General features: G+C 53.5%; 9 protein-coding genes and 1 long non-coding RNA gene across 17 annotated transcripts in view; 2 read left to right on the top strand and 8 right to left on the bottom strand.

Annotated features, from left to right (window-relative positions):
- LOC120323752 overlaps window positions 1-3,781 on the bottom strand; it is a 9,876-nt gene extending 6,095 nt beyond the window's left edge. The window contains exon 1 of the long non-coding RNA XR_005564566.1: window positions 3,005-3,781. This is a non-coding gene — a long non-coding RNA (uncharacterized LOC120323752). The remainder of the gene's footprint in view (window positions 1-3,004) is intronic.
- FMNL1 (formin like 1) overlaps window positions 1-10,744 on the top strand; it is an 18,925-nt gene extending 8,181 nt beyond the window's left edge. The window contains exons 7-28 of one of the 3 annotated variants that reach the window (XM_039384024.1): window positions 694-819; window positions 1,068-1,176; window positions 1,398-1,474; window positions 1,558-1,651; window positions 1,943-2,017; window positions 2,764-2,874; window positions 2,954-3,103; window positions 3,198-3,299; window positions 3,401-3,644; window positions 3,852-4,163; window positions 4,280-4,401; window positions 4,888-5,090; window positions 5,427-5,661; window positions 5,752-5,820; window positions 5,939-6,019; window positions 6,840-6,969; window positions 7,054-7,217; window positions 7,457-7,558; window positions 7,818-7,904; window positions 8,086-8,209; window positions 8,502-8,593; window positions 9,194-10,744. In XM_039384024.1, the coding sequence (XP_039239958.1) occupies window positions 694-819; window positions 1,068-1,176; window positions 1,398-1,474; window positions 1,558-1,651; window positions 1,943-2,017; window positions 2,764-2,874; window positions 2,954-3,103; window positions 3,198-3,299; window positions 3,401-3,644; window positions 3,852-4,163; window positions 4,280-4,401; window positions 4,888-5,090; window positions 5,427-5,661; window positions 5,752-5,820; window positions 5,939-6,019; window positions 6,840-6,969; window positions 7,054-7,217; window positions 7,457-7,558; window positions 7,818-7,904; window positions 8,086-8,209; window positions 8,502-8,593 (2,809 nt within the window). In that variant the 3' untranslated portion in view covers window positions 9,194-10,744. The remainder of the gene's footprint in view (window positions 1-693; window positions 820-1,067; window positions 1,177-1,397; window positions 1,475-1,557; window positions 1,652-1,942; window positions 2,018-2,763; window positions 2,875-2,953; window positions 3,104-3,197; window positions 3,300-3,400; window positions 3,645-3,851; window positions 4,164-4,279; window positions 4,402-4,887; window positions 5,091-5,426; window positions 5,662-5,751; window positions 5,821-5,938; window positions 6,020-6,839; window positions 6,970-7,053; window positions 7,218-7,456; window positions 7,559-7,817; window positions 7,905-8,085; window positions 8,210-8,501; window positions 8,594-9,193) is intronic. The other 2 variants (XM_027711949.2, XM_027711948.2) reach the window with 2 other exon arrangements.
- Window positions 10,745-11,748: 1,004 nt separating this feature from the next.
- On the bottom strand, window positions 11,749-37,511 carry MAP3K14 (mitogen-activated protein kinase kinase kinase 14). Of its 3 annotated transcripts, none has more exons than XM_027711935.2 (16): window positions 37,435-37,511; window positions 29,854-30,126; window positions 29,284-29,353; window positions 27,304-27,517; window positions 26,596-27,189; window positions 25,273-25,410; window positions 23,086-23,215; window positions 22,292-22,423; window positions 21,779-21,883; window positions 20,501-20,664; window positions 20,012-20,162; window positions 19,094-19,444; window positions 17,871-17,977; window positions 16,406-16,550; window positions 15,767-15,867; window positions 11,749-14,682 (listed from the first exon to the last, which is right to left on the bottom strand). In XM_027711935.2, exons 2-16 carry the CDS (start codon window positions 30,104-30,106, stop codon window positions 14,518-14,520), a joined length of 2,820 nt encoding a protein of 939 aa, XP_027567736.1. In that variant the 5' UTR covers window positions 30,107-30,126; window positions 37,435-37,511; the 3' UTR covers window positions 11,749-14,517. The 3 variants fall into 3 exon arrangements, with proteins under 3 accessions (XP_027567736.1, XP_027567738.1, XP_027567737.1); XM_027711937.2 differs by having other exon boundaries at window positions 27,304-27,514; XM_027711936.2 differs by having other exon boundaries at window positions 37,431-37,478.
- A 20,142-nt stretch (window positions 37,512-57,653) lies between these two features.
- LOC113983089 lies at window positions 57,654-60,332 on the bottom strand. Its single transcript, XM_027711869.2, has 3 exons — window positions 58,748-60,332; window positions 58,301-58,502; window positions 57,654-57,935 (listed from the first exon to the last, which is right to left on the bottom strand). Exons 1-3 carry the CDS (start codon window positions 58,954-58,956, stop codon window positions 57,735-57,737), a joined length of 612 nt encoding a protein of 203 aa, XP_027567670.1. The 5' UTR covers window positions 58,957-60,332; the 3' UTR covers window positions 57,654-57,734.
- A 286-nt stretch (window positions 60,333-60,618) lies between these two features.
- MYO1D (myosin ID) lies at window positions 60,619-208,482 on the top strand. 2 transcript variants are annotated; one of them, XM_027711871.2, is made up of 22 exons: window positions 60,619-61,000; window positions 91,318-91,526; window positions 92,196-92,289; window positions 93,039-93,204; window positions 95,824-95,877; window positions 96,753-96,848; window positions 98,437-98,553; window positions 99,711-99,914; window positions 101,345-101,490; window positions 101,577-101,691; window positions 102,336-102,506; window positions 106,628-106,698; window positions 108,202-108,276; window positions 109,680-109,812; window positions 119,544-119,710; window positions 124,837-125,044; window positions 140,712-140,935; window positions 142,460-142,604; window positions 143,088-143,192; window positions 150,517-150,630; window positions 155,880-156,034; window positions 208,093-208,482. In XM_027711871.2, exons 1-22 carry the CDS (start codon window positions 60,906-60,908, stop codon window positions 208,247-208,249), a joined length of 3,021 nt encoding a protein of 1,006 aa, XP_027567672.1. In that variant the 5' UTR covers window positions 60,619-60,905; the 3' UTR covers window positions 208,250-208,482. The 2 variants fall into 2 exon arrangements, with proteins under 2 accessions (XP_027567672.1, XP_039239952.1); XM_039384018.1 differs by lacking the exons at window positions 140,712-140,935; window positions 142,460-142,604; window positions 143,088-143,192; ... (1 more) ...; window positions 155,880-156,034; window positions 208,093-208,482 and adding an exon at window positions 128,265-128,507.
- A 2,323-nt stretch (window positions 208,483-210,805) lies between these two features.
- CDK5R1 (cyclin dependent kinase 5 regulatory subunit 1) lies at window positions 210,806-213,330 on the bottom strand. Its single transcript, XM_027711877.2, has one exon. The coding sequence runs from the start codon at window positions 213,172-213,174 to the stop codon at window positions 212,281-212,283; it is 894 nt and encodes a 297-aa protein (XP_027567678.1). The 5' UTR covers window positions 213,175-213,330; the 3' UTR covers window positions 210,806-212,280.
- A 3,040-nt stretch (window positions 213,331-216,370) lies between these two features.
- Window positions 216,371-234,723, bottom strand: PSMD11 (proteasome 26S subunit, non-ATPase 11). Its single transcript, XM_027711919.2, has 14 exons — window positions 234,392-234,723; window positions 232,781-232,882; window positions 227,738-227,862; window positions 225,832-225,903; window positions 225,469-225,526; window positions 223,741-223,935; window positions 223,143-223,287; window positions 222,834-222,894; window positions 221,307-221,369; window positions 220,651-220,776; window positions 220,074-220,109; window positions 218,726-218,777; window positions 217,727-217,869; window positions 216,371-217,613 (listed from the first exon to the last, which is right to left on the bottom strand). The coding sequence occupies exons 1-13, from the start codon at window positions 234,480-234,482 to the stop codon at window positions 217,727-217,729; spliced, it is 1,269 nt and encodes a 422-aa protein (XP_027567720.1). The 5' UTR covers window positions 234,483-234,723; the 3' UTR covers window positions 216,371-217,613.
- An 8,589-nt stretch (window positions 234,724-243,312) lies between these two features.
- FZD2 (frizzled class receptor 2) lies at window positions 243,313-245,675 on the bottom strand. Its single transcript, XM_027711960.2, has one exon. The coding sequence runs from the start codon at window positions 245,031-245,033 to the stop codon at window positions 243,360-243,362; it is 1,674 nt and encodes a 557-aa protein (XP_027567761.1). The 5' UTR covers window positions 245,034-245,675; the 3' UTR covers window positions 243,313-243,359.
- Window positions 245,676-260,864: 15,189 nt separating this feature from the next.
- Window positions 260,865-268,888, bottom strand: LOC113983088 (1-acyl-sn-glycerol-3-phosphate acyltransferase alpha-like). Its single transcript, XM_027711868.2, has 6 exons — window positions 266,729-268,888; window positions 263,762-263,895; window positions 262,332-262,507; window positions 262,113-262,208; window positions 261,754-261,826; window positions 260,865-261,585 (listed from the first exon to the last, which is right to left on the bottom strand). Exons 1-6 carry the CDS (start codon window positions 266,911-266,913, stop codon window positions 261,389-261,391), a joined length of 861 nt encoding a protein of 286 aa, XP_027567669.1. The 5' UTR covers window positions 266,914-268,888; the 3' UTR covers window positions 260,865-261,388.
- A 182-nt stretch (window positions 268,889-269,070) lies between these two features.
- On the bottom strand, window positions 269,071-273,626 carry PRR29 (proline rich 29). Of its 3 annotated transcripts, none has more exons than XM_027711915.2 (6): window positions 273,526-273,626; window positions 272,914-273,040; window positions 270,827-270,936; window positions 269,864-270,039; window positions 269,674-269,744; window positions 269,071-269,509 (listed from the first exon to the last, which is right to left on the bottom strand). In XM_027711915.2, exons 1-6 carry the CDS (start codon window positions 273,601-273,603, stop codon window positions 269,478-269,480), a joined length of 594 nt encoding a protein of 197 aa, XP_027567716.1. In that variant the 5' UTR covers window positions 273,604-273,626; the 3' UTR covers window positions 269,071-269,477. The 3 variants fall into 3 exon arrangements, with proteins under 3 accessions (XP_027567716.1, XP_027567717.1, XP_027567719.1); XM_027711916.2 differs by having other exon boundaries at window positions 269,674-269,741; XM_027711918.2 differs by having other exon boundaries at window positions 272,914-273,016.
- Between the last annotated feature and the right edge of the window lie 3,234 nt (window positions 273,627-276,860).

Here is a 276,860-nt window from a genome sequence, read left to right as displayed (position 1 = left end):
GGGTCCCCAGTGCTGGTTTGGGGGGACAAAGCTCTCAAGGGCTGAGCCCTGCCTGGAGCTGGGCTGGATCTGTGCCCCCCACTGCGACCCTCATGGGATGCTCTGGGTAAAACCCAGGAATAAGCAAAAATTGGAGGTACTGGAGGTTTTGAGGGGAGCAAATCGTACCCCGCTGGTTTAAAGCCGGGTCGGAGGAACGGGCCTGTGTCCCCCCAAGCCGGTGCCAGTGGTTGGTGGCTCTCGCTTGGCGCCGCTCGCCCGCAGCCCCGTCTAACCCCGCTCTTCTCTTGCACGCTGCCGGGGACGCGCTGACGGTAGGTGACGGTGACGGGGCACCGGAGGGACGGGTCACCCCACGGGACCCCGCTGCTGGTCACCGGTATCGGGGACAGGGCCTACGGGGCATCCCCGGTGGGCGGGGGGGGGGGGTCCCGGGGACACCCCACCGCGGTCACCCCAGGAGCTGTAACGCGGCACCCCGGGGAGCGCGGGGGTCCCTCGCAGTCTGGAGCAGCTCCGGAGGAGGCGGGGTGTCCCTGCCAGCCCCAGGGACAGGTCAGGAGGGGACGTGGCACCCGCAGGGGGGTCCCGTCCTTTGTCCCCTACCCCCGTGTCCCCGAGCGCGGGTGCCCCCGGGGCGGCGCGGGAGCCCCGTTTCTCCCTCCTGTCCTGCAGGCTCTAACGCGCCTCCAGCTGCTGCCTCTCGAACCAGCACATCCACACCCTCCTCCGCCACGTCCGCCCCAGCGCCCCCTGCGGTGCCCCGGGCAGCGATGGGGACAGTGCCCCCAGGTCACCCGGCAGCTCCTGCCCGCCCCGGTGAGCCTCCGAGACCACCCGTGCGCACGAGGGGGCCCCAAAACCCACCCCACGGCCATCGCCCCGTCACCCCACCGCCCCGAGGGCTTCTAGACGGGCACGGGACACGGGGCTTTCTCCCGCGGGTGTTTCTCTCCCTGGTGTCCCCCCGCCCCCCCGCTGCCACCCCCCGAGCGCTGCCCCCTCCCCGCTTTGCGCTGCGCCCCCGGCCCCCCCGGCCCGCGCTCAGCCGCGCTCTCCCCGCCCAGGCTGAACCCCTCGCACAGCAGGAAGACGCTGCGCAACTCCCGCCTCGTCAGCCAGAAGGACGATGTCCACGTCTGCATCATGTGCCTCCGCGCCATCATGAACTACCAGGTGGGAGTGGGCGGGATCCGCGGGCATCCCGAAAAATCCCCAGCCCCCGCGGTGCCGGCGTCGGGGTGGGACCGGTTCTCCATCCCCCTGCTCCGAGATGTCCTCACTCAGCCTCCTTTCTGGTGGGCACCTGGCATGGGGGTGGCCCAAGGTCTCAGAGTGTCCTCGGGGTGGGGGCAGGAGGACACCGACCCCATTAATGCTCCTTTTTGCCCCCCAAGTCTGGCTTCAGCCTGGTGATGAACCACCCAGCCTGTGTCAACGAGATCACCCTGAGCCTCAACAACAAGAGCGCCAGGTAGGACCTGCCCCCTGTCCCTGTCCCCCTGTCCCCTCGCCCGCCCCACGGCCCTGACCCCCTCACACTCCATGTCTCCACAGGACCAAGGCCCTGGTGCTGGAGCTCCTGGCCGCTGTTTGCCTCGTCCGAGGTGGCCACGACATCATCCTGGCTGCCTTCGACAACTTCAAGGAGGTGAGTCCCCAGCAGGGACACCGGTCCCCACAGGGACAGCCCTGCTCTGGCTGGGTTCCTGCCTCAGTGTCCCCGTGTGTGGCAGAGCCCTGCCCCATCCTGACCACACCCATCCATGACTCACCTGGGGATGCTCCAGCTGTTGGGCTTAATGTCCCCACGCCAGCGTGTCCCAGGGCCAGGTCCCATCAGGGTTGGGATGGTGCCACTGGTGGGTGCCTGGTGCTCTGCCACCCCTCTGGGCACCCCCAGCCGTGTCCCCCTGGCCCTCAGCCCCCTGCTCCCCCCCAGGTGTGCGGGGAGAAGAACCGCTTTGAGAAGCTGATGGAGTATTTCCGAAACGAGGACACCAACATCGACTTCATGGTGAGCGGCTCATGGGGCCGGTGCTCTGCTGTCCCCAGGCCATCATGTCCCCAAGGGCTGCTGAGCCACCACAGTGTCCTGGGGGTGCCCTCTCCCAAGGGCTGCCAGGCTGTCGTGCTGTCCCCAAGCCACCGTGTCCCCAAGAGCTGCTGAGCCTCTGTGCTGTCCCCAGGCCTTCAGGTCCCAAAAAGCTTCTAAGGTGCCACACTGGCCCCAGAGCATCGTGTCCCCAAGGGCTGCTGAGCCACCCAACTGTCCCCAGGCCATCATATCCCAAGGGCTGCTGAGCCCCAGGTCATCATGTCCCCAAGGCCACTGCACTGTCCCCAGGCCATTAGGTCCACAAGGGCTTCTAAACCACCACACTGTCCCCAGGCCATCGTATCCCAAGGGCTGCTGAGCCACCGTGCTATCCCCAGGCCTTCATGTCCCCAAGGGTTCTAAACCACCAGACTGTCCTGGACCTTTATGTTCCTGAGGACACCACGCTGTACCCATGCCATAATAGCCCCAAGGCCACCATGCTGTCCCCAGGCCCTCATGTCCCCAAGGCCACCGTGCTGTCCCTAAGCCATCGTGCCCCCAAGGGCTGCTGAGCCACTGGTCCTTCCCCACATCCCTGGGGATGTGAAGCCACCATGCCCTCCCCAGGGTCACCTTGTCCCCGAGGGCCACCCCCCCATGTGCTGCCTGGGGCACTGTGTCCCCAGGGGCTGCGGTGCCACCCCCGTGCCGTGTCCCCGCAGGTGGCCTGCATGCAGTTCATCAACATCGTGGTGCACTCGGTGGAGAACATGAACTTCCGCGTGTTCCTGCAGTACGAGTTCACCCACCTGGGGCTGGACCAGTACCTGGAGGTGGGTGATCCCGAGGGCTGGGGGTGCTGGGGGGGGACACACCACCGTCCCTGACCGTGCCCCGGCTGTCCCGCGGCAGAGCCTGCGCCTCACCGAGAGCGACAAGCTGCAGGTACAGATCCAAGCCTACCTGGACAACGTCTTCGACGTGGGGGCCATGCTGGAGGACTCGGAGACCAAGACGGCGGTGCTGGAGCACATGGAGGAGCTGCAGGAGCTCGTCAGCCAGGTGGGCCGCGGGCGCGTGGGCAGGAGCCGCTGACGCAGAGCCCCGAGGGAGGGACGGGGACGGGGCTGAGCCGGCGGCGCCTCGTCCCCCACAGCTGACGGAGAAGCTGCAGGATGCAGAGAACGACTCCATGGCCAAGATAGCGGAGCTGGAGAAGCAGCTGAGCCAGGCACGGCGGGAGCTGGAGGTGCTGCGGGTGAGCACCCACGGGCGCCGCGGCGCCGGAGGGAGGGCTGTGGGTTTGAGGTTTGAGTGGGACACTGGTGACACTGGTCCTGGGGGTTGTCACCTCTCCAGGAGCAGCTGAGCCCCCCGCGGCCGCCCAGCCCGCCGTCCCCGCGGCCACAGGAGTGCTACCGACTGGCGCTGGAGCGGCGGCTGGCGGAGCTGGAGGAGAAGGGGCTGGTGCAGATCCTGCGTGGGCCCGACGGGGACGTCGCCATCGAGATCGTCCCCGTTGTCATAGAAACGCCGGCAGCCCCCGTGGTTGCTGGAGAGGCCACCGCCACTGTCACCACCGTCACCACCGCCACCTGCACAGGTACCACGGGTGCGAGGGGGTGAACCCTTCCGGGCGGGGACAGCAGGCACAGAGGAGGGGTGGCAGCGTGTCTCTGGGCAGAGGAGCTGGGGCAGGGGCGTGGGGACGTGCCCAGGGAGGCAGAGTCCATCGGTGGCAGAGGGGACGTGGCGGTGGCACCGTGCCCTGCCGTGTCACCGTCTCACCCACCTCTTCTTTCCCTTGCAGATGCTCCGGCTCTGGCTCCAGCCCCACCTCCACCACCAGCCCCTGCTGCCCCTCCGCCCCCACCCCCACCCCCTCCACCCCCCCCACCATTGCCGGGGGCTGAGCACGTCCCCCCCCCACCCCCCGCCCCCCCTCTGCCCACAGCCACCATCCCCCCCCCAGCCCCTCCACTCCCGGGTGCCCAAGTGCCACCACCCCCCCCACCGCTCCCAGGGGGGCTGGAGGGCCCTGTCCCCCCCCCTCCACCACCCCCACCCCTCGGGGGGGAGCTCCCAGCTGGGCCTGGTGCCCCCCAAACTGCCAACGGTTCAGGTGAGTGTGGCCCAGGGATACTGGGGACGCCCCCCAGGCGAGGTCTGGGGGCACCCAGGGGTGGTTTTTTGACTCCCCCACCCTGTGACGTGTCCCCCTTGCCCGTGACCCCGCAGTGAAGGTGAAGAAGCCCATCCAGACCAAGTTCCGCATGCCCGTCTTCAACTGGGTGGCCCTGAAGCCGAGCCAGATCGACGGCACCGTGTTCACCGAGCTCAACGACGAGAAGGTGCTGCAGGTGAGGACAGGAGGGGGCTGGGGGGCCAGAGGGACTGGGGGGGCCGGGCACAGGGGGTCTGGGTGGGTCAGAGCTGCAGTCCATGCTGAGGTTGCCCCTGCACCCACCCTGCACCCACCCGCAGTGTCACAGGGCTGCTGGAGGAGCTGGAGGTTGGAGGAGCTCCTTGGCACCACGGAGAGGGACAACACAGGGGCTGGCATCCTTCTCCTGTCACCCCATCCTTGTCTCTTTGCTCCATCCTCATCCTCACACCCTGTCCTTTTCTTCTTCCTCATCTCCATCCTCTGGTCCCCCGTGCCCTCCTTACCCCCTCCCTGTCCCCTTGCCTGTTCCCTCTGCTTGTTCCCTTGTCCCATCCTCATCCCCTTGTTTCATCTTCATCCTCTCACTCCTCTTTCCCTTATCATGGTTCTCTGACCCCGTCCCCATCCCAGATGCCCCGTGCCACCTCCCTGCCGTGCCCTCAGCCCTGTGTCCCCGCAGGAGCTGGACATGAGTGACTTCGAGGAGCAGTTCAAGACCAAGGCGCAGGGCCCTGCCTTGGACATCAGTGCCCTCAAGGCCAAGGCCACCCAGAAGGCCCCCAGCAAGGTGACCCTCATGGAGTCCAACCGGGCCAAGAACTTGGCCATCACCCTGCGCAAGGGCGGCCGCAGCGTCCAGGACATCTGCACTGCCATCGAGACGTGAGTGTCCCCTGAGAGGGGGGACAAGGGCGGGCACAGCCTGGCTGGAATGAGCGGTTGGGATGGTGTGGGGTGTGCTGGGATGCAGGGACCAGATACGGAGGGATGGAGGGATGCAGGGACCAGACATGGGGACAGAGGGATGCAGAAACAAGAGATGAAAGGATGTAGGGACAAGACACGGAGGGATTCAGGGATGTAGAAACCAGATACGAGAGGGAGGGACACAGGGACAGAGATGAAGGGATGTGGGGACCAGCTGTGGGGGCAGAGGGAAGATGGGACCAGCTGTGGGTGGCAGGGGGGTTGAGGTCCGAGGTGTCCCACCCCTCACAGGTACGACCAGCAAGCCCTGAGCCTCGACTTCCTGGAGCTGCTGCTGCGCTTCCTGCCCACCGAGTACGAGCGGACGCTGATCGGGAAGTTCGAGCGGGAGCAGCAGCCGCCGGAGGAGCTGTCGGACGAGGACCAGTTCATGATCCGCTTCAGCAAGATCCCGCGCCTGGCCGAGCGCATGAACGTCATGATCTTCCTGGGCAACTTCAGCGACACGGCCCAGCTGCTCATGCCCGTGGGTGCTGGGCACGGGCGGGCTGGGGGCTGGGAAGGGCTGGGGGCCTCCTGCAGCCACCTCATGTGCTCCCCTCCCTCCCTCCCACAGCAACTCAACGCCATCATCGCCGCCTCCATGTCCCTCAAGTCCTCCAGCAAACTGCGCCACATCCTCGAGGTGAGAGCTTTGGGGTGCATGTAGGGTGCTGGCACGGTCCCTGTTGGCTCTGTGCCCCCCTCCCCCAGGGTGCCCTGTCCACCCCAGGCTGTGTCCCTGAGCCGTTGTGTCCCTGCAGATCGTCCTGGCCTTCGGGAATTACATGAACAGCAGCAAGCGGGGAGCAGCCTACGGCTTCCGCCTGCAGAGCCTCGACGCGGTAGGGCCGGCGTGGGGCTGCTCGGGGGCACCGGCACTGCCAGGGACCAGCCCCGGGCACAGGGGGACACAGGGACCAGCTGGAGGGATGAAGGGACGTGGGATTCAGTTGTGGGGATGGAGGGATGGAAGGGTCACCTATAGGGTTTGGAGAGGCATGGGGAGCAGCTATAGGGATGCAGGGAACAGCTGTGGGAATGGAGGGATGAAGAGACCATCTAAAGGGTTGGAGAGGCAAGAGGGGGGCAGTTAAAGGGATGAAGATACTCGGGAACTGGCTGTGGGGTTGGAAGGATGGAGAACAGATCTGGAGAGGTGAAGGGATTCAAGGACCATCTGTGGGGATGAAGGAAGATGGGAAGCAGCCATGGGGATGGAGAGAGGAAGGCCACATGTGAACATAGAGGGGATGTAGGGATGAAGACTCAGTCATGGGGATAGAGGGGTGCAGAATGAGCTGTGGGGTTGGAGGGATGCAGACCCAGCCATGGGGATGGAGGAAGATGGGAATCAGCCACGGGGATGGAGGGACGCAGACCTGGTGGTGGGGATGGAGGGGTGCAGACTCAGCCATGAGGATGGAGGGATGGAGGGATGGAGGGATGGAGGGATGCAGATCCAGCCATAGGGATGGAGGGATGAAGATCCAGCCATAGGGATGGAGGGATGAAGAATGAGCATGGGCGTGGTGGGATACAGACCTGGCCGTGGGGATGGAGGGATGCAGACCCAGCCACAGTAATGAAGGGCCAGCAGAGCCTGCCCTGGGCAGGGTGAAGGGCTGGTTGAGGAGGGTCGGGGCTGACCCAGCTCTCCCCCAGCTCCTGGAGATGAAGTCCACGGACCGCAAGCAGACGCTGCTGCACTACCTGGTGCGGGTGATCACGGAGAAGTACCCGGAGCTCACGGGCTTCCACACCGAGCTGCACTTCCTCGACAAGGCGGGCACAGGTAGTGCCCACGGGCTCTGGGCTGGGGGTTGTGGCAGCCCCTGGTGCTCCCAGCCTGCCCTGACCCCGCGCTCTCCCCCCTCAGTGTCCCTGGACGGGGTCCTGCAGGACGTGCGGAGCCTCCAGCAGGGCATGGAGCTGACCCGCAGGGAGTTCCTGCGCCAGGACGACAGCCCCGTGCTCAAGGACTTCCTCAAGGTCAACTCAGAGGTGATGGAGAAGCTGCAGGCTGACAGCAAAACTGCCAAGGTGGGTGCTGGGGTGCTGGGAGGGGGGCAGAGGATAGGATTGTGTCCCCCATTCCTACATGGGAACATCCCGGGGTGCTCCCACCTCTGGCCCACGGGAGAGGCTCCTGGTTGGGATGTGGCTCCAGCAGGACAGCTGGGAGGGATATGGAGTGGGATGGTGAGGTGGGAGAGGCTGGAAGGAGGAGGTGGGTGTTGGGTGCTGCTGCCCGGCCCCTCAAGGGGTGTCTGTGCCCACAGGAGGCCTATGAGTCGGCTGTGGAGTATTTTGGGGAGAACCCCAAGACCAGTCCCCCCACCACCTTCTTCCCCATGTTCATGCGCTTCATCAGAGCCTACAAGGTAGGAGAGGGCAGGGGGTGTCCTGTTTCTGAGGGTTGGGAGCAAATTTGGGGGGTCTGACCTCACTTGGGACAACCAGCAGAAGCCACAGGCGAGACTGGGGCTCATGGGGCTGGGAGACCCTGGGGCTTGGGAACAGCCTTTGGGATGGTCAGAGATGCTGGAGCTGGATTGGGGTGAGCTGGGAGCTTTGTGGGGGGCTGCAGTCCTGCAGCAGGACCCCCCTGGCTCAGCACACCCTTCCTACCCCTCTCCCAAGAAAGCAGAGCAGGACATTGAGCTGTGGAAGAAACAAGAGGCCGCGGCCAAGGAGGCAGAAAACAGCCCCACCGAGCAGCAGCCGGAGGTGAAGGAGCTCCCGTGTCCTGGGGGGGTCCCAGCTCCAGCCCCGAGTGGGCTGCCTGGTGGGGAGGGACTAAACCGGCCCTGGGGAGGGAGAGTTGGGCGGGAGGTGAAGGTGAGGGCACCCCAGGTCTGTTGGGGGGTGGGGGGTGGCCATGCCTCTCACCCACACTGTCCCTCCCCAGCTGCCCATCCAGAAGGCCAAGCGGCAGCAGATGGACATGATCGCTGAGCTCAAGAAGAAGCAGATGGTGAAGGAGCCTCTCATCTACGAAGGCAAAGATGGGGCCATCGAGGACATAATTTCAGGTGAGAGATGATTTCACTTGAGGGGCCGAGTGTCCCTCCCACCTCAGACCCAGCACTCGGTGCCAGCAGAAGCCCCTCGGTCTGGGGGCTGCAGGGGCTCTCACAGGGGCTGGAGGGTCACCAAGCCCCACTGCAGGGATCAAACCCATCTGCAGCACCTTCCCATGCCACGCGGCCAAGCTCTCCCTGCCCTGTCTCATAGATCTTCCTTCTATTCTGCTTCTTCCTCTTCTCTCCTCTCTCCTGCTCCTCCTCCTCCTCCTCCTCGCTGTCTCTGGATCGCTCTGCTCAGCTCTGAAAACTGTCCCTTTCACGGCCCGGACGGGCAAACGCTCGTCCCGGCTCTTCTGCGACGTGAGTTACAACGAGGAGAGCCCTCTGTAGGTAACGTGGGGCAGGGGCTCGGCGCGGGGGGCCGGGGGCTGCCGGGCTGTCCCACCCACCGGGGCTTCTCCCCACTCTGCACTCAATCCCGGGGGCACCCCGGCATCAGCCCCCCCGATACGGGCACTGACAGCCGAGGGTTGGGGTCCCACGGGCTGGTTGGTTGTAGCTGCTGCTCCTCCTGTCACTGGATGTGGCTCTTGGCTCCTTCTGAGCGTTCTTGTACCCAGACGGGCAAATCCCGGGCAGAGAGACGCGACAAGGGGGAAGGAGAGGTTTAGGCTGAATGTTGGGAAGGAATTCTCCCCTGGGAGGGTGGGGAGGCCCTGGCACAGGTTGCCCAGAGAAGCTGTGGCTGCCCCAGCCCTGGAAGTGTCCAAGGCCAGGTTGGACGGGGCTTGGAGCAACCTGGGCTGGTGGAAGGTGTCCCTGCCCATGGCAGGAGGTGGGACTGGATGAGTTTTAATGTCCCTTCCAACCCAAACCACTCCGTGATTCCGTGATTCCGTGATTCCGTGATTCCGTGATGGGTGGTGGGTTCCCACCCCCGCCGGGGGTGCAGCGAAGCTGAGCCGGTCCCTGCCCTTCCCCACGGTGCAGATCTGCGGAACAACCCGTACCGGCGGGGGGACAAGGGCCGCGGCAGCGCCAAGAAGCGGCCGGCGGGGCAGGGCCTGCAGGCCACGCCGGACATCGCGCTGTGACCGGCGCCGGCCCTGCAGCTCCAGGACCGGGGCAGGACCATCCTCCCGACGCAGAGGGGACCGCAGGATGCCACCCCACTGTCCCGGGGCTCCGCGGGGCGGGGGGACAGTGCCCGCTCCGAGCTGCTCCACCCGCTTCCTGTGCCAGCTCCCCCTGCCCGCCCCGGGCTCTGGCGCAGGGACCCCCCCGTGCTTGCTTGGCGATGCCCCTGAGCTCCTCTCCCCCAGGCTGGCAGGGCTGGGGGACCCTCCTGGGTACGGGCAGGGAGGGGGGAGCACAGAAAGGGCTCCAGCTTGTCCTGGAAGGCAAAGAGGGGCTGCCCCGTCCCTGCCCCGTCCCTGCTCCATCGCCCGCCCGCCGCGGGACCGGCCCCGCACTGGTGTGTCCCACTCCTCAGCTTGCTGGTGCCTTGGATTCCCGCTGCGGGAGGGGAGTGGGTGTCACCCGGGACCCGGCGGTCCCCGCACATCTCCCGCACCTCCCCCGGCCCCGCAGAGCCCCCTGAGAGCCGCGTCCTCCTCCTCTGCTGCAGAGCTCCCACCCCGGGCCCCTCCCGTCCCCCGGGGCCCGGCAGCGGTGCTATTTTAACAGGGATTTTCTAAGTCTTCCTTCAAATTCCTCTGCGCTGCGGGAGCAGGGAATGCAACACCCACATGCGGGGTGTCCCCAGGATCCCGAGGCTGTGCCGAGCAGCAGTTCCCAGGATCCCGAGGCCGGGCTGTTCCTCGCCGCAGGGGAGGCTCCGGGGCTGCGACAATCAGCAGCGGGGACAATCTCTGCGAGGTGCTGATACCTCCGCCCGCCTGCACGCCCCCAAATCCGCCTCCGCTGTTGGGGCTGGAGCCTCTGGGATCCCCCGTGACCGTCAGCCCGGGGGGCAGGAGCCGCTCCCTGTGCCGGGCAGCCTCCAGCAAACGCGATCCCAAAGGCTGCGGGGTCGCTGCCGCCGCCAGAGAGGCCCGAGAGCTGCACGAGCCTCCCGGTACCGCGCCGGACCCGACCCCTCGACCCCTCGATCCCTCCTCCCCCGCCCCGCTGCCGCCGAGTGACCCCCAGCCCCGCACTGTGGCAATTAAACCCCTCAGTGCGTTCACTTCGTTACACGGCCGCCGCAGCCGGGATGCGGCTGCACCTCCCTCCTCCTGCCCCTGCTCCTGCCCCTGCTCCTGCCCCTGCTCCTGCCCCTGCTCCTGCCCCTCCTCGCCAGTCCCGGCTTTAGCCCAGCTCAGCCCAGAGCAGCCGCTGCTCCCCGCTGTATTTAAGCTGCTTCAGCGCCGGCTCCGCGTCACCCGGGGAGGGGTGGGGAATGAATGTGTAACTTATAAATGCCTTTAAGCCAGAAATGTAAACCATTAACTGCTCATTTGTATACATTATTTTTATATACTGAAGGCCTGTTTAATTCTAAAGCAGAACTGGTAATAAAACGTCTCAGAGGATAATAAAGGACTTTGTCGGGGAGAAGGTTGGTTTGCAGGGAGGGGGGGATGCTGTGAAGGAGGGAGGGAGGGAGGAGAGGATGGAGAGAAGGAGGGAAGGAAGGACCAAGGTCCAGAACAAAGCCCAACACGGGCTGTTCTACCCTGGGCTGGGCTGTCCTTGGAGCCGAGAGGGGGATGGATGGTGCTTCCCTAAGCTGAGCTGTACCTTTCCAGAGAAGTCTAAGCCCTCCCCTCCACTCTGCCCTCATGGGATCCCACTTGGACCACTGTGTCCAACTCTGGGGTCCTCAGGAAACAAAGGACCTGTTGGATCAAGTCCAGAGAAAGTCATGGAGATGCTCCAAGGGCTGCAGCCCCTCTGCTCTGGAGCCAGGCTGGGAGAGCTGCGGGGGTTCACCTGGAGAAGAGAAGGGAGAAGGCTCTGGGGAGACCTGAGAGCCCCTTCCAGGGCCTAAAGAGGGTTTATAAAAACAGCCTGGACCTGCTGCACCTCCCAGGAGACCGAGCAGCTCCTGGTGCAGCAAATCCCCTGGAACAGGACAGAGGGAGGGAAAGGGACTGTCTTTTTGGAAGGAGATATGTCAGGATATGCAGCGAAGCCTGTGCTTAGATCCACCAGAGTTACTGCTGCCTCTTCATCCCCAGAAATCACAGAATATCCTGAGCTGGAAGGGACCCACAAGGATCATGGATTCCAACTCCTGGCTCTGCCCAGGACACCCCAACAATCCCACCCTGTCCCTCAGTGTTGTCCAAACCCTCCTGGAGCTCTGGCAGCCTTGGGGCCGTGCCCACTGCCCTGGGGAGCCTGGTCAGTGCCAACCACCCTCCCTGACCTCTCCCTGCATCCCCCAAACCCAAGGCATTAGCAGAATTTCATCAGCAGAATTTCATCAGACCAGGCTCCTCTTCCTGAAAAAGATCCTATTCAGCACCACCCTCTTGTTCCTTGGAAAATGTATCAAACCACCAGCAATGAGAATAAAAAGAATTTTTTTTTGTTTTTTTTTTAGCTTTATTTTTTTTCCCTGTGAAAATGCAGGTCAAGAAATCACAGTTTTATAAAGTGTCATTCATTCCACACAAGCTCCTCATTCTGGCACCTTCCCCCACACCAGCACTGCCCATCCCAAACTGCTCCTCAGCTCCATCTTCCCTCACCAACAGCGATTTTTTCCAGACTTTCGGAAGGAGCTGCACGACAGGAGCCATCTGTGTTTATCACTCCCACTGCTGCTCGTCCTCCCCGCCCCGAGCTGGGGTTCTGTCCTAAACACCCGTTATGAAACCTCACCAAGTTCCAGCCAAATTTTGAGGAAAAGCTTCCCCTGACTCTCTCCTGTCAGTATTGCACAGAACTGGAACACGGATTGGCTCTGCCCGGCACGGGAAGCCAAGGGGACAGAGCTGAGGGATCTCAGGCTGGTTGGGACCAGAACCTGGAGACCCTCCCTGGGGGAGAAGCCCAGCTCGGGGCAGTGGGATGGCACCAGTGTCCCCCAGGGGGGTGACAGCTGACCCTGGGCAGGGACAGGGACTGGGGACCTGCAGCCTCACTCCCTGCTGGTGGTGGCAGCAGAACAGGACTGAGGGCTCTGCACAGGACAGAGGCTGGAGATCCTGGGTAATGCTGGGTGAGGGTGCAGAACACACATCCCCACGGACCTGGGGAACAGGGACATCTCCACGGACCCACAGGGACACCGGGGGGGTTTCCTGCCCTCCCACCCCTCGTGCAGGCGGCCTGAGTTCAGGTTAATGCTGAGGGTGAAGGGCAGAGTCCTGCAGCCAGTCCTGCTGCTCCCACACCCCTGGGCATGGGGGCACCTCCCAGGCACCAGGAGCACGAGGTGCAGCCTTTGGGACGGAACCCACCCTGCTTTTGGAGTGACACATCACCACAGACTTCTCAGAAACAACCAAGAGGTTTTCCCTCTCAGAGGAAGCCAGGTACATGCTTGGGAGCTCCTGGGAACCCTGGAAGAGGCACTTTGCTCCCTCCTGCTCCAGAGCTTAAATTCTGAGTAGTTTATGGCATCTCAAAAGGAATTGAGCCAACCTACCCCTTCCCCCACTCCCTCCTGGAAGACATGTGTGTAATGTGTTAATTACTTACTAAAAAGCCTCTGAACGCGGCATTGCAGATATAATTAGGTGCCTATTTTGGACAACATATTAAGTGCTTTAGAACAAAAAGTGCTATAAAAATATACCCAGAGTGGTGACAGGTTTCAATTTTCTCCAAGAGCTCCACTTTTTTATTACATCAACAACTGGAGTTTTCTGATTAAGGATGTCACTGCCTGGTGTGGCAAAACCAGCCCATGTTCTGGGAGATCAAAGGGAAGAGCATCCCTTGTTTAATGAGTGCTGGTCCTCAAAAAGGAGGCCCAGAGTTTAACTTTCCCCAGCCACTTTCCAAGTGAACTTCAGCTTGGGAAAACTGCCAGCATTCCTGCCCCACTGTGTCCCCCTGACCTCCATGGATCCAGCAGGGCCCACCTCGTTTTTCAGGAGCCGTTTCTCTGCTCAGCTTGGATGCAGAGCCCCTGCTTGGAGGCCACTGCAGTTCCAGAGCTCTGGAAGAGCCACAGCCACCACGAGGGGCTGTGATTTCCAGGTGTGCCAGGCCCTGGAGCAGTCCTGAACAAGCACACTCAGGGCTCACACCTCCCTCTGGCTTTGTTCTGGGCTGGGGAAGGGTGAACAACACCCACCCACCTGAATTTCACCTGTGAGGTTTCAGGATGTTTGAAACATTCACAAATCAGTAAAAAAAAACAGTTCAAAGCTTAAGGTATTGCAGGCCCAGTTACCCATCCCACTCCATGAACCAGCTGGAAGGGAGGGGAGGATGGGAAGCCTCGTGAGGCCAGGCTGGGCCAACAGAACTGGGGCACTGGGCTCAGCCCTGGCAGCTGGGAGGGAGATTTATATAAACTCTGCAGCAAAATTCAGCCCTGTCAGAGCTGACAGAGCCACCATCCCCTCCCCTTCGCGGGGAGCTGCCTGGATGGGACAGGTCACCTGAAGTCAGGATGGAGGAACAGCCCCTCCACCTTCCCAGCAAGGAATTCCATACCCTCCTCCTGCCCTGTCTGCCAGAGACACCAGAGAGAGCACCAGCTCCTCCAAGACCTGCAAGTGGGAGCTGCAAGCAAAGCTCTTTCTGGGAACAAAGTTCTTTTCTGATTCAAGAAGGAAATGATCTGCGGGGAAGGGTGGGAGGTGAGACCAAGAACCAGCCAGTTCCTGCTGTCGATTCTCCCCGTGCAATAGGCTGGAGGTGGAGATGATGCTCCCCAAAGCCCTACAGAAGTGTTTTTTCCTCCATCTGGAAGGAAGTCAGGCAGCTCCTCTCAGCACAACCAACCCCCAGCTGCACTGAGGGCACCCAAACTCCTCCCCTGGGCGAGCCCAGCAGCTCCGGCCTCACCCCTGAGGCTGAGCCACAGTTCTCACCCAACCCCCCTGCTCTCCTGGAAAGCACAACCACATTCCTCCAAAAAGCAGGAATTTCCACCCACCATCCTCCAGCTCTATCACTCACACCCAAAACAAGTAATTCCCACCGTCCTGGGGAACATCTGAGCTCAGGACATGCCTTGGGACCGGGGCAGAAGGACACGAGCGAGGCCCGAGCGCAGTGGAGCCGCCGTCCCGCCGCAGCACGAACGCCAGCCACTGCACTTGGAGCTCCACCACGGCAGGGCAGGTTGGAAGCTTCTGTAATCCCTTCTTTCCGCGAGGTAAAAACCTCCAAAGGCAGGCAGGGCCTCAGGGCCTGTTCTCCAGCTGGCCGTGCTTGACGCGCCAGGTCCAGCCGACGCTGCAGTCGGGGGCCAGGGTGCACTGCAGGTCGATGCCAGAGTCGGGCACCTCCATGTCATAGTGCACCGGGTGCCCCTCCTTGGTGACCAGGCTGAAGGCAGGGACCGGGATCTGGGGAGCAGAACACACAGAGCGGCACTTGAAGCCTCCTTCAGAACATCCCATCCCTTTATCCCCCCGGCAAACAGCTTCCCAAGGCAGGGAAGGAGCCTGGAGAGAGGCTTGTGCTTGGCAGGAACATCCCGAGCTTCTCCTGGGAGGAAGGGTCTCAGAACCGGACAGGGCAGTGCCCACCCTGCTGCCAAACTGCCCCCACGAGCTCTGGGCCGTGCCTGGGGGTGCCTGAGGCTGTGAACTCCTCTGCAGGTCGGTGGTACTCGGCTCTGTAAGTCCACCAAAGAGAACCAGCACCACTGGAACATTTTCTGGACTGGTGCAACCCCTTTTACAGCACATTTTACACTCAGATGAGTCACAGTCCCACGGACACTCTGGGAGGTTCTTTCAGGGACTGCCAAGGATGCCCACAGAGAGGTTCACTGGAGTGTGCCAACATCTCCTCCAAACCAACAAGTTGGAAGCACCACAGCCAAACACAGCCTGTTTCCCTGAGCTGATGCTACTGCTCAGGATGAAAAAGGCACATAGTGATTTAGGGAGAGGGGAAAGAATTTATCTTTTTAGTTGAGAAAAAGGATTTTTTAAGCTGCAGCACAGGCACTTCCTAAGATGCAGATTCCTGTTGTCCCTATGACAATTAACAATGGCTTATCATTCAGGTTCTACATTAGGAAAATTTCTTCACTGAAAGAGTGACCAGGCATTGGAACAGGCTGCCCAGGGCAGTGGTGGAGTCACCATCCCTGGAAGTGTTCAAACAATGAGGAAAGGTGGCACTTCCAAGATATGGTTTAGTGGGCATGGTGGGATTGGGTCAAAGGTTGAACTGGATGATCCTGGATCATCCTTAATGATCACTGAATCATTAAGGTCTTTTTTGACCTTAATGATTCAGTGATTCAAAAAACATCCTCTGGTACCACACTCACAACAGCAGCACTGAAGTTCTAGTACTAAAGGTGTCATTGGGACCCTTGACCAGTTCCTGGTCCCTGGATTTTAGGTGCTATGAACCTGTGTTAGGGAAGAAATTGCTCCTCAGACAAAAGGAATCAACTCCCAGTTTGTGTCTCACCTGGCTGCTTATCCCCGTGGCAATGTCTCCCACCTTTTTCCTGTGGAAATCCCTGATGTGTAAATTTTCTCCACTGAGCAACTGGATCTGGATTTTCACTCCTGGAATGCACAAGAGGAGTCGTTACGACCTCACAGTCCACAGGAAAACTGACTGACAAGGCACACACAGGGGAAAAACTCCTTTTTGTCACTAAGCATTTCATTTATGTAGGTCTTCTGCTGAGCATGGAGCTTCCTGAAGACAACAATGACTCAGAGCAGAGCTGGATTTAGCAGGAAAGCAGCTGAAGGGATGTATTGATTTGCACAACATGCCCTCAAAATTACTTTGTGGACGTTTCTGGGTTATAAAACACAAATCCTTGCGCATGGCAGTTGCACAAGGCAGGGCACACACAGCTCAACAGGCTCTGTGTGTTCAGGAACTTCCCTGGATTTCACTGCACAGACCCCAGTGCCTTCCACCCACCCGTGACCGGGGCGGACCGGGCCTCCTCACAACCCACCTTTGGGAGGGTCTGTGCTGACACAGCAACTGAAGGATAAAAAGAGCTCAAAGAAGCCATTTCCCAGTCCCTCTGGCTACTGAGGAAACGATTCCTGACCGTTTATCCCACCTGCAGCCATCCAGACCCACCGTTGAAGTAGCTGGGGGTGTCCGTGTGCCGGCTGCGGCTCAGCAGGTTGTTCCAGCTGAAGCTCTGCCCGTCTGCCTGGCTGTTCCAGGAATGAATCCCAGAGCTCATAGTGTCCCTCAAGCTCTGAGAAGCCTTCATGGAGTTCTGCAGAAATAACCACAAGTTTGTCAAAAGGCTCCTAAAGAAAATGAGCTTGCAGGAGGTAAACATTAAAGAGAAAGGTGGAAATCCACGGGGATCTAAGGCTGGGCTTTGAGTTCAGGCAACATTCATGTGTCACCTGGAAAAGGGAATGAACAGCAATGCAAGAGTTCACAGACATTATGAGATATTCTCAATAGTCAAATCAATGATCAGCTGAAAAGCTGGATGAGAAAAGAGGGGTTTGTGGCACTGAGTGACGGGAGAATGAAGCATCACACAAAATACCTGTCACTTACTGACACTAGAAACACACAGGAAAAACAACCAACTGCATAAACAACTACAGACCCTGCACTGCTGTGCTGCTGGGAAGGGTCTGTGTTATCCTTGAGCCATGGAAGGACAACATCAGCACAGTGGTCAGCACCAGTCCAAAGTCAAATTAAATGTATGGGGCAGGAATTAGGGGGGGAAACCAAGCAGAGTCAGACCCCACACTGCACATTGTGTGTGTCAACAGCTGAGCTGCTGCACAGAACTCTCCCAGTCCTCCACAAAAAGCCCTGGAAGGCTGAGAAGAGGGACAGAAACAGGACACAAAGCTGCTCCCAGCCAGGGCTGACTCCTGCAGATGCCAGGCTGCACAGTTTGGGACTCAATGTCTTTGAAAACTATGATTGAAGGGCTTTTGTCCTCCCCTGGTCCAACAAGGCTTGTGCAGTGTTTCTCACTGGCATTCCCTGCCTTAGGAACACCAGAGATAGAGCAAACAAAAATGACTAAAATTAGTATTTCAGTAGCTTGGACTATGCATTCATTAGCATCAATGGGTTAAAGTAAGATCATGGAGAACAGATCCAGAGGCTGGGAATGAATAGCCAAGATTTGCTCTCTGTTTTCCTGCCCTGTTCTTCTGGTCTTGCCCTAAACTTCCCACTGGTGGCCAGAAGAAGACCTTGCACAGCTGCTCGGTCCAGCTTGGAGCAGCTCCTGCACCCACCACTGCTCCCCTACCTCCCTTCCCCTGCACAGAGTGGGGCAGAGCTGCTGAGATTGTCCACATCCACACACTTGGAGCTTCCTGAGTCAGCAGACAGCACAGGAGAGCCTCTGGAGGGAAGGATCCAGGCTGGACACTGAACTAAAGCACAGCCACAATCCTCAACACCCCTCTGTGCCAGGACAAAGCTTTCCTCCCAAGGTTCCTTCCAGCAAACTGGGTGTCAAAAAGCAACAACAGTGAGAAACTCCAGATCTCTGCTGGTCACAGCTCCCAGTTTTCCAGAGAAAACCCCCATCCCTGCCTCCATTCCCACTCACCCTCTCGCTGGCGTCCGACACAAAGGGGCTGTCGATGCTCAGACAGGAGAGCATTTGCTCCTGCTCTTCCAGGGAGTAAGGCTGGGAAAGGCTGTTCAGAAACAGTTCTGCAGCAAAAAGAAGAGAAGGGAAGACATTTCCAGTGTTTCCTTCCGTGCCCCTCTGCTCTTATCACAGTTCTGCAATTAATTCCCAAAGCTTCTTCAGCTTTAGCTGATGAACTGGTGTCAGTGAAACACATGACACACAGCTCTGAGCAGAGGGGACAGCCAGCACTGACAGCAGGGAAACTGAGCCAGAAAGGACAAAAAGGGATTGTGCAATGACATGCAGCACCCAAAACTTCCCAGTTCTTGCCCATCCTGACACCTCTGAGATGTCACTGTAGATCCATGTGCATTATCGTGCCCAGGGAAAGGTCCAAGAGATGCCCTCAGCTCCTGCAGAGAGTTGCACTGACAATACCCAGCCCTCAAAAGGCTGCTGAGAGAGACCCAAAGCCATTTGAGAAGAAAGCCCTCAGCAACCCCTAAAATGTCACTCCGCAGTTCCCTGACACAGTTACATTTTAAGCCACCTTTTGGAGTTTTAAATTCACTTACAAATAGAAAATATGAGAAAAAAAAACCCTGAAATGTTGTATTATACTGGGGCAATGGAACTGGACTACGTGATTTCCACACTAATTTACTCCTGGTCTTCCAGTTCTGGATTGCTGCTGGTAACCAAACTCTTTGGCTGGTGGCTGCAGGTTTTCCAATGCCCAGAACAAAACAGTTGCAGACTGATTTTAACTGTACTGCTTTGCTTCACATCTGCCATCCCTTTGTTATTACCCTGGCTTACCCTTTTATTAAAAGAATGATGTTTGAAACTTAAAATTCCAGGTGAAATTGGAATTCTGGCACTGTTTACACTTAAGCAGAAGTCTGAAACGGGCTGTTTTCTAAGAGGCTCCTGCAGCTCTCAGAAGGTCCCTCCCCTGCTCAGTGGAAGGAAATCCTGTTCATTACCTTTGTGGGGTATTTAATTGGTTAAGAACTACTAGTTTTGGTAATTTAGAGGAAGGTTGAGCAATTTGTGTAACGAGAAAGGAACTGTGAACAAAACGACATCGAAGCTGAAAACCCAAAAATAACTGTCAGGAGGCCAAGAGAAAGCAGCTGCATTTTTATCCTGCTCTCAAGCAAAAAGCTGAATTCCTTCCCCAGCCCAGTGCTCACCAATCTCCAGCTGCTGAAGCTCCTGTTCTGAAATGGTTGTGGCTCTCTCCACGTGGCTGCAGCTCCTCTGGGGCACAGGAGTTGAGCAGAGAGGGGGGGGATCCCAGGTCTCGGGTGGTTCCTTGTCCTCATTCCAACGGGTTCCCTCGACCTCCTCTGCTTGCTCCAGGGGTGGTGGTGGCAGGACTGGGCTGGCACAGGAAACTTTGACTGACAATTTTGGGTCAGAGCCAGTCTCAGAAACTGGGCTCACCGTGGGGGACAGGGACGTCTGGGGGTTGTTTTCTTTGTTCAGAGACAAATGTCTGGGCTCTCTGTATTCGCCTTTCCAGGGGCTTCTCACACCTCCCACTGCAAAACCAAAAAACAGCAAACATTATCAAATAAAGAAAAAAAAAAGATGTAAAAGCTTTCCTTCACTGGAAGAGTTTGCTGTAAAATGCCCAGCTTCTCCAAAAGATACAACCAGACACCTCCACCAATTCTTGCTGTATTACAGAACCACTCAGCAGGATTAAGTTGAAATAAATTATGATAGTCTTAGAGGCAAGACTGGACCACAAGTATGAGCTACAGCTGAGGAAGCAACAAAACTCTGCTTGCAGTTTTGCTGCATATCAGGCTCTCCAGCTGCAGCTGATGCTTCAGCCCAGCACACACCTGAAGAAACCCACAGAGAGCACAACATCTCCTCCAGCAGAGAAGGAAGAGCCTGTGACAGCACACAGGAAATTGTTATTTATTTGGGTGAGAAACACTCAGCTGTGGGCAAAAGCCATCAACCCAAAATACACATCAATGCTGAAACCTGTGGAAATGATACACTGGGCACGAGTGCTTCCCAGGGGATCACCCTGACACATCCAGCAACTCTCCCAGTGGGGGTGTGAAGGCTGAGCTGCATTAGGACATTTCTACCTTCCTCAAGTGCCATGCTGGTCTTAGTTTTGAGCTCTGCTGCAGATGCCCTCTGGAGAGGCTCCTTCTCCAGCCCCAGCTTAATAATCTCAGCAGTGAGAGGGTTGCAGGAAGGTGGAATTTCCCTCAGAGGAGGTGGCTCTTTAGCGATCTGTGTGACAAACAGGAAGCGAGAGAGGTTACACCAGAGAGGCTTCATTTGATTTCAGGAAGGTTCTTCCCACCCCCCGAGCGTTTCCAGCTGAAATGAAAGCACTAAATGAGACCTGGGCAGTAATTTTATTACAAGCTGAATGGTTAAAAAGTCACACCCAAGCCATGAGCGGGGTAAGGAAGGAGCAGCCCCAGCAGAGCAGTCGGAGGCACAGGGAATGCTGAGCTCCCAAAGCAGGGCTGGCATCGTGTCAGACACCCAGCTGGATCCCTGGCTGGGAATAAGAAGCTTTGGCAGCTCATCTGCTGGCTCTGGAGAGGGGCTGGGTCGCTCACCTTCAGGCACAGGGGGTGGTTGTAGTACTGGGTCCAGGGGTGGCAGCCGTTGAGCATGTGCAGCATCATACAGCAGCTGCTCCACACGTCCACCTTGGAGCCACAGCGCTTGCCCATCACCACCTCGGGGGCCATGTGGGTCTCTGTGCCCGGCACGTAGTTCCCTAAAACCAGGCAGAGGAAAACTCACTGCTGGAAAACTCACTGCTGGAAAACTCACTGCTGGAAAACTCACTGCTGGAAAACTCACTGCGAGCCAGAGAACAGTTCCAGTTCAAGGTGGAAGCCTAAGGCAGAGTCCTTGTCTTTTCAGAAGTCACCTCCAGAGAATCATGGAATGGTTTGGGTGGGAAGGGACCCTAAAGCTCATCCAGTGCCACCCCCTGCCATGGGCAGGGACACCTTCCACTAGCCCAGGTTGCTCCAAGCCCCGTCCAACCTGCCCTTGGACACTTCCAGGGATGGGGCAGCCACAGCTTCTCTGGGCAACCTGTGCCAGGGCCTCCCCACCCTCCCAGGGAAGGGTTTCTCCCAATATTCAATCTAAATCTTTTAGTTTAAAATAGTTCCCCCTTGTCCTGTCAATCCAGGCCCTTGTCCCCAGTCCCTCTCCAGCTCTCCTGGAGCCCCTTTAGGCCCTGCAAGGGGCTCTCAGGTCTCCCCAGAGCCTTCTCTTCTCCAGGTGAACACTCCCAGCTCTCCCAGCCTGGCTCCAGAGCAGAGAGGCTCCACTTCAACCCAAAAGGCAGCACTGAGTTCTCTTATAAACTGTTCAAAGCCTACAGCTCCTTATCACACAGAGAATAGGGATTAAACCCCCCTTCCAAGTAAATTTGACATTAGAAAACATATCCTTCCCTTTTAACAGCTGCATTAAGAAGCACTGTAAAATCTAGTTGACCCAAAAAAAAGGCATTTTGCTTTAGTGGGTGTTGGGATTCTTCCCCAGCCCTTTGGTGAGGACACATGACAAGCCAGAGAAGGATTTTAAAGTCTCAGTGTGGTTTCTTGCAGGGACAAGACACTGAATGCTGACATAATCTTGCAAAAAACAGAGCAGCCCTCTAAGGTGGGAGATGAGGACCATCCCCTCCCAAACCTGAGGCCACCCTGGCTGTCAGTGGGATGCACCACAGTAATACCAACAGACGAGACACTTGTGAGCAACGTTCAGGCTGGAAAATACAGTTGCTTGCAAATGAGCCAGTATGTAAATGTTCAGCAGAAGGAATGAGTCAGGAGGGCAGTTCTGCAGAAAAGGCAGCAGTGAAGCCTCACCTGTGACCAGGCACTTCCCCAGCCCGTCAGGGTGAAGGTGAGCAGAGTGTCCAAAGTCACACAGGAGGGCTCTGCTCCCATCATCAGACAGCAGCACATTCTCAGCTGCAAAGAGAAGAGTTTCATCAGTCTCCTCTGTGTTACGGTCACTAAGATGGAAAAAAAAGTGTCAAAAGCCCATAGAACTGCAGGTTTTTTGAGCCCAGAGGGTTTTTTGCTCCTGTGGAGTGTCACTGGCTTAAGTACAGAGCTGTAATTTATCTCTGCTTATAAACTACCAATTACCTGCCCTGGAGATTCTTGTTCCCAGTGGTGGGGCAGCCTGGGCAAACAGCCTGTCAGACCCACTGCATGACAGACAGAGGTGACAAACATGATATTCCCAGCAGTTCAGAACCAAGGGAAACTCTAATTTCAAACACAGATCTCAAAATCTGGTAAGTAATCCCAGAACTTAATCTCCAAGCCTCTTCTAAGGAAGGGAAGAACGAGGTACCTCAAGCACCACCCTACCTTTGACATCTCCGTGGAGAATGTTTTGAGCATGAAGATACTCCAGGCCCTCTAACACCTGGCCCAGGTAGCTGAGGGCTCTGTCCTCTGGCAGGCAGCCACTCTGCTTAATGAGCTGCCCTAAGGAGCCACCTAGAAAGGAATCCAGAGAGTCCATGTTAGCTTATCTTTCAAGTCTTCCCAGCACCATCAGCATTCCTGGTTGTTTCCAATGAAAAAGTGAGGATTTCCACGTCTGACAGCCCCTATCTTGCACACATGGGTCTGTTCCTTCTGTTTATTCCCAGTTTATTCTGCCCACAGAAACTGGCCTCGTTCATGAAGCTTTTTGCTTAGTGTCAGTTTAACAGTGTTGTTTTGGAGCAAAAGCAACTGCTCTGTGATCAGATCAGACATTTCTGGGTGCTACTGATCACCAGTTGATTCTTCCCAGCCCATTTTCCATGGTCCTGGCTGGAAAAAGAGCATCAGGCAATGGAAGTATCTTGGTTTGCTTGGACAGTATCCCCTTTTCAGTGCCATGTGCCAAATCAACATGAAGCAAAAACCAGCACCAGCTGCATGTTTTAGTGAGAACTGGCAGCTGCTGATCCAGACAGAGCCATTTTGAACTGGAGTGAGGCGGGACTGGGAATTGTTCCCCCCCAGCAAGCTGGTCCAGCAGGGATCACACACACCTATCCCAACCCACTCAGGAATGAGCACTCTGGATACATCAAAGAACTAACAGATTAAAAGTGGGGCAGGAGGAAGAGGAGATCAATGTCCACTGCACTGTGCTGTTCCTTCCTCACCCTCCATCAGCTTCATGAAGATGGTCACCCAGGGCCCTTCCTTCACGGCCCCGTACAGGGGGACGACGCTGGGGCTCGTCACCGCCGCGCACGTCGTCAGCTCCTCCGCCCGGAAATGTTCCACCTGGACCTGGAAAAACAAGGCAGCACTGAGCAAATCCTGGGAGCAACCCTGGCAGGACTGACCCTCCCTGATGGCTGGGTCTGGGTAACACCAGGATGATCTAATGGGACTCCACGATCTAGAGGTGGGACTTGATCGTGGAGGTCTTTTCCAACGTCACGATTCTCTGACCTTCCTTAGCAGTGGGTACAGCAATAAGTGGGAACACTCAGGATGATCTGAACTAGTCCCTAAATCCTCAGTGCCTGAGAAAAGTGAGGGTTTATAAAAAAAAAAAGCCAGGTTGCAATGCCTCCAGCTTCCAGCTGAGGACTGGGAACCTTCAGGAGGAGGGTAACTTCTGTTTCAGTAAGAGGATAATTCTGACAGCTGAACATCCTGCTTTCATGAAAGAGGGGGGAAAATTAAGGATGGTGCAATACTTGGCAACAATTCAACTCTCCCCAAGCAGGAGGGAATATGAAATACAGCCACAAGTGTGCACAATCACTGTTTTAGGTGGTATTCATCCTGAAAATGGTTAAAGAAAAACCCTGAATTCAGCCAAGTAAAATAAAGCAAGAATTTGCTAAAGACCAGAAGGAAAACATGAGTCATTAAGATTCTGGTGGGAAAGGATGCATCATGTTTCTTCACTGTCAGCAATCCAGCTATAGTTAGTTTTCTTTCACCTCAAGAATTCGGAGAGCAGGTGCTTCCAACACCAAGTCTGGTGAAAGAAGGTCAGGTAGTCCCCCCCAACACAGGCAGGCAGCAGGAACTGGAGACAGTTATTCATGGAAAAGGAAAAAGATCATAGGGAAGTGTCCCATCTGCACGTTAGAACTCTCTGCATTCACAGTTTGGTCTTAAAAGATGCATTTCTGATATGAAGAAGCATAATTTGAAACCCTCCCATATTTAGGGAAAAAGCTGACACTTTTAAAGCCTTCAGCCTCTCCTACTCTCATGTTTCCCTTTTCAGCACAACCATCCTCCTTCCTGAAAATGCAGCCCTCTAGGAACAGCTATTTCTCCCCAGTCTGTGTATTTGCAAAAGGGATAATACATTGAAACAGTTCCACACTGACAGAAAAGAAGCTGGCCGAGTCCCCACAGAACCCCACACGCCAACCGTGAGGATGCAGGACAGCAATTAGTTTCCTACATGCTTTAAAGACCTTTGTTTCTATCCCTGACACCTGAAATGGGTAAAGAACTGGTCATTTTGCCACTTACATCTTTCCACAGGCAACACATCAAACCCAGTGTAAACGGGGAAAAGTGAACATTTTAAACTGAAAAATGCAAGCTGCAGTTCTTTTTTGCATCTAATATTTTTGTACTCAAGACAAACACTTCCCACACGCTTGGTGAAGTTTTCTAGTGGAGGAATGTGAGAAACATCAGTTTGAAGAGGGGATGAAACCATTCAAGTTTAAATAAAATAGTTTATATTCTCCTCACCTTGCACTAGCACTCTGCCTGCAGCCCTGGGGCCCCCGTGGCAAATCAACACCCTGATCCAAGTTATAGTCCACATGCTTTCTGTATCATATGGCAGTGGCATATCCTGGTGCAAAATGGATTCTTGTGCCAGCTGCTGGAAACACACATCCTTTGCTGCATCTGTGACAGCAGCACCTCATTAGGATGTGCCAGCACTGGGAGCAGATCAAAGCTCTCTCTGCCTTCAGTGCCTTGGGTTTTTCCTACTTTATTCCCTTCTCACCACGGCATCAGCTGCCATGAAACCACTGACACCAGCCTCGGTTTAGGGTGAGAATAATCAGATCAGCAGACAACTCCCACGGCTCTTTCTCCTCTGCAGTCACTCAAGTCTCTCAGAAAGCCCTACTCTTGGCCTGGCTCAGCACCTAAGATCACTTTAAGGCCAAAGGAACTTAATTTTGGCTGCTAAGCTTGGCCCCTGTGCACACACAGGTTCTCCCTGTGCTTCTCTCCCTGCCATCACCTGGAAGTTCTTCCTTGGACACAACCACAGCAGCACTTCACTCTGGGAGGAGATTTATCTCCCTGTGCCTTCTTGTGCCAGGAAACCCTCCTCTCTCACACATCATTACCTTTTTGGCAGCACACTGGAATCCTGTCTGTTTGTCCTCTATCTTGTACACTTCTCCAAAGGAGCCAATGCCCAAGGAACCGTGGCATTTGGTCCAATGAACCTCTTCTCTGTACTCATAATCCACTGGCTTCAGTTTCTGCAAGTTCAAATCAGAAAACAAGATGAAGCAAATAAAAAAAAACCCACTTAAATGTTGAGCTGCACAGACAGAGGTCAACATTTTCAGAAGCAGCACAATGATAGCACAGCACCTCTCCAAAAATCTCTGTGCACAATTACTTCCATCACAGGCTCGAGATTAAATGATACAGGATCAATCTACTTGATTTCTGTGGGCTCTGTTTGATTTAAATCCACTGCTGTAAAGAAAAGCCACCAGTATTTGGATGGTTTTGGAGCTCTAAAGTCTTCCCTTCTCATGCAGGACATAACCACAAAGCTGAATCCTACAACAAACCAAGATTCATGTGACTAAATGCAGGCACTGCGTGTGAGCTCAAGCTGGTTATGCAGTCAGTAGATGGAGACTGTGCCTCAGGTGACACTGTAAATATATTCAGGCAGGTAAGTGACACCCTGAACTCCACAGACAACGCTGACAGGGTCACTCTGATTCCAGAGAAGTCCTCTAAGAGGAGCTGAAGGTGGCAAGAGAGAACTGAGTTCAGAAGTGAATCACGCCTTAGGATTCACATGGATTTGCTGTGCCCGAGCCCTGTGTTTGGCAAGGGAGGATGGATGAGCTCCTGGCTCCCAGCAGAGGCACAGACATCCCTCCTGCACCTCCACATCCACACCCAGGCCTGGTTTCTGTCTGTGCCAGGGCCCAGGCCATCCAGAGGCAATAAATATTGCAGCCTGTTCTCCTGCATGGCCTGGGCTCCTCCACAGCCAGCAGAGAGCACGTGGCTGAACTAAGCCCAGAAGCCCTGCTCAGAGACAGGTCTGTGTGTCTGGGGAGTGGGCACAGAGAGGAGCCAAAACCTGAGACAGACAGGGCTTTACACATCCTGCAGAAATAACCCTGAGCTGAGCTCAGCTGGTAAAACTCGGTGCCAACAACACCAAGGTCAGGGGTTCAATGCCCTGGACGGGCCCTTCACTGCAGGAGTTGGACTTGATGATCCTTATGGGTGCCTTCCAACTCAGAGTGTTTTGTGATTCTGTGATAAGAAAAAAACACTGCATCTTTATTTGGCAGCTTCAGCCAGATCAAGAACCCTTCAGAAAGGCCAGTCTGGCTGCAGAAGTGAGCCCCTGGATGCAGATCACCCCTGCTCTGAGGCCCAGGAGAAGCTCTGCCTCCCCCCCTGCAGATCACCTCGTTCAGCAGCACGCCTTCACTGGCACTTTCTTCGTGGAACTGCTCCTCGGGGTCCAGCCCACCTCCTCTCCAGGTCTTGGCCAGGCTGGCTAAATTCTGGGGTTCACCAAAACTCACACTGCCCTTCAAGGCATCTACCAAATACTCCTCCACAGAAAGTTTGTCTGAGCTGGTTTTCACGGACTGGTTGATGCATTTGGGGAAAGTGTATTCTAAGTTCAGGCCAGAGAGGCGACTGTCCTGGTAGCTGAGGTCCCCATGGAAGTAGGACTCCAGAGCATTCCGCTTCATGGCAGGGACAGGACTGGCCAGGTGGGGGAAATGGGGAGGTAGGATGTTGTAGGGAAACGGGTGGAGAGTTTCAGGCTGGGGGACAGTGTCCCTCTGTTTCCAAACATGATTCAGGCACTGAATGGGGCTGATGAGCTTGTGCAGTTCAGTTTTGTAGTGGCTCCTTGGGGAATGGGGTTTGCCCGTGGACAGAACTCTGTCAGGTTTCTCAAAAGGCAGCGGATCATAAACCGAGTCCTTGTTAAATTCTGAAGCCCAAAAACTGTTTCTGTAAAGAGCACTTTGGTGTGATTCATCCTCCTAGAAAACAAAACAAAACAGCTGAGGAGGAATCTCAGCATAACCAACAAAAATTCACCTGTTAGCAGTTCACAGGGATCCCCCCAGCACAAGGGGAAGGTCAAGGATTCTCACCTGGACAGGAATGGGGGTGCAGCTCTCCTGTTCTGGAGTTCTGGGACTTCTCCTGCCAGCAGTGGCAGGTTGCCCTTTCAGCTTGGATCTCTTCTTGTGCCTTTTCTTCCTGGCCCTGCCCCTGTGCCTCCCCCTCCAGCAGGTGGGGGCCATGTGCCCCTCGGTGGCGTGGGCCACATTGTTGGGGATCTGGTCGAGACTGTCCGAGCGGCTGCTGGAAACCAAAACACAGCCCTGAGACGTGGGGGCACAGCTCAGGCAACACCTCTGACCCCCAGAACCAGCACTCTGCCTCCTGGGACTCACACAACAGAGAACTAGAACAGAACTTCGTGCTTGCTGTGTTTAAGTTCAAGATCCAGGCTGGCACGGTGGGAAAGGAATGTGGGCAGGGGAAGCAAAGCAACAATTCTCCCAGGGTTCAGAAATTCTGCAAGGAACAACAAGACTGGATCACACAACCACGGGATGGTTTGGGCTGGAAGGGATCTTAAAGACCTGCCATGGGCAGGGACACCTTCCACCAGCCCAGGTTGCTCCAAGCCCCGTCCAACCTGGCCTTGGACACTTCCAGGGACCCAGGGGCAGCCACAGCTTCTCTGGGAAATCCATTGCAGCCCTTCCCCACCCTCACAGGGATAATTCCTTCCCAATATCCCATCTAACCCTGCCCTCTGGCAGTGGGAAACCATTCCCCCTTGTCCTGTCACGTCATCCCTTGTGCAAAGTCCCCCTCCAGCTCTCCTGAAACCTCCTTCTTGTACATGACAAAGTAAAGGGAAAAGCACTGAATGTCTCCAGGCTGCTCTGAGACAGTCTGGGGTTGATTTCTAGTGAACACAGAAATGATGTATAAATGCAGTCTATTTAAAAAAAATTATTTAAATTCATGAAAGTGTTCATAACATCAACGCCTGCTCTGTTGGAAAGGAAAACAGACTTTGCACAAAGAAAAGGGATGACTAAGTGAACTCGAATAAAATAGCTTTAAAAAGCCAAAATGTGCTGGTATGTGAAGCTTAATATTACAATATGATTTCTAGGAACACATGGATATACAAAGAGCCCTGGCAGCACTCCAGCTGGGGGCTGCAGGAGGAGATGGAACTCAAGAGGAACATTTCTGTGCAGTCAGGGGCAGAACTGGATGGTCTTCAAGGTCCCTTCCAACCCAAACCATTCTGTGATTCCACACCAATCCTCAGATTTGTATGGAACTAACTAACCCTAGTTAGATTTTTTAGAATCAAGCCATAAGAGAAAACAGGATATTTGACCTTCAAATGAAGAAACCATCCCACTGACTCAGAGCAGTTATGAAACATTCGTGTGTCTTTACTGCTCAGTGATGCAGCTCACAGCCAGCATTGCTCCCTCCATCTCTTCCTGCTGGTTTAGTGCTAAAGGATCCCATGAGCAGAGTTCTGGGAGATAAAGCCCCTCAGAAAGGGGTCACTTTGCATTTCTGCTGTTGGTCCATGGGACACAAAGCCAGTGGGCACTGTCAAACCATGCACCTCACACCTTCAGTGTCTGAAAGCCCCAGGAAACAGCAGCACCTAATAAAAAAAAAAAAGACTGAAAATCTACCCTTGGATCCTTCTACTTTGAGCCCATGAACCTCAAAAAAAAAAAAAATCACTCAGCCATTCCCAAACAAATTTGCCAATCCAGAAATGGAGGCAGAAGGCTACCAGGGCAGTAAATCTGCAGGCATTGACAATAAGACAATGCAGGTGTTTCAAGTGGTTTGTGCTTAAACTCATTTTTTTTCCTAACACAACAAAAAAAGGTTTTGAGGAAGGTGTTTGGGGAAAGACACATTCTTACCAGGCCTCAGACTGAAAAACTAATTCAAGCAGGAGTGTTTTTGGAAAAAAATGCTGTAAGCACACAGAGCCAGGGTGATTTGGAACAGGTCCAAGCCAGCAGACACAGCAGTGAAGCCACTTCATGTGCTCATGTTGAGAAGCCTCTCACCTGTAACGTTTGCTGTGGGCAATAAAGGATCTCTCTGATAAAGTGGGGCTGAACTCCTGACTGTTTTCACCTGTGGGAAAGAAAACAGGGTCATCACTTGTCTTAAACAACTTGACTAAAACAACTCTGCCAACGTGCTAAATCAGTGACCCAGACAAAGCACTGCCCAGCCATGTCACACCACCCACGCCACATTCCTGCTCCCCCAGCACCAGGAAGCTTCCCAGTATCTCCTGATCCCCCAGCTCTTTCCCAGCTGACAGCTTTATGTTGTTTTCCTCCTCTTTTAAACACCTTTCAGAAGCCAGGCAAGACCAGATGACCCCCAGGACACAGATTTAGCTGCGGTGCACTGGTCTGTTATTTATGTTTTACCCAGTGGATGCTGCCACATTATTAGGAGATTTCATGAGCTTCCTAAATAGAGTCTGGGCTGTGTCACCAACTCCACCCCACTTGGGATTACAAATAGATGTGGTCTCAGCTCTCCAGGAGCGCCCAGGGAGTGAAATCTCATCCCTCAGTGCACATTCCTGTTCCTCAATGAAGCCCAGCCAGGCCTGTACTCACATTCTGCCTGGGCAATGATAGAAATGGATGCACAGCCTCCTTCTCTTTCTTCTTTTGCTGTTCCTTTGGTGATTACATCACTCAGGATTTTCCACTGGCTGTCAAAGATGGCCTTCTCTGAATCCTCTACTTTGCAAACACTGCTCTGCTTTTCACTCACTGTCTCCTTCAGCCCCTCGGTCGCCGTGAGCTCCTTCTTGTGCTTGACAGCTGCCTCAGGAGCTCCTTGGCATGTAATTCCCATCACTGCCATTGCCCAGGCTCAGAGAGACACTGAGTGAGAAGAGAAAAACACAGCACTTGTCAAACTGCTTCACAGACATGAGAAACTGGAGGCTGTGAAGGTATCAGATTATTGAATAATTTAAACCAAATCAAGGTCCTGCCCAAGCTCTGAGCTGGAGAAGAACCCCCAGAGTGCCACCCCTCCATCCCTGACTTGGACCACTGAAGATCTGAATATTCAATGTTATATTTTCAGTACTGAGAATATGAGATCACACAGGTTTCAAAGGGAAATTTAGTTCTTGGTATATTCCCTCAGCTGAAATACAAACAGTGAAACCCTAGAGAAGAGAAAACTCCTGTGTCACTAAACAGGGAGAATATTCAACCCAAAACAAAGGAAAAAAGGGAAGACATGAAAGTTCTTCCCCTTGAGTGCACCTGGGAGGAATTACACTGTGCTCCCACAGCACATAAATGGCCAAAACTCAGGTAATTCCTTTCTTCCCTGAGCTCAGTTCACCCCCAAATCCATTTCTCATTCTCCCTTCCAGGCTCGACATCCATCCTGTCTGTCCAGAGACCCTTCCTTCCTTCCTCTTCATCACCAACCACTTCTGCAGTCCTTGGTCAAGCCCAGGAGAAGTGGAGTTCCTGCAGAGTGCAGGATGAATGGAATGTGGTGGTGGAGAGAGGACAGTGATGGTGCTGGAACAGACTCTGCCCTCCCCTGGGGAGCTGACCAGGGGCACAAAGGGAGCTCCAAACAAGCCCCAGCACATGGCAAACCTTGGCCAGCACTGGGGAGGGTGGGAGGGAGCCAGGAGTGGAAAGGGAGAAGCATAAGGAAGCATGGAAGCAAGGTAATGAGGGACAGGATAGGTAGGACAGGGGTATCCTGTGGGGTGAAAATCAGCAACACAGAGAGAGAGGATTTCCCTACAATATGAACCCACAGGAAATACAGCCTTGGCTCAGCCCCTGAGCCCCTCACCTGGGATTCTGGAGAAGTTAAACCAGCTGTTTTCTTTTAAACAAGCATTTGCTCTGTTGCCCCATAACTGCAGAGATCCCTTCCTGGGGCTGGTCCTCTCACAGATCAAGTGTAAAACCTTCAAATGGACATTTCCACCATCAAACAACCCACAGACACTCACAGCCAGCACATACAGGTGTTAAGTACCACAAGCCCAGTACAGGAGAAGGAGGGACATTTGAACAGAGGCCAGGAAAACCAGGATCTCAGGACCATTTTTGGTCCACCTTTGAGGCTCAGCAGCTTCAATCTGCACCAGATCTTTTTTTTCTTTTTTTAATTTCCTTTTTTCTTTCCTTTTTTTCCCCACCTTGAGCAGCTGCCTGGGCCGACAGGACATTTACTCCAAGAGGCTCCTGGCAACAGGGATGACTCAGGAAAATGCCAAAAGGAGTGGGTGCTCTGAAGGACCACCAAGGAAAGGGGAATGGAGGCCTCTGGGAGCCAAGTGCATGAACCTCGGTGTGATGAGTCACTTAACAACCTGGCAGGTGTACAAGGAAAGTCAACAATGACCACATTCAGAGGCTAAACAGAGAACAGCTGCTGTGCAAAAGAAGTGCTGATGACAGTATCCCACTCATTACACCCGGCCCGCTCCCTCTCCTCTACAGAAATTATGTCAGTTCTCAGTGCTGTAAAATAATCCCTTGGAGCAGCAGCAGCAGCAGAGCCTGCCAGATGACTAACCCAGCCACCAGTGACCAAACTGACAAGTTCACAGCTATTTTTATACTCACTCTCTCCTGACTTGCATTAACTCTGTCTCTCCTTGCCCTCCCCTCACCTTCAAGGTCCTCCAGCACTGGCCAATTCCCATGGCCAAAAAATACCTAATTCTACAAGTCAGAGGACAATAGAGGGAGGGGAGAAGCAAAACTGCAAGTCCTTGTCACTCTCTGAGATGGAAAAGAATAACAAGGAAACATTACTGAGATTAAAGTCAACAGAGCACATACCTCACTCAAAGAGACCGAGGAGCAACTGTGAGCAACGGCCTCCAAGAGAGCAAACTCAGACAGTCTGATGTGTGACTCAGGTCTAGGAGCTGTGCAGGACCAGGACCTGCAAGCCCAGCCTGGTTTAACTGTTGCTGCTCAGTTCTCAGGGCCCTGGAAGGGTCAAGCCCCGGATATTTTTATGGTACGTGCAGCAAAGCAGGGTGGGCAGAAGTTGTGATTGAAAAATAAGGAATCAGGGCTTCCAAATAATTTTTGAGGTGTAACTTCTGCCTGGAGAAAAGGAGGCTCAGGGGGAATCTTATTGCTCTCTCCAACTCCCTGGCAGGAGGGTGGAGCCAGGTGAGGGTCGGGCTCTGCTCCCAGGGAACAAGTGATAGGACAGGGGGAAACAGCCTTAAGTTGCTCCAGGGGAGGTTCAAGCTGGATATTTTGGGAAATTTCTACACTGAAAGGGTGACCAGGCATTGGAATGGGCTGTCCAGGGCAGAGGTGGGGCCACCATCCCTGGAAACATTCAAAGAACAAGACTTGGCACTTCCTGGCATGGCAGGATTCGGCTGAAGGTTGGACTGGATGCTCCTGGAGGGTCATCCCAACCTCAGTGATTGTGTGATTCAGAACTGAACGGGCCTGACTCATCTCTGAGTGCTTGGAGGGGGCAAAGAGAGGTGCAAAGGGCTCCTAAACCCCCTTAAGTTGGATGTGGGCCCTTGGTCTCTACCCAGACACCCCCCCCAGCCTTTCTCAGGGAGCTCTGGATAAAAGGGAGCCTTGGGAGCAGTGAATGGGCTTTTGATGCCAGGTTGGAGCCTGTTTGCTCCTTATCTTCACCAAGGGTTTACTCAGCCCTGGTTGATAATGTCGGTTCCCACTGGTGTAAAACAGAAAGTGTGTTTTTACCCAGTGAAAGCCAAACAGTCTCAGTTGAGCTGTGGAGGCACCGCTCCGGTGGCAGCTCCTCCCCCAGACAATCTCTGGGAGAAACTGCAACACTGGATAAGGTCATCTGAGACCTGGAGGGAGGCAGAATTAAGGAGACACTCCAGCACTGCTAATATAAGAGATAACCACGGGCTTTCTGCTCCTTTAAAACCCTTCTCTAAACAAGTCCTTCTCCAGCTCTCCCATCTCAACTGGAAGCTGGTTGTAGCAGGGACCTCAAAAGAGCATTTCTGTGTTTCATGAAGTTACTGTGTGTGGACAGGGAGAGTCAGAGCTGGACAAAAGTCATGCAAACACCTCTCCAGCATTGACTCCTTCCACAGCAAACCAAAATATGGGATCCTGCTTGGTCTGCCTGGCTCCAGTTTCCCTGGACAGTGGCTTTGGGGAGAATTTCAGTGAAGTTTGTGTGGAGTAGCCCATAGATTTGGTTAAAAAAGACCTGGGAAAGAGCTTTAAAATATACACCAGGCTCCCTAAGCCAGCTTCACAGAATGCAGATTTCTTCTCATCTGAGTGCAACTGTTCAGAGACAGTTTCAAACTGACATTTAGTTTGAAGGGGGGGAAAAAAAAAAAAGAGAAAAAAAAAGTCATGTTATCTCAGTGAGGTTTCCCACTTCCTTATTGAGAGGAGTTTTAAGCACAGAGCACTAACTCAGGTTGCCTTTGCAGCTGCTGCTGGTTTGCTCAAACACAAGGAGCATTTTTAGCCATGTTGCTTTGCTGACCACCACAACAAAGCAACAGCTGGGGAGAGCCAGGAATTTCTGCATCACCAGAGCAGGGAATGCCAGCTGAGAAGAACACACACCTTCTGGGGACCTTCCAGTGCTAACAGCTGTCAGGGAACACTGGAGAAAGTGCCAAATCTGCAGCCAGAAACTCACCCAGAGAATTGAGTGCAAAATCATCATATAATCAAAACTGTCAGATAATCAAACCTTGTCAAGGAACGTGTTTTCCCAAAGGAAAAAACAAATAAGATGGCACCTGTTAAATGGATGGATTGCATTAAAAATCTGGTTTGGGGCCCCAAAGAATGTGTGAATATAGATATATGGAAGTGCTCAAGGCAGGTTGGATGGAGCTTGGAGCAACCTGGGCTAGTGGAAGGTGTCCCTGCCCATGGCAGGGGGTGGAACTGGATGAGTTTAAGGTCCCTTCCAACCCAAACCATCCCATGGTTCTGTGCACAACCCCTTCAAACTCCAGGCACTGCTTCCCTTCATCCCTCCCCACCCTTCTCTCCCTGCCTGGATGTTATCCAGGAGCTCCCTTCCCTGCCCATGTTTCAGATGGAACTGAAATTCAGACAGTTCCTTTTTCAGCAGAGGCAGTTTAAGGCTGTTCCTGTGCCCAGGCCTGGGCTGGTGATTTAAACTGCTCAGTGCTGTCAGCAGGAGAAGTTTCACTTTGTGTCAGAAGGGACTTAATAAAAAAAGTTGTAGCACTCACCACCACCCCCCGACCTCAAAACACACTTAATGCTGCTTGAAGAGGGAAAAGAAAAGAGACTTCCCTTGTGTATCTAAGAGCTCCAAACTGAAAATAAATAGAATGCCTGACTGATTAAAATCCTGGTGAGTCAGAGCAGCAGTTGCTATTCCAGGGTGCTCTGAGCCCTCACCTCTGCTTGGATAACCACTGACCCACCGGGGTCCTGTTCCACCCCTCGGGTCCCTCCCGTGTGTATCCAAGCCCTCCTGCACTCGTATTTTCCAGGGAAAGCTAAACCTTCTGCCCAAACCCCCCAGAACCACCTGCCTGAAGCATTTCACTATCGGCCTCAAGCGTGAGTAAGTCACTACAGACGATAGGAAGTATGTAAACATGTTCTTTAAAGTGGTTTGATAGTAAATATTTCCAAATCCCACTTCAGCCACTGGTGTTGCTTACTGTAAACATCAGGATAATGAGCCTCGACTGTCTTTTTACTTGCCAGACATTAAGATATTGCAATGGTTTGGTTACAAAATCTGCGGGGAAATATTGGGCTGGGTTCAACCATGGGCAGAATTTCTCAGAGCACCCAAACCCACCTCTGCTCATTTCCTCGGCTACAGCTCAGCCCTGAACAATTCTTTTCATGTTGCTGAACAAAGATATGAATAACACCATTTGTCCAGGGTTTACAAACACCACCACAACCCCATTCATTCAAAGAAGTGGCTAATTTTTCCCCAACTGCTCTGTAAAGGAGGAGAACAGAAGGAATCAGAACAAACTTCAGCCTGGCAAGGATTTGCTTCCCAGCTGCTCTCAGGCCACTGCTTAGTGACATCCTGGCCTTGACAACCCACTTGTGAAGTTATTTCCTAAACTATAACCAAATGACACAATAAAGCACCTAAAGGGACAACTTCCCCCAACCACCACAAACACACATGATAATCAATTCTGCCCAAGCAGGCAGGGCTGAACTCTCATCAGTTGTTGCTTTACATCGCTCTGCGACTTTACATTTCATTTATAAAATGTAGATTTATAAAATTCACATCCCATTTATAAAATTCAGGGGGTCAGTAAATCTCCAGGGAAGCAGTAAGGCTGGAATGCCAGGCAAACCCAAAAGTTTAGATACATTTAGTATAGCTGGAAGCAGTTCTATGTGATCTTAATTTATGACTGGTCCTGCAAATTGAGTTATGATGATTTTACACTGTGAAGCAGAACTGTGAGCTGATTGGAATGGTTTCTAACTGTCCAGCCTGAGCAGAATCCCATGGGACAAAGTGGGACAAATCCATATGGATTGTGGAACAGAACTGTCTTTAGGCAAGACAAGGTCCATGCTCTGCAGGCCCTGCAGGGCCCTGATGTCACTAACCTGGGACCAGCAAAGCCCAGTGCCCTACAGACTCAATTCCCACAAGTCTGGCCCTCCTGGGCCTCCCCCTGGTCCCTCCACACATCCTCCCCATCTCCCTTTCCCAGCATCTCCAGACCCTTTCCTAACTCAGGTCTCATTTCCTCCCAGCCAGCTGCTCCTCTTGGAACATGGGAATCTTTCTGCCTTCCAGCCCTGGATCCCTCTGTCTCCACCAACACATCTGACACTTGCCAGCAAACTTGAAAAGTCCCAGAAGGAAAGCAAAGGGGTTCTGGTGCCTTTGCCTCCATCCTCTTGGCAGCCACAGTAACAATTCAGCACCACATCACTGTTACAGCAGCTCAGCTCTGCCCTCCCACATTCAACACGGGAAGAAGGCTCAGGACAGATCTTCATTAACTCCAAGTTCATTAATTCCAGTGATGTTGGATCAGGTCCCACAAATTCTTTCGGATTTCGGTTGTTATATGTTTATTTGTTATGCTCCTTCTTCACGGCTTCAAGATTCAGCCTCTTAATACAGTTAAAATTTAATAGTTAATAGCAAGTGACTCATTCCCAAGGAATCCAGTGGCCGTGCCAATAACAGATTTCAACTGAGGTAAAATGCAATAAAGCAGCTCACTACAGACACGACTATTCTTATCACTAATGTCACAGCACACAAGTGCGAGTTATTACTCATGAAAGGGTTCAGAAAGGCAGTCGAAAAAGAAATTCAGACTTTGTTTATGGGTGCTGGTTTCACAGTGCTCTGCCCCACATGTGCACAGCACCCAACACGTTTCCAATGCAACCCGTTAAAGCGGACAGGAAGCATCTGAGATCAACCACAGCAGCGACTTATTAATCAGCAAAGAAACATTTTAACCTTTAGCCAGACAAAAACTAAAAAAAAAAAAAAATAATAAAAATTAAAAAATGAGTTGTGTCACAGAGAGGGGTGAGGCTCAGAGAGAGCGGAGCGGGGGATTCGGTTGTGTTGGGATGAGTTGAGCTTGGCTCTGCCTCGTCCTACCTTCTCCGGAGCCAAGGATCAGCGAAGCCTCTGCAGCGGGAGAGCAGGGAATCGGGAATCCAGGGAATCGGGAATCCAGGGAATCGGGAATCCAGGGAATCGGGAATCCAGGGAATCGGGGAGCTCGGGGCACCGGGAGCTCAGGGATCCGGGAACTGCCGGGCACCGGGAGATCAGAGAATCGGGGGGCCCGGGACACAGGGAGATGAGAGCACCAGGAATCGGGGAATCAGGAGCTCAGGGCAACGGGAGCTCAGGGAATGGGGGAGCCCGTGGCACTGGGAGCCCAGGGAATCGGGAGCTCGGGGCAGGGGGAGCCCGGGGCCGAGGACGTGCCGGGCAGGGCAGTGACATCCAGGCTCCGAACACACACACACACACACAGAGCGCTGCGGCGGGTCCCGGAGAGCCCCTCAGCCGCTCGGACCCGCCCGGGACCGCCCGGCCGGGGCTCGCTCCCCTCACATGCTGCTCCCGCCGGCGGCCGCGGAAGCTCCGCACGGCCCTCCCGCCGCGGCTCTCGCACCGAACACCGCCCCCCGGACCCGCGCCGGGCCCGCACCTACCGCTCCGGCACGGCTGGGTTCGGCACAGCCCAGCCCGGTGCCCGGCTCAGCTCAGCCCGGTCCCGCGGCCCCTCAGGCCTCTTCGGCGGCTCCCGCTCACTGACAGGCGGTGCCCGGCGCCGGCCACGCCCCCTCCGCCGCGCAGCCAATCATCGCCCGGCCTCCCCGCCAGACCCCGCCCCGGCGCCGGCCGCGCCCAATCACCGCGTGTCCCCCGCCCTCCGGCCACGCCCATGGCCGCCCGGGTTTCCCAGAAGTGGGCGGGGCTTCCTGCCAAGCAGGGCCCGCCCCCCCGCGGTCCCTCCGGGAGCCGCCGCGCTGCGCATGCGTGTTCGGCCGCGGGGGCGGGCCCCCCTCACGATCGTCCGCCATGTTGGCGGCGGCTCCGCCAGTCGCGGGTGTCGCCGCGTCCCTCGAGTCTCTCTGACGGGGGTGGGAGGCGCCTGAGGCCACGTCGGTACCACCTCGAGCCGCCTTGGTGGTACCTCGGTACCGCAGTAGCGCGTTCTGCCTGTCAGCAGCCGTCTGAGCCTCACCCCTTACACCGCGTTTGCCTCCAGAAGCTGAGACTTCCCATTCATTTTATTATTTTTCCCTGTTCTAAGACTGCGTGGCCGTTTCCCGGTGAAAGGGCTGCAGGGAGCGTGTCCCTCGGTGCCGGCGCTGCCCCCGCCGTGGCTCTGGGGGGTAGGAGGTGTCAGTCCCGCTATTTTCACTTGTGTAAATTTGTGATAACTTTGATGGATTCCCTCCTCCCCCTCCCGTAGCCTGTAATGCTCCCCAGTAAGTGACAGCTGGTTATTCCCATTCTGGTTTGCCCAGGTACCGCTATTCTTTGCTCTGACACCGAAGGAAGGGGTGGGCGTGGGTGACTCGGTCCGTGCCCCGGGGAGGTGGGAGCCACGGGAAATAAATCATTTCAGAGGTCATTTCAGAGCTTTCATGAAAGGACTCCGATGTACTTACAGAATCGTGGAATGGTTTGGGTTGGAAGGGACCTCACAGCCCATCCAGTCCCACCCCCTGCCGTGGGCAGGGACACCTTCACTAAACCGGGTCGCTCCGAGCCCCGTTCGAGAATTTCTTCCATTGCTTATTCCCTCTGGACTTGGACTCCTTCACCTTCAGCGTACACTGGCTCCGTGCAGGGGCATCCTGCTCAGCCTCTTCACACAGTTCAGAAATAAATTTTCAGTCCTAACAACTCTTTGCTAAGGGAATAGAGCTGTGTGGGTTGCACTCAGTGAGCTCAGAGGTCTGTTCCACCCTGAACCATTGTATGGTTCTATACTGTGTTGCAGAATAATCCCCCGCTGCCCTTTTAACTCTGGGTACAAACCCTGAGTTAAGTGACCCTGTCACAGTGGGTCACTGTGGGATGGTGTAGCCAACGGGCTTTCCTGCAGGTTGCTCCAGTACTTGTGGAATTGATTAAAGTGTAAATGGGATGTTTGCTGGACAAGATAAAGAACAACTGGAATCATCTTCACACTCAGTGCTTCTCAGAAGTTTAGATAATTTGACAACATTTGACATAATTTGCCTTTAAAAGTCTGAGGTTATTTTCACCAGATTAGTTGAGGTGATTGTGATGTTGCATTTAGAGGTATTTATGACCTTGATCTTTTTATCACAATAAAGGAAGTGGAAGGAAGAGCAAACAAAGCTTTTGACAAAATATAAAGGACCTTAATACTCATGTTGTGGGTTTTGAACAAGCCACACTTTCCACTGGAGTTGGTGAAGAGGGAGGACAGGAGGAGAGAAGCACACGTGGAGCTTGTTCCAAGCCCGGGTTCAACCCTTAAATCCAGAACACTCTGTGTTTCCTTTGTGGGGGAGTTGTGTGCAATGAATCCCCGGTCTCAGTCTCGCTGGCAGAGCAGTTTGTCACTCTTGGAGCTGTAAAGGACGTCCCGAAAGCAGGAACAGAGTGTGAACAGTGTAACAATGGCACTGCAGTCAGCCAGCCGCGTTCCTGGTGTGCAGCTCGGAGATGGGAAGAGCCCTTTAGCTGGGAGCAGCAGGAGCACGCAGGGATCTGTCCGAGCTCCAGGTACCTCTGCAGCCCGGGCAGAGCGTTCGGAGGAGGGCGGGAGCACGGCGTGTCCATCGCCCCGGCCGGGCCGGGCTCTGCTCTGTCCCCAGCGTGGTCCCCGCGTACGGCCGGCTCCGGTTTCTATTGCAGCAATCAAAGCCACAAGTCGCTCTCAAGACAAGCTCTCATGGAGCAAATGCAAATACAGCTGCGCTGCTGTTTGTGTAAATCACCCAGGGCGTGCCCGGCACTCGGGCTGGAGGGTTAACACACCAATAGCTGCATTAATGAGTGCTGCAAAATATGCAGAGTCCTTCCTCAGGCTGACCCAGTAATGTCAAGACCTGCTTGTGTGATTGCAGTCACAGCTCAGAGAGCACACACAGCCTCACAGAGGCCTTTTGTTCCTGCCTGGCTGGAGCACGGGGATCCACTCTGGGACACTGGGCAGACACAGCTTGGAGCTTGGAGCTTTCAATGTGCTCCTCCACGTTTGGTGCTCGAGGTGTGAGCCAAGAGCTGCCTGTGACAACACAAGGACTGGGACCAGGCGGGCCCTGGACAGCTTCAGCCTGGATCTAGGGATGGAACAGCTGATCTGCATCATCCCACCAGCCCCGCTGGCATGGCACCAATTTAAAGGCAGAATTCTGACCACCCCTGCCACCCCAGACTTTCTGCAGCCACAGTCCATGCTCTCTTGTCCTAATCCCTCTCCTAGAAGCCGAAGTCCAGCCCTCCTGAGCCCAGGAGATGTGGGGGCCACCGTGTGCTGGCATTCGCAGAGTCACTGTTCTTGGGTGAAGGTCTCCCCTCCTTCAGGCTGTGTTGGAGTTTGGTGTCTGGCCACGGGCAGCTACCCTGGAGAACCTGTGTGGAGTGACTTGGGGGTCTGGGGAGATGGCAGCCTACAGAAGACAGGCCTGTCTCGTGGGGACTTTGTCCATGGGAAGAGCTCCTCCCCCAGGAACTGTGGTAACAACGCTCTGTCCTCTGGTGGGGACACAGGACTGACATGCCAGCTGCAGAGACACTCCTCCAAGTGGATCCTGGAGCCCCCAGAGCCGAGGTGGCCTCACTCCGGCCCCGCTGCTTTGGCTGTGACACTCAAGCCACCTGGAGCCGCAGTGTCCAACAGGCCCGGGGCTGTTTCCTTCCTCAGAACTTCACCCCGAAGCAACAGCTCGAACAGTTCACTGTCGAAAAGTTTCACTTCCCAAACAGTGCCGTGCTATAAATACCCTGTGCAGTGGATATGACATTTACTCCCACACACGAGGCAGGCGTGCTTTGTGCCTTGCGTACTCCAGGCCTTAACCCTCGAGTAAACACGAGGTAAGGAGCTGTGGGGCAGACTCAGCTTGCAGGCTGGGAGTGGGCTGCTGAAGAGTAAATGGGAGGAGAATTGCACCAGGATTACTGCAGGTAGAGTGGAAAAACTCCCCTCTTCCAGCTCTTTGGACCTCATGGAGCTGAACATGTTGCCTTAGGAATATCAGTGCTTTGTTCCACTCTTATCAACAGATCTCAGAGCACTTTCCTGCCCAGACCAAAGAAGTACTAAAGGGAGTTTGCTTTAATTTTCAATTCTGTAACTGATTTATGATCCTTGACTAATTTCTTAGTTCCTTGTTTCAGTTCCATGTAAAACAGATGGTAACTGCTTTTCTCTCATTCTTTATATGTTGTGTGTAGATATCATAGAATCATGGAATGGTTTGGGTTGGAAGGGACCTTGGAGCTCATCCAGTCCCACCCCCTGCCATGGGCAGGGACACCTTCCACTGTCCCAGGTTGCTCCAAGCCCTGTCCAACCTGGCCTTGGACACTTCCAGGGATCCAGGGGCAGCCACAGCTTCTCTGGGCAACCTGTGCCAGGGCCTCCTCACCCTCACAGGGAGGAATTTCTTCCTAATCATAGAATCAGAGAATGGTTTGGGTTGGCAGGGACCTTAAAGATCATATATATATATATATATGAGATATATAGAGTATACATGTCATACAGATACACATATATACTAGAAATTCCACCAGTAGGCTCTCTCTCTGTAGAGTGCACTGACGGAAGTGCTCGGGTGCTGATGTTTAAAAAACATCACATATAAATATATAAACATTATACATTATATGTATAATCTCAGTAAGACAGGTTTGTAATATCCCTTTCTTATTGAGAAAGAGCTGAAGACACCTAGATGGGTACATTTAAAACTGAATGGATCATCTTATCTCATCCTCTTGCATAACATCACCTCAAGCAAGGTCTGTATCAGGCAAGTCTTGGTCTAGAGCACAGTCAGCAGAGCAACCCAGCACTGAGGCCACTCCTCTGCTGGAAAGGGAGCCCAAGGTTTTCCAAGCCCTTATCTGAGTGATCGGCACAGGAGTGTTTGTCTGGGCCTTTGCAGAAGAGGTCAGCATGAAGCTGTGCCAGGGCAGGCTCAGGTTGGATCTCAGGGAAAGGTCCTTCCCCCAGAGGGTGGTTGGCACTGCCCAGGCTCCCCAGGGCAGTGGGCATGGCCCCAAGGCTGCCAGAGCTCCAGGAGGGTTTGGACACCGCTCTGAGGGACAGGGTGGGATTGTTGGGGTGTCTGTGCAAGGCCAGGGGTTGGACTGGATGGTCCTTGGGGGCTCCTTCCAGCTCAGAATATTCTGTGATTCTGTGACAGAAGTGACTCCTGGCTTTGGAAATGGGCTGAATTCACCTCCCCGGTGGGGGATGTGAGAATAAACAAACAAATTCAGGCCTCTGTAGAATGGGTTTGATTCTGTTGTAATCTTGGTCACACTACAATTCCTCCCAGCTTCATGGCACATTCCAGGCTTGCCCCTGTGAAAATAAGAAACAACCTCAGTGGCTTCCCAAAGTTTTTCATCGGCTCTTTTGAGTGCCAGGCAGTTCCAATTACTGGAGTTTGGCCCTGCAGGGAACACGCTGCTGTGCAGCTTCCTCTCCTCTCTGCCAAAATATGATCCAACCACTGGTGTCTCGGAGCGAGTTCTGCTCTGGGTCTGTTCTATCACCAGGAAACACATGGCCCTGCTCTCCAGCCCTGTGTCCTGCCGGGAGGAGCCGGAGCAGAGCGAGGGGAGCTGGGCCAGGGCTCAACTCCCTGTGCTCATCTGTGGGCAGAGCATCGAGTAAACATTGATTTTCCCTCCCTGCTGCGGGGTCAGTTGGGGATTTCAGGGCTTCACCAACCTGGGTGGAGCTGAGCCTTCATCAGATTGTCCCGCAGAGGCACCAGATCAAAGAGGAAATGAGCACTGGGAAGATAAAGCCAAGATTATTAAAAGCAGCCCCTGATTTTTGGGTCCTGGCTGCTCAGTTTGAGGAAATTTGAGCGTTCTTGTTCTTGGAGATTACAGAATTTCTCTTGTGATGATTCCTCAAAGGGTTAAAGGCTTTCCAAACTCAGCTCCCTAAAAATCACTTTTCTGGGAGTCATCAGAAACAGATGTCACTCACCACAGCCTTACAACACCTCAGATGTTTAAGGATATATCAGAAAATAAGCCCCAGATCTTTGTCAGAACATTGCAATATCCATATGCTATTTTTAAGCCCCAGCTCTGAGAATTAAGCAGTAAATGAAAAATTGAAGTGTCACTTTTTAAAAAGAACTTCTTTATATGTAGTTTGGAGAGATCAAGCTCGTGAATTGTAAGAAGTTAAGGGGCTGACAGTTCTGTTTGATGAAATACTCTTTGCTTTAACTGGTGACTCCTTAACCCAAAATGAGCAACACCTCCCTGCCAAGGAGCTGGTTGTAACTCAGCTCTTTGTAGCCATTTGTCAAAAATACATCCCAGCCACAACTTTCACTCATTAGCACTTGGATCTACATATCAGTCCTTTTGGGAGGGAAAATGGTGCTGGATTTTCAGACCAGCATCTCCAGGAGCTTTGTCTTCGCTGCTGTGTAGAGATCAAGGACTGAGAACTCAACCTGCCACTATCCCAGGTTGCTCCAAGCCCCATCCAGCCTGGCCTTGGACACTCCCAGGGAACCAGAATATATGAATAGAGGACCGTTTATATGAATAATATGACCAAATATGACCATTTATATTAACATTATATCTATTATATAAATATATATTATCAGTGGTCATGAGCAATAAGGACCCAATACATGAATAAATGACCATTTTCATGCCCATTTCTCCTTCCTCAGTTCAGAGGGAGGCAGGAAGATGCACGGCATCCCATCTGTGATCCTGCATCTCGGGCAAGGCTTTGTCATCCCTGCTGGGCAGTGAAGCCAAGGGCTGGAGCACCTCTCCTGAGAGAGCTGGGGTTCAGCCTGGAGAGGAGAAGGCTCCAGGGAGACCTTAGAGCCCCTTGCAGTGCCTAAAGGGGCTCCCGGAGAGCTGGAGAGGGCCCTGGGACAGCAGTTCCTTTCCAGAGTCAGCTCGTGCTGCGTGGAGCAGAGGGGCTGGGGAGCCCTGTGCCCCCAGCACGGCGCTGTGGGCTTGGAACACAAACTCGGAGGGGCTGAGCCCACCCTGCTCCAGGCACTGCAGCTCTGCGGGGCTGCTGAGAGCCGGAACGTGGGGTCTGGTTACCAAACAGCCGTGCGAGAGGCGCTCGGGCTGCCCTGCCCTCAGGAAAACCTCCTCCAGCTTCCTGGAGGTGCTGCTCACCTTCCTGCGAGGCCGAGCCGCCCGGAGCCCTGCCAGCCGCCCGGGTGGGCAGCAGGACTCAGGGAGCGGCCCGAGAGCAGAGGAAATCCTGGGAGGGCCGGCACAGGGAGCCCTGCGGAGGCTCAGCTGTTGTGCGGCCTCCCCTCTGCAATGTCCCCTCTCATCCCAGCCCCGACCTCCACTTGACCCTTCCGCGATCCCAGCGGCTCTCTCTGCTCTCGCAGCCCTTCCGAGGCTCTCAGTCAAAGCCCAGCAGCTGCTCCCTGCCGGGAGACGCTTCCACTGCGGTCCTGCCCGGCTGTTCCACGTCCCCGCCTCCTTCCAGCTTCCCCGGGAGCTGCAGAAGGCACGGGGAGCTGCCACACCGCCCGGTTTATCCCGGTCACCCCGCCAGGTTCCTGCCTCACTCGAGGCTCTCCCCCTGCCCAAACACCTCTGCCGCACCCGGGACCTCCCCAGCACAGATTAACAGAACAACTGGTTTGTTTTGTTTGCAGTTCTAATGCCAATTACTAATTTTATCAGATTGGAAATGGGAGAAAATGTTGGAAATAGTCTTGCATTTTCTCCTGCTTCTCATCAGTGCTGGGAAGGGCTAACAAGAAACAGAAAAACAGAAAAGCAAAGGCTTTTCCTTTTCTTCCCCCCACAGTCCAGCTCCAGAGCTTTGTTCAGTGTTCACTTTGGGTACTCCCTCCCTCTCCTGATGTCCCCAGTCTCCCACACAGCTCCTCAGTCCAGTGACACCTCCCTGGGCATCCATACTCTCCCCCACAACTCTGCTGATCTCCTACTATCAAAGTCTTACTTCCATCCATCCCTCCATCTATCCCTCCATCCACCCATCCATCCATCCATCTACCCACCCATCCATCCACCCACCCATCCATCCACCCACCCATCCATCCATCCATCCATCCATCCATCCATCCATCCATCCATCCACCCACCCATCCATCCATCCACCCATCCATCCATCCATCCATCCACCCATCCATCCACCCATCCATCCACCCATCCATCCATCCATCCCTCCCTCCATCCATCCCTCCCTCCATCCATCCATCCCTCCCTCCATCCCTCCCTCCATCCCTCCATCCCTCCATCCATCCCTCCACTTGTCCTTCCCTCTCTCCCTTTATTTCCCAGTGCCCCTCTGCCCATGGACAGAAACCCCTCACCAACCTCAGAGCTCAAACTCCTCTTTGTGATTCGTTTTTAACTTCCCAGGAGCAGGATGATCCCGGTGGAGGGAGCCCAGCTTGGCCTGATCCTCATTCCTGCTGTCGTGTGAAGAGAGATGGAGGGAGATACATCCAGGGTGCAGAGCTGGGCATGCACCAAGGGCAGCATGTCCAAAGTCTTCCCCCCTACAGGAGCCTGCAAGAAACTATTCCTCTTCCTGGACCCTAAAAAGGAGAATTATTTCCTTCCCCAGGTTTGACAGAGAGATGGGGGGTGACTGGGGAAATATCCACAGGCAGATCCATCGGGGGCTGTTGGAGGCAGGAGAACTGCAGCTAAAATTAGGATCTGGCAAAACCCAACACCCAGAATATTTTTGTTTTCCTAATGCCAAAAATGTCCTTAACAAAACAACCTGAGAGCTCAGGGGCAGCATTATCTGGGCTGAGAATCCCAGGGTTTGTAGGGTCCTTCAGCTGCTCTGCCAGTAAATCCTGATGGCAACAATTCCACAGAATCCTGGTTATCCAGAGCCCAGGATGGAGCAGAGACACGGCACAAAGTCAGTTGTACACAGACCCCTGAAGCAGCAGTGCTCCAGCAATAGCAGCTGGCTCAGCCCTGGCATAGAAAGTTTATTAAGATAAATCAAAAGTGTCCAAAACCAGACTGTAAAAAATGTGTAAAAATGGAAATGGGCTAAAAATTCCATCAGACGTTTGGTATTAATCCCACAGAGAGAAAAAATGCATGGGATGCTTTAAAGGGAATTATGTCTTAATCTGCTCAAAACAACAAAGCCCTTAAAGCAGCCTGTGGGCCATGGGGGTCTGTCTGCAGGTGGGATCCCATCCCTGGAATGTCCAAGGCCAGGCTGGACAGGGCCTGGAGCAACCTGGGCTGGTGGAAGGTGTCCCTGCCCATGGCAGGGGTGGGACTGGGTGAGCTTTAAGGTCCCTTCCAACCCCAACCATTCCATGATTCCATACTGGGTTTAGCTAAGAAAAGGTAAAGGAGTGACTGTCACAGACTCCAATGAAGATTCTGATGTTGGAGGATATTTATTTTAGCAAATAACAGAAAAACAAGAGCCAACAGCCAGGAGGAGGAAAGAGGCAAATCCAGGCTGGCACAAAGAGCAGGAAAGGCTCATTGAATCCACACTGACTCCATCAGTGAAGTCCTGACACGAAATCAAATGTCTGTCTCAGCTTGACCCTCTCCCACAGCAATTCCTGCATTAAAACAAACAGCTCCTGCCACAACACGGAATTGCAGCCCAAGATAAACTGATGGTTCTGTCCCAGCCCTGCCTCGTGTCGTGTTACACTGTCAGGGCTTTGACTCAGACACAAACTCTCCTTTTTGGCTCATGTAACACCAGCTGCAAAAAGAGCCCATTCATTGAGAGGATCCCGAGATGCTCTTGCAACACACATCACGGGGAAAAGCTGTTCCTTTGCCAAGTTTGGATGGGAGCCTGATTCTCTTCTCTGGATACCAGGCTCAGACATGTCTGAACAGATCAAAGAATTATTACAGATAAGAGCAGCAACTCTTGCATTAGATAGAAGCAGCTCCTACCCTGTGAGGATAAGGAAGAGGTTCTTTATTAAATTAGTTCTTCGTTAAAAAAACGGGAATGCAGAACTTTAAAAAGTCACTTCTGAAAATAAAAGAAACTGGTGTCTTTCTTAAGAGAAAGAGGTCTGAGGAGAATACAAAGCATCTTGCACCCCTCTTGCTCACAGGACATTCATTGTCCCCCACTGCCAGAGGCATTCCCAGACTGCTGCAGAGAGGAGCCCAGGCAGAGCCACACGTGCTGTCCCCTGGCCCTTGGGCAGGGAGCAGCTTTCCTGGCTCACCAAAGGGCTGCACAGGCTGTTTTCAAAAATCCAAAGTTCACTTTCCCCAGTGATGCCATGTTTTAGGACTGGTGCCTCTGCTCCTGGGCATTGGGAACAGCATCTCCCAGTTTTGGGATGTTCTGTATTTGCCTGGTTAAGGGTGAAGAGTCCACCATGTACATGCAAACAAGGCACAGCCAGCGGGGTGGATCCTGTTCCCACCCCACCCACAGCATCACTCACCTGATGTGTCCAATTCAAGGAACCCAACCCTGAACTCTCCTGCTCTGTGTCTGCCCCAGCCTGCTCATGGCACAGGGACTTGTTCCAGGGATGCCTCGAGCTTTCCTCAGAGAACTGCACAGGATTCACCTTCCAGGGAAAGCATTCCAGGGAAGGGCAATGGAGCTGGGCGAGGGGCTGGAGCACAAGTCTGATGTGGCACTTGGGGACACGGGTCAGTGGTGGCCTTGGCAGAGCTGGGGGAACAGTTGGACTCGATCTTAGAGGGCTTTTCCAACCTAAATGTTTCCATGATTTCGGGATCCTTGGGAAGCTTTGGGCAGGATGATGCTGGCAGGTCAGCTGAGCTCCTGAGCTGTGCTCACTCCAGCTCTCAACTGCTGGTCAGCTGGAGGAGATGAGGTTAATTCAACTCTTTCAGGTTCATTTTGTGGCTGGATATTGAGGCTCTGGACTCTGGCTGGGCCACAGAGGGGTGGAGGATGGCAGGTGGCTGCCTAGGACATCCTTCCATGTGCCACTTCGTGTCTCAAGCAGGGAGGACAAACCATCCAATCCCCTGGGGAGCTGCAGGCAGACACGGATGGGGGATTGTGCCCCAGGTCACATTCTTTGAGATTAAAGTGCTCCAAAAATGAGGCAGATCAAATCAGGTGTGTTAATGAGGCAGATCATCTGGCAAAGCACCTTGTCACCAACTGGCATCAGAGAAGGACTCCCCAGCAGAAGCTGCTCTCTGTGCACCCCCTGGTCCTTCTGTGCTGGGGGAAACCCCAAACAGCCAACAGGGTACAGGGAACGAGCCCAAGGACAGCCCCTTCCCAGGAAACCCTCCTGGTGTCCAGCAATCTGCAGCTTGGGGACTTCCTGAGCTGGATGTTGTCTCTGGGCTGGTGACCCCGTGGTCACTCCTGGATTTGGGGACAAGTGCACGGGGAGGACTCAAAAGTGTCTGTGACCCCCCCAGGGCATCCTTCAGTGTCCCTGCACACACCAGCCCCTCTCAACCGTTTCTGCAGGAATTTCTAATGCTGGAAGTGAGCACCTGGATATTTGCACCAGGAGGAGGCCCTTGCCCTGTGCCCGTGTGTGCCTGACAAACCAGCAAACCCAGCCCCAGCAAACCCAGGTCTCTTCCAAAAACAATGACATCATGTTGAAGCCATCAAGCATGTGATTTCCCAGCCCGGGGAGGCACTGAGAGCCTCCCTCCAGGAGAGGGAGAGGAGCTGTGCAGGAGCCAGCCGGGATTCAGCAGGAAAGGCTTTATATGCTCTCCAAAGGAGGTGGTGCTCGAGCAGGACCCGACCCAGGAGCTGGGACTGCCAAGGCACCACACAGGAAGCAGCTGCAGCCTTGGGAGAAGGAAAACTCTTAAAACTTCAGATCTGTCTGGGTTTTGAGCACGTTTCCTGGGAAATTGGCTTGTTTCTCTCAGAGCCATAAAAGTATGGATGGATGTTTCCAAAGAGGGAATTTGAATCCTGGCAGAGGGGCTGCACCTGCCTGGGTTTGTGTGTTGAGAGGGTGTGAGGACATCCCACCTCAGTGAGCCCCACACTCCACACAGCACCTGGCTCCAATGGGGACAAACAGTGCTGCTGTATGGCACCAGGATCAGGCTTTCTTCTGCTGCCAGCACCTCGTTCCTTGTCCCATTTCCCTGCAGCCTCGTGATCCCGGAGAGGGAAGGGCAGGGCTGAGGGAGCAGCTCTGCTCAGGCGTTGAGTGCCTGGCTCAGCTCAGGTCCCACGTGGACTCTCCACAAGGATCCCCTTTGATCCTGGCACAGCAAGGAGGCTGCAGGAATGAGGACAGAGGCCACGAGAGCTGCAGAATAACTAATCCAAGAGAGGGAACCTGCTGGGAGCTGCTGCCTGAGACAAATCCCAGTCTCGGGGGGCTCAGCTGTGCTGCCCCACCGGGACGGGCGGGTTTGCCCCTCGCAGAGCCCGGCTGGGAGCTGAGCTTCCCTGAAACCCTCGAGCTTCTCTTTCCTGAAAGCTCATTTCTGAGGATTAGCAGATGTCTTTGTTGCAGCCCTGGGTCCCTGCCAAGGGTTACTGTAAACACTTGGCAAGGTGCAGCCTCCTGGCACCGCGCTGGGCGCAGGAGGGGGAGCACAGGTCACCTCCACGAGTGGCAGTTGGATGTTCACACTCCCAAAGAGGCTGTTAACTGCAAACACCCGGGCAGGGCCACCTCAGCATCCCTGAAATACCAGCCATATTTTGGTTTTCCCACCTTTCCTACCAAAGAGGGGTAAAGGGGTTAATTGCCCATCTGCTGGGAGCAGAGGTGCTGTTCCCAGACCTGGAAAATCCCACACACTGGTTGGTGTAAGGACAACATCTGCTGGTGCCAGGTGTCAGAAACAAGAAACGGCCACGATGGAAACTGGTGTCTGATCAAGGGTCTAATCCGGGCCTGAGCAGCCAAGAGTTACTGCTGTGGCACTGGGAACTGCTCACACTCCATGGCAGCGGGAGAGTGATGGGAGAGAAGACCTGGTGGCTGCCTCTGCTGTCATGGAATCTCAGAACAGCCTGGATCTTAGAGCCCATCCAGTCCCACCCCCTGCCACAGGCAGGGACACCTTCCACTAGCCCAGGTTGCTCCAAGCTCCATCCAACCTGGCCTTGGACACTTCCAGGGCTGGGGCAGCCACAGCTCCTCTGGGCAATTCCCACTATCCCATCTATCCCTGCCCTCTGGCAGTGGAAGCCATTCCCCCTTGTCCTGTCCCTCCATCCCTTGTCCCCAGTCCCTCTCCAGCTCTCCTGGAGCCCCTTTAGGCCCTGGAAGGGGCTCTCAGGTCTCCCTGGAGCCTTCTCTGCTCCAGGTGAACCCCCCCAGCTCTCCCAGCCTGTTACTTGATCAGGATTTGGTTGCAGCCACACAGGGATTGAGCGAGAGCTCCAGAGGATTCCCTCACTTAGGGATGGACTAAAGACCTGTTTGCCCACAGCCTGCAGGGCCAGCAGGGTCAGCTCCTGCTCCCCAGCTCCAAAGGCCACACTGTGACCCCCCGTTCCAACTCAGGGCTGCCTCTGGAGAAAACGTGTGGGTGATGCAGGACAGTCTCAAATTAACTCGTTTGATGCAAAACATCTTCTAGCAAAAGTCTGCTGTCAGTTCCTCCTGTCAGTGCTGAGCCTGCCAACACCTTAACGAGCTGCTCCAACAATTAATTCCCTCCCCTGGTAGGAATGAGCCGTGTTTCCCGGCTCCACACGGCTCTGTTGGCCACCAGTCCTGGCGTGCCTTCTCCTTTTCCCTGCCAGGCAGGAGAACCCTCCAGTGTCAAAGTTCTGCTCCCCACAGGAACTGCCTTTCCTGAGCCATCGGTGGCACCAGGGCTGTGGGATCCCAATCCCACTCCAGATTTTCCAGGCTGCTGATGTAAGCTCCCAGCCTGCCTGTGGTCCCTCATCCCACCTTCTAGAGCCCAATTTCCCCGTCCTAAATCCCAGTAACCTAGATCCTAAACACAGGAACTGTGAGCAGTTCTGGCCCCACCATTTGAGCAGGATGTGAAGGTCCTGGAATGTTTGCAGAGAGGAGAACCCAGCCGGGGACAGGCTGGAAGAGCAGAGCAGGAGAACCAAGCTGGGGAGCAGTGGGAGAGGCTGAGCCTTTGTGGTGGTACCAGGAGAGAGGGGACAGGAGGAGGAAAGAAGCTGGGGAGAGATTTCCTGTGTCTTTGTATCGGTGGCCGATGAGTCCCTGAGCACTCTGGGTGGCCTTGCTGTGGTCAGAGCACGCCCGTGGGACAGGGATGGGGGCACCGGCAGGCAGACCCTGGCGGCAGGACGAGGGCAGTGCAGGGTCAGCTGCAGCCCTGGAACCCCGAACAGACGTGGGAGCTGTAGGGAGGCTGCAGGAGCCGCTGGCCGAGCCATGGCAGGGCTCGCCCACCCAACATTGGGATGGTCCTGGCTTTGTTTGGAGCACAACGACCCTGTCCCTGCTACTTTGACTCCTTCAACCTTAAACATTTTCCTCCTGCTCTTCCCCAGAGCTTCCTGCTGGGAATGCATCTCCATTACGGACCTGGATGCCGGGACACACCGTTCGCCACCGACACGGCCACAGCGAGCAGAGGGTTGTGCTGCCATCCAGAGGGGCCCGGGGGAACGAGCGGGCTGCAGCTTCGTGCGCTTCCACGTCTCTTTTCACTTATTTCCCTCCGGCCCTTGGCTTCTTCTGGGTCAAACTCCCCCTCCTTGTGCCTTCCTGTACCACACTCTGTGTCCTCATTTCCCTGGGTGAACAACGTGCCCTCCGTCGCTTCACTTTAAATCCACAGGACTCTCCTCTGCTGAGTTCTGCTGGTCACGAATTCTGGCAGCCAGAGAAGTCAGAGAAGTCCTGGGCTCCAGGGTCCAGGGAAAGCTTTTTCATGCCCAGCTGGTTGGAAACCACTGAGGTGGACATCCAGGACCTCTCCTTGGCTGTTGTATTTCTTTTGAAAGCTAAGCTACACCCACAGAGTCATGGAATGGTTGGGCTTGGAAGGCACCTTACAGATATTTCGTTCTAGTAGGAGAGGAGGGACACCTTCCACCAGCCCAGGTTGCTCCAAGCCCTGTCCAGCCTGGCCTTGGACACTTCCAGGGATCCAGGGGCAGCCACAGCTTCTCTGGGCACCCTGTGCCAGGGCCTCCCCACCCTTGATTTTGGGGGGTTATTTTGGCTCTTCCACAGAGCCATTCCCAGCTTCCCCAGGGAGTGGAGCACAGAGGAACTGAAGGTCATGGCTCGCAGCTCTGCTGTCCTTGGCCATTCTGACTCCCCCTGGGACTGCTCTCCCAGGGCCAGGAGAGCCCCAGGCCCGGCTGGAACGCTTGGGAAGAAGCCTCTTCCCAGTTGCAACACACCTTTCAATGAGTGATTGGGGAAGTTCATGCCCTCAGGAGCTCCTTCTGCTGGGATGGCAGATGTGGGATGATGAATGGATGGATGGTTGTCTGCTGAGCTGTGCTGATATCACAGAGCTGAGCTCAGGTGCCAACCTGTGTGAGATCCAGGGATTTGAAAGATTTTGAGATAAAGGAAATACCTGTGACATTCTTTTGGCATTGGGAGCCCAGGTGTCTGTGAGGGATCTTCCCAGGCATTTCACTGCACCTTTGACAGCCAGAAACCTGCCCCTTAGATCAGAATTCCCACTTGGAATGGTGGGACTAAAAATGGAATGGAATGGAATGGAATAGAATAGAATAGAATAGAATAGAATAGAATAGAATAGAATAGAATAGAATAGAATAGAATAGAATAGAATAGAATTCCAAGGGGAAGAAACCATTTAAGGAGACTGTAATTATCCTTCAAAGTATTTTTTTTCCTTTTGATAGGTAAATAGGAGCTGTTTCTGTTCTGGTCAGGATAAGCAGCATCATGCCCTCTCCCTTTGGCCCAGGGCAGGGAAGGTGGGTGCTGCTGTGGGTGAGGGTGCTCTGTGTTATTGCTTGAGGCACCTAAAGAAAGTGAAAGAGCTGATGGATAAAGAAAACCCAATAAATCCCCTATTTTCATGAAAACCATAAGGTTGAGGATCCTTTAGGTCACATCAGTAGGATGAGGAATTCTGATGGAGCTGGATATTTATTTGGTACGATCCTTTTGGTTTCTGGAGCCTGGACAAAAGAGGTTGGTCCTTTCAGAAGTGCTTTGCTGCCTTGGCTTCCCGTCCCGTGCTCCTGCAATGCCCACAGGATGAGAGGAGAGCTTGGAACCCCTCAGCAGATCCCACCTCCAAGGACACTTGGCACTTGCTCCTTCCTTACTACAGCAGTTCCTGAAAAATGGTCCTTTTTTCTTTCTAATCTAGGTCAGAGGAAATCTAGAAAATATGATCTCTGAGGGAGGAGTGAAAGAATTGTTTGGTCCAGAGGAGCTGAGCCTGGGACAGCTGGAGATGAACTGACCTCCAGCCTCCCCTCCACAGCTGCACTTCCTGCCCTGCTGGGATAACCCTCCTCAACAAATAAAAGGCTGCCACGGAAAAGAAGGGAATAAACTGCCCAGGGCCTGCCTGGAGAGGGTGAGGAATCACGGGGTGAGCTGTGGTAAGAGCTTTAACCAGGCACTGGGGCCTGGCTGGGTGTGAACACAGCCCAGGACAGGTTCTCTGGTGCTGAGGCTCCCCTGGGGGAGGTTTCAAGGGGAAAAAGCACAGGTTAAACAAACATCCCACGGGAGGGGTTTGGGCTGCATGGGATGACACCACAGAGCTGAGCTCAGGTGCCAACCTGTGTGAGATCCAGGGATCTCAGAGATTTTCAGAGACAGGAAATACCTGTGACATTCTTTTGGCATTGGGAGCCTGGGTGTCTGAGATCTTCCCAGGAATTGGGAACACCGTGGAACAAACACCCGTGGTGAGGGGTTTGAGTTGTGTGGGGTGTGTTGGAATCACCCCTCCAGCTCTGCTCCTCCACTGCTGTTTCCAGCAGCCCCTCACTGCCCTCAGCCCTGACCCCGACCCGACCCTCCCAGAGGGGACTTTTGGATGGTTTCACTCCCCTCACTGACTCTCCAGCTGCCTCGGGCCATGGCATGTAGGGGAAGGATGGAGAACCACCATGGGGACATCATGGAGTGACCCTGGAGCTGGGTGAGTGTTGTCAAAGGCCTTGAGACTGTAAAAACTTCCTTTTTGCGTTTTTAAGAGTTTTAATGAGAACCATTTGGATGTCACTGTGGGGTAACAGGCTAACAACCCCCCCATTGCTGTGCACTCAGAGTGCAGGAGCCTGGGATTACATGGTCATCCTGGTCATAAAATCCCAGAATGGTTTGGGTTGGAAGGGAAATTAAAGCCCATCCAGTTCCACCCCCTGCCATGGGCAGGGACACCTTCCACCAGCCCAGGTTGCTCCAAGCCCCGTCCAACCTGGCCTTGGACACTTCCAGGGATCCAGGGGCAGCCACAGCTTCTCTGGGCAACCTGTGCCAGGGCCTCCCCACCCTCACAGGGAAGGAATTCCTCCCCAATATCCCATCTAACCCTGCCCTCTGGCAGTGGGAAGCCATTCCCTGTGTCCTGTCCCTCCATCCCTTATCCCCAGTCCCTCTCCAGCTCTCCTGGAGCTCCTTTAGGCCCTGCAAGGGGCTCTCAGCTCTCCCTGGAGCCTTCTCTTCTCCAGAAGAGCCCTCTCTGTGCTGTCAGGGCTGGCTGGGGCTCAGCCCCCTGTCTCCAGGCCACAGGGGTGGCATTTTTATCCAGGCTGCCACAGTCAGACCTGGGGAACATCTCAAGATGTTTCCCTTCTGTTTGGATGAGTCTGGTGGGTTTGGCTGCATTCCCAGCTCTGCTCAGCCTGGGGAATCACAAGCCTTGTATGTAAATACAGAGTGGCTCACAGTGAAGCTTTGCCACGGGCAATTCCTTCCTGGAGAGGAAATGAAGCTGTTGGAGGGACGAGGCATTCCCGTAACCCTCCTCCACCCCCTCGTCCCAGGGAGACAAACATCCTCCAGAGGATTCTCAGGAACACATTTGGGAAAGATTTCCCCTTATGAGAAGCAAAGGCCTTGAGGACTCTGCTTCCTCTGGGTTCTTTTACGGGGTGCCTGGCTCTGCACACACTGACCTGAGAGGGGATGTTGATCTTCTCCCAGTGTAAATGGGCACATATTTGTGCAACAGTCACATGGCAGACTTGGGAAGTCTCATTTCTGTCTTCAGAAAGTTTCCTGGAAAACTCCATAGAAGAAGACACAGTATCCACTTTCAATCCCCAAATCCTGGGAGCTCAATATTTAGTTTGTTTAGAGTTTAACATCCTCCTCCCTGGTTCCAGACTGTAACATCATCCTGTGTGTGTTGGGCTGGAAAATTTGATGTGTTGTGTAATTTTCTTTATTACTTCCCCTTTTTGAAAAAGCAGAGAAGAGGAAAGGGCACAGTTACCCCCTCCCAGATGGTTAATGCTGGGGAGCCATGGAGCCATTTACCAGCAGGGGAACTGTGGAAAGGAGGAAGGTGCCCTGACTAATGAAACAGAAGAAATATCAGAGGAAGCTCAGGAAAAAAAAAAAGAAGGATAAATATAATTTACCAAAAACTCATGTTTTTAAAGGGAAAACAGACAGATGATTAGTTAAGAGATCAGAGAACATCCTTATGGAACCATGGGATGGATTAGCTTAGAAGAGGCCTTAAAGCCCATCCAGTGCCACCCCCTGCCATGGGCAGGGACACCTTCCACCAGCCCAGGCTGCTCCAACCTGGCCTGGGACACTTCCAGGGATCCAGGGGCAGCCACAGCTCCTCTGGGCAACCTGTGCCAGCCAACATTTTGTCTGTCTAGAGCCCAGGTGAGCTAAAGGTTTTCAGGTGATAACACCTCCTCTCCTGCCCAGGAACCTCCCCTGCTGATCTCTCCCAGCAGCTCCTCTGCTCCAGCTGCTTCCCCTCAGAGCTGGGGGTTGCTCCAGGCTCAGTCTCAGTTCCAGGCAGGAGGGATCCTCTGCACAGTTCCTGGAGAGGTTCAAGAGTCCCATGGCCTCCCTGCAGAAGAGCTGCTCACATGTCACCCTCCCAGCAGCAGCTGGGGCTCCAAAGACATAAATAAAGCAGGAGAGAAAAAGAGAGGGCAAGTGGTCTGGACCATCTGCAGGGACAAGAAATAGTGAGAGAATGTTCTTCTCAGCTTTTCTGTGCTGTAACACAAGAGAAACACCCTGACAGGGTGATGAAGCTCCAAACCAGATGGTATCACAGGGTATGGAATGCTCCCCTTCCTCCTCCTCTGCTGAGCTTTTGGGGCAGGTTGAACAGAATTCCACCCAGGAATGCTGTGGGTAAAGTCAGCCTTGCCAGGGGCTGTGGGTGCCTGGGTGTCAAGGTCAGCTGCTCCCCTTCCTTCTGCAAAGTCTAGGACTTTCCTATAGGACTTGACCCTAAATCCATGGATTTTAGCCAAACCCTAATCAACCCAAAGAGTCAGGGCTGCTGGAATGGGGGTTGGGGATGAGCTGAAGCCCCTCAGCACAGGGGTGACAATGTGCCAGGACAGCAGCTGAGGCATCAAGACCCAGCCTTCCCCTGGGCCCAGCCCCTGAACCCTCAGTCCTTGGGCAGCACTTGCTCCTCGAGGGCACCAGTTATCCCGATATTTACTGTGGAAGCAGGCAAAGGACGCTGGTAGGTGACAGCCCGCGGCACTGCACAGGTCTGGGTACACCCGGGGGAGCACAGAGAGCAAACAGGAGCAGGCTGGGGACAGAGCCAGAGCCACCTCAGTCACACCGTGAGCTGCTGCACACCAGTGACACCCCCTGTCCCTGTGTGACACTGCCACCGTGCCACCACAGCCCAGCGAGTGTCCCCAAAGGCCAGCAGCGTCCACCGGGTGAGGCAGCTGCAGGGGTGGCTCTGGGGACATTTCACAGCCTTCAGCTCACACCAGCACGAGGTGACAAGGGACATCCCCTTTTCCAGCCTCCTGCCCGTGTTTCTGGGAGAAGAGCTCAGCGGCTGGGAAAGCTGCTGCAGGGAGGGTGTCCCAGCACTGCCAGGAGCTGGTGGCACTTCCCTGGGACCAGGAACTCCTCCCAGGGAAGGGGGGAGCTCAGGCACTGCCACCCACCCCGACCACCCCCACGGTGGGATTGGAAGCTGCAAGGCAGGAGAACCCGGAGACATCCCTGGGATGAGAGCCCAGGAACGAGTCCCCAGCGCCGCCACCGACCCAGCACGGCCAGGGAATGCTGCTGCCTCTGAGCCTGGCATTGCCCACCCACCTTTCCTCCTCCCCCTTCCTTGGCCAAACCCAGCACAGAGAGGCTTCCAGCTGCCCCCCAGCCCCGAGCAGCCTGGGCTGCCAGAGCAGAGAGGCCCTTTGGACCCCCGGGGACCACTGACCTGCCCGCAGGGCTGCTCTGCAAGTGCTCCCCGAGTCAGGTGTGTGAGCACCCTCCTCCTGCCCCCCTGCCCGGGGCACCCACATACCCAGCCCTCACCCCCTCCTCCTGCCCCCCTGCCCGGGGCACACACGTACCCATCCCTCACACCCTCCTCCTGCCCGGGGCACCCACGTACCCATCCCTCACACCCTCCTCCTGCCCGGGGCACCCACGTACCCAGCCCTCACCCCCTCCTCCTGCCCCCTGCCCGGGGCACACACGTACCCAGCCCTCACCCCCTCCTCCTGCCCCCCTGCCCGGGGCACACACGTACCCAGCCCTCCGACAGCCTGAGCCCACCCTGCTCTCGGTCCCGGCCCAGGCAGGAGACTCTGTTAAACGATGCCAATAAATCCTTTATTTACCAAATCCACGTTAAAATACTCTAAAGACTGTCCCGTCCTGCCTCAGCTCCCGGCTCAGGGTCCCGGAGGAGGCTTGTAGAGCTCCTGCAGCAGCACCAGTTTCATGGCCAGCAGGACCTCCCGGCGGCCGGGGCGGCTCCTGCGGCTGCCGCGGGACAGCCTGGCAGCCTCCAGCGCCACATCCCCGAGGAGCCGCAGGCCGCCCAGCCCAGCCAGGGCAGAAACCACCCAGCAGGAATCTCCGGAGGACCACGTCTGTGGGGAGAGCAACCAACAGCATCAGCACAGCTCCAGGAGCCGCCGGCACTGCCCGGCCCCAGCCCCCACAGCTTCGTGCTGGAATCACGGAATAATTCAGGTTGGAAAAGCCCTCCAAGATTAGCAAATCCAGCTGTTCCTCCAGCACTGCCAAGGCCACCACTAAGCCACGTCCCCAGGTGCCACATCCACATGTCTTTAAACACCTCCAGGGATGGGGACTCCACCACTGCCCTGGGCAGCCAGAGAAGAGTCAAAGGCTTCCCAGCCCAGCCAAACACGCAGCATCCAGGCTTGGATACATGGATGACCAAGCTGAGCTTGGGAAGCAGGAGACTGCACCCCAGCCCAGTCAAGACTACCTGGTTTAGAAGCTTGTGCATGTAGGCAGAATAAGCCACCTTCCTCTTCGGCCTGGGGGGCCGGAGGCAGAGGAGGCTCTGCCAGGCACATCCATCTGCTGCCTTCACCCTCGGGGGGCCAGGGGGGCCTGGGGGTCCTGGTTCCATCCCTGCTGCCCACACGGTGCTGGGATGACACTCAGCTGCTGTGGATCCAACACCTCTGCCAAGGGAGAACAGGGCAGGGGCTGAACACACTGCTGCCCTCACACCCCCACACACCCTGCTCTTCCCAGGGCACTAATTAGCATCGTGCAAATTAGACACTTGCACTAATACCAGAAGCATTCAGCATATTGCAGAAACAAAACCAAAAGACACCCTCCACAGAACCAAATGCACTAGAAAGTAAAGCACAAATAGAGTATTTTAGGGAATTGGGGAGGATTTTTCTCCTTCCCAGCTCACCTCTGAGAGCTCCTCCAGCCTTGTCCTCCCCCAGGAGCACACAGGGAAGGGGGAATCTGCTGCCTATAAATAGGGAGGGAGCTCATTGCTTTCAGCTGGGGCTGCAGCCACCAGGGCCCACCCAGGGCCCACCCAGAGCCCGAGATGAGCTCAGCTGGTTGGAGCTGGTGCTGATAAAGCCGAGGTTTGGGTTCCATCCCTCTGGGCATTGTTCACTTGGGGGCTGGACTCACTGATCCTTGTGGGTCCCTTCCCACTCAACAGTCTGGGAGCTGCAGGGGTGGGGATGAGGACAAGCACAGGGATGGCCACACCACCTCACACCTGCACACCCATCTCCTGCACCCAAACCAGCCATTCTTGCCCAAAATGTTCTCTGGGGTGAATCTGGCCCTGCTCCCAGGTCCCCCCTGCCCCAGTGCACTAATTAGTATCGTTAATGTAATTAGCCCAAGGTGGCTGGTTCTGGATGGTACTGGGGTGTTCCTGTGAGACTTTTTATGTGGTTTATTCTGCATTAATTTGGGGGGTTTCTGGGGGTTCAGTAAGTGCCACAGTGAGCAGGGCCTGGGGCGGCACCCAGGGGTGCTTGGGCAGGGCCTGACCCTGCCTGGGGGATCCTGGGGTGGGGGATCCCCTGGGTGCAGGATCTGCTCTCTCCCCTCTTGGTGCAGGACCACGTTCTGTGGTGTTCTTCCTGGTGCTGAGGGGCAGCAAAAGGGGTCAAAGTGTCCAGGATGTGTTTTTTTGAGGGGGAGGATTCCTGGGGTGCAGCCCCTGACCCTGCAGGGTCTTTGTGGGGGTTTCCCTGCAGGATATGGGATGGGGTGGGTGTCCCTGCAGGACACTGTGAAGAGGGGGGGGGATTCTGGGGTACAGGATTTGTCTCTGCTGAGGGAAAGGTGTCCCCCAGGTGCAGGATCCAGCCCTGCCCTGGGATGGAGATTCCACAGGGTGCAGGATGTGGCCCTGTAGCACATTCCAATGCAGGATCCACTCCTGAGGCACCCTGGGCTGGGGAGAGGGGGGGTCTCTCGAGCTGCAGAATATAACCCCTTAGCACCCTGTTCTGTGGGGTGGGGGGTCCCCAGGTAGGGGATGTGACAACTTAACACCTTGTTTTGGGGGGAGGGTCTCCCCACGTGCAGAATGTGACACTTTAGCACCCTGTGCTTAGGGCAGGGGCTCCTCTGGGTGCAGGATACACCCCAAGAGGGAAGAGTCCTCCAGCTGAAGGACAGCCCCCTGCAGCCCCCATCCGGGGGTCTCCACGTGTGCAGGGTGTGACCCCTCAGCACCCTGGGCTGGGGGTGAGGGTCTCACACATAGAAGACGTGACCCTTTAGCACCCTGGGCGATGGGGAGGCACTCCTCGGGTCCAGGATACACCCCGGGAAGGAATTCCCCCGATCTGACCCCCCTCCCGGAGCGCCCTGCACTCCTCATCCCGGGGGTCTAATGGTGCAGAATGCGACCCCTCAGCACCTTGTGCTTGGGGCAGGGGACTCCCCCGGGTCCAGAATACACCCCGGGAAGGAATCCTCTCCCTCCGAACCATCCCAGCCCCCACTTTTCCCTGGATCCCGGCCCCGATCCCGGCCCCCATCCCGGCCCTGTCCCGCCGCCAGGGGGCGCTCCAGCCCCGCTCCGGCCGGGGGGGGCAGTGCCGCGTGCGGCCGCCAGGGGGCGCTGAGTGAGGGCCCGGCCCCGCCCCCCCGCAGGTGACACCCCCCCACCCCCCCCCCGGCCGGGGAGCGGCGCCTGGGGCGGGTCCTGAGGCGGGTCCTGGGGCCGGTCCTGAGGTGGGTCCTGGGGGCGGTCCTGATGGTCCTGAGGGTCCTGGAGGTCCTGAAGGCGGTCCTGAGGTCCTGAGGCGGGTCCTGAGGAGGGTCCTGGGGCCGGTCCTGAGGCGGGTCCTGAGGAGGGTCCTGAGGAGGGTCCTGGGGCCGGTCCTGAGGCGGGTCCTGAGGCGGGTCCTGAGGCCGGTCCTGAGGCGGGTCCTGAGGCGGGTCCTGGGGCCGGTCCTGAGGCGGGTCCTGAGGCGGGTCCTGGGGCCGGTCCGAGAGCCGGGACCAAAGTCAGGACCAAAGTCGGGACTGTCCCGCCGCCGTCCCCGTCCCGCTCTCGTCCCGGCCCCCGGACGCGCCCCGCGGCCGCCATGGCGGAGCAGGAGAGCCTGGAGTTCGGCAAAGCCGACTTCGTGCTGATGGACGCCGTGACCATGCCCGAGTTCATGGCGAACCTGCGGCTGCGGTGAGTGAGGGGCGGGCGGGGACCCCCGGCCGGGCTGCCCCGGGGGTTATCCCCTCACACCCCCCGGCTTGGGCGAGGGGGGTCAGGGATTGGGGATTTTTCCATGGAATGGGAAAGCCGGGTGGGTGCGAGAGTGCTCTGTCATCCCTCTGGGAAGCTGCCCCCGTATCCCCCTGTCCAGACCCGCCTGCCTCGTGGGACCGGGGGATGCTTTAGGAGCGGAGGGACCTTGAGGACTTTACTTTTAAACAGCGTGTTGTCGATCTTAGCCTATATCCCAGAGTCATGGAATGGTTTGGGTGGGAAGGAACCGTAAAATCATCCCATTCCACCCTCCACCGTGGGCAGGGATACCTTCCAGTATCCCAGCGTGGCCTTGGGCACTTCCAGGGATGGGCCAGGCACAGCTTCCCTGGACAGCCTGCCCCCTCCCCTCTCCTCGCCTGTGCTGACCCCCTGCAAAGTCGCTTTGGAGGAAAAAAAAACCACAACAAAATAACAAAAAAAAAAAAAAAGAGCAATAAAAGTCTCCAAGTCCAAGGTTGCTCCAGCCTGGACTCGTGCATTAACATTTCCTCGTCTTTACGGTTTTATTTCCCCTGTGGATGCGATGGGTGCCGGGAAGATCCACGTTTTCCTGCCTGTTCCCTCTGGGAAGTCCAGCTCAATCCTGGGCAGCGCTGGCAGAGCCGGGGGACTCCCAGGCTGCCTTTCCCTTTCCGCTATAAAACATTCATGGGAGCTCTTCCCGATAAACTCCCGTGCCCCTGCTCGTGCAAGGATTTGAGAATTGCCGGGGGGAGATCTGGGGGTAAAAGTGTGATTTACTGGCTGTGTTCCCCCAGGCTTCACCGCCTGTTCCTCTCCTGCCGCTCAGAATCTGGGGATGGTTGGAATCAATGACTCGGAATCTGGGGATGGTTGGAATCAATGACCCGTCAGGTCCGTGTGGGTGTTGGACACACCTGGGAGTGACTCTGGCGGTACCCGAGGGAAGAGAGGGGGGCTGAGCTCCCTCAGCAGGCTTAAAACTACTGAGGAAGGAGAAAATCAAGCTTTTTCGGACGGCTGTGATGCCTCCTCTGGGTGAAATCTGTAGGTTTCGTGGTCTGGCTGCATCAGCCGCTGAGTGCTCGGGAACCTTTGTGCCACACGGCTGTGCCCGTGTCCTGCAGGGCTCGCATCCTGCGAGGTGGAATAACAACCAGAACACTTCGTGTTATTTTTCTTTTCCATTTTGTGTTTCTGTTTGGGCGGAGAGGGCATTTGTGCTCTAAATACCAAGAAAAATGCAATGAGAATGGTTGAGCTTTGAACATGAGGCGGTGTCAGATTTAAATGCGTTTTGCAGTGCCTCTGACAGTTTAAATTTGTTGTTCATTTGGGCACTCCGTGGCATTCTAATCATATTAGAAAGGGCTCCTGCTAATTTCCTGTAATTAGCAGGAAACTTGTGTGTCACGGTTTGTTCTTGGGGTTTTATTCTTTGGTTAATGTGTAATTCTCAGATGTACCTTGTCATTTCCAGTACAATGAAGGATTGGAAAAGGATTGCTAGATAGCTGAAAAATCAACATAGGATGTTGGCTGCCTTAAGGAATCAAATTAATTAGTTGAGAGGCGCCTTGCAGGGGCAGACTTGGCTAATTTTGTGTGAAAGGATGAGCAGAAAAGAGAACGAGCCGGTGGTTCTGGATCCTGGTGTGTAACTCGATTTATTTTTTCCTCTGCGCTGCTGCTGATTGTGCCTGAGGGTGTTGTCAGGACAGCCTCCTGGTGTCCTACAATGCTCGGGCTGCTCTCTTGTTTTACTGCTCTGGAGAGGGCAATCAGCTCTTGCTGCTGCCACGTGTGGAGTTGTGTCAGACCCAGCTGCCAGCCCGGATCCTGCCCTGCCCAGGGCTTGGGGTCCCGTTGTGCAGATGGCACGAGTCACCTTTGTGCTGCTCGTGTGCTGAGGGATTGCTGCTGCTCCATCCTTCAGTGCCAGTGGTGGGTTTGTTCACTTTACACTGGGATGGGCTCCACCCTTTTCCTTAAATCCAACTTTCTGCCAGAGCTATTTTTGTCTGGGGTCACTGCCTGACCCAAGACGGGCTGTGCTGGATTCAGTTCCCAAGAGAGCCCCGATGTGGGTGGAACTGAAATCATACCAGTCTGGGTGCACACGAGGATATTTCCCCAGGGATGTCTCTAGTGGGAAAAAGAGAAAGGGTGAAGTTGCACTTTTCATTGCTGTAATATCTGAACTTGGTGGTGCTGACGTGGGCTGGGTGAAGCGTGTCTGGGTAGGGGGGTGGATGCAGGGGGACTTTACTGCCTCCTTTCCCAGCCCTGCACTCGTGCCCAGTCATTTGTAGGTTTGGGTGGTGATTCAGCAGGAATATCACAGTGTCAGGACTTTTTCATGGCCATGTCTTACAGCTCCTTAATGAACTGGCTGTTTCACTGGACACTCAGCAGTCACTGAATGTTACAATTTATTGTAAATAAAAGTCATCCTGTCCTTGAATGCCTCAGTTCTCAGTCCCAGCCTCTGGATTTGATTCTTAGTCATCAGAACAATTAAAAAAAATGATGAAAGCAGGACTATGGGAACAGTTAGTGTGGACTCAGTAGCTTTGTTTCTTTAGAGAAACCTCCAAAGCTTTACCAGACAATTGTTCCTTGAGGGGCTTGTAAATCAGAATTGTTCCAAACAGCCGAATTTGAGCAGTTTGTGCATCAGCAGCTGACTTCAGACAGTCCCTGCTCCCCTCTGGGGGCAGGTGCTCTGCTGCAGGAGGGGTTGGCATCCCAATTCCTGTCAGAGGATGTCACAGTAATTAAAGGACTCCTTAAAACAGGGAACCTTTTTCACCTCCAGCAGCTCTCGGGTCTCTCAGTGGCAGCCAAGTATTTATTTGTACTCGAGTAAGGGAAGGGAGAACATCCTGCTTTGGATTGATAGAACTCCTTATTTCAGTGGGGTTGACTCAACGTGGCTGTGACTGTTCCACAGCAGGTGGAGCAAGGTGGGGCTTGTGGAGAGGGGTTGTTGGAGGGGCCAGAGCTGCTCAGCCTTTGCAGACACTGTGGTGTGAATGAAATTCGGTGGGAACTGTTGGGTAAGAGAGACAGGAAACTCTGCAGCACCTTGTTTTTGTCTGCACCACAGAGAACACTTCAAGTGGTGAAAGTGATCATTTTTAATTTACTTCTGGGTAAGGAAGAGGGCAAGGAGGTTATTTTTCACAAATACGAAATATCCTGGTTTATAGATTGTTTCTTGTCTTACCCTGCAAAGAGTGTTCTGCATGGTCTTGATAAAGAAATCAGACTTCAGGGCTCTAAAATGCAAAGAGGGAGAGCTGGAGTTCCCAAACCCTCTGTTCTGCAGGCTCAGGGATGGCTGCAGGAGTCAGCTCAGAGCAGCTGCAGGAGAGTAAAACCTGATCCATCCCAACCATGGGTAACCCCAGCACCTCTGAATCCCAGCTGAGGGCTCTGGAAGGCAGGGGAAAAGCAGACAATTATTATTGCAGCATCAGGGAGTGTTTTGGGCAGTCTCACGTGAGCTGGGTCTTTGTGTTCCCACATCTGCCTCGGGAGCAGGTGCCACCTGACTCATCTTCTCCTGCTTTCCAGCGAGTTGCTCGTTTTTCATCAGCACTGACTGTGCAAATCCCCTCCTGGGAACACACCAGAGCTGTGTCACTGTTATTAAAGAACTCAAGGATGCATGAAAGGAAGGCAGGGAGAGCACCTGGTGATATGTAATGATCATAAAATGAATCTGGAGTTGTTTTCCTCCTTTTTTTCCAACTAGTTCCAGCATGAAACCCGCTGGGGAAGCCTGTAGTTGCTGCTCAGGTGGTTCCTGGTCATCTCAGCCCACCTGAGCCCGAGGATGTGGTGCAGAGAGCTGGGGTTTCATAGTCCTTGCAGTTGTCTCCCTGCACATGTGGTGATTTCTGGCCTCTTCCAGCAGCACTTCATAAAAACATGGTTAAAAAAAAAAGTGTTAAAAGGTAATTTTTTTACTTTCTCAAGTATTTTATAGCAAAAATCCCAACATTTTCAAATTAATCATAGAGACATAGAATATGTTGAGCTGGAAGGGACCCATCAGCATCACTGAGTTCAACTGCACAGGACACCCCAACAGTTCTAAATTCCTATTTATTGCAGACACTTTTGAAAGACTGATCATATTTTTTATGATTATTAATATTTTTGGCGTCAGGAATCTGTACTGAGAAATGTGGAACTCCTCTGAGAACGTTCTGTGAGTGTTTGCTGCTGAGGGAAGTGTTTGCTGTGCTGGGGCGTGGGCTGGAGCCCTAGAAAAACCTTGTAGCAAACTGAAACAGGGAGTTGTGCTTTAAAATCATGAAAAATTGGGCTTCAGAATCATAAAATCACAGAGTGGTTTGGGTTGGAAGCTCATCCAGTGCCACCCCCTGCCACGGGCAGGGACACCTTCCACCAGCCCAGGCTGCTCCAAGCCCCGTCCAACCTGGCCTTGGACATTCCAGGGATGAACTTGAAGTTCTGAGAGGCCAAAATCCCAGCAGGGATGTGGATCCCATTGGATTCTTGCTTTGTTTCCCACCCCTTCTGCTCTTCCCTTGTTTAACCTCATTTCCAGGTTTGGAGTGAAGGGTGGTGTCTGTATTGCATTGATGTTTTTACACCACATTCCTTGTCTTTCCAGCACCACCTTAAACGTTCATATTTTGGGTTGAAGTTGTGGTGGCAGAGGTTTGGCTTCACATGAGGTAGTAAACTGTATTTAATCCCAGCAGAGGAAATATTATGTGAAAGCCTGGTTTCATTTGTGCTTTTGCTAATGAAATATTCATGCTTCATAAACAAGCTTTTCATGCCTTTAAGTCATTTTAATTTCCTCGTTTTAAATAGTTATGAATATTTTAATTGTTCATGTAGTGTGGAATTAAAGAGCCGCTGGGAAGGGTCTGTTTTCCCCCTGGAGAGGGGACCTGCCTCTGTGGGGGCTGCAGGACACTCCTTGGGCCAGTTGAGTCTCATCAGCTCTTCTTGGCTGCTCCTGAGTTGCTCAGCCTGCAGAGAGCTGTCTCGTGTCAGGATTTGGAATGAATGGAATGAAAATTCCCCTTGGTCCGTCAAAATTTGACTTACGAGCTTGGACAGGGTCCAGCTCGGTCTTCAGGGATGGAAAAGGCCATTGATCTCACTTAGAAAGCAAATCCCAACTGGACAAGTAGCACAGGGAGGCTCCAGGCCAGCTTCCCACCTCCACAGGGACTGTTCCACAGGGAACAGGGTGATTCCTGACAGCACTCCCGTGATCCAAGCTTTGGATGAGGTGATGTCCAGCCTGGAGGTGGTTTTGCCTCCATTTGTGCTGAGTTCCTGTGGTTTCAGTGAATCCTCTGCCCTCCCTGCCTGGTAGAACCCTCTCAGGTGGGAGTTTGACAGGAGTCTGTTTATAGCAGGTGGGAGGGGTGGTGGTGAACAATTTTAGCACCTGGGTGTTGAATAATAGATGAGGTTGGATTTATGAATGGGATCAGTCTTTCAGAGGGCCTCACACTTCCAAACTCTTCCCCTGCTGGTCCTGCCTCCCAGCTGAGCCTGAGCTGTGTTTCTGGTCCTTGTCAGAGCACAGATAACATTTCATTGTGGCTGGGGAGGGACATCCGTGTTCCAAGGCATCAGGTGTGAAGGAAAGGCCCGACAGAATCAGTTCTGGAACCAGGACTGCTGTGAATTAGCTCAAAAAGAGACACTCCTTATTGCATCTTTTTAAAATAAGCTGGTGTTTTCTGCTATTTGCACAAAGCATATCTGCAAACAGTCAGCTGGTGTTTTAGGAATTCCTCAGCAGCCTTTTCCACAGAATCAGTTATGCTGGAAAAAACCTCTGAGCTGATTGAGTCCCCCCTGTGCCCAATGCCCACCTTGGCACTGAGTGCCACGGCCAGGCCTTCCTTGGACACCTCCAGGGATGGGCACTCCAAACCTCCCTGGGCAGCCCCTGCCAAGGCCTGACCACCCTTTCCAGGAAGAAATTCCTCCTGATGTCCAACCTGACTCTCCCCTGGCACAGCTGGAGGCCGTTCCCTCTCCTCCTGTCCCTTGTTCCCTGGGAGCAGAGCCTGACCCCCCCTCGGCTCCCCCCTCCTGTCAGGGGGTTGCAGAGCCAGAAGGTCCCCCCTGAGCCTCCTTTTCTCCAGGCTGAGCCCCCCCAGCTCCCTCAGCTGCTCCTGCTGCTCCAGCCCCTTCCCCAACTCTGTTCCCTTCCCTGCACCTGCTCCAGCCCCTCCATGTCCTCCTTGCTGTGAGGGGCCCAGAACTGGACACGCTCAAGGTGTGACCTCAGCAGTGCCAGCCCAGGGGGACAATCCCTGCCCCAGTCCTTGCTCTCATCTTTTCTCTTCTCTGTAATTATTCTGTCCATCCTGTGAAGTGCTGGGGGTCCTGAAGCTCCTCAGAGCAGGCACTGCGTCTCTCTGGGATGCTGGGGAGTAGAATCCTGTTCTGATTTTTGACTGCCACCACCCCTGTGACGTGGCTTGTGTAACCTGCATTGTCTTAACTGCAGTAGTTTATCATCTCCTCCAGCTGAAGGTTGACTTTAAGATCTGCCAAACTCTTACAGTCAACATTAGCTAATGTTTCCAATGGGTCTCGTGGTCTCCTTTAGTCAAGAGTCCTTTATATTGACTTCTGTTCCAAAATCTGCCTCTTCAGTGGCTTTGCTGACCTACCACTCACCAACCTCTTGCATTTCTTTGACTCTTTGCATTTCTTCTGGGCTGATCAAGCTTTTAGTCTCCCTGAAGGTTTCCCCTTTAGTCATATTTACTGGAATTCCTTTAAAGATTCAGATCTACCTCAGTATTTGGCTGTTACATCATCTCTCTCCTTTCTGCATCCCTGGGTCACGATGACATCTTTTTATGGAATGAAGACATTCTGAGGGGTGGGAGAAGGACACAGATGTCTGCACACAGGTTTGCCTGGAAGTGTGAAACCAGGGGGCTGTGGTGGCAAATGCTCATTTCCAGCTCTCTGAAACAGAAATATAACTTGTGAAGAAGATTTTGGTTCCTTTCAGGGCTTTTTCGGTCGGATCTGATGAGGTGTCAGCTCCCACTGCTGCTGTCATGTGTTGATGTTTGTGTCTGTTAGACCAGGAGGAGGAGTAGGTGTTCCTTGTGGTGTGTTCATATGCCAGAAGGTTTGGCTGTGAGACTCTTCTGTCTTTGGGGGTGAAAAAGGGGCATTAGATAGACTTAACTTGTTTGAAAATACTTTTTTTTTTTTTTAAATTCACATTAAACTGTTCCTGAGATAAGCTGTGTCTTTTGGCAGGAATGAGGTTTTTCTGGTGCCTGGGGTTGCTGCAGAGTTCTCCTCACCCTGCCTGTGTGGGAGCAGTGCCCAGAGCGGTTCCTTTGGGTGCTGATGGACAACAGACACTGTCCTGCACAGATACAGGCCAGCTGAGGTGGGAGAAGAGGGATGTCCTGTAGAGACCTTGTCAATAAAACAGTTGTTGATGATAAGCCAGAGGACCCAACCCTGTCAGCACTGATGGTCCCGCAGTGCTCAACTTCTCAGGCTCACCAGTGGAACTGTGACTGATGCTGGGGTGTCACCAGCCTGTCCTTGCTCTGCCTCCTGCCTGTCGTGGTCCTTTCCATTCTGCCCCCTGGAATTTCAGAGCATTTCTCTGTATGGAATTTAGATCTTCTCCTTGAACAGTGTTGCAATATTGGTGCCCCAGCGCAGCTGCCACTTGCCTGGCGTGAGCTGCCTTGAGATGTGTGACACTTCAGAGGACAGTCTGTGTGTGACTCTTGGGCTGGTTTGATCCAGAGCCTTCTTCCCAGAAAAATGCACTGTTGGGTGAAAACACAGCATTAAACCAGTTCTGTGTCCCTTGGCAGCCACTGACCTGCCCCGATGTCGTTTCTCATCCCTGGGGGTGTCTTGCTGTTCTCTGGATGTCAGCTGTTGACTCCTGTCCTTCCAAGAAGTGTTGTTCCACCCGACCTTCCTTTCTCTCTTGCTGGCTGCCTGTATTTCTGTAACTGCAGTATCCTCCTGGCCATCCTTGGTGGCTCTCCTTGCCTTCAGTGCCCTCTCTGTGCACGTGGACTGTCTGACTTGGTCCTCTCTGGGCCTTTGCACTCCCAGTCAGGTGTTGTTGTTTGCCCTGTGGTGTGTCAGGCCCAACCTGAGCCATACACAGAGCCCAGTCTTGCACTGATTTTTGTGCTCATTCCTCGTCCTGTGCCTTGACAAACTCCCTTTCCCACGGAGCTCATTCAGAATTATCTGCAGGGATTGGTTTTGCTCTCAGTTTTATCTCCTACACCCATCTCCCTGCCTCCCTCCTGTTCCACCTCAGGGACACAGCTTATCTCCCTCCAGTGCTTATCAGTTCCTCCCTCAGCACTGATCTGTACCATGTCTGTCCCAGAGCCTCCTGACCAGCATTCCTGTGCTTTTCCCTCAGTTGCTCCTTTTGGCATGGAAGGAACACCCCAGAAATGTCAGCACAGCCACTGCCCCCTCCTCCCATGCCTGGTTTATGGAGCCCCCCAAGCTGTGCCCCGGGAGCAGGGTGGGTGCTGTGACCCTGCTTATCCTGCTCAGCTGCTCAGGTGGGTTCCTGGCTCCTCTCTGGCTCTGTGCCCCTTGGAGTTGGTGCTCTTGGGTCTGGACAGAGCCTGGCCCCGTGTTATCCCGGCTGAGGTGGGACAGGTAGAAAGTAATCTGATCATATGATCTTCACCTGCTCCTGTTTGAGGCTGATGTAAGTTAATTTGGGAAGCCTGAAGGCTCATTCCCTCTTCCTGGGAAACACCAGCTGGAGATGTGTGGCAGGACTGTGCAGTGTGTGGGGTGGGAGGTGCTGCAAGGGCTGCACGTGCAGTTTGGGGTGGTGGGTCCGGGTCCATCTCCAAACACTGTTCAGGGCTGTATTTCTGCCCTTGTCCCTGTACCTGCACCTTTATTCACATCACACCAACTTGAGCTTTGTTTCAAGGAACCTCTGGGAAAAGTCCCTTTGTTCTGGGGCTCAAAGAGCTGTGAATACAATTTAGGCCCCCAGACAAATCCCAGGACATTCCTGAGCTCCGGAGTCTCCCAAGTGAACTTGCCCCTGCTCACTGCAGAGAAGATCCTCTCGTTTGCTCCTCATACCATTGGAAAGACACTTTGCTGCTTTTCCTTGTGCTTGCAGGGACAGAAGGACCCCAGTGTTCCCCTAAAGCTGGATGTAAACACCTCCCTGGAACAGTAGCTGTTAAACTTTGTTGAAAAGTGCTTAGCAATGACAAAAAAATGTTATTTCCGAAAGGATCTCTGGAGCACTGAGGGGTTTTTTTTTTTGCAAATGAAAGTCCAAATTTACCACAAAAATGTCCCTGTAACCTCCTATAATTCAAAACATATTCCTTGTTTTCCAAAGCACAGGCAAATTACCAGGGAGCAGTTCTAAAATAAGACTGAGGTTGGATGTATGACTTTGTGGACAGTGCTGCCTGATAATAAATGTTTCCTTTTTTGAGTTTTGCCTGTGTTGCAGTAAGAAAACTTTGCTTTATATGGTTTGTGTGCTGACCTGTTTCAGGTGAGGAGAACACGAAGCACCAGCACAGAAAAAGGAGTGTATTCCTCTCCCTTCTCCCCCTGATAAATGTAACATTTATGTCTTCAGCAAAACAAACAATGGGAATCTTGTCTTTGTTTGCTCTTAACTTGTTTTTTGGGCCGTGCTGCACATCCTGGCTTTCAAGGATGCAGACATTCCTGAGCTAGACATCTCCAGCCTCTGGCAGCTGCTGCTCTGACTCTGTCTTAGTTACAGGCAACTTAAACCCCTCCGAGGAGATGCCAAGGGAAAGTCGATCCCTGTAAAGCTTTTTAAACCTGGGAGCTGGACTGGAGAGGAGACACAAGGGAAGGCTGAACAATTTTGAAATTATTGGGAATATTTGGCTTAATTTTTCCGATCAGTTGATAGAAAAACATGTTTTCCATTAAGGACTTAAGAGTTTTGGAGACTTAAAGGGGGGCTGCGTATTGTCAGGATGAGTCTTGTTTTTAAGCAGCACATCTTGGCCTCCTGGTTCCATTCTGGGAGCTCTGAGGGGATGATGTGGTTTGGGGGCTCTGCTCTCCCACCAGAGGCTGGGAGGAACTTCAGGGGCCAACTCAGATGTGTCACGACTGGATTTAGGGAGAAAACTCTCGTCAGTCTTCTCCCAGGAATTCTTCTCCATAGGATTGTTCAGCTGCTCTGCTGAGGGGCTGTTTGCTAAATTTAGTGAGCAGACCCTGTGCAAATAAACAGATCAGGGTGATTTCACTTATTTCAGTGTTTTCTTGTTTAGCTTGGGAGCAGCCAACTTCTTGTGTTGCAAACTTTGCAGCTGAATCATGAAAACTGTAGAATGGGGTCATTATATTTTAGAATGTTAAACTCCCTCTGATACATTTTAACCTTCTGCCTTTCCTGTGTTGTCCTTTTATCTAGGAAAATTAACATAAGTTAAATACAGTAAACTTAGTGACTTTTGAAGACATTCTGTAGCACCTTGACCAAATGAAAGCAGCAATTTGCTAGGGTTGCTTTTACTGTTATACATTTAAACCACAATAAATCACAGGATGGACCAATGAACAGGTTCTTACAGAAACACTGGCTTGCTCAGTGACAGGGTGATGTGGTACCAGGGATATGGGAAGCTCAAACATTTCACCAGTAGGGTCAGTATTGGGGTTTGTTTGTTTTTATCAAGATGCTTTTGCTGCCTTTTGGAGGGCTCCTCCATCCCTGTACGTGGTTATGTGGCAGAAATCTCGTGCCAGCAGGACATTTTCCCATCATTTGTGCAGTGCCAAAGGGTTTTTCACCTCAAGTGCCAAACTCTCCCAGGTCTTGATGAGCAGGGTAAGCCCCAGAACCAAACTGGGAATGTTTTCAGGGGAAAGCCCCCAATCCCCACCCTTTCATGTGGAGGTGTATTGGCTTGTCTTGTTTAGGACAAATGAGCAGCCTGGGTTTGTCCTGAGGGGGGTTTGCTGTGGAAGCTCAGATCCCAGATAATTCCCTGGGTAGGAACATGGCCCAGTTGTGCCCTCCCATCTGGGCATCCCCGGGTGGCACAGGGAGAGTGGGAGCCTTTGGTTCCTTCCCTGGGGAATGCAGTGCAATGGATATTTTGCAAACTAAAAGTTTCCGTCTCCAAAGACAGGGATTCCTTTGTGTTTTGACCTGGGGTTTGATACTCTGTGTACACTCCAGTGCTGTGAGTGCCAAATACTCCTTTTTTTTTTATCATGGGGAGGAAATAATGTGAAAAAACCTCCTATCCCATATCAGGTACAAACCATCCCTGTGTCCATGAGGACACTCAGTGTGTGAGGGAGCAGCACTGGCAAGATCAACCATTCCCTGCTTTTGTGTTCTGCTTTCTGGCGTTTTAAGCCTTTGGGATATTCTGTGGCTGTTTCAAACTTCACAGGGATGAAAAGCTAAAAACCTCTTAATAAGGGTGAAGATGGTTCTATTCTTTTTTACTCGAGGGGGGGATGTATTTTAATAAAACAACAGCAGTTATCATGATACCCGTGGAATCAATCACAAGTGCCAGGGGTGACATTTATTTCTCAGACTTGTGTTTCCCTCCCTGCTCAGTGCTCCATCCCCTTGGGTTGTCTGGGATTAGCTTGTCCTGCCATGGGAGTTTTCACACCAAGGATTTTGCCTTTGAACTTGCATTTTTCACTCAGAGTGCAAGAGTTGGAGTAGTTTTCAGTGTCACAGAAATTCTGAGTGAACACGCTAAGGGTACAGACAACAAAAGGATTTTATGGTAATGCGGGAATTCCCTTTTGCAGCAACTGTATTGTGACACAAGAACTGAGGGGTACTGGGAGGGGTGTTCTTGCCCTTTGGGGCTTTCAGGGTCCCTCTCTGGCCTCTCTGTAGCTCCTTCAGATCCTGGAAGGTGCTGTGAGGTCTCCACACAACCTTACCTTGTCCAGGTTGAACAGCCTGTGCCTTGGATTTCCCTTGCTTCATTTGCCTTGAACTGCCTCACAGAGGAGTTGAAAGAGCAAGAATTTATTTTATTTATTCAGTGGGTACCATCTCCTAGTCTTGGTGTGACTTGCTTTCTTACCAAGTGGAATTTGGGGCCTCGTGAAAACTTACTCGTTAGATCATACTTGTGAAGATACAATAGGAGATTATTCCTCTAATTCCAAAAACAACCATCCTGTGATCTTAACACTTGCTTTAAAATTGCCCAGGTGCTGATTAACTCCCTGACAAATTTGGCCAACACGGGTGGCAACGTGTGGAGGAGGCTTTTTTTTGGTTCTGGCCTTAGTTCCCTCTTTTCTATGGACAGGTATGGCTGTGCTGGGGAGCAGGTTGGGATTTCCTCCAGAGATGACTCACGTTTGCCAGATCCACGTGTACCAAAACCAGGCCAGGCCACTACAGTGTGTATTATTTAGGCTACTTAATATTTTATCCAGTAGTCACCGAGCTTGCCCTGGTAGCCTGGATTGGTGAACTTGCCTTTCCCCCCCATTTATCCACCCGAAGACAACCAAAACCCCCAGGTGAGGGTGGAGTGTGTCTCAGTCTGGTTTTGCTGCTCCCCTGCCCTCCCATCCAGCTGGGAAGGGAACTTGCCCAAGGTCATCCTTGAGGAAGCAATCCCGAGTTATTCCTTGCTGGCCCTGAACCTTGGCTGGTTTCTGCAGCCCCGGCACTGCTGCTTGCACGGCCCGTGGGAGTGCTGGGCTTAATTAGCACTAATTTCCCAGATAGCCCCGCTAATCTCCAGTAGGGTGGTGGTTTCACTGTTGCAAAAGCCCAGCAGCAGCCAGGGGCTGGTGGTGGTTGTGGTTCTCAGGGGCTGTGGAGCTGCTGGGATGGGCAGGAGGGACCCGAGGGAAAACACTCAGTGTGGAGCCTGTGCTGGGCAGTCCCGTCTGATCCGGGGCAGGAAGCAGGACTCGTCTGAGAGCATCATCCTGGGGCGTCCAGAGGGTGGGAAAGGTTCCTGATGCTTTATCCAGAACAAGACCATCCTGCCAGCAGGTTCCTCACCCGTCTGGAGTGGCAGCTCTTGAACACAGCTGTGAGGGACCCCAACACACAACTGGAATACAAGCTGAAAAGATTTGTAGTTGCCGGTTTTTGTCTCTGCTCAGGACCCTCTTTCCCGTTCTTCTCCATTCCCCAGCATTTTGTTGCCGAGATCTTTGTCCTCTGGCACCTTATAAACAGTTTGTCTGGGGCCAGCAGCAGTGGCTTTGCTGTGGGTGTGTCACAGGTGTTTGAAGAACTGCCTCTGAAATGAATGACAAGGTTAAATGGGAGGCACTTGTCTACACTTATGGATTCCAGGAGCGAAGTTAAACACTGGGATCTAAACAAAACCTGAGCTATATCTTTCCAGGATGAAATTATCCTTGTTACGAGGCTTCTGTTACAGAGTTACTTCCTAATATTTACAGATACTGCTTCCTGAAAGGAGATTGTTATCAATGCTTTAGTGCTCCCTCAGGGTCCAGCGTCGGGGGTGACCTGCAGGAAACCTAAACGGGTTCATTGCTAATTTAAATTCCTTCTGTCGGAACAGGAATAACTCTTTGGAGCTGGGGACGTTTGGGGCAGGATCCCGTGTGCTCGGGGGTGGTCCAGCTCCCCTGGATGCAGGCTGGGGGTGTCACGGGGATGGTGCTCGGCAGCGCTGGGATGAGAGATCCCAGATCCCACTCCACCCTTGGAAGCTCCCACTCCTTGTGCTGCCCTTCCCTTCCCTTCCCTGGCACTTGGCACAGCCCTTGTGTAACGTCCTGCAGCGGCAGAACCGGCTCCAGCAAAGCCCGGCTCTTGGACACGCCGGTGATTAATCAGGGAAACATTTGAACAGCCTTAAATGGCAGGGATTTGTTTTGGCAGGTGGAGAGCGAGGGAGCCACCGCTGCCCTCCAGTGCTGGGGAGTTCAAATCCCATTTTATCTGCCACAATGACTTCTCCTGTCTCAGGCTTTTACCTCAGCAAGAACTTCGGCACCGAAATCCCCTTTTTACACGTCTTTAGGTCAGAACTGAGGTGTTGTTTCTTCAGGCCCTCACTAAACGTTGCTTCTTGCCTCAGAAAATGCGGAGCACGTACCTACGGATGAGTCATGGAGCGTCCCTCAGGACTGACATGGTGGCAGCTCCAGCTCTGTCCTGGACTTTGCCTTCCCAAACCACAGGAGCTGGCACTGGAGATGGCCCCGGATATCCTCCAGGAGCCCGGGCAGGGTGAAGTCATGTACCAGCCTGCCAGGCTGAATTCTTCAAATATTCTTCTAATAACCTTTCTGGAGGTGATTAGAGCAACTGAGCTCATCTGAGAGATTCCTTTGATAGTGTCCCTGGACTAAGATTGGGGGTTTTTAGGTTTAGTGAGACAATAACTTGCCTTTAGAAGATCCTTGAGAAGTGAATGCTAAGGGAGAATTGATTACTCTGGTAATTTTAGTAACATTCAGTCTGTGAGTTATTTTGGATTCAGAAGCTCCAGATTATCAGCACCTCTACTGCTGTGTTGTATTTTGAACAGGAATTTAGTTTTGACTCTAGGAGTAGGTTCCTGGCCTTCCTCCTTTTTAATCTCCTTGTTGGCCAACACAAGTTTCGTTGGTGCATCCATGAATTTCATGGCAGTTTGTTTGTTTTACTGAGGCAGAAAGCACTTACCTGAACCTAAATTTTTTATGCTCTAGAAAACTTCCAGCCTCTCTCTCAGGCTGTAATGGTTAGGTAGGGCTAAAAATGACTGTTCATATCATGTTATTGCCCGAGATAGGAGATGTCTGTGGGCTGCAGGCCTGGGGCCAGCACTGGCTGTGGTTATGGTGGTGTTCTTAATTCTGTCTTTCCAGCAGAAATGGTAATAAGGTGTGTTATTTGTCTGTGCTGGAGTAAAGGCAGTCAGCAGGCAGGGAACTGCACAGGCACTGCAGGCTGGGAGTCGGTGTTTGCCTTTAAAAAACCTCCCAGCCCAGATTTGAGACAGTCAATCAGGCGGGCTGCGAGTCTGGCAGGATGTAATTCCATTTTCCTGAGTAGTTTGATTTCCTTTTGGCCTGTCTGTGCCTCAGCTCCTCACTGGGCCTGGGCTGAATTGATGTTGACTCCAAGGTGCTTTTCTCAGTAATTCAAGCGAAGGATATTTGTGAAAAGATTATGATTTGCTTTTATCTGTAGTAAATGCAGCCTGTCAAGAAAACTTGTAAATGCTAAACCTGTAAGGGCCCATCTGCACATAATTTTCCAAGTCCCATTTTATGGCTGCACGTGCCGGTTGCAGTTCCTGGTGCAGAGAACCAGCTGGCAGACGCTGCTCCTTGTTTTTTCATAAGGTCTGAAGGCACAACACACGTCTGACACAGCCCAGAGAGTGCTGTGGCTGAAGAGTTTATTGAGTTGACTTGAAATCTTAAAGGGCCTCTAATTTAAGGCATGTTGATTTTCTCAGAAAGCCTTTGTTAGTTTGGCCACAGGCCATATTACGTAAGATATAATTATTTGGCCTCAAAGTAGTGATTTGAGCAAGGAAACAGTTTAAAGCTTGGTGTGGGACACAGGTGGGGTGTGTCCAGAAAGCCACAGGTTCCCTTGGTGCCTGTGTCACAACCAGAGCTCAGTCTCGTCCCCCTGAGTGCCAAGAGGCGGGAAAATAGAAAACAACCAGGAAAACCTCCTGGTGTCACGTTTCCCAAAGGGTTTGGTGGCTGCAGTTTGCAGCTCCAGGGTGGTGTTGCCTCCTTGACAAACTCCAGGAGCCGGTGTGGGCTCGGCTGAGCAGCAGCAGGGTTTGGGTGGCTTTGCCCAGGGTGGGATGGGGTCCTGCCACCAGAGCCATCAACAGGTCTAGTTGTGCTGGCTCAGGAGCCACAGCTGAGGTGTTTTTAAATCCTTTTTCCTGGTATTGAACAGAACTGTTGGGAACCTCCTTAAATTCCCTTAACCAGCTACTTCATTTTCCCTGTGGTTTTTTTTTGTCTTTGCCCTAGATGGACTCAAGGCAGTCTGGATAACGTGTGTGCAATCACCAGGCCATGTTCTGCTGCACACAGTTTTCCTCTGAGATGACCTTTAAGCCTTGTGTTGGTTGCATTTCCATTTAGGGAATCCTTGAGCTATTTGATATTATTGGGGGGGGAGGCTTAGATAGAATCAGAATTTTCAGTGTTTGTTTTTTGATAGTAAATTGCCTTCTGGGGTGTCCTCCAGGAGTTCACGCTGCAAATCCTACGACCAGGGCTGCTCTCAGAGGTGGCAGCAGCAGCTCTTGGGGTGAGGAGCAATGTGGGGCAGAGAGGGGACACCCCAAGCACAGGGACAGGTGACCCTAAGGGTGTCCTGCTCACGCCCTGCTCAGCTGCACCAGGGGAGAAGAGGAAAGGTCTGGCACTGAAAGTGTTCCCTGTTCCCTGAATTATGCTGGAGACCCAGGATTTCTCAAGATCCTGGACACAGTTGTAGTTCTGCAGAAACTGTGCCTTAGTGCAGCACCAGGGAAGGCTCTGGGGTCATTCTGTGCCTCTTCCTCACACACCCAGTGCTGGGACAGCAAGAGCTTGGTTGTACCAGGAGCTTTTTAATACCTGTGAATGTCTGGAGCTTCTCAGCCCTAAGACAAAGCAGGGAATGTTGCCAGCAGGGCAGGAATTAACTTGCTGAAAGTGCTTTTCCTGTCTTAAGCTTTTATGACTCTTCAAGGTGGCATCAACTGTCGTCTTGGGAAAGGTCAGATTAGTGTTAGATGGTCAAAATACCTGTCATATATTTCCTACTGAGCTACCAGGGGATGAACCAAGTCAATGAGTGCTGACAGACCACCCTGGACAAACTGGCTGAGGGGTTGATTTTCAAAGCTCTGTGCTTTTTACCTGCCTTTTGGGTGGACTTCTCTCTTCACTGCCACCACCTGTGCTGTGAAGACAGTTGTGTCCAACCATTTTCCCTCCTTTTTTTTTTCTCTTTTAATTAAGCTGGGGTACAATGTGAGGGAGGGAGAGGAGCATGGGGGGGCCTTGGCCAATTCCAGGGTTCAAGAAGCAGCAGTAAAGGTGCCATTATAAATGAGCAGTGGCCTGTAAGGGGCTGCAATCTGCTCATGTAGGTTACTGGGTTGATCCCACAGCTTTGCTAATGGTTCTTTAGTCTGTTTAGATATTTTGACAGTCCTTTCAGTCTGACCATGAGGAATTGGTCCCTTGTGACTTCTGGATCATTTCCCCAGGTCACTTTAGCAGTTGCAGAACCCGTCTGTAATAACACTGAGCTGCTGTTTCTGATCAGACTGTGACAAACAGCCTCAGTAATTGCAGCGGTGTTGATGTAATTGTCAGCCAACAAGCTGTAATTTGCAGTTGGGCCCCACTGCTGGGCCAGTGTGGGGCTGGAGTTTATAAGCTTTTAAAATACTGCTCCCTTTGTTTTGTTAACACACTGCTCGGATCTGATCGGCCTGTGATGAAAACCTCCCACGTGCCCGGCTCAGCCTTTGCCTCGTAATTACACATTTACAAATAATTACACATTTGCAAACAATCGATGCTGTGGGGAAAGTGCGGCAGGAGGAGGCTGTGATTAAACAACCGTTTTTTCACGTGCCATGTGGTGTGTGAGCCGGGGTGGGCTGTGTGGGAGCAGCTGGACAGTGTAGTTTGGGGCCCTTTTGTCCCAGGGTGGGGTTGGTTTGCCCTGCAGGGGCTGCTGGAAGCAGAAGGAAGGGACTGTCTGTCACAGAGCTTTGGAGGCCAGTGTCACACAGCCAGTGCAGCCTCAACCAGTGGAGCTTAAATTATGTGTTCTCTGAGATCTCTTTGGAGACAGAGCTCGAGCAGGTGGGCAGGGAGGACCTCAGGAGCAAAACAATCTGAACCCACCCGGTTAAACCAGGACCATGAGCACTGCCCTGCTGGGGAAGGGTGGTCACTGTGAGCAGGCCAGCAAGGACTGATCAGAAAGGACCCCAAATTCCTGAGAGTCTCCCTGGTTTATCAGTTTTATGTTGTGTTATAGGTACAGGGTTTGAAACTGAGATGGTGCTTGACGTTTTTTGGGTGTTTGTTCCCTCCTCTCTCCCTGCTCACTGAGGAAGATGAAGGGGCTTCAAAGCCAGGCAGCCAAGCAGCAGCGAGTTAATGTTTAATTATGGTGATGTCTGGTTTATTCCTTGCCCATTTGATCCTCAGCTGCCCTGAGTGGATGGTGTGGTTGCAGATTAACCACCCCATTGCAGAGGTGCATGGGAGCCCCGTTCAGGGGCAGCAGGTCCTGGCAGAGCAGCCCTGCTGTGCTCTGGGAGAACCTGTCCCTGCGGCTTCCAGGACCTGGATCCCTGTCTCCTCAGCCTGTGGAGCTCCAGGCAGTGAAGCTGCAGAGCTGAGGTGGCTCCACACAGAGGGGCTTTGGCCTTTTTTTAACACACAAAGCTTTGGCCTTTTGCACCATATTCCCCGAGCAGGGACCCCGGGGAAGAAGCTGCAGAGATGCAGCAGGAGGTGATTCCCACTTCTACAACGTGGGCACCACACAGCACCCCCACAGCTGCTGGGGTTAAGGGTTATTTGTGCAGTCAGGGGAAACCTGGCCAGTGCAGTCAATGATGAATCAACCCCAAAATTTCACCTGCCCACGTGTAGGTATCCAGGGGAAGGTTTGTGGCTGGTGAGTCCAGTGGCAGGGCTGGAGCTGGGAATGCAGTGACTTGGCAGAAGTTTGGCCTGCAGGGCTACTCAAATGGAGAAGATGTAACCTGGCCTACACTCAGGTGCCCTGTGGGAGCAGAGGGTGGGCTGTGGAGAGCTCTGGGAGTGTGCACAGCCCTGTTGAGGAAGATCCCTGGCTAGTGAAACCTCTGCTTGGCCTCTGTTTGTGCCTCTGTATTGAAAACAGGATAAATTAGAAGAAGTGGAGGTGACTGTTGTGGTGAAGAGTTATGAGTGGTTTGGGGAGGACAGTAAATCAAGTTTGACTTGATAAACTGAAAGTGGAAATAAATCCCCAAACTCGAGCTGATGGCATTAGACTGGGTCTGTCACCTCCTCTCCCCCAGCCTTCCTTCTTTCTCTCACTCCCCATATCCCCACCAAAAAAGGGAGGGAAGAGAAGGAATTTCAGGAATAACTCTGGTGAAGCAGTGCTGGGGGTAGAGGGGAGGGATGTTTGTCTGAACACACTGATCCCGTGTTTCAGGCTTTGCACCCCGTGTTTGCAGAGGCCATGCAGGAATCCTCCATCCTTGGCTGCTGGGGCTCTATTGTTCCCTTCTCCAGAGCTGGATGAGCCACAGCCCAGAGGAGATATTTTCAGGGTCCTCTTCAAGTGGTGTTAAACTGTTTTGGATCCCTGCTCTGTCTTGCCTGAGGTTACATCAACAGAGGGGGGCTGAGGGAAGGGTTTTTCTTGTCTCAGGTTACTGGACAGTTGAGGAGGGTTTTTGGCATGGCCCATTTCCTAGAACCTTTGGCATTTCCAGTGCTGAGCTGTGATTCTTTCAGGGCTGAGACACAACTCTCACCCCACAAGCAAACAGCTTCCAGCGCTGGAGCCTGAGAGAGGAGCAGGAGGGATAATTAGCTGAGTTTTATCTCCTCTGCCCTGGGACTTTGAGAGAAGTACAGATAGGTGATAAAACCCCCCATATCAGCATAATTACCTGTGCAGCTTATCAAAGCTGCTGATTTTCTATGTGTAGGAGCATTTCCTTAACTGCTGGTGTGACTCTGTACCCCAGTTAAAGGCCAAAGAAGGGTGCTTAAGATGAGTGTAGATGTGAAGTGTCAAATTCCTTTGTTCTCCTCCTCAAAGGACAGAGATGTGAGCAGGAAATAACTAAGCTTCATTTCTTTTCCTGTAAGTCTCCTTTGAATATATTTAGGAGGTAAAGAGTCGTTTCATAAATACATTCCGCTCTCCTTTTGACAAAAGCAGGATTTGTAGTAATTTTGTTGGCACTGCATGAAAGGGCTGTGGCTGAAACTCTTGAACCCTTGTCCTTATCTGCAAGTCCATCAGACCATGTCATTGTAGCCAGAGCTGGAGATGAATTTTCTGACTGGATTGTGGAAGTGACCGTTTTATTCCTGGGGTTCAGTGAGAAGAGCAGGTCAGAAGAGTGTGGGCAATATTCTCTGGGAGCAGCCTCGTGTAAATATAAAAGTTAATTTTACATATAGGTATTAAAAATATGGAATCGTGGAATCCCAGACTGGTCTGGGTTGGAAGGGACATTAAAGCCCATCCAGTGCCACCCCCTGCCATGGGCAGGGACACCTTCCACCAGCCCAGGTTGCTCCAAGCCCCGTCCAACCTGGCCTGGGACACTTCCAGGGATCCAGGGGCAGCCACAGCTTCTCTGGGCAACCTGTGCCAGGGCCTCCCCACCCTCCCAGGGAAGAAAGAATTCCTTCCCAATATCCCATCTAAACCTTCAGCTTCAGGCCATGACTGTATTAAATAAAAAGAACATGAATATGCTCCTTGAGGACTTGGATGAGTGCAGAGAGCTGTGTAGTAGAGACTTGCACTACAATATATTAAATATCTAAAATGCAAATAATAAGGGTTGTGTGTGTTGTTTGAGTTCTTTCATTGATACCTGTGAACAGAATTCCTTTAGTTACCCAGAGGCTGCTCCAGGGGGAGGGTTTGCAGCTTTGCTGCTCGTGGATAAACAGGGATGAAGTGATGGCATGATGTGTGTGCTGGGCCAGGAGGGTTGGCAGTTGGGTCCCACTGTGCATTCCCAGCAGGAGTGAAAGGTGTGCATTGCCAGTGCTTGCCCACGGACAGAGGAAAGTGCTTGGATGAGCCTGAAGCATTCCTTGTTTGCAGAAGTCCCTGGAAAACTGGCAGTTGACCCGTTCCCCTCATCTGCTGTTTCCTGATGGAGAGTGATCAGGGAGCTGACAGGGAACATCACTAAGTCTATCACTAATTATTATTACTAATTCAGCAGTTTATAATAATTAGTAATTAGATTATTCCAACTGCATGAGTATGGATGAGATATCCACTCATCCCTTCTGCAGCAGGGAAGGGTAACACAAACCACTTAACTTTAAAAAAGCATGGAGAAGTAGCGTGTTTTCCATCTAATAGGTGATTTTATGTGTAATTTTAAAAGGTGTGAAGAGATTGACAGTTTGTGACTGCCAGACCTGTTGGTTCCAAGTGTTTCTTTGTGTCTCCTGGCAGCAGGTTCAGTGAGGGTTTATCAGCCCATTGCTGGGGGAGAGAGGGAGACTCACATAGCTGTGTTTGGAGGAGGATGTGTCAGCTCTGAGCTGTTAATTAACCTGATTTCTAAAAAAAAATTCATCAAAATAAAGGTGATAGCAGAATTAACTGGAAATTAATTGGGGAACTGGGGAGGTCCCAGCACTGCCCTGCCTCAGGCTGGGGCAGCTGCTCTGCTGCTGGTGTCCAAAATCAGTGTGATCATCCTGGAAAGGAGCAGCACTTCTGCTCTGTGCTGCTGCTTTTCAGTGTCTGCCAAAGCTGAGAGTATTCACTTAACACCACTCCAGACTAAATCAGTGCTTTCTGTAAATAATTAGTGGCTGAAAACTTCATTATTAAACCTTTTTTATAAACACTGTTTGCTCTGACCGTGAGACTGTCACTAACTAAGGCTCATTCCCTGACAAATGATACTTTGCAGAAGTAACAGCCTGCCTGCATCCTTGGGCTGATGTGTCATTTAAAAGATCCTGTTTTAAATAATTTCACAGGGCTCTGAATTCCACTGGCCCAGAATTAAAAATTCAGTGGTGTGGTCAAAGTCAGCTCAGCTTGTGGCAGATAAATTGTAGATATTTTTCAGCTTAGTTGCATGTTAGTTCTGCTTTGAGTGGTGTTTGTGCTCTCACATTAGTATTATTTGAATAGTCCTTCAGTGCTGAGTGGGAGCTGTCTGACAGAATAAACAATGTGTTAAATGTGAAGGAATTAAACGAACACAATCTCTCCGGTGGTAATTTGGAAGGATGAAGCCAGCAGCACGTAAATCAAGTAATCTGTTTTACTAATCACACCTCTGAAGTGCTTTTCCATATTCTAATGTTCCCCTGTTATCACTGTGCACACTTGGCCTTTGGGCACTGCTCCTGCAGTGGTGATGGGTGCAGCAGGGGCAGCTCTGCTGCTGCTCAGCTGCTTCTCCTCTCAACCCGTGTGCAGGGAGGTGCTTCAGGCCCCGGGGCAAATTCCTTTGCTTATCTTGCCAGTCCTTCCCTACCCACAAAGGTGTTGGAATCATTCCCTGTGTTGTTCCTTCTCTTTTTCCCTTTTGGAAATTGGCCTTTCAGGGAGAGGGAGTGAGATGCTGATGCTGACTCTGCCGGGTGGGTCACACTTGTGGCTTTAACTGAAAGCTCTGCACTTGGGGTGGTGAAAAACCCCTTTATTTTGCACCCAAACCTTCTGTAAAATATTAGTTGCTCTTTCATTGGGAAGAACAAACCAGTAAGGCCTTTCCAGCACTGATGTGCAGACATAACCTCATTCCTTCAGAGCCTGAGGGTTGGTCTTCCAGGGCACCTGCTGCTCCATTCCTGGTGGTGGGAGAGACTGGGAGATGGGGAGGAGGGGTTTCAGTTTCAGATTGTCACTGGGGACATGAAGCTTTTCTAGGACAAAACAAGGGAAAAAAAAGTCCCACAACAAACCTGAGCCAAATCTACATCCAAAATGGGAACTTTTCCTGGCTGGATGTGCTTCCAAGGAAGCCCAAGGAACCGTTAATGGACACGTTGTGTTGAAAGGGATTTGCTTTGTGATCTGCAGACTCAATTTTTCCCTCTCCAGTGCTTGTGGCTCTTTGTCCTCGTGCCCTGGCTGAAGGCCTTGGTGTCTGTGCCCTGGAGAATGGTGCCAATGGCCATGTGGGGATCCAGCTGGCCCTCCTTGGCCCTGCAGCAGCCGTGGCAGGAGGGGATCTCTGGCCCAGGGGCTGGGTGGGCAGCTGGAGCAGGAACATCTTCAGCTGCTGCTTGGACACTGGGCATTTGTCCACCAAAGCCTTTGGCTGGGACCCTGAGGTGCTGCTGGAGCAGCTCTGGGCTAGACCACGGGAGCTGAGGGATCACAGTGGGCTGGGAATGCCTGGAGAAGCCTGTTGTCACAGCCCAATGTCCCACCCTGGTGTCACAGCCCAGTGTCACAGCCAGACAACACAGCCCCAGCTGTGGCCTGTGAGGATCTGTGTGGAGGTGATGGTGCAAATCACTGCAGCAACTCTGGGAGAAACCCCAGTGCTGCACAAACTGAGTCACTGTTTGCATGCTTTGCCTTATTATTGTTATTTTTGCACGGCTTGCATGGCCTGGCTTAGTATAAATCAGGAATCCAGTTTTATTTTAGCTGTAACATTCCCAGAGACTTTTGGAGTGCTGGCAGATGGGGTTCTGCATCTTGGTGCTGCAAGATGATCCCTGGGTGTTCCGAGCCCTGTGTCAGACAATGCTGCATTCAGGGGCTCCAGCACATCCACAGCACTGGCCACGAGCTCAACAAATCAGAGTATTCCTTTCCAGCACAACAATGAGGCAGCTGAACATCAGCAGCTCCAGCCAGCTGACTGCTAGAGGAGTCTCCAGGCATCTCCAGAGGAAACCTGTGGGATACTGGGACTGTATCTTGGCACCTGGGCTTGTGGAGAGAATAGAAGTGTAATTAGACAGCACCATGAGTTCTGTTAATTGTGCAGCGTGGGCAGAGAGTTGGGAAGGTGGTGCAGGATATCACACCACGTGTGTGGAAGAATATGGCTTAGAAAATAGGGTTTCAAGTCATGAACACAGTTGCTGCTGTGGCTGCAGGTTGGTATTTGTAGGAGGCTGCTGCTCTGTCAGCAGCCAGTGGTTGTTGTTTCCTGGGCTTTGTTTTTCTCCATGTTTCTGGATCTTTCTGTTGGGTTGCAGGATTTTACAGTCCCTTCAGCGTCCCTTGCAAGAAGGTTGTTATTCAGAAGTCTTGCCTGGACACTCCTGGGACAGAGCCAGCACTGCAGAATTCCCACCCCACTGACCCAGGGACCTTCCTCGTGGTGCAGATCTGTCCAACCTCCAGTCATTGCTCTGGGTTTCGCCTTTTGTGCAGCTTTTTGTGCAGTTTTGTCCCCTGAAATGCCTGAAGGTGGCAAACCCTTTAACCCAGCAGTGTGTGACCCGATGGACAAAGCTGAATTCCCCAAACTGGGGGCTGAGCTAATCCTGGTGTGACAGGTTACAGACGTGGGGATGGAAGGAGGAGGTGGTGAATGAGGGTAAAATGTCTCTTTTTAAGTACCCAACTGCAGTAACATCAGAGTGGGAGGAACATAATGGACCATGAGGTCAAATGTTGGTCACTGCAGGAAGCCACATGTTCCAAAGACATCCTCAGCCATCCCCAGCAGTGCTCAGTGGTCCCTGCAGCTTTCCCGGGATGCTGCCGTGGCACCCGCTCTCAGTCAGCCTGTGTTGGCCAGGGTGCTCCATTCCTGTTCCCCTCTTACACGGGCCTAGACAGTTTTTTTGTTTAATGAATTATTCTGGCAGGGGAATACTCACCTCACCCATTTATAGGTGATTACTTCCACCTTGTCCTCCTCCTCAGTCATTTTATGAGCCTTATGCATTTAAATGAGTTCTTTTGCATGACAAGCTCTGCACTCCCCTCGCCTGCTGACTTGGTGTGTGATGGGGGCAGAGAGAACCTACCTGACTTCTGAGATTTTTTTGGTTTTTACTGCCCTTTTGTAGATTTTGTGCCCTTATTTGGCAGATGAAAAAGAGATGTGCGGGTTGGGGATAAACCCACAAAGCATTTGTTGTCCTGGAGGCTTTTCAGAGACCTTCCTTTTGTCTCATTATCTGTTTCAAGTCTGCCTGTGCCTCCTGCTCTGCTCCCAAACGAGCCTGCAGAGCTTCCCTCTGCAGCAGAGCCCGGGCCCTCTGACGCAAACAGAAATGAAAGTTCAGTGACTCCCGTGTTTAGTGGTTTGGCATTTTTTCAGTGCAAGGTTAATACTTTATATTTAAGGAGAGGGGTTTTAATATTACCCCTGTTTCTATATCTCACAGTTTTAGCCTTTATCCATCTCCCCTTTTCCTTCCCCCAGCCTCACCTAGTGGTTTGAGGGGCTGACTCAAGGCTGGCTTGGAGCTGAACCAGCCTGGTCAAAATTACAGTTTGCTGAACCCTCGGTTTGCTGAGGAAGATGTGGCAGTGGTCACTCAGAGTTTGCTGATTTTCTTTAGAAAAAAAATGACATCATTACAAAGAACTCCTTTAACCTCCTTCCCCAGGCTGGCTGAGGGCTGTGGGTGACTGGAGGATTCCTCCCCCTGCCCCGTCTGCTCCCACAGCACAGGAAAGGAGTGGTGCTCCCAATGGCATTTCCTATTTTGTTAAACTGGCAGCCGAGAGAGCCGAGCCCCTGCAGGCCAACCGCGAGCAAAACCCTCACCTGCACATTCAATGAGCTGCATTTCAGCTCTTCTGGCCCTCGGGGTGGGTCAGAACCCGTAGACACACATATTGTGATGCTGCAGACATGCATATTCACCATCGGGACGGCTTGGATCGTTTCCCTGAGCAGGGGGGTTGTACTGACTGGACAGTTTTTTGGGCTGTTTTTCCAAGAGCAGCAAGAGTGTTTTAGCAATAGTTCTGCCAACGCAAATCCTGTTTATCTGAGTGCTCTTGTGAGGGGCTGGTTTGCTGTGAGACACTTTGGGAGCCATTTACTGAAAGCCTTGAAGTCCTGCTTGGCAGCTGAGTTTATTTTGAGATTTACCTAAAATAAGGTCTTTAAGTAGCACTGGACTCGCAGCAGAGAGACCCAGTATCACCTAGAAAAGGCACAAGTGCCTGAGGCACACAGGGGAAGTGGCTTTTAGCAGTCACTTGCTTCCCAAAGCACGAGGGGAATGGTTGTTGCCTTGTGTGAGTGCAGGGTACACATTCTCGACTTTAAAACCAGGTAAATATGGTTTCACTGCCAGAAGTTCTGCTTGAATTCCCTTCTGGGTGAGCACATCCTAAAGGCCCATCCTTGGCCGTTCATGAACACGGGGCTTAGTTAAATATCTTCGGGTGTGTTTGCAAAGAGAATGGACTCAAAACCTGCAGGACTGGAGTTTAATGTGTACATTTGGTGGTAAAAAGTAACTGAGACTTGTTGCCCCCTTTGGGAGAGTAACCCAAATCACATGGGGTGTTTCCAACAGGGAAAGGAATTGTCCCTCCTCTGCGTGCCAGGGGTGTGGAGCTGCTGGATTATTCTTCTTGCCATGCACAGGGAGGAAGGAGGAAAAATCTGTGCTCATACTCAATAGTTCATATTCAGTATTTCAGTTTGTGCCTTGGGGTTCACAGATAAGGCTGGAAATACAGAATATTTGAAACCATAGTTTTATTCTCTTCACCTTCAGTGGGACCAGGTTAGTTGTGGACCAGTGCCTCTGCAGCACTCCTGATTTGTCCTGAGTTATTTGCTTTTCCCTTTCTTTTTTTGTTAACATTTCCTTTACTTCAAGCTGCTGCTGCTCAAGGATCAGCTGGAAGTGTGTGCTCAGGGGATGGCTGTGGTCCCTGTCCTGCAGGGTCCCTGTCCTGCAGATGTTGTTTGGGAGTGTGGGTTCCAAGCCCTGCCAGCTAACTCTTTTCTTTATTTGTACTGAGTGCATTTGAAGTTGCATCATTTCCTCGGTGAGAACGGTTTTATTTTTGACTGGAGTGTTTGTCAGGTGGAGGAAATCCTAAATGTTGAGTGCTCTCTGCTGGTGAGGATTTCTGCTCCAGTGCTCCCATTCCTGCAGTGGATTTTCCAGGGGGAACTGGATGTGAACAGAGGGTGTCTGGACTTAACTCCCTTCCTTAAACATAAAGACTACAAAACAAAGTAAGAGCCTTTTTCTTGCCTTAGTGGTCTTCTTTCCTCGAGAATAATTTCTCTCCCTTTCAGTGATTTATAGTCTGTGACTCACTGCTTTTTATTTTCTCATTATCAATTGATGTTTTAATGAGGTAATAAAAACTAGTATAAAAACTTCTCATGGAAGAGCTGATGTTCCTCAGAATAACTCACAGGGATTAAATACTCTGAATTTCTTTTTGGCTGCTGAGCTAATGGAGAGAGGAGACTGAGGGGACACTTATTGGGGTCTGCAGCTTCCTCCCGAGGGGCAGCTCCATTTCTGCTCTGGGTGAGCAGGGACAGGACCAGGGAAGGGCTGGAGCTGTGCCAGGGCAGGGTCAGGTTGGATCTCAGGGAAAGGTCCTTCCCCCAGAGGGTGGTTGGCACTGCCCAGGCTCCCCAGGGCAGTGGGCACGGCCCCAAGGCTGCCAGAGCTCCAGGAGGGTTTGGACAACGCTCTGAGGGACAGGGGGGGATTGTTGGGTGTCTGTGCAGGGCCAGGGGTTGGATTTGGTGATCCTTGGAGGTCCCTTCCCTCTGGGGATATTCTGTGATTCCATGACGTTGATACAGGAATGGTTCCAATGGAATTCTTACAGGGAAATGTTTTGTTGTAGCTCAAGCTGACGTGATTTCCATGAGAGACACAAACCAAGGTTTGACTGTGGGGGTGTTGCCCCAGGAGTGGACACTGGGGTTCCCTTTAGCAGACTTGCTGCTGTTCCTTTTCATAAAAACCAGTCCAGTTCTGCCTCTAAAGCTCAGCTGGAATGGCTGCACTGGCCGTGGTGTGGATGAGGTTCCCCAGATGGGGGATGAGCCTTTCCAAAAAGCACCAAAGAGCTTTGTTGTCCTGTTTTGTGCCCTTGCCCTGGAGAGCAGAGGCTGTAACACAGCTCCTGCTCCCCGTTTCCTCTGCCCTGGTGGGTTGTTTCCTTAAGTTTCCACGAGTTCTCCCTGGGCCAGGCTCTCCCAGCAGGAAAACAGTTCCTGCTGTTCTTGGCCTGGGCTGCTCTGAGGGATGAAAAGGGGCTTTATCAGCCAGGAGGGGCGAGGAGCCGCAGCTCCCGTTGGGAACATCGGAGCCCAGCTCTGGAATTTGAACTCCAGTGCTAAGAAGTGTAAAGAAAAATGAAGCAAGAAGTAAAAATGGGGGTGTCAGTTGTTCATAAAGTCTGGGTCCTTAGAGCCAAGCTGGAGACAGGTCTGCTTGTCAGGCCTGGAGGTGGATCCTTCTCCTCCCTCGCCTCCATCTGCCTTTTGCCACAGAGGTGAAGACACAACTTGTCAGAGCCCAGTAAAACCTTTTAGAGCTTGACTTTGTGATGATCCTTGTGGGTCCCTTCAGCTCAGGATGTTCCATGGTTCTGGGATTCAGGCAAGGACACCGAACTGCCACAAGAGGAAACTTAAACTGGGCTCTGCCAGTGCAAGTTTACATAATTCATTACTTAAGGAAGAGGTCAGAGTATTAGGTGCTGTGATGGTGACTTGGCACAATGGGCCTTTATTCCTTTATTTCTTCTCAGCAGCTGGAACAACCCTCCCTTTACCCTCTCTGGGGCCATGAACTCTCCCCCGTGTCTGTGGCAGTGCCGTGGGGCTTAAAAACTCACCCACAAACTGCTGTACCTTTATTTTTATCATCAACAGTGCCTTGAGCAGCAGGTATGTGCTGCTGGGCTGGGCCTTCTGGAGAGCACTCTGTGTGTTCTCCAGTGAATAACTCACCTTTGGATGTCCAACTCCAAAAGATGGGACTGTGGTGTCCCTGTAGTGGTTTCCATTATATATTTATGTGTGACTCGATCTCCTTAATAGCAACAGTATTGTGTGGGTTTGGTTTTTCAAGCTCTCCTATGTATATGCAGAGTCCCTCAAGGGCTCCTGAGAGGGCAGGAGCCTGGTATCTGATCCTTTTGCACCTTCTGCCTCTTTGGGATCTTCCAAATACCACAATTCCCACCTGCTTTGTGCTTCTCAGAGTTAAAACCAGGTGTACTGATACTGGTAATTATTTTAAGATTATCTTTTCTAAAACATTTGTGGTAGCTTTCAAACAGCGTATATCTCAAAAATATCTTTGCATTTTAAGTTTTGGGAAATGTATACCGAGACATTTTCAGTTAAAACTGATTGCAGGAAGAAGACATTTTGCAGTTCTTGGGTCTTTTTAGTGCAGTATTTCGGGAGGAAGCTGGAATTGGAGGCACAAGCACTCCCAGAAAGTGGAATGCTGGTTGCTGGATGATATTTCTTGAGTTTTATTACACCTGCTAAAAACTGAGACTGCCAAGATGCTGCAGAAAATTCTCAAATGAACAATAGAAAATGTCAGGGCTGTCACCACGTGGGGGTGGTAATAAATTCAGTAAAGTAATGCTGGAATTTGTGCCGGAGTCCAGGAGGGATTGGAGGCCCCTGGGCTCTGTTGGAGGGGTTCTGGTGCCATCTAACGTTGTGCGGTTTAAGTGCAGCTGCAGACAGGTAGTTGTGGTGCAAATGCCGTGGTTTGGGTGTTGATCCCGAAATCTCCTGCCGTCCTTTCTCCTCCTGAGAAGCAAAAGCTGTATAAATTTCTTCTGCTGTTGACCTGGAATTCCTGTGAGCTCTCCTGACAGGAAATTTCCAATAAAATGTGGATTTCCTTGGAAACAGCTTTTAACTTAAAACACTTTTTATAAACAAGCTTCCAGTTATTTTCTGTCTTGTTTGCAGAAAGAATCCAAGGGCCAGGTAGGGTTTAGGAAAGGTGCAGTTTAGGGTTGTTTTTACACATTCTTAGGAATCTTTGCCCTCTGGTTTAGCAGCAGTGGTGATACCAAGGTGCCTTCCAGTAAAAAGGATGGATGGGGTGGAAGCTCATTGCTGGAGCTGAAAGGCTGCAGTTCCCTCCTGGGCTTCTGCCTTTGTTTATTTTCTTCCAAGTGTGATTAGACCTCTCAGTGAGGGGCTTCTCTGGCCTTTAGCTGGGTCATGGACAACTGCAGAACGTGAAAAAGAGAATTTGCCTTTAAATCCCCTTTATGGAGCAGATTTTATTTGCTCCTCACACTTGTGTTGACTTATTGTCAGTTGTGGAGACCGTAAATTGTATCTTGTGCACCTGTCAGTGAAGCAGCAGTGGAAATGTCCTCTGTAGGTGCTAAACTAAAAGCTGATAGTTGTTGCACCCTCAGGTCTCTCTGTCCCTGCTGTGCCATCCAGGGAATGTCCAGAGCCCAGGTTTTGTTGTGGTGTTCCCGTGGCTCAGAGTTCACTGCTGGGCTCTGGGCAGGTGTGTTCCAAACCTCTCCATTTGACTCATTTCCCCCCTTTCTGTCTCCCCCCGGGCAGGTTTGAGAAGGGCAGGATCTACACCTTCATTGGGGAGGTGGTGGTTTCCATGAACCCCTACAAGAACCTGAACATCTACGGCCGGGACACCATCGAGCAGTACAAGGGCAGGGAGCTCTACGAGAGGCCCCCCCACCTCTTCGCCATCGCCGACGCCGCCTACAAGGCCATGAAGAGACGCTCCAAGGACACCTGCATCGTCATCTCAGGTGAGCTGGGCCGGCCCGGGGACACCCTGGGGACATCCCAGCCAGGAGGAGGACGGGGGTTGGCTATAAAGGAAAAAACTTCAGTAGTCTTAAGGCTCGTTTGCGTTCGAGTCCGTGTGTGAGACGTCGCAATTATTTCTTCTCTCCTTCAGTCCTTCAGCCTTCTCCCAGCCAGGCAGGAGCTGGGGCAGTGCCTGCAGAGGGATAACGGGAGCAGGAGCCTTATCCCACTGCAGGGATCCACAGAGCAGAGCCTGTCTCTGCTCAGGAGCTGCTGGTCGTGCCCCTGAGCTGGTTTGGGCTCATTCCCTGCCTGGATCCTGGCACTTCCTTCCCTTGATGTCCCCGAGCTCTGAAAGGCGAGAGCCCCGAGCTGGGGGGCTGAACAGTGGCCCCTTGTCCTGCCCAGCCAGGCTTTCTCCTCTAACAATATTCCTTTGATCCTCTGGGTGCCAGGCCCGTTCCCGACCTGGGAAGTCTCACATCACAATTGCTCCGAGCCAGCGCAGCCACAGGGTCTAGAAAATGCCCCAAGTGCACACAAAGATGGTTTTAAAATAACAAATCAGCCCCCCCCAGACGTTGTTGGAGTACAATTGAGATGTTCTGTGCAGTGATTTGCTTTGCTTTTTTTCATCTCTTGGGTCACCCTGGTGTTTCTGCCCCCAGGTGAAAGTGGAGCTGGGAAAACCGAGGCCAGTAAATACATCATGCAGTACATTGCAGCCATCACCAACCCTGGGCAGAGGGCTGAGGTGGAGAGGTAAGGCCTTGCCTGGCAAACAAGGGAAATTTGGGGATCTCTTTCAGTGGGCTCTGTGGCTGAGGGTGTCTTGTGTATGCTGATTTTTACAACAGTTCCCTAACTTCTTCAGATACTGCTTTTACTCTGGCAATTTTGCAATATTAATTGCTAAAATCATGCAGAAAAATTAAAAAACCCCAGTATCTAGAGGTACCTTCCAAGCAATACCAACCATCTGATGATCTTAGAGGTCTTTTCCAGCGATTGTAAATCACTTTTCCTGGGGCAAATTGCCCGAAGTCTGGGTACATTAAGACAGCATGTTGAGTGCAAGGAGTGTATTCCATGAGCTTCCAGGCTCACATGCTCCTGATTTGCAAAATGTGCCTGTTAGTGCTGGAGTAAAAGCATTAGAACAAAGAATGTGCCTTTCTGCTGAAACAGATTTAACACCAACCTCCAATAAACTTTGCAAAAGAGCTCAATAAATTGGTTTCAAAACTGAAATGTGGAAAGGAGCTGAGTTTTTGATGCTGTTTTGAGTCAGGATTTGGTCTTTGAACCAAAGAGCCCTTGCTTGCTCTAAGGAGCACTGCTGGCAGCTCCCAGCTGCTTTCCCATGGATTGCTGATGTCATCCACATCTGCCCAGCTGTGTCAGCAAAGAGCTGAATTCTTCCCCAGAAATGCCCGTGGAACAGATTCCATGGTTTTGAGGGCTCAGGTCTGGACTTAGCCCGTTCCCTCTTCCATCCCTCCATCCTGCAGAGTGAAGAACATCCTGCTGAAATCCAACTGTGTGTTGGAGGCCTTTGGCAACGCCAAGACAAACCGGAACGACAATTCCAGCCGGTTTGGGAAGTACATGGACATCAACTTTGATTTTAAAGGAGACCCAATAGGTGGGCACATCAATAATTACCTGCTAGAAAAGGTAAGGCCCCCTCACTGCCAGGTGAGAGCCCTGGCTGGAGTTACTCTTGCAATATGGGCTTTGCCAGCAGAAGGTTTTCTGTTCAGACAGGTGAGGTGTGAGGGCAGGGAAGATAAATCCAGGGCTCAATTTTCCCTCAGGAGTCAGTAAAGTCCCTGCAGTGCCCTGTCCTGGGACACCATGGCTTCCAAAGCTCACCAGGAAAGAGACTTCATTACTCAGGCACTTCTGTGCATGTGGGTGTGTGAACTTTAATCTCAGCTTTAATTCTGGATACAATTTGCCATCTGCACAACTCCTCCTTTGTGAGTCCCCGCTCTGAGATCTCCCTGCTGGATCAGCAGGAGATCCCCAGGGCTGTCAGTAGCAACAGTCTGCTTGAGAAGTGTTATTTTGGAACGAAGCCACAGCCTTGTGTGGTGTTTTAGTAGCATTGTTTTTATGTCTTCCAAGTGATCCTGAGCATAATTATTTTTTTCGTGTCATTAAGTGGTGTCTGAAAACACTGGGATATGTAAAAGTGTAGAGAAAAGGGGTGTGAGCCATTAACAGTTCTTGTTGTGTGAGACATGTCTGGCTTTAATTATGTGTTTGACCACATCTGCCAACAGCTTTTTGTTTGTGTGTTTTTTTTGCTCTTCCCTTTATTTCCCCGAAGTCTATTTTCAGAATAAACACTTTATTTAAAAAATAAAACAAAACAACAAACCCAAACATTTAACTTGGGATACTTTGATGCAGAAAAAGGGCTGGGACTGCAGCTGCAGCAACTTAAATCCTGATGATTTATTCCTCCTGATTGTTTATTTCGTATTCTCTACTTCTCCCAAGTTAAATTTGTTTCCATTTGAAAGCGTTGAGGCTCTGGCCTGAACACAAACATTAACAGACAGTGGCTTTGCACTGCAGCAGGAACACAGAGAATCGTGGAATTACAGAATATCTTGAGCTGGAAGGAGCCCCCAAGGACCATCCAGTCCAACCCCTGGCCCTGCACAGACACCCCAACTCCCCCCCTGTGCCCAGAGGATCATCCAAACCCTCCTGGAGCTCTGGCAGCCTTGGGGCTGTGCCCACTGCCCTGGGGAGCCTGGGCAGTGCCAACCACCCTCTGAGGGAAGAACCTTTCCCTGAGATCCAACCTGAGCCTGCCCTGGCACAGCTTTGTGCCTCGTCACTCTCATGTGTCCAAACCTGTAACATGAAACAAGGATCTGTTGCTCCTTGACTGACTGTCTGGTGCATTGAACTGTCTTTGTGCTGTGTTACCCTGGTGTGCAGTGAGAGCTCTGGGGTGGAACTGGGGCTCCCTAAACAAGGCCCTTGTGGCAGAGCAGAGCATTCCCTGGGTGCTGTGACCAGCCTGTCCCAGGAGGGTGGAATTGGTGACCACCAGGCCCCTGAGCATTTGTCTGTAGTCACTGGGCCTGCTTTTCATTTCCAGTGACTTGCAGATGACACCAAGCTGGGGGGGAGTGTTGATCTGCTGGAAGGCAGGAGGGCTCTGCAGAGGGACCTGGACAGGCTGGATCCATGGGCTGATTCCAAGGGGATGAGGTTCAACCAGGCCAAGGGCCGGGTCCTGCCCTTTGGCCACAACAACCCCCGGCAGCGCTACAGGCTGGGACAGAGGGGCTGGAGAGCAGCCAGGCAGGAAGGGAGCTGGGAGTGGGGATGGACAGGAAGCTGAACATGAACCAGAGTGTGCTCAGGTGGCCAAGAAGGCCAATGGATCCTGGCCTGGCTCAGGAACAGGGTGGCCAACAGGGCCAGGGAAGTGATTCTGCCCCTGGACTCAGCGCTGGTGAGGCCACCCCTGGAGTGCTGTGTCCAGCTCTGGGCCCTCAGCTCAGGAAGGACATGGAGGGGCTGGAGCAGGTCCAGAGGAGAGCAACAAGGCTGGGGAAGGGACTGGAGCACAAGTGCTGTGAGGAGAGGCTGAGGGAGCTGGGGGGGCTCAGCCTGGAGAAGAGGAGGCTCAGGGGAGACCTCCTCACTCTCTGCAACTCCCTGACAGGATGGGGGAGCCAGGGGGGGGTTGGTCTCTTTTCCCAGGCAACTCTCAGCAAGACAAGAGGGCTGGGTCTTCAGCTGTGCCAGGGGAAGTTTAGGTTGGATATTAGAAAGAATTTCTTTGCAGAGAGGGTGCTCAGCCATTGGAATGGGCTGCCCAGGGAAGGGGGGGATTCTCCGTCCCTGGAGGTGTTTAAGGTTAGACTGGTTGTGGCATCAGTGCCATGGGCTGGGAACCACAGTGGTAGTGGATCAAGGGTTGGACTTGATGATCTGGGAGGTCCCTTCCAACCCAGCTGATTCTATAATTCTGTGATTCTATGATTCTAAATCATCCTAAAACTGAAATGACGTTTATTTGACTCTTCCACGCGAGGAGTCCTGCGGTTGCCCCTCGGGATTCCTGGGTGGAAGTAGGACATTGCAGCTGTTACACAAGCTGGTCTTTCTGATTATAGACTTCAGACTCCACATTCCCTGCTGTGCAGTGGTGTTCCCAGCTCGGAGCTGGGTTGGGGCTGCCCTGGCCCTGGGGAGCTCCCTGTCTGAGGGAGGTGCTGGGGAAGTACAGCCACAACACCCACGTTTGTGTTTTGTCTCCTCCAGTCCCGTGTGATTGTGCAGCAGCCTGGAGAAAGGAGCTTCCATTCCTTCTACCAGGTTCGTATCCCCTTTGCTGGACCAAATCACTTGTGTCCAGTTTCCAGAGTGCCCAGAGCTCTCACCCTCTCCTGTGTTTTCTGGAGGGTTCTCTTGTTGCAGCATCTTGGGTGATCTTGGGTCCTTCAGCTCTTTGTGCTGGGAAGGAGCATGAGAAGACTGATTGTTTTCCATCCTCCAGTCCCTTATTAACACATTTATAAACTCCAGAGGAGGCTGACTAAACAAATATGGTAGGACATTGGACTTTGACTCACTGTTTTATTTGTAGCAAGTCTAATCCCTCTGTTTTCTCTTAAGGCCTTGAGTGCATATGGAAGTAATTTTATGACACCAAGTTGACTTCCTTGGTTTTTTTGGAGGTCTTTTTTAATGTCTTCCACATTGTACAGTGGTTCCCTGGGTGTCCTGTGGGGGATATGGTTGGCCTGTTAGTATAACCTTGATTCTCAGCCTAGCAGGGAGGGAAACACAGGTTTGCTTATTTTTTCCCCACTTACTCGGTGCTCCGTGATGGCATGTTAGCACTTTCCTCATGGACAGGTCATTTCCATATGGAAAAGTCTCTGTGCAGAGCAGCAAAGGGAAATGTGGTTGCCAAGACACAGCTGTGGCATGTCACAGATGTAAACAGGGCTGGTCTGTGAGGAGGCTCAGGCTGGTTTTTTAAAAACAGTTGTGACTCAAAAGGCAGTGATTTGGGCAGCCACCACCCCACACCGTGCATCCCACACGTGTTATGCTCCTGACTGCAGATACTGGAGCAGGAATTAATGTTTTTGTGACTTTGCTTGTCAAGCAGATGAATAAGAAACAGAAAAAGGAAGGATTTGGTGTTTTTTCATTCACCATTTCTTAAACCCCTCTTTGTGCAGCTCCTGCAGGGAGGTTCTGACCAGCTCTTACGTTCCCTGCACCTTCAGAAGGACCCCTCAGCCTACAGCTACGTCTGTCCTGGGGCACAGATCAAGGTGAGCCTGGCTGGGAGGCAGCTTGGCTTGAAACTGTGAGTGCTGCTCGAAATGCTCAAAGCACTGCTGAGCCAGCAAAGCTGAGACCAATATTTATGGGATGAATATGGAAAGGTGACACTGGTGTTTTATTTTTAATGGAGTTTCTGGCCCTTGGAGACAAAGCACGTTGTGTGCTTAGAATCACAGAAAAAATAGACTTGTGTATATGCAAGTACAGTTGTGCATCCTACATTTAAACATTAAAATAATCATTACATTATAAAAAGCAGTAAAATTATGTGTTAATTAAGGCAGGTGTAGATATTTGACCTGTTACCAGTGACAGACATTCCATTATGGAGAACTTAAACTGTTTTCTGGACCAAAAAGCCATAAGGACTCATTTCTTTACAGTAGGACATTTCAGTTACTGAACCATTCAGTCTTCATGGCCTCAAGGAAAGAAGGGAACAAACCCATGAAGTTTTTAGGACAACAAGATCAGGTGCCCTTGACTTCAACTTGTTAGGTGGGACTGTCACACAGTAGACATTAAGAGGCTCAGAAAATTGCTGAAACAAGTTGAAGATAATTTCTTGATACAGGTAAAAAAAAATAAGCCAACTAGGAAAGGCACCTCCTGGGTAAATAGAATGGAGGTAATGTGATGATTGGTGCCTGTCTTGGCCACAGTGATCATGAAAAGATTGCATTTTAAATCTTTGGTGATATGAAAAAGCTGTCAGCAGAGGTACTGCCCTGGATTTTGGGAGAGCAGGCCCCAAGATGCACAAGGAACTATTTATTAAAGTTCCCTGGGAATCTGTTTTCAGGAGTATTGAGGTCCATAAATACCAGACACTTTTTGAGAGGTGTCTTTCCAGAGCAGAGGAGGAGACAATTCCAGTGTGTCAGAAGTCAAACAATCAGATGGTTGATTGAACTTGACTGAACAGGGATCTCCTCCTGGAAATTAGGAAGGAAAAGAGAGCAAGGTCAGGCTCCATAGCAGGACTGCAGAGATGCTGTTCCCCACATGGTCAGATGCAGCTGGAGTTGTCCCCAGTGCTGTCCCTCGGAAGCAGAGTCCAAACAAAAGGCTCTCTGATGTCCCCGTGGCTTTTGTGAGATTCTCCTTGGCACAGGAACCCACAGCCCAAGAGGTGCCTGATCAGCTCCTCTGGAAATCTGCATGGAAAGCAAACCCAGGCACTGGGAAGGAGGGAGACAGAGGCTCATCTAGAGGAGGGTGGAGAGCAGAGGTTTCCTGCTGGTGCTCTGCAGCTCCTGCTTGGAGGGTCTGTGAGGGCACAGCTTGTCCCTGCTGCTCTGGGTGTTCTTATGAACCACTTCTGCTCTTTCTCACTGAATTCCACTGGGAAATCTGTTGTGCTGGGGTGGATTTCTGTACCTGCCAGAACACGTGTGTGCAGTGCAGGGTTCAGTGTCCAAGCATGTGAGATGGCATTGGAACAAACTGGGAAACCTCATGGCAGTGTCTTGCATCTGAAAAATATCAAAGTACAAATCTGTTACCCATGGGCTTGGGAAATCTTTGCTGAATCCCATTAAACCCATGCTGTCCCAAACTCCTCTTTGCCCTCAGTGTTCCATCAATGATGGTGCCGAGTTCAAAGCAGTGGCTGATGCCATGAAAGTGATTGGCTTCAAGCAAGAGGAGATCCAGACTGTCTACAAAATCGTGGCAGCCATTCTCCACCTGGTAAGGTCCCTGCTCCTGGGTATCCCTGGGCTGTTCCTGGACTACCAGCAGCTCCAATTTTCCTGCTGCAGAAGCAGTTGGAAGGTCTGTTGGCTGGGAAAGTGTGCACAGCTCACAACTCCCAGTGGTGAGGGAAACTCCTGGTTGGAACAGGACACGGGGAGGATGGAAGATCACATGTATTCCTGCACATTCCAGATCCCAAACCAGACACACCACTAAGTACTGGGAGCTGTTAAATGTTCTGAAAAAGGAACTGTTGGGGTTTGGCAGTGAGGGGGTGGGGAGCTTCTGTCCCCTTTTGCCCTCACACACCATCCCCACGGTAGTTCTGCTGCAGGGACAGTGCTTCACTGCATGGTGAGGCTTGAGCACAGGGCACACAGGAGACCTCTTAGTTTTCCATGTTCCGAGGCTCAGGAAACCCTGGAATGCCCTGGGTTCTCCTGGGACCCCCAGAGCCTCCTCCCCTGGCAGTGTCCCTGCAGCTCAGCTCTTGTGTTTCCCTGAGGAGAGAGGAGGGTGGCAAGGAACACTGCAGCTCTGCTCCAGCTCCTTCTCCTCCCTGGGATAGCTGTGCCCCAGTGCTGGGGGGAACAGAGGCAGAGCAGAGTGGGGAACAGGCAGGGTGGGAGAGCACCCAGTCCTGGGGATCACACAGTGCTCAGCCCTGGCAGGACAGGTGCCCGGGAGCAGAGCTGTGGAGGTGCAGTGCTACCAGTCCAGTCCCCGTGGCACTGACCTGCCAGCTTCCCACAGCATTCCCATTCCCTCTGTGGGCAGGAGAACTGCAGCCAGTGGTTCTGTGGTGGGCTGCAGTGAAGAGGCATCCAGTGTTTATATCCCATCCCTGGACTCTCAGCCTTGAGATGGTGTTTGATTAAATCTCAGGAGGTGTTTGATGTGATTTTTCCCAAGAGCTGGACTGAACACTGAGCAGGGATGCTTTGCTCTGAGTCAGGCTTTGCTGCTTCCACTGATGGTGGAGCTTTGTGAGCACGTGGATGTGCAAGGCCCACCCTTCCAGTGTGGCAGGAGAGTGACTGCCTGGAACAGCAGGTGGAACACGGGTGGAAATGGGGGCGGACAAAGGAAATCGGGCAATTCCTGGACACAAAAGGCCATGGAGGAACCCACCTTCTCCCTGCTTGTTGCAGGGGAACCTGAAGTTCTCCGTGGATGGAGACACTCCCGCGATCGAGAACGGGCAGGTGGTGTCCACCATCGCAGAGCTGCTCTCCACCAGGGCCGACATGGTGGAGAAGGCCCTGCTGTTCCGCACCGTGGCCACGGGCAGGGACGTCATCGACAAGCAGCACACGGAGCAGGAGGCCACCTATGGCAGGGATGCCTTTGCCAAGGTGAGTCCCAGCTCCCTGTCCCTGGGGGTGACAGTGGCTCACACACCTTCCCCCCACCTGTGCCCCCGGTTGAGCTTCTGGCCCTGGAGACAAAGTGCTTATGTGCTTGGAATCACAGGAAAAAATGTGCTTGTGCACTGCTTAAGATATACATAGTTAAATATACAGTGTTCATCCCACATTGAAACATTATAGTGTTCGTTACCTTATAAAAAGCAGTGAAATGATTCATTGATAAATGCAGGTGTGGATATTTGATCTGTTAGCAGTGACAGGCATCCTGTGCTTCCCGATGGAGAAGCTGAACTGCTTTCTGGGCCAAAAAGCCATAAGGACTCATATTTTACAGTGCTGGTCGAGCTGCACTCGGTACAGCAAGGAACAGGGATGCCCCAGGAAAGGATTCAGTGTGGAATTGCTGTCAGAACTGCACAGCTTTCAGTGCTCAGGAGCATTCCTGGGTGGATCAGTGAGCACAGTGCTTGCTGTGCATCGTGTGGGTTTTGTTTCTGGGTGTACACACACTCCTGTATTCTGGGGGGGATTGTGGCACAGCCCCATCCCTGCCCTTCCCAGCAGGGGTCCAGCACCCACAGCCAGCAGGAGGGCAGGGGCTGCAGGCCAGGCAAAGGCCTGCATCCTGTCATCCAGGCTGGGATGTTTTGTGAAATAAAATTAATTTAGCAGTTAAACACAAAGAGCAGAGTGTGGAACTGCAATATCTAGAACACAGGTTGGAAACCCAAAGTGTTATCTTTTTTTTTTTTTTTAATAACCCCAGAATGGTTTGGGTTGAAAGGGACCTTAAAGACCATGTAGTTCCAACTACATGGCAGGGACACCTTCCACCACAGAGGTGGGTACTGATGGCAGGAGTGACAGTTGTCCCTCCTTTGTTAAGAAATCAAATAATAGGGGAAGAAAAGATGAAGTTATGAAGATCCTTGATTACTAACTTGACTCCTTTTCCTGATATGTGTTTGCCCAGCTCCACAGCACATTTTGGACATGTAGACTTTGAAGACTGTGCCTACAGAACATTTTCTGTTTGAAAGGGGAACTGGAATATCTTCCTGCCGTTGTGTTCAGTCGTTGGGTTTCTATAACTGACCTTTCACTTGGCTCTTCTTCACTATTGTTAAATAATTCTCAGGAATGGAAGTTATTAGGCAGCTGAAAAGCCAACTGGGACCAAATTGGGGAGCTGCTGTACCCAGTGACCTCGCTGGGATTTCGACTCTGTATGAATGAGTTTAGGAAGAAAGACAAGAACTATTTTCCTGGAATATTTTCCTCAGTGAGTGGCTGCTCACTGTTAGCAGGTTGTTACCCATAGCTTTGGTGGAGGCAGGGCAGGGATGAGCTGTGAGGCCCCACGAGTTGAATTGCTGGGCAGGAGCAGCAGAGCCCTCAGGGTGTGTGTCCTGCAGGCCATCTACGAGCGCCTCTTCTGCTGGATGGTGACACACATCAACGATGTGATCGAGGTGAAGGGCTACGACACCACCGTGCACGGGAAGAACACCGTCATCGGAGTCCTGGACATCTATGGCTTCGAGATATTCGACAACAACAGGTGAGCCCCGTGGCAGAGCCCAGTGCTGAGCCCTCTCCCTCCCCAGGACACTCAGCACCTTTTCTTTCTTTGTTCTGTTTTGGCAGCTTCGAGCAGTTTTGCATCAATTACTGCAATGAAAAGCTGCAGCAGCTCTTCATTCAGCTGGTCCTGAAGCAGGAGCAGGAGGAATACCAGCGAGAGGGAATTCCCTGGAAGCATGTGAGTGCCCTGGCAGGGCAGGGAGGGGTCGGGCTGAGGTCAGTGGACCAGCACAAGTCCCAGCTCTGAGGCTGCTCCACGTGCACGTCCCTGCTGCAGTCGATGGGACATCTGTGCCCCTGCCAGCTGTCCTGGCAGACGTGCTGTCACACCAGGCTGGGGCAGGAGCCAACCAGTCACCTCAGATATGGGAGAATAAGGCACTCCAGGTCTGAGAGAAAACCTGCTGTGGCATCTCTGTGATGCCACACACATCACTGTGTGTTTCTGTTCTGAGTGCTTCTGTATTTGGTCTAGTTGTTGATATTAACATGTAAAAATCTTGGCTTTTCCTGTTTAAATTCCCTTCAGGATGCCAAGGACAGGATGTGCAGTGTCACTGTGGTGACTGCACACAGCTGAATTCTAAAAAGCATTTTAAAGTGCATTCTGTAGCAGAGGTTTGTATCTGAGGGGTTTGAAAAATGATTTTCTCTGCTGTGAAGTGGTAAAGAGTAGCCTGTTTGATTTGGAATTAGAGATCTGCAGACTCAGAGCTGATTGCTTCTCCTGTGCACACTGGGCCTCATCCTCACTGTCAGCTCCGGGACCCTCCCTTTTCTCCAGCCAAAGTCCCAAACCCCCCTGTTCTTTGTTTCCTCCAGATTGATTACTTCAACAACCAGGTCATCGTGGACCTGGTGGAGCAGCAGCACAAAGGGATCATTGCCATCCTGGACGACGCCTGCATGAACGTGGGGAGGGTCACGGACGAGATGTTCCTGGAGGCTCTCAACAACAAGCTGGGGAAGCACGCCCACTTCTCCAGCAGGAAGGTACCCTCTCCTGCACCCTCAGACCTTCCTTTCACCTTCCCCAGGCTTTGCTGGAATAAGGAGGGAGGGTTCTGAGGGGTGGCTGGGCTGGAATCATCCCGGCTGAGTGTGAGATGAGGTGCCCGGAGCAGCCGCAGTGCCCAGCCCCGGCTCGGCAGAGGGAGCTCCAGCACGTCCGATGGCACATCCCTTTTATTCCGGGATAAAAGGAGCCTGAGCTCGTGCCTTGACACATCATGATGTCATCTGTAACCAATCGATGCTCCGCTCCAGCCCACGTGCTGCTCTGCCCAGGCTGCTCTAACGCACAGTGACAGTGAAATTATCCACACTCCTGCTCTGGCACAGGAGTGCTGGGGGTCCTTCCCCTCTTCATTGGCTGCACACCGTGCTCATCTCCCCCTGTACCTCGCAGCACCCAGGCCCCCCTTGCCTGGCTTTGTCTGGCCTACAATGGGCGAATTAAAAGGCTTCATTTATTCCTCACTTGGCAGCAGATTGCAAAAATGGTCACCAGCCTGATTAATTTGAGAATCTTTCACACTGAGTAATCAAATAAGGGCCTTTAATTTATTGATGTCTCCCCGCTCAGAGCGCTGTCTGAAATGCTTTGGGAGTGCTGGTTCCCCCTCTCCCCTCCCACCCCGGCACAACATTTATGTAGGTCAGAAATAGCAAATTAGCCTGGTTGTGTAAGATATGTGCTAAAGGCTGCCTCGGGGGAGCCAGGGTAAACAATGCATCTGGCTGGGAATGAAAACAAACCAAAGCCACTCTTTCCTCCCAGATGTGGCTCTCCTGAAGTGCCCTGTGGCACTTGAGGACACCTCACCTGCCACGTGCACCCGAGCTGAGGGGGGGATCAGGGATCCTGATTCCAGTGTTGACCCAGATCCAGCAGTGACACGGCACGTTCTGGGAAAACTCACCTGGAAGACAAGTGAAGCCCAGTCTGGGTTCCTGTTTGAGTGCAAACTGCTTCCTTTAATGCTTGGGAATAGTGAGACCCATCCAGGGGGGATGGAGTCTGGGATCTTCTGCAGGGGGTTGGGGTGGGAGTGTTCCAGTTTCTGGAGCCTCTGGTCAGTGGATGTGGAGAAAGGAGCTGGAACTGGGTTCCTGTCCTGTGCTTGGTCTCAGGGGAAGGGGTTCCACCATGGAGGGAGCAGATGGTCCTTCAGGGGCTGGAATTTCATAAAGTGTCTGGGAGGCTGTAAAACAAAACATTAAAAATCAACTCTTAGCTCGAGTCCTTCCCTTCAGGAGTCCCTTCCCAGCAAGGAGACATTAAAGGACGAGGCTGCAGCTGCAGCGTTGCTCAGCAGGAGGTGGCGTTGTCAGGAACTGTCTGCACAGACTGAGGGGGAAACAAGGAATCCTGCTATAAATAATGCTTATGGAGGGGATGATGGATCTGCCTGGCTTGCTAATTTCTGGCTAAATCGATAGAACCTTGAAAACATTGACCCACAAACCTCTCAGTATAATTATTACTCTTCCTCCCCCTCACGTTTCTGCAGTCGTCCTTTAGCAGCACCTCAGATCTCTTCCCACCCAGAACTGCTGGAGGAAGCCTGAGCTTTCCAAACCTGCCTCTTCCAGCGTGGATTACAACAAAGGGCTGGATTTCGTGTCGGGATTTGCCTTGGCAGGGGCAGTGGGTCCATCCAGACACCGGGAAGTTCCCTGTGGGTGGAGGCTGTTCCTAAACACATCCTGTGCTGATGTGTTGGGAGCAGCTCCCACCCTCAGCCCCAGTTCATGCCCCACTGCCCCCCTGGCTCCCTGTGGATGAGCTCTGGGGGGCTGCTGTGCCCTAAATAGTCCCTGTCCTAGTTTGAGCCCCACCTGGCTGATCCCAGCTGCCTCCTTGGTTGTCCTGGTGAAGGCCAAACAAACCCAGGGGAACACTTCCACTCTGGGCATTTGGGGCAAAATGTTGTGTTCCTGGAGCAGGGGTTGTCCTTCTCAGAACTGTCTGACTCTGGATGTGCAGCCTGCTCTGATGGCACTTCCCAACATCACTGTTTGCTTTCTCAGCCTCTTCCAGTTCTGACTCTTTTCTGTTGGTGTTTACTTTGGAAGGATCAGGTGCAGTGAGTGTCCATGAATGCCCAAATCTTCAAAGTGTGGAGAACATCAATCTCAACCAGCTGGTTGTGAAGGGAAGAGTCCCAGTCAGAGTGTGTCAGTCCATGCTGGTCCAGCTGATGTTGTGTCTTCCAAGTCAGTGGGCAGGAGGGTCTTGGAAGTAGGAGAGAGATCGACATGGGACAGATGTGTAATGATAACATGATAGACACACTCCCACTCCCCAGTGATCTGCAGCCCAGGAAGCTCCTGAATCACTGCTGGTATCCTTAATAGATCAGGTTTTTTGGTTTTCTTTAATTGTCAAAGAATTCCACAGCTTAGATACACATGTGGAGTGTTCTTTCCTTCCTGTTTTCCTCTCTCCTCCCTTTTCCCTTTCAGGTTCCATCTCTCACCTCCTAGTTTTTAAATGGCAAACCATGGTTCACATCATCTCCATGTGATTTGCCATTGTCTCTGGGCATTCCTTTCTTAACAGTTATGTGTGGGGACCCTTTTTCTTTTCTTTCAGAGCCCTTAAATTCCGTGAGCTGTCAGAGAGGAGCCTCCTGGAAAGGCTCTCAGAAAGCCAAGCAGAGGATCCCCGGTGTTCAGAGACTTGCTGCTCTTCGTTTTTTATGCTAATTTCAGCAGATTTGCTCAGTAGACACAAAGTTTGGACAGAATCACTTTTTAGAAAAACGAAAACCAGAACAACAAACAACAAAATCACTGATCCATGTTATGGCACCTCCCAGTCTCTCCAGAGCTGGATGAGTTTTAGGAGGAGCTCGTGCTGCCACCGTGTCCTGTCTGGTAGCACAGGCACGTTTCCTTTGGCATTGGCTTTATACCTCTTTTATTGACTTGTTGCTTTGAACTGTGTGTTTGGGTGGCAGAAAAAGGCTTTCCACCCCCCCAGCCCCGTGCTGGGAATGCAGCTGCAGACAGAAAAATGACTTTGTTTTCCTGGTATTGCCTCGTTTCTTCATTTTCTCTCTGTTCTGCTGCACCTTGGTCATCCGTCAGCCCTGCAGCTCCTGCTGCTCTCCCTGCTCCTGCTGGGCTGGCCTTCCCACACCTCTGCAGCCTCCTGGGCACCTTGGAGCCCACACTGCTTGGGTTCCTCCTTGGGGTTGATTTTGTGTAAAATATATTCTGTGTTGTTTTTTCATCCATTCTGTCAGTTTGAGCCAATCTGTTTTCTCCTCTTGGACACGGGTGAATTTTTGGAGGGTATCATCCTGCTCCCAGTCACCTCTCCTGCCCTGCTCTTCAACCATGCTGAATTCCTCCTTTATTTCCCCAAGACTTTGGGGGCATTGCAGATATTGCTCCCAGCCCTCAGTGTTGTTAAATGGTGCCTGTGCTGCCTGCAAAGACTGCAGTCATCTCCTGCCCCTTTTGCCTGTAACACAAATGCTCATTTTTTATCTCATTTTCCTTTTTTAATTAAGCTGAACCTGATGGATTTTTTTGGCTTCTGCTATTCCTGAAGGGATGAGTTTATTACAGCCACTGCTGCTGAGCAGCTGCCACTGGACATCCCTTCCAGAAGGGATGGGATGGGAATTTGAGCTGGAGTGGTGGATCTGCAGGGGGGTCCCTGTTTGAGGGGTGTCAGATGACCAGGAGTGCTCTGGGACAGAACAAGCCCTGCTGTTGTAGCTGTCACATTTTAATTGGCTCATTTCTTTGCTGAGCAGTGACACAGCAATGGGAGAAATATAAAGGAAGACTTTAAAAAGAGTCACAAATGAACTCGTGGGTGCAATGTTTCTCTACAGGCTCAAGTGTTCTTTCTGCATAATGGTGTTTCTGAGAAAATATCAATTTCTTTAATAAAACCACAGGCTCTTGCAGCTTGGTTTTGTACAAATTTATGTTCTTGTGGTATGAAAAAACACATCAATATTTAACTGGATTTCACATCTGCACATACATATATGAAGTGGAATAATTAGAGTTCCATGAGGGCTGTAAATCCAGGGCTGATGCTTTCCTGTCAGTCCAGGGGTGATATTTCAATGTCTGTGGATTTATTTCAGCTTTGTGCCACGGACAAAACGCTGGAGTTCGACAGAGACTTCCGGATCAAACACTACGCTGGGGATGTGATGTGAGTCCCTGTCACAAATGAAAAGTGGCACCTTCTATTTTTGTCCTTCCCCCAGCTCTGGAGTGGTACAATATTCTGATTTACTGCTGCTGCTGGTGCGAGCCAGAACTCTGTCACCCACAATTACAGTGTGCAGCACTTGCTTATCAATTAAATCTCCTGCTCTCCAGAGGGGGGGTTTGTGCTTGGAACGAGACAAAAGGAGGGTGAGGGGAGGGGGTGAGGGGAGAGCTGTGCTCCAGGGAAAAAAGGAGGGAAAAAAAGGCAGCAGTGTTTATGCAAGGAAGCTACACTGAGCTAATAAAATCTGGTTTAGACATCTGCTTAGAGCGATTATGTAACTCTGGCTTTACATTCTCAATCAGTTTGAGCTCCGAGCACGGGAGGGTTTAACCTGCAGGAGTTAGGGATGTGTGCAGGAGGTGGGAGCAGTGGGAAGGAGGAGTAAGTGCAAGTGAAAGGTGCACATGTTCCCTGGGAAAGCTGTTGTCTGGAATATCACTGGAGCTGTTTAATGCTGTGGGATTTGTGTAATTTCCTGTGACAGCAGAATCTAAAGGGAGTCACTGAGGAAATAACTCAGGATTTCTTTTACCTTGGGATTAAATTTACCTTCAATTTAGAAGGGTAACCAGTGTGTTCATATTGGAGATTTGAGGGTGGGGAGGCCCTGGCCCAGGTTGCCCAGAGAAGCTGTGGCTGCCCCTGGATCCCTGGAAGTGTCCAAGGCCAGGTTGGATGGGGCTTGGAGCAACCTGGGCTGGTGGGAGGTGTCCCTGCCCATGGCAGGGGTGGGATGAGATGGGCTTTAAGATCCCTTCCAACCCAAACCATTCCATGATTTTATGGTTTGAGGGTGACTCCATGCAGGGCTTTGCATGCTGTGGGGCTCTGGATGCCAGAGCTGCAGTTTGGGTGCAGATTCCCAGGTGGGATCTGGAGTTTGGGAAGGAACTGAGTGGGACTCACTGAGTGGGGAGACTTTGGACCTCTTCCCTGAGCACAGAGCACTTGAATCTTGGAGAAGAGATAAAACCCTGAAGCAGTGATGTTCCAGAAACATCCAGTGATGTTTCTGTGGGAATAAAAGTAGGAAGGAGTCCAAAATGTGTGTGTGTGTCTTGATTTCCAGGAGGGTTCCCCAGGCACTGGTTATAGGCTGCTCCTGATTTTGGGCCCTCTCCTACCAGAGAATCTTCCCTGACACCAAGCGAGGGGCAGATTGGACATACTGGAACCAAACCTTCATTTCCCTAGGATTTAGCTCAAACACTCAGTTTGGAGGCAGAAATCCTGAATGTAACTCTTGAATTTGGGCCACCTACGACCTGCCCAAGCCCTGGGAGGTGTCTCAGCCTTTCCCTGCACAGCTCAAACACCTTTCTGAGCCAGGGATCTGCAGTGCCTGTAGGAGTCCAGGGATGCTGATTCCACCTGGAAACCACAGTTCACAGAAGGACTTTGCTGCTTTGCAATTAACTCTGTTTTCCTTTTTTTTTTTAGCTACTCAGTCACTGGATTTATTGACAAAAACAAGGACACTTTATTTCAAGACTTCAAGCGCCTCATGTACAACAGGTAGGAGCATTAATGAGGTGAATTTTAAGCTGATTTGTCAGAATCCTGTTTTGTGGAGTGGATGGGAGCAGAGACTGAGCTTTCCACTGGTTCTGTCTCTGTGTGAATAAACACATTGCTTGGGGATCTGATCATTGTTTGTCCACCATGACCTGAGGGCTCTTTGATTTTTCAGGTTAAAATCCCTGTACATGTTGGTTTTGTTCTGATACAGCCTTTAATGTAAAGTGTTGGTTTGAAACCAACTGATTGTGCAACCAAGATAGTGCAGAGATCCCTTGTGCTGCCTGATTTGTCATTAACCAGGTTGTTGCAGATGTACCATCACTGCTCTGGCCTTAATCAGTGCTAAAGATACTGAGCAGCTTTGGTCAACAACAGATATCCTTGGCCTCAGCTAAAACACCCTGTTTGGAAAGAAATGACAGGGTAAAGTGGGCAAATAAATTTGAATCCTTTTGTATGTGCAGTGACATGAGAATGTAAACCATGAAGTCAGGAGCTGGGCAAGGCAAAGTTGCCTTTGAGAAGCAAATTGGAAACCCATCAGAATATGTGTGTGAGTGCCCAGAGAGCTGCTTTCCTTCACAGCTGGCATTAAACCTGGTCTGCCTTTGGTAACTGTGGCCCCTCTGCAGCTTTCTGAGGTGACAGTGGCACAGAACCCTGTTTTACCTGGGCAGTGGTAACTTGGTTCCCTGTCCTGTGGTGTTGGCTCGCTGTGCTCCCCTGAACAGCCCCACTGTTCCTGTTTTCAAGACTTCCCATCGACCAAAAACCTTGCAAAATATTTGCTGTACGGAGGCTTTGTTATATTTAGCCTGTTTTCTGTGAGGTCTCAGGAAAAGCCTGTTCCCAAACAGCACATTAAAGCTGTGACAGATTGGCCATTGCATTGCTGGAGCTGTGCTCTGTTCCTGTCTGTTCCCCAGCTCTCACCATCCATCAGGGCCACTTTACCTCACCCTCAACCCTTCAAAAATATAGGCTAAAGTGTATAAATTGCTTTATGTATCCAGAGTGGTGCAGAAATACAGCTTGAAATCAGGTCACAGGTTCCCAGGGAGGATGTTGCGGGTCTTACTCTCTTCTGTTTTGATGAAATTCTTTATATGTTGTGTCTGTAAATCAGACCCTGCCTTTGATGGATCACCCCAGAGGGATTGTCACTGTCCCAGCCCTGCACGTCCTGATCTGAAGAGACGAATGTGCTGCTTGTTTTTCCAGAATATTCAGTTATAAGCTTGAACTTGCTCTTAGAAGCAGGAGATGTTGTGCCCAGGAGTGTCACTCTGATGCTTTGTGAGCTGAAAGCAGCAGTGGAGCTGGGCAGGAATGAGCTCCTGAATTTTGAATGGAGTGGAAGTGCTGTTAGAGTGGGAATTAAAGAGACTCTCTCGTAGCTCCAACCCTGTGCTGAAGATGATGTGGCCTGAAGGGAAGCTGAGCATCACTGAGGTCACCAAGAGACCTCTGACAGCTGCTACTCTGTTCAAGAACTCCATGATTGCACTGGTGGACAACCTGGCACTGAAGGTAAAGATTCCTGCTTCCAAACTGACTCCAGCCTCTCAGGAGTTGGGTGTAGCTTCTCCCTGGAGACACTGCCCCCTTCCCATCACTGCCATCTCTCAGGGAGTGAGCTGAGCAAAGGCAGAGGAGCTTTGGATGTGCCAGTGGGCAGCTGGGAAGGTCTCATGGGAGGGGCACCTGGAATTCTGGTTCCTCTGGGACCAGGGGAGCTTTCACTCGTAGGAAAGCCAGTCTGTCTTAGGTGATAGTTATTATACCAAATGACCAATTATCTTTAGCAAAGCTCTTGGCAGAGGGCCCAGAGGAGGTTGTTCATGGTGCAGAGATTCTCTCTGGCTTCCAAATCCGATGGGTTTCCATGAAAATAGAGCCAGGCCTGTGTGAGTTCCTTCTTCCCTCCTCTTTGCCGTGGCAGAGGGTGAGGAGGGAAACCTTTTATTTCACTGAAGAATTCAGTTCTGTAGTGGAAGGCATGGCTTGGGCAAAGCACCACATTGTGTGGAGGAAGGTGGCTGAGGGAATGATGTGGGAAGGGGCTGTTTGAGGGGGGGATCCCTGTTGTGAGCAGAGATCACCTCCTGAGGGGGTTCAGTGCACACAGAAACCCTGGGGTGTTGCTGGGGAGGGCTGTGAGCAGGGGGGACAGCAGGGAGGCTCTGCAGGTGTCCATGGAAAAGCTTCATTTCCTTGTTCGTTGGAATAATTATTCCAGGCCACCTGGAAGCTGTAAAAATAGAATAGTCAAGAGAATGGCCTGTGGTGGTTTGAACAATCCCTGCAGCTCCCAGCAGGGCACGAGGGCTTTGAGTGGCACCTTCTCCATCCTGAGTCAGTGGGTACCAGCCTTCCTCCCTGGAGTTGGCTGGGCTGTGTGGAGTGAGTCCCTCTCAGGCCATTTGTCATCAGTGTCTCTCAAATGCCAGCCTTTTCAAGGCATAACCAGGAGCTGTTTCCAAGCCAGATTCCCAAGGAGGTTCCTGTGTGTGTCTCAGTGTGGTCCTTTCCCATTCTTTACCTTCCCTAAACCTTCCCTGAGAAACTTGTATTGAAGATGTCGGGTTTTCCTCGTTTTCTGTTGGATTGCATTGGGGAAAATTGTCTTGTAGTGTTGTATTTCCCATGGATCCCATGAAGGGAAGGCTCTCATGGAACAGATGTGTCTGCCAGGACTTGACAAGGGCTCTGCCAGGCAGGAAGGAGCCAAGGGCTGCCAGGGTGGTGCAGGGCTTTATGGCCAAGCCTGAGTGTGCTGGAGGGCTGGAACAGTGGGGGTGACACACACTTTGGGGTCTGCACTTGGAAAGTTCTCCTGGTGATGCTCCTGCACAACAGCCTGTGCAGGTACTTCATGTGCAAAGTGAAGGAACCTGGATGAGCTTTAGCCATTTTCCATGGAGATCCTGGCTGTTCTACACCTTGAAAAACCCCAAACATTTCACAGGATTACAGAATTGTTAAGGTTGGAAAGGGGCTTTGAGATCATCAAGTCCAACCCTCAACCAGCACCAGCACTGTGTTCACCCCTAAATCATGTCCTCAAGTGCCACATCCACGGGTTTTTTGAACACTTCTGCCCTGGGCAGCTGTGCCAGGGATGGACAACCCTTTCCATGAGAAGATTTTCCCAATATCCGACTGAAACCTCCCCTGGCACAGCTGGAGGCCGTTCCCTCTCCTCCTGTCTCTTGTTCCCTGGGAGCAGAGCCCGACCCCCCCCCGGCTCCCCCCTCCTGTCAGGAGCTGTAGGAAATATTGGTGAGACCCCCCTGCAGCCAGGCTTGTGTTACTTTAGTTTTGGGGAGGTTGGTAGGTCAGGCTGCTGAACACAACCATTGTGTGCTGCAAACAGTGACTCAGAGAGCAGAGGTGAGTGAGTGCTCCTGGGGGGCTGCCCTGCCCCAGGGGCTCTCTGAGGTGACTTTTGGGGCAGTTCATGGTATGTGCATGTCATCAGCAAGCCAATAACTGTGTGTTCAGGCCTTGATTTCGAGATACTGGCTGTGCACAAATCCCTGGGTGCTCTGCCCCTGGGTCCTTGCCAGTTTGGATCCTTGTCTCTGCCCTTCCCTGTGCTGGGGCTGCTGAAGCCCCTCTCTGCTCTGGGGACACCACCACTGCAGTTCAGGTGCTCTGATCCTTCCCTGGGGCCCTGGGACTCATTTTTTCCATGCTGAACTCGGGGCTGGAGTTGCACTCTGTGGGGATCAACAGTGACAGCATCTGTGTGTCTGACTGTGGTTCAGACCCCGCAGGACGTTTTTGGGAAGCCTGTGGTCACAGCTGATGGAAACAGCTCTGAAAACAGGCTTGCACAAGCTGTGTGAGCTGCTGTGGTTTAGGGGTGGCAGAGGAGTAAGGTTCCATAGGGAGAGGTAAAATCAGTTCATGTTTTGCTCAGCTCTTTCTCCAAGAAAACCAAGAAGAGAGGCTTGAGTTTTGCTGCAGTTGGAGCTGATGATTTATTCACATTATCTGAGTGTGCCCAGTGCAGTCAGAGCTGCTGCCTCATCCTGCCCTCCCATTCCACCTGGGCTGTTCATGCCTCTCTGAACTCTTTAAACCATATTTTAATGCTCAGTTTCTACAGTCCCCAAACAGGATGGCAGCCCAGGAGCTTCTCTTCACTGACACTCATTTGGCCTTTCCTGAAAAGCTGAAGGGTTTTTTGGCTGTACCAACAGTATCTTTAAACTTTTGGGGGAATAGTCTCCAAAAGTGCTAACTTGGTGGGCAGGAGTAACAATAATCACAGAACCACAGAATTGTTAAGGTTGGAAAAGACCTTTAAGATCATCAAGTTCAAACTCAGCACCGCCAGAATATCAGAATCTCAAAGTGTGGGACCACAGTGCACAGTACCTGCAGCACTAGTTGTTATTTAACTTTTCTGGTACTTAAAATAACAACCTTTAAAATTCTGTTCAGTTGCTACTCTGGTTTAGATGTGGAATTTGGTGATGACACAGAGTTCTGTGAGGGGAAGGGGCAGGTGTTGTGGTTGTTGGGGTGTCAGATGCTTCCACTGGGGTCAGGAGCGGGGCAGTGCTGTGAAGAGTGTTCTCAAAAGTGGCTTTGATTTCAGTGGGTGCAAATACGTGTTTGTAGATGTCTGGAAACCCAGGAAATGTGGCTGGAAAGGCCAGACCACCCCTCAGACCCTGGGCTCAGTTTTGGGGCTCTCCAGACGTTGAGGGGCTGGAGCGTGTGCAGGGAAGGGAACGGAGCTGGGAAGGGGCTGGAGCAGCAGGAGCAGCTGAGGGAGCTGGGGGGGCTCAGCCTGGAGAAAAGGAGGCTCAGGGGGGGCCTTCTGGCTCTGCAACCCCCTGACAGGAGGGGGGAGCCGGGGGGGGTCGGGCTCTGCTCCCAGGGAACAAGGGACAGGAGGAGAGGGAACGGCCTCAGGCTGTGCCAGGGCAGGTTTAGATTGGATATTGGGAAAATTTCTTCATGGAAAAGGTGGTCAGCCATTGGAACAGGCTGCCCAGGGCAGGGGTGGAGTCCCCATCCCTGGGGGGATTTAAAAGCCCTGTGGATGTGGCACTTGGGGACATGGTCAGTGGTGGCCTTGGCAGGGCTGAGGAACAGTTGGATTTGATGCTCTCAGAGGACTTTTCCAGCCTAATGCTTCTGTGGTTCCATGGAAAATGTCTTTGGAAGGTGCTGGGTTCTCAGTGTCTCAGTACTGCTGTAATCCTCCAGGTTACACCAGGAGCCTTTTGGGCACAAACCTCTGGCAGACAGAAGAAAACACCCTTGTTTTGGTTGGGTTTTGGATGGAAAGCCCAGCTGGCTCCAGGAGTGACCACGTTCCCTTTCTCAAGCACGTGTTTGACTGCCTGTACTGTTCTCTGGAGGGTTTGCTCTCCCTGAGATGGATTATTTTGGGTGGCTTTTTTGTAAATCCTGACACAGGAGGTGCTGTGGCTGCCCCGGCTGGGAATGAGGAGCTTCTCTGGGAGCTCTCTGGACATGCAGCTCTTCCTTTGTTCTTTTCTTTCCCCCCCCTCCTCTGTAACTCCTTTTGTTTGACTCTCCCTTCCATCCCTCCCCTCTCCTATCCAGGCTGACAGGCTTCATCTCTAGTAAGTTATAATGTCACCAGCTGTGACTGATGGGACAAATCCAGCACAAATTTGTCAGTCCTGTGTCCCATCCCCTCTCTCATCTAAGAGCTGTTGAACAGCCTCCCAAGGAGGAGTTTGTTCAGTGTGCAATGGCTTGAAATTGGTTTGTTTTCTTTTGAACACCTAAAAATCTAAAAATCACTCAGTTTGATTGAAAAATAAAATGAGTTGCAATTAGGCATCTAAAGAGCTTTCAGAGCGGGGTCTTTGTGTCTCTGCATTTCAGTTCTTCCCTTTAGAAACTGCAGTTCTCTGACAGGAAGAATGGGAGCTGCATAATTATCCCCCCCGAAGAGCTGGGGCTGGGGGGATTGGAAGCCTGGAATAATCTACTTTAGAATTTACCCTTGAAGCTGTCGTTGCTGAGAGGCTTTAATTGCACTGTAATTGCACTGATAGATGATCTCCTGTCTGTGCAGGCACTTCCCAATCCTGCTTTCCAAAGGATTCCAGCCTTTTATAGCAAAAGCAGACACATTTGGTCCCCTTTGTGCTGGACCTGAAGTCACAGATTTGAGGTTTTTTGCATTTTTGAATGTGGAATATTTGTGATCTCAACCTCAAAAAGTGATTTATGTTCCTCTTGCCATCAGATGCAGCACAGGGCAGGTCTGGCATGGCCTGGCACCACCTGGTGTTGGTGACCCTGCTCCTGACACCGAGAGAGGTTTGTCCCTGCTGGTGATGAAGGGATGGAGAAGTGGCCCAAGGTGAACATCAGCAGGAGGGGATGGGGAGAAGTGGAACTGGACACAGCCCCAAGGCTGCCAGAGCTCCAGGAGCGTTTGGACAACACCCTGAGGGACAGGGGGGATTGCTGGGGTGTCTGTGCAGGGCCAGGGGTTGGACTGGATGATCCTTGAGGATCCCTTCCAACTCCACATATTCCATGATTCTGTGATTCTTTGAAGTGCTGACCATTCACCTTCACGGTTCCCAAGTTCAGGTGTCATTCAGAGCTCTCTGTGTGTCCTGCATTTTCCCTGAACAGCTCATTTCCAGTCCCACAGGAGCCTGGTCCCAGCAGAGTGGGAGAACAAAGAGAACAGGGATGGATGTGTTGGGAGGGATGCTGCCTCCAGCTCCCTGACTGGAGGGGAACCAGGGGGGGTAACAGGAGACAGGACAAGAGGAAACGGCCTCAAGCTGTGCCAGGGAAGGTTTAGGTTGGATATCAAGGTTGGATATCAAGGTTGGATGTCAGGAAAACATTTTTCACTGAAAGGGTTTCCAGCCCTGGCACAGCTGCCCAGGGCAGTGGGGGGGTCCCCATCCCTGGAAGTGTTCAGAAAAGCTGTGGATGTGGGTTAATGGTGAAAACAGTGGTGGTGCTGAGCTGATGGCTGGACCTGATGGTCTTAAAGGTCTTTTCCAACCTGAATGATTCCATGACTCTGTGGATTACTGTGGCAGAAGGAAGTGCTCCGTGCTGGTGACCTTGTAGGAGACCTCACCCAGAGCAGAGCTGCCTGGGGTATCCTGGAATCATGGAATTGTTTGGGTTGGAAGGAACCCTAAAGCTCATCTCAGAATCACACAACATTCTGAGTTAGAAGGGACCCAAAAGGACCATCCAGTCCAACCCCTGGCCCTGCACAGACATCCCAACAACCCCACCCTGTCCTTCAGAGTGTTGTCCAAACCCTCCTGGAGCTTTGGCAGCCTTGGGGCCGTGCCCACTGCCCTGGGGAGCCTGGTCAGTGCCAACCACCTCATTTCACCCCTGCCATGGGCAGGGACACCCTCCCCCAGACCAGGCTGCTCCCAGCCCTGGCCAGCCTGGCCTTGAAGTGTCCTGGGGAAGCTGCATCCCTGCTGTTCCTTTCCTGAGCCCTCCACTCCCTGAGGAAGAGCACTGCCCTGGCAGGGGCTCAGCTGTTTTTGGGAACTGGGCACTGTTTCCCTCCATCCAGCTCTGCCTCAGTCCCCTGGGAAGGAGAGGAGCCAAACAAGGCTGTGAGGGAGCTGTGCCTGCCACACTTTGTGGGAGCGATGGAGTCACCGGGAGAGGGGAGGTGACGTAAGGACGGATGTTGCCCACACATCCTGCTGCTTATTCCACATTCCTCGTACCTATCCCTGCTCCTGAGCTGCTTCCTGGAGGGTGGGCAGCTCCAGGATGCTGCCAGCTCTTTGTGGGTGCTTAGCTCAGATTTTCCTCCCTCTCCTCGTTGCTTTATATTCCCATCCCAAGGACAACCCTCCAGGAGAAATCCCAGCCTGGTGCTGCTGATGGCATCCTTGAGAAAGCAGGGAAACATTCCAGCCCAAAACCTTCCCCAGTGGCTTATATCAGCCTTTAGGATCTGCTTTTCCAAGGCCTCCATGTCTTGGCCTGTTCATTGCTCATCAGTGAGTGGAGGATCCTTGGGTGTCTCCACAGTGCTGCCAGCTCCGGGTTGTGTCAGGATTAGCCAGGAGAGTCAAGGATGGTCCTGTTTCTTCAGTATTCCTGCAGGGAAACAGCAAGTCTGGGCCTTTCCTGTTATCCTGAGAGTAGGTGGGTGACCTCAAATCATAGAGAAATCACAGACAGAAGGGCTGAAGGGGACCTGGGAGTGCCCCCAGTTCACTTGTGTTTGGGGACACCTCTGCCTGTATCTTCCCTTTCAGATGCTTGTTCAGGCTGTTCTCCCTAGTGCTGGAGAATCCCTCCTTTCCTCAGGCTCTGCTCCCACTCCTTGTTTTCCTGATGCCTAATGTTTTATACCATGGTTAAAGCCACAGTTCTTCTGTGTCCTAAAGCTGAATGTTCACATTTCCTCATATTTACCCTTTAAATGTATAGAATCTACACCAGGATGGTTCTGTGGCTCTTTGGTCCTTCTAGACTAAACCTGTATTTCCTCTGAGTCACATTTGCTGGATTTTTTGATCTTTCTTGTTCTTGCCTGCACTGACTCACTGTTCCCACTTGAACTGCAGTGCCCTGTGTGAGGTGTTCAGAGAATTAGAAATCTACTGGGTTTTTTGTCTTGCAGTTTTCCTGTTCTCGTGCCCTTTCCTAGAAAAACATGAACTTGCCTCATGTTAGCTTGAACTCCTGCATCTCTTTCTAGCACCTCAGTTTTTCATTATTTATTAATCAACTATTTCTGCTGAATGTGGAACTTTACATTTGTTCTCACTGAATTAACCCCTCTTTCCCCCCCAGACCACTTCTCCTCTTTGTTACCATTGTGGAGTCTTGAGGCCATCCAGGAGTGCTGGAACACAACAGACTCCTCTGGTTTATCAGTTGTGGTGATCAAAGGGGACATCTGATGTTCAGCTGTCACCCAGGCTGTGTGTCCCCCTTTATCAAGGTGTCAGATTGCTGCAAACTGCTTTTTGGAATGCTGCAGTTCGTGTGTATCTGTGGCATGTGCTGTCTGCCCGTCCTGGGACCTCCTGAGCTCACTGGGATCCTCTGAGTTCTCTCCTTGGCTGGTGCTGGGGTTTGGTGGGCAGTGGGCTCTGCCAGCCTGCAGGAAGTGCCACTCCTTTTGCAAGGGCTACTTAAAAAGTAATACCTATCAATGTTAGAATACAATTTTGCCTTGAAAAGCTCTGGTGGGCCTTATATGGAGCTGTGCCAGGGCAGGCTCAGGTTGGATCTCGGGGAAAGGTTCTTCTCCCAGAGGGTGGTTGGCACTGCCCAGGCTCCCCAGGGCAGTGGGCACAGCCCCAAGGCTGCCAGAGCTCCAGGAGGGTTTGGACAACACTCTGAGGGACAGGGTGGGATTGTTGGGGTGTCTGTGCAGGGCCAGGGGTTGGACTGCATGGTCCTTCTGGGTCCCTTCCAGCTCAGGGTGCTCTGTGGTTCCATGGTGATTGGTTGCTTTTCCACACCCCACCAAAGTTAGAAGTGGGATAGCAAGGGCTGACAAGAGAAAGAAAGGAGTGAACTCCAAAACCCAGTGGGATGGAAGTGCTGAAGTGCAAAGGCCTTGTAGCCACCCCTCACACTGGTGCTGGTTACAGACCACGTTGACCTAACTGAAAGCTGCCTTTAATCAAATAAAAATGAAAGGAAACATCAAAACACTCTGACAGGCCTGATCTCACTGTGAAAGGGGTGATCCTGTGGGACACAGCAGAGCATCCAGGATCAGCCCAGGCAGGGGCAGGACCCCTGCACTGTGTGGGGTGGAGTAAAGCCACCCGTCCCCGTTCCACCTTCTCTGCCCCTGCACACCCAGGGTGGTGCAGAGAGAGGAACTCACGTGCTGCTGGGTTGTGTTTGTCCTGGGGAAGGTCCTGTGGGCTGGAGGCAGCTGGAGGTTGGAGTTCAGTCATTCCCATCCTTCAGGCCTGTTGGAACAGGGTTTGGACTAAAACTGAGATTAGCTCACTTGGTCAGAGCCTGGTCCTGCTAATGCCAGGGTTGGGGGTTCAGTCCCTGCAAGGGCCAGTCCCCCAAGAGTTGGATTTGAAGATCCTTGTGGGTCCCTTCCAGTTCAGAATATACTGGGAAAACTGATGGAGCTTTTAGAGGAGATGCTGGGAAAGCCATATCCCACAGGGCAGTGAATTCCATGTTTGTTATTCCGTATAAATACATCTCTTTCTCATAAGTTGTTTCCTGGGCAGAGCATCAACCTTTAACAGCTTCACACATTCAGGTGTTAGCTCTCTTTGCCCCTATGCAGCTGCAGGATGATTTTGAATTTTTGGCAGTAGGTATGTACCACAGTCAGGGGCAGCAATTACAAAATCTGGGGTTTGTTTCAGTTTGCTTTTGGTTTTGTTTAGAAAAACACCACAAGTTTTGGAAACCTCTCTCTCCTCTTGCAAAGTTAAATCTTTGGTCTTGCAGAGATTGAAGGCTACTCCCTTCTTAGAGTTTACCATTTGGAAGAAAAGGACTTTAGCCTTTATCCCCAACTCCCAAATGTGGATGGAGGAAGGAGGGAAGAGGCAGAGGATGGAATGGAGCAGAAATTGATACCCCTACAGATTTCCCATAGAATTGGGATTCAGAACTTGCTTTCTGTGCAGCCCAGACACTCAACATGATGATGCTTTATGTCCAGTGAGATCTTTGAGCGTTAAGTAATTCTTGTTAAGACCACAGGGGTGGGTCCTACAAGAGTTGTTGTGGGGTGTGAAGGATAGGAAGGTGTTGTCACCTCTGTTTTAACCCTCTGATTCCTGCTGAGCAGCCACAGCTTGTGCAGCTGCCAGGGAGGGAATTTTCATGTTGAGGGAACACACGAAATTCCCTCATACTGAGGGAATTTTCACTGAGGGAACAGCTGTGTGTGCACAGACCTTTCTGTGTGTGCAGAGCCCTTTCTCCTGGGTGAGCCTGGCTGGGATCAGCCCACAGGAGCCCTCCTACATCAAGTCCCCCCAGCTCTCTGACGAGGAGCGTTGCGGGCACCGGGTGAAGTACCTGGGCCTGCTGGAGAATGTGGGTCCTGTAACAGGTCCCTGCAGGGTGTGAAGGGGAGGAATGTGTCACTGTCACCTCTGTTGTAACCCTCTGATCCCTGCTGGGCAGCCAAACCCTGTCCAGCGTTCCGGGCTGTGCTCCCAGCTCCGTGCTCTCCCGGTGTGTGCACAGCCCCGGCTGTGTGTGCACAGCCCCTTCTCCTGGGTGACCCTGGCTGTGCTCTGTCCCCCCAGGAGCCCTACTACGTGCGCTGCATCAAGCCCAACGACAAGAAGTCCCCCCAGGTGTTCGATGAGGAGCGCTGCAGGCACCAGGTGGAGTACCTGGGGCTGCTGGAGAACGTGCGCGTGCGCCGGGCGGGCTTCGCCTACCGCCAGACCTACGAGAAGTTCCTGCACAGGTAAAGAGCTGCTGGCAGGGGATGGATCAGCTCCTTGCAGGGCATCTCCACCCTTGGAGTGAGACGTAAAAAATGTTCAGGTTTTGTTTGTTTCTTCGTTGTTTTGCTTGCTTCAAATGTTGGGAACGTTTCGAGGAAATATTTTAACGCGCGTTTTGCAAAGTTGTCTTACCCTGATCCACGTCTCCCCCCGTCCAGAAATCCCCATAAAACACACCCACTTTCATCTTCCTCAACGCCATACTCTTCCACTTCACAACCCTCCTTATTCTGTTCCCTGTCACTGGAGCCTTAGAAAGCAAAATACCCAGCTTGTAAACCACTTAAATAGTTCATGAAAAACATTGGTCTTGTAGAGCAAAGGTTGAAGGCTACTCCCTTCCTAGAGTTTACCATTCAGAAAAAAAAGGAATTAAACCTTTATCCCCAACTCCCCAAACTGGTATTTTCAATTAAACCACTTTCTGACACTTCCCTATCCTTAAACACCCCCCAAACATTTCATGTGTTTGGATGCACTTCTTTGCATTAAACCATCTGCCCCTGTTCACATCTCCCTCCTGCAGGAATTTTCATACAACCTGAATGTGTAAATCTATGTAAATGAGTGGGATTTGGCTCTCCCCTGGAGGGAAGTCAAGTCCTCTGGGACTCGTCTGTGGGTGTGTTTGGTGTAAATCAGCTGTTGGGTCTCACAGGGTCTCCGTTGCTCTGGTTTTGTGTCAGGGTGTGTGTCCTGCTCAAACCCGGCTCCTTGTCTGCTAAAATCCATTTGCTGTGTTACCCCACAGCAGGAATGTGTAATGAGGTTCTTCCCCAGAGCCTCATAACCCTAAAACCTGAGCTAATTAACCTGAGTTTTCTCCCTGAACATTGATTGTTGCAGAGAGGGACAGACAGACGTGGTGTGTCTGGGGAAGGTCCAGTGACGTTTTGTGGGAGGAAATCCCTGGACTTCAAAACTGGATATCTGAGAAAGGGATGGTGTCATGGCCCCATTAAACATGTTTTTGATACTTTTTGCCCCCTTAATTCCCGCCAGACCTGTGGCAAATGACATGTTTTAGATTGAAATTTGTCTTAAGGCTTCAGTGATTTAACACTGGCCCTGCGAGTTCATCCTCCTCAGGTGGAACAGGGAATGGAGGTTCAGTTCTGTTACTGAATCAGGGGAGGAAAGGGCCAGGGGGGTAGAAAAAGAGTTGAACTATCTGAGCAGGTGAGAAGTCATGAGTTAGAAACAAAGTGCTGGTGAAAGACCTTTTGCTGTTCAGAGTGAAGGTTTGCCTGGACAGATCCTGATCCCCCACAGTGGCACGAAAGGCTCCAGCTTCCTAAACCCAGCCTGCAGTGCTGGGGATCAGCTTCCCTGAACATCCTGCAGTGCTCAGTGTGCTTTCACCTCACATGTGGCATTCATTACAATTTCCTCCTAAGATCTGTGTAATCACTATTAATGTAAACAGCTGCTTTGTTTTTAATGAATGTTTGATGAGCTCCCCGTAAGCTGCAGCCCAGAAGTGTTTGCAGCCAGGAAACCAAATCAGCACATGGCAACTGCTTCAGCTTTTTTGGGCTGTTGGGACACGTGTTCTGCTCAGCCCTGGAGTGGGATTAAACCTCCAAACACCCAGGGTGGGATCAGACACTGTGTTTGTGTGTCGTGGGGTTGCTCTGAGCCTGCTCTGCACTGACTTCTCTCGATTAAAAGATGAGGGAAAATATTCCTCTGGCCTCCTGGCCTGGATATTATTCTTTGTGCCTTGTCTTTGGGTGAGCCATTCCCTCTTAGGGGCTGAGGGATGTGATCAGCTGCACATTCCTGAGCTGGTTTTGAGCAGGGATGACACAGGATTTCTGTTCCTTTATATTTACATTTACCAGGCTTATTGGGAGACTGGGAACGTGGAGGAGACTCCAGGCCCTTCAGCCTGGGCTCTGGCAGTGCATGTGGGGCCAGTCTTAAGACAGGTCCTGAGTGATTTTGAGATGTAACTTCATCATCTGTTTGCTTCCATTCACAGAGATATCACAAAGTTCAGGCCCCAAAACAGACATTTAACATTTAACTCCCTGATAGGCCCCTGAGGCTTTCAGGTGTTCTGAGCCCAGAACACATCCCTGGGTTTTGTGTTGCTGATTCCTCTTAGAGGGCACAGAAGGTCTAGATCAGGTTATATATAGATAAGAGATAACATATACATATATAATACATATATGAGGGCATGTATGCCTGGGTTTTATCTATATGTATGGACATGTGTATATAAAACATAACTTTCCTTTCTGTAGAAGAGTTTGTTGCTGTTTGGCCCTAAATCCTGTGAGGGAGTTGGTATCTCCCCTCTTCCAGTAGGAATGAAGTGAAGCACAGTCAAGACCATTAATAAATGTCTTTTTTAACTTCCCTTGAAATGAAAAAAACTCTTTGGGCTCTGTGCAAGCCAGGCTGCCCTCACCAATTTGTAGAAAGTGAGATCTGGATACTTTCAGCTGGATCAGGAGATGTTGTGCCTTCACTGCATCTTCCAGTCAGGTGCCACATGTGTTGCCTTCCATGGATGGGATGGGTTCTCTTGGTTTAATATATAACTCACTATCCAAAATAATGCTGATTGGGTTTCAGGCAGATGGTTGGAAATGGATGCTCAGTGTGTGAGTGCCTTGGAAGCTGTGGGATGTGCAGGCAGGCCAGGGCAGGGCTGTGGTGGCAGTGAGCAGGTTTATTCTGGGTTCTGCCTCACTATAATTAGCAGCCAGGCTGGCACTGTGAGTGGCTGTGGCAGCCAGGCCGTGCTGGAGCTGTGGGGAGGGAGTCCTGGCATTGGGAGACACGTGGGAGGGACGGGACCAGCCGGAGGGACGGGATGTCCCAGCGCCTGTGGGACACAGGGAGGGGGGCCAGTGGCCTCGGGGTGTCTTTGGGTGCCATAGGGGGGTTTGTTGGAAAGGAGGAAGAGGATTTAACATTTGGGGCAGGTTTCCAGCTCTCTGACATCCCTCTCTCCTGCTCCCCTTGGCAGGACAGGCCTGGCTCGGAGCCTGGTCCATAGGCTGGTCCATGGCCTGGTCCATAGTCGTGTTCCCAGCCTGGTCCATACCCTGGTTCCCAGCCTGTTTCCCAGCCCTGGGGGTTGCACTCCCACCCTGCTTGGCTCTTTATTTGTAATTTTTCCAACATATTTGTCTCAAGGTGAAAGATTTTCCCAGTGACTGAATTCTCGCAGGAACATTTTCCTGATGGGAGCAGGGAGGGGAACCCATGTGCAGTGTTGATGCTTTTGCCAGCCAAGTGCACGTGCACAATCTTCTTCTGTGAGTCTGAAGAGGGGTTTTATAGGGCTCCTTATTAATCAGTGAGCTCCCTGTAACCTGATGGTGTTCCCTGTTCAGTGTGCACCTCCATTTCCCCCTGTTCCACAGGATATTCCAAGGGCTAATTTGATGAATGAACGTGACACTGAGATGTGTTTCCTTCCAGGCTTATTTCAGCCTGTTCAGCACCTCCTGCAGTGCCCTCACCCCCAGGAAAAGGCTGATTGTGTGGCTGTTTAAGTGTAGCTGAGAGTTCTGAATGTCTGAAACATTGAAATTAATGCTTGGCTGGGCTTGGGGGCTTTTAAGTGAGAAGTGGCTGTGATCGCTCCGTGCTTGTTTTATTTAGAACATGAACGTGGCTCCTATTGCAGGGAACGTGTCTATTACAGTTTTTATTATGCCCATAAATCTGGTGCAGAAAATTTGTTGTTGCTTTTTTTTGCAAAGGCCTGTTCAGCTAATCAGCACTTTGCAGGGCTGGGAGATCTTACAGAGGGCTGGGGCTGATCCTCATACTTTGTGTTTGATTTGTAGTTCTCCTGGTTCCAACCTGTGTTTTCTGTAGTGGGAAAAGGGGTTTGGAGGGGGAGGATGGGAGGAATGGCTGACCCACAGCTCCAGGGCAGGGGTGGTGGTTGCACAGACTGGGGCAGTCGAGGGGCAGCTGCTGGGGGAAGAGACAGAGTCTGTCAGAACTTTGGCTCCCAAAGTGCAGAATTTTTAAATCTGGGTTTTCTGACAAAGCCACTGGTTGCAGGTGGCTTCTGATGCCGAGTGTGAGCAAACCAAAGCTTTCCTTTCTCACAAAAAAACCCCAAAATTAAAATTGTATGCTAAGTGTGAATAATGGAACTGCCAGACCTGCAGGAGGCCAGTGCTGAGGTTTGTCCTGTTGCATCAGCTCAGTGCTGATGAGATGAGCTCCTCCCAGCATTCTTTTCCAGCTTCTCACAAAACCTCTTATATTCGTTTTTCTTGGATTTTGAGGATCATGATTCCCCCAGAGAGCATCTTGAGGCTCTTCTCTATCAGAGAGGGACCTGGGAGTTTGGATTGACAAGAAGCTGAACAGGAGCCAGAGTGTGCCCAGGTGGCCAAGAAGGCCAATGGATCCTGGCCTGGCTCAGGAACAGGGTGGCCAACAGGTCCAAGGAAGTGATTCTTGCCCTGGACTCAGCACTGGTGAGGCCACCCCTGGAGTGCTGTGTCCAGCTCTGGGCCCTCAGCTCAGGAAGGACATGGAGGGGCTGGAGCAGGTCCAGAGGAGAGCAACAAGGCTGGGGAAGGGACTGGAGCACAAGTGCTGGGAGGAGAGGCTGAGGGAGCTGGGGGGGCTCAGCCTGGAGAAGAGGAGGCTCAGGGGAGACCTCCTCACTCTCTGCAACTCCCTGACAGGAGGGGGGAGCCAGGGAGGGGTTGGTCTCTTTTCCCAGGCAACTCTCAGCAAGACAAGAGGGCTGGGTCTTCAGCTGTGCCAGGGGAGGTTTAGGTTGGATATTAGAAAGAATTTCTTTGCAGAGAGGGTGCTCAGCCATTGGAATGGGCTGCCCAGGGAAGGGGGGGATTCTCCATCCCTGGAGATTTTTAAAAAGAGACTGGATGTGGCATCAGTGCCATGGGCTGGGAACCACAGCGGGGTTGGATCAAGGGTTGGACTTGATCATCTCAGAGGTCCCTTCCAACCCAGCTGATTCTCTGATTCTCTGTTCTATAATCCGTTTGAGTCAGTCCTAAAGCCATTGAAGGTTGGCCTCATTGGGGACCTCAGCGACGCTTCTCCATCCGTAACTCGTCCCTTGTCTCCCCAGGTACAAGATGATCTCGGAATTCACGTGGCCAAACCACGACCTGCCCTCGGACAAGGAGGCCGTGCGGAAGCTCATCGAGTGCCACGGCTTCCAGCACGACGTGGCCTACGGCAAGACCAAGCTCTTCATCCGCACGCCCCGCACGCTGTTCACCCTGGAGGAGCTGCACGCCAAGATGCTCGTCAGGATCGTCCTCTTCCTGCAGAAGGTAAAGCTCAAAGCTCGGCTCAGGGTCATTAAAACACCTGGTTTTGCCTCTCTGGGCTCGCTCGCAGAAGGGCCGAGGCTGCCCCGGTTTGGTCACTGCCTGGGGGGGTTTTAAGGCTCTCTTAGGTGGTGCTCTCTGTGCCTGCACTGAGCCCTTCTTGGGAAGAGCAGATTCTGCAGCCGTTGCTGCTGCTGCTTCCACGTTGTTCTCATGAGTTTCTCTCGTGCCTGAGCTTTTCATCTTTTAAAAGGTTCTGCTCTGCTGCACCTCAGGGTGTCCTTAAGCCTCGTTCAAGGTGTAACAGCACTGCCAGTGTGCTGTCAATGAAGTGCAACAAGCACAAATAGCACTCAGTGACCTGAACTTGGAAAAAATCTGAGTTTAGAGGGATGGTAACAATCCCAGGGTCACGTGAGCGGGGCCTAGAAGAAGGCAGAGATGCACAGAGCACTTCTGTGAGGCTCCTCAATCCCAACAGGAAAAAAATTCCCAGTCTGTGGGGGGGAGTTTGTCAGTTGTGCTGGTTGTGGGGCTTTGTGGCAAAAGTGAGTGTGGAGTGATTGCTTTGTGTTTGCTCAAGTATTTCTGGATCCCATTTATTTTCCCCTGTGAGTCAAAACTCTCATCCCCAGCACCAGGACATGTCTCAGTGCTTCTTCCTGAGGCCTTGGTGAGGTGGGATGTGCTGTGAGCTCCAGCACCTGAAACAATGTTGGTTACTGATCAAAAAACTCACTCTTTCCTCTGTGGAAACGAGGTGCCTGGGAGCTTCAGGGACTTTTGTGGCTGAAACACAGAATCCCAGAAGGGGTTGGATTGGAAGGGACCTTAAAGATTTTTCCCTGCGTCCCCAGGGTGATCGAGGCCATCACAGAGCCACTGATGAACTGTCCCACGTGTAAACCCATCCCAGCCTCTGTTGTGCATCACCCTTACACATGGACTGCATGAGAGGGACTTGGACAAGGGCCTGGAGGGACAGGACATAGGGAATGGCTTCCCACTGCCAGAGGGCAGGGTTAGATGGGGTGTATTGGGAAGGAATTGTTGCCTGTGAGGGTGGGGAGGCCCTGGCACAGGTTGCCCAGAGAAGCTGTGGCTGCCCCTGGATCCCTGGAAGTGTCCAAGGCCCAGTTGGACAGGGCTTGGAGCAATTTGGGCTGGTGGAAGGTGTCCCTGCCCATGGCAGGGGGTGGAACTGGATGAGCTTTAATGTCCCTTCCAACCCAAACTATCCTGTGATTCTCTGGTTTTAGCATTTGCTCAAATCTGTGTCTGTATGAGTGAGATCTGTCTGGCCAAGAGCAGAGGTGGTGGGACTGACTGTCCCAACTGCAGGGGTTGTTGATTAGTTCAAGATTTTTAGAAATGTGTTTTTTAGAATGTGTATTTTCTTTGTCGTTCTTGGAACTTCTGAACCCCTTTCTGTCCATCACAAAGAGAAACTGCTGACATGTGGGTGTAAAAACCTCACAGAGCAGAGACTCCCTCTGAAGCTCTGCAGGTAACACAGGTTTGCACAAACTCTCTAAACCTGATGCACTGTCTCAGTCCTGGGGAAGTTTGAGGGCCCGAAGCAGCAGTTCCCCACTGCAAGCTCCAACAGTCCTGTGCACACCCCCATCTGTGGGGTTTGCAGTGCCTTGGATGGGATTCCCTTTCTGGAAAGCCAACCAGTTTGACCAGTATGGGAGCAGAAAGTGTCAAGCCCAGGGTTGGTCTCTGTTGGTGTTTGTTGTGCTGAATGGTTTGTGTTTAGGAAGGAATTCTGTCATTTTGGGTGTGATGAGGTTTTATGGACGTGCCAAGCTCAGGCTGTGCAGGATGTGGGCCCTGCCCGTCTCTGGGCTTTGTGGTCCAGAGTTTTCTTCCCTGTTTTCAGCAGGGTCCTGCTGCTGAGCTTCACCACCCCTTTCTTGGATACTCATCATCATCATCATCATCTTCCAGGTCTCTTCCCTGGAAAGAGCAGCACACTTTTCCAGAAGCCTGATCTGAGTTATTCCTTTGGGGTGACCTGGGGCTGGTCTGTGGGGCCCCTCACACATCCCAGGAGGTGTTTGTGGATCATCAGCTGGGCCTCCCCCGTGCTCTCCCTGGTTTCCAGGAGAAGTTTCCTCCCTGCAGCCACTGGGTGAGCACGTTGGTCTCCTTTGCTGCATCCAGGGGGTCACTGGGCCACACCATGAACCCAGAGTCTCCTTTTGCTGCAGCAGAACAGGGTGAGGTAACGAGCTCCTCCTCGGATAAAGCTGCAGGGGGGACACCTTGCTGCCAGGGGACCCTGCTTTTCTCATGGAACCACTGAGGGATTGAGAGGTGACCTTTTTGGAAAGGGCAAGGTGCAGTTACTGGGGGGTCATTTCAAAGGCTGTCAGTGCTGGGGAAGCTGGTGATTGCTTCAGATCCACCCAGGGAGAGGCACAGCTTTAACAGCAACTCAGCTTTGTGGCTTTGCTGCAAAGATCAGGATTACACAGTCTGGGCTGGGATCTGGACTGGGCTGGACCCTGGAGGAGAGCAGGGCTCAGGATTTTTTGCCCCTAGAAGTACCAGATGAGGAATAATGGATCAACTCTGGTTCCACAAGAGATTTTGCTGTAGTGGTTTTGTGTGGCATCAGCTGTGCTGGGTCATGTGTAGAGTGACTGTGGTGCTGTTTGGGGTTCTGTTGTTGCAACAGCAACAGTGACAGGAGTTGAATTGCTGGTGCAATTGTCCCGTGGCTTCCCAAACCCCCCTGCCCTGTGTCCTCCTCTCCCTGCAGTGGGCAGGGACTAACACGAGGCTTTTTCTTTTGCACAAAGTACTGGAAGTAGAACGTGGAGACAGCTTTTTGTTACTGCTCTGTGAGAACCTCCAGTGGGGTTCTGACTCTACCTCACAAAGGATTTTGGGGGATGAGACGAGCTCCTCAAGTGGTCACAGTGCTGAGGGCTCTGAAGAAATCGGGGTGGCCAGAGCTCCTTTCCTGTAGCTCAGCCCTCTCTGCTTATCCTGAATATTCCTCAGCCAAGCTCTCGAACACAAAGGGATGCAGGGAAGTTGTTTAAGAGTCTTGGAACTTGCAATTAAAACAAGGAACACTTAACAAATCAATAAATGCTTATTAAACAACCCATCAACAGAAGAATGTTGGGCTGATGTCTGAGGTAGGAATTAGATACCTTGTAAGGGTCAAATTCATCTGAGAAATGCTCGAGTTTGTCTCCACTTTCAGGGTGTCTCCTGTGTCCCTGCTCTCCCCCCAGCTCTGTCTGGGATCCCTCCCGTGTTTGCTGCCGGCAGATGGGGCCGTTGGAGACTGGAAAAGGAACAGTCAGTAGTCACAGATCACAAATCCCATCAGAGGAGGGCTCTGACCAGGCCCTCTCTGTGCTCTGAAAGCACCAAGGAAGTCTTGTCTGTCTCTAAATTTCTGTCCTCTGCAATTGTTCATTAAAAAACTCACACAAAAATTTAATTCTTTGCACCTTTTTGTGCCCTGTGGTTTTGCCTGTGAGCACCCAAGACTGGGGGAGGCAAACTGTGAGCACATCAAGGAGGATTTGATTTTCTCTCCAGTAGTTCAGCCTTTGGTTGCGTTGGAGTTCCTCAGATTTGAGTTTAGGAGAAGGGAGAGATGGAGCTGAGATGGTGACAGTGGGCAGTGTGTGACAGGGGCTGGGGCAGATGAAGGCTCAGCCTCCCAGCAGCTGATCCCAGCATTGCTCCCCCCTGCACAGGAATGGGGTAAGTGGCAGAATCCACATTTAGCAGCTCTGTTTCTTGGTGCCTTTTAATGATCAGACTCATTTTCCTAATGAAACGCGTTCTGTGGCTTATTCTCCCCAAAACCTCCTGAGGCTTTCCAGAAGGGGGGCAGGAATTCCCTTCAGTGAGCGACCCTTCACCCTCCAAGGGGTGCTGCTTCCTCTGTTTAGTGCTGCTCAGGAGTTCCACTGAGTTAAACTGACTTCTGGTTTAAAGAGAGAATTTCCCTTGCTTTTGTTCCACGTCTCCCTGATGTCTCCTCCTTTAGGTTCATGTCCTGCACTGCTCTTTTCTCCGTGCTAAGTGTCAGGGAGATTGCAGGCTGTGGTTTTCCCTCAGCCCAGCCCAGTCAGGGAGCAGATGGGATGGGATTGAGCTGTGCCAACTCGCTGGCTCCGGGAGAATTCAGCAAGTGGGAGCCGTGCCCGGGGTCACAAACCCCGTGTGGCAGCGGGGACACCACTGGGGGCACTCTGGAACCCCCAGCTGAGACCTCACAGCCCCCTCGGGGGGCTCTATTCACTGTACCTGTGCTCCTGCCAGCTCTGGGGTTGTCACCGGGAATGCAGATGGAGCAGCTCGGATGTTAATAAGGAAAATGAAAAATAAATTATAAGGAAAAAAAATTAAAAGATAAAATAATTAAAAATAAAAATAATAAAAATAAATAAAATAGAAATAATAAAAAATAATTTAAAAGCGCCAGTCCCTCGTGGTGCTTTATTTGCTGTACCTGTGCTCCTGCCAGCTCTGGGATTCTCACTGTGAATGCAAATGGAGCAGCTCTGATGCTAATAAGGAAAATGAAAAATAAATGATAACGAAAAAATAATTTAAAAATTAAAAATAAAATAATTAAAAATATATCTAATAAAAATAAATGAAATATAAATAATAAAATAATGTTAAAATAAATAATAAAAATAATAAAAAAAGCACCACACCCACGTGGTGCTTTATTTGCTGTACCTGTGCTCCTGCCAGCTCTGGGATTGTCACTGTGAATGCAAATGGAGCAGCTCTGATATAAATGAGGGGAAAAAAATTAAAAAAAAAAGAAAAATAATGAAATAAAATAATAAATTTTTAAAAATAAAAATAATTTTAAAATAAAATGTGACAAAATAAATAATATAAAAAGCAGCACTCCCACGTGGTGCTTTATTTGCTGTACCCGTGGTCCTGGAAGCTCTGGGATTGTCCCCATGAGTGCAAATGGAGCAGCTGTAATGTTAATAAGGAAAATTAAAAAATAATTTAAATATAAAAATAAACAAAAATAAAAAATAATAGCATAAAATAAATAATATAAAAATTAAAAATAAAAATATTCTAAAAAGACATAATAAAAATAATATTAAAATAAATAATTAAAAATCATTAAAAAGCCCCACTCCCACGTGGTGCTTTATTTGCTGTAACCTGTGCTCCTGCCAGCTCTGGGATTGTCACCGGGAATGCAAATGGAGAAACAAAAAATAAAGGAGAGCTGCCCTGAGCTCCGCTGCTTTCCCTGCCCGTGGAATGGTTCCCGCTGCTCATCAGCCGGGCACGGCTTTGTTCGGGCGGGAGCGGCACGGGCGGCCCCGGGGATGGATCCTGTCCTGGCATTCCCTGCCGATGGATCCTGTCCCTGGCATTCCCTGCCGATGGATCCTGTCCCTGGAATTCCCTGCCGAGGGATCCTCTCCCTGGAATTCCCTGCCGAGGGATCCTGTCCCTGGAATTCCCTGCCGAGGGATCCTGTCCCTGGAATTCCCTGCCGAGGGATCCTGTCCCTGGAATTCCCTGCCGAGGGATCCTGTCCCTGGAATTCCCTGCCGAGGGATCCTGTCCCTGGAATTCCCTGCTCATGGATCCTGTCCCTGGCATTCCCTGCTGATGGATCCTGTCCTGGCATTCCCTGCTCATGGATCCTGTCCTGGCATTCCCTGCTCATGGATCCTGTCCCTGGCATTCCCTGCTGATGGATCCTGTCCTGGCATTCCCTGCTCATGGATCCTGTCCTGGCATTCCCTGCTGATGGATCCTGTCCTGGCATTCCCTGCTCATGGATCCTGTCCTGGCATTCCCTGCTGATGGATCCTGTCCTGGCATTCCCTGCACCGGGTCGGGGTCATTTAATCAGCCCGGCACAGCCGCACGCGGGAATCGCTCCTGGAATCTTCCCGCCTGGAGCGGGGGCAGCGGGAATGTCCCTGTGCGAGCCCAGCTCCTCCTGGGACACAGCCCGGGGCTGGAAGGCACATTCCGGGGGTATCCCGACATTCCGGGGGCACCCCGACATTCCGGGGGCACCCCGACATTCCGTGGGCATCCCGACATTCCGGGGGCACCCCGACATTCCGGGGGCATCCCGACATTCCGGGGGCATCCCGACATTCCGGGGGCACCCCGACGTTCCACGGGCATCCCGAGGTGTCCGCGGTGCCCGGATCTCTCCGGAGAGGCTCGGGAGCTGCCTCACCACGGCCCCACCCCCCAGCCCACCCAAGCCGTGGCTGATGTGACACCATTTCGTGTCCCACCTTCCCTCTCCTCTCCAGCCCGGGAGCCCCCGGGCACCGGGGGAGCAGCAGCACACGGGGAAGCTCCCGCGTGGCCTCGGGAAGTGTTTCCTGGCAGGTTCTGGAGGGGCAGGAACGATCTGATGGGTCCTCGGGTCGCTGCCCCACGTGAAGAAGGGGGTGCAGGGCACTTGCCTCCCCATTCCAGGCGTTTTCCATGCTGGGTGCTGCCTGGGAGTGGGAACGGGCCTCTGCTGAGCTGTGGGTTTGCACCCTGAGCCCAGGCTTTGATCTGCGGAGGCTTTGGCAGGAGGAGCTGGGACAGGAGGTGCTGAGGCTCCTTCCAGAGGAGCTGGGAGGGACCAAGGCTGGCTCTGTCCCCTGGGCTGCTTCTCCCAGCTGGTCCTCAGTGACTGACCCCACACTGCTCCCCTTCCCTGGGCCAGGAACATCCCTTGTCTGCTTCCAGGGAATGAACTGAGGCAAAAAACCACCGTGCCCACCCCCAGAAATACCAAAACAAATAGAAAACCTCCCACCTCCTACCAAAAAACGAAAGAGAACTTCCTGCCAGTTCAGCCCCACAAGCACCTCCCCTGCCTTCAGTCATGCTGGGAAAAAGGAGAATTGGGGACATGCCCGTGGGGGAAAAGCAGGAGAGTTGGACCCTGCCCTTTCAGTAGGTGCCTGGGGACACCTGGATACCTTCTTATTGTCCTTCTTCTGCTCCAAGAAATGCTGTGGAAACACACTCTGACCTAAATAAATGTGAATACCTGTTTGTGGTTGGGCTGGGGAGGAGGAGATGGGTGCTGTGGGTCTGCATCACTGTGTGAGAGGTGGTCCAGCAGAGCATGGAGAGCAGGGAAACAGCCTGTTCTGGGGTCTTGTGTCCCAGCTTGGGGACTTGGAGCTTCAGGGCTGTTGGGGTCCCCTCAAAACCTGGTTTGTTGCCTCCAATGCACATGGGGAAAAAAACAACACAAAGAAACCCCCCCAACTCTTCCCTGAGCCTGTTGCCACCATCAGAGAATGTTTGTGCTTTGAGCTGGTTAAACAAACCCCTTGTGCTTCTGAGCTTGTGAATTATTTCAGGTTCCATCTCAGCCTTTTGCAGCTGGAGAGGATTTTTTTCCTGGCTCATCCATGTGTGTCACAGACAAATTGGGAAGAGCAGATTCTGCAGCCGTTGCTGCTGCTGCTTCCACGTTGTTCTCATGAGTTTCCCTCGTGCCTGAGCTTTTCATCTTTTAAAAGGTTCTGCTCTGCTGCACCTCAGGGTGTCCTTAAGCCCCGTTCAAGGTGTAACAGCACTGCCAGTGTGCTGTCAATGAAGTGCAACAAGCACAAATAGCACTCAGTGACCTGAACTTGGAAAAAATCTGAGTTTAGAGGGATGGTAACAATCCCAGGGTCACGTGAGCGGGGCCTAGAAGAAGGCAGAGATGCACAGAGCACTTCTGTGAGGCTCCTCAATCCCAACAGGAAAAAAATTCCCAGTCTGTGGGGGGGAGTTTGTCAGTTGTGCTGGTTGTGGGGCTTTGTGGCAAAAGTGAGTGTGGAGTGATTGCTTTGTGTTTGCTCAAGTATTTCTGGATCCCATTTATTTTCCCCTGTGACTCAAAACTCTCATCCCCAGCACCAGGACATGTCTCAGTGCTGTTTGTGTCCTTTAGATGAAGGGGAGTAAGATTTTCTAGGCCTTTGCTTGGCTCTGTTTTCCCTGGATCTGCTTTGTTCCAGAAAGGCTTTTAACAGAGCAGGGCTGAATCCTCAGCTGCCTCACTCAATACATGGAGGGTTTGGCTTCTTCACCAACAGATGGAGGGTTTGGGTTTCTCCCTCAATAGTTGCAGGGTTTCTAAACTAAATAAATGTGGGATTTCTTTACTTACAGATGTAGGGTTTCTTCACTCAAGAGATGTAGGGTCTGGTTTTCTCCCTCCAGGTTTTTAAACTGTGGCAGCTGCTGTGCTGTGTCAGACTGGAGGGCCATGGAGAGCACAGTCCTGTCTCCAGGAGTGCCCAAGGCCAGCCCGTGCCTCAGGAGCACAGCAGCAGGGCCAGATGTCTCCTTAACACTTCCCCAGTCCCTTTGGATATTTGGGGTTGGGATGATGTGAGCTGGGAATGGTTTTTCCTATTCCCTAACACCTCCTGGGTGTCTCTTCCCTGGCATTGGCAGACAGGTGACAGCAGCTTTTGGGATTCACGGCCACCTTCGGGGAGCTCAGCTGAGCCCAGGATGCAGAGCTCTGGCTGTTTGTGTCCTTGCAGCTGCCAGTCCATGGCAGAGCTGCTCATCCCTGCCCTGCTGAGGCAGGATTTCACTCAGGACTGGCAGGGAAGGAACTTGTGAAGGAGAGGAAAGCTGGAGAGGGACTTCCAGCGTCACTTCCATTGTGAAGCTGGAGAGGGACCCAGGACAAGGGATTGGAGTGCAGGGGGAATGGCTCCCCACTGCCAGAGGGCAGGTTAGATGGGATATTGGGAGAAATCCTTCCCTGGGAGGGTGGGGAGGCCCTGGCACAGGTTGCCCAGAGCAGCTGTGGCTGCCCCTGGATCCCTGGAAGTGTCCAAGGCCAGGTTGGACGGGGCTTGGAGCAACCTGGGCTGGTGGAAGGTGTCCCTGCCCATGGCAGGGGTGGGACTGGGTGGTCTACAAGGTCCCTTCCCACCCAAACCATTCTGGGATTCTGTGACTCTGGATGTCTGTCACATCCTCTCCCAGTCCTCCCTTCCCACAAGAAGTGGCCCAGCTAATTCCATTTCTCCGTGTTTGGAGATTGTTCTGTGCTTCTGGTTGTCCTTGGCAGCCTTTGCCAGCAATAAAAGCTGCAGAGGATGGACTGACCTGTAGTTCCATATCTTCAGCATGAAAACCTCTACCTTGAATTTTCATGGGATGAGAGAAGGTTCCTGCCTCCTTCTGATGGCAGCAGCCTTGTTCTGGTGACTGCAAACTTCTGTGCTTCCCGATCCAGGACCTTTGGCAGTTCTCAGCTGTTTATATGAAGTTCTCTCTTTATTCCCAACGTCTCCCTTCCATGGAAGGGTCAGTGGGCACAGCCCCAAGGCTGCCAGAGCTCTGGGAGGGTTTGGACAATGCTCTGAGGGACAGGGTGGGATTGTTGGGGTGTCCTGGGCAGAGCCAGGGTTTGGACTCGGTGACCTCCTTCCAGCTCAGGATATTCTTGATTCCTGGTTGTTGAGGCTTGGATTTAAACCATTTCCCTCCAGTGGGATCTGAATTCACTCCAATGGGGAAAAGGCAGATGACAAACTGAGGGGTGTGGATGTAGGCAGTGGGTGCTGAGGGGGGTGGGAGCCACTCCATCACCCCCCTGCCCTGGGAGATGACCCTCTGGAAGCAATCAGGGCTGGGGTAATTAAAGCTTGCTGGGATTGAACATTTACCCAGCGCCGGGGCCGCCCCAGCGTGTGGGACGTAAATATTTAATCACCCTGCCCGTGTGAGAGCCTTTAAAGCTGGGCAGGGAGGTTCCTGCCACTGTGAATGATGGGCTTTTGGTTTATTCTTCCCAGCTTGGCTGCCTGCAGGGGCAGCCTGGGCAGGGGCACATGAAATATGGACTGGGAGAGGAGGTGTGTGGGGCGGGAAGGAGTTTTTTCCAAGGGTTGGTTCCTTGCAGAACTGCTCAGAAATCCAACACTGGGGTTTCATTTAGACAGGCTGGGTTTGTTTTGGATTCTGGGCATTGGTTTGCTTGCTCGTGTGTTTGGACTGGGGGCTGTGTGGGTTTTCTCTGTGTTTGCAGAGTTTGCAGCATTTAGGTCAAATCTAGATTATCCCTTTTTCCATGGAAGATGTGCAGGAGAGGCAATCCCATCGCTCTGGGCCCACCCTGGCTGCTCTGCTGGCTTCCCCTGTGTTCTGCAGGGCCCATGGCATTGTTTTCCTCTCTCTCTTCCTTCCCCCCCCCCCTTTTTTTAATGGGGAATCCAGAGCTTGGAGGCAGCCTGCAATGTGCCTGGATTGGTGTGCAGGATTTATGTGGTGCTGAGGTGATGGACGTGAGCTGTGTGAGGCTTCTTTCATCTCAGAAACTTTGCTGGAAGCTCACTGAGGTTTTTATGCTGATTCTAAAGGCACGTTCAGATCTCCCCTGCCAGTCATCTGACACTTAATTTATTAAATTTTAATCAAAACCCACGTGAATTAAACATACTTCATCAAAAAAAAAAATCAGTCAGTGCTTCCCCTAAGCTGGGATGTGACTCCTGGTTTGGGTGAATGGTTTGGTTCTTTCTGTGCAAGTCTCAGTTCTGCTGCACTGGGAGGAGTGGGATCACCACTGGGATCACCTCTGGGATCACCTCTGGGATCACCTCTGGGATCACCTCTGGGATCACCTCTTGAGAGGGAAGCAGGAACAGCAAGGAACTCTCTTACTAGAAGCAGCTGTAGAAATAAATACTCTTTGTAATGTTCAACATTTTCAGCTGAATTTATGGTGTTCAGACTTAATTTTTCCAAGCTTCTCCTTTCTCTCTATCCCTTCTCCTGGCCCTTTATTCCTAATTGCACTTGCCCTCTTAATTTTTCTTCCCCTGACCTTCAGGAGGATGAAACACAGAGAAGGCAAAGGTGTTGAAAGAGATGAGAAGAGACCGTGGGTGGGGGCTGGATGGGGGAAATGTTTGTTTGCTTTGTTGTTTTTGTTTTATCATAGGGGGTTATTTTATTTTTTTAAGCCTAAAAGCTCCTTTTCTTTCCGTTTCCAATATAATCATAGTTCTGTCTCTGCTCTTGAGTGCATCATTTGCTCGTGGGCCCCTTCCCTGCCTGCACATTGTGGAGCCAACACCTTGTGCTGGTTATTCCTTTCCTCCACCTGCCCTGCCTGGTGTCCTTGTGGGGACAGCTCCCCTTGTGGGGACAATCCAGTCCTTGTTCCTGCTTGGTCACAGGGCTCTGTGCTAATCAGTGACAGAATCCATTGCTTTGGAGTCTGCCCCTGGCTGGATGACTTTGAAAACTGTCATCAAACAGGATTTTTGGGGATCCATCACATTCCCCCACTCCCTCCCTCGTGCCCTGCTCGCATCTCCCCCTCCTCAGCCCCCTGGAATGCTGCCAGATCCCTCTGGTGTCCTGTCCCTGCTGTGCCTGGCTGGGACTGGGAGCTGTGAGGAGGCAGATGGCTCTGGAGCTCGTGCTGAAGCCGTTCCAGCAGTGTCACTCTGATTTGAGGCTCGTTCTGCCCCGCGGCTGATTTTTCCTGAAAGATCCCTGGACTCGGCTCTCCGAGTCTGCTGCCCCTCTGTCAGGTTTGCTGGGAGCTGGCTCGGGATTCAGGAGCTGTCAGGGCAACCTCAGGAGGTCAGACAAGGACATCTTTAGCCTCATTCCCATGGGAAGCCGGGGTGACCAGCAGGGAAAGCCACAGGAGGGGGGAAGGGGAATATTGATTTCTTCCTGCCTGTGGGAGGGATGAGGGCTCTGCTGTCCCAGCCTGGTTTGCCCAGACCCTGCAAGATTTGCTAAAAACTACTGAAACCACCAGGTGGGGAGTGGCTGGGTTGAAGTGGAAGCTGAGAGTTGGTCAGATCTCAGAGGGGTGATGCAGGGGAGCTGCTAAATCCCTTCTGAACTGTGTGTGAAAATCCCCTGGACGTTATCCTGGGTGCAAAGGGAAGTAAAACCCTGGATGTGCAGGTCATTCTGTTGGGTTTGGGGCACAGGTTGCCCAGAGAAGCTGTGGCTGCCCCTGGATCCCTGGAAGTGTCCAAGGCCAGGTTGGAGCAACCTGGGCTAGTGGAAGGTGTCCCTGCCCATGGCAGGGGGTGGCACTGGATGAGCTTTAAGGTCCCTTCCAACCCAACCATTCTATGATTCCATGATTCTGTGATCCCCCTCTGTCTTGTCTGTGCCCCTCTGCTCACAACTGCACAACTCAGAGTGCACAAAGTGCCTGCACAACAAGGACTTTGCTGCTTTGATGCCTCCTGTTGTCCATAGGATTGGACAGTCCGTGTTCCTGGAAGTGTCTGTGGGGCCATCGGGCAGCTCAGAGTTACTGAGGGGCTGCTTGAAGCAGAAATGAGCCCTGGCTCATTCAGAGAACCACCAAGCCAGAAAAACAATTAATCAGGGAAATATTTGTCCCCCGTTCCCTGGGAGAAGTTTGTTCTCACCTTTGAGTGTCTCCTCACCTTCAGGAGGTGCTGTGGTGGCTCCTGGGGAGGCCCTGCCGAGCTGGGAGGTTATCCAGTTACCCAGTGATGACAACTTGATTTGATTTGAGGCCGTGCTGTTCATTAGTACTTCCCTGTGTGTAGCTGGGGGGCATTGCCTGGGCTGGATAATTGGATTTGGGAGGCCAAATTGTGACACCTCTTGCTGTGCAGCCACTTTCTGTGGCGATGCAGCTGATCCAGCATCGGGGCAATCTGTTCAGCCTTTGTCCTGGCTGGTGGAGAGAGGACCCACAGCGAGAGACTTCCCTCCAGAGCCCAGAGCAGTGAAATCCAGACCTTGCTCTGTGTCTAAAAACCGGTTCACAATGGTTTGAGGGAAAGCTGGCAGAAGTGAAGCCCTGCAAAGTCTTTATCAGCTTACACAGATTTACTGTGGGTTCTTTTCTGGAGATCCTTTGTAACACTCAAAGGCTGTTTCTCTGCGACCTGGATCCCTTTGTTCCTCATTTCTGTTCTTATTAAATTGAAAAATGAGAAGTTAACAAGAGGTTTTTAGCTAGTTGCTCCTGCTTATTGCCCATACATCCCTTACAGGTACATTTTATGACTCTTCATAGGAGTCTGCTTAACGATCTCAAACAATCCAAGGCTTCCTTGCTCTTCTTTAACAAAGGCCACAAATTACTCCAGTGCTCTTTTTAAATGCTCAGTTATTTGGTTCTAGTTGGTGATTCTGTCAAATTCCAGAGTTTGTGAGCCTGTTCTGCCCTCAGACAGAGGAATGCCAGCTTAAATCCAGCCTCACACACTCTGGGTGAAATCCAGGCCCTGTGCAAGGCAGGTTTATCCTGTGGCTGCAGGAGGCCTCGAGCTTCTGAGCAGCTCTGGTGCCCTTTCCCTGGTGATGCTCTTGGATCTCTTTGTGATGGATCTAAAAGCACAATCACATCTGCTCAAAGTGACTGCTAAGCACAGCATCTGTGGTGCAGGGGGTGCTGCTTCCCCTCAGTCTGTGTAATGACTTCAAGGAATAAACGAGGAGAGTGTTCTGTAGTATTTTAGCCACACACAGGGTGCAGGTTCTGAGCTCACTGGGTAACTCCTGCTTTGTCTCCCTGCTGGTTTGTTGGTCTGCTCAGTGCAGCAGTGATGGTTCTGCCCTGCTTTCAGGGGCTGCTTTCTGGGCTTCCTGCTCTGACCCTTCCCTTCCCTGTCCCGTGTCCAGCCTGGCTTCCCCAGCTCTTCTCTTCAAGTGCTGCAATGGTCTCTATTCCCACACCTTTGGAGAGCAGCCCTGGTGGGGATTGGGGCTGTGAAGGAGCTCATTGCCCTTGGTCACCTTGTGTGTGTTGGTTGTTCTCAGAATCACAAAGTGCTTTGGGTTGGAAGAGACCTTGTAGACCACCCAGTGCCACCCCCTGCCCTGGGCAGGGACACCTTCCACCAGCCCAGGTTGCTCCAAGCCCCGTCCAACCTGGCCTTGGACACTTCCAGGGATCCAGGGGCAGCCACAGCTTCTCTGGGCAACCTGTGCCAGGGCCTGCCCACCCTCACAGCCAACAATTCCTTCCCACTATCCCATCTATCCCCGCCCTCTGGCAGTGGGAAGCCATTCCCTGTGTCCTGCCCCTCCATCCCCTCCATTCCCTGTGTCCAAAGCCCCTCTCTAGCCCTCCTGGAGCTGAAGCAACTCCCCAGGCCCTGCCAGAGCTCCATGGCTCATACCTGTTGGGAACAGGAGATGTCCCACACAGGGACAGTGAGGAAAGGAGGATGAGGAGGGGTTACTCAGACAGAGGTTAAATGAAGAAAGTCCTCTGGTTTTGAAAGTTTGGGACCCAAAATCTCGATTTCTCTTTGGAGTGTCTGGGGAAAAGCAGCCCCTCCCATCCCTGCTCTGGTTGCTGCCCAGAGCTTCCTCAGCCACATGGCAGCACTGGCAGGGAAGCTGCCAGGAGAACCTTTGACTTCAGCTTCCTCAAGCGACTGTCTGCTGAAAACTGCCTCGGGTAATTAATTAATTCTGCTGTAAATAGAAGGCTTGATAGTCATCACCAGTGCTGGGGGATGTTTCTCAAGAGGGAAATGAGCTGGCAGGGCAGGGAAGCTCCCCGTGGGTGCAGGAGGCTCGTTCCCCCTCCAGTGACATTCTGCAAGGAAGCAAAACAGTCTTGGCTGGGTGGGTTGTTTTGGAGGGCAGGTCCAGGAGGGCAGGGATCCCCTGGGAGGTGTGACAGCCTGGGAGTGCTCAGCTGGGTTCCTCTGGTGATGGGATGGAAGCTGCCCCTGCCCAGCCCTCCTTCCTCCTGTGTGGGGGCTTCTCCTCAGGAGGTGGTTGCCATGGTGGAGCACCTTCCTGCACCACCCCCTTGGCATGGGGTGCCAGGAGAAGGCCAGAACCTGCCTTGCAGGTTCAAACCCAGGTTTGTGCCCTGCAGGCACAAACACAACTCTCAGTGATGCCAGTGGAGCTGGTCCCCATCCCAAAGCTCAGGGAGATGTCCTTTGTTTTACATGTTTGGTTGCTTTTCCACAGAACAGATATTCCCAAACTATTTTCAAAACCAGCTTTTTTTAATCAGTTAAAATTGTTTCTTGATAATTGTTCTCGATCGTAAATTAGCAAGGAATCATGGGATGGTTTGGGTTGGAAGGGAAGGACCTTCAAGGCCATCCAGTGCCACCCCCTGCCATGGGCAGGGACACCTTCCACCAGCCCAGGTTGCTCCAAGCCCCGTCCAACCTGGCCTTGGACACATCCAGGGATCCAGGGGCAGCCACAACTTCTCTGGACAACCTGTGCCAGGGCCTCCCCACCCTCACAGGGAAGAATTCCTTCCCAATAGCCCATCTGACCCTGCCCTCTGGCAGTGGGAAACCACTCCCTGTGTCCTGTCCCTCCATCCCTTGTCCCCAGTCCCTCTCCAGCCCTTTAGGCCCTGGAAGGGGCTCTGAGGTCTCCCGGGAGCCTTCTCTTCTCCAAGGGAACACCCCCAGCATTCCCAGCCTCTCTCCATGGCAGAGGTGCTCCAGCCCTTTGATCATTTCCGTGGCCTCCTCTGGACTCTCTCCAGCAGGTCCACGTGCCGGGATCTCGATGGTGTTCTCCAGCAGTGTTTTCACTGGATTGGCTCGGGAAGTCCCTCCCTTGAGATAAACCCGCGGCTTTCGTCGCTGTCAGAGGAGTATGCAAAGCAAACCAACATCCTGCTGCTCCTCGCTAAAGCTGTTTCCCCCCGGCTCAGGTCTGGAGGGGCACCCTGGCCCGGCTGCGGTACCGGCGGACGAAGGCAGCGCTGACCATCCTGCGGCACTACCGGCGCTACAAGGTCAAGTCCTACATCCGGGAGGTCTCGCGGCGCTTCCACAACGTGCGGCAGCTGCGGGACCGCGGCAGGAACGTGCAGTGGCCCACGCCCCCCAAGGTGCTGCGGCGCTTCGAGGAGGCCCTGCAGGCCATCTACCACAGGTACCCCCCAAACCTGCGCCCTCCTCACCCCACAGCTGCTGCCGGGGCCTGGAACCTCGGGCAGAGCACTGAGAGCATCGGGGGGGCAGAGGGGAAGTGGGTTTGGCCGAGCAGGTATTTATTGTTTCAGAGATTTATCGTTGAGTCACGGAATGTTCTGTGTTGGAAGGGACCCACAAGGATCTTCAAGTCCAACTCTCAAGTGAATGACCAGTGTAGAATCACAGGATGGTTTGAGTTGGGAGGGACTTTATAGATCATCTTGTTCCAACCCCCTGCCATGGGCAGGGACACCTTCCACTAGATAATGTTCCATTAAAATAAGATAAAATAAGATAAAATACAATCTTAGAATCTCATCGAATCACAGGATGATTTGGGTTGGAAGGGACTTTAAAGACCATCTTGTTCCAACCCCCTGCCATGGGCAGGGACACCTTCCACTAGAATGTTCCATTAAAATAAGATAAAATAAAATCATAGAATCTCAATAAATCACAAGATGGTTTGGGTGGAAGGGACAATAAAACTCATCCAGTTCCACCCCTGCCATGGGCAGGGACACCTTCCACTAGCCCAGGTTGCCCCAAGTCATTTAATGAGGCTGGACGTTGTATTTCCTTCCTTGGCCCCTTTCTGGCCTTTCTGCTTGGTTTTAAAAGGAAAGAGCAGCTGCTTAGGATGAGGGGGAAGAGAAAAGGAATTTTCCTGGCTTCTTGCAGCAAGGCAGTGTTTTCCTGCAGTGAACTGAGCAATGTTCCCCTGGTCACCCATGTTCTGTGGGCAGAAAAGGTGTTTGTACCGTTATCAAACCTCCTGGTATCTAAAGGCTGGTGACTTTTTTCTCTGGGAAGCTTTAGGCAAAGTAGTTATAATTCCAGTTCGAGAAATTATGAATTTCTGAAAGTGGCTGAACAAAAGAAATGTTGGCTGGAGGGGCTGTCAGAGATCTCCCATCCAGCCATCTGTTTGCAGGAGGGGTTACCACCAGCTCTAGATCAAGTCAGCTTTGTTATTTTCCCCAGCTGTCTCTTGAAAAAGAGACATCCATCCACCCACAGCCTGTCTGGGTAGAGAGCCCTGCTTTCAGAATAAGCACAATTACCATAACTACAGAGTTTTAGTTGCTAAAAGTCTTTTTATAGCATTAATCCTGGAGACGTGGTGCTGCTGCTGAAGGCTGGAGCGTGGTGTGGGGCCATGGATGGGCTGTTCCATGGTGCAGTTGGTCAGGTTTGAATTGAAGGGCCAAATTCAGCTGTTAAAGGAAAATGATGTTGTAAATGAGCCCAAAAATGGTCTTGGAAACACGTTATTGCAAACAGAGGCACCAGGAGTTGACTTCTGGGTGCGGGAGAGGGAGTTTGGCAGCCAAAGCTGTCAGGTTGGAGATGATCTGTGGCATTCGAATGTCAGCTGGCATTTCCAGCTCCAAGGAAGGACTGTCTAGGGGGGTCCTTGTGGCAGCAGGAGTCCCTCCAGGGTGTGGTCCAGGCTGTGGCACTGACTGGGGTGTTCTGGCAGGTGGAGAGCGGGCGAGCTCATCCGGAGCGTCCCACCAGAAGTCCTCCCCCAGCTGAGGGCCAAGGTGGCTGCCATGGAGGTGCTGAAGGGTCACAGAGCTGACATTGGCCTCCAGAGGGCCTGGCAGGGGAATTACATCGCACTGGTGAGTCTGAGGGACTGGCACAGTCCCTGGGGCAAAGGGGCCAAAAGGGTGGAAATCTGGAAAAATGACTGTTGGTTTCCTGGAAGGGAGAAGTACTTTGAGATCTCCTGTGTAAATGGGTTTATGTAGTTCGGAATCCTGACTTCCACTGCTCCAGGAGTGATTTTTCTGAGTTCTGGGCAGCGCCGGCAGTTAAAGGTGGTGAGCAGTGCCATCAGCTCTGCAATGGGCCAAGGCAGACCTCAGTGGAACACTAAAATGCTGGATATAGTGGAAAAAGGCATAGAGTGAACAGGAACAAACCTGGGCATTTGATTGCTTCCCTTTGCTCTGTCTTTCCTTTAAGGGTTTGCTCAGTGGAGGTTTGGTTTCACAAAGCACAGAACTCCCTGGTGAGGCGGGGGCGGGAGGGAGCCTGGTCACTGCCATCCCCCCTGCCCTCAGTCCCCAGGGAGGGTCCTGAGCCTGTGTTTGCTCTTCCAGAAGCCAGACAGCCCCCAGAGCTCAGGCTCCTTCGTCCCTGTGGCCAACGAGCTGAAGAGGAAGGACAAGTACATGAACGTCCTCTTCTCCTGCCACGTCCGCAAGGTACCACGTGGGCTGCAGGGAACTCCCTGGGTCCAGGGAAACCTTGGGAAGCCAAGGGCAGGGGGGTGACCCTGGGGATGTTTGAACAGGCAGCAGGTCAAAGCAGTTGTGTTCCAAGGAACTGTGATTTCTAGGTGGTCCCTCAGCACCTGCTGCACCAGAGAGTTGGGTTGGGTTGAGTTGGGTTGGGATGGATTGGTTTGAGTTGGGTTGGGATGGATTGGGTTGGGATGGATTGGGTTGAATTGGCTTGGGATGGATTGGGTTGGGTTGGGATGGATTGGTTTGAGTTGGGGTGGGTTGGGATGGATTGGGTTGGGTTGCGTTGGGTTGGGTTGGGATGGATTGGATTGGGATGGATTGGGTTGGGTTGGATTGAGTTGGGATGGATTGGGTTGGGTTGGGATGGGATTGGGATGGATTGGATTGGGATGGATTGGGTTGGGATGGATTGGGTTGGGTTGGATTGAGTTGGGATGGATTGGGTTGGGTTGGATTGAGTTGGGATGGGAGTTGGGTTGGGATGGATTGGGTTGGGTTGGATTGAGTTGGGATGGATTGGGTTGAGTTGGATTGAGTTGGGATGGATTGGGTTGAGTTGGGTTGGGAGTTGGGATGGGTTGGGTTGAGTTGGATTGAGTTGGGATGGATTGGGTTGAGTTGGGATGGATTGGGTTGAGTTGGATTGAGTTGGGATGGGTTGGGTGGCTGCTGGAGCCTCATGTCAGAGACAGGAATAAATTGTAGTGGAAGGTGTCCCTGCCCATGACAGGGGGTTGGAACTGAGTGGTCTTTAAGGTCCTTTCAACCCAGACAATTCCATGAGTCTTTGATTCTGCACAACTGGTTTGGGTCTGACATTTTTTGTAGCAGAATTGAGGGTTTTTTCCTTAATTTGGTTGGAAGGTTTAAAGAACTAATTAGAAAAACATGCTTGCCTGATTTTATGGGTAGCTCCTAATGATGCTGGTTTGAAATGTCTGTCAGGGAGGGATAGTTTGAATTTTACAAAGCCAATTTCAGTAGCAGGCCACAGTTGCAGATATTCCAGTGTTTTTAAAAAGCTGTATATTTTTATTCCTTTTTATTTCTAAAAACGTGCTGCTGCAGTTGGTCCCTCTGTGCATAATTACCCTTTATGATTCTGCAAATATTATATCTAACAGTAACAACACAATTCATTCTGCAGCATAGAATCTCACTTTATTGTAAAACTTTGCTGGCATTAGTGAGTTGTATTGTTTATTCAACAGCGATTTGTGTTTATAAAAATAGAAATCTCCTAATTGCTTTCCAGGCAGAAATATTTCAGTGGAGTGATTTGTTGCTGTTCCCGTGTTCTCTGTAAGAACAGGGTTTGCTGGTGGGATGAGTGGTTTGGGTGAATGTTGGTGTCAGGATTGGAGGAGGATCAGCTGGGTCTGAATCCAAACCTCCTCTTTACAACCCTGCAGCACTTGGGCTCTGTTGGGGACAAGGAAATACAAGGGGAGTTTCCCTCTGGCTTTTCTCAGGTTAGGCAGAAAACAAAATAATTCATCTTCTGATTCATTTAATGAACTTGTTCCGGTTGTTGCTGTTTCTGGCTGAATGGGATGAGTGTAAAAGGGACAATATTCAGAGATGTGGTGACAGGAACTGTGGTTTGGCTGGGAATGGAATCCCTCAAGGTCTGTGTGTGGTGTTTGGGTACCTGCTGGGGCAGTTTTCCCTTGCTCACTGTTACACAGCTTTTAAGCTGTTAAGTCCTTGTGTGTCTCCTCCTGCTCCTGGTTCAGCTCCCAAGGACAATCCCCTGGGCAAGCCCAGGGCAAAGCAGGTTCCTGAAGCCCAGATCCATCCTCATCCCATTCCCTATTGCAAGGACAGAGCTCCTGCCTTGGGCAGAAGAGTGTGAGCAGCAGTTTTGTGTTCCTGGGGAATGCAGGAGTCCCTGAGCATTCCAACGGGGCTGTTCCTGCACCTCCTGTGCTGGGAAGATCCATTTGGGCTTTGTTGGCACTGAGGTCCCAGCACCCCAACAGTCTGGGGATGGAACAGGTGCTCCCCACCAGCAAGTGGATTTCTCCTGAGCCTGAAAGGTTCCTGTCAGTGCTTTCGGAGGCAAAGCTTTAGCTGACCATGGGGGCATCAAAAAGGCAGCTCAGCTGAAAGCAGAAATACTGCAGAGACTGCAGGGTTACAGACTTGCAGCCTTGTGGGGTTTAAATTATCTTTTGAAAGGTTAAATTGTTGGTTGCTTTCTTCTCTCAGAGAGGTCAGGCTTGATCCCCCACTTGTCTGCTCAGTTAGGGATTCCTTGGCACGGCTTTTGGGGTCATCAGTAAGGAAACCCCACGCCTGGAAGTGCCCAAGGCCAGCTTGGGCAGGGCTTGGAGCAACCTGGGATAGCAGAAGGTGTCCCTGCCCGTGGCAGGGGGTGGGACTGGGTGAGTTTAAGGTCCCTCCCAAGCCAGACCATTCCATGATTCCATGATCCCAGCACTGCAGCTTTGTGGGATCTTTAGGGGGTGTGTGAGCCTGGTGATTCCAGCACATCTCCATGTTACAACTCAAATGCAATCAACCATCCAAACCACTCCTGGAGGCAACATCTTCTTGAGGGAACCGTTTGTCTTCCTTCTTGTATGGACAAGGAACATCCAGGCAGACCTGGAGTGAGCAGAGGAGGGAGGACAAACAATGCTGAGCTTTGGAAGGAAACAAGACAAAGACTTGACATTTGAAAATTTAAGCCTTTGCCTTTCCAACCAAGGCCCTCCTTTAGGTCCTCTGTTCTGGCTTCAGTCTGAGCCCTGGATTTGCAGACCAAGCAACAGTGAGAACTTACAGAGCCTGTGAGTGACCCCGTGCACTGACTGCAGGAGCACAGCCTTTACCCTGATCAGCCTTCCTTTGCCCTTCACATAAACAGTTTCTATCCTAAGGTGTCTCTTCAGAATGAAGCTTTTCTCTTGTCAAAAATACAAGCTGCAACATCCTCTTCTTATCCCAAAGCAACAGCAGTCCAAGGGTGTGCCTCAGGGCAGGGGGATCTCCCCTGGTTGCTTTATTCCCTTTTCATTTTTAATAAAGAAAAGCATCAGGTTTCTTCCTTTCAGCTTTAACTCCCCCGTTTCCCACCAGATGTCACTGGCACAGGGTGGCACTTGGTGCTGGCACGTGCAGGCTGGGCCCGTGTCAGAGGGGACAGGGGGGAGGTTTGTCACGTTCCTGATGCTAAACCTGGTTGGTTGTGCATTTACAAATTGGCTCTTTGTTTCTCAGCTGAAATTTGGTTCATGGGAAGCTTTAGCAGGGAACTGAAGAATGAGTTACAGAGATGGAAATGTAATTAATTATCAGGTGTTTTTCTTGCTTCCCTGAAATAATTCTCCTGCACCGAGCAGCGTTAAGAATAAGGCTGCTCAAGTTCATCCAGGGGGTGTTTCCATGATTCAGCTTATTTGAGGATTCCTGGGCAAAAATGGTGCTGTTCCTGCTGGAGCCTCAGGCAGGAGGGTGTTCATGGGAATGAGAGGGCACTTTGGTGAGCTGGGGTGAAGGTTTGATTTCTGCCTTCCTTTGTGGCTTCCGTGAGGTCCCGAGTGACCAAACCACGTGTGAGCTGGTTCTTCACTGTCCCCAGCAGTGGCAGGTGCTGCTCTTTAAACTCTCAGTCTAAAACACTTCTTTCCTTGAACAGAAAAGACATTAAAAGGATCAATACTGGGCAAGGTGAACAGACAGGGGTTAAACCCAACCTCACATATTCAAACCTGTTTATGTTTAAATACACACAGGATGTTGGTTCACCATTCAGTTCCCCGAGGCAGAACTTTATTTAGCTGATCTGGTGAATTCTTCAGGAAGAATCTAGAAGATTCTAGATCAGGAGGAATATCTTCATGGGAAGGGTTGTCAGGCATTGGAAGGGGCTGGAATCCCCACCCCTGGAGGTGTCCAAGGAAGGACTGGCCGTGGCTCTCAGAGCTCTGGGCTGGGGGACAAGGTGGGGAAGGGGCACAGGTTGGACTCGATCATCTTGAGGGGCTTTTCCAACCTAAATGGTTCTAAGCAGAGGAAGTAAATTTACCCAGGAACTGCTCTCCAAGTTTTGAGAGCTGCTGGTGAAGTTTTCTTCAGCTCTGAGTGCGTGGGGTCCCAATTTCAGCAGCTCGAGCTGAATAACAATGGGTGGCTCTGTTTGGAGCTGTTTTTATGGAAGGGCTCTGAAGAGGCTTTGAAGCCTCACTGGGGGGAGGTGGATGTGCTTTGTGGTTGCTTCCTCTCAGTAGGTACAGGTAGAAGCAGGTCATTCCTGTCTGTGGAAAAATCCATCTTTTCTGGGCATTTGTGGTGCTCTTCACTTTTTCAAAGGAAATTTTCGAGATTTTTGCCTTAGGAAACCAAATGCATATTTCATGCAAACCTCCAGGTTTTGTTGGATCACCTAGGAAACAACAGATTCTCTTTTTTCCTTCTTCTTCTTCTTAGAATAAGGCTTTTCTTCCCACTTTTCCCTTGTCACTTGTGGCACCAAGCTCCCTTGAGAGGAACAGCTCTTGAAGGCTGATGCCCTGCGGTGTCCAGAGGCTGCTGACAGAGACCTGAAAAACTTACTTGGAGATTTTCCAGCTCTAGGCCAGACCTTCATTTCCCCCATAAGCTTGTCAAGAAGTTTAAATTAGGACTGATTCGTATTTGGATCAACAAGATATAAATACAAAATGCCCAGAAGGTGCAGAGAACACAATGCTGGGAAGGGCTGTTCTCCAGGAGGGGATGAGCTGTAGCTGAGAACATAAGGCCTGTCCTTACTCCTACAGACACAACAGTGGGTTTGCAATGTGTCTGAGTCCTTTCTGGGTCTGCTCCCCAACATGACAGTTTTTCCCTAAATTTGTACCTAAACCACAGCAGGTTTTATTGACGTAAATAAGCTGTAGCTGCACGAGGCACCTGAAGCAAAGTGGTTGCTTGGAAAGAGCTGAGAGGGCAGGAGTCTGGGAGCAATGAGAATGTGCTGCTCAGGTGAAATAAGCTGCTGGACCTCCCCTTTGGAACATCTCTGGAGCTGAATTTATGGTTCAGTGGGAACACTAAAAGAAAGACACTGAGGGGCTGGAGCAGGTGCAGGGAAGGGAACGGAGCTGGGAAGGGGCTGGAGCAGCAGGAGCAGCTGAGGGAGCTGGGGGGGCTCAGCCTGGAGAAAAGGAGGCTCAGGGGGGACCTTCTGGCTCTGTAACCCCCTGACAGGAGGGGGGAGCCGGGGGGGGGTCGGGCTCTGCTCCCAGGGAACAAGGGACAGGAGGAGAGGGAACAGCCTCCAGCTGTGTCAGGGGAGGTTTAGGTTGGATTTTAGGGAAAATTTCTTCATGGAAAGGGTTGTCCATCCCTGGCACAGCTGCCCAGGGCAGTGGTGGAGTCTCCATCCCTGGAGGGGTTTAAAAGCCCTGTGGATGTGTCACCTGGGGACATGGGTCAGTGGTGGCCTTGGCAGTGCTGGGGAACAGTTGGATTTGATGCTCTCAGGCCTTTTCCTCCTTTATGATTCTGTGAAAGCTGAGCATGTTTTCCATCCCTGCTTTCTGGGCAGCAGCCACAGGACCTTCTGAGGTGGCCCTGGTGTCACAGCACTGAATGGGCTCTGTTTGTCACCGTGGGCTCTGTGCTGGGGGGGGACACAGACAGCACACCAGCAGGGCCGTGGCAGTGAGCAGGAGACGTTATCAGACTCTTTAAAAAAAGTTAAAATAAATCATCTGAGCTCCGTGTGGGGCAGATCCCAGACTCAAAGGACTGGGGAAGCCTTTGGTTCAGCTGCCAGGACCCAGCAGGTGCTGAACCCTGAGCTGCACAGCCAGAGTTTGAGGAGTTTGAGGAGCCCGTGCTGCTCTGCTCCAACACCTCGACGTGGTACCAGGCCCTCCTAACCTACTTTCTCTGGGCCATTCAGTGTTTCAGAGCCTTTAGGTTTTATCCCTCCCATTCATCTGCTTCCTAAAATAATCCCAGTTACTCAGCATCTCTTGCTGTGAGACTTCCCAGGCCCTCAGTCATGTTCTTCACCTTCTCTGAACTCTCAGAGTCTCCCTCACACTCCCCATCCCGGTGCTTTCCCAGCTATTCCAGGTGAGCCCTTGGCACCCAGGATGTTATTCCTGTATTAATCCTTATCCCTGCCAACACTCTGCTTATTTTGAGTTGCCAGGCATGTTTGTGCCAAGATGTCTCCAGAGCTGTCTGAAATCATCCTCACTTACTTTTTCTGGCTCGGTGCTGTTAATGTAAAGCTGTCACAGAGCTCCCCAATTTGCATTTTTTTGCCTTTATCTGCTCTGAACTTTGTCACTCTGCTGCCTGTTGACTGAGAATATTTAAGTTCTTCTGTTGTCTCCTGACTCCACCCTGGAAGATCCTGTTTATCACATCTTACCCTTGTCTCCCCTTGCCAGCTGATTAATAAATACCTCGGTGACTGTGATGCACCGATGGCTCTGCTTTTGCCTCGCTCAGAAACAGTTTCTACTTTGTGTCCTACTTTCTGACGCACTTCTGACAAAACTTTACCTCCTGCCTTGTGGTTGTTTAGTGCTGAGGGGCATCTGAGAGCCTGGGGGATGTGGGAGCTGCTGGAGAGAGTCCAGAGGAGACCACAGGAGATGCTCCAAGGGCTGGAGCCCCTCTGCTCTGGAGCCAGGCTGGGAGAGCTGGGGGGGTTCCCCTGGAGCAGAGAAGGCTCCAGGGAGACCTGAGAGCCCCTTGCAGGGCCTAAAGGGGCTCCAGGAGAGCTGGAGAGGGACTGGGGACAAGGGATGGAGGGACAGAGCCCAGGACAAGGATGGGCCTCAGGTCTGGGCTGTCCCAGCCCCTGGTGCCCCCTGAGCTCTGCAGGGCAGGGATTCCTTGGGGAGTTTTTGGGGTGCCAAAGGTGTCACAAAGGAACAGGGCTAAGGTCCAGTGTTGCTGGGGGAAGCACCTGTCCTTGTCTGAGTGAAGCCTTGGACTTCCCCAGGGTGCCACAGCTCCACTGGACAACTGGGAATGTTGCTGCTCTGAGGCTCCACGTTCCTCTGTAAAATGGGATTACAGGGCCCATCTTCCCACTGCACTGTTCCAGGAGCTGTGGAGAAAACCTGTCTGGGAGCTGTGTGAGTTCTGGGTGTTCACTGTGTGAGTTCTGGGTGTTCATTGTGAGTTCTGGGTGTTCATTGTGAGTTCTGGGTGTTTTCTGCTGGAGTTTGGTGTACCCGTGTGTGAGTTTGGGACATTTATTACTGCAGAGTTTCATTCTGGATGTTCTTGCAGGGATTAGTGGGGCTGAAAATGGTTTTCCCCCCAGGTCAATCGCTTTAACAAGGTGGAGGACAGAGCCATCTTCATCACTGACAGACACCTCTATAAGATGGACCCCATGAGGCAGTACAAGGTGATGAAGACCATCCCCCTCTACAACGTAAGTACAAGGGCCGGGGAACCTCCTCTGAGTCTCTCTCAGGGCAGGGCAGCTACTCTTTAGCTCCATTTTCATCCCCATAAAATGGAAAAAGACAATTTTTTATATATTTAATGCCTTTATAACAGTTACAGTGCAGTTATTACAGCACCAAAGCATCATGGTGGGATCCTTGGGGTTGTCCTGTGCAGAGCCAGGATCCTTGTGGGTCCCTTCCAACTCACCATATCCTGTGATTCTGTGATTTTATATCATATTAGCTTTTAATTTCAATGCATAAAATAAAAGCTAAACCCCAAACTGCCTCTTACACGTTTCCACTCCTTCCCTAATTCAGTGTTACTTGCTGTGTGCAGGATCCTGGCCCCATAAGGGGCTTGGCATTTCTCAGCAGCTCCTGGCACTATTTCAGTGTCTCTGAGGGTTTGTTTGATCCTTCCTGTCGTGCTGCAATTTATTTATTTATTTGTATTTGTTCATGTTTAATGCAAATCTCACCAGAGCTAAATCTGGCACTGGGGTGAGGTCTGGCCTCGGGGGTGGAGCTGCAGGGGCCGAGGCAGCAGATTAGCAGGGCTGGGAGGGGGTGGGAGCACCTCCTCCCTGCTCCTCAGCACCCTGGAGGGGGGGATTCAGCTGCTCTTCATCTCCCCCAGCCCGAGGTGGCTCTGCTGTGGTTTATCTGCCCCCTGCAGAGCCTGGCTGCTGCTCAGGCACACGCTTTTGGGATGTTTGCCCTCGGAGGAGCGGCAGAGCTGGCACCTCTGTGTGGCTGAGAGGGCAGAGATGGGATTAGGGTGAGGGTGAGATCTCCTCTGCAGGCTGTGGAGGGAGTGACTGGCTCAGGCTGCATCCCCTGGGGTTGGTTTACTGCCCTCCCCAGCCCCAGCTGGGCACCCCCTGCTAATTCCTGCATGCTCACCTTACCCAGAGTGACCAGGCCACTGCAGCTCACTTGCTGTGTCAGCAGTTGTAGGTAAACCTGTATTTATCACAGGTTTAGGACAATGTCTGCTACCTGCCTGCCTGATGGGTTTAAAGGTGCAGCTTGGAGATCTCCAACAGCAGGAGCCCAGCTCACTGTTGGCAGCCTGAACATTTCCCTCTGGAATCCTTAATGCCTTAAAAATTACAGGAGGTGGGCGAGTCAGACACAGCTTGGGGTCACATGGAGAGTATCTGTTACTCTGAAATGGCAGTAATTATTGCTTTTTCACCAAAAAATGGTGTATCTGAAGTAGAATTTCCTTTCCTGCAGAACTGGAGCACAGGCTGTGTGCTGCCTGTGTGTTGGTTCTCTGGGTGCTCTGCAGCTCCTCAGGCACCAAAGCAGTTGATGGGCTCTGCAGATGAGCCTCTTGCTCTTAGAATTCTTGCCTGTAGATCTAAATCAGCTTTATTTGGAGATCTGCAGTTGTTCCCTTTACCAACCTACCTCAGGGATTCTTGGCTGGTTTCCTTGACCTGAGCAGGGGTCCCTGGCACTGAGGGCTCCTGGAGTGCTGGGCACAGGGGAAAGGAGACCAGAAGACCCTCTGATGACTCCTACGGTGTCAGAATAATATTTCAGAGTGGAAATTGGATCAAAACAAGCTTTGGTGAATTCAGGGGTGTTAAATTTCTGCTCTGTTGGCCACAGCCTCTCCTTTTACCTGCTCCTGCACTGTGGTCCTGGGGAACATTCCCAACCCTGCCCATGCACAGCAGGATTGGGCCCTGGGGCTGATGGACTGAGCCCTCTCTGAGCTGCAGGAAGGGGGGAGGAGGAGAGAGTTTGGGGAAGTATTTGGTTCACACACAGCACATGAAATGTTTCACAGAATCCCAGGATGGTTTGGGTGGGAAGGACCTTAAAGCCCATCCAGTTCCACCCCCTGCCATGGGCAAGGACACCTTCCACCAGCCCAGGTTGCTCCAAGCCCCGTCCAACCTGGCCTTGGACACTTCCAGGGATCCAGGGGCAGCCACAGCTTCTCTGGGAATTCCATCCCAGCCCCTCACCACCCTCACAGGGAAGAATTTCTCCCCCTGTATCACATCCAAACCTGCTCCCTTTCCATTCGAAGCCATTCCATTTGTATTTCTTCTGCCAGGATTTCCTAAATTGAACTCTGGCAATCAATGCTGTAGTGCAGTTGTTTGTTCCTTTCTGTAGCTATATTTTGTCACAGATGCTTTGTATGTGCATTGCCTTTCACCTCCAGCCTGCCTTGCACACTCTGCCCTGTTTTTCCCTGTGCCTGATCCCCTCTGTCCTGGCAGCCCTTCAGTGGAAGGGAGGTGGAGTGAGTGGCTGATTAGTGACACAGAGATTCCTTCCCTTTTGGGGCAAGAACAGCTGTTTGAAATGCTGTGAAGGGTTTTGGTGGGTGATAATCCCAGCAGTGGGGATGTGTCTGGGTGCACCAGCCCTGTCCCACAGGGGGTGTGTTCTCTGGGAGGACGGAGCACCCTCCCCACAGGCAGAGGTGAAGATCCTCTCCCTGCTCCCTGTCAGCACAGCAGCACCCTCAGGGCTGGTGTTTCCATGGAAATCTCACTGGAGACAGTCAGCTGGTGGCTGGTGAACCACAACCTTGGGTTTGGCTGCAGAAATAATCCCTCCCCATCTCCCTCAGCTGGGGTTGCCTGGATGTGGTTTAGCACAGCCCTGCTCAGGGCTCTGCCCTGGCACGAGGGGGAAGGGCTGGAAACTAAATCAGCTTTGACTTGGCTTAGATGGCAGGAAGGAATCCTCCCCTGGGAGGGTGGGCAGGCCCTGGCACAGGTTGCCCAGAGAAGCTGTGGCTGCCCCTGCATCCCTGGAAGAGTCCAAGGCCAGGTTGGAGCAATTTGGGACAGTGGGAGGTGTCCCTGGCCATGGAACTGGATGATCTTTAAGGTCCCTCCAAGCCAAACCAGGCCATGACTCTGTTATTTGTGTCATTCTGTGCACATGACCAGCAGGACCTTCCCTTTCGAGCCCAGTGGATGAAGATGCTGCTTTGGGGGGATTTTCCCTGTGGATTTTCCCTGTGGATTTTCCACGTGCAGTTCCCTCAGAAGTACCAATCTACAATTACCTTTTTTGTTCTTACCTGAATTAAAACCAAACAGATGATGGCAGAGAGGAATTAAGAGGCACCCAGGCAGCAGAAAGGCTCTTGCAGGCACTGTGCAGTGGGAGCACAATGAAGGATGTTCTGTGGAAGCTGAGGGGTTTTTTTCCTGCTCTTCAAGTGCAGCCAATACTAGTGTTGGTAAATACTGAGATAAGCACCTTCTCTGAAATGATTTCTTTTGTGTTGCATTGATTTGTTCAGAGAGTCTTATGGGGAGGGGTGAAATGGGAGGAATTTTGAAGGGCTCTTGGACTCCTAACAGGGTTCTGTTGAATAATTAATGTTTAAATTGCCTTTTCAAATCCAACACTGCGACTTGTTCATCTTTCACACTCGCTGCACATTTAAACCCCCATGGCAGCAGTCCCCGTGGTGCTATTGTGCTCACAGGAGGGTATTTAAGCATGCAAATTAATTTTAAGGGACACTATAAAGCCAGGCAGCTGTTAATGCCTGTGCATGAAGTGGAGCTTGTTTTGAAAGCGTTTCAGGGCCCCAGAAGAGCCTGGGCAGAGAATAAACTGCCCCTGTGCCGGGGGATCGTGGTCACAGCAGGTCCCTGCCAGGGCTCCAGGGTTCAGCAGTCGCTGCCCTTCAGTTCCTGGGGAACAAACCAGCAAAACCCCGGGGATTCGGACCTTGGGCAGTGTCTCATCCCAAACCCAGGGCACGGGCTGTTGGCTGAGCTGGGCTTTTCTGGGGTGTGTGAGACAGGCAGAGCTGGAACAGGTTTCCTGGAAATAATCTGTTGTGAGTGTTAAAGCAAACCCAGGGGCCAGCCTGGGCCTGGGTGGGATCCGTCTTCCAGAGGAGTCAGGAATGTCCAGCTGGAATTGGTGCTCACCCCTCTCCAGGTCTGGGGCTCCACAGGAGCATTTTTCCTTGAGGAAGGGAATAAGGAGACTTTGATTTTCAAAATAATGGTGCATGGGTGCCTCTCACTTGTAGGAGGATGTGGCTTCTCTCTGCAGATCTCTGGGTGACCCAAAGGAGTCATGTGGCCCTTTATTGGAAAAGGAAGCTCTGCTATGTTCTCTCTGTACTCATCATCCTTTTACCTATTTTATTTATTTTATTTTAATTTATTTTTTTATTTTTTTAATTCTATTTTATTCTATTTATTTTATTCTATTCTATTTTTCTTTTTGAATTTTATTTATTCTTTTAATTTTATTTTAATTCAAGTTTTTACTTCCTTTTTTAATTCTATTTCTTTTATTCTATTCTATCTGTTTTATTGTATTCTATTTATCTTATTCTATTTCTTTTATTCTATTCTATTTATTTTATTCTATTCTGTTTGATTTTATTTTATTGTATTCTGTTTTATTCTATTTATCTTATTCTATTTATTTTATTCTATTCTATTTCTTTTATTCTATTCTGTTTGATTTTATTTTATTGTATTCTGTTTTATTCTATTTATCTTATTCTATTTATTTATTTTATTCTGTTCTACATTATTCTATTTATTTTATTTTCCTTGCTCTTTTCTCTGGTTTGATGTCCCTGCCTTTTGATGCTTTCTTTTTCCCCTCCTTACCCTTTGTTTCCTCAGCTCAGATTCATTTTCTGCTTTCTCTGACATTCATCTGAATAACCTGTGCACCCACATTGCCCCCCCCTGAGAACTCCCTGCCTTTCCTTTGTGAGATGATGCCAAAGCTTTTGCTGAGCCGGGTGCAGCCACTTCCCAGACAAAAAGAGAACAGCAGAAAATAAAAAACCCAAACCAGACCCCCACACCTTTTTATTTTGTCAGAACAGCCAGACCTTAATCCAGGCCTAAACATGGGAGTCATCAGGGCTTTGGGGGGTTCATGGTTTATATTCTTGTTATATCCTTGTTTTACCTGTCCCGGGCTCACAGAATCCTTCTGGCTGGAAAAGCCCTTTTAGTTCCTCGAGTCCAGCTGCCAACACCATGGTCACCATCAAACCAGGGCCACATCCACGTGTCCTTTGAGTGTGAGGGTCACAGAGTCCCGGGATGGTTTGGGTGGGAAGGACCTCAAAGCCCCTCCAGTCCCACCCCTGCCCTGGCAGGGACACCTCCCGCTGGCCCAGGCTGCTGCAAGACAATCCAGCCCGGCCTTGGACATTGCAGGGGTGGGGCATAAGGCTGTTCTTGCTTTCTTTCCCCCCCAGCTGGTGGGGCTGAGCGTGTCCAACGGGAAGGACCAGCTGGTGGTGTTCCACACCAAGGACAACAGGGATCTCATCGTGTGCCTCTTCAGCCCCGAGCCCTCCAGCGACAGCAGGATCGGGGAGCTGGTGGGAGTCCTGGCCAGCCACTTCAAGAGGTCAGTGCTGGGGGGGGTTGTTGGACACTCAGGTCACCTCCTGCAGTCACTGTGGTGCCAAATTCACTGCCTTGTTGGGATACCAGAGCTTCTCCTGGCGTTTTTGGGACTCACCTTTTGGCTGCAACACCTCATTGCCTCTTGCCCTGCCTGTCAGAGCTTGGGGGTCTGGGGAGAAATAGCACTGAGGCTGCCTTCACAAACTGGCCTTGATTTTTGTGGGTTTGAGTGTAAAATAACCCACAGGGAAGGGTTTTAATGCCTCAAAGGTGATGGGGGGGCTTTTCAGATTTAAACGTTTTAAATTTTCTCCGGGGAACAACACTGCAGAAACCAGAGCTGGGTCAAACACTTTGAAAGCATTAGGACACCAAACCAAGGCTTGGTTTTCATGATATGTATTTTAAATGTCACATTTAGATGTTATTCAGAAGAACACTGTAAATAAAGTCACAAAATATAGTAATCCCAGGGGCTGATATAGCAAAAATAGGGAGCCCGTGTCTTCGTTAACAATGAATTAATTTAACATTTAAATAGCTGAGACATACCAAGTACTTATCTCATGCCTTAAATAAAAGAACCAGATGTTTATATATCTCTCTCAATATTTTAGAGAGATGCACAATGGCTCTTAGAGATTCACAATGGCTCCTGAAGGCTCCTTTCAGCCAAACTCTTAATCTATAAAACCGAGACAGAGCTTTTTGTTTCTCCAGTTGCTCCCAGTTGTGTCAGCAGGTGATTTATTGCTGAGCTGTAAAATGTCATCTGTGTTTCCTGAAATCTGTTTGCCTGGTAAATCCCTGTGCCAGGGCTGTTTGTTGGGGATCAGTTGGTTACCTGGTTAGCCAGGATTGAGCTGCTGGAGCTCCAGCTGGAGCAGAACAATCCCCTGGACTCCAGGAGCGAGTGCTGGGCAGTCCAGAGCAGCCCCAAGAGTCACAGGAAGGACTCTGTGGAGAAATGGGGTGTGGAATGAGCACTTGGGAGGGTTCCCTGGCTCCTGCAGAGCAGATTCCCAGGAGGAATGTTGCTGATCAGCACGTGCAGCCTTTGCCATTCCCAGTATCAGTGCTCCATTTCTGACTGATAGTGCTGAGCCTTTATAAGTAAATCTTCACACAGAGCTGTGAGTGGCAGGAAAATGAGAGGGAATTTAGGTCACTTGAGGTCCCTGGCTATTTTTTCTGTGAATTCAAGAAGGATGTGCTGGTCCAGCCCCTTCTCCCCATGGTGCTGTGGAGCTCAGGGCTGTGTGTGCTGCTGGAGCAGGGGCTGAGTCCACTGGAAATGAATCCTCAGCACTGGCATCACTTGGTTGGGGAAATTTGGGCCTGAAAGGCAAAAGAAAACATTCTCTGGTTTTGCTTTTACCTAAATATCATTTAATCTCAAACTCTTGAAGGTTCAGGAGGGGGTGTAAAGCAACACACTTTCTTTGGGAATCCTGTGGAGTTGCTGGAGCTCTGTCATGTCTGGCATCACCTTCGGGTGGCTGGTGCTGCTCAGGGCCTTGCCAGGTCTCCAGAGTGCTGTGAAACTCTTGGTTACACTCCAGATCTTGTGTTCAGTGGCCAAACTGCCCAAGAATCCTGTTCCTTTTTCTTGGATGAGTCCCCAGATCTCCAGCCTTTGTCACCTGTGCCACCCTCCACCCCAGCCACTTGTGCTTCATTTTAACCAAGGGTGGTGTGTGACCATCAGCCTGAAATATTGACCTTCATCTAAAGGTGTAAACCCCTGATTTTCAGGGTTTTTTACTGATTTTAACACTGACATTTCTGTCTTTAAAAAGAATTAGGTTTAATCTAATCACTGTCTGGAGGTGAATGGCAGTTAAATACACTCACATGCTGAGAAGCTCCACTTAAATTAGCATTATTTTACTGCTTCAAATGACAAATCTCAGCACAGCTGGTTAAAGGGGAGAGCTGGTCTAAAAGCCCATTTTTCCCAACATCCAAGAAAGGTTCCTGGATTAAGGGTAATGCACAGGACAACTTGCATTTAGCTTTCCTAATATCCCAATACCACGGTTTCCCTCTTTAAAGCAATGTCTGTAAATCAAAATGGAAGGAAATATTCGTGGTTTCAGTCACTCTCAATTTTCCAAGAGTCAGAAAATGCTGTCAGTGATGGGATTAGCTGACCCCTGGCTGGAGAGGGGCTTTGGGAATTCCTCATTAACCAGGATTAGCTGGATTAGCTGCCGTGGCAGGGGTCGGGTTTCCCTGTCCTGCCTGGGAGGAGGTGGTTGCTGAGAGCAAAGCCTGGGTCCAGCAGGAAAGCCTTGAGCCTGAAGGTTCAATTTGTGACCCACAGTGGGATTTCAGAGCTCTGCTCCACGTGGGAGCAGCTCCCATGGGTGCCAGGGCTCCCACTGGGGTCCTCTCTGGACACACAGAGCTGTTTCCAGCCATCCCAACATCCCTCCTGGAGCCCTGCTGGGAGGTTCCAGCAGGGCTGGGGTGTCACAGCCACCTGTGGTTATGTGGGGGGCAGAAGGCAATGATATTTTAGCTATTTGTGTAATAAAATCATGTCAGTTCAGTGCCACTCTGTGTGTAGGGAAGGGGAGGGGGAGCCTGGTGGGGGAGCCTGTGCTGAGGATGCTCAATCCTTCTCATTCAGCTGTTTGTATCAGATTTTATTATTTTTTCCAAACTCTTTGAGCTGGAAACTTCATTGCTGAGACATCTGTTTGGGAATTTTGGAGGTTTTCAGCAATACATAGATTGGACACTTCAGAACAGGCCTAGAGGTGACATCTTTGGGTTCTGAATTCTGGCAGCTGCTTTTGGAGATGTGACCCCGTTCCTGTTCTTGGGCATAAAAGCTTCACATTTGGGAATGTTTTGCCTGAGTTCACATCTTTTCACCTACCTGAAGCTGCATCTTTTAAAATTATTCCTGGTAGGAATGGCCTTACCTGGAGGTTGTGCTCCCAGGTGAGTGTTCATGGAGTGTAAAACCAACACGATGCTTCTGTGAGGTGGAAAATGTTCAGTGGAGTTACCAGGACTTTGAGTCATCCTTCTAATAGATGAGCTAGGTTCATGTTTTTTTTAACAATGCACTTACTTAGGCAACTGAATTCCCAACAGAAATTATGGGAATCCAGCTGAGATGCTGATGTGGCCACAGTGAGTTGATGTCTGCCTGCAAAACATGTCCATGAGCTGAGCTCCCCTGGTGTTTGCTGCTGTTCTCTGGCTGTCTCAGCCCCAGGGATGGGCATCTCCTGCCAGAGCCCTTGTCCCTGCCAGGTGAGAGGAGCTGGGATTGAGTGAGGGCATGGAATAGCTGGGAAAATCCTCTGGCAGCAGAGAGTGGTGGGTGGTCCCTCTTATGAAATGGGATCCTGGGACACTTGTTGCTGCTCAGCAGGAAGCAGAGATGCTGTGACATGACTTGGGCAGCACAGAGCCCTCATCTTGGTTTCCCAAGGCAGGGAAGCAGCTTTTGGGAGCTGTGGATGTGGCCACAGTGTCCTTGTGAGTGCCAGAGCCTGGGCTGGGAGAGAGGGACCTGAGGAGCTCTTGGAGGGGAGAGGGTGGCTGTAAAGGGGGAGGATTATCAGCCAGGAGTGACTTGTCCTGTCCATCTTTTACACCTTTGTGGCCCTTCAGGCTCTAGAAGATGTTCCAGCTGCTCAGTCCAGCAGACTGAGGACCCTCTGGCTGCACCTCCCTGGGAAGGCCCTGTGGGAGCCACGTTCCTTTGGCTCTCCCCATCCTGGGTCACACTGTGACCCTGTGCGGGTGCTGTCACCTGCCCCCTGGGGGTGTTCAGGCAGCTCAGGTGTCCCCACAGAAGGTTCCCAAGGCCCATCCTGTTCCCATTTATTCCTTTGTTGCCGTGTTGGAGCTGGCAGGGTTTGTTCTGTCTCGCTGCCCACGCGTTCGGATCACTGTGTCACTGCTCTCCCGTGCTTTCTGTTCCCTAATCCCCACATTGTCTGCAGCCACAGCCCTTGGTTTCCTTCCAGGATTCCTGAAGGGCAGGGGGAGTTACCAGTACACAGCAATCCCTGCAGAAGCCCAGCAGAAAATCACTTGCCTGAGGATAATTCGGTGTTTTCCAGCACGCTCGAGACCCGTCGGCCAGTTTGGGTCCTCAGTGCCCTGCATTCGTTTCCCTCAGTTCTGGGGCCTCCCCCTGGTGTGCCTGGAGCAGGAATTCACACCCTTGGATCTCACACCATCCCAGGGTGTATATGCACATATTACAGAATCATGGAGTGGTTTGAGTTGGGAGGGACCTTAAAGCCCATCCAGTGCCCCCCCTGCCACGGGCAGGGACACCTCCCACCAGCCCAGATTGCTCCAACCTGGCCTTGGACACTTCCAGGGATCCAGGGGCAGCCACAGCTTCTCTGGGCAACCTGGGCCAGGGCCCAGAATATGTGGGGAAACCAGATGTGTATATTCTTAGGTATGTGTAAAATGTGGCAATTCTATGTATAAATATGTGTACATAGATTTAAAAAACCTGGGGAGGGGGAGTCTGTGCCAGCAGAGAACAGAACCCCGGAACCATCAGGGTTGGAAGAGACCTTCAAGATCATCCAGTCCACTGTAACCCTTCAACAGCTAAACCAGCCTTTCAAACTAAAGTGAAATATTATCAGGTGTGGTGGAAGGTGCCCAGCTTTGCCAGACTTCCATATCAAGCAAGGCTGGCCTGGGGAAGGGCATCCTTCCAAAACATCCTTCCAAAACATCCTCCCAAACCTCTGTGCCTGACAGGGACAGATCTGGGATGAAAGCTTTTATCTGCTGAGTAACAGAGAGATCCTGCTGCAAACAGAGATCCTGGGCCAGAGTTTATGGCCTGAGCAGAGCAGGAGCCTGGGAGGGGAGCAGTGGGATCACAGCTCGGGGGGTGCAGAGGCTGCTCCTCCTCGGGGGGTGCAGGGAAGCCCAAAGCTGAGCTGGGGCTCAGCCTGGAGGAGACGCCTCAGGACACTCACAAAAGCCATTTTTGGGGGAAAAAAGAGCACTTTGACCACTTCCCTGCTATTCAAAGCTTCTGCCTGAGGACTGGAGCTGTTGGAGGCCGAGGACGAGGCGTTCAGCCCTCACCCCCTGCCCTGCATAAATCAGTGTTTGATAACCCCCCACCGGGGCTGCAGCCATCTGGGGGGGTCGAATCTGTTTGCTACAAAGAGAAGAACTCAGAAATGGTTTTTTTTTTCTGGTGTTCTGCTCTTTGCACCAACTCCCAGTGTGGCAAACAAAGCCTCCTTTTTGTGAGAGGTGTTAATTTTTGCCCTTGTCTAAGTGGTGCAGTTTGAGGTGATTTTGTCATTAGTCTGAATGTGGAGGGTTTGTCACAGAGATGGAGAGAAACACCCTGTAAATACCCATTTTCAGCCCATTGTGCAGGAGAATTTCGTGTGTTTTTGATGCTGTCTGTAAACAAAGCCAGAGGAGATTCGACATGATGTGAATTTGCTTGTTTAGGGAAAAATGCTCAGCTCAGTGATGAGCCCGGTCTGGAACACAAATCATTTGATTAAAATGGATTCAAGCTTTTTTTTTATTTGATTTTTTTTTTTCCACTGATAAGGAGAAACAAACCTTCCAGCTCAGGCCCAGGAATCAGACAAGAGGTTAAACCTTCAAATTGTCATAAAGGTGGTTTTTTTCATATCAAAACTCAGCTGATTTTCATCAGTTTGAGACTGTTCCTTTCTTTTAAAGCTGTTTGCCTTCCTGTGGTAGAAAACCTTGATTAACTGCTGAGATTTATAGATAAGGGAGCTAAACCAGCACCTTCTGTGGAGCCAGTGCCAGTCTGGAGGGGATGATGGGGATGTTAACCTTGGGTTTCTGGGACAAAGCAAGAAAGAGGAGCCCAAACTGGGATTTGAGCTGGTGATGTGTCTTCCCAAAGCCTCATTTCAAGGAAATAACCATCTCCCAGGGCAGAGCCTGCACACAAAGGAGGGCTGAACCCCTGCTATCAAATTATCCTGTCACTGAAGCTTTGAGGAGGATCCCTGAGCTGACAGTGGGTGTGTCCAGGGCTCATTCCCAGGCAGCTTCCAGAGGTGCTGCTGAGATCCAAAGGAGCCCAGACCACTCAGCTGCTCCCAAACTGCTGTTTGCTGTGATCTGTCCTTTGTCCCCACTGCCAGCTCTGCTCAGCTGTGCCAGGCTGGCACCACTGTCAGCAGGGCTGGGGCTGACAAAGGCCCAGATTTGATCCATGTCACAGTTCCCTGGCATTCCTTTCAGGGCTTGAGCTTTGTTTTTTGTGCAGGATTTCCAGTCATAATCCATTTTTGGGAAAGTTCTGCTGGGTTTTGGGTTGAGCCCTGACCCACAGCTTTGAATCACCAGGCGCTCGACCCCGGGCAAGGGGGGTGGCAAAGTGGTTTCCTTATACAGAACAAATGTGAAAAAACCCAGTATAAACTAGAAAAATTGGCTTAATTCTCTTGGCTTGTCTTAAGGACTTAAAAAAAATCTTCCAGGATTTAGCTAAAATTTCCTTTTGGCTGATTTATGGTATTTATAAGGTTGGAGGGGGCTTGGAGCAACCTGGGCTGGTGGAAGGTGTCCCTGCCCATGGCAGGGGGTGGCACTGGATGGGCTTTAGGGTCCCTCCAACCCAAACCATTCCATGATTCCATGATAATCATCTCTGGTAATTCCTCAGTTGTAATTCAGGTTGAGAAATGACAGTTTTCCTTCGGAAAATGCATTGCATGGATGGAAGGTTTGTTGTCCTGAGCGACTCCAGGACATGGAGAGGTGGAATTGCAGCACCTGATGAGACTCAGTGTCTCTTGGAATTATTTTATATTTTGGAAAACTGTTGTTGCAACTGAGTTTTTGCAAAGACTTGTCCTGTGAGAGGGGAGCTCATGAAGGAACTCAGGAGAGGATCATTCCCTGTCTTAAAACTCATCTCCCCTCTGCTACTGCTGTTCATTCTCTGATGGGTCCCTGGCCAGGGAAGCCTCCCCAGCTCACATTCCCATGGAAAAACAGCTTTTTGTTACACTTCTCAATGTGTTCCTGGCATGGGAAAAAATCCTTATCTCCCTCAGCCCTGGATTTGTAATATTGGGAACACAGTGAGCTCAGGAGAGGGGTTTGGGCTCTCCACAGGCTCCTGAGTTTAGTTTTTGCAGCAGAACTGGGAATCCTTTATTTGAGTCTTGGGCTCTACATCTAAAGTCAGTTCTCTGCCCAATACTGTGAATAGCAGCAATTTATTGGATTTATGGCCTTTGTTTTTTGAGTCTGAAGTGGTTTATTGGTGAGTTTTTCCTTCCCTGTGTCCTGCTGCTATTGTATCATCAGCACCAGTTCTGTCCCAAACCCTCTGGAGAGAGGACTCTGCTGTGGTTGAAACACATTCCAGTTCCTTTATTCCAGCATTTTTGTGTAACTGTGGTGCTTTCCCTTCCACAAGCAGCACCTGGATGCTGCAGCTCCATCCAGTGTCCTCCTGGGATGGAGTCATTGGAGCTCGATGTGCTCCGAAGGAGATTTAACAATTCCCATGGTTTGGTCCCTTGGTGTTTCCTGGAATTGTTTTGTGTTCAGGGCACTTCAAAATCAGTGATTGCTTTGGGAATTTGGACCCAGGTTTCCTCAGGAACCGTAATTCCTGTGGAAATGGCTCTGCAGTGACCCAGAGGAGCTCTCAGTGACCAAGGGGGCTCTCCAGTGACCAGAGGAGCTCTCAGTGCCCCAAAACTGCTCTGCAGTGACCCAGAGGAGCTCTCAGTGCCCCAAAACTGCTCTGCAGTGACCCACAGGAGCTCTCAGTGCCCCAAAACTGCTCTGCAGTGACCCACAGGAGCTCTCAGTGCCCCAAAACTGCTCTGCAGTGACCCAGAGGAGCTCTCAGTGACCAGAGGTGCTCTCCAGTGACCAAAGGAGCTCTCCAGCCCCACCACCCCATTGTATTGGATTCCCTCCTGAAGCTTTTGCAGAGTGTCCTTGGAGCTGCCCAGTTCATTCCCTCTCTGCAGGTCCTGGATCTGCTGGATGGAACAGGTGAATCCTTTCCATTCTTGGCCAAGCTGTAGCAGCAGGGGGAGACTGGAAGGATTATTTTTGTGCTGTGGGGGGAAAAAGCCAGCATTGAAATGTCAGAAATGGTGATAAAACGTCCTGGAATAGAAAATCCAAAGCCATCCTCCTCCTCCCCCTCCTCCCTTGGGGTTGCAGAAGCCATCAGACCCCTAAATATGAACATTACAATATTTTAGAGCACTTAACATTTTCTGTGCCCTTTTATGAGTCTCTGTCCAGCTCCCTCCTGTCCTTGAGACATTTATGATCAGAATATAATACCAGTTAAGGCAGTGCCACCCCAGGAGCTGCTGTGGGGCAGTGATACAGCTCCAGTCCAGCTCCCCTTTGGTGCTGGGAGCTGGGGATTTCCTCCAGAACAACTCTTAATGTGGGAATAGGAAAATGAAAATGTTTCATCTTAACAAACCTCTTTCAGTGTGTTCATTATCACACCTTTTAACCTATTATTATTTTCAGTCCTGACCCACAGCTCTGGACATTCATTCAAACTGTGACAGTTTGACACGAATTCACACTTTTTTTCCCCCTGGAAGTGTTCCAGAGACACGTGGATGTGGCACTTGGGTGGTGAACACAGAGGTGCTGCTGGGTTGAGGGTTGGACTCGATGATCTTTAAGGCCTTTCCCAGCTTTAATGATTCTGTGATTCCATGAACCATCACCTTGCCCACTGTTAAACAACCTGAGAGCAGCACAAAGTGTCTCTTGAAGAGCCCTGGGTGGTACAAACACAGCCCCAAATCACAGAATCACAGTCATGGAATGGTTTGGGTTGGAAGGGATCTTAAAGCCCATCCAGTGCCACCCCTGCCATGGGCAGGGACACCTTCCACCAGCCCAGGTCGCTCCAAGCCCTGTCCAGCCTGGCCTTGGACACTTCCAGGGATCCAGGGGCAGCCACAGCTTCTCTGGGCACCCTGTGCCAGGGCCTCCCCACCCTCCCAGGGAAGGATTCCTTCCCAGTATCCCACCTAACCCTGCCCTCTGGCAGTGGGAAGCCATTCCCCTTTGTCCTCTCCCTCCATCCCTTGGAAACAGTCTCTCTCCATCTTTCTTGTAGCCCCTTCAGGTCCTGCAAGGCCACAGTCAGGTCACCCCAAAGCTTCTCTTCCCCAGGCTGAACAATCCCAGCTCTCCCAGCCTTTCCTCCCAGCAGAGCTGCTCCAGCCCTCTGACCATCCTGGTGCCTCCTCTGGACTGGCTCCAGCAGCTCCATGTCCTCCCTGTGCTGGGCACTGGGAGCCTCCTGCTTCCCAAATCTCAGCCACAACCAACTTCTACATTCTGGCTTTATCTGGGGGGGATGTAACTCCTGCCATCTGCCTGGCAGCTCGTGTGTGCTGGAGCACAGGGATGTGGGGCTGGCAAACAGCTCCTGGAGAGGAGGAATCCTCCCCCTGCCTGCAGTCCCTGTGCTCCTGAGCTGCTGGAAAAGCTGCAGGGTTGGACTCAGAACAGCTGCAGATGTATTTGGGTGTGAACACACAGCTCCCAACTCGTGCAGCTCCTGGTGAGTTGGGTGTGTTCAGCACCTGCTGTGAGATCCCAGCCCAGCCCTGGCCCCTGTGGCCTCCCTGGGCTGTGGGAAGGGGCTGATCCAGGCTGGCAGCACTGGCAGCTGCTGCTCCCAAACCTTTGGGGTGTTAAAAACGGCTCGTGGTGATGCTCAAATGTCCCCCTGAGCTGTGCAGCCCCTCTGTGCCCAGGGAGTCGCTCCCAGGGTGGGTTTCCCACCTTGATTCCCCCCCTGGGGGCTCGTTATTCCCATCTAAAGGTGCTTGGTGGGTTCCTGGTCAGCAGCTCTGGGCCAGACCCAGAGTCAGGCTTGGGAGCAGCTCTGCCTTTGAAATGCACCCCTTCAGTTTGGAGAGGGCTGAATGGCAACCAAAAGGTGTTTCTGTAAAGGTGAGGATTGCAAGGCTGTAACATTTTTGGAGAGATGGAAATTTAATAAACTGGAGGGTCACTGGGTTGGTCACACTTGAAACAAGGGGGGGGAAAGATGCACTTTTCCCTTGAGTATTTAATATTCAAGGGAATATCAAATGTTGATATATTGGATATTTGATAAATATTTCTGCCACTTTTTACATTCTTACATGAAGTATCATGAAAATAGACATTAATAAAACTTTCCCTCTGCTTTTCTGCTCTGTGGCACCTTCAGCAGAGCCAAAATTGCTCTTTTAGGCTTCCCCTCCTCCACCTCTGGCCCCGCTCATTCCATCTCCTGAGCTCAGGGTTTGAGTTGTTCTCTAAGAGAACGTTTTTGGAGATGTCTAATGGACATTAAAGACTTGGCAAAAACACTGGCTCCCAACAATTCCTTCTGAGGCTGAAGCCAAATAAATTCCTATTTAAACGTGACTCCGTGAACCTGATTTTGGAAAAACAAACCCAAGCCACTTATTTCTTGGCAGGCTTTATAGCTTTTATTTTGTCTTTTTGCAACAGATACAGAACTTAATGTGTGAGCTGAAGGTTTAAAGCTCATGATATAAAGCAAAGCAGGCTGGAAAAAAAAGAATCATGTTCCTGGTGGAAAACTGAAGTAGAACAACTTCATCTACTGAATCTGGTGTTTTGCTCTCCTTAAAAACCCTCCTTGTCATGTCTTACCCAAATATCTGAGTGTGTTTGGTCCATGGCTCTCCTTTCCCCCCCTTACTCCACCAAATTCCTAAATAAACTGTGGGGTTTTATGCAATATAAGACAGGTTTGCAGAAGTGCAGTTATGGCAGTTTTTGTGGTTAGTTTTAATGTGTTGGCTTGGTTTCAGCCCTTCAGAGCCTTAAATCACTTTTGATTTGCTGTCCCTTAAACATTGCTTTTTTCTCCCCCCCTTGTCAAAACAGACTCATTGAGGATGATCCAAGGCAAATTTCCCTGGAAATCCTCTTTGTTCACAGAGTCAGGCTGAAAGCCTTTGCTCCTGCCTGCAGCTGGGGAGTTGGGTGTGATAATTTATTGTCCAAATAGGATGTTCTATGGGATGTTCTAACGCTAAATTGAGGGGAAAAGAACAGAAATTGCTGGTGTGGATTCCCCAGATCTTTTTTTCCAAATTTTTTCCCCAAGTAAGGAAGTTTTTTACAGTGAGGGTGGGCAGGCCCTGGCACAGGTTGCCCAGAGAAGCTGTGGCTGCCCCAGCCCTGGAAGTGTCCAAGGCCAGGTTGGAGCAACTTGGGATAGTGGGAGGTGTCCCTGCCCATGGCAGGGGTTGGAATGGGATGAGCTTTAAGGTCCCTCCCATCCTGGGATTCTGGGATAACTCTGTTCAGAGGAGCCAGCTGGAGTCCAGGCTCCCTCCCCACCCGCCGTGGTGGTGGATCAGGGTTGTGCCTTGGCCTGTCCCAGCTCCCAGGACAGCCCTGGAGCTGTGCTGTTCCCAGCCCTGAGCTCTGGGATCCCTTGGGGATGCTTTAAACAGCTAAAAATCCCACGGTGGAAAATGTCACCTTAAAGGATCTGACCTCAGAAAAGAGCTGCTGGTGCCAGGCTGATGGGGATGTCTGGAGCTTCACAGCCCAGGAATGATCAGTGACAGCCTGGATTGCCTGGAAACCTGGGATTTGGAGGCAGAACTTGGAGTACTCGGGGCTGTGGGGGGGAAGATTTGCAGCACAGTGGCTGTTTGTGTGTGGGATGGAACAGGCTCAGAGCTGAGCAGGGTCTGCAGGACCTGCCGTGTCCATCCCGGGATTTGAGCTCCAGGCAGTGACTCCAGTGCTCATCTCACCCCCAGCTCCAGCCTCATCCCCCTGCAGCCTCTCCAGGGCAGCTCCACAGGGTCCTTCTGGCACTCCAGAGCCTTTTCCTGGGAGTTCAGTGGGAATTGCAGCAGTTGGAGATGCCTCCAGCGTCTCCACCGCGCTGCTCTTCCCGAGGGCAAACAATGAGCCCTTTTCCTGCTGCGACGCTCCCTGGTTCCATAAGCAGTTGGCAAAAGGAGCTTCATGTGATCCTGGAATCACAGAATATCCTGAGCTGGGAGGGACCCTCGAGTCCAGCTCCTTGGAGGGAGTTTGGGGGTGGAGTGGCTGGAATGGCTGGGGAGGGGGCAGCTCTCAGGACTGATTTCACTGTTTCATCCCATCCTTTCCTTCAAGGATTTCATTTGGGAGCTGCAGCACGGGGGGGGGGGGGGTATGTGTGTAAATGCAATTCAGGTGATACAAAGCAACTCAGGGAAAGCCCAGAAAGCACCTGCTGCTTCCACCTTTGGATCCTATCCAGCCTTGGAGGTGGAGGAGCTGGTTTGTTGTCATTCCCAGTGGTGGGAATGTTGGGGTAGGAGGAGCTCTGGGCACGCACCAGGTGTGGAGAACAGCGAGAGACTCCTCCAGCAGAGAGAACTCAAACTTCCTAGCAGCATCATTTTCCAGATGTCCCTCTCTCCTGGTGTCCCAAGGACCTCGAGGAGCAGCACTGGGCCTGTTCCCAGGCTCCTCAGCAGCCAAGGCTTGGGAACAACCTGCTGGATTAATTCTTAGAGGCAGAACTGAATAGGGTTTAAACTTGGGTGTCAAGCAGCATTTCCACAGCTTTACCCAGCCTGTCTGACACTGCACTGGGAATGCTGCTCTTGGCTTGGTGTGAGCACTCCAGGGAGCTCTGTGGGGAAGGGGCAGGGAAAGGGCTTTGTCCCTTGGGTCCGTGTCCCTCTGGGCTCTCAGTGGCTCAGTTTGGGGCTCTGTCCACTGGTGACACCCTCCTGGCCTGGGACATCCCTCCCTTTGCCCAACTGGCCTTGGCCTTGGCCTCCCAAGGGCCTCTCCTCCACAGCCATCTTCCCTCTCACTTCCCATCTCTCCTCTGTCCCATCCCTAAAAAGCACAAGGTGCTCCCCAGGCTCCTGGCACAAAGGGCAGTTTGGTTCTCTTCCCAACTCTCTCTTTCTTTTTTTCTCTCTTTCTCCCCCAAATCCCTCTGTAGAACAGGGGCAGGGAGGAGTGCTTGGAGGTTCATTTCCTCGGCACAAAAACCCTGAGAGGTGGGAGAAGCCCTCAGAAAGGAAAGGGGATAATGCTCCGAATCCATGAAATCCCCGTGGCCTAAAATGCCCAACCTGCCTTTCCCCACATTCCTTGTCAGCAGCTTCCTCCACACCCCCAGTTCCACACTGGGGCCTGGGCACAGCTCTGTGTGCTGCTCATCCCTGAGTGAGGAGGTGCCCATGCCAGGAGGACACAGCTGCTCCCAGGAAGGCACCACAACGTTCCATCCATTCTCTCCTTCTCCAGCATTTCCCTCGGCTGAGGACCCCAGTGACCGACAGCAAACAAGAACAACAACAAAAAAAAGCTCCACCACGGTCATATTTACTGGTGACCTACTTAAACCCCCGTCTCCTGTGCCCTGTTGGGGTGTGCTGCAGTGCTGCCTGGCTCCAGTCTCCCGGGGGTTGCTGGTGGAATGATAATGAATTCAAAACGTGGCCCCTCTCCTGTTCCACTGCGCTTTCCCAAAGACATGGTTTTATTTTTTATTGCATCATTTAGGCTTCTCTTTTTTTCTCCTCCCTCACTTGTGATGTATTATTCCCATTTGTGGTCTCCCTGCTCTGTGCTCTGGCTGCAGGCAGAGCTGCTGTTTGAAGTGATGCTGTTAAATCACAGGATGCCTCAATCTTCTGATAATTTCTCTGTTTTTGAGGAAAATGAGGCTCTTAGCTCTATCCTGGAGAGTCTGAGTTGTGCTGTCAAAGGCTTGTGTTTGTTGAGCATCATGAAAATAATCCAGCAGGGGTGATTATTTATTTAACAAATGCTTTACACCTACTCCAGTGTATTTTTGTAGGGTTGCTGTAAATGGGTTTGCAGTGCAGGAGGGGAAGTCATCAGCATTTTGCATATTCAGAGAATCATGGAATGGTTTGGGTTGGAAGTTGCCCAGAGAAGCTGTGGCTGCCCCTGGATCCCTGCAAGTGTCCAAGGCCAGGTTGGATGGGGCTTGGAGCAACCTGGGCTGGTGGGAGGTGTCCCTGCCCATGGCAGGGGGTGGCACTGGATGGGCTTTAAGGTCCCTTCCAACCCAAACCATTCCATGATTCTGTGATTCCATAATCACACCTGAAATGCTCATTTCTAGTGACTCCAGAACCTTCTGGGTTTCCACCTTCAGGAGCACAAAGCAGCCCATGTTTTCACTCCAGCCTGAATTCCCTGATCTCCAATCCAAATGGTTTTTCTGAGCACATGTATAGAAACACATAAAGTAAATACTGTGGGGTGGCTTCTGCATTTCTCAGCCCCCCATAACTGTGCTGCTGGAGCTAAGCCCTGTTGTTTTTAGATGTATGTAACAAATTCAGCTTCTTGCAGTCCCTAGGACCATGGAATTGTTCAGGCTGGAAAAGCCCTCCAAGACCAGAGTGCAGCCAAGCCCCAGCACTGCCAGGGCCACCACTAACCCATGTCCCCAAGTGCCACATCTGCATTTAACCCTTCCAGGGATGGGACTCCCCCACTGCCCTGGGCAGCCTGTTCAGATGATTGTGCAGCTAATTCTTGTTTTCTCACCAAACACTGTTGCAGTTGGGGTTGTTTTCATTATTGGAGGTGCAGAGGGAGCATTTCCCACCCTGTCCCTGCCACCTCTGGGTTGTTGCCATGTGCTGCCCCTGGAGGACAGGCCACTGCCCTGTGCTGTCCCCACGGGAGGTGACAGCAATCGTGGAGGTGAGGGGAGAAGAGCTAATTAGCTCCTCTATACTGGTAAAACCACTCAGGATCTATGGAAATTAATTCAGTTTCTGGCTCCAGGGCACTGGCTTCAAATTAGAGTGTAAGTAATGGTTTGTTCTGCTCTAAGTAGTGAGGAGGAGCTGGTCAGGGCAGAGCATAAACATGGGAACAGCTTGGTGCTGTTGGAGCTCCAGACTGCTGATTCAGGAGGAGGAACCTCAGCCCTGGTGTCTCCTGAGTCAGACTCTGCCCTTTCCTCCAGCTGGGAGAACTCACAGGTGATGACTGAGCTTTATAAAGTGAGTTTTGGGAGCCTTGGGAGTGGGTGTCACTGCCTCATTAGGGAAATTGGGATGCGTGTGCCTGTTCTCAGGCACGACAGTCCTCACCCCTCCTCCCTCCCAAACCACCAGGAGTTAAACTGGGACTGACTGGAGGAGCTGCCAGAGAAGTTCTTGCCACCAAATGTGGCTCTGGGAGGAAGAAGGTCGAGGTTACAGTGAGGGGTATTGTCTGTCCAGTTCTGTGTCCACGGGGGCTGATGGGGGCAGGTTAAATGGAGGATTTAAAACCACACAGAGCAAACAGGAGAAAGGAACAGCTCTGCTTTGGTTGACCAGAGAGTCTTTGTCACAGCCAGTGGGATTTTAATGCCACCCCATGTCCACGTGTGCCAGCTGCCCTCGTGGCTGTGTGGGCTCTGACGGCTGCTGTCCCCTCCCAGAGCCTGGCACTGATCAGGAGAAGTGTCTTATCTCCTCATCTGCTTTCATTTCAATTAATCTTCCAGAGCCCGTGGTATAAATTAATATTCCCAGTCCACAGGGTGCCTTGCATAAAGCCTTTTTACATATAAATGGCCCCATATATCGTGTAAGAGAGCTGTGATTCACGGGCTGATTCGTGTTAAAGCTGAGGTGGGAGCCAGCTGACTAATTTATACCAAGTAATTAGATCCTGAATTAAACGCACAAAAAAAGATTGTTATTTTTTTTATCCCTCCTTGCTTTTCCTTGTGTGAACTCAGATGAGCTGATCCTGGAGAAGGGGAGGTGTTCCTCCTTCTCCATCACCCGTCCTGGTATCTGCTGGGAGCCTCCAGGGGCAGCTACAGGAAGATTTACAGGGATGGCTCCTTCTCACAGGAGTGTGTTTGTGTTTGCCTGGATAGATCACTTTGACAGGGATGTTTTGTTGATGTACAGGTGGAGGACAACCAAAAGCAATAAAATAAACATGCCTTTTTATAGATCCTGGGATGGTTTGGGTTGGAGGGGACGTTAAAGCTCATCCAGTCCCACCCCCTGCCATGGGCAGGGACACCTTCCACCAGCCCAGGTGGCTCCAAGCCCTGTCCAACCTGGCCTTGGACACTTCCAGGGCTGGGGCAGCCACAGCTTCTCTGGGAAATGCCCCCTCACACCCCTCAGCCCACCCCTGGCACGGGAGGTCATTCCTTTGCTCATCTCATGGAGATGCCGATGGGAACAGAGTTCCAGCAGCTGAGCTGGGCTGTCACCTCCTGCCCACCACGGGGACAGCCCCTCCTGAGCTCCCAGTGGCCACATCCCCTCATTCTGAGCCCCCCAGCTCCTGCCAGGTGGGTGCCACCATCCCCCCATCCCACGGACCCGCTGGAATCTGCGCCCGGGCTGAGGGTGGATCCGAACCCTGCTGCATTCCCAGCTGGGATTCCAGCAGAGAGGCTGGAAGGGCTGAGCTCTGTCCATGCTGGGAAGGACAGTGAACCCTCCCCACGTGTCAGACAGGGCCAGCAGTGACTCCCAGGGGGTCCTTGGCAGGGGGGGGTTGACCCCCGGTGCCATCTCGTCCTGCTGCAATCCCAAACCCCAGCCCAGTCTCCCCAGCCAGCCCAGCTATTTTTAGCTTGGTTTCCCAGGGAAACGGGGTTTTATGTGGCTGCTGCATCCTCAGATTGACAGTGAGGGAGAGAGGTAGCAAAGATCATTCTCTGGGAGATTTTTTTTTGGTGAAAATGGCTCGTTTTGATTAAAGAGACAAGCCCTGAAATGTCGGTGCAGCCAACACGGGGGGGTTCAGCATCCCCAGCCCACCAAGTGTCCCAGCATGGAAATGCCAGGCTGGGAGTGAGGGAAGGGTGTTGAGGGACAGGGAAGGGGTTTGTTGGGGGTTATTGATTTTTTAGGAAAGCAGACTGCAGTTGTTTCTCCACTCTCAGCACATCTTCTTGACGGTCTTCATGGAAGCAGAAAAGGTGCTTTTGTGGTGCCTCCAGCCACAAGCAGCAGCATCTGCTAAATGCATCCTTTTCCTTTTTTTTTAATGTGGAAAAGGGGAAAGGAAAGGCATTTCAGTGCCTGAGCCAGGGACCCTGGGCTGCTGGGAACTTTTCAGCCCCGTGAGATTGGCACATTCGGGCTTGGTGTTCTCATCTAAATCCAGGCTGTGACACTTCCTCCCAGGAACTTTTGAAGAGGGTAAAATGGGTGATTAAACCCCTTAATCATCAATGTGTCACCTCAACAGCCAGCCCATGGTGTGTTTCAGCTGGAGGGTGGATGTGGGAGAGGATCCTGTTTTCCGGAGTCGGTCACCATGAGGGGCATCCCCACGACTCGGGTGGGAAGTGGGGGTTTGGAGCAAACTTTAACCAGTAGAGGTGTCCAGTGCCACTTCTGAATCCCTTGTGCTGCATCAAGAATCTGCCAAGGGCTGGTAGGTGAGACCCAGGACCTGCAGGAGCCTCCTGTGCAGTGGGACAGGGGGTGTCCCCAGGGTGTCCCACCAGCAGCCCGTGTTCAGGGCCTTCATTCCACCATCCACCTTCAAATCTGAGCAGGGTTAATTAATCTCCAGCAGTTTAATGAGTCCCACTCTGGGGCAAGTGGGACAGGGAGGCCAATTCCCAAAGTGTCCATGGCTGCTTGTTGTCCATGTGCAGTGTGGAGGGAGGTGTTTGCCCAGCTGCTGGTCAGGGTTCAGTTTGGCTCTGGCTGGAATTAATTTGCCTTGTAATAAGGAATTACATGAAGACTTTTGAATGTTAATAGTCCTCTTGTGCCTCTGTGACAGCTCCACTGGTGCTGTACCCTGCAAATTGGCCAGGAGGAACCAGGAATGACAAGAGGAAAGAACAGGACACGAGGATGAGCTTGGAAAGGGCAGGGAAAAAACAGCTTGGGGGGAACCTGCTTTAAAGAAAGCTCAGGCTGGTCCAGTCCTCACACCTCAGTGGGACTGAACTGGGATTTCGTTGCCCAGGGGAACTCCCCACTGTCCAGCCTGCCCCCAGGAGGTGCTGGGATGTGTCAGTGGGTGACAGGGGTGTCCCACTGGTGGGAAGGTCCCTGGGCAGCTGGAGGCTGAGGAACTGCAGGGGGAGGGATCCGTGCTGGTGACTCCTCTGCTGGGGGCTTCAACTTCGGGTTTCTTATCACAGAATGATCAAATCAACAAGGTTGGAAAAGTCCTCTAAGCTCATCAAGTCCATTGCCAAGGCCACCACTGCCATGTCCCCAGGTGACACATCCACAGGGCTTTTAGATCCCTCCAGGGATGGGGACTCCACCCCTGCCCTGCACAGCCTGTGTGTCAGTTCTGGACAACTTTCCATGGATAAATTTTCCCAAAATCCAACCTGACCCTCCCCTGGCACAGCTGGAGGCCGTTCCCTCTCCTCCTGTCCCTTGTTCCCTGAGAGCAGAGCCCGACCCCCCCTGGGTCTCCTCTCCTGTCAGGGAGTTACAGAGTGAGAAGTCCCCCCTGAGCCTCCCCCCTGAGGAAAGCAGGGACAGATTAAAGTTTAATAAGAAACCTTTAATACTCACTTTCTGTATGTGAGCAGCAGGGCTGGTTGAAGTGCCAGTTTAGGCTGCCATGGGGCACAGGAGGAACAGGGAGAGGGGGAGATTCCCGTGGCTGTGCCCAGGCTGGGATGGAACTGGAGCTTTTGGTGTCAGTGGGGTGGGAGAGTGATAGACCTTGATGGGGTAACGAGGTGAGCAAGGCTGGGCCATCACTGTGAGTCCTGTCCAGGCTGTTGCCAGGTATTTCCTTTAAATAAATTGAATAACTTTTGTATTTATGAAATCTGAGATAACCTGCAATGAGTGATGACTTTGAGGTTACACCCAAAACTGTCACCACCTCCTGGAGCTGTCACTGCCAGGCCTGAGCTGCCTCATCCTTCCACTGGGCAAATCTCCTCTGAGTGACCTTGTGCTCTTAACGTGCTCTCAATCCAACCCTGCCCTCAGTGCAGCACTGAGACACCCTGGGATGGGCCAGAGGGGCTTTGGACAAGGGCCTGGATCAACAGGACAAGGGGGAATGGCTTCCCACTGACATGGAAAAGGGTTCGATGGGATACTGGGGGGAAATTCCTCCCTGGGAGGGTGGGGAGGCCCTGGCACAGGTTGCCCAGAGAAGCTGTGGCTGCCCCTGGATCCCTGGAAGTGTCCAAGGCCAGGTTGGAGCACCCTGGGCTAGTGGGAGGTGTCCCTTCCCATGACAGGGGTGGCACTGGATGAGTTTTAATGTCCCTTCCACCCAAACCATTCCATGATCTTGCCCACAGGATTAGAGGAGTGTTTTGTCTGTATTTATGTGGGGAAAAATAGCAACCTTGATGACTTATCTGAACACAGAGAGGTCAGTGCTGCTGGCCCAGTGTCCATGACCCCCCTGGGATTCTGGATTCCTCGTGTGGGGTCATGCCAGTCCCATGTCAGTTGTGATCACACATCTCCTGTGGCTCATGGCAGTGTATTCACTGTGTTGTGGTTGGAGCTAAATATAGAGTGGGAAAGGGCAGGGTGGCCAACACTGACCTAGTTCTGGGGTCTGGCGTGGTTGGCTTTTTTTGAAGACTTAGTAAAAAGAGATAAAAGCTGTCTGCCTGTCACCTTGGCTTCTCAGGGATGCTTTCTTTGCAGGAGGTTGTTCCCTGGTCTGTGCCTTCCTTTGGGTTTGGTGAGAGAATTCAACCATGCTGAGCTCAGTGCAAACCTGAGTGGGGATGGGGAGGAGATCTGTGAGAAGGAGTTTAGTGGTCCCCTGTCCTGCCCTGATTTGCCTTGTTGTTGCTGCTGGGGAGGTCACTGAGCCTCTCTGGGACAGCCAGGACGTGCAGGGAACACTGGGAGTGTGCAGGACCCCACAGAGCCCAGTCATGGGGCACTCAGTCACTGGAGGCTGCTTGGAGATCAATTAACTTGGAACTGTAAAGCTCATTAACCCAGAGAAAAACATCTTCAGTCCTGGGTTCTGAGCAGTAAGGAGAGGAGGGACTGTGAGTCTGGCAAAGGCACAGAGCAGGTTAACATTGCATTTGGCTCCACTTTGGGGGCTGTTTGTCCAACCAGCTCCCAGCAGGCAGCAGTGGGATGGAGAAAACCAGGTTGCCTAAGGATTGGGTCCTCTTCTTGTAAATGCCAGCCCTGGCATAGCAGCTGATCCCTCCTCCCTGCTCACCTCCCACGGGCAGAGTTGGTGCATTTGCATTCCATGGCCAGTGCAGAGCACACACGTGTTGTGTGACAGCCACAGACATGGCAGGGCGGGGTTTGCTTTGCCTTCCCCCCCATGAGGTGGTTATTTGGATACCCTGGCAGTTAATTCTGCTCTTAGTTGATTTATTAGTCTTCTCCCTCCCCCTGAGATTCGGGGGCAGAGTGGGGACAGAGGGACCCTCAGTACCAGTGGAGGGAACCCAGCCTGAAATGCACCTTTGCCTTCAAAAGACAGATTTATATTTCTTCTTTCACTCCCAAATATCAACTGTCAGCAGAGGGAAATGTGGGATGGCAAAGTTTTTAAGTGTGCAACAGCTTCGTGGGTTTTTTTACCAAGAGCTTATTTTTAATCATAAACTTTCCAGGGGAAAGTTCTCAACTTTTCTCTGCACTTACAAAAGGTCAGCTCCTGTCCCAGGCTGTCCTGTGTGAATCTGCTGCAAAGTCCTGCTCCCAGTTGGAGCCTTCACCTCCCCATCCCTGCTCTTGGCTTTCGGGGCAGCCTTGGGTTGAATTCCCAGGAATCCAGCTGAGTTCCTGCCCCTTGTCTCAGTTTCTCAGAGCAGTGATCTGACAGGGCCTCCAGGCTGGGATTCCAAGAGACCTAGCAGGTGTAAATAGCAGGGGAGATGGATGCCCTCTGATCCATCTCCTTGTGCCCTTTCTCCCCGAGGGAGCAGTTGAGCCCCACATCTCCCTCCCCCCCATGCCAGTGCTGCTCTGTCCAGAGAAAAGTTTTCTCTGCCCCTGGGAAAGTTTGTCTTTAGTCTGAGCCTTCCCGAGCTGATGCCTCCACAGGGTTTGCACTGGGTTTGCTGGTTCCAGGTTTAATTAAGCTGGGGTTCCTTGGTGTCTAGACAGGTGGGTCTCACTGTGAGGGCACTTGGTGAAGGATCTTTGTGGGGTGACGCCCTCGCCCCGTCCCGTTTGAGGTGTGCCCTGATTCACCCTGGCCCTGCTGAAAGAGGCCTAATGGGCTTGGTTTCCTTGTTTCACCTGTCATCCTCCTTGTTTTCTTTCCAGCAGACTCAGAACTGCTTTTTCAAGGTACTTGCCCAGCTGGAATATCCCTAAATATGCATAAAGTCCCAAGTCACGTCTCCTGCACAGATCCCCGGGAGCACAGCACACAGAATGTTAAAGCAGGGGCTCTATGAATCTTTAAACAGAGGTAACAAGCCATGGAAGGGGTGGTAGGTGACGAAATGGAGGTGAGGAAAGAGGCAAATGAGATCCCTGCTGTGTAAGTGCCCTTTCCCCAGGTTCTGAGGCTCCCTCACTGCTCACGGGGCTGTGGCTTTGCTGTGTCAGCTCCCAGCCTGTGCTGGGCACTGCTGATTATGCAGAGCAGCTCTAAAGCTGCTCTGCTTTATCCAAGCCATGAATTTCCACCAGGGAAATTAAGGAGGGGTTTTTTTCTGCAGAGTAGTTGAAGGAAGAAAGGCTTTATCCAGCCCCATCTTCCCTGTGTGCTCCTGAGACTGGGTGTTGGTGATGGGGAGTGACCATGGAACCCAGGGCAGGTCATGCCAAGGGACACTTGCCCATCCCTGGAAGTGTCCAGGGCCAGGTTGGACAGGGCTTGGAGCAACCTGGGCTAGTGGAAGGTGTCCCTGCCCACGGCAGGGGGTGGCACTGGATGGGCTTTGAGGTCCCTTCCCACCCAAAGCAGTCTGGGATTCTGGGATTCCATGATCTTGGACTTGAAGACCAAGCTCTGATTCCATTTGCAGTGGGGCCAGTTCTGAAATTATTCAGAAATTACTTTTAAACAATATGTTGTTGATCTCACCCTTAGCATAAAATCATAGAATCATGGAATGGTTTGGGTGTGAAGGGACCTTCAAGATGATCCAGTGCCACCCCCTGCCATGGGCAGGGACACCTCCCACTAGCCCAGGTTGCTCCAAGCCCCGTCCAACCTGGCCTTGGACACATCCAGGGATCCAGGGGCAGCCACAGCTTCTCTGGGCAACCTGTGCCAGGGCCTCCCCACCCTCACATTCCTTCCCAGTATCCCATCTAACCCTACTCTTTGTCAGTTTGAAGCCATTCCAGCCTTGTTCTGTCACTCTGTGTTCTTGCAAAAAGTCCCTCTCCAGCATTGTTTTAGGTAAGGATACAGAACATCAATAAATCTGATTATCAGACTCACCAGCTCTTTTCCAAGGAATGAGGAGGAGAGGGAAAGGGGAGTGCCTGGAATACAGGGATTTGCAGGTTCCTGTGTCAGCAGCCTCGGAGACCAGCATGGGGTCGGTGCTCCTCAAGTGTTCCTTCATAGGCTGGGAAATTCCAGCATCATCAGCTCAGCCAGGGCTCATCCCTTTTGGCATCCCTGGGAGGTTGGTTGCCAATGATGTGTTGCTGCATCTCCTGCTCTGAGTTCAAAGGAATTGGGTTAATGAGCACAAAGTCAGCCATCAAATTACCCTGACTCGCCTGCTGCCTCCCGGATTTCCCAGTGCATCCCCCTTTGATCCCTGGGATGGAGGCAATTAAACCCAGCACAGGCCAGGGCCACCTCACAGCCTGCATTCAGCCCCTGTCCTTTGTCTAAGTGGTCTGGAAAGGGTGTGAGAATGAGGAGGTGGGGGAGGGAGAGACCAAAACTGAGAGGAACAGCTTTTGTCTGGGGAAATAAAGCAGATATGGACGGGCTGTAATATCCTAAAATCCTGAGGTGCTCCAGCAGGCTGGGAAAGGCAGCCCAGCCTGGCAGAGGAGCTGGGGAGAAGGACAGATCCTTCAGGAGTGACTGTAACTGGGGGCTCTGCATTCCACCCTGCTCGGGTCACACGAGGTGCTGCTTTTGTCTGGAAAAGCAGGAGGAGGGAAGCACCACGGGGGACAAACAGGGCTGGAAAAGGAGCTTCTCTGGGCTGCTGCAATTGCATCGTGTGGCCTCTGGAGCAGAAAGGGATGCTCCCTCCATCTGTTGCTGGAGAAACACAGGAGTACAGACCTGACACAGGGATCAGTCCTTGGCTTGCCAGGGGTTTAAATATCCATTGGAAGGGTGTCCTCTCCCAGGAGCTGGGAGGGAGGCACAGATCTCTCCAGCAGCAGCATCCTGCAGCATTCCTGCTGGGATGGAGCAGTGCTGTGCTGCAAGGCTGGCCCTGGAAGTGTTCAGTGAGGGAGTGCCAAAATCCAGAGCCAGGCTGCTGTGGGGATGCCAGGCTGCCCCCAGCTCCTGCCCTGGGCTGTCACCAGCCCCAGGGAGCAGCACAGTGCCCCTCTGCTGGGTCAAATCTTAAAATTCCCTTCAAAACAGAAACCTCTGAGGAATCCTGGGGGTTTTCATTTGCCCTGCTGGGGTTTGCTGGGTGTTGTCACCTGAGCTCCAGGCAGCAGGGACTGGAGGTCAAGGTCTGTGTGACAGTGAGAATCAGGAACAAGGGCATCTCCATCCCAGCTCCTTTTAGCATCATTAAAATTACTCAGGGAGCTCATGGAGTCGGGCACATCCTGTAACTGCCTGTGTTGGGGAGATATATTTTTGCAAAGAAAGGCTGTTCTGTTGTGCTGTGACTCAGGCAGGGGGATTGGGAGCACAGGCAGGGATGATCCAGCTGGGAGAGGATGTTTCCTTGGAGAGGAGGGGGTGTGCTGGGCTGCAGTTCCAGATCCTCACACTTGGAAGCAGGAAATTTTGAGCTCCTGCAAATGTTTCACTTCCTGCTCCCACGGCAGGGGGGACTCCGTGGATCCCGGAGGTGAGCCTGGAGCAGCTCCAGGGTGCCAGTGTGTGCCTGGGCACTGCTGCTGGGCTGGGCTGGCAGGATCTGGGGCTGCAACCTGCTGTGCTGGTTACCTTGGTGTGTAATGCCCGTTTTCAGCCCCTGCAGACGGGATTTGCCCTCGGTATTTTCGATTGAGTTGTCTTTTGCAGCCTCAACTCGGTGCAGAGCTGGGCTGGGCAGGGCTGGGGATGGAGCTGCTGCCAGCCTGGCTCTGCCCTGCCTGCACCCTGCCTGCACTCTGCCTGCCCTTCCTACAGCCTGCTTCTGTCTTGGCCTGACTGTCCCTGCCTCACTCTGTCCCTGCCTGCCCTGCCCGGTTCCAGCTCCTCTTCAGCAGAACCACTCCAGCATTTGCCCTCCCCCGTGTCCCCAGGGATGTGTTGGAATGGCCAGTGCATCCCACTGCACTCTGGGGGAGCCCACCTTGCTTTAGGTGACTGTGAATTAAGGGTCCCTTAAGTGTAAGCACAAATTCAAGCTGTATTTTTTGTGGGATTTTTTTTAAAAAAAACCTCAATATTTTTAACTCTTTTACTCAGTTTACTGACTCTGCAGACACAGGAGCTCAGGCCCTGCCAGTTCAAACCCAGAAAGGAATATTTTTCTTTGGGGATCCAGTGGTGGCCTTGGGAGGGATCCTGTCACTGTGATGCCTCCCAAGGTTCTCCTGTGACAGCCAGAGCATCTTTTGTTTCAGCCTTTCCAGGAAACAGCTGGAGCAGAGCCAGGGAGGGGATGGGAAGGGGGATGGGATGGGATGGGATGGGAATGGGGGCAGGGGGAGGGAAAGCAGGGCTGGGGATACAGATGTGCTTCTCCTCTGGCAAAGAGGAGGGAAATGGGATCCTTTCTGTGGCCCCACTGGGCAGCACGTGGTGACACAGGCACTTGAGGGGGGGGGACAGTGATTTCGGGGTCCCCGAGCAGGGACAGTTCCCATGGCAACAGCAGCAGCATCCCAGGCTCTCACTGTCACACCAGTGATTTAATGAGTTCATTTCCAAATCCTCAACAACAACAACAACAACAATAATATGCAAATGGCTTGGTGGCCACGGGGCCAGGGGGCACTGCTGGGGCTCCATGGGGAAGCCACGTGCAGGTTTCTTGGAGCAGGGAGGAGGAGGAGGAGGAGGAGGGCACCCACCTGCATCCTCGTGGGCTCCAAGGAAGGGCATTTTCCCTTATTTTTAGCTCTGTGTGCTCGGGGGGGGGGGTGGATACAAACCCTGAACATGCAGATTGCTCAGCAAACTCCCCCTCAGCTCTGCAGCAGTGAGGGAACTGCACCAAAAAGCCCATTTCTCCCGAGTGCCATCAATTTGGGCGTCCCTTCCATGGTTGTTTTGCTTCTCACACACAGCCAGGCTTTAGCCACGGCTCTCACTCTGAGCAGCACCATGTGAGGCGTGGATAGGGTGATTTTCCATGCTGAAAATCTGATTTTTGCTACAGAAAATTTTCCACACTGAAAAAAATAATAAAAAAAAAAAGCTGCTCTTACCATGGGGCTAAAGTGTCCTTTCCAATTATCATCATATTTTTCCCCCCTTATCCTCCTTAACATTTTCTCTCCCTCACTGGCCAGAGCTGGAACAGCCAGAACAAATCCATTTCTGTGTTTCTAAAGGTTAATTTTTTATAGATAACTAAATCTTTTAACACATGGAGACAATAACACTCTCTCGTTCAAAATAAGCAAACTCCTCCGCCTCGGTTTTGTGGCAGTCACCAAAAAAAAACACATCAGCTGCAATTTCAAAGTAAAATTAAAATTTCCTTGTGTTTGTCTGGTTTGACAAGATTTATTGCAAGCTCTCATTATGCAGCAGGTTCAAGGAAACCTCTCCAGAGGACACATAACAATTTAGAAAATGAAAGCCTGAAACAGTTTATTATTAGAAGGTGGGTTGGATTCTGTAGGGCTCCTACACGGAGATATTTCATTTGGTACATTGGAGATATTTCTGCTGAAGCCATTAAACTCTTGGCACACAAGCCTGTTATTAAAACTGATTTAGACTAAGACAGGATAAATACTTTGAACTCTATTTAATTGACTTATTCGACTTCAGAATTCAATCTCAGGCCTGGGACTAAAGAGAATTCAATTCACAAATTTCCCCTTGGTGCACAGGGGGAGCTTTGGGGACAGGTCCCTGGGGTCCCCTGCTGTCACCCAGCCCAGGGCAGCACCTCAGAGCAGGTTGCAGTGTAGGAATATTTCTCTTTTTTGCATGTACCATGAGCTGCAGGGGGGCAATGTCTCCTCCCTGTGTTGGTGCTGCATCTCATCCCGTGGGATGGCCTTGGGGAGGGACAGGGAGTGTTGGTGCCCTCCCTGTGTCACAGCTTTGCTGCAGGTCTCGCTCAGGAGCTGAATGTGAGCTCTGGGTCCGTGTCTGTGTTCAGGAATCGTGTTCCAAAGGGAAGCTGCTGCTCCACAAAGATCAGGCTCCCCAGGGCAGTGGGCACAGCCCCAAGGAGAGTTCAGACAATGCTCTGAGGGACAGGGTGGGATTGTTGGGGTGTCTGGGCAGGGCCAGGAGTTGGACTGGATGATCCTTGTGGGTCCCTTCCCGCTCTCTGAAGTCTAAAATCTGGTTTTACACAGTCCATATTACATTTTTGTTGCCTGGTTTCCCTCATGTCCGTGCTGCCAGCTCTGGCTGCGGGACTTTCACATCTGAGACACCCCCACCTCCCAGCCCTGGCCAGATACTGGTTTTTCCAGGGTGATTTTTCTCTGTCCCTGCAATTCCCTTGGTGTGTGGAGATGAAAGCGGGCGGTGTGTCCGTGGGAAGAGCAGGGATGCACCTGGGATGCACCTGGGATGCACCTGGGATGCACCTGGGATGCACCTGGGATGCCTCATCACTCCTCTCTGACACACTGGCAGGTCTGAGCACGTCACGTGTGAGACGGGACAGGCAGGGCTGGTCGGACTGGGCTGCCTCAGGAACAGCCACAGTGGCCTTTTGGTGCCAGGGAACAGCTCCTGCTGGAAGGTGCTTCCCCAGCAGAGTGTCCTGTGCATCCTGAGGCTGAGCCAAATTCTCTTTTGGATGGTTTTTCTCCTCTCCGGGCAGTGCTCGTTCCCCCCATGACTGTGATCTCTCTGCAGTGAGGCTGGGCCCGGCTTTGGGGTTATTTTCTTTCAGACAGGGTTTTAGTAGGGCTGTGTCTGTGTGCTCCAGCTCTGGGGCATCTCCCCTGGTGTGGCACTGGGGTTTGTCCTCCTCCCCCCAGCCCAGGGCACAGGAACACTGCCTGTGGCTTCCCGGGAGGACACTCGGCGTGGGCTGAGCTGGGGAGGCTCCCCCTGTGTGAGAGGAACACCAGGAGCCACCCTCGTGTTCCAGAGCAAAATGAGCCTTTGAGAAACCCCCAAAATTAAGGGTTTGAGAAACCATTGGCCAAAATCTGTTTGGTCACCTGCCAGGGTCTGGTTTAAGTCAAGCAGGGCTTAAGAACACACAGTAGATTTGTTTTGCCTTGGGTATTTTGACATTTGCTTAACAATAACTCTCGTGCATGTAGAGAAATGATGGAATGTCATAAAATCAGGGAGTGGTTTGGGTTGGAAGACACCTCAGAGCTCATCCAGTGCCACCCCCTGCCATGGGCAGGGACACCTTCCACCAGAGCAGGTTGCTCAGGGCCCCATCTGACCTGGCCTTGGACACTTCCAGTGTCCACATGGTGATGCAAGCAGAGGCTCAGCTGGTCAGAACAGGATCCTGAACTTCCCAAAGGAACCCTGCTCACAATCCCAAAGTCTGCTCAGACTCCCAAACTCTGCCCACGCTCCCACCTCCCCTGGGATCCTCCTGTGGGAGTTGGGGACATGCAGTGCCCAGAGCTGCTCAGGCAGCTCAGGAAACACTGACATCTGTTTCATAGCCCTGTTTTTAACTTTCTGCTGGAAATCAAGCCAGGTTGTTTGCTGTGTACACAACATTCCGGGTGGGATCGCCCCTCCGGGTTTGGGTTGGCAGTGTTGGCTTTGCCACATGGTCAGGTCAAGGCTGGATGTTTTCCTCTTCCCTTGCAAAGCCTAAACCCAGGTGGATGGTCACTGATATCCCCAGGATGATCCCACAGGGATGGAACAACCTTGGCACTTGGAATTGGAGGTGGCTCTCTTCAGTTAATATGATAAATATGAATTATCAGCATCAAACAAAGAGATGGGATAACAGATTGCCACTTTATGATCCCCCCAGCGTTAGGAGAGCCATGGCCAGGAATTGGTTTCTTCTCTCCAGTGTCTTCATAAATTCCAATTTCTCAGGTAACAAAGTGGTATCTCTGGGATGATGTGAATTAAAATACATACAAAATACAGAAAACACTCCCAGTTGGAGCCAAGAGCTTGGTGAGCTGTCCCTGAGGGGGCAATCAGGGCAGTAAAATTCCCCAGTAAATTAAGAGTGCAGAGGAGAACAGTTCCCAGCTGGCTCCTGGGCTCCCAGGCTCCTGTCCTGCTGCTCTTCCCAAACAAATGGCAATACTCTGATATTACCCTGCTGGTGTTTCCACTGTGAGTTATTCCTGCAGCATCCCAGCCCTGAAAATAGATGTGTTGGGGGTGCCTGGGAAACATCTGGGCTTGGGGAAGTGTTTGCTGGGTGTTTGGCTGTGAAGCTGCATGTTGGAAAAACCCTCTGCAGACTCCTTTGCCTGCAGAACTCCAGGTGGAATGGGCTCCTTCAGGACTGAGCTTTCACAGTGTGAATTTTCAGCTAAAGTCTGTTATTGGGAGTCGTGGACTGGGAAGAAAAAAGCTTCCCATCTTTCAGGCACAGCATTCCCAGCTTCGTTGGCCTCAGTGAACATCCTCTGCTGAGGCTTTTGCTCCTTCAAAAGCTGGAGCCCAGATAATGCCTTCAGAAACCAGCCCAACAGTTCCTGACTCATCCTAAGGCTGATTTCTTTGGAAATTCTAAACCTGCTGGAGTCAAGGCTTGTGAAGTGCAGAGGGAACCTCTGGGGGCTGTCTGGAGGCAATCCTGGAGTGCTCTGCAGGATCACAGGAGGGTGTTAAGTAGAACATCTCCTTGAAACGCTGTGTTATGCACAAGGATAAAACCAGGGGATGCTGCCAACAAAACTGGAGGAACTTAAACACATTATCCAGTCTGGTACCCTCAGAGGGAGATAATTCTGTGCAGGTGAGTGGTTTGGGAAGTCCTTGATAATCTTCAAAGGGAAAAATGGTGGCAGGTCATTGAGAGGTGTGATCTCTCAAACCAGCAATCCACCATCACAGCACTGTGCTCCTGCAACAAAAAAGGGCCTCCTGACAACACAAGGAAGGAAATTCTGTGTATTTTGAGAGGGAGGATTTCCAGAGCAGAGCATTTGCTCACAGCAACATTTCCTGGAGCGATGGTACTGGCTCCTGCTGTGCATGGAGTGATGGAGAAAAGGACATGCTGGAAAGGTTTTCACGAAAGAAAACATTCTGATTTAAAATGCAGAAAAACAAAGGATGTTAGCACTTGATAAGGTCAGTTTATCAGTTTATTGAGGATTCCTTTCAGAGCTGGGTTGATGGTTATCTCTGAACACTCAACAAAAACATTCTCCCTGTGTACTCAATATTTGGCCTCTTTTCTTCAGGGCCATGGTAGAAGCTTTGACACAAAGTCCTGGTCGTGTCTGACATGAAACATTCTTGTTCACTCCTCAGTCTTGCAGCCCCAAACCATCCCATATCCCAGTCTGACCACTTGTGTGCTGCTGGTGTTCAGACAGAGAAGGGCCAGGGGATGCCAGGGAATGCCAGACAGCCCCAAGGGGTGAGAACCTCCCTGCTGAGCCCGGAGGCCAAACTCCAGCAGGATCCTTACGGGTGGTTCAGGTCAGACTGACCTCCTGCTGTGTTGGCAGGAAAGGTCTTTGAAGTTTGCAGGAGGTGTCCTGGCTCTGGAACTATGAACCCTCCTGGGTCCCTGGACACCAGCACTGTCAGGCCTCCAGCAGTGTCCCATTTGTCATGTTTGTGGCTCCCTGTCCTGATAATCCCCTGGGATAACCTTGGCAATGGATGCTCCTGTTTCAGCTGAGGGGCCTCTTCCTTTAACAGCCATTCCCTGCTGCAGTTTCTGAAGCTCCCGAGCATTTCCAAGGGCCTGAGGACAATCCATCTTCTTCCTCTTCCTCCCCCCCACCAACTGCCTGCAAAGACCTTGGCAGGGAGAGGTATAAAAGCAGCAAAAGCCCCTCTGGTTGTTCCAGGCCAGGCTGTGCTCACCACCTGCCCAGGGCTGGTGCCACACCACAGTGGGAATGTGTTCCAAGAGGTCAGGCAGAAAAAACATGGAATTCCCTCCAGAAATATCACATGTCCAACACCCTTGAGAGAGGTCTAGGAAAGGTTTATTCCTCTGAACTTGGATTGAAGGCCAGGTTTGGCCCCATCGGTTCTCTGATGATCTGCAGCCTTGGTGGGAGGGAATTGGAAAGGTTGGTCTGGGTGAGGAAGGCAGGGCAGGAACTGCTGACAGGGGTGTTGGGGTCACCAACAGTGAGGGGCCTGTGCCAGTCCCTGCTGTGCACAAAGAGGAGCCCTGGCCCAGGCAGTGACAGGGATCTGGCTGGGGCACAGGGCTGGGGACCAGCAAAGCTCCCACAGGGAGAGGGTTTGCCAGGATCTGGGTACCAAAAATCTCCACTGCTCCTTAAACTGGAATATCCCTGTTTTCAAGTATTTGTCTTGTTACTCTGCCCTTGAGCAAACCTGGAGCTTTTAAACAGCCTGTGCAGCGTTGGCCCTGTCTCAGATGCTGTTTGTCACTTGGTCAGGGCTGGCAGGAAAGTTGGGCACTCGACCAGTGTGTGAAGGGGGTGACAATGGGGCTGCAGGGCTTGATGGGTGTGAGGTTGTGACCTTGGCAGTGGGGGGGGGACAGGGTTGGGAGGTGGAAGCCTTGGCCTGTGAGGGAGGGGAGGGGAGGCACTGTCTGTCCAAGACAAAAGCCAGCGATGCCTCATGACCAAAACCCCTCTGGTTTGTCTCTCAAATGGAGCTGGGGGGGAAGAGCCCTCGCTGCAGGAGGGGCAGGAGATGGGGGGAGCAGGAGGCTGATGGAGCTTCAGGTCAGCTTTGGAGAACAGGGGTAAAATTGTCCTTTGTTTCTTCTCTGGCACCATCTGAGTGGTTCCAGATGAGCTGAGTGTGGGCAGAGGGTGAGCTGCTCCCTGCCAGTGCCCGGTGCTTGGCCAGGATGGCAGGGGGAAGAACACGGGGTGGGAGCCCCACAATATGCTCGATCCCTGCCCACACCCTGTCTCCCCTCTCCCTCCTTCCCACCACACTCCCAGCTCCTTGCTGCCCACTGCTCCCTCCTCATGTTGACCAGCAACCACATTCACTCCTTTTTTTAAAAAAAACACCTTTCTGAGTGTGGAGCTCCTGCACCCACCTCAGTGGAGCAGGAAAGCAGGTGGACCTGAGCAGCCCCCGAGCTTGGCTTTGGGCCTGCTTTCATTTTCACTTGCTGAAGGAGCTCCCTGAGCTACAGGAGCTCCCTGAGCTAAGCCAGGCTGCTGTTCCACCACGTCCGGCTCCGCTTCGGCGCTTCCCAGAACAGCCCAGTCTGGGGTCCAACAGCTCCTGTCACCCTCCAGAGGCAAACACAGCCTGGCTGCTCTCACCTCCCCCGGGGGGGTCTCCCCAGGGCTTTTGTCACCTGTGGAAGGGTTAATTTGGCTCCTGGGCTTTGCCCCTCCACACCCCTCTGGTCAGCGGGCACAGCCCAGCTGGCACCTCCTTCCTTCGCTGCCCCAGCCCGGGCACCTTCCTCCCACAGCTCCCCCCTGCCCGACACCACAGAGGAGATTTCCACCAACTCAGGAGGAAAGGAGGGGAGCAGTTCAGTTGTCCTGACACTCCAGAATCCATGGGATGCCCCCTCAGGGGCACAGGCTGCTGATCCCTCCCGGTGTCTCCAGCGGTGGCAGTGGGTGAGGCCACCCCAGAGCCACGTGCCAAGCGCCCCCTCCCCTTAAATTCCATGGTTTTTCTGGCAAAGCAGGGGGGTAGAGATGGTGCAGAGGGAAAAGCTGACACAGAGCAAGCTCTGCCCCCCCTTTCTGAGCCAGGGGCGGCCTCGGCCATCAGTCACTGGTGCTGCAGCAACTCATTATTGACATTTGATTAACTGGGAGCCCACTTAGGGCTGAAAGTGCTTATTCACGAAATCTGGTTGTATTTAAGATTCCATGAGGAGGCACAGGCTGCACTGCCAGCTCTCCAAACCCAGGGACTCATTAAACTCAGCACTTGTCCATCCCCTCCTGCTGGGGATGATCCCCCCAGTTCCCAACTCTGAGCATCCACGTGTTAATTTAATTTTTCCTGTCTAATGGCACGAGGGCAGAGGAGCTGGAATAGTCTATTTAGGGAGTTAAAAAGCCATCTTTGACCTAAAAAATTGAAAGTTGTTGGAAAATGGTTTTTCTGGGCTCTTAATTTGCCAGAGGAGTTTTGGCCCAGGTAAGGAGCATTAACCTGTCCTGGAATCACAGAATCTTTAAGGGTGGGAAGGACCTCTAAGATCGAGTCCAGCCATTGGTTTGGTCTCTACTTCAGAGTTTGTGCTGCTTATTTTGAGCATTTTCTGGTTTTCCAAAGTAAAACCAGAAAGGTTAAAAGAACGAGAGCAGGGAGGATTTCAGCTGTATTGATTCCAGGCTGAGTTCAGTTTGTAAATATAACTCCAAAACACTAAATATAACTGCCAGCTCTTGTTAATTGTTCTTGTTAATACTTTGTGAGCTGACAGTGATTTTACTAAATCAAGTTGTTGATTCAGTAATCAAAGTAATGACAGTGCTTCAATATTCTTTTAATTTGAAGTCACTTTAGATGCTGCAGAGTTAAGGAATCATGCTGGAAGCTTATTGCCAAAGGGGATTTCTGCAAACTTATCATTTCAAAACCCAGCACTTGGAGTTTGTTTTAGTAGAATGGTAGAAAAAGGGCAGTAAATCTCTGTGGCAAATTGGAAATGTTATTTTGGATTTTGAGAACAATTGAAATGGAAAGTATTGACTCGGCATAGCTTTAATTTAGGTTTTAATTACCATTTTCTTGTAAGTAGTCTTTAAATCCTTCCTACAAAGCAATGAACACTCCAGAGGTAAAATTCCACCCCTAGGAATTGAGGAGGAGGCAGCTGGAAATAGCACAGCACCCTGTTCTCCCTTTTCTCTGTGCCCTTGTGCAGCATTCAGCTCATTCCTGGGGTTTTCATCTCCTTTGGATCCTGCTTTTCTCTCTGTCCTGGCTCCAGCATTTGTCCAGCTGTCAGGGTCTGGTTGTCCTGTGCCTGGAAGTCTCTAGGAAAATCAGTTCATCTGGATTAAGATCAGCATTTTCCCCTTAAAGGCTGTGAAGCCCCTCCAGTGCTCTCCAGGGATTGTTCCCATCCGATGCCTCAGCCAGGGGTGAAGTTTGGGAGCAGCTGGTCCTGCTCAGCCCCCCCGAGCCATCAGGTGTAACAGGGTTTGCTTCCTCCCTGGTCCCAAAATTGGGTCTAATTTTCAAGGTGGCCCCAGTCAGGAAGGGGACCTGGAACAAGTGACCTCAGTGATCCCCTCCAGCCTGGATTGTTCTGCGAGTTCCTTTTGCAGGGACCAGTGGTGGCAGAGTGGGACTGGGATGGACCCGGTGGGAGCACCCCTGGCTGGACACCTCTGGCTTTTTGGGTCAGCTGGGAGCAGGAGCTGGGAAATAACCTGTAGCCAGTGAAGGAAAAATGCATGGAAAAAGCTGGAGAGCCATCTCAGGCTTCCTGCTGCCCTGTGCAGGGTGGCACAGACAGACACTCCAGCTGAGGGCTCACAACTTCCCTTCCTGCTCTGACCTTTGCATTTAGACTCTAAAGTGGAATTTTTGAAAAATCCCTTCCAAAGCTGTCATTCTGCTCGTGGCCAAACTGCAGCCCATCACTTGCCTTCTGGCTTTTCCTCACCAAATAAACCTGGAGAGGAAAAACAGACAGAGGGAGATCCAGTGAGAAGCAGCAGCAGGTGGTGACAGCACATCCGTGGGGTGGGGTGGAGTAGTGACAGGACAAGGGGGAATGGCTTCAAACTGCCAGAGGGCAGGGTTAGATGGGATATTGGGAAGGAATTCCTGGCTGTGAGGGTGGGGAGGCCCTGGCACAGGTTACCCAGAGAAGCTGTGACTGCCCCTGGATCCCTGGAAGTGTCCAAGGCCAGGTTGGAGCAGCCTGGGCTGGTGGAAGGTGTCCCTTCCCAAGGCAGGGGGTGGGACTGGATGGGCTTTAATGTCCCTTCCAACCCAAACCATTCCATGATTCCACAGTGCTCCTCCTGTACAGACACATCCCCAGGCAGTGTCACAGTGGGAAGGTGGGATCCAGCTCCTCCCCACTCTGTGGCCATGGGAGGCTGGATTTGGGTTGTGGTTTCCTGTGTGAAAGAGGACGTGGAGGAGCTGCTGGACTGGCCATGAGCTGCTCTGCAGCTCGTCCAGCTTCCCCCCAGGTGAAGCTCTGCAGCACAGGAGGCTCCAGTTCTCTCAGACTCAGCTTGGTCAGCAGGAAACGCCGGGGATTTCCCAGCAGAGCAAGAGAGAACACCAGGATGGTTCTCACAGGAGCAGGAGGAGCACATGGATGCTTTCAGCAGTGGAAGGAGCAATTAATAGGCCAACACAAGCTACTGCATCCTTCCTGAGGGCCTGTTAAATGTCAGTGGAACTGAAGTGAAGCCCCAGCTCTGTGTGGCAGCTTCTGCTGCAAATCCGAGCCAGTCCCACAGGACCCCCTGCCTGCTCCAGGAGTTCTCCATTCCCAAACAGCAACTGGCTTCTTTGAAATCGATAGTGCATGGAAAGGGGGGGGGGAGATTTGTCTGTGGCCTTGAGCAAATTGTGTTTTCTCCTCCTGCCTTCTGGTGGGGAATAGTTTGGGGGCTGCTGGGCCTGGCTTTGGGGAGTAGAGAGGCTGTGAGTTAACCAGTAAATTCCCAGTAAGTCACCTTCCTTTCCTCTGATCATTTATTCCACTGTTACCTCTCCCATCGCTCAGGCCAGTGGCTGGAATGCTCCCATCCAAGGAGACTGCAGATGGGAACAGGAGCCTCTGCTGCTGCCCAGCCCAATTCCAGCCAGGATGCCTTTGAAATTTAATACAGCTCCTAAAGTGCTTCCTTAGGCTCCTGGTAACAGCTGCTCCCAGAGGGGCCGGGCTCCTGCTCCAGCAGCTCCTGCTCCAGTCCCAGGACCTGCTGCTGCTGCTCACGTTTCCATGTGGGGCTGTTCATCATCTCCTGGTACCACTTGCTCCTTTATCTCCAGTGGGAGTTATCTCTGGAGCAGATCTGGAGTGCTCAGGGTTCAGTTGTACCATTTGTCTGTGTAAATGGCAAGTTGGATAATTAGCCAGAATCATTTAGGGTGGAAAAAGTCCTTTAAAATCCTTTAAAAGCCCAACCGTGAAATCTGCAGGATGAGCCTCTTTTTCCCCCTCACTTCACACCTCTCTTTTCAAACACTTAATCCCAATAATGGCAAGAGTTTGGATGTGTGGCTTGTCCTCTTGGCACGAGGGTGTGGAGGACTTAGAGTTGGATGGATTTGGAGTCGTGGGACATCGTGTTTATTGGGTGAGTTAATGCAGCTCCTGCTTGACAGAAGGATCTTCAGAAGGTGAAGGTGCTGAGTTGCACAGATTCACCTCAGCCTGGCGAGCTTTGCCCTGTGTGCACAGCAAAGCCCACCTTTGTAAGGTTAAAATCAGAACTTGGTTTTAATTTAAATATCATATTAAAGGGGGGAAAAAAGCAGCTTTCAAAGTTGCAGCCGTGCAGGCTGGTAAGTGCTGGCTGCTGCTGCCTCGCTCCACAGGGGCCACAGCATTCCCAGATAACACTCCTGTGCTCCTACAGCTTCATTCCAGCTCCTGGATCACCACATCCCCCCCAAGGACTGGGCCTCACCTCCCATCCCTGCAGCAGCACACAGGGGTCACACTTTGAGAGGGCTCAGAGATGATGTAAAAAATCACAGAACCCTTTGGGTGGGAAAAGACCCTCGAGATCACCAAGAATGATTGCAAAGGTTTGCTTTTTGAGCACAGAACTGCAGATTAATAAGCCTTAATTGGGCTGCCCTTCTGCTGGCAGCAGCTCAGCTCCTTTTGGAGGGACAGTGAGAGCCAAAGTGAGCAGAGAAGCTCCAATTAGTGGCCTCAGTGCTCACACTGGCCAAGGAGCACCTCATTACCTGTCAGCAGCTTTCTCCTGGTCACCAGTGTTCCCACATGGAGCCAGGCATTCCAGCTGTTTCCCTCTCGTGCTGCAGGAGCTCGGCAAGAATTCCATGCAGCAATTTAAAGGGAGCTGGTTCTTCCCTGAATGGAGTCATGGGAAGGTGCAGAGAGAGTCGGGGGAGTGTCATCACCTCTGGGAAGTGCTGATCCAAAAAGGTTCAGGACAAGGGGGAGTGGCTTCAAACTGCCAGAGGGCAGGGTTAGAGGGGATATTGGGAAGAAATCCTTCTCTGGGAGGGTGGGGAGGCCCTGGCACAGGTTGCCCAGAGAAGCTGTGGCTGCCCCTGGATCCCTGGAAGTGTCCAAGGCCAGGCTGGAGTAACCTGGGATAGAGGAAGGTGTCCCAGGTGGAACCGGATGAGCTTTAAGGTCCTTCCCAACCCAGGCATTCCATGATTCTGTGATCTCCTTCCAGCATCATGTGAAAGGATGATGCTACCCCACAAGCTTGCCCTCACTGCATGGGGCTGCAGGTGAGTGTCTCACCAAACCCAGAACTGCATTTCTCAGCTGCCAGGTCATTCTCAGGTGGGTTTTTCCCAGCCTGGCTCACAGAGCAGCTCACCTGCCAAGTGAGCTTGGCAGCAGCAGGTTTCTGTGACCTCTGTTTCCCAGTGATCTCAATAAGCCTGTTGGCTCTCCAGGGGCAGGATTTTAGCCCTGGAGAAATCTGGTTTTCATGGATCTCAGGGTCGGGCAGACCCTTTCTAATCATCCAAGCAAATCACTTGTCCTGCCAGGCCACAGACATTCACCCAGCAAGAGAGAGAATTTCTCAATGCCCAACTCTGTTGTAAGACATCCATGGCTCAGTGCACGTTGATAAGAGCAGGATCTGTGCCAGGGCAGAGATCAGGAGAGATCAGCACTTCTCCACCCCGGGGTCACGCCCGTGCTGGCTCCCTTTGATCCTCGGGCTGGCTTTGCATTTCCACGCTCTGCCCCCCCCCCCGTGTCCTTCAGCCCAGTTGTTGTGTCACCAGGTGCCCAGGGTGTCATCAGCTGTTCTCCCTCGGTGTGTTCTGCCTTCAGAGCTGTTGGATCTGGCAGAGCAGCTCTGGGCTGCCAGGGGGAAGGGGCCAGTTCCCTGTGCTGCCGACAGGAAGGGAGAGCCACGAGCCCGAGAGCGGATGTTTCGCAAAAGGGTTCATCTTTTTCTTTTTTTTTTACTGCAACCCCCCCCATCCTCTTCTGTCACTGCAACCAAAAATCTGTGGTGTGAAAAGCTAAGATCCTGAAGTGCTTTTGAACTGGGTTTAAGAATATTCCATGTCTGTGATGTTGGTGGGAAGGGTTCGATCCCCGTTCGCTTCAGAGTCGGACTCGACGATCCCTGTAGGGCCCTTCCAGCTCAGAATATCCTGGGATATCAAGTGTTTGGAAGTGTTATCATGAGCGTGAGATAGTCCTTGTGCAAATTTTGCCGAGCTGAGGGGTTAATTTGGCATTTGGGGGGTGCTCCCCTTGAGCTCTGCAGCCACCTCTCGTGCGGGCAGACCCTCGGCGCGGCGGGGACGGCGGGCACGGCTCCTCTCCCAGAGATTATGTCCCAGTGGTGGCATCTTATCTTGTCACTGCAGTGGCTCTTGAGAAAACGTAGAGGGAGGCTCTTGAACTGCCGTGACAGCCTTGGAACAAAGAGTTCATCTGGTTCTGGGGGAAGCATTTGCTTTGCAGCTCATTTCTCCCCGCGCACAGCTCAATTGCTCAGTTTGTCACAGGAAAAGGGAGAGATTTAAGGAGGATGGAGGCTGATGAGGAACTGGGAGCAGGGGGGATGGGGATATTTTGCTCAGCTGGAATGACTGCAGCAAAATAAATGAATGCTGAGTGCTGGAGCCGTGCAGATTTGATTTGTTAATGGCTTTGGCTTCGCTGGCGTTTGGTTGATGTAGCAAATTTCTCAGTGCCATGTGTGGAAGTGCTGATTTCTCCCAGCAAAATATGGAAGCGGAAAATAAGGGATGATTCTGCCTGCTGAAAGATGGGGCTGGTGGTGGTGAAGCTCCACCGTTTGGTACCTCCAGACAGGATCTGAGATGGCTCAGGATTGGAGTTCCTTGTCCTTGCACAGCCCTGTGAAGTGATGGGTGTCCCTCTTGGGCTGGAAGCCTTAAGGATATCTCCTGCCATGGCTTATTCTTTGACAATTTGTCTGGCTGTGGGGAAATTGATACAGGAGCATAAAGTCCTGCACGTCGCCAGGTCCGTTCTCCCCAGGCTGTGGCAGCACAGAATCCCTGTGGGGGTTTGGGAAGGGGTGGGATGAATCCAGAGGGTCACAGGTTGTTTGGGATAATGGCCACGTTGTTGGGGTCAGGGCAGTGGCACTGCCAGGAATCCCAGCCCTTGGCCTTCGTTCTGATCCCCACAGAGCAGCAGGTCAGGGCTGGGAAGGGAAGAGGCTCATAAACAGCATTTCAGAGAAAACCTGCCCTCTCTGCAAGCAGAGATAGGAAGAAGGATCAATTCTCCTGGAGCTGAGAGTGCAGACTGTGCCAGACAATCATTAAAGGCATTTTCCTGTGCCTGGTAACGTGGCTCTGCTCTCGAGCTGCATCCCAGGCCCGCTTGGGAACAGAGCCGTGTTTATTCCAGGGGGAAGGAGGCTCCAGCAGCCTCACTGCTGGGGCACAGGCAGTCACCAGCCATCCCTCCCTGCAGGCTGAACAGTCCTTGCACCTTCCCTGGGGCCAGAAGCGGGGTGAGGTGCTCCTGGGATCATGAACAACCCGTGTGATAGGGCAGGGATATGGATACAGGCTGGGATCTCCAGCAGGAGATCACCTGCAGGGTGGATCTGAGGCAAATTCCACTGGACCTGCGGTGTTTCCAGGGTGGGTGGCTGATGACAGACATTTGGATGGATGTGTCCATGTTGTATTTATAACAGGGTTGTTCTCCAGTGCAGTCACAGTGACACCCTGACATGGAAATCATGATGTTGTTGCTGTGCAAATGCTGAGGGATGTTCAGCCTGGAGAAGAGAAGGCTCCAGGGAGACCTTAGAGAGCCTTCCAGGGCCTAAAGGGGCTCCAAGAGACCTGGAGAGGGACTTGGAACAAGGGCCTGGAGGGACAGGACAAAGGGAATGGCTTCCCACTGCCAGAGGGCAGGGTTGGATGGGATATTGGGAGGGAATCCTTCCCTGGGAGGGTGGGCAGGCCCTGGCACAGGTTGCCCAGAGAAGCTGTGGCTGCCCCTGGATCCCTGGAAGTGTCCAAGGCCAGGTTGGAGCAACCTGGGCTAGTGGGAGGTGTCCCTGCCCATGGCAGGGGTGGCACTGGATGGGCTTTAAGGTCCCTTCCAACCATTTTGTGATTTTGTGACAGTGGGAATCAGCCTGGCAATGTGCATCTTCCCTTCAAACTTTTCATTTCTAGAAGTAAAAATCTCTTTGTTTATGCACCTGTTTTTCATGCCAGCTTTGCCACAGGGAAGAGTATTTTTTGCACCATCCAACACATTTTTTCAGCTGTTTCTGCAAATCCAGACACCTCGTGGAGTGAGGCAAAGGAAATGCAGAAATAGGTCAGGTATTTAAATAAGATGTAGTTGTCTCTCTTCACAGCAAGTTGCCTTTTTTCCTGCCTGTGTGAATTGTGCTAATGTATCAGGGAATAAAGAGAACAAAGGGAAGCAGAAGTGGCAGCATTTTCATTCTGGGATTGCAGCTTCAGAGCCCTTTACTTTGCAGAAGTGATACTGAGACCACTCTGGAATATCTCAGCAAATGCTCCTGCAATAATAAACCCCTAAATTGTCTGCTCAGCCTCTCTGAATACATAAAATCCACTTAAAATCCTGCCTGTCATTTTGCTGTCACATAAAAAATTGATTTCCCTGCACAGCCCCGGTGCTGGTTCTGAGCCGTGTCCTTGATGCCTTGTGGTGCCATGAATGCATAATATGAAGGAAATTTGGGTGCTCTCAGGAATCATCTGGCGTGAAATGCAGAGGACAGGCTGCCTTTGGTCCTTAGTTGTGGGGGTGTGTTTCTGAGCTCAGTGCTCTGACCCAGGAGTGCCCGTGGCTGGTGCCACACTCCTGCCAGGTCGGCTGCCACCCTGGCTTAGGCTCATCCGCCTGCCCCCATCCCTGGAGAGGACATTCAGAGCCCAGAGTGAAATCCCTCTTTTTAAAACACCTCTGTGATACCTGCACTGCTGAAAGGACTTGGCTTCTTCACTTTTAAAGTCTGATGGAAGGAAAATCTTCCTCACAAAACCCTCCCCGTCCTTTGTTCTCCTCGGGCTTCGCGTCTCCGATCCCGACTCCCTCTGATGCTTCCAACCAGAGCAGTGATGATTTTCATCATGCCTGAAAGGTAATTAGGCTCAAAGTGTGTCATTGGGATGCTGTAATGCTGATCCAGAGGTGGTGTCAGTGCTGGGCTTTCCTGCATGGACAGTTTCATGCAAAGGGAGTTTTTGAGGCATTAAAAGCAACTTTTCCCTTCGTTATCTCTGCAGCCCTGCTCGGTCCTCCTCCTTCCTTCCTGCCCTTCCAGATTTCCCCTTCCTCTTTCATTCATCCACTCTGCTGCATTTATTGCTCTTGTCTTCTCTTTTCTGTCATCCAAATTCTCTTTCATAACCAACCATTCCCATCCTTTGTGCTGGGAAACAGAGGCCAAATTTCCTCAAGCCTGTTCAAAATGTTGCCTGGTGGGTTCGATGCAGATGAGGTGCATCATCCTGAGAACAGCTGTAACCTGTTCAAATCATCCCTAAAACACCCCCCACCCCTGGAACTCTGCTTGTAGCCTGTAGGGATCAGCCAAAGCCAGGTGATCTGAGTCACTCCATGACCTGGGTGTTTGTTCCTCAGACCCCAGGCCCTGCTCAGGGATTTTTCGGTAGCACCAACCTCGCTCCAAGCTGCTCCTTGGCTTTCTTCTGACCTTCTCGTGTATGTAAGCTCGTGTATTTATGCCTTGCACTGTTGCTGTGTCTCTTTGGGCTCCTCCTGAGGGCCCTGGGTGTGCTCCTGCCCCGGGGAGCTGGTTCAGAACTAGACCCTGGCTGTGGTGATGGAGCAATGAGAGGTCTGTGCCCTGAGTCACCCTGACGTGCTGCTTCCCCTTCCCATCATCACCTCTGCCTGACCCTTCCCTGCCCTGTTCCACAGGGTTGGGAACGTGTTTTCAGCTGTCCTTGGCCGGGACAATGTGTTGGAAGGGAACAGGGAGCTCCCTGCAGCCTCCCTGCTGCCACGTCCTTCCCCATCCAAGGGCTCCCACGGGGGATGGCAGAAATCCCAGGGGTGGAAAAATCCCTGTGTCCCGGTGGTTCTGGCCACGGCCAGGGGGGTTTTTGACAGGAGGGACGTCAGCAAGGCTCCTCAACATCAGGTTAAAAGCCTGTCATTAACTGAAGGATGATTCAGCTTCCTCAGCTAAAATGTCACCGTGTGGATGCCGGGAGAGGAGGAGGAGGAGGAGGAGGAGGAGGAGCCGCCTTCCTCTCTGGCACAGCGCCCTGAGCACCCCCTCCCTCTGAGCTCCCGTGCCGTGAAAATTCATGGGGTGACACTCAGGACCGAGCTGGGGAGCCCCGAATCCCTGGGGAAGATGCTGGGGGGTGTCACTGGGGAAGGTGTGACCCTTTATCGGGGGCTGTGGGACCAAAGTGCTGCTCGGGGACCGAGCTGCTCTCGGGGAAAAAAAGCTGCAGCCGAATCCAGCACAACAGCAGCTCTTTTTTTTTCATGGCGTTTCTCCGTCCCCCGAAGCTTTAGCTGATTTTCTATTAGAAAAGGAGGAAAAATCTGGGTTTTCAGATCAGCTCTGGGAATGGGGGCAGGATCCAGCGCAGCTGTTCCAGGTCAGCGGAGGGGAGATGTCTCCCGTGCTGACAGAGCAAGGTTATCCCGACAGAACGTGCCTCCTTGCTGGAATGTGCCCTCGGGGCGGGATTAGCTCAGCATTGCTGCTGGACAGAGCGGTCCAGAGGCCCGGGAAGCCGCTGGCAATGGAACATGATGTCACCACGGCCCGCATTAAGTAGGTCACGGTGACACCCTGCCCGAACCCCCTCGGCTGTGGCAGCCGTGGGGGGCCGGACCCACCCCCCGGGGATGTAAAAATCCCTGAGAAAGGGGGGGTTCGTGCAGAACTGTGCTTCTGCAGGGGTTACCCGGGGTGCCTGGCAGGAACTGAGCCCTCCCTGCTCTGCATCAGCCCTGCTTGGCAGCCAGGAGGCATCAGATGGGATGAGGAATATCCAGGTTGCCATAGCGACCGGGAGCTGCGGCGCTGGGAGCAGCCACTTTCCATCACCCCCCCATCACCATCCACTGCCTCTCCATCACCCTCCATCACCTCTCCATCACCATCCACTGCCTCTCCATCACCATCCACTGCCTCTCCATCACCCTCCATCACCTCTCCATCACCATCCACTGCCTCTCCATCACCCTCCATCACCTCTCCATCACCATCCACTGCCTCTCCATCACCATCCACTGCCTCTCCATCGCCATCCACTGCCTCTCCATCACCATCCACTGCCCCTCCATCACTATCCACTGCCTCTCCATCACCATCCACTGCCTTTCCATCACCTCTCCATCACCTCCTCCATTGGCCTTCCATCACCCTCCACTGCCACTCCATCTCCATCATCCCTCAAGCCTCTTCATCACCCCTCAATCACCCTCCATCACCCCCCATTGCCCCTCCATCACCCTCCATCTCTGTTACCCCTCCATCTCCTCTCCACCTCCCTCCACTGCCCTTCCATCACCCTCCATTGCCTTTTCATCACCTTTCAGTCACTCTCCATCATCCCTTCCATGCCTCTCCATCACCCCTCCATCACCCTTCATCACCCCTCCATTTCCTCACCCTTCCATCACCTTCTCCATCAGCCCCCACTGCCCTCCCGTGCCCCCCCTTGCCCCTGTCCCACCCCTCCCTCCCAGCCCAGCCGGGCTGGCACACGCAGGGGGGGGCACTCCTGGGACACTCCCCGTTCCCGTGCAGTGCCCCTGGCTCGGGGGGTTCCCAGGATGTCAGAGCCCTCCCTCTGCATTCCCAGCTCCCGCTTTAATGAGCTCAGCAGGGATGTGTGTGGGACATAAAGGAGCTGAGCTGTTCCCCTTCACGGGCTGTGGGCAGGAGCAGAGCCAGGGCTCTGGGGACAGGGACAGGGACAGGGACATGTCCCCACACGGCCCCCCTGCGAGGCACCGCTGACCCAAAGCGTTCAGAGGGATCCCAAAGAGGAATAAGGAAAAAAAAGGGAGGGAATTTCGAAAGTGTGCACACTTTGGATTTCCTTGTCATGTTTTAGGGGATCTCTTGGAAGCTCAGTGGCAGCTTCCCCCCTCTCGTGGCTTCAGACCTCTGCCAGGCTCCGAAATATCCATTGAATTCACAGCCCTGCACGTCCCAGTGGGAAAAGTGGAGCTGCTCATCCTTTGGGAAAGGGAAATGGCAGCAAAGCTTCACTGTTTCCAACATCCATCAGCTGTTCCAGTCACTGTTGGTCCTCCAGAATTGTTGCCCCTTTTAAATTTGAATGGAAAACATCTGAATAATCCCACACACTTGTCCTCACAACCCCCTGTACCTCACAGGCTTGTAGGAGCTGAACAAACACATCTCAGGTGACTGAAAGGTGCTGGATTCCCTTTCAGGTATTTTTGGGGGGGAATTTCTTCCTCAGACTTCAGAAATTCAGGCAAAATTTCATTAGCAGCTGCTGAACACTCTGGGAGCATCCTTTGGGGGGGGCTTTGCAAATGTGCCCCAGTAACTGTGGGGCTGGTGACTCCATCCCAGCAGCTGGGCCACAGGCAGGGCCAGCAATGGGAAGAGAATGTAAGGAAAAGGCTTTTGCTGCTTCTCAACCCTCCTGGGACTCGAGTCCCTGATGTCCTGACCAGGGAGGCAGCTCTGCACTCATCTTCCTGAGTGCTCTTATTTAATTTATGTGCTGGTGCATTTCTGATGCTGGTTCTTGGCATCCCCCCCTGCCCCCAGAAGGGCTGATGTGCTGCTTCACTCTGCTCCAGACAAGGGCTTTGAATCATATTTTTGGCATGTGGTGGTTTCTATAAAATATGTAACACCCCAGTGTCCTGTGGCCACGCTGGAGCTGGAGCTGGATGAGCTCTGACTCCCCAAAGCTCTGCCAGGGCCCAGAATAGCTCAGGAATATGACTTAATTGGAGGCTGCAGCAGAAGCTGCTGGTGGTGCTGAGGGCAGGGCTGGTTTGGGGGATGAGGGGGAGCAGCACGGGGTGTCCCCCCCACCCACAGACCCCACGTGCCCCATCCCAGCTTGTCCCATCCTTCTCCTTCCCTCCAGAAATTCAAAATGCCTTGATTTTGGAGAGAATTTAATCCAGCAGACTCAAAGGATGCTTTGGGTTGGAAGGGGCTTTAAAGGTCACCTCGTCCAACCCCCGTTCCTGTGGTATCAAACAAGGAGCAGGGAGCAGGGAAGGGAAGGAGCAGTGGGGGGGATTTTGAATTCCCTGAGTGCTCCAGGGGGGCTTGTGGCAGGTCAGGGGTCTCTGGCAGAGTGTTCCATCCATCACCCATGTCTAGGCACAGCCCTGGCAGGTGGGTGCTGCCCTGGCCCTCCCTCAGGGTCTGGGATCTGCCTTTATTTCACGGGATTGGAAATTTTTCATTTTACCTGCTGGAGGAAATGAAATATTTAACACAGTTTATGCTTTTTTTTTTTGTCTCAAAACCACTTTTGGGGCTTTCACACCCTAAAATAATAACTTTGAGGTGCAGACCCATGGCTGGGACCTGCCCCCATTGACCCGTTTGGGTGTTTTATGGCAATTTGGGAGAGCAGGAGCAGCCCCTGCCCCCTCAGCCCAGGATCCTCTGCCCAGGAGCACATGAACCAAAGGGCTTTGCTGGAAGAGACAGAAGTATTTCAGAGCTCACTGTCGTTCCAGAAAACTCTCCCTGGATGTGCAAATGCCCCAGTTCCTACATCAGGGAAGGAGGAAGTGCAGCCAAGCAACTGCTCCAGGGTCAATGGCAATAAATGCATTTTAAGAATGAGAGAGCCAAATCCTTAATGGCCTGGGTTTGCATCTCAGCTGGAGGGGAAGGAATATACCTGGATCTGCTGCAGACACGTCACAAAAAAGGCCCCTCAGTGTTTTGGCAGCTGCTGCCATGCCAGGAAAGTGGATTTTATGGCTCAGACAGGAATGGATGTGACTGTCCCAGCAGCAGCAGAGCTCAGCACTCAGAGCTGACTTTGCCTTGCCCTGTGCCACTGGACATATGTGACACTTTGCACTGGGAATGCACAGATATTAACAATTCTTGTTTCTCATTAAAAGGGGAAAACCAGCCCTGCTGACACAGCCTGATGGGGAAATGTGTGGTTCCCCAAACCCAGCGAGCGACTCCGTGCTTTGCTCTGTAACTAAATGTCAGCAGGGGCAGCACGTGGGCAGGGCTGAGCCAGGAAGGCTTGAAAGCCACTTTTTAAGTGGAGAGGTTGAGTTTTCAGTTCTGTTTGTGGCCTGGTGCTTTCTCTTGCTCCTTAACAAATGGCTTTTGAAAAGCCACTTCTTGCAGCCTCTGAGGTGATTTTGGCTTGAGCAGAGCACGAGGTGCAAAACTGGGCTGGAAATAACACTGTAAATGTTTGCTGGGTTTGAAGAAGGAAAAAAAATTCAGTGTACCAAGTGTCACTTGACTGGAGATAATTGTGAAAAATCACAGAGTGAGGAAGGACCTGTTCAGCTCAGTGACCTTTGCTGGAACTAAAATGCCTGGAGGGCTTGTTCTGACCTTCCACTGGGGAAATGTGCCTTTTGATCCTGACTTGAGATGCCCTTGGTTCGTGTCTGACTTCTTTGATCCGTCCTAATGTCTGATCTCCTCCAAGGCCACCTGGTTTGGAGGAGCCCTGTGACCCCGCAGAGCTCGGAGCAAACATCCTGTGAGGCCTCAGGGAGGGTTTCACAAGGCAGGTGTCACAAACCACGCTGTGGTTTAGGATGTTTTTGTCCCCCTGAGTGCACGTGTGGGTTGTGCAGCACCTGCTGCACGAGTGACACACTGCCCATGGGGTGTGTGCCCATCCAGCTGCTCTGGGATTAGCAGAGAGGAATGACCTGCCCCCAAAAAGGGTCCTGGTTCTTCTCCTCACCCTGGGATTCTCAGGAAGCCCTGGGATGAAGGGGGGCTGTGGCTTTGGGCTGCACTGAAAAGGGATGGCTGGATGGAAGGGTGTTCCCAGTACAGTCCAAGAAGGGAAGGAGGATGATGAATTATCTTCTGGATTGCTCAGGACAGTAAATCCTTGCTTTAACCTCCTGCAGCCCCCTGAGCCAGGGTGTCCCAATAAGAGCTGGGTGGGAAAAGATGCTTTTTCCCTCTGATGAGAAGGATGAAGGGAGCCAAGGTGATGCTGTCAGAATGAGCTGACTCTTACTGAGGGCAATTTATGCTCTGAGTGTGTAAATCTGCTTTGAAGCTGCCACCCTTGAGATGTGCCTGTCCTGGGAGGGGCAGTGGCAGAGCTGGGGGGGAGTGTGAGGGTCTCTGGGGTATTTGATGCAGCAAATCTCTCTCCCTGGAATGAAATATCCACCTGGGATTGTTTGCATGTGATGCTCCTCATGCCCTGGGGACAGTGGGTTTGGGGGTTCTGGTGGTCACAGGCAGTCAGGGCATGGGGAGGGTCTGTCCTTCCCCTGGGGCAGCTCTGGGTGGTGCAGGGGAGACACAAAATGCACACGAGGTTTCAGTGCAGGCCTTGCAATCTGACCATGCTGAGAATCAGCTGCTCTCCTGTTTTGTCTCCTCTGAAGCTATTGTGGGGTTCATTTTCACAGTGGGGACTGTAAACTCCTTCTCTGGGCCCAAACACCCCCAGTATCATTGTCCTGCAAGCTGCACAAACCCACAAGTGGCCAGATGAGATATATCCCCATCCCTGCCCTGCCAGACACCAGCCTGAGCCCTAAAGCCTCGTGCAGAGGACACTTATCTGTCCCCAAATGACACCTGTTGTACCTCAGATATGTCCATGTTTATTACCCATCTCGTATCCAGTGTCTTTTCAGACCCTGCTCAAGAAATTCTCCCCTGTGAGGGTGGGGAGGCCCTGGCACAGGTTGCCCAGAGAAGCTGTTGCTGCCCCTGGATCCCTGGAAGTGTCCAAGGCCAGGTTGGACGGGGCTTGGAGCAACCTGGGCTGGTGGAAGGTGTCCCTGGTGGAACTGGATGAGCTTTAAGGTCCTTCCCAACCCAAACCATTCCATGGTTCCATGATTGTCACCTCTGCCACCCAGTAGCAGTGAGCTCCACATCCCGGAGTGATCCCCAGCAGTGACACCACACATTGCCTGGAAAGCTGATTTAGCCCTCCTTGGAATTCTCAGAATCCCTGTTTCCGTCCTTGGCTCTTGTTGGGAAGCAGAGCCTTGAAAACTGCCTTTTTTTAGACCTCTCCAGTTCCTCCCTCTCCACTTCCTGCATATTTTCTTCATGCAGAATATAGCTCCTGCTTTTTTGGGTTCTTTTTTGCAGCCTCCCTTCATCTGGGAGCCTTTTTGATGTTTTCTTTCATGGCTGTACCCCCTGCAAGGCTCAGCCTGTGTCCAGATGAGGCAGCTCTGACTTACATAAGGTGTTCCCGTTTTTTTGGGTGTTCTCCATCCTGCCCCTCCTGATCCTCCCATCTTGGTTGCAGCTGCAGGCTTTGTGGTGTCACAGAATCATGGGACATCCTGGGTTGGAAGCCCACAGTGCTGCCTGCCCTTCCAGAGAGAGGCCTTGGTTTAAGGTCTAGGGAAATTGGGTGGTTTAAAGCAGTCACCTCTGGAATCCACCCACTGGATTCACTGCTGCTGAGCCCTCCTTTCACACCACACTGCACATGTAGCATCGTTTAAATCCCTCTGAAAATCCCTCGGATCTTTGTTGTCATGAAAATCAGGCACCTGGCTCGGCTTTGCCACCTCTGCCCAAATTTTACTTCCTAAAAGAGCCTATTTCCTGCTCTGTGGTGGTGTTGGCTGCATCCACAGGCAGGCAGCACCTCACTTAAAGATCCTGGGAGATCTGTGGGAACCCCTGTTCCACCCCAGCCCTGTCAGTGATGGGGCTGCAGCCCCAGAGCCCCCAGCCCTGGGCAGGGCATGTTCCCAGCCCCCCATCCCCCTGGATGGAGCTCACAGCTGCCCATGGAGAATATCTCCCAGACAAGTGCTCTGCTGGATTTCCAGGCCTGTTACAGCTCCTTGCAGAGCATTCCAGGTCACCTGTGGTTGCTCCTAAGCAGGGAATCATGGAATGGTTGGGGTTGGAAGGGAGCTGAAAGCCCCCCCAGTCCCACGGGCAGGGACACCTTCCACTAGCCCAGGTTGCCCCCAGCCCCATCCAACCTGACATCTTGCACGTTTAACATTTATTTAACACGTTTATTTAACTTTTCCAGCCTTGTGTTGCCAAAGCTCCCTCTGATCTTTGCCTGCTCCCTCCCTTGGCCGTGTCCTTCCCCCCTGTGTGGGTGCTGGGGCTGTTCCTGTGTCTGCAGAGTTGACAGATGTCTGGGGCCATTTCTGCGCCACTTGGCTTGTGTTTTCCCTCAGGTCCTGGATTAAATGCTCGGTCAAAACTCTCACATTTCATGGGCCAGTGAGCTGCTTCCACTCCCAGCCCTCCCCTGTCTGCTGGTTTCCCTTTTGCCAGTGTTCACCCAGGGCCCTGCTCACTGAGCCAGGAGATCCAACAAACTGGGATCAGCAGCTGGAGGAGCTGCTTCCACCCAAAAACATTCCTTGCAGTTGCATGAAGAGCTGTGTTTGCAGGAAGCACCAACACCTTGGTGTTTATTGCACACAGAAATGATTGTCTGGCTCGTTCCATACCGACATTCCCACCTTGTTCATTCCACACAGACATTCCCATGTGTTCCCTGGCAGGACGGGAGCAGTGCTGGGGTAGATCCCAACTTCCTCACAAACCCTCTTTTTCCCTTTCCATTTTCCAGGCCATTTCACTCTTCCTGGACTCTGGGGCTGGGGTTTCTGCCCTTGGCAGGGGCTCAGCTCACATCTCGCTGTCTCTTCTGATGGAATCCTTGTTAAAAATAAGTCAGTTGATTTCCCAGGAGCTGCATCTGTCACTTTGTCCTGGTGGACTTGACTTCCATCAGTGTGTGGTGACACCCGGGCTCGGTGAGGAGCCAGAGCTGCCCAAAGGGCTGGACTGTGCCTGGTGCCCACAGGGAGTGATGGAATGGGTTGGGTGGGAAGGATCATCCAGTGCCACCCCCTGCCACGGGCAGGGACACCTTCCACCAGCCCAGGTTGCTCCAAGCCCCGTCCAACCTGGCCTTGGACACTTCCAGGGATCCAGGGACAGCCACAGCTTCTCTGGGCACCCTGTGCCAGGGCCTCCCCACCCTCACAGCAAAGGGTTCCTTCCCAATATCCCACCTAACCCTGCCCTCTGGCAGTTGGGAAGCCATTCCCCCTTGTCCTGTCCCTCCAGGCCCTTGTCCCAAGTCCCGAAAAAGTGGTGGGACAGGATTGTTCCGTGAAAACTCCTTTTCCAGCTTAAGTGTGAGTGGAGCTGGGACTTGTCTCTGCCTTTGCTGCCTTCAGGCTCTTGCAGAGCACCAGTGATCCCCAAAGGGCATTTTCACTGTGTTGCCCTTGTCTATGAAAGACTTTGTTGACTTCCAGGATTGCTCTGGACCTTCATCTCAACCCCTTCCTTCGGGATATAAATTCCTTGGGAACTTGGGGAAGCACCTCCCCAGCTGCTTGGTTGTGGCAGCGGGATCTGGAAGGTCCTTGCTCCGATTTCGCGGCCGATGCAGCAGCTGTTCCCTCCCTTTGGGTCACCAAACAACCCTCCTGTGCCCGGGGCACCAGCAGCTGCCACGGCCCCTCCTGGCTGCAGCACCAGGAGCGAGGCTGCTGTGACCACCAGGCTGGAAACCAACCTGGCATCCCCACATTCCCACATTCCCTCCACCCCCTGCTCGCTGGCGACCGACCAAGCGCCGGGGCGGCTTCCAAGGGACCCGAGGGCCCCGCAGGTCCAGCTGCTCCTGGAGCTGGTGGTGCCCAGCAGGGAACACCAAGCCAGGGGTTTGTCATCCCTGTGGAGCTGCAGATCCCCTGTGGGTTGTTCCTTGGATTCCACCCAGGAGCTCCCCCAGCAGAAGGCTTTGAGGCTGAAACCTCAGGCAGCACGTGATGAGTGAATGAGTGTTGGCATGGTGGGGTCTGGGAAGTGTTTTGGGGGGAGTGAAGCCCTGATTGAATGGAATTGTTACACCTGGCAAAGATCAGAGCACCTCCTCCAGGTCCCACCATCCCAGGACAGCGTTAGCTTTACATGGATGTGTTTGGTTTATTCTCCTCCTTCCAGCAGGAGCTGGGACCCAGAGAGATTCACCTCCTTGCTGCAGGTCCCACAGCCTTCTGATTGCCAGGCCTGGGTCCTTCTTGGGGTCAGAATTCAGGTTATTGACGTTCCTCTCCCCAGATCCTCTGCCTTGTTACCCAGAACCTGCTGAGGGCTGCAGGAGAGGAGAGGGGAGGAGAGGAGAGTCCTCATCCCTTATCCGTGTTGCAGACACTTGGTGCTAAACCTGCTCCCCAAGCACGTGGGGACAGGAATCTCCAGGAGGCTCCTCCTGCTAAGACATGGTAAAAATAACAAACTAAGCTGGGATTTCAGCCTTGAGTCACCCAGGCAGGAGTAAATAAGTATTAAATACCTGGGACAACGTGAGGGCTTCATCTGCTGTGCCCTGGCAGCCCCCTCCAACCAACCAACCAACCAACCAACCATTTTTAAGGAAGTGGTGAAAATCTGAATTACTTGGAAGCTGCATCAAAATGTGGCTTAAGGGATGTGGCACAACTTGAGCAGTGGAGTAAAACCTGCACGAAGGAGTTGGGCTGTGGCAGTGGAAATACTGAAATGGCTCAGCAAGGGAGGGCCTGGGGTCTGGGAGCCAAACAATGGGATCCTGACACATCCTCTCTGGGGCGTTGGGAGCATCAGGAGAGGCAGTGGAGTAATGTCAACAGGTCTTTAAACCACTCAGTGTTATACTAAAAATGCTGGAAATTCAGGAGTTTGAAGTGTGGGTGAGGTCACAGGAGAGAATTCCCGAAGGCCAATCCCTGGATAGCTCTTCCCAGAGGCTCAGGGGGGTGAATCTGCTGCAGTGTCCCCCCCTGGCAGTGACCCCCAACAGCCAAGGACAGACCAACGTGAGCAGCAGAAACTCCTGATTCATTTGTGGGAACAATTTTTTACTGCCAAAATTGGGTTAAGGAGTTAAAAAGCTGAGAAGGGTTTGCAGGGACACAGCTGTGTCTGACACAGGATTGTCTGTCTGTCCAGAACCACCACCCTGCCTGTGATTCCTTTGGCTGTTCTGGGCTGGGCTTTATTCTCTGAGCTCAGCCCAGGGGTGCCCCTGTCACTGCTGTAGGTTCAGGGCTCGCTGGTGGGGTCACCTGGCCAGGGGTGGCCGAGGTGGCAGCAGCCCCTGGACCCTCTGCAGCCCTGTCTGCTCTGCCCATGGAGCATCAATCCCAGTCCCGGATCTCCAAGTGCAGCGTGGGAGCTTCCCGCGCAGGAGCGGGGCTGAGCCGAGCCCAAAAGCTGAGCCAGAGCTGAGGCCTGGCTTAACGGGGCGTGCTGGGATCAGCGTGGGATGGCTCTGACCCAAAACTCCTCTCCCGGCCCTGGTGCCACCTCCCATCCCTCTGACTCGCGTCCCTTTTCCCGGCAGGGAGAAGCGGGCCCTGCACATCAGCGTCACCAACCCGGTGCAGTGCAGCCTCCACGGGCGGAAATGCACGGTCTCCGTGGAAACCAGGATTAACCAATCCCAACCGGATTTCACCAAGCATCGCTCCGGCTTCGTCCTCTCCGTGCCGGGGAATTAACACCCGGCCCGCCCTCCCCGCGCCCGGGACTCGCCGGGGTTCGGTGGGAGATGCTCGGCGGCGACGCGTCAGGAGCCGGGAACGGGCTCGGCAGAGCTCGAGGTTTTGGGAAACCCGAATTCGAGGGGGTCTAGAAAAGCCAAATTCACGTGGAACAAAGGCTTAAAATAGCCGGTGACCTGTTCTCCATCTTACAAACCAGGCTGGAATATCATAAAAGTGCTTTGGAATTAGTCCAGAAAAAAGCATTTATAGGTACTTCCACCCTTTCCTCCCTTTCCCGCATTGATTCCTTTCCCCCTTTCCAGTTTTCCCTCCCATGTTTCTTTTCCATGTGTTGTTTTTTTTTTTGCAATATGATGCAGCCTCCTCCTCCTCAGGAGGAACCAAAGATACCCGGCTCAGGGAGTCTGGTTCTGTAGGACCAAATCCCCATGGAACCAGGGCCAGGTTTGGAAGGGAGGCCGGGAACACTCCACACTCCTCCGGCCCCACGGAGCTGGGATGGTACATGGAGACACCTCCAGACTTGCTGCTTTCCCACTGGGAATTCCTTAACACACCGAGGCACCGAGGCTGGTGCAGCTGGAGAGGGGCCTTCCCAGTGCAGGGGCTTGTTTTGTCCCCCTGCATTGCTTTTGCCTTAATTACCCTCCCCAGGGACATGAATCCAGTGGGTTCCCATTGGGACCGTGTGGCCTTGCTGGGTTTTTGGATGATCCACGTGGCTTCGTGTCTGTGCCAGCGCTGGGGTTCAGGGAGGGAAAAGGGCCCCGTGGCAGGGGGTGAATCCAGAACCACGTGGAGCTTTGTGGGGCCGAGGCCGCGGCTCCAGCTTTGCACTATCCAGCACTAACCCCGGGAGCCCCAGGGGCAGCAGCACAGACCAGCACCCGGGCTCTTCCCTCCAGAGAGCTCTCCCGGTTCTTCCCAGCAGTGGGATGTGGGTGTTGGGGTGTTGGGCATCCCCTCAGCTCTCCCGGTGGCCCCACATCCCCCCGCGCCTGCCCGGCCCCGCTAACCCAGAGCTCCGTGTGTCCGGAGGGACCTGGACACTCCCCGCTTTATTCCGGGCCCTGCCGTGGCTCCTGAGCAGCCCAGGCTGTTGGGATTGTACATTGGGATTGTCCTGGCACTGCTGGTCAGGTCAGGATTCCCAGCCCTGGAGGCGGGGGCTGCGGGGTGGCCCCACCTTGGGGTCCCTGCCCGGCCGAACTGGGAGCACTTGTTTAATGGAGCATTCCGGGAATTGGGAAGCCTGGAAGAGGCTCTTCACTAACGACCTGCTAACGAAAGGCTTCCCAAAGCCATGGGGGGTGCAGGGACAGGTCACTGCACCCCCAGGACTGGGGGCACCTGAGTGTGGAGCAGTTCCAGCTCTGTGTCACCTGGCACAAGCTCAGCCCTCCCGGATGCCCCTCCAGGGACGCTCCACACCATTCCCAAGGTCCCTGGCCTTGGAGCAGCCCTGCCAGCATCCCAGCACCGCATCCCTGTCCCCTGTGTCCCCTCCCAGCCTGTGGCTCTGGGATGCTTTGGGGCTCTGCAGGAGGAAGCTCTTCCAGACGCGGCAAACCCGAGTCACCCCCCCGGCGGGGCCAGGAGGGGACAGCGACAGCCCCGACTGTCCCACGACTGTCCCACGACTGTCCCACGACTGTCCCACGACTGTCCCACGACTGTCCCCAGCACGCTCGGGGCCACCACGGGCCCTCCAGCACCTCCTCTCACCCCAGCTCCGCTCCTCGGGAGGAGCAGCTCCGTGGGACAGCCCAGCTCCAGAGGGAACATCCCCGGCCTTGCCGTGCCTTTGGATTTGCACTTCTCGCTTGGCTGTCCCGGGCAGAGCCCCCCCGCACTAACCCCGGCCAGGCAGGGGCAGGAGTTTAATCAGCACTTTTATCCACTTTCCCTCCCAGTGGAAGGGTCGTTTGGAATCGGGATGGACGGCAGCACAGCGCAGGCTTAGGGAATTTCTGTCACCATGAGATGGCAATATTGTATGTGATGAGATGTCTTTATAAAATATATTATCTGTTCCTGCTCTGGTTTTATATATATATATATATATATAAAAAATATATAAAATATATATATTCCTGGTTTTCCCATAAATTAACTATTTCTAAATTGAATCTGATTCTCAGCCGGGGGCGATAATGCAATGAACCCTTTTTTTTATTGTTATTTTAAATCGCTGATATTTTAATGTGTAAAAGAAAAAAAAAAACCTACTATAATGGACCTGGGTTTTGTTTACATAATTCACTGTAATAAATAATAAAAAAAAAAAGCAATTAGTTGCATCCCACCATGGCCTTGCCTGTTTCTGCAGGGATGATGATGCTCGGAGGGAATGTGGTGTTTTGGTGTCCCAATATCCCGATTTTCCCCCTCTGGCTGCTCCTGGACCTGCTGCTCTCCCACCACGGGGCGACCCCGGGGCTGGTAACGTGATTAAAGCTGCTTTAAAACCCTCTGTCGTCAACACAAATCCCCTTCCCAGCGTTGCCAGCGGAGGGGTGGGAGCGCAGAAAAGACTCGGCCACGAGCCACTGCCGTGTAATGGATGGTCAGTGCATTTTTATTTAATCAGCACAGTACAAAAATAAATAAAAATAAGGGGAGGGGATTAAATTACAGGCACACTGAGCCCCATGACACAGTCGGTCGGGTTATAAACCACACATACTTACAAACACACTATACACATACATACAAAATGAGACAAATATAAATTAATAAGTAACAATACCCACCAATTTGGTCAACAAAGATCTACAGAAGAGATTGCACTAAAAAAACGTACGTACACATGTATCATTAGCAGGGTCCAATGTACAGCCATGAAGAGCTTCAAGTGAAAAAAAAATCAAAAAAATAAAAGTAAATGGCACGTTATTTCTCCCTCTCGTTCGCCAGTTTAACGCCCGATGGACCAGAACTAAACTAGAACTGAGCACACGGAGAAAAAAATGATGATAAAACCCAAAAAGAAGGTCTCAGTCCCCAGGCCTGATACGGGAATACCGGCTGAGACTGCGGTGTCGGGGTGGTGTTGGGTCTTTGTGCATGGGTGTAATTTTACAGCCATCTCTCGGTAAGGGTTTTTTTTTTTTTCTTTTGATTATTATTTTTTTATGCGTTTTTTCCTTTTTTTTTTTTTCATCTGAAGACACAAAATGCTCCCGTTTTGCATGCGCAGTAACCACTGGAAAAGCAACAATGACAGAAGAAAGAAGGGTTGTTTTTTTTTTTTTTCTCTCTTTCCCCCCCGCAGGTTTTGCAGTTCGTTGGGTTTGTTCTAGAAGAATTCATATAGCAGCATGTGGCGGCTCCCCTTTGCTTGCACACTCAAGTAGATCCTTTACACAATACTCATGATCAGTGCACGATGGGAACAAGACATTTCACATTGATCTCATGAACAGTAGCGGTGATTCCCGTCACCCGGACCCGCTCGGGAATTCGAGTCTCTTCAAAGAAAATAAATAAAGGAGGGGGTTGGGGGGACGGGGGGAGATGGGGGTGGGGGGTCCCCGGGCCGTGCCCGCGTCTCTGTCCCGGTGAGTCCCGACCGGGCCGGTTCAGCCGCCTCCGCTGGAGCCTTTAGAGGAATTTTTTTCCTTTTTATTTTTCCTTTTTTTTTTTTTTTCCTCCTTTCCCCTGCTACCTGGGCTCTGTGTCGGTGATGCGGTGACCGGCCCCGCGGAGCCCCGCTCCGCTCCCGGGAGGTTGTGGGGGGGTTCTTTTCCCCCTCTCCATCCACGATTTGCTGGGATCAATCCGGCGGCGGAGCCGCAGCATCCCCGGGCCCGCAGCGCGGGGAGGGGGCGGCGGCTGGAAAAGCGGCGGCGCAGGGGGGAGAACCGGGGGTCTGCGCTCCGGTCCGGACCCCCCGTGACCCCCCCAGAGTGGATGGGGGAGCGGCGGCACCTCCCGCCCTTCCTCGCCGGGCAAATCCCCCCGGGAAGCGGCTCCGGGCCGGGCGGGCGCGGCGTGTCCGGGGGGCGCGGGGGGCGGGCGGGCGCTCACCGGTCGAGGCCGATGAGCAGCCGGCCCTTCTCCTCGGAGCCGCTCTCCTTCTTGAGGTCGGCGAAGACCTGGGTGAAGTAGTGCGGGTCGGCGTTGACCTGCAGCATCTTGGGGCTCATGAGGTCGATGATGGAGAGGCAGCGGTCCCAGAAGGCCTCCTTACAGCTCTCCACCAGGAAGGGCTTCAGCGGGTAGGAGATCTCGTTGCCCATGTAGGAGTAGGAGAGGTACAGGCAGGTGAGCAGCACTGCCTGCAGTTCGTGGTCGGTGGCCACCTCGGCCGAGATGACGTCCCGGCACAGCATGTAGAGGAAGACCACGTTGGCGGGCGTGATGAAGCCCTGGTCCTGCCAGCCCTGCAGCAGCAGCGAGCGGTCCACGGAGCGCAGCCAGAGCACGGGGTCGGTGGGCGAGAGGTGCTTCAGGCGGTAGCAGCGGCGGCACAGGAACTCGCCGAGGCAGCGCAGCAGCTCGCTGGTGCTCGCCTGCACCACGACCCTGCGCGGGGTGGCGGCGGCGGCGGCGGGCGCGGCCGGGGGCACCTTCTGCGCCGAGGCGAGGGCGGCGGCGGCGGCGGCGGGGGGCGGCGGGGGGGCGAAGGTGGCGAGGTTGGCGCAGGAGAGCGACTTCTTCAGGTTCTCGTTGTTGAGGTGGGTCACGTTGCTCTGGTAGCCGCCGTTGGGCTGCACCTTCTTGGAGCTCTTCTTCTTGGCGGAGACGGCGGCGATGCGCTTCCAGGGCAGCACCGAGATCAGCGAGTGCCGCTTCAGGCCCTTCTCCTTCGCGTTCTTGCTGTTCTGCACCGCCGTGTAGTGCCCCACCGTGGCCGCCCCCTCCTCGAACAGCGGGGCCTTCCGGTAGCTCGGCGACAGCGACAGCACCGTGCCCATGGCGCCGGCCGCCCCGGCGGGGCCCCCGCCGCCGCCCGCCCCCGGCCCCCGCGGCCCCCGGCCCCCGCGGCCCCGGCCCCGGCCCGGCCCGGCCCGGCCGGACCCGCTCTCGCTGCTCCGCCGCCGCCGCCGCCGCCGCCGCTCAGCGCCGCGCCCGGACCCGCCCCGCGCCGCGCGCGCTCCCGCCGGCGCAGTGCGCGCGCCCGCCGCCCCCGCCGCCCCGCCCCGCCCCGCCACGTGCGCCCGCCGCGGCAACGGGAGAGGACACGCCCCCGCCCGCACAGGCCACGCCCCCCTGCATGACTACGAATAGGAGAGGCCCCGCCCCTACCCGCCCAGGCCACGCCCATCTTCATCTCCTTCATCGTGATTGGTCACGCCCCCCAGGCCATCAGGCCACGCCCACACAGCACAGACCGCGCCTTCGTATGTCCACGAATGGGTTCGGTCACGCCCCTCTCGGCTGAGGCCACGCCCATATCGCACAGACCACGCCCCTGATATTCCCCATATGGATTTGGCCCCGCCCCATGGTACAGGGCCACGCCCACACCGCGCACACCGCGCTTCTCTGAATGACGGAGGCCCCGCCCCCTCGCCCCGGCCCCGCCCCCCGGGTGGCCCCGGGTTGGGGTCCCGGCGGTCGCGGCCCCGCCGATGCCGCGGGCAGGGCCGGGCAGGGCCGGGCAGGGCCGGGCAGGGCCGGGCAGGGCCGGGGGGAGAGAATACAATAACAACGGAAATTATTTTTAAAAAAATCTCAAAATTAATATCTAAAACCCTCCTCCGCCGGCACCCGCCCCCCGCCCCCCAGACCCGCACCGCGGTGATGCCTCCCCCAGCTCCGGGCCGGGGGCCGCCGCTGGCCCCGAAGGCCCCGGGGCACGTCCCTGCCCGGTACCGCGTTCTGAGGCCGGGCGGGTTCCGTGGGAACGCTCTGCCCGGCCCCGGTTGGAGCCGCCGCCACCGCCCCCCCATCGCCGGGACCGGGACCGGGACCCTCCTTCCCGCAGGGACAGCGGCGGCGGCGGCTCCGGGAGCCACCGGCCAACCCCGGGCTCGGCGCGACCTGCAGCGACACTCAGAGGCGGCTCCGGGGCTGCCCCCGGGGGACCCTCCGGCCCGGGCAGCGGGACAGGGAAAGGTCGGGCTCGTCCCTGCGCCCGCCAGGGCTTCACTAATGATCCAGACTCATTTATACTCATTTATGCCCCGCCCCAGAGCTGCGGCTGCCGATCCCCCTCCCACAGCACGGGAATGTCCAAAAAAACCCCAAAATCTCCCATGAGGATGGACCTATCCCAGAGCACCTGAAAAACTGCCTGTCCTTCAAAGGGCATCCAGCGCTCCGGGGGAGCTGGTTTTTAAGGGAAGGCCAGGACTCTGCACGTCCTCCTCTCAAACAGCTCTGGAGGCTTTGCTGCATCATGAGGACAGTGAAGGTCCAGCCTGGGCACTGCTGTCACTGAGAATTCCCTTTGTCCATTAAAAACATCCCCTGGATCTGAGCAGCACAGAAGGCCTGGGTGTGACAGCAACACCCTGCTTTTATTTTCAGCTTTATTAATTTTAAGCCAAAAGTGTTTAACAACAGGCTCTACCATTTGAGGTTGGTTTTGGCCCTCATTTTAATACACTTGGAGGCACCTGGGAAAACCTCGACTAAAGCGTCACTAAACCTCCTTGATCCCTCATAAGGCAGCTGAGCTGGTGTCACCACAGACCTGCTGCATCGTCCTGGCTCCAGGTTGGGTCCTCTCAGCCTCCAGCACAGGGGTCTCTCTGCTCCCCCACTGTCACCTGTGGGGTCAGGACCAATTCTGTCCCTGCTGAGGGATGATGGCCAGAGCTGGACACCGTTTGCAGCAAGAACACACAGGACTGTAGCTGAAGGAGGGGAGATTTAGATGGGATAATTGGAAAAAATGCTTTCCTGCAAGGGTGGGGAGGCCCTGGCACAGGTTGCCCAGAGAAGCTGTGGCTGCCCCTGGATCCCTGGAAGTGTCCAAGGCCAGGTTGGACGGGGCTTGGAGCAACCTGGGCTGGTGGAAGGTGTCCCTGCCCATGGCAGGGGTGGGACTGGATGGGCTTCAAGGTCCCTTCCAACTCAAACCATTCAGGGATTCTACAACTTCAAAGCCATCCCCACCTTTCTCTATCCCAGCCCTGCCTGTGCCTGTCCACCAGCTCCAGCTCTACTTCCACGAATGAATTTCCCTTCCCTCACCCACAATTTGCAGGGTGCATCAGCAAGTCCCATCCACAGGGATGCATCCCCAGGGAAAACACTTCAGTGGCATTATGGTGAACTGGCCAGAGCTGCTTTGGGGGAGTATTTTATGAGTTACTTATGGCTTAAAAATAGAACTATTAAAACTAAAACTGCACTTCCCTGCAGCCCAAGCCCTGAGTGAGAGCAGAGTGAAATCCTTCACCTTTTCCTGCCTCTGAGGGCAGGTTGGTGGTGCAGGGACACCATCTGGTGTCCCAGCTGTGCGGGTTTCAGACATGGAAATTCAAGACATCGCATCAATGACACCCTAAAAACCCTCCCCAGCCTGAAGAGGAATCCTGGCCTGGCCCTCCAATATGGCATCAGGGCACTTTCAGGAACAGCTGGAGGACCCAGAAGCCAGATCTTGATTTTTAATAATAATAATTATGGAAAGGATTGGGTTGCAGGGGACCTTAAAGCCCATCCAGTGCCACCCCCTGCCATGGGCAGGGACACCTTCCACCAGCCCAGGTTGCTCCAAGCCCCGTCCAACCTGGCCTTGGACACTTCCAGGGATCCAGGGGCAGCCACAGTTTCTCTGGGCAACCTGTGCCAGGGCCTCCCCACCCTCCCAGGGAAGGGTTCCTTCCCAATATCCATCTAACCCTGCCCTCTGGCAGTGGGAAGCCATTCCCCCTTGTCCTGTCACTATCTGCCAGTATAAAAAAATCCCTCTCCCTTCTTTTCATAAGCCCCCAATTATTTTTATAATATACTCAAGAGTTGTGCCAGGAACAGGTCACAATGCATAAATCTTTAGTGATGCTGTTTCCAACATGACCCCTCACATTTACTGTCTCCAAATATCAATCCCAATGGTGCTTTGGTGAAGGGATGATCCCACCCTTCCCTAAGGAAAAAAAAAACATGCCCCCAATGTGCCCAGGATGTGCCTTGGTGGCTGAAAACAGGAGACAGAGGTTTTTGAAAAAAAAATTCTTTATTGGAACTCATCTGAACATCAGATATACCTGGTGTTGGTTAGCAAGAACCGTTTGTACATTTGATATTGATGGTGCCAAAAACCCAAACAGCGACTGACTGGAGGAGATGGAAATTAAGAATAATAAAATAAAATAAAATATAAGGTCAGAGAGGTCAAAATGTGAACAGAAAAGGGAAAAATCAGCCAGTCTAAGAATCAGCGTGAAGGCAGAGTATTTCCTGATAAAACAGAATCCTTTTACAAAATATAAATTTTGTAAGAAAAACATGGAGAGGGAAAAAGAGACAGAGGAGACAGGAGAAATAAAAATGAGCAGGACAGAGATGCAGAAGCTTACACTGCCCAAATGGCATTAAAACCTACTGGAAACCTCACCAGAAAATGGAACATGCTGGAATACACCGTGCTCCACCCCCACATGGCTTTGGGACTAAGGAGGAAGCTCCCAGCGAGCTGCACTGGGCTATTCCATCGGATGGGGAACAAAAACCAAACATGATGCAGCAGAGTAAATGTGGACAGTCAGGGTCACCTGCTCTTCCTACCAGTGCAGGTGGGGGGGGAGAAAACATTTAAAACCTAGTCTATCTGCAAACAAGAGCATGCAAAGTCAGGCTCAGGGGAACCTGCACCGGCCCCTCCGCCCAGAGCGGGGCCAGGGGGACCCCGACAGCTCCGTCCTGCAGGAAAACCCCCACGGAGCTGCTTCCAGGGGGGGCTGAGGCCTTGAGGCTTGAAAAATAAACCAGCAGTCTGTACATTTTGGGTTGGTTTGGTTCAGTACAAATGGAATCGAGTTGGCTGCTCGTGCTCCACCAGCACAGCTCTGGTTTCAGGGTGGAGAGGAAACAAACTGGATTTGGGCACCTACTGGTAACAAAACGCTGTCCCTGCTGAACTCTGCCGTCCCTCAGGAAGTGGAAAGCACATGTTTAGGTAGTGTAAGCCTTTTTCCTTTTATTTAGAATACCCTCTTTGTTTAAACAATATTTCCCCCCCGCCCCAGATACAAAGTTCGGCCAGTAAAGATTACATGGAAACTGGAACACGCATCGTCTGGAATACAAGATGCACCGGATGAGGAAGTTTAAAAACTTTCCGAGCGAAAAGTAGAACGAAGAAGAAAAAAAAAAAAAAAAAAAAGTCTCCTAACATTTTCCCAAAGGTTTCACTCTCCTGTCACACACACTCTCCAAATGACAGCTAGCAAATTCAACTCTGCAAAGAGAAAACAGAGCCATGTCACTCGAGAGGAGAGGGAACAAGGCTCGGGGACACAGCCTGGGAGTGATGGGGATGGAGCTCTGTGAGCCTGGAGAGGCCCCACTCACCTATGTCAACTTCTTGGCTTTGTTGTAGAGCGAATCCACTACTTTGCTCATGTTCTGGATCGTCTCGAGGGCGGCCTCGTAAGTTTTGTCTACCGGGGGTTCGTCGAAGATGATCAGGACGCCCTCGCCCTGGTCGAGGATTCCTGGGGGAACAAGCTGCCTTTAGCACTGGGATGCTCCATGGGTCACGTCTTCCAACAGTAGGAAATCAGGGATCTACCCCAGAAACGCCCAGGGTCTGGGAAGGGCTCGTGTGTTGCGCTGGACTGGCTGATTTTGGTCAGGACTGCATCAGCATTCCCAGGAAAAAATACATCCCAGGGAACAGCCTGAGAAGCCATCCAGGAGAAGCTCATTGCCTACAAGCTCCCTGCCCCTGCCCTGTGCCCAGCTGGATGGACCAGCCCAGCACTGGAGCAAAGCTAAAAAGGAGCTGGTCTGTAATGGGACTGTTCCCAGGTGTCAGGTGGGCTCTGTCCTTCCAGAGTGTCCCACACCCAGCGTGCTGCTTCCAGCCCTCCCCTCCCTCAGCCAGATCCAGGGGCCTTGCTGATTGACACAGGGACAATATAACCAGAGCAGAGCTGCTTCCTTGAGGGATCACTAGGGCAGCACCTCTGCTGTGGGCCCAGCCAACCCAGAGCACCTCCTGTGCCATGGGGGTGCCCCTTCCAACAGAACACTCTGGATACAAACCAGCTGGGAAAGGTGACCACAGCCCACTCAGCTCCATGGGGGAAGAGCCCACCTGGGGGTCCCACACCCTCCTTGGATGCTCTCACAGCACAGGAGAACCCAACAGTGCTCCTGATTTGTGAAAATCAATCCTTGGGCTTAAAGAAGGCAGATGGAGCAGCAGGAAGAGCCCCCCTGGCTGTCACCTGAGCTGAGCAGAGGTCTGAGCACCCCCAGGGTTCAGAGGAGGAAGAGGAGTCCAAGCACAGCTCTGTACACACACAGGCACCAAGGTACTCAGGACTGAGGGATGCAGAGACTCACCATGAAACTTCTTGTCCAAGATCATCTGTGACAGCTTCCTTTCTACCTCAGCCTGAAATTGAAGCAGAGAAATCAAAAGTCTCCCAGAAGCACATAAAAACATGTGAATTTTACTGCTCCACACTCAGCCCTGGTGGGACATGAGCACTGCTCAAGAGCAGCTACTTCCTCACTGAATGTCAGGACAGGCTTTGATGCCACCACATGCTTTAGATGCCTCAGGAAATTAAGGAGCAGCTTTTAATGAGGAGAAAACCCAGGATGTCCTGCCTCCTTGTTCCACAGATGATGCTGAATCTGTCACTTCAGACAGGCTTTACTCCTCAGGGGATCTGGAACATTCTAGCTCAGTTCAGCAAGGATTAGGTCAAGAGTTGGCCAAGTTTTATTTAATCCACCCAGCACCAGGCAGGCCCACGGGAGGCAGCTCCTCTCCAGCTCCTTGGGCAGAGGGGACACAGCTGCAGTTAAAGAGCTGCAGAGCAGCTTTTACTCCAGATATTAAGGATGTGTTAAACACCAAGGGCTGGTCTAGGAAAAAACCGTGTGCCAGGAGAGGTTTGGGCTGGATATCAGGAAAAAATTTCTTCATGGAGAGGGTTGTCCAGCCCTGGGCAACTGGAGAGTCTCCATCCCTGGAGGGGTTTAAAAGCCACATGGATGTGGCCCTTGGGGACATGGGTCAGTGGTGGCCTTGGCAGTGCTGGGGGAACAGTTGGACTTGATGATGTCAGAGGCCTTTTCCAACCTCAGTGATCCCTGTGACTCTGTGACCAGCTCAGCTCACGTCCAAACCTCTGCCCTCACTGCCAGGACACGACAGCAGCACTCTGGGATGCAACTTCCTGGGATTACACTGGATTTCCCTAAAACTTAATCTGGTTGGGATTATCTGTAAAGCAGTTATTGCAACAGTCAGTGTGACAGTCACAGCCCTGATGACACTGCAGGGTGATTAGCTGGATCCTGGATCTTAAAGGTCTAAGAAAGGTTCCCCTGGGTATGCTCAGGGGATTAGACCAGGGCAGCAGGGAAGACTGAGCCAGTCAGGACAGGAGCTGTTCCTGCAGCAGAGGAAAATCTGTCTCCAATAAAAAGAAAGTGCCAAGAGAGGGAGTAAAACCCATGTGAGGGAAGGGGATGTTACAGCAAAGTCTAGAGACAGGAAGACTTGATGCCTCCCAGGAACTGCCCATGTTAAAGTTGAATTCCCAAGGGGATATTTGCCTGGGAATGCTGTGGAGCTCATCTGTCACACTTCATGTTTAGTTCCCAGTGGCAAATGCCATTTAACCCCAATTCCTCTGCCCTTTTAAGATGTGTCACTGATTTCTAGTGAGGTTCTTACCTTTGAGAGCTTGATGAGGCTGGATATGTGTTCAATCTACAAGAGAGACCAACAGAGTCAGGTAAATCTTTCGCTGCACTTTGGACACAGAACACAGAGGTTTGGGGCTCTTTGGAACAGCTCAAGGGCCTGGAAATGCTCTGGGCTAAAAATCTGCAGTGGCTTTGTCCTCTCTGCAGCTTCAGGTCCTTTGTGTCTAATTTTAACTGAAAGTGGACTGGACATCTAAAGCCCTTTCACTCTGAAACATGAAATATTTCATCTCCAAGACCGTGGCAGCTTTGCCCACACCCTGTCAGAGCTCATCAAAGAAAAACACTGTTACCTTCAGGGTCCAAAGCCAGTCACCTTTCAGCAAGCATAAGGGAAACAGGTGGAAAGGCCAGTGACACTGAAATGTGGTTTTCCAAAAGTCTCAGCCCCCTCCTGATCATTTTTTCAGCTGAACACAATGAACCCTGAGCTCTGAAGTGCTGAGCAGCTCTGAGTAAGGGGTATTCCATGAGGGAACAAGTCCCTCACCCCCCAGCAGCAGGGGACAGAGGCACCAGCTGGATGTGCTGCTGGAAACATTTACCTGTACTCTGGAGAAGGGTTCAATGACTCTGATCAGGTTCTGTTCCAATAAATTATCATAGAGCTTGGCCAAGTGAGTGTTTATGATGGGGTCGTCCCTGAGCTCCACCTTATAGTCTGTCAGGGCCTGTGGAAGAAACAGTTGAGGTAAAACAGGTTCTCTGAGGATGAAACCCCCTCCCCTCCTTGCCCAGCACAGTATCATGGCTAATCCAACCCCAAACTTAGCTAAAAGCCAGGAGGTCATGACAGCCCAGCAGCCTTTCAAGCTTTTTTTCATCCTCACATAAGCCCAAATCTCTGCTTCACACGCAGCAGGATTGGCTCCTGACATGGGAATCCTCTGTGGCTATTCTTGCTGGAGCCAGGAAAAATTTCAGGAAGATACACATCCCAGTGAACAGCACCAAAAGGAAAACTGCTTCTGAGTTGGCTCTTCAAATATAAAAAGTTAAAAAAACCAGGTTCAAACAAGTTTACCCCCCACGCTGAGAAAAGCAAACCGGTTGATTATTGAGGGGTATTTGCTTGGTGCACTGTTGTTTTCTATCAATGTTTCCATGGTTTCCTGCTGTAGGATGTAGCAGCTCCTACAGCTTTCCAAACCTGGCATTTCTGACTGGTTTTTGTCCAGCCAGGCCCCATTTGCTGTCTCACCTTTTCAAAATCTGCCAGCGACCGGTTCTTGCTGGCCTGTGCCACGCATTTTAGTGCTTCTGTCTGCGGGGAAAGAACACCAAAAAGAGGTTATTTCTTTCTGGAATCTCCTCTCACTGAGATTATGCAAACTGTGCAGTATCCTGGGAAAGTGCTTAAGCAGGAAACCAGGAATGTTCCTTGTGCCACAGAGCCCTGGGAGTGTCACTGCCACAAGGCAGAGCAGCTGCTGAGGGGGGAACGTGTCCAGCAGCTGCAGGACACGGTGTGGAACCAGCCCCACAGAGCACCCAAGGTCTGCAGGTCTGAGATCACCAGCTGCAGGCTGGGAGCAAGTTTGACACTGTTTTTAAGGAAAATGCCCCCTTAGGCACTTGCTAAATGAAGGTGGCCATTTTCAGCCCTCAGGCTGAGTTCCTCCCCTTCAGCACAGCCACATCTCCTCTGTTGGGTAACAGGGGGCCAGCAGCAGGGACACCCCACCAGGGACACCCCACCAGGGACACCCCACCAGGGACACCCCACCAGGGACAGCATCTTCTTGTCTACCCATTAATTGCTGGAACAAAGCAAGAACCTCAGCCCCGACCTGATTTCCCTCAAAGAGAGTGGTAACCCCACCAAAGAACAGCAGAACAGTGCCCAGGACGTGGATCTGGTGCACAAGGCCCAGGATTCTGCTGCCCCCTTTCTTTTTGGGATTGTCCTGTGCAGAGCCAGGAGTTGGACTTGATGATCTTTGTGAGTCCTTTCCAACTCAGGATATTCCACAGTTCCCACTGAGCTGTCCCCAGGGCTCCCCATGCTGTTCCCCAGCTGCTGCAGGAACTGCTGATCGTGGCTGTCTCAGCAGCACAGTTTGGACAATACCCAGGATCTCCCACCCAGCTGCCCCTCCTGCTCTGGAGAGGAGCCTCCAACCAGCTGGCAGGCTGGGGAAGGGGATGAGGCAGGATTAGGGCTGCCCTTCCTGCTCCAGGAGGGATATCCCCATGTCAGACTCTTCCACACTGACCTCCTCTGGTAATTCCCAATCCCCTGTGGGCAGTGAGAGCACAGCCCAGCCTGAGCACAGCCCTGAGGGCAGGAGGCTCCCAGCCTGGATTCTGGCACTGCACACTCCAGAAGCATCCCTGGATTTAATTTAGGAGCAGCATTCCCAGCCTGGCACGTTCACATGCCAGAATGAACAGAAGATTTAACAATTCCTTCCACCTCACAGCCCCCCGGGACTCAACCTGCTGGGCTGGGACACGAGGCCCTGATGCCATTGGGCAGTTTGTGGTTCATGAAGGGAGGAGAAAAACAGGGGAAACCAAGTGAACCCCCCAGGTTCTCAGGTTGTGAAAATCACTGGAAATCCCTTGAAGGCAACTGACTGCTGGTAATGATTCCTGGTAATTTAATCAGTTCTGGATTTCACTCAGGAGTGGCATTTTGGTATGAAAAGACCAAAGTGTTTGACAAAAAGAATAACCCAGTATTCTGAGAGATAAGAGGAAGATAGGAAGGATTAAGTTTCTATACCTGTCTTCCTGCATACCGCAGAGCAAGCTTCCCACTCACTAATGCTTGCACATCTTCTGGGCTAGAGAGGGGAGGGAAGGGAACAGAGCATTTATTCAGCAACAAGGTCAGCTTAAACCTCAGAGTGCCTCCAAAATTCCCAACTGACAGCAAATTACTACAGTTCAAACAACACCATCTGAGAAGCATTGATTAGGTGATAAAGCAGACACTGCTTGAGTTCCCTCATCAGAACTCAGAGCCTTATAAACAAAAAGCCTTTCCCCTGGAAATGCAGGGATGTTCTTCCCAGCACCATTTGCCACGTACCTGTTCAGCATGATTTTGCACAGCAACATGTACTTCAGTGCAATGATGGCTTTGGGGTTGTCAATTGAATCATTTCCCTCAAATGCCTCATAGAAATATGAATAGGCTGTTTTCCAGTCCTTCTCTTCTGCTGCATGGATAATACCTGTGGGAGGGACAAACCAGAGGTCATTCTGGACATAACTGGAAGAGGACAGAACAATTTGGTTGCTCAGCAGTACTCAGTAAAGGGAATCCTGTGCCCCCTTTCCCTCATCTCTGTGAGAAGAACATCCCTGCCCTCTCTTACGAGGACATTTTAAGAAAGACAAGTTTGGGGCACTTCAGGTAAGTGCCTGTAAATTGGGTCAGGACTGTGTAATGGGTCAGGAACACAGTGTAATGCTGCAGTGCCTGGGGAGGTGACAGACCATCCACCACTGGGGGTTATCAAAACTGGGCTGGAAACACAAGTGTCAGGAGCAATGTCATTGGAACTGGGGAGACGGGTGGGCACCTTGAGGTCCCACCGAGCATCATTTTCCATTATTCCCTTCAGGACGAGTCACTGATGTGTCAGGAGGAGTCCTGGATGTCCCCTTTCTCCTGGAGGCCTCACCTGACTGCATGTCCAGCGCTGCCTGCAGCTTGGGGGGACAGTAGATGGCATTGGCCGTGGTCCGTGCCGAGGTTAAGGCTGCTCTTGCTTTTGGCAGGTTGCTCAGGGCATGGTAAGTCTTGCTCTCCAACAGCTGCACTTCCACCAGCAGTGCCTTGTCATCCATCTTCTTCAATTCCCGCAGGAGCTGGGAGCCTGGCAGAGGGGAAGGACAACAGCTCTGGGACCTGCTGCTCCCAAACCAGGGCCCTAAAGGTGAGACTTGAGGATTTTTAAGCATCTCCTAAGATGATGGGATGAGGGAGGAATGCTTTAAGCACAGGATATTTACAGGACAAATGTGGGAGGTGGGAATGGACAGGCTAAAGGATGCCAAGGTAAGCTGGCACATCAAAGCCTTGTGAGGACAGAATGAGCCAGTCTTGGAGAAAACTTGTCTCCTTCTTTCCCCCCACTAAACCAAGAGGTAACTTAGGTGAGCAGAGATGAGCACCTCCTCCTGCCTTGCTGTTCTCAGGGGTGGAAAAGCAGATCTGAAACTGCATTATTGGGTAGAAAAGAACAGATTATCCCAAAAACATCCCAGAGACTCCCTGCTTGCCCTGACCCCCCACAGCCATGGACACAACACTGACCCCTCAGTGGAGCATCACAGGGGCTGTCCTAGAGGTACAGGCCTTCCCAAGTCCCCAAGGGATTAAACTCGTTAAGCACAGCTTTGGAGTGTGGCCTCTGATCAGTTGAAACCTGAGTTCATTACATTTCTGCATGCAAATTAGTTCTAACTCCATCCTGAATTCCATGTACAACAGCACTTAACTTGATATTCTGATCAGAAACAAGTCCCCCAGGTGACTCTGGACATGACACAGCTCGTGCCACCACTCAGGTTCAGAAGTTGTGGGTCCCAGGTGAGCACTGTGTCCATGCAGTCACCCCTCAGCCCTGCTCTGCCACACTGCTGTGCAAACACCCCTCAGCCACCTTAAACCTCACTCACAGCTTAAACTTTCATCTGCAGTCATTTCCAAAATGAGCATTTAAAAGGCAGCAGGGGAGCTGTAAGATGGCCTGCTTCACTCTGCTCTGGGGCAGAGCAGGAGTTGATGTGGTTAATGACCATCTCAGGTGGTGCAGGAGCAAATTCTTGAAGTCTTTACAGCACCTCACCAGAGCTGGTCTAAGGACACCCACAGAGGTTCTGCCATTTCCCAGCACTACCACTGCTTTCCTGGGGTTGTGTTTGAGCAACGGGACAAAAAGCTGCTTTCTCCCTTCAGCCTGACCACAGCAGTGTATTCCAGCATGTGCCAGCAGCAGCCAAACTCCAGCCTTCAACTGGATACAGCCTCCAAAATTATTTGTAATTAATAAGTCACAGAATCCTGGAACGGTTTAGGTTGGAAAGGGCCTTAAAGCTCATCTCATTCCACCTCCTGCCACGGGCAGGGACACTTTCCACTAGCCCAGATTGCTCCAAGCCTCGTCCAACCTGGCCTTGAGACCAGGTGAGATGGGTGAGGATGGTGGAACAACGAGAACAAAGACATCTCTAAGAGCTGTTACCACCCAGCTACAGCAAGAGGTGGCAGAACTGGCACAGCACTGAGGAATTTAACAGCCAAATCCTACAAAACTTATCAAGGAACGTGACCCAGCCCGTGGTTTCCCTTGTCAAGAGTCATTTAAAAGCAGAGATCTACTACCACCATCTAGTGGGAGCCTCACCTAGTTGCAAAGCTTCTTGGTACTTCTTGTTGTCGAAGTAGAGAGAGACCAGCCTGGCCTGGAGAACAGAAAAGGAACTGCTGTGAGGAAAGCCAGAACAGATTTATTTTGTAAAATGAAACTTTGGACATTCTCATCTGCACACACCTCACTAAAATTAATCTATGTTTGACACGTTACGTGGTCCAAGTTGTGGACAAAATCCTGCCCTTTTTTTTTTTTTTTTGAGGAGAACCACTGATTTTAGTGTAATTAATGCCCACCCATGAGACACACACAAAGACAACACACACTTCTGACAGGTGTTAAATCTGATTAAGGGGATGATGTGACCTACACGGGTTTGGGATGTAGTAAACCTACCTCCAGAGCCTGGCGTAGGAAAGTCCTCTTCTCTAATTTGGCCCATTCAATACACTCTAAACACAGGTCCACCTTAAAGGGAGCAGAAGGAAATTAGTCCAGCCTAAAAGTCAAGGTTAACTAGGCAAGGCTAAAAGCTTTCCTTGTTAGTGCCTCCCCCAAATGCCTCCGAACGACACCTTTGGTGTCGTTCGGAGGCATTTGGGGGAGGCACTAACAAGTTAAAACTCACAATTATGCTGTTTTCAACTAAGGAAAATAAATGTCCTGAGGTGCCAGGCTCAGGAAATCCTTTTCCCAGGATCTCTGGAGCAGCTCCTCCTCGCTGCTTATTAAATGTGACCATTTTATAAAAAGCCATTATGAGGTTTCAATTTGTTGCCCAGGGATAGCTGGAGCATTAGGAGCTGGAGAAACCTCCAATTTTCATTGCTTCACTGGGCTCCTGGGAGTCTTCTCAACACCAAGTCCCTTGGAACATTTCTGAAAGGATTCAGGACTGCTGCATTAAGAACCTCATAGGTCAGATGTCACCATTCCTTAAGGGTTTGGGTTTGGAATATGCTTGAAAATTAATAATTTTGACTCATTGGGTCCTATTTCCATTGCTGTTGTTCCAACTCCTTTTGCAACTGCACCCAAATATTGTCCTTTACAGCAAGTTAACTTTAGAAGAGTCTGAAGCTGCTCATCTTCTCCTGATGATTTAAGGATTCCTCTCTTCTCACCTGCACATCCCACCCCACTTCCTGATCCCTTCTGCTAAAGGGAGGCAAAACATTCTGTCACCATTTATGGCAACATCACACAGAAGGCACAAGAAGCAAACAGCAAATTTGGAGGAACATTTCCTGGGTTACCTGCACTGAAAGGTGATGGTTCTGTGCTAATTTGGCTAATGAGAACATCACCTGCCCCTCAGCATGGCAGAACCAAACCTGCCCTGCAGTCTGTCAGTCCCTGTGTGCAGGTTTTATGTGGGTTTTGTCCCTGACCTGCTGCTCCTGTCTCTCTTCTCCACCTAAGGGACTGGTGTGCCAGTACAGCCCACTGCAGGTCAGCACTGCTTGGGAGTGGCTCCTCATCACTTATAAGATGCTCCTGTTCTTATCCCATTCCCAAATAACCAAAGAGTGGGGAAAAACTCCAAACACCAGACAACTGTATCCTAGGGAGCTGATGAGAACAGACTGAATCCTAACTGGGTTAGACTGTCCTGGGCTTTCTGTGGAGAAATTCATCCACTGACACAGTTTACAGCTGTAAAACTCTTTCCACTCCCACTTCAGGAGTAACTTTCACGCCTCTGTGCAGTAAAACATCCCCCACACTCTGTCTCCAGGTGGAAGATGCTGAGTAACACTGACCATTGAACCCCAGCAGCTCCTGGACAGCTCCTCTGTGCCATCCCACACCAGGCCCACCTGGAGCAGGTGGAGCACCTCTCACATCCCCAACACTGACCATGCTACAAAACACTCCTAACGCTGTACCTAAAATCATTTAGGTTGGAGAAGACCCCAAAGATCATCGAGTCCAAGCACTCCCCCAGAATGGCAACCACTGACCATGTCCCCAAGTGCCACATCCACACATCTTTCAAATCCCTCCAGGATGGGGACTGTGCCAGGCCTGGACAACCCCTTCCGTGAGGAAATCTTCCCTAATATCCAACCCAGCCCAACCTGAGGAAACAACACAAACCTAAGACAGGGTGGGAACCACTCCTAACCTGCAGCAGGAAAACATGGTTGTGAATCAAATCATCTGATGTTTTATTTATAAAATACATCCAAGTGCATTCAAATGACACGAATAATTCTCGAGTGCGAAGCAAACTAGGTCAGATAAGGGTATTGCAGCTTTTGAGGAACAGCTGGAATTGCTGCTGGAACTGCAGCCTCACCTCCTGTCCTGTGGCTGCCTCCATGTTAAGGAGCAGGTCGAGCAGGACCCGCACTATATGGGCGGCCTTGGCTTTGCTGATGATGTTCAAGAAGGGCCGGATATACTTCAGGAGTCCTCCCAGCTCTGGAGAAAAAACAAACCCCAAATCATGAAATACAAGAGCCAAGAGCTGCTGACAGGTCTGCACACAGCATTTATTCCACCAAACAGGCAGTTTCTCCACGTTATTTTCACAGGACACAGTGATAAATGTCACCTGCAGCAAACAGGGGGCTCCAGCCTCGCCCGCACTGCCTGGTGCTGCAGCTCCCCAGTTACCACCAGCTGGAACTACTTCTGCCTCAGGCACCTTTTAGAAATGTAAGGATCTGCTAAATGCTTTGAGATTTCTCTGCAAAATGGAGTTCATGGTTTAAATGTGTTTTTATGATCTCAGTTTGATGCTAGACCCAGGAAGTCGGATACACTCCCTGCTCCAAAATGGGAAATGACATTCCTTAACACTCCAACTGCTGGGAAATGACATTCCTTAACACTCCAACTGCTGGGAAATGACATTCCTTATCACTCCAGCTACACCTTTACCTGATTAGCTCTTACCTCAAATAACTACATTTCTGCTCGTAATAGGTATATTATAAGGTATAAAGGGAGTCTTTAGAAGAGGTGGAAGAAGGAAAAGTCTGTCTTTATGAAGAAACACCCTAAAGTGTCATTGCCAGAGAGCAGGAATGTGGCTGTCAGGGCACAGCAGCTCCAGGTGTCACCCTGGGAGTGACCTGCTGGAATTGCACAAGTGAAAAGTCTCCTACAACAACCAACACGTGGCCAGCGGGGCAGGTCCCACCAGGGCTGTTTGCAGGTTGGGAAGATGATCTTCCAGCAGAGCAGGATTCAGTGCTGACTCACCAGCAGAGGGGTTTACACTGAAATCGCAGCTATTTGCCCCAGATTTCTGAGTCTCACTCAAATATCAGGTGGATCTCACACCACTGTGTTTACAAGATTCAGTAATAATAAAAGAAAAATCAAACAAAGACTTGTAATGACTAATTCAGGAATCTGCAATATACTCTGTATCAAACCGGTATCAAATCAAAACTAAAATAAGAGACTAATTTTATTTCAATTAGTATATGGGGGAGTATCAGGAGGATTTCAGTTTGGGAGGATTCCAATAAAAACAAATGAAAACAAGGTTTCTTCCATATTTCATTTAGCAGTAATGCAAAGTAATCGTCATGAGAATATCTTACTAATATCTAAAAATTATTCCTCATATTTTTTACTTTTTCAACCTATTTATTTTAAGTCTAATCAAGTCTGATACAACTCATGTCTCACACTCTTAAGAAGTGGAACCCAGTTTTTTCCAATCCAATCACTCATGGTGATCATGGAATAGTTTGGGTTGGAAGGGACCTTAAAGCCCACCCAGTGCCACCCCCTGCCATGGGCAGGGACACCTTCCACCAGCCCAGGTTGCTCCAAGCCCCGTCCAACCTGGCCTTGGACACTTCCAGGGATCCAGGGGCAGCCACAGCTTCTCTGGGCAACCTGTGCCAGGGCCTCCCCACCCTCACAGGGAGGAATTTCTTCCCAATATCCATCTAACCCTGCCCTCTGGCAGTGGGAAGCCATTCCCTGTGTCCTGTCTCTCCAGGTCCTTGTCCCACATCCCTCTCCAGCTCTCCTGGAGCCCCTTTAGGCCCTGGAATGATGTTGTACTGACATTTTCAAACATCTCAAAGCACAGATTTAGAGCAAACAGAACTTATGTGGGGTGTGCCCTTGATCCTCAGAGCAGCCTCATTCCCAAACTGCAGTGCAAGAGATCCTGAATCCTTCCACAATGAAATACTTGGAACAGGGAACAAAACAAGATGCTCTGTCAGGCCTTAGCCTTCGTAAAAGTTTGACTTTCTCTCTGCCAGAGCACACATGGGCAGGTTTTTCTAGAACTAAGGTACAGTTGCTTTAATATCTAAGCCCTGACAGTGCCCAGCTTTCACTCCACAAGGAACTGATATCTGCTGCCCCACTTCACCCACACCACTCCTGTCCTGAGGTCCATTTAACCCCCAGTACCACTCATGGATGCAAATCCCAATCATCTGAACCCAAGCCAAACACTTTGGTTTCACACACAGCAAACAAACCCCCACGAGAGCAGCACACAGCTCCTTCCAGCACCTCAGTTCTGCACAGAGCCACTCCCAGGGGTCAGGATGTGAGCTGGGAAGGGGGGCTCTGGATCCATCAGCTCTCAACCACCCCCAAGCACCTCCTCCTGTGCGTCCCTGTGCTACCCCAGCCCCTCAGGCCCAGTGGAATCATGGCTTTAGTGCCCATCATACTCTTCCCCACAGGAACTTTAGAAGAAAAAAAAGGAAAAATCAGGTGAAACATAATGCAGGATGTGTCCAACCTTTCCACTGATGTGCTCGGCAGCTGCCCCAGAACTCAGGAGAAACCCAAGTCAACAGCTGGAATCCAGCTGTGCATTTTGCAAACTACACCTTCAGCCACACGGGATCAAAGTTCCCACAGAAATTTCTCTTCCCTACCAACATAACCATCAACTATTTTTAGGATTTTATTTTTTTCAAGGGAATGCAATGCCTGGCAAAGGGGTGTGATGACAGCTCTGGAGAAGTGATGAGCAGCAGCTCTGGAAAATTAAGCCTTGCTGCTCATCCTGGGGGAAAGTGCTTCCATGAGCTCACACATCATGGATCCAAATTCCTGATCCGAGTTATTCCAATTCTATAAAAACCTAGAACTGTCACAAAAAAAAAAGGAATTGATCTGTGAGTTTATCTGCTTGATAAGGACACAGGATTGAAGAGGGTCACTGGTATTATTGTTGTTTTTCTAAACAAAGGCTGCAATTCAGCAGAGTCATGGAATCATGGAATGCTTTGGGTTGGAAGGGACCTTAAAGCCACCCCCTGCCACGGGCAGGGACACCTCCCACCAGCCCAGGTTGCTCCAAGCCCCGTCCAACCTGGCCTTGGACACTTCCAGGGATCCAGGGGCAGCCACAGCTTCTCTGGGCACCCTGTGCCAGGGCCTCCCCACTCTCACAGGGAAGGATTCCTTCCCAATATCCACTTCTAGGGAAACTGGGCACTGCAACACCTCAAACCTGTCACCTGTCACCACTTGCTAAAACCAAACCTGGAAAAGTGACAGGAAGGGAAGGTGACAGAGCCTCTCCCACAGCACCAGCACAGCCCCAAGCTGGGGAACCCATTCCTTCCCCCCCAGCTCCACCACACCTCCAAAAAGCACATCCTGCTGATCCCACTCCCATCTACACACACACAGCTGGCATTTTAATGTCACCACATTCATTTTCTTCTACCCAGAACAAGATCACTCTGCAGTTCAGTGTTCTCTCTAACACCCTGCAAATACATTTCGAGTTTGCTCCTTCATAACCCTGCGTTTGATGAGTTAATGTTGTTATTTTCAATTTCTTAGCCTTCCCCTTAAAAAGAAATAAATCTATTAGCTGCCCACCCTCTCAGAAAACCTCGGAGTTCTTTATACTGGTGTAAAACTTCCACTTAAACTCAAGACTACTCCAAGCTCTGCAGAGATGAGGAGGTCACATGGACTCTGCTCCCAGTTCTGCTCCCCAGCAGCACATCCCACACTGACCTGAGGAGACCCTGGTGATGGTTTCCCCCTTTTTGGCCCAAACACTCACATCTCCCTTGGAGCAGGGGCAGAACCATGTTTGGTTTTTTCTACATGAGTAAACAGCAGAGTGCAAAGGGCACTGGCACAGTGACACCCCCACCGAGCTGACTGACTTCAATTAGGAAAGGGGCACTTGTACAGCAGCTTCCTTTGTCCTGCTCCAGGCCTTCCTGCAGGAATGCTGTGCTGGAAGGGTTTATTGTTCCCCAGAGGCTCTGGAAGGAGTCCCCAGCAGGAATCAGAGGTGCACACCTGAGTGAAGGGACAGCACCTTTGTTTCCAGCACTGCTCTCAGGGCCAGTCATCTCCCGTCCCCAGCCCTTTTAAATGGGATCCACAGTGGGGCTGGGGTCTGGAATGCTCAAAACACCTGTGGATATGGGCAGAGCACCTAAACGGCCCAGCCAAAGAGATGTTTCAAAAGGCTGGCCAGTGGGACACCAGGGGGTAATTCCACAACAAATATAAACTGTGGTCTGGATCAGCAGCTCCCTGAGCCCTCACAGAGCTTTCCCAGTGTCAGCTCTGGTGTCCCAGTCCAATTCCAGTGTGATTAAACCTCCTGCTGGGCTGCTTTCCCCACCAGTGCCAGACTTAAGAGCACACACCTTCCACTCCTCACCCTGCCCCACTGCTGTGCACAGGCAGAAACCCCAGGGCTGCAGCCTGGCCAGGGAACACCGACACGGTGTGACAGCTCCTGCAGTGCTCCAGGTGAAAAGTGCCCCCAAAAACACAACCCCAAACTGCTGAGTGCAAACTAACCAACCCCCTGCCCTGAGGAAACAGAGGACAGGAACAGATTCCAAATAATCACTGAACAGAGAACTCAACTCCATCTCTGTCCCCTCACAATGGAGGGACTGTCCCATCCTGCTCCCGTGTGGAGCTGGGCAGGCTTTGCTGATGTCATGGCCCAGCAGATAAATCAATTAATTGTGAGGGAAGCTGCTGGAGAGAAAGGACTTTATGGGACAAACTTTCCCATTTGAAACAAGGCTCTGAGGGAATTAAAAACCAATCAGGAGACACTTCTCATCCCAAACACAATGACTTAACAAAACTTTAATCACTTGTACTAAAAGACCAACACGTCCAAAGGTCACAGACTGAACTGTACAGCAGCATCATTTGGGACACTGGGACAAGCAGCACAAGATTAACATTTTATGTTGTTTATTTAATTTTTTAGGGTTTTTTTAGTCTAGTTTCTGTCCTGTCTCTGAGAAAACATTCCCTGCCAAAAGTTGCTTTTCCTGCTGTCCCATAAATAAGGAGACTAAACCCACTGGCTGCAGTACCTCCTGTCAGCTCAGCTGGATCTCAGACTCACCTTCTGCCTGCCCAGTCTGGGCCAGTAGTGATGCCAGCTCCAGGATGCTCTGCTCCTTGACTTGCACTGCTTCCTCATCGTCCTCATAGACCTCACGTTTCACTGGGGAAAAAAACACAGGAAACGTTGCTTTGGTGCTGTTCCAGAGGACAATCCCTGCTGGTCAGCTCCTGGAGAGGTGCCCAAAAGCAGGAGCTGATCCCACAGGCACAGGTGAGTTCAGCCCAGCCCGAGAGGTCAGGGGGGCAGGTTCTGTGGGAGGTTTAAATTCAGTTTGTAGAGCTTTGCCTGTGCTCCATGAGGGTATCACAGCTGACAGACCCCACTGCAATCCCAGCTCTGAACAGTCTCATTCAGCTTGTCCAGCTGTGCAAGTGGCATTTACAGACACCACCACAGAGCAGAGCCACAGAACCAGATAAAGGGCATTTAATGGGATTTCTGGGGATATCCCACTCTGCTGCTCTGTGTGTTAAGCTGAGATCCTGTGGATGAAATGCAGCGCAACACCATCTCTGAGAGGTGGGTATGTCCCCCCTCACTCAGGTGTCACAGCTGCTGGCAGTGCCACTACACTCTGTGCCAGGTGAGTGACTCTGCTCCCGGGCAGGTAAAGGGCCAAACGACACCCAGAAGCACCAATTCATGAGTTATCCCTTTCCTTCCCTGCCACCACCCCCAGCGCAGGGAATCCCTCCAACTCCCCCACAAACAGAGCTAAAATCCCAGCTCTGAGGGGACTAAACCCTCCAGGAGCCCGGACTGTGGCTCTCAGCCCCTGTAACTCAGTGCGGTGCCCAAAGCGAGGGAACTTTGCTCTCAAGGAGAAAAGCATCGCACAACACTCCGGGCTGCTCCTGATCCCCCCGCCCCACAGCTGGGGCTGTCCTGACTGAGCCTGACCCGGCCCAACGTGACTCGAGAACACCAACCCCTGAACAACCAGCAAAACACCGAGGGAGGCACAAACAACTCTTAAAGCCCCGACAGCCCCTCCGAGGCCGGACACGAGCACCAGGAAAACTTGTCCCGGCACAGCGGGGTGACAGCGGGTCACGGCACCTCCGCAGAGTCCCCGCACGGCACAACAATTAAGGCGCTACTGCTTTTACACCGGTTTCGAGGGCTCTCCGCTCTCTTACCCCCAAATCACTGACAACCCCTTCAACGCCTCCAATAAATGCCCAGGGCAGGGGGTGCCACCAGCACCCGCCAGGGACGAGCAGAGCGAACACGGGGTGAAGCTCTCCGGCGAGGAGTTCAAACCGAGCCGCGGCACAACGAAAAACCCCCTCAAAGCTCAGCGCTGAGAGGGTTCACAGGGAATTCCAGAGCTGCAGGAGGAGCCCTCGCCGCCCGCCCTTCAGCGCGGCCGCGGCACCGCAACGCGAACCCCCCGCGAACCGGCACAGCCCGAGCACCCCCTCACACATCAACGCTCACACAGCGCCGGCTGCGACTCCTCCATAGCCCCGCGGCGCGGAGCGGGCCGGGCCCCAGGCCGCGCTGCCCGCACGGTGAGTCAGCAGCGGCGCGGGGCGCCGGGGGGAGCGCGTTGCGGGCGCGTTGCGGGCGCGGGGCGTGCGGCGCGGCGGCTGCCGGGGCGCTCACCGATGGAGTGCAGGATGGCGATGGAGGCCTCGCGGTCGGTGGAGAGTAGGGACCGCGCGCGCTGCAGCTCCAGCACGGCCGCCGCCGCCATCTTGCTCCTCCGCCTCGCCGCCCTCACGGAAGGGGCGGCGCCGCCGCCGCAGCCGCGCCCCTTCCGCCGTGCGGCATGGCGGGAACGGCGCGAGGGAGGGGCGGGGCGGGGCCTGAGGGGGCGGGGTTAACGGAAGGGGCGCGGCCCGGGAAGGAGGGGGTCGTGTGAGAAGGGCGCGTTTGGAGGGGAAGGAAAATGGGCGGGGTTTGGGGAGGAGAGGAGGGATGGCAGGGAGGGAGGGATGGCAGGGAGCGAGAGATGGCAGGGAGGGAGGGAAGGAGCGGTTGGAAAGACAGCGTTTGGCGGCGGAAGGGGGCGTGGTTTGCGTGAGGGGGCGTGGTTTGGTGAGGGGAGGCAGACTGGGAGCAAGCAAGGGGGCGTGGTCTGTGGAAGGGGGCGTGGCCTAAGGCTGAATGTTTTGCATGGATGGGGCGTGGTTGTTTTTTAAATGGGCGTGGTCATGCAAAATAGCTGCCGGGGGGTGTGGTCTGCCGAAGGGCGCGCTCGCCGGGGAGAAGGGGGCGTGGTTTCAAGGGGGAGGGCGAGGCTTGAGAAGGGGCGGGACCCGGGGCGGGCGTGGTCTATTGAGTTGGGTGATGTTTAGGGTGGGCGTGGTCTAGGAAGTGGGCGTGGTCTGTGAGTCCCGGGGGTCCCGCCCCGTCCTAGGGAAAGGAGGGGAGGGGGCGGGGGGAACACGGGGCCGAGGGACCCCCACCGCGACCTGTGTGGGGCTCTGGCACCGAGACCGCCGTGGGGCACCCCGGGGGTCCCACTGTGGCTGCGCGGTGGCGTGGGGTGAAGGGGGGGTCCCTCGTGGGACACCCCCCACCCGTGGGCCTGGCGCGGGAGAGGGGGCTGCAGCGTGGGACCACATCGATCCCGGGGGGTCCCAGGGGATCCCACGGCCCGCACAGCGCCCCGGACAGCCCCGGGGAGGGAGGAAAGCCCCGGCAGGGCCACGGCACCGGTGACGGCAGGGCCCGTCGGGAAGGCTGTCCCTGTCCCCTCCAGGAGGATGATGTCCCTGTCCCACCAAGGAGGATCCTGTCTCTCTCCTCCCGAGGAGGATCCTGTTCCCATCCCACTGAGGAGGGCCCTGTCCCCACCCCAGCCAGAAGGATCCTGTCCCTCCCCCCCCGAGGAGGATCCCATCCCCATCCCACCACTGGATCCGTCCTCGTGGGCAGCAGAGCCCCTTTCCAGTGTGTTCTCCCCTTGTTCACACCCCCCTTCCTGCCCCTGCCCCTGCCCCGGGAGCTCTGCTGGCAGTGGGGGAACAGACAGGCTGGGCTGGGGGGACACCCAGCCCTGCACCCTCAACTGGGCAGAAAACAGCCCCCAAATCACCCCTGAGCTCCCCAAAACCACCTGTGGCCGACCCCATCCTGCTTCTGTCCCCACCGTGGTCCCAAACAGCCCAGGATGAGCATGATGCAGACCAGCACCCTTCCACCACTGGAAAAACAAATTGAATGCCTTGAAGGGTCAGTTTTATATCAAACTGGGAATAAAACCAGCTTTCACTGGTGTGCCAGTGCTCCGGGGAACCCCCAGAATGGTGGAATCACCCCGGGGGGGTGACAGCCCTGGGAACGGGCTGTAGCTTCACATGGGGAGGTGACACCAAAAGCAGTGGATTGGGGGGGGGGAGGTGTCTTTAAGGCCATTCAACCCTTGGCTCTGTCTCCCTGCAGTGGGAAAAGCCTGGAGAGCAGACAGTGGGATGAGTGGTGTTGAGACCTGACCCACTGCCCAGCTCATTACATCTGCAGCACCGGGATGGATCCAGCCCTGTGCCCCCAAAAGGCACTTAAAAACACCCTCAGAAATGGAGGGATGATATATTTTGGCAATCAGAGGCCCAAAAAGTGGCTTCGAGGGGGGAATGGAGGGAGGATTTTGGCAGAGGAGGGGCCGGGGCTGCAGTGGAGCCCCTGGCTCGAGTTGCTGTGGGCAAACATTGGGGTCCATGACCAGGGAGCCCCGTGTGCACCAGGCACATCCTGGAATTCCGGAGTCCATCCACCCTGGCATTGAATCAGTGACTGGATTTAATAAATTCACCCCCTAAAAAAGAGCATTAAATGAGTTTTAAACCCCATGTCCACCCCTGAAACACAGCAGGCGTGGGTGTGTGGTGACAGGGGGTGCCTGTCCATCCAGCCCTGCACATCCCTCCATCCATCCCTCCATCCTTCCCTCTATCCCTGCATTCCTCTCTCCATCCATCCACCCATCCATCCTCCATTCATTCATCCATCAACCCATCCATCCATTTATCCATCCCTCCCTCCCTCCCTCCCACTTTCCCTCTCTCCCTTCTCTTCCCTGGAGAAGGCAGACAAAGCCAAGCAGAGTGTTTGCCCTGCTGGGTGGTGATTTCTTTCCCTTTATTAATAATAACTAATAAAAACAATAATTAATAAAAAGTGGTGATTTGAGCCAAAGGAATATTTTGTTCAGCCTGAAATGGCTGTTTTGGGGTAAAAGAGGTGGAAACAGGGAGTGGGATCAGGCCCTGGCAGTGCAGGGGTTATACCCTGCTGGGGTGACTCTGGGTTTTTGGGTACCCTCGATGGGTGGCCCCAGGGATGGGGGAAACGGTGCCATGGGGGAAGCACTCCCAGCTCTCTGTTTTGAGGTGTCATCCCTCCCCTGCTGCCCCTGCCCTGGTTTCCTCTGGGGCTGGGTGGTCAGAGCTGGACTGGGGGGGCTGGGCTGGGCAGCAAAGAGGGGTCACCCTCAAGGTCCCTGAGATGATGGTTCCTCCAGTCCCCAAACAGGGCAGGGCCAGCCCCGACAGACTTTAACCCTTCCTGGCCCAGTACGTCAGTAGGGACCAGAGTGAACCCAAGGGCCGGTGCTCCCCAGCAGGGACCACCCTGGGGCTGGGCTGGGGACCCCTGGGGCCCACCCAGTGTGGGGAGAGGGGGGGAGGGAACCCCACAGGCCCTGAGGGGCACCCACGGGGTGTGCATACATGTGTGTGTGTGTGCCTGGGGTGTTCCTGGCATGTACCTGGCACATTAGTGGGGTGTTCCTGGTGTGTGCCTGGTGTGTGTCTGGCATGTTCCTGGTGAGTTCCTGGCGTGTTCCTGGGCTGTTTCTGGGCTGTGCCTGGCGTGTCCCTGGTGTGTGGTGTTTGCTCACGTCTGTGGAACAGGCACACACACACGTGTGCATGCGATGGGACACGTGAGCGTGCACATACGTGTGCATGTGAGAGCTGTGTGTGCGTGGAGGCACCTCCATCCTGGGGAACCCCTTGCACGCATCCCCCTTCCCCTTGACACCCCCCTTTCGCACCCCCCTCGAGCACAAACACACACCCTTTGCACAACCCCCAAGCATAACCCTCCCCTTTCCCCCCCCTTGGACACCCGCTCCCCTTCACACCTCCTGCGCACACCCCGCTCTCCTCCTCACCCCCCTCGCACACACGCTCTCTCCCTGCACATCCCTCTCCGCCTCGCACGACCCCCTTGCCCCCCCCATTCCTCCTCTCGCCCCCCCACCCCCGCTCCCGCCCCATAATCGGCTCCAGCTGCACAAACATTCCCGCACCCGGAGCCGCCGCCGCCTCCGGAGCCGCCCCCGCCCCCCGCCCGGATCCTCCCCCCGAGCCCTCCGGGGCCCCCTGCCCGGACCCTCCCCCCAGACCCTCCCCCCGGCCGGGGCAGCCGTGCCGGACCCGCGTGGCCGTGGGGCAGCCCCAGGCAGGGCAGGGAGGGGGCTGGAGGGGAACCACGTCCATCCCACCTGTGTCCTTCCGTCCATCCATCCATGTCCCTCCATCCATCCGTGTCCATCCATCCATCCATGTCCATCCATCCCATGTCTACTCATCCTGTCCATGTCCATCCATCCCGTGTCCATCCATCCCCTGTCCATCTATCCCACCCATGTCCACCCATCCAGTGTCCATCCATCCCATCTGTGTCCATCCATCCCATATCCACCTATCCTATCCATGTCCACTCATCCCACACCCCATGTCCATCCAGAACATCTATGTCCCTCCATCCTGTGTCCATCCATCCCCCCATCCGTGTCCATCCATCCCTTGCCTGTTCCCCCTATGCTCTCTGGAGGGCACTGGAGGATGGTGGGATCCCACACTCACCCATCCCATGCTCTCCAGGAGGTGCACCAGGATGGAGATTGGTCCCATGCCCACCCATCCTATATCCATCCATCATTATTTTCCAGGAGGGGTGCTGAGATGGAGATTCCCACACCTGTGTGTCCCGTATTTCCAATGGAGGACACAGATCATCACACCCACTCATCCCGAGCTCTCCAGGAGAACACCAAGACGCAGAAGTGGCCCCACCTTCCTCACTCCCCCACCCTTCGGGTGGAGCCGGGGTCCCGCACGGCTCCGGGGGGCAGAGGGATGGGGATGGATCCCACTCCCATCCCGCGGCACCAGGGTGGGATGGCGGGATGGGGACAGGATCCTCCACCTGCCTTGGGAGCCGCAGCCCCCTGAGGGACCCCCGAGCCGCCGAGGCCCCTCCCGCTTCCCGGCAGCTCCGGCTCCTTTAAGAGCAGCGCGGCCGGAGCCCAATTTAGCCGACGGCCGCCTGTCCCCGCTGGCGCCCGGCCAGGGCTCGGCCTCGGCCGCGGCCAGATCCCGCTCCAGCGCCCGCCCCGGGGCTGGGGGGGCCGGGGGCACCCGGGGGGCCCGCTGCCACCTTTGGGTGCTGGGCCCCGTGGCCTCAGGTCCCTGATGGCTCCGTCGCCCTGGAGGTGAAGGCACACGGAGGCAGGAGCAGGCTGGGGACAGCCAGGGATGTCCCCACGAGGCCCGGGGACCTGTCATGCCAAATGATCATGGGGACACCACAACGAGATGTCCCTTGTCACCTCCCTGCTCCCCATCACCTCCCTCTGCCACCCCCCATGACACTGCTGGGGACCGGGACAAGAGGGGACAGTGGAAGGGGAAGGGACAGGGGAGATGGACCCCATTGTCACCTGGGGCTGAGAATGGGACAGTCCAGGGACAGGGGAGCCTGGGGGCCATGGGGCCAGAGCTGAGTGGGGGACAGGGTGGGTCCCTGGGGACACGGGACAGGACAATCCCAGGAGACAGGGTCCCTGGGGCATGAAGGACAGGACAGACAAAGGGACAGGGTACCTGGGGGATGAGGGACAGGACAGGCCACGGATATGGGGACAGGAGAGCTCGTGGCCAGGGCAGCCCAGGGTCCAGAGGATAGGAAAGCCAGTGGCAAGCAACAGGAGTGACTATGGACTGCGGGACAGGAGCACTGGAACAACCAGTGCTTGGGACACACCACGATCCATCCTTCTCCCAGTAAGACCAGTTCCTTCTCTAGCACTCCCTTCCCTGCACTGGTTTCACCCCGGGGCTGCCTCTGTGCTGGGACCAGCACCCCGCTGCTGACCCGACCGTGGCTGCTCCTGGGGTCCCCCCCTGTCCCGTCCGCACCAGCACGAGCCCCGCGGGCACTGGTGGCACTGGTGTGATGAGTTGCGGGTGCTCTGGGGCCGGCCGGGCGGCGTTTGCGCGTTAATTGACCCCCGCGGCTCTGGCAGCTGTGAAAACAGAGCGGGGCTCATTAGGGGACATCAAAGGACCCCCAGCACGGCCGGGCGGGGACACGGCCCCACCCGCCACCGGCGTTTGCTGCCTCTTCACTTGGATTAAAAAGGGAAGAGGAGGATGGGAATCACCAGGCTGGGAGGGCTGGGGACAGCCCTGAGCAGAGAGGAGGTCCCTGTCCCTTGTTCCCTGTCCCCTCTCCCCTCTCCTTGGGGTTAGTGGGACTGGGGGGACCTGTTCTCTGGGTGACCTGTCCCCAGGGTGACTTGGACAGGGGTTATCCATCCCCGGGGTTGGTTGGGTTTGGGATGATCTCTCCCCAGGGGTGACTTGTTCCTGGGGTGACCCATCCTTAGGGTCACCCATTCCCAGGGTGACCTGTCCCCAGGGTTAGTTGTCCCTGGGGTGACTCATTCCCAGAGGGATCCATCCTTGGGGTGACCTGTCCCTGGTGTTTGCCTGATCCAGGGTGCCCCATCCCTGGGGTGACAGACCAGGGGGTGGAGGGGACACGCACTGACTGCTGCTTGCAGACACCCTCCAGCGCCTCCCTGCTTGGGCTGCAAACAGCCCCAAGAGCCAAAAACCTCCAAAACCCCCTCAGAAATTCGGAAAAGGCTACATGGCACAGGATCCGGCCCAATTCCAACTCCAATTCCAGCTCCACTGCAGGATCCCGTGGGGCCCAGATGGGGGGACAGGGACCCCCAGTGGGTCCCAGCAGTGCCCATGGGGTGCCCTGAGAGCCCTCAGCACCCCTGGGGCTCAGGAGCAATCCCAGATCCCAGCTCTGTTTTCCAAAGCCGGGACATCCAAGCCTTTTAAAAAAAACCCTCCTCTCCCAGCTCCTGCATTCCTGGGTGGAGAGTTTACATTCCCCCGTCCCCCGTGATCCCGATCCGCGCTTTGCCTCCGGAAAACAAAGCGGCCTTGGGTGGGAGATGCTTTTTGGGGAGCAGGACCTTCCAGCTGGATAAGAGACCCCCACGGGCAACACCCTAAAGCCAAAGCACCCAGTGCCAGGCTGGATACAGCCCAGGACCCCCATGGCAAGGGGGACCCCCCTGAGGTGGTACCACGAGGGCAGGGATTGAGGGGTGCAGGGGGTTCCCCCCCCCTTGGCTGAGGCTGGTCCTGCCCATGGCACCACCAGCACAAAGACAGCAAAAATCACCCCATTTTAATTCCCTTTCCAGAGGCTCCGAAGAAGGGGGGGAGGGGGAGGGTGACAGGGGTGGCTGAGGTGTCCTGGGGGTGCCAAGGGGGTGCTGACGGCGGTCCCAACCAGCCCAGCCCGACCCTTAAACTGCTTCTCCAAACCACAGAGGAGGGGGAAAAAAAGCCCTGGATAAGTTTCTCCCCCTCTTCTCTCCCCCTTCCAAGTCATCGCTGGAAAATTAAACCGGATCCAAAGAGTTTTTCCTTTCCAAAATGTGCTGGAGAGGCACTGCCTTAACCCCTTCGGCTCCTTCCTCGCCCACATCGCAGGACTGGGATGTTTCAGGAGGTTTTGGGATCGTCCCGGGGCTTTGCTGGGGGAAGGGGAATGGCACAATCCCCCCGCGATCCCTCTGTGCTCCAGGGATCCCCAAACCCTCTGGAATGCTGGAGGTGAGAAGCACTGAGGCTCCCTGGGGCCAGTTTTGGGGCACCCCCGGGGCCAGTGCTTCCCGGCCAGGTCTCCCTCTCCATTTTGGGAAGAGTATTTTTTTTCATTCCAACTAAATCCAGCTGATTAAATCCATCCTTTCCCCCCCCAGCTCCCCGCCTGGAGCTTGTCCCTCTCCAGCCGAAAATCCCAATGTCCCCCCTCCAGCATCCCCCAAATCCTGACAAACCGAACCGGAGTTGGGACCTGCTTCCTCCGGAGCCTCGGGATTGGGGGCCCACCCCAGCCAAACCCCTAATCCCAGAGAAAATGTGAGCTATTTCCTCCAGGAGGGGGGCACAGGAGAGGCCCCCCCTCCCACTGCAAACCGAAAATTCCTTATTTTTTTGGGTTAAAAAGCTCTTTTTTCCCTTGCAAGGCGCTTTGTTCCAGCTGGAGGGAGGCGCTGGCTCATCCCCACGGGGCGATGGAACTGGGGGGCCCCACAGCATCCATAGGGACCCCTCTCAGTCCCCCAATTTAATCCTTAGGGCTGTTTTGGGGGAAAAAAAAAACCAACAAAACAAAGCCCTCAGGAATAATCTGGTGGTTTTTTTGACTCGTTTGTATTTGGGAAGGATTGTTCAAAAAGGAATTTGGGAGGAAAACTCATCGGCCAAGTTGGGGGGGGCCCAGGAGGAGCCCCCGGGGGGAGCAGCCCCGGCCCAGGGTCTCGTGGGAGTGAACAAAGGGGTGGGGAAAGAAAAATCCACTTTTTTGGGGAGTTTCGAAAGGAGAGCGAGAAAAATGGGCTTTTTATTGGGTTTTTTTGCCTTTTTTTCCCCCTTTTTTTTCCAGGGGCCGCTGGAGCAGCAGCCGGGGGGGAGCTGGGATGGAGTGGGAAGGGGGGAGCAGGGGGCTGAGGGTCCTCTCCAGGCTCGGCAGCATTTTTTCCCTTTTTCTCCTCTTTTTTCTCTTTTTTCCCACCTCTTTTAAATTTTTTTCCCCAGTTCCTTTTTCTCCCTTTTTTTCCTCCTTTTTCTCCCTTTTTTTTCTCCTTTTTCTCCCTTTTTTTCCTCCTTTTTCTCCCTTTTCTCCTCTCCTTTTTTTCACTCATTTTCCTCTTTTTCCTCTCCTTTTTATCTTCTTTTTTTCTTATATCTCCTTTCCTGTTTTTTCTCCCCTTTCTCCTTCTTTCCTCCCTTTTCTCCAATTTTCCTCCCTTTTCTCCCCCTTTTTCCTTTTTTCTCCCTTTACACTTTTTTCTCCCCCTTTTCCTGCCTATTTTTCCCTCATTTTCTTTTTCTTTTTTCTTCCTTTCCTCCTTTTTTTCTCCCCTTTCTCCTCCCCTTTCTACTTTTTTATTCTCCTTTTTTTCTCCTCTTTCTTCCCCTTTTTTTCTTCCTGTCCTCCTCATTTACCCCTTTTTTCACCCCTTCCTTTTCCTCCCTTTCCTGCTTTCCCCCACCCCTTTTTCTCCTATTCCCCCTCCCTTTTCTCCTCTTTCCTCCCCTCCATTTCCAAATTTTAAATAGAAATATATATAATTAAATTTACAAATGCTATTTACAGGTTTAATTACAAAAAAAAAAAAAAATCAAAGAGAAAGAGAGACACCCCTTAGACGTTAATAAATCTAAAAATAAAAAATATATAATAATCCCCCCCTCCAAAAAACCCCCAAATTTCAGGCCGAATGGCGGCGGGGCCGGGGGGGTCACACCGTGGTCTCGCCCTGCTTGCTGTTGGTGAGCCGGGTGTAGAACTTCCTCCAGGAGTGCAGGGTTTTCCCTGACCATATCCAGAACCCGGAGGTGATGCCCACGATCAGAGTCATGAGATACTTGATCATGTAGACGGTGAAGTCGGGGGTCATGCGGGGGGTGAAGTGCAGCGGGCAGGGGATGGCCAAGCTCTTGCAGTTCTGGCTGATCCAGCTGCGCTCCCAGTGCTCCCGGAACGCCTGCTCGTAGAAGTAGCAGGCGATGACGATGGTGGCCGGGACGGTGTAGAGGACGCTGAAGACCCCGATGCGAACCATGAGCCGCTCCAGCTTCTCCGTCTTGGTCCCGCCGTGTTTCATGATGGTGCGGATGCGGAAGAGGGACACGAAGCCGGCCAGGAGGAAGGAGGTGCCGATGAAGAGGTAGACGAAGAGCGGGGCCAGCACGAAGCCCCGCAGAGGGTCGATGTTGTTGAGGCCCACGAAGCAGACGCCGCTCAGCAGGTCCCCGTCGATCTGCCCCATGGCCAGGATGGTGATGGTCTTGACGGCCGGCACGGCCCAGGCGGCCAAGTGGAAGTACTGGGAGTTGGCCTCGATGGCCTCGTGGCCCCACTTCATGCCGGCAGCCAGGAACCAGGTCAGGGAGAGGATGACCCACCAGATCGAGCTGGCCATGCTGAAGAAGTAGAGCATCATGAAGAGGATGGTGCAGCCCTCCTTCTTGGTGCCCTGCACCACCGTGCGGTACCCGTCCTCCTGGAAGCGCTCGTTGCAGACCACCCTCTCCTCCAGCACGAAGCCGGCGATGTAGGCCACCGACACCATGGTGTAGCACCCCGAGAGGAAGATGATGGGCCGCTCGGGGTAGCGGAAGCGCTGCATGTCCACCAGGTAGGTGGTGACGGTGAAGAAGGTGGAGGCGCAGCACAGGACGGACCAGATGAGGATCCAGATGCGGGCGAAGCGGATCTCGTCCTCGTTGAAGAACATGTGGCCGTCGGGCCGGGCGGGCTCGCAGGGCGCCGCGCAGTCCTTCTCCCCCAGGAACTTGTAGTTGAGGTAGCTGGGCACCTTCAGCGCCCGCGGGCAGTGGAAGGGGTGGTCGAGGGTGGCGTAGCGGGGGGCGCCGGGGGTGCCCTGGCCGGCCAGCGGCGTGGCACTGGTGAGCAGCGCCGGCGAGCCGCCGTCCTCCGAGTGGTTCTGCCCCACGCAGATCTGCTCGGCGCCGTGCCGGGGGAAGTTCTCGCAGCGCAGCCGCTCCGGCCACTGGAAGCCGAACTTGTTCATGAGGGCCTCGCAGCCCTGGCGCGCCCGCTCGCAGATGGAGCGGCACGGCGGGATGGCCTGCTCCAGCACCGTGCACACCGGGGCGTACATGGAGCACAGGAAGAACTTCAGCTCCAGGGAGCACTGCACCTTCACCAGAGGGTAGAACTGGTGGACCTCCAGCCCCGCGTCCTCCTGGTTGGTGTGGCCCAGCAGGTTGGGCATGATGGTCTGGTTGTAGGCGATGTCGGTGCAGAGCGGGATGGAGATGGGCTGGCAGAAGCCGTGGTCGGGGATGGAGATGCCCTTCTCGCCGTGCAGCTGGGCCCGGCTCGGCGCCGGCACGCTCAGCCCCGCCAGCAGCCAGGCCAGGGCGGGCAGCACGCCGGGGGGGGCCATGGTGGTGCCCCGAGTCCCTGCGCCCCGAATTACTGTGCCCGGTGCCCAGCCGGACGGACCGTCCTCCCGTCCGGGTGTGCCGTGCCCGGGGCTGCCTGGATGGCTCCCGGTGATCAGCTCTGCCGTGCCTGGTGTGCCTGGACGGCCCCCGGTGACCCCGGTGCTTCCTGGATGGCTCCCGGTGATCAGATCTGCCGTGCCCGGTGCCGCCTGGATGACTCCCGGTGTCCGAATCCGCCGCGTCCGGACGGCTCCCGGTGCTCAGCTCTGCCGTGCCCGCCGCTGGCTGGACGGCTCCCGGTGACTGGATGCTCTCAGCTCCCGCCGGGATTGACTCCCGGTGACGGGACCCGCCGTGCCCGGTGCTGCCCGGACGGCTCCCGGTTCCCGCTGCCCGCCTGCCCCGGGTTCCCGGCGGGACGGCTCGCGGTGTTCCGATCTACCGCTGCGTCTGCTCGGACTTGGCGCTCCCGGTGCTCGTCCCAGACACTCCCGCTGTTCGTCCCAGTCACTCCCGGTGCTCCGCGGCGCTGCTCCCGCTGCCCGGACTTGGCGCTCCCGGAGCCGCGGGCGAGCGGCGGGTCGGGGAGAGGGGATGGCGGGGGGTTGCCAGGCGGTCCCGGGGGGTTGCTGGGCGGTCCCGGGGGGGTCCCGGGGGGGTGCCCGGGGCGCGGGGAGCGGAGCGGCCGCACCGGACGCTCCCGCCGCCTTTGTGAGGGGCAGCGCCGCGTCCCCGCGGGGCGGGGCCAACCCCCCGAGCCCCGCCCCCTCCCGGCCCCGCCCCGCTACCTAAGCCAGTCACATTCAAACCTGGCGGTGGCCACGCCCCCCGCCGCCCCTGGCCACGCCCCCCTCCCGTCCCGGGGGTCACCGGGGCCCCCCCGGCCCGAAAAGTTTTTCCGAGTCGGGAAAAGTTCCCCCCCCGCGCCGGGGTGGGGTCGGGCCGGGGCCGCGATGAGAGGGTGCTCCCGTGTCCCCTGACGCCGCCCGTGTGCCCTGTGCCTCTCGTGTCCCCTGCCCTCCGCCTTCCGTGACACCCCCCCGTGTCTTCTGACACCCTTCCCCCCGTGGCCCCTGTGTCCCCCCACCCGTGTCCCTTTCGTATTCCCTGCCCCCCGAGTCTTCTGCACCCCACCGTGTCTTCTGCACTCCCCTTGTCCCCTGTGCCTCTCCTGTCCCCTGCCGCCCTGTCCCCAGCCCCAGTGTGGCCTCTGCCCCTCCGTGTCCCTTACACCCCCCCTGCGTGTCCCCTGACACTCCCCGTGTCCCCTGTGCCCCCTCCAGTGCCCCCCGCCCCCCGTGTCTTCTACACCCTGCATGTTCCCTGTTTCCCACCGTGTCCTCTGTCCCCCCCCGTGTCCCCTGTGCCTCTCCTGTCTCCCCTTCTCCCTGCCGTGTCCCTGGACGTGCCCCATGTCCTCTGCAACCCCCCATTGTCCCCTGCGTCCCCCCTGTGTACCCTGCCACCCCCCCCCAGGGTTCTCTGCACCCCTCTGTGTCCCCTGTGCCCCTCTGGTGTCCTCTGCACTTCCCATGTCCCCTGACTCCCCGCTCCATGTCTCCCCCCACCCACGTGGCTGCTCCCCCCCAGCCCAAGACCCACATCACCCTGACGTGTTCTGGGGGGTCCCCCACTGTCCCCTGGTCTCACTTTAGGGTGCAGTGGGGCAGGATTAGCCCCCTTGTCCCCCTGAAGCCCCCCCAAAAGCAGGGGTACCTTGGCCCCAACACTCCCTGTCCCCTGGTGTCACCCAGGTTGGTGCCACCTCCCCGTGGGGTGCCCACGGCCACTCTGGGGTGCTGCACCCCCACAGGGCCACTGCACAGTCAGGGGTGTCCCCAAATCAGCCATGGGGATGGGGGACATCCCCCAGCCTGCCCCCCACCACCGGCCCCACAGCTCCCACCCCAACCAGGGCCATGCTGAAGGGAACCTCTGTCCCCAGAAACAGGGCAGGGGGAGAGAGCCATGGGGCTGAGATGCACTGGGAGGGGCTGGGACACACTCGGGGGCACTGGGACACAGTGGGTGGAACTGGGACACACTTGGGGGTCCTGGGACATGCCAGAGGGGGACAGGAATACACCAGGGGGAACCAGGACACACTGGGAGGATCCAGGGCAGGCTGGGGGGATCTGGAACACACTGGGGGATCCAAGACATGCTGGGGTGATCCAAGACTCACTGAGAGGGACCAGGACACATCAGGGGGTCAAGCACACGCTGGGGGGCACTGGGACACACTGAGGGGACTGAGACACACTGGGAGAGACTGGAACACAACGGAGACCCTCATCAGGGAAAGAAACTGCGGGCAATCACCCCAAATTTCGGCAGCAGGATTGGGGGCTGCCCTTCCCAAGGCAGGGGCAGTCGGGGGGGTTGTGGTGGACAGCCCCCCGCCCCCGTCCCGCTCCGTTCTGGGGGGGCTTCTGGCTGCCCCCTTCCCTCCCTCCCTCCCTCCGCGTCCTCCCTCCCTTTCTCTCCCTTTCCTGTAACTTAAGCTTTTGTTGTGAGCAGGAGACCCGGGCTGCCGTGAAAAGAGGGGGCCCCACCGCCTTTCAGAGCGTAATTGAAACCATTGCGGCTCCTGGCCGAGGGGGAAGGGCAGGGGGGGCTCCAAAATCAAAGCCGGGGGGGGCGCAGGGGAACGGACGGAACACACGATGCTCCCGGCCCCCCTCCCCGTCGGGACGTGCCGGGTGTCACCGCGGCGGGGGCGGGACACGGGGGGCTCCCCGCGCCCGGGGAGGGGTCGGGGCTGGCGGAGGGTCCGCGTGGCCCCGGCGAGGCCGGGATGGGGTGGGGTGGGTGGGTTTGGGGTGGGAGCCAGGGCCGGGGGTGACTCCGGGGTGCTGCCTTTGGGGTTCCCGGGAGGGTGCTGGGTGAGTGCCCGGGGGTCCCGGGCGGGGGGGGCTGCAGGGAAGGGCCTGGCACGGTGCCGGCGGCGGGGGCTGAGCCCGGAGCCCGGCCAGCACTGCCTCCTGGCCCCATCCCGCTCCCAATCCCGCTCTTTTGCTGCTCCCCCGGCTGCTCCAGCCACAGCTCCCCTCGGCCCCGTGGGTGCAGAGTCCAGCTTGGGTGACCCCACCGTGTCCCCAGGCCCGCCAGGGATGGGGACAGAGGGGAACAGGGGTGTCTGAGCAGCCACGTTGATTTCGCTTCCTAAAAGCTCTGGATTTTGGCTTCTTTTCACAGGGAAAGGGCCCTTCTCATGTCCCCTCCCACCCCCCCGTGTCCCCTGCCCCCACCACGTCCCCAATGCCTCTTGTGTCCCTTCCCCAGGGGGGTGGTAGGGGCTGTCCCCATGCTCCCTGTCCCAGTGGGTGCTGGTGGCTCAGGAGAGGGGGCCCCAGAACCCACAAATGGTCCCACCCAGAGCGGGTGCTGAGCTCTCCTGAGGAGGGGGAAACCCGGAGCAGACCCTCCAGCCAGCCCTGGAAGGACCCCCTGGGTGGGCTGAGGGTGTCAGGGGACATCCCAGGGAGGCAGCCAGAGGGTTCCTGCCTGCTCAGGGGTGTCCCCCCACAGGGACATTCAGGGTGGCTCAGGGAATCTTTCGAGTCCCACTTGTCCCTGTCACCAGGCTCCCAGACTTGTTGCTGAGCCCTGCCAGGGCTGTGTCGGGTGACAGAGTCCTGCCTCCTCCCCAGAAGATTGCCTGGGGGTCTGGGGTTGATGTCCTGGCTGGGGGGAACCTGTGAGGACAAGGACCCACCCTGGCACCCAGCAGGAGGGGGTGGGTGCTGCCAGCAGGCCAGACTGGGCTGTACTGGGAGTATGGGGCCAAACCCAGCTCCCCCCCCCAGCTCCCCATCACAAGGGCACTTAGGGGGTCCTCCCTGCACCCAACAGGGCCAGGGAGGGGGGACACAGTTGTGAATTCCCAGGTCCTGCCCTTGGACCCCCTGAAAGCGCCCTCAGCCCAGCCACAGCCCAGCCCTGTCTGAGCCTCCTCCCCAGGAACAGGCACCCGGGGGAACCCTGGGGGTGGCACCATGGCTGGCACTGGCCCTGTGCACGGCCCCACGCGTGGGCTGGTGGCCAGCACCGATCCTGAGGGCAATATTTTGGGGGGGCACTGGCAGCACCACCTTGCACCACGTGTCCCTTGGGGTGGCGCGGAGGAGGGCAAAGCAGGGAGGAGCTGTGCCAGGCGGTGCCAGGCGGGCTGGGGACCCCAGGGGTCCCCCAGGAGCACAGAGGAGGGGAAGGGCCCCCGGCCCTGCCCTCGGCTTTGTTTCACACTTAAGAGCCTCTAATTAAAACCAGGCACAAAGGCCCTGGCTGGCTGCGGGCTCGAGGTGCCAGCGGGGACGGTGGTCTGTCACCAAGGGAACAGGGAGGGGACACAGGGTCCCTGGCACAGGTCCCCCTGCACCCCAGGGCGTGAGCAGGCACACGTGTGCACACACATGCACACACACGTGAACACACAGCACCCACAGAGGGGTGATGTGTGGGGACGTGGCAGCAGGGCTGGGGGATCGGGGGTGCTGGAGGGGTCACGGTGTTGGGGACTCTGTGTGTGTGACAGCTCTGCTGGCACCTGGAGGTGTGTGTGTGTGTCTGCACCCCTGTGCCCAGCTGAGCTGCACACACGCTGTGCTGTGGGTTAGGGAGGGCAGGAACCAGTGCTCAGGCCTGGTTTGTACTGGTCTAAACTGGTCTAATGGTCTGCAATAGCTCCACGGGGTGGGAGGGGTCTGCGATCAGCACCAGTCAGGTGGGATGGGGCTGCCAGCTGAGTCCTGGAGTACCCATGGGGTGGGCTGTGGGGTGAGTTGGGGGCAGAGCTGATCCCTGGGGTACCATGGGGTACCCACTGCTACCACCAAGCTCTGGGGTAGCAGTGGGGTGAACTGAGCCCTGGGGTACCTGTGGGGTGGAGTGTGGGGTGTCCCCAGCCCCAGGGTACCAAGCCAAGCCCTCAGGTACCCCTGGGGCAGGCTGTGGGGCGAGTTGAGCCCTGGGGCACCCCCGGCGTGGGCCATGGGGTGCCTGAGCCCCGGGGCAGCCTGGCAGGGAGTGGACACAGCGTTAGCCAAGCCCTGGTACCCAGAGTGTCCCGGGGGGGCTGGTGGGCAACCCTAAAAGCAGCTGTGAGGAGCTGGGGGGACGAGCCCCCACCACAAACGTGTCCGACTGACCGGATCCCCCGGGGTGGCACGTCCCCGGTGCCACGTGGTCCCCCCAGACCCGCTCCCGGTGCCGGCGGGGCACAGAGCCCACCGAGGTGGGCGCGGGGGAAACCGGCTTAAGCACACCTTGACCTTGCTGGCAGGGGAGGGATCCCCTCGGCTTGTCCGACACATCCCCCGCCAGCGCTGGCATTGAGAGCGCGCGAGCCCGCGCGAGGAGGGGCCGGCTTGAAAAGGCAGCTTAGGCATCTCCTGCTGCGAGAGATGGATTAGGGGCTTCGGGGAGGCCGGGGACGGCACAGCCACCGCCGGGATATTGTTTGAACCCTTCCAGGGATGGGGCAGCCACAGCTTCTCTGGGCAACCGGTGCCAGGGCCTCCCCACCCTCACAGGGGAGGGTTTCTTCTGTATATCCAACCTAAATTTCCCCTCTTTCAGTTTAAACCCGTTCCCCCTTGTCCTGCCACTCCAGTTCCTGATGAAGAGTCCCCCTCTGGCCCCTTCAGATCCTGGAAGGTGCTGCGGGGTCTCCACACAACCTTCTCATCTCGGGGCTGAACAGCCCCAGCTCTCCCAGCCTGCCTCCAGAGGGGAGGTGCTCCAGTCCCCTTATCCACTTCATGGCCTCCTCTGGGCTGGCTCCAACCATTCCCGTCCTTCCTATGCTGGGGGCAGCAGAGCTGGATGCCCTGGGGGCAGCAGAGCTGGATGCCCAGGGGGCAGCAGAGCTGGATGCCCTGTGGCAGCAGAGCTGGATGCCCTGTTCCCGACGGGGTCCCCCGGGGTCGGCAGCCCCAGCCCCCTGCGGGTGCCCCCGGCGCGGGCGCAGCTGTCGCTGTCAGGGCTGTCAGGGCTCGGGTATTTTTAGAGCCACCCAGGGACCGTTTCTGCCCGTGCAGAGGGTGACGGGCGTGTGGGGGTGGTGGTGGGACACAGGTTTCCCTTTTTACTCTGATTTAGGGCTGGAAACGCCCCGTTTGTGCCCAGAGCTGGCAGTGGATCATATGGGGTGTGGGGAACCCTATACTGGGGGGTGGGGGGTGGTCTGGCCATCTCGGCCCTGCCCCCGTGCTGGGCTGGGGTCTGTGTTCCCAAGGTGATGACGGTGCTGCCTCGCAGGGGCAGCCCAGGCCCCAGGGGCTGTTCCTGGTGTGGGGGGTGGCCCCTGTGGTGGCAGTGGAGCAGGGACTGGGTGCCCCCCTGGCCATCCCTCCCACCCCAGGAACAGCTGTGCCCCTGGCGGGGACCCTGCCAGCACCGGGCATGTGACAGGAGGTGACAGAGCTGCTATTTATACCTGCCCCTGTCAGGGCTGGGTGTGGGGACACCAGAGAGCCCATGCCACGGGCCCAGGGTGGCTCTCAGGATCCCCTGGGTGTCCTGCCTGTCCCACAGCACCACCCAAACCCTCCTGTAGGGTGGGGGGGCTCAGCATGGCCTGGAGGCCCCTCCACGGTGTCACACAGCCATTCCAACTGCCCCCAGCCCACTGGGGACAGAGCCACCCCTGTGCCTGGGGGGGCACAGGGCTGTGCTTCATGTCCCCACGCCCAGTGAGGACACTGAGCTGTCCCTGTGCCTGACAGTGGCACAAAGTTGTGCCCAAAAAGGACACTGAGCTGTCCCTGTGCCCAGTGGGACACTGAGCTGTGCCCAGCCCCTCCGGGTCAGTGGGTACTGGGGGGCAGAGGGGGACAGGTGTGTCCCCCAGCAGCCCCAGGTCCTAGTGGACACGTCCCCAGCAGCCACAGGCCATTGGCATGGGGAGATGCCAAGGGTGGGGGGGACATTCATTCCCAGCCTCCCTCCTGCTCCTCCAGCAGTGGGGCAGGGGGGCACAGACCCCCAGAAAGCTGCTTTACATGAGAAGGGGCCTCCCTGGCCCACAGAGAGAGGTGTGGGCTGAGGGTGTCAGGGGATGTCCCAGGGAGGCAGCCAGAGGGCTCCTGCCTGCTCAGGGGTGTCCCCTCACAGGGACATTCAGGGTGGCTCAGGGAATCCTTTGATCCCACTTGTCCCTGTCACCAGGCTCCCAGCTCCATTCCTGAGCCCTGCCAGGGCTGTGTCGGGTGGCAGAGTCCTGCCTCCTCCCCAGAAGATTGCCTGGGGGTCTGGGGTTGATTTCCTGGCTGGGGGAACTTGTGAGGACAAGGACCCCCTTGCCCACACATGCACTGGGGGTCTGGGGTCCCCCAGCCTGGGGACACTGTGCCCCTCAGGCAGAGAAGCCTCAGAACTGATCCCCGAGCTCCCTGCTCACCCCTTGTGGCACCCAGGGAAACTGAGACAGGGCTGAGAGGCCTTGGGCAGCATTGAGGGCACCCAGCCCCAGGGTCACCCCTCCTCTCCAGCTCAGCAGCCCTGAGGTACCAGGCCCCCCTCACCCAAGGCTGAGGCAGGCAGGGCTGGGTGCCCCCCACCCCGGGGTGATGATGAGCACCAGCTTCTGCTCCTGGCAGACCTGGGGGGACGTGGAGAAGGGGCATAAGCCACCAGCACACTGGGGTCCTGCAGGGGAGCTGTCACCCTCCCCAAGGCTGGGGGGCACTCATTCCCCGCTCTGGGGCTCATCCCACCCAGCTCAACACGGCCCCACCTCCCTGTTGGGCCTGTCCTGGCTCAGCACCCCATGGTGGGGGGGGGGTGTTCAGGGAGTGGGTGGGGGTCCCACTGCCTGCCTGGGGGGCAGGAACTCCCTGTCACGGGCACATCCCTGGTACTGGGCCCAGGGTGCCCACCTGGCACCCAGGGTTGGGCTTGGCTGGAGGACACTCCTGTCCCTCTGACCAAACCACCCCCAGAGCTGCTCCACATGGCGTGGTTGGGCTTCCTGGGCAGGGGTCTGGGGTCCAATCCTGCCCACCTGGAAGCTTTGGGAGGACAAGGAGTGGACAGTCCCTTGCAAAAGCACCGCTGGAAGGAGAAAGGCTGCTCCCCACTCTGCTTAAGCTTCACCTCCCTCCATGGGGCCAAGTGCCAGGGCAGTCCTGGGGCCCAGTGGGGGCAGCAGCAGGGACAGACCATGGCCTGTGGAGGAGAGGCAGAGCCCTGGCAGCTCTGGGCTGGCAGCAGCCCCTCACCCAGGCAGGTGGGAGCGCTGACCTGACAGGGGACAAGATGGACACTGGGGTTTTTGTGGGGAGCAGAGTAAAGCACAGACAGGCACTGAATCAACAGAACCTTCTCAGGGTAATGAGGAGGAAATTCAAGGAGGTTTCTGCCCAGCAAAAGCTCTCACAGCCACCCTGTGGTGCAGAGGCCCCAGCCCTCAGCCACAAGGTCCCCAGCACTGTTTGAGAGAGAGACAGCATGAGAATCATAGATTATGAAGGGACTGGGATGGACATTAAAGCTCACCCAGTTCCACTCCCCTCCCACTAGACCAGGTCACTCAAGGCCTTATCCAACCTGGCCTTGGACACTTCCAGGGATGGGGCAGCCACAACCTCCCTTTCCTGTGAGGTTTCCCCTTCCAGAGGGGATTTCCTGGGGACGTTTCTGCAGGGCTGCTGAGGTGGGGCAGCAGGATGAGCACAGTATTTTGTCCCAGCAAGTGAGAGGCAGATGTTCCATGCAGGAGCTCTGGCTCAGTGCAGGAACAGACCGAGCCTGGAGCCACCCCGGGAACACAAACCACTGAGTGCTGCAGGACTGCTATTGCACCCAGGAAAGAAAGCCCTTGAGAGACGGATTGCCCATCCAACTCCCAAAATTCAGTACGGATGAAGATTCCTCCCAGACAGAAAACTCTTGCTGCCCATGGAGTGCCAAGAGTGTCCCAACAACTGCACACGAGAGACGGAGGGTCAGGGCTTTCTTTCCTGGGTGGAACAGCAGTCGTTCACTTTTCGGAGGCCTGCGCAGAAATTGGCTGTCTGACTCCCAAAATTCATCACGGACCAGGATTCCTCCCAGACAAGAGGTGCCACACCAGAGAAAGCTCTTGCTGCCCATGGAGTGCCCAGGCTGGCCCACCAACTGCACCTGAAAGCCAAAGGTTCCAGGCTTTCTTTCCTGGGGATAAGAGCTGTTGTTCGCTTTTCTGAGCCCTGCAATGAAACTGCCAGCCCGACTCCCAAAATTCCCTATGGACAAAGATTCCTCCCAGGGAAAAGGTGCCACCACATAAAGCTCTTTCTGCCCATGGAGTGCCAAGAGTAGCACACCAACTGCACATGAGAGACGGAGATTAAGGGCTTTCTTTCCTGGGTGGCACAGCAGTCGTTCCCTTTTCGGAACCCTGCGCAGAAATTGGCCGTTTGACTCCCAAAATTCCATACGGATGCAGATTCCTCCCAGACAAAAGGTGCCCACACAGAAAGCTCTTGCAGCCCATGGAGTGCTGAGAGTGGTGCAGCAGCTGCACTTGAGAGAATGAGGGTCAGGGCTTTCTTTCAGGAGTCGGACGGCCAATTTCTGCGAAGGCCTCCGAATAGCAAACAACTGCTGTGCCACCCAGGAAAGAAAGACTTTACCCTCTGTCTCTCATGTGCAGTTGGTGGGCCAACCATGGCACTGCACGGGCAGCAAGAGCTTTCTGTGCAGGTACCCTTTTCCTGGGAGGAATCTTCGTCCGTGTTGAATTTTGGCAGTCTAACGGCAGATTTCTGCGCAGGCCTCCGAAAAGCGAACGACTGCCATTCCACCCAGGGAAAAAAGACCTTACCCTCCGTCTCCCAACTGCAGTTGGTGCACCACTCTCGGCCCTACATGGCCAGCAAGAGCTTTCTGTGTGGGCACCTTTTGTCTGGGAGGAATCTCCGTCCATATGGAATTTTGGGAGTCAAAAGGCCAGATTCTGCCCAGCGCTCCTGCAAGCGAACGACTGCTGCGCCACCCAGGAAAGAAAGCCCTGACCCTCCATCTCTCAAGTGCCGTTTGTGCACCACTCTTGGCACTCCACGGGCACTCCAAGAGCTTTCCGTGGTGGTGCCTTTTGTCTGGGAGGAATCTTTGTCTGTATGGAATTTTGGGAGTTGAACGGCCAGTTTCTGCACAGGCTTCCGAAAAGCGAACAACTGCTGTGCCACCCAGGACAGAAAGCCCTGACCCTCCGTCTCTCATGTGCAGTTGGTGCGACACTCTTGGTGCCACATGGAGAGCAAGAGCTTTGTCCTGGCACCTTTTGTCTGGGAGGAATCTGTGTCCGTATGGAATTTTGGCACTCGGATTGGCAGTTTCAGCGCAGGGCTGAAAAAAGCAAACAACAGCTCTTATCCCCAGGAAAGAAAGCCTGGAACCTTTGGCTTTCAGGTGCAGTTGGTTGGGCAGCCTAGGAACTCCATGGGCAGCAAAAGCTTTCTGGGTAGGCACCTCTTGTCTGGGAGGAATCCTGGTCTGTATGGAATTTTGGCAGTCAAACGGCCAATTTCTGCGCAGGCCTCCGAAAAGGGAACGAGTGCTGTGCCACCCAGGGAAAAAAGCCCTGACCCTCTGTCTCAGTTTAATGAGACTGAAGCGTTTTGCTAAGAAGGATGAATTATGAGGCAGACCAGACTCCTTCCTCTCAGCAGTTGTAAATCCAAAGTTAAGAGGCTGCAGTCGAGGAAGTATGGAAAAAGAAAAAATAACAGCCCTTTATTAAAAGATATATGTGTGTTGGCAGAACAAAAGAACACGAAAGCACCTAAACAATAATCCCGTACCCAGAAGTCCCCTTCAAAAAGGAAACAGGTCAACGCTTCCCGTCCTTTGGCGCAATTCTCATCCCGGTTGGCAGAGGGTGCTGTTGGATCACCGGAGGAGCAGTCGCAGGGATACGCGGGGTCAGCACCCCGGGAGCCCAGCACTCCGCAGCCCAACAGCCCGTGGCTGTGCTGTGTGCCTGCTCTCCCAGCCACGCTGCCCTCCCATCCCGCACTGACCCCCAGGAACATCGGGGGCAGCTGCAAGGCAAAGAGAGGATGGTTAGGGGAGAAATTCCGAGCTTTCCTTGGGGTCTCCCCAGGGTAGGGACAGCAATGGAGCCACGCATGGAGTACAGGGACTTATTTGTGGGATGCTGTGAACTTCCCACCCTTCAATATGCCTTGGGATGGATTTTGAGCCTGTGGGCACTTCTGTCTGGGATGAACTGAGGGCACTGCCAGCATGGCATGGAGAGGTGACATCTCCTAGTGCCTGAGCAAGAGTCCAGCATCATCTTAATCTCTTAACCTCCTCCACTTCCAGAGACCCCAGTGATTGCTCAGAGGTGCCAGAAACTGAGCCCACCTGTAACACTGGTGTCTGATCTGATGGATATCAGTAGCACATTCCCTGCTTCCCACTCCCATCTCAAAGCTCGCGTGGGTCCGTTCCCGTGTCACACGTGCAATCCTGCTTTCTCTTTCCTTATCCTGCTGCAGCCTGAACAGCACAGGGCATCCCTGCCCCCAGGGAGTGCAGCTACTGGGCAGAGCAGGCTGGGGCAGGATTCCCAAGGGGAAAGGCACTGGCTGCCTCCCACAGCTCTCCCACGGCTGGCTGGGACTGTAGGAGGGCAGTGCAGAAGAGCCCTGTCACCTCCTCCCACCCCAACCCTCCTCTCACCTGCTGATTGATGGGAATCAAGTCTTTATCCAAAGAGACAACTCGAAACTTCACCGGAAAAGGGAAACAGAGATGGAGGAGTGAGTTCATCCTCAGGGAGGATGGAAATCCCCCCAAGCCCTGCAGTGCCCTCAACAGCACTACCAGGGTGTCCTAGCATTGCCCTCTGTCAGTGCTGGGCATTCCAGTGCATCCCAGGATGAGCCCTCCTATTCCCACGCAGTGTAGGAGCAAGGCTGGGCCTCCTGCAGCCCTCTCCCACCAGGTCCTTCAGCCCAGAGCAGGGTGGTGCATCTTGCCCCCATCACCTCACTGGCCAGGCTTGTAGACAGGTTTATCTGTCTATATGAAGATCCCAGGGTCCAGTGTTTTCAACTTCACCTCCTTCTTCTCAGACACCTTCAGGGAATCTCCTTGGATTGAGATGTGCAGGTCTAGGTTTTCTTCCTTCCCACTGACAGGTTCTGGAGCCTGCAGGGGGAAACATCAGGCTGCAGGTGAGGATGAGCCATGGCCAGGGTGCTCTGCTCACTCTGGGTGACCCTGAGCTCTCCTCACCCACAGGGACACCTTCCCTGAGCCAGGGGCTGGGAAGAAATGTCCCCCCAACACCCTGCTCTGGTCTGCAGGTCTCCTACCAGGGGATTATTTTAGCCACTGGATAACTGGGCTGAGCCTGGAGTAGTTCTGTCTGCATGAGGGATGAGACTGCCAAAAAATGGGGAAGTCACATCTGCTCCCAGCCCTGTGTAGGATCACAGCCCCAGCTCAGGGGAGCTGGTGAAAACTCCTGGAAACTGTCCAGGATATCCCCAGGACATCCCCTCCCTGCTCAGGGCTGTTTTGGGGTGACACTCACAGCGAAGGTGAAGTTCAGGTGCATCTGAGGCTGCTGGACCTCCCTCTTCAGCAGGTGATGGGGTGGGTTCTGTGCACTCCCAGCAGCTCGATGGTCACCTGGACCCAGAGCATGGCTGGGCTGGGGTGGTACATCACAGCTGGGGCTGTGACCACAAACCTCCTGGCAAGGAGAAGTGATGACAAGAGGGGTGTGGGGGTGAGACAGAACCCAGCACAGACCCCATGGAGACCTCAAAGAGCCCCTGGACACGCAGAAACCTGTGCTGGGGTGCAGCACCACCTCCCCCAGCCTCCCCACACTGCCTCTGGGCTCCCCTTGGCTTCCCAGCTCAAAGCAAAGGGCACCTGCAACAACCACCCCAGGGCCACCAGCCCAGCAGCCCCCAGTGCCACGTCCTTGATGCTCATGGGCAGGGACAGCCCGTCAGCCTGAGCGTTCCCACCCTGGCCAACGACCCCCAGCAAGGGAGTAGCTCCCTCCAGGAATTCCCAAGGAGCTGAGGCTAAAGCCATGCCAGCAGGCACAGACAGACAGACAGACACAGAGGGGGCTGCAGATGCCCCAGCCATGAGGTGCAGGATGAGGGAGAGGATGGGCAGGGCTGGAGACCTCATGCCTCCAGCTGGAAGTGGATGTCTAGGACGGCCACAGCCTCCTCCTGCAGGGCTTGGATCGCTCTGGACCTGTGTCTGCCCCTCTGCAGGCCCTGAAATGGGATCTTTGCTTCCCATCCAGTGAGCAAACAAGGACTGGCAGAGGGATCCACAGGCACCTGCAGATATAGCTCAGGCCACGTTTACCCACAGCTTCCTGGGTTCAAGGCTCTGCTGGATTTTTGCAATATTGGGAAAGGTTTCTACAACCTGCAGAGGTTCAAACCCTGGGGGCAGGACTCACCTGAACACTGCTGTGCTGGGAAATGGTGCCAGGGTGGAGTGGGAACAAATGGAACGAAAATAGGCAGCACATCATGATGACATTGTATTATATGAGTTTGTGTATTGTATTGTATGAGTTTATGGTGAATCCTCAGAAAGGGCAAGTTTACAGGTGTTTCAAACTTAACCAAACAGTAGCTGTTTGGGCTGATCACACATCTGAGGCTGGATTTTTGCCCCGTTTCCTCCGGTTTCATCAAATCTGGGTAGAGGAACAGGACAGTGTTGTGTTGTGGTGCTGACTCTGGCTGCTCTCGTTCCTCTTTGCACCACTCTTGGGAGCTGGACACCAGCCAGGGCAGGGGCTGAGCTCCTTCCTTCTGTCCTGGTGGGAATTCCAGAAAGTTAAGGCAGCTCCACAACAGCCACGTGGTGTTCAGAGCACATCCCCTGCTCTGCAGGGTTTCCTCCCTGCTTTGCAGTTCCCTTCCTTTTGGGGATGTGGGCAGAGGCAGTGCTGTGGGAATCATGGAATGGTTTGGGTTGGAAGGGACCTTAAAGCTCATCTTATTCCACCCCCTGCCTTGGGCAGGGGCACCTTCCATGAGACCAGGGTGCTCCAAGCCTTGTCCACCATGGCCTTGGACACTTCCAGGGATGGGGCAGCCACAGCTTCTCTGGACAAAACGTGCCATCACCCCACAGGAAGCCATGGAGGGGGTTGACCTCTTTCCATGGGATCTCAGATGACCACAGCTGCTGTCCCCATGCCTGCCCTGCTCAGGTATGGCTGGATACAGCCCTGTGCCCACCCCCCTGCCCTTTGGAGCAGCCCCACACAGTGTTGGTGTCTGGAGGAGGCTGGACCTGCCACCCCCAAGGGCAGGAGTTGGGAGCATGGCCCCAGGTCCACCCTGACCCCTCCCCGGGATGCAGCCATGGGTCAGTGCCCTGACAGGCACCCCAGGGGTGGTTCAACGTGGCCAGGAGCTCGTGGCTCCCCCAGCACTGCCAAGGCCACCACTGACCCAAGTGCCACATCCACACAGCTTCCAAATCCCTCCAGGGATGGGGACTCCACCACTGCCCTTGGCAGCTGTGCCAGGGCTGGACGACCAAGCAGCAGGGCAGGGTCACTGCAGACTCCATGTCTGGAGGGCCAGGGGAAGCAAGGTGCTCCCAGAGTCCCTGTGCTGAAGTGTCTTTCTCTCCCCAAGCTTTCACCTTCCACTGGCAGTGGCCAAGCCAGCAAGGTCTCTGCCTGGGACCTGGCTGTCCAGCTTGGACAATGCTTTGCCCAGAGAAGCTGTGGCTGCCCCTGGATCCCTGGAAGTGTCCAGGGCCAAGTTGGCCAGGGCTTGGAGCAACCTGGGCTGGTGGAAGGTGTCCCTGCCTGTGGCAGGGGGTGGGACAGGATGGGCTTTAAGGTCCCTTCCAACCCAAACCTGTCTGTGTTCCTATTAATGCATAACCCCTAAACCCAACCTTTGCTGGGCTCAAGGTTCTGAGCAGCCAAACCACACCCAAGGTGGTGGGCATGTGGTGGGACCACCAAGTCAGTTCAGACCCAACAGACTGAGCTGCACACTGGGACCCCTGGCAGGAAGGAAGGGATTAAAGGGGTTTTCTAGGACATGGGATGCTTCGTGTGCACACTGCCCTTGACCATCTCTGTGTGACAGTTCCTAGTCTGGTGAGTTGTTGCTCGTGGGAAGCCTCTTTCCTGCTGCTGATGTTTTGGTATCTGTCTGGGCAGACGATTGCCACAGATTTGCAGGATTTCCTCCATAATGAGCCAGCTGCTCCTGAGAGCAGGAATGGTGCCAATCCACAGTGCTGTGCCCTCGCTTGCCCGTGGTTTGCAGGTTTTAGCTGAAGATGGGAGGTGAAGCCTTGCCCACCCTGCTCCCAGCACAGGGGACAGCCCCCCCCCCCTGCAGTTGTCCCTGCCCTGCTGCAACCCTGGCGTGGCTGGGACAGGAGCTACTCAGCTGGGAAGGAGCCAAATGATGTCCAAATCCCTGCCTGACTGCGAGGAACAGCCAGGGAAGTTGGCAGCTGGTGGATGGGCCTGGCTATGCCACGGTCTGGAAGCCATGGGGAGACATCTTGAAGCCTCCTGATCCAGGTGGGCACAATCCAGGATCCTCTGGGTATTTGGGGTTTTAATAGATGCTCTTCCTGTGCACTTACTAAGGCAGGGAGAGCTCTACCTCCGGGTCAGATCAGTGTCACTCTCCCCCTGCCCTGTGCTCCTCACGCCATCCAGCACCACACCCCGGGGATACGCTGTGGTGTCCATAGGGATGCTCCATGTGCACGGATGCAGGCCCCCAGCACGGTCCTAAGGAGAAGGATTCCCCCTCCCCATGCTCCCCCCAGCTCCTCAGACGCAGGCAGGACACGAGCACACCCAGCACCAGCTACAGCCCGTTTAATCTTGCAGCCTTGGCTCACAACTCAGCGTCGAGGATGCTCTTCCCACATGGCAACATCCCCTGGACCTCGTGTCCCCCCAGGCCACGTGCTGCACTCTGGACTCCTCCCCAGAGCTGGCTGTATCCCAACAGCATTTTAGGAGCCTCTGGAAGAAGAACCCAGCACGCCCTTGGGGGAAGTCAGGGGTGGAAAATGGTGCTGTGAACCCCCAGCCCTGCCTGGAGCATCCCCCCCTGCCCAGGGTGCAGGCAGGAGCCATCCCAGGGGACAGACACAGCTCCAGGTGTGGGGGACACAGGGGATGCACAGCCATAACCAGGGGTTTCGGGGGGCACCTCGCTCTGTTTTTGGGGAGCTGCCTGGTCCCTGTCCTGCACTGCTCTGCTCCCCTTGCACCAGGGCACCGTCCTGCCGGGGCGGTGGCAGGGCTGGTGGACACATCCTCAGGGGACAAGGGGACAGCATACCTCCCTTGTGTCCCCGAGGGACTCGCTCCCTCTGCCTAATAAGTGGTCCCAGTTGGGTCCTTCTGGCACTGGGGGCTGCCCGTGCCCCCGCCCTGGTCCCCGCGGGGGTTCCCAGACATCTCAGCCAGGGCCTCGGCCATGGCCCTGCGCACAGCCTCGGTCAGCTCGGGGACATCCTCGGGGCTCAGGCCCCGTGTTTCCACCTTGGGCAGGATTTGGATGGTGCACGTGCCTAGGAGAGAAGGGAAAGGCCAGGAATGCTGTTAAAGGAATCACCAGGAACCACCTTCACCATCAGCTGCCTCCCCACACCTCAGTGTCCCACGAAGAGACCCCCCTGTTGCCTCCTCACCACTGCCAGCCCTGCCTTCTGGCACGGGAATTCTTGTCCATCACTTACCAGAGGTGAACTTCTTCTCCTTGGAGCTGAAGAAGTCCCAGTATGGGGAGATTACAATGGGGAAGATGGGAACCTAAAGGACACGGAGGGTCAGGGGTGCCTTTCAAACAGACCCCCTCCCCAGGTGGGACTCCAGCTCCTGCGGTGCCCCAGGCCTCAGCAGGTCCCTGTCCCACCCTGGGTCCTGCACAGCACAGTGCCTGTCCCAGGGGACCAAAAAGACTTCCATCCCACTGTCCCAGAGTGCACCTCCACCCCGCTCCATCCAGAAGGGGCGGATCATGGAATCATTTAGGTTGGAAAAGACCTCCAAGACCATCGAGTCCAACCCTTGACTGAACATAAGGATATTCCCTCACCTGAGCCTGCACAGCCAGGTGGAAAGCCCCACGCTTGAAGGGCAGCATGGATTTGTTCTGGTTCCTGGTGCCTTCGGGGAAAACCCACACTCGGAGCTGCACAGGACAGGGAGAGACATGAGACTGGACCACAGCCAGGGCACCTCAGTCCTCCACTCACCCCCTTTAACCCCACGGGTGTTTCCCCCCCAGTCCCCCCCTCCTGCCAGCCCCCCTCACGTTTTCACGCCACATGGTCCGGGCTGTCTGGGAGATGACATCGATGGCAGCGTCTCGTCTGTGGCGGTCGATGAAGATGATGCCACTGAGCCAACAGGCCCAGCCCACAGTGCCCATGTACAACAGCTCCTTCTTGGCAATGGGCACACAGCGCTCAGGAATGACCTCTGCCATGCCTGGAGGAGGGATGGCAGAGCTGTTGAAATACCTTCCCAAACCCAGATTATCTGAGGCAGAAAAATCAGCTTGGAAAATCCTTCACTGCTTGGAAATTTAACTCCCAGGTTGGACAAAGCAGCTGAATACCAGGAACATATTTTGCAGCGCAGCCACCCCATCCCTGAGGGGTTGTCCTAGTTAGGACAGCTGAGACCAGTTCACCATGATATGGGTGTAACCCAAAACTGTGTATCCTATAGCCTTCCATGCCATTTCCCAGAAGCTGTTATCAATAGAGCATTTACACCCTCTGCCCAGAGCACCCCTGACTCCTCAGGCTATAAACTGGGCGTTAAGAGGCCTTCGAGATAGGAAGATGTTCCTGTCCTCACACCCTTCTATGGAATTCCCTGCTCTGAGGGAAGGACTGAGCATTCCTGCCTGAACTGGAGAATATATAAAATTGGAATTTTGGAACCTTTTTTACCACTCGTGGGATCCAGAGGAGGACTGCAATCACCACTCTCAACCAGACTGCAACCACCACTCTCAACCAGACTGCAATCACCACTCTCAACCAGACTGCAATCACCACTCTCAACCAGACTGCAATCATCACTCTTGACCAGACTGCACCAGCACTCTCACCAACAGGTTTTCCCCTCTCCTTTTCCTTTGGACTCAGGGGGCCCAAAGAACACCACTCTGTTCATGCCCCAGGGTGCTGGGTTATACATTTGGGTTTTGTGGGTTAAAATCAATTGTTTGTCTGTATAATTGTACTTATTGTATTATTTTATTAAATTGTTATTCTGATTTATAATCTCTCTTTTGAGTTCATTTCCCCTACTGGTTTACCTTTAAACCAGCACAGGGGTGATTACTGCAGAGAGGAACCCTCCAGAGGGGACAAATTAGATCAGTGGACAGACAGATTATTTAGTCATTTACACCCTAATATAGCACCAGGTTGGATTTTTTTTAAAACTTGATTTAAAGGACTTTAAGTCGTGCCCAATGGCTTCCAGAACAACCCAGCCCCGTGGCTGTGGTGACCTGGCATCATCTCCTGTTGTCCCAGCCCTCTCTCTGCAGCACACCCCTGTCCCACTAGCTCTTCTGGGCTAAGCCCACCACACTTCCCTGCACAAATCCTGGGATTTGTGACCTCACTGGGACCCCCCAAAGCAAGCCTGGACCCCCCCCCCTCCCCAGCACCCCAAAGGCTGCCCATGCAGGGATGGGCACACCCCCCTCTCCCTTGCACGTACCCACGAGGTCAAGGGAAGCTTGGTGGTTGCAAACTATCACATAGGGCTCCTTGCTGTTGAGGTGCTCTGTGCCCCTCACCTGCAGCTTGATGCCACAGAAGCGTTTGAGGGGCAGGATCGCGGCGCGCAGGAGCCTGTGGAGAGAACCCGTGTGGGGAGCGGATCTGCACAGCCCCCAGGGAGCAGGAGGGGCCAGCCTGGCCTTGGTCTGCTGCCCTGGTGGATCTGTGTTCAGTCTTGGGAATGCTTTGCTTTTCCCAGCAAAATTTATAGCCTGTATAACTCCTAACTAACCCTCTACCCACCCTCAAGGTGAGGCCTCGGTGTCTCAGTGGCAGAGTCTGCCCTGCAGTTGCTGAGGAAGGACAGGGACCAGCACAAGCTGGTGGGAGAGGAAAAACAGGCTTTGTGGTGTCCAGAGATGATGGGAAAGCAAAAAGAGAAGAGGAGGAGAGGAGGGAGAGGGAGGGAGGGAGAGGGGAAGAGGGAGAAGGAGGGGGAGAGAGGGGGAGAGAGAGAAGAGGGAGATGGGATGGAATGATCACATCCCAGTGAGGACAGCTGCCTCTGGCCAGGTGAGCTTGACCTGGAGGCTCCCCCAGGTGCCCAGCTGGATCTGTGTGTGGGCTGGAAGCCCAGAGCCCAGCACTGCACATACCCAAAGCCAGAGGAGCTGGACCACAACCAAGAGGTGCTGAGATGCAGATGGATGAGCACTGGAGAGGGACGTGCAGAGGGACAGTTTTGAGACAGACAGGTCCACAGAGATGTGGATGACTCCAGGGCAGCACTGCAGGGACCAAGATTTGTGATGCAGGTGGAGTAGGAGAGGGCAGGGAAGGGAAAACCAGACCAGATACATTCCTTAGAGGAAATCACAAATAGCTTCACCGGACCTGCAGTGTCGGGAAGAGGTGGAGGTTTCATTTGTGTGGCATCACACAGTGATGTCACATCCAGAGAGGGCTGGACAGGAAGGGTAAGATTGGGATGGCAGTGAAAGGTGATGCTCAGTATGAGAATAATGAGTGGAATGGAGGGAGGAGGGAGCAACAGGGATTACAGCACCACAATGGAGGTAAAAAGCTGGGCACTCTCCAATCCTCAGCACAAAGAGCACCTGTGCCAGGGTCCACATACCTGGCAGTGACTGCTCCCAGGGAGCCCATGGGGAACAGGGAAAGGGCTCAGCACCAGGTAGCGGGGAGAAGTCTGGGAGGAGAGAGTAGAGGCAGGCAGAGAGGGAGCGGGAGGCACGATGCTTAGAGGGTCCGTGGAACCAGAAGACCACCCAGCCCTGCAGGCTCAGAGATCCCTGTGTCTGCAGAGAAGCAGTGCCCCAAAGCCACGACTAATGACAGGAATGCACTCCCAGCCGGAGGCTTTGGGATTTGGAGGAGAGGGAGCTGGGCGTGCTGCTCCGGTGGAGTTTGGTGTTGGTGGGACAAGATAAGGCAGAGTGAGTCACCCCCGTGTCACTCGGGGATTCGCCCTGAGCCGGAAGCGTTGGCAGCGGGGCTGGAGGAGCCCTGGATGGGGTGTGTGTGTGTGTGTGTGTGTGTGTGTGTGTGTGTGTGCACAGCATTCCTGCACATTCCTTGGCCGTATTGATCACCATAACTGGTCTACTCTGGCCTCCAACCGGGAGGTCTGCAGACACACCATCTATAACGCAGCTGTTTCCTCTGAGAGCGCAGCAGGATCACCCTTGAGGAGAAAAGGCAACGCAGAAGGAATTGTGCCTTGCAGAATTTACCACCTAAGGAGTCCTTCTGCTGTGCCTTTTGTAACCAGACGTGTCTATCTCATATTGGCCTCTTTAGCCACCAGCGTGCTTGTGACAAACGTGGGGAGGGCCCTTCCCAAATCCTCGTTCACGAAGCCTGGCCTGATGATGATGATGATGATGATGATGTGTGCACAGCATTCCTGCACAGAAAGGACCAGGCAGAGAGGCTGCACGACACGCTGATAACATCAGACCTTTGACCACACTCCTGCTGAGGGCCACAGTCCATCAGCACAGTTCCGTGATGGCTCGAGCTCAGCGAATACCTCAAGCTCGGGTATTTTTCACTCTGACATAATTATATCTCTGCTGGTATGTTATCATGCCCAGGAATCCAGCAACGGGATTGCAACACCCTTAGAAGCAACCAGATCTTCCTCTCGTGTTGCACAGCGACGTTATCTCGGCTGCCACCACCCCTGAGCACAGTGACAGCATGAGGACACAACTCATCGGGGCATGGCTGTGTCACTCCTGGCAGCTGATGGCACCGAGACACCCCAAAACCACAGAACCATCGAATGGTTTGGGCTGGAAGGAGCCTTAAAAACCAGCCATTGCCACCCTCTGCCATGGGCAGGGACACCTTCCACCAGCCCAGGTTGCTCCAAGCCCCGTCCAACCTGGCCTTGGACACTTCCAGGGCTGGGGCAGCCACAGCTTCTCTGGGCAACCTGTGCCAGGGCCTCACCAGCCTTTGCCAAAGCATCATCCCTGAGGTTCCCACAGGGCAAGACCTGGCTGCAGTGCCAGGGAGACAGCGCTGGATGTGTGTTTGCACCCTGCTAACGACGGTACCTCCAGCCTTTGCCAACCCCCCCTGTCACCCACCCAACTGATGACCCCAGTGTTGCCATCAAAAATGATCTGATTTACTTTCCTTCTTGCCCCAGGGACCTCAAGTCCCAGTCCAGCTGACCACCTCCATCGTGGTGTAACCCTCCCTGGGCATGGCCAGCACCTCTCCACCACCCCACAAGGTGCAGAGACACCTTCACTGCTAGATGGACACGACCACAGCCCTCGCCACAGCCCCAGGGCCCAACCACCAGCTGTGACGCAGCTCCGGGTACAGCCAGGGCAGGAGAGAGTGTGTCCACGAAACCACAGGAGCTCCTCCACCTCAGCCAAGCCCAGCCATCTCCACACCATCTCCACACTCCCAAGGCCGTACTCACTTCATGTTCTCCACGGAGCGTCCCCGAAGAGCCGCGAAGGGGGACAGGATGGTGGCCATGGCCACGAGCCAGCAGTGGAAAAAGGCCACCTTGCAGAAGTAGTGGAAGGTGGTGTTGTACCTGTACAGCAGCAGCCCTGCCAAGGGCAGGAGCAGCAGCAGCCCATGGAGCAGGACCACCTCCATGGTGCTGCCCCTGGCCAGAGGGTGCTGGGGAGCTCAGTCCTCGTCCCCGGGAGGAGGGCGAGTGGCGCCGGGGACGCCGAGGAGCGTGGCAGGTGACTCAGGTGTCTCAGTGTGTGGGTGTTTGGGGCTGGTCCAGGGGAAGGTACTGTGTGTATCTCACCCTGTGCACAGGCCTGGGGATGGACCAGCTCCCATGGGATGCAGGGCACCCCACCGAGGGTGGAGAGTGGAGTGAGTCAGCGCCGGGACCCTGAGTCACCCCCGGTGTCACCCTGGGTAAGTGCCCTCCCGGGCTATCAAAAGCCATTGCGGTGACTCAAAATTGATGTGATCAGATCTGTCACCCACAAAAGTGTCCATGATCTGGGAATCTCTCCTGTCCAACCCTGGGAAAGGGGGTCTCAGCTGGTAGGGACAGCAAGAGCTGGTCCTGGTCCATGCCCATCACCCCAGCAAGGCCTGTCACAGTTACCTGCTGGCACCTGCTGATCCCCAAACCTCACCCTGCAGAGTATCAGATTATTGGAAGATACCTCCCCAACTGGGACAACATCAGGCACGTGGTGCCAGTGCTTCCCACCTCTCTTCTTCCCCCAGTTTGGGAAGAGGAGCCCCTGGGCCCTTTCCCTCCCATCTGCCACCAATGGCCCAGCAATGCCTCAGAGGGCTGAGCTCTGCTGCCCCCTGCTCCCACCCCAGGCTGGAGGAGATGCCAGCCCTTGCCCAGAGGAGATGCCAGCCCTCGCCCCAGTTGGCAGCCAGGGGCTGCATTGCATTGGATGTGTTCACAGGTACAATTAGCACCACAGGGCTGTAATTAGCCTCTCCTTCTGCTCTCTTGCCCTCGCACTGGGCACACAGGATCCAGGCCAGCTCTGGGCTGCCCTGTGGAAACTCCAGTCTTGCTTTCAGAAATCAAGTGCTTGTCACTGCTCAGATAACTGTGGCCTGGTCTCAGCCACCAGCAGCACCTCCCAGCCTGGTGGGTCCATGGCCCAAACCACAGAACCATAAAATCACAGAACCACAGGATGGTTTGGGTCGGAAGGGACTTTAAAAGTCATCTCAGTCCAACCTCCTGCCATGGACAGGGACACCTTCCACTAGCCCAAGTTGCAACTGGAGAGTGCCCCAGTTTGACCAGTGACCCAGAGAGGGCCACCATGGTGTTGCAATCCCCATTGCTTCACCCTCCCATTTCTCTCATTATTCTCATATTAAAGCTAAGACTGGGTCGTGTCTTGAGCCCACCCTTCCTGTCCACCCCATTCCAGGTGACTCCTCACCTCCTTCTTCTCTTTTTGTCTCTGTCTGGAAACCTCTGTGCACCAGCCTGGTTTCCCACCAAACTCAGCTTTGCTTTTGGATGTCTCCCTTCCCTTCTGCTCTGCCCAGCCAGTCCTGCCACCTCCCAGAGGGTTCCCAGCTGGAGGAGTTGGGCTTTCATGCTGCAACCCAACGTGACCCTCCTGCTCCACATTTGGGGGCTTCTCGTCCAGCTTCAGCAGGAGCCAGGCTGGGGAAGATCTGCCTGTCCCAGAGCACAGGGAGGATAAAGTCTCCCTTCCACCCCAGAGGAGGGGCAGGGCAATCCTCGTGCCCAGTGGGGGCACCAGGAGGGGATTTAAGGTGCAGCTGCTCTTCTGCATCCTCTGAGCTCCAGAGGACCACCAGCCCTGAGGTCTCCTGCCAGGAACTCTTCTCTTGGGGATGGTGTCAGAAGCAGGGCTGTCACCCCAAAGTGGGGTTGGGGAGGTAGCAGAGGCAGGGAACATCTTCCTGCACCCAAAACACATCTCTCCCCACTTCCTCCAGCTTCCTGGTGAGCAGAGGGGACACTGAACCCTGGGAAACTCCATGATCTCCCTTTTTCAGGCTTTCCCACCACGAGTGAGCTGCAGGGCAGATCCAACTCTCCCTGCACTCACAAAATGTTCTGAGTTGGAATATGATCCACAAGGATCATCGAGTCCAACTTTTAACACTGCACAGGACATTCCCAAGAGTCACACCAGGAACATCCCACTCTGCTTCCCATCTCCAACCCCCAGCACCCCCCCACACCACACCAGCACCCACACCAGGCACTGATTTATCCCCCCTGGGTACAAGAGGCTCTGCACCCCCCTCACCCTCCAGCCTCGAGGGAGCCCCACATTCAGGCACAAAGCCATCAGCCCATGTAATTACAGATGCTTAATTAGTGACAGCAGGGGCTTTCTTAACAAAGCAAATTAATTACAGGCAATGTGCTGCATTGAGATCTGAAGGGACCAATGAAGACTGGGACCATCTGGGCTGGGAACATCTCCCCTCTCCCCACCCACCAGGACACAGCACAGCCCGTGCAGTCCTCATGGATGCAGAGATTGGGATCAGGATGTCACCTGGGGTTGGGTGACAGGCTTTGTGACACCCCTGCCTCGAGGTGGCTCAGGGGGAGGAAACCACCCCAAACTGATGGGTATCCTGAAGCACCCATCCAGGATCTTCTGGGATCACAGGCTGGGATGTGCCAGAGGAACCACGTTGGGAAGCACGGAGCTCACAGCCTCTCCTGGAGCTCACAGCCTCTCCTCCAGCACGCTGTAGTACTCTGTGGGGAAAGGGAGGAGCTGGAGGATGTGCAAGGGATGTCCCGCCCTGGGATCGGATGGATACAGGGAGCAGGGAGGGCTCAGCCTCGGTGGGGGCTGCCTGGCTGATCAAAGCCAGGGAAGATGTTCCTCGTTGAGGGACATGGGGAGAACGTGTCCTTACCTGCTGCTGGCGGGACGTTGGGTCCCACTGTCCCCGTGGCACTGGGGGGTGGAGGAGGGGGCACTGCACTGCTGGAGGGGAGCAAGGACAAGTGAATGTTGCATTGATGTTCCCCCTCGTGTCCCAGCTTGGGCTGGAAGTCCTGTTCCACCGGGGACCAGGCGGCATAAAGCCCCCCCTCGTTACTCACCCCTCATCCTCAGCCAACGAGCCCAGGAACCGCACGGCCCCCGGACCCCGATCCCGCCCCGGGTCCAGCCACGGCGGGACGGGAACAGGACCCGGGTAGGGGATGTAGTGATGGTGGAAAACCACTGCCTCCTCCTCCTCCTCCTCCTCCTCAGTCTGCAAAGGCATCGCCAGCGCCTGTGGGGAAGAACAAAAGGCAGGGCCGTGCCAGCTCCTCGTGCCCCTGGGCCCCTGCTCCCGCAGCACCAGCCAGGCAGTTCCCACGGAGCCACGCTTGGCTGCTCCCAGGGTCCAGCTGGGTGGGCTCGGCCCCCCACAAAGCCCCACGGTCAGCCAGCGTGGGGACCCGGCTGCTGGGGACGGGGGGGTGGCAGCCCCACAGATGGGACCTCAAAATGCTGCTGGAAGAGCCCTTTTGATCCAGCCACAGCAGGGTCCAGTCTGGGCCAGCACTGCACTGGCGGGCACTGGGAGGGCAGGGAGGGGGTGGATGCCTAGAGGTGCCAGCTGGCAGCGAGCACAGCAGCTGCCCAGAGCCCAGCTCCCACCCCTGTCCAGAAAGCACCATTGTTTCCCCCCGAGGAGATGAAATGTTTAATGTGATTTTAGTTCGAGGCGAACTTTAAAATGACAGCCCTTGCAGAGCCATCCTTGCCTGCTGAGCACACAGGGAGGGTCCTGGCTCTTCCCAGCTGGGCTAAAACCACCTCCCAGCAGCCTGGATGTGACCTGTGCTGGCAGAGCTGGGGGTCAAACCAGCACAGAGAGCTCCAAAACCACAGGGGGCTGCAGAGCCTGCACTGAGCTGGGCTGAGACCACCCAGCTTCTGCACCCGGAGGAGTCCCATGCTGTGCCAGAGTGGGACATGGTCATTCCGTTCTCCTGAGCAGCCCTGGAAAGGTCCCTTTGCCCACCTCTTTGCCCCCTTGGTCCCTTTGCCCATCCAGCACCCCTGGCCCCTACCTGGGCAGTGGCTGGGCCAAAGCCGAAGGACGTCAGTGCCGACACAGCCAGGCTGTTCATCAGCACCTGGTGCATTTGGGAGCTTTGAATCATCATCAACTCGATTAAATCTGCCAGAATGTGGAGGGTTCTGCGTCAGAGAGGGATCAGAGCAAGGGCAGGAGAAGCACAGCCATGGGATGGGGCGGCACCGAGGCTCATCCTCGTTCCCAAGCAGCGGGAGCGAAGCCAGACTTCCCCCGCCCCAATCTGGAAGGCCCACGCGGCATTTAAAAATTCTTTTGCTCAGATGAAGCTTCAAAATAGCCATATTTCAGCCTTTTCTTCTTTGCAAATGTGATTAAACATCTGGTCTGGCTCGCTGGAGGCTGATTAGTGGTGCTGGAGGCATCAGACTTTCCACCCGCTCGGAGGAGAACTGCTCCGGCTCTGGCAGCGAGCCATGGCTTGGCAAAGCCTCTGCCTTGGCACCAGCTGGCAGAGCTGGTGTCCTTGGGGTGGCAGGGCATGGGAGCACACCCAGGTCAGCTCTGCTTTGTGCCATGTCACACACAGGATGCTCAGAAACCCCCGGGGGAGGCAGGAGCTGGGGTGGGACCACGGGGATGATCCCCAGGGCCCCCATCTCCATTCCTGGGAGCTGGGTCTGGGAGAAGAGCAGGTTGGGGGTGTTTGGGGCCTCCCCAGCCCCTGCCTGGCTCCACACCAGGATCTGGGACCCAGAGCAGCCGTGCATGTGCAGATCAGCATCCCAGTCCCCTTGGCTGAGTTTCCCCTTGGCTGAGGCCAGTCCGACTGCAGAGGACACACACAGTCTGGGTCTGCATCCCCAACAGAACATACCCATTTGATGCAGGTGGGAAATTCCCCTGGAAAATACCTGTGAAGCTGCCAGAGGGGCTCCCCCTGAGATCCTGCTGGCTTTGTGCACGAGACCTGCCCAGAGAAGCTGTGGCTGCCCCATCCCTGGAAGTCTGGACAGGGCTCAGAGCAACCTGATCTGGTGGAAGGTGTCTCTGCCCATGGCAGAGGGTTGGAACTGGATGAGCTTCAAGGTGCCTTCCAAACCAAACCATTCTGGAATTCCATGATTCCGTGACCTGTGAGTCCCTGTTAGTTGGAGTCTGGGTAAAAAAAAGGGTTTGGGCATCCCTGTGCCCCACGTGCCAGATCCCCAAATGCTTCAGAACTGCAGGGATGGGCTCCCAGGACACCCATGAGGTGAGTGGCCCTTCAGCAAGGAGCATCCCAGCACAGCCTGGGAGGTGGCCAGAGCTGGAGCTGGGAGGAAGGAGTGGGCCAGTAGCCAGGCATTGAACCAGGGGGGAAGGACATGAAGTTCTGGCAGCTCTGAATGGATCCCACCCACGCCCAGGGCTCTGAGGGGCTGGGCTGGGTCTCTGTTTTCTTTCCACACCAATTTTCAGCATCATCTTTCCTCCATGGATTTTTAAGGACAATTCAACCTTCCTCCTCCCCACAACGCTGCACAGCTTTGTCCACAGCCTGTACTCAGAGCCCACAAGCCCCCCTGTCTCTGCTCCCCCAGCCCTGGGTGGCACAAGGTTGGGAGAAATCCCTACAGACAGTTGCACATCCTGCCTGCACATCCCACGGGCTGCCACATGTCCCAGCTTGTTCCCATTTGGTCCCATCTCACATGGCCATGGAGCCCCTGTCACCCTGGCTGTCCCTGGTGATGCTACCCATGCCCTCATGAAATGGGGCTTTGGACAAAAGAAGCAGATGAATTAAAAACAAACAACAAAACTCAAACCAAACCAAAACCAAAAACCCAAACCCCAAACAAACAAACAAACAAAACCCCAAAGCCCCAAAAATGTTCCCTGGGAGCACCCCTGGTGTGGCCAAAGCCAGCCCAGACTTCAAGTTTGGTAAAACCCCCCAAAAGCCCCTCCCATGGGGCCAAGCAGCCGTCCAAGGGTGGTGTGGCTGTTCCTGAGAGGCTACAGAGGGTGGGCACAGCCCCCCTGCCTGCCCCGCGCCCAGAAAAGGCTGGAAAAAGAGAAGAGGATGAAGCTAAGCTGGGTTTGGCGCTGACCTCTGCGACCTCTCCCATCACGCACCTCCCCGGACGGGCGGGGGTCCCGCGGGGGGGGCCAGGACAGCCCCGGGCCCTGGAAGCTGCTGGAGGATCATCACGGGCTGCTGGGACACCGGCACGGCTCCCTGGGGACATCGCAGGGATCGGAGCTGGAAGGGAGGAGGGGAAGGAAAACCCCAGGAATGTCCGCTCCGGGTTTAACTGAGTGCCCTGTCAGTGGGGCAGCCGGGGAGGAGACGGGACAGGGGCTGGTGGGAGGGAGCGGAGGGGACAGGAGCAGGGAGCAGGGAGCAGGGAGCAGGGAGGGGAGCTGCTCCCGGGGGGAAGGGGGTGGGAGCGTCGGAGGAGGGGGTCCCTTCCTCTGACCCCCGTCTTTCCAGGGGCGCAGCCCTGCAAACGTGGGTGAACGGCACCCCTGGAGAGTCCCCACCTTTGGGGACACGTCCCTGCGCAGGGATGGCCTTCCCGGCTCTAAAGGGAGCAGGGAGGCGTTTTGTACCGAGCAGCTTTGCTGCCCCACAGCCCTCAGTGCCCCCCCAAAATCCCGACCCCAGCCCCTCTCTCCTCCCGCCTCATTCCATTTCCCACCCCCTATCCCGTAAATCCAGAGGCAGAACTGCTCTCCGGGGCTTACGCTGTGTGGGATGAAGTAGGTCCCTGCTGGGGGGTCCCCCCGGGCCCCGTGAGGGTCTCCTGCTGCCCCCCTTTCCATGGCTCAGGCGATGGGGGGGGCGGATCCGCAGCAGGAGCCGGGATCGTTGCCACGGCTGCTGGGGAGAAACAAACCCGGAGGCTTGGCCGGGCAAGGAATGTCCCCGGGCTGGTTTTCCCCGCAGCGTATCCCCAGGAAAGGTCCTTTCCAGCGCTGGCAAAAGCACCCGGAGGGGCCGGGAGGCACCTGCAGCTTGTCCCCGTGGGGCTGAGCCGTGTCCCTGACCCTGGGGGAGCCCCGGGAGGGGAGAGCAAACCCGGCGAGGTGTTTCTGCAGGGAATGGTGGGAGATGGGTCTGGCTGAGTCTGGGGCAGGTGTGGGTGTCAGAATGGGGTTGGCTCTTCCAGGATGTGCAGTGCCTGCTGTCTGATGGAGACACCCCTGCCCGTCTGTCTCTGTTGGTGGAGGGAGAAGATCCTTCCAAGCCACGGGATGTCCCCTCATAGGTCCTCAGAAACATCCCCCTGTGCACAACCAAGGCACAGTGGCCCAGGATGTCCCTCAGCCTCAGTCTGGTCCCCAAGATGTCCATGGCACAGTTCCAGGTGCCCTGGGTCTGTCTCCCAACCTTCTGAACCACTCCCCCAGGGATGCAATGACCAACCAGCACATCCCCCCATGGAAATCCCAGCAAGGCCTGGCGTGAGCACAAACCAGTGGCACCAGAGCATGGCTCCAGCCTGCTGCTCTCCCCTGCCACCAGTCCCTCCCAGGATCCTGCCAGGGGGATTTGTGTCCAGCAGACCACAACCAGCTCAGGTTTTCCATTTATCTCCCCTTTGCAGAGAGCTCTGCATGTCCCAGCTCATCCCAGGGAAACGCTGTGGCTGGGAATGGTGGGTCTGTGGGAAATATTTAATCCCCAGCAAACCCTTTGCAGTGAAAAACCACTTTTCCCCCTCCAAGAGCCCAGCTGATCCCAACCCCGCCGGCCTCAGGTATCTCTCCCCCACCTCCACCAGCTGCATTTCCGTGGCTGCCCCTCTGGGGGATTATTTCCATGGATATTGCATCCAAAATCTGCCCTGCACCAGGAGCGCAGATCTGGGAACTTTTCCCGGGAACTCAGCCTGCAGCCAGCCCTGCTCAGCAAGCAGGGACAGATCTCTCCAAAAACTCTTGTTCTGCCCCAGAATGGCACCGAGACCCCCCAAGTGCCAGGGGAGGAGCTCTCCAAGGGCCTCAGCCCCCAACCATTGGCTCCAGTCGGGCTATTTTCTGCTTGATTAGATTTTTCTCTGTGTTCCTAATTTTTCCAAACCCCTCTGGATTGTTTTTCTGCCTTTTGTTCTAACTCCCAAATTCCAATTATTTGCACATTTAATTACTGTGCTGATTCCTCCTCGTTTCTGGCAGAGCCTGATGAGCAGAGCCCGACTGTCAGTCCTGCTCTTATCTGGGGGAGGGATTCAAGCACCAGGATGAGGGGAGAGGGTCTAAGGAAACCTTGTGCCAGAGGGGGACGTGAGGGGTGGCAGGAGACCTGCTTGGAATGTCCTCAGCCCTCCCATGGCAGTCTGAGCCCCTCTGGAAGTGTTATGGTCTGCCCTCCTGCATGGGAGAGGAGAAGGGGAAGGGAGAAGGAGAAGGAGAGGGAAAGAGAAGGAAAGAGAAGGAAGGAGAAGGGAAGGAGAAGAGAAGGAAGGAAGGAGAAAGAGAAAGAGAGAGAAAGAGAAAAAGAGACAAAGAAAGAGAGAAAGAGAAAAAGAGAGAGAAAGAGAGAGAAAGAGAAAGAAGAAAGAGAAAGAGAGGAAGAAATGAAGAAAGAAAAAGAAAGAAACAGAAAGAAAGAAAGAGAAAAGAAAGACAAAGAAAGAAAAGAAAGAAAAAAGAAAGAAAGAAGAAAAGAAAAAAGAAAGAAAAGAAGGAAGAAAGAAAAAGAAAGAAAAGAAGGAAGGATGAGCAGGAGGATCAACAGCCAGATGGGTGCTGAGTGCCATGATAGGCACTGGCCAGGAAAGCAGAGTCTGGGCACAGAGAAATGCAAGTGTGAGGCCTGTGGGCTGGGGACAAAGGCAACTGTGGCTGTGCTGTCCCCAGGACACTGCCCAGAGACACCTTTTATAGGCAGAAATGATCCTCCAGCTGGAGGTACCAGCTCTTCTCACCAAGGAGGGGGGGTGAGGACCCTCATGAGCCAACTCACCTACACTGGGGAGAGGTGACAGCCCAGGGTCAGTTTATATTCCCCACCTTGGAGTGTTTGGTGATGGCACATCAGCCATCCACATGTACATCCTAGGAAAGCAGGGCCCAGGAGGGATCAGAGGAGTTTACAGTTCTGGTGGGGATGGACCCCCCCGTCCCCAGTAAGAGCCACCTTGCCAAACCCAACTCCCAGGATGAGACTTGTGCCAAGAGACACCCTGAGGGTGCTCAGCAGATGATTTTGTTGGCAGCCCTCCTTTTGGAAGCTCTCGAGCCCTTCTCTTCCTGTAACTCTGGGATTCCTTGTTCTGGAAACCCTCACCCTCAAACCCAGAACTGGGATCTCAGCCCTGTGCCCTGGTTAGGCAGAGCTTGAGTTCCATCACAAGCTTTGCTTTGGACCAGGAATTTTGCCTTTCAGGACCAAGGCAGTGGCCCTGAAACAGGGTCAGGCTCCTGGGGACCAGGAGGGACAGGGACCCTCTGCCAACCCCTTGGCCATGAACGTCTGCACCGTGTGGGTGCTGCACCAGGCACCTGGAGCAGGGACAGCGGGGTCCAGCCCCTCCGTGCTCTCTCTGCACGGATCTCTGCTGGCAGAGCAAGCAGGAGACACTGAGCATGGACAAACTTTGCCAAATTAGCCAAGCAGGGGCAGCCAGGGCACGGGAGCCAGTCATCAGGCCGGGCTCAGCAGGATGGTGATGCATCGAGCCGGGATGAGCTGTGCTCTGATACGGCCCGGCAGCAATGACACCCTGAGCTGCCCTCGATAACACATCCCTTGTGCCACTTCCCTTCCCTGGAAACAAACTGGAGCCAGAGAGATTCCCAAAATGAGGAAACACCGGCAGGAGTCAGCAGCCTTGCCTAAGACTCGTGGAGGATGAAGTAAACACCGCTGAGGCAACACATCCCCCTGTAATCCCTGCTGGCTCCAGAGGGGGATCAGAAACCAGTCCAAAACCAGTTTGTCATTGCACACCAGGACAAGCCCAGGATGTGGAGTGGCAGTTTGGCAGCTGTCCCCCATCACACTGTCACTCACAGCCACTTGGGCACACATCTCTGGAGATGCTCTGTGGGTCCAGGACTGTGAGTGAGTTTAA

The sequence above is a fragment of the Pipra filicauda genome, unplaced genomic scaffold (genome assembly GCF_003945595.2).
Source record: "Pipra filicauda isolate LSUMZ 115617 unplaced genomic scaffold, ASM394559v2 scaffold336_size1087642_pilon, whole genome shotgun sequence".
In the NCBI taxonomy this organism is placed as follows: domain Eukaryota; kingdom Metazoa; phylum Chordata; class Aves; order Passeriformes; family Pipridae; genus Pipra; species Pipra filicauda.
Note: the sequence above shows the minus strand (reverse complement) of the source record. Positions and strands in the feature narration are given on the sequence as shown.

Bases quoted from the DNA above. Each gene is read 5' to 3' on its own strand.
- MAP3K14 (XM_027711935.2), bottom strand. From the start codon at position 30,106: ATGGCAGTGATGGGAATTACATGCCAAGGAGCTCCTGAGGCAGCTGTC. The intron at 29,354-29,853 runs GTGAGTACAGGC...TCTTTCCCACAG, and splicing joins TATCATTGCCCAGGCAGAAT to GTGAAAACAGTCAGGAGTTC. The intron at 27,190-27,303 runs GTGAGAATCCTT...TTTGTTTTCTAG, and splicing joins GCACCCCCATTCCTGTCCAG to GAGGATGAATCACACCAAAG.
- LOC113983089 (XM_027711869.2), bottom strand. From the start codon at position 58,956: ATGCCCAGAGGGATGGAACCCAAACCTCGGCTTTATCAGCACCAGCTC. The intron at 58,503-58,747 runs GTGAGCTGGGAA...CTCCCTTGGCAG, and splicing joins GGCTGGAGGAGCTCTCAGAG to AGGTGTTGGATCCACAGCAG. The intron at 57,936-58,300 runs GTAGTCTTGACT...CTCTCCCCACAG, and splicing joins TGCACAAGCTTCTAAACCAG to ACGTGGTCCTCCGGAGATTC.
- MYO1D (XM_027711871.2), top strand. From the start codon at position 60,906: ATGGCGGAGCAGGAGAGCCTGGAGTTCGGCAAAGCCGACTTCGTGCTG. The intron at 101,491-101,576 runs GTGAGCCCCGTG...CTGTTTTGGCAG, and splicing joins GAGATATTCGACAACAACAG to CTTCGAGCAGTTTTGCATCA. The intron at 142,605-143,087 runs GTGAGTCTGAGG...TTGCTCTTCCAG, and splicing joins AGGGGAATTACATCGCACTG to AAGCCAGACAGCCCCCAGAG.
- CDK5R1 (XM_027711877.2), bottom strand. From the start codon at position 213,174: ATGGGCACGGTGCTGTCGCTGTCGCCGAGCTACCGGAAGGCCCCGCTG.
- PSMD11 (XM_027711919.2), bottom strand. From the start codon at position 234,482: ATGGCGGCGGCGGCCGTGCTGGAGCTGCAGCGCGCGCGGTCCCTACTC. The intron at 225,527-225,831 runs GTAGGTTTACTA...TCTGTTCTCCAG, and splicing joins TCCTACGCCAGGCTCTGGAG to GCCAGGCTGGTCTCTCTCTA. The intron at 223,288-223,740 runs GTGAGGCCTCCA...TCCCTCCCACAG, and splicing joins AGCGCTGGACATGCAGTCAG to GTATTATCCATGCAGCAGAA.
- FZD2 (XM_027711960.2), bottom strand. From the start codon at position 245,033: ATGGCCCCCCCCGGCGTGCTGCCCGCCCTGGCCTGGCTGCTGGCGGGG.
- LOC113983088 (XM_027711868.2), bottom strand. From the start codon at position 266,913: ATGGAGGTGGTCCTGCTCCATGGGCTGCTGCTGCTCCTGCCCTTGGCA. The intron at 262,209-262,331 runs GTGAGGGGGGCT...TGTCCTGTGCAG, and splicing joins GGACCATGTGGCGTGAAAAC to CTCCGAGTGTGGGTTTTCCC. The intron at 261,827-262,112 runs GTGAGGGAATAT...CGTGTCCTTTAG, and splicing joins ACCTGGCTGTGCAGGCTCAG to GTTCCCATCTTCCCCATTGT.
- PRR29 (XM_027711915.2), bottom strand. From the start codon at position 273,603: ATGGAAAGGGGGGCAGCAGGAGACCCTCACGGGGCCCGGGGGGACCCC. The intron at 270,937-272,913 runs GTGCGTGATGGG...ACATTCTGGCAG, and splicing joins ACCCCCGCCCGTCCGGGGAG to ATTTAATCGAGTTGATGATG. The intron at 270,040-270,826 runs GTAGGGGCCAGG...TCTTCCCCACAG, and splicing joins TTGGCCCAGCCACTGCCCAG to GCGCTGGCGATGCCTTTGCA.